The sequence below is a fragment of the Aquila chrysaetos genome, chromosome 1 (genome assembly GCF_900496995.4).
Source record: "Aquila chrysaetos chrysaetos chromosome 1, bAquChr1.4, whole genome shotgun sequence".
NCBI lineage: Eukaryota > Metazoa > Chordata > Aves > Accipitriformes > Accipitridae > Aquila > Aquila chrysaetos.
This window is the reverse complement of record NC_044004.1, coordinates 81,882,686-82,118,190: the sequence shown is the minus strand read 5'-3', so window position 1 is coordinate 82,118,190 and position 235,505 is coordinate 81,882,686. Positions and strand designations below refer to the sequence as shown.

The window sequence follows — 235,505 nt, the reverse complement described above, 5'->3', positions numbered from 1 at the left end:
AAGCATCTCCCATCTCAAGGGTAGGTAGCGCGACCTCCCTGCAGAGGGACGGAAGCGGAGCGTGGGTAACCGATGGTCGGTGTGACACCGCGGCGGAGGTCGGGTCCAACCTGCTGCTCGCAGCCAGTCCCACCACAGCAGGCTACTGCCGCTGGAATTTTGGCCACCTCGGAGGACGGCGAGAGCCTCCGGGCCTGATCCGGCACCTGACCACCAGCACAGCAAAAACATGAGGACTGCTGTTTTCATAATAGAGACCCGGGGGTCACGCAGCCAGACATCTAACCCTCCTCTTCCAGCACTGAATCGTAAGCTTAAACTCAGCTGGGAATTTCCACAGAATACGTGTGTAAAAGGAGAGCACATCACACATAGCGTAATTTGTTTTAATAGAGAAGTTATTTTACATTTTTTTATAGCAGTGAGAAAAGTGCTTCAGAAAAAGATACTCCAGTAAAGGCAAGCTACAGTAAGGCTAGCATCCCAGTCCTCGTATTTCGTAGATAAAGGGGTGCTGTCAGATTAAGAGGAAAAGCTGTTGTTTTACCATAGAACAAGTTAAAAACAAGTAATTGTACGGTGAAGAGTAACTGGGCTTTTTTTTTTTTATTTCATTATTGGAAACTATTTGCATGTTCTGAAATTCTCAGAACTAAGAACTTTCTGCAATATTTAGACTGCAAAACACTGTGGGCAGGCTATTACATGAAAAAGGGTGGGAAGGTTTGTTGGGTCGTGTTTTTTAAAAGCACTCCTCCATCCTCTCCCCCCAGTGAAATCAGATACTATTAAAAAAACCCAAAACCACAGAAAATTGGTCCCTGCACTACTCGAGTGCCTCTATGAACTGCCGTTACTTTAGCAAACATCTCAGGCTCAGCCCAACTAGTTGGCCCAATGTCAATCCTGACAAGACAATAGTATGTGCTTCACTTATGTACTTAACCATCAAAACATCAAGCTACATATATGCCTAAAAAACCCTACAACACCTCGGCCTCTGTAAGCGAATAAAGCAAAATGAGGAAGAAATGGGTGTAAACATGACTGCAGCTGGCAAAGGAATCCGAGCGAATAGACAGCAGGTCAAATGGGTGTCCAGGGGAGAAGGGTGGCCTTGCGGCTTGAATTTTAGGCCATTCGTCACACATACGCGGGCAGGCCAGCCTCGTTTCAAAGTGAATTCTGTACGGGTGCTGCGTGCACGCACGTGTCGACAAATCAAGCCGAGGGATGCAATTTCTGCAAGCTCACCCTCTCCAGACACTTGCGCCGATGGCTCCGAGGCCCTAGAACAAACACATCATTTAAGAGGAACAAAATGTACTCGCACAAAACTTTGCGGATGTCAGCTTTATGTAAAGAGGCCACTCTCAAAGCTACCAATTTTCTCCAACAGCTGCAATCAGAACAGCTATACCTCCACCTCCTGTTATGCTCACAACCTTCAGCTGCCCCAAAACATCTTCTGCTGTGTCAGCTGCTTATAATTTCCATTGTGCATCTCATTAGTTATTCTTCTAGGCTGTCCCTTCTCTGACACAGTAAATGGCTCTTTTAAAGGGTGCCATTGTCTCTAGGAACTAACCTTCATTGGGCAGCACGCTGCTCGACGGGGACTACCCCAAAGGGCCTGACTGCGATGTGCCCCAGATACTAGGGAGGGGGGCACAATTAGCGAAACTCCTTTGCACCAGCATTAATTAAATCTTGTAACCATTTCACTGGTGCCATGACGACTTGGAATAAATTTTTACTGACAAGTGGTTGTTTTGTTTTGGTTTTTTTTTTTTTAATAGATGGTCTCTTCCATGGCAGAGTCTTCCTTGTCCAGCTGAATGCAGCACCTGTCTTGGTCACTGCTCCTCCAAAGGCAGTCGGCATCTTCCATCTTGGGCAGTATTGTACGATTCACAGTTTTTGCACTTCATGCCTAGGAGATGGAACTGCACTGTAGACCGGGCATTGCAGTCATTGCAAAGGATCTAAACACACCGACAAGAGAGAGAGAGTCTTTAGCATCAGCAGGACACTCAACAATGTACTACAACCATGCTTCTAGCAACCACAGAACTGGTTTGCAATCAGGGGACAAAGCAGAAAATATCTTCCTTTTAAAGACAGTGGGGTTGATTTAACTTTTCCGTTTGTAACTACTCAGATCATGCTGTATAATCACAGAGAATTTACTGTTACTATAGCAAGGTGACTCCTTGTGTAAGTCAGGAATAGACACACTTTGGCTTCTTCTCCATGTAGGAAACTACCAGAGAAACCCTCAAGTGAAAACGAGAGCAGATTAACAGCAGCTAGCAACATTAACCAGTCTGCTGTGCAAGACAGGCGAGTGAGTCTCCCTCTCAAGTAGTAAAGAGATTTTTAGGCAGTAAAGAGATTTTTTCCAAGTATCCTGACTCCAAGAGTTGGTAGGATGGGTTGTCTAAACCATAACAGATGCAACTAAAACATTAATGACCAGTGCCGTTTAATTCAGTGTTACCTGCAAAGAGCAACCAGTTTCACAGTTCTGAGTTAACACAAATAAACAGGAAGACGACAGAAGTCTCTATGTGCTAGCCTTGCACAAATCAATAGCGGAATATTTTTGCAGAAAATCCACCACGGTTAGTCTGGAACATGAAGCTCCAAGCTGCTAAAAAACAAACATTCCTGGTTTTCCCTATGACAGCACCTAACGCTACTGGAGAAAGCAAGATATTTCCAAAGACCAAGCCATTTCTCTGTTGTGTGAAACTACAACACTAACAGGTTGTGGTTTTGGGGTTGGGGTTTTTTTGGAGTGCAGGTGAGGGGGTGCTTTTTTGGTGTGTTTATAAACACAGCAGATGAATACTGTAAGCCTACACACAACATTCCTTCCTCATTCCCTAACTGTCAGGTTGACTTCTGATCCAGGACAAGTTTCTAGTGCCCTCTACTGCCAGTAACGCAAAGGCACAGACCTGCCAACAATAGAGACATCGGCACAAGTCGCATCTCTTACCTCCACCATCATGTTCTGATACTCTGTGGGCATAGGAGTCTGTGCTACTTCATCATCCAGCTGACGCCAGTACCTTGTCATATCTAAAGCCGAGTGCATGCACAAAGGACACCTGTAACCTCTGGCAGAAAGGAAAAAAAAAGTCTAGATCAGAAGATGGAATGTGGCCATGAAACGAGTCCACCCAAAAGGACAAGTTTCATAACATACCAAAGAGAAAGACTACGAATCGAGGAGTTCTTGCATACAGAATTAGAAATTAAAAGCCCATTATCACTTTATGAGTTGGCTTGAAGTTATTCAATACAGGACTGGCATCACATTCTTTGCCTCTTGAAGTAATCTGTTTGGACTACAACAATATTAAGAGAAGAGATGTTTAGAAATACTTACTCCTTTAGCATGTCCTCGTAACATGTTCTGAAAAGAAAACACAATGAGAAGTTTAGTAACAAGAATGCAATTACTAACCGGTAACACATTTGGGCTGAACAAAGGGAAAAGGCACACAGCTATCCCCAAACCAAAGTTAAAAAATATCCTGACTCCAAGTGAGAAAAGAGCTTCCCAGCAAAATCAGTGAGTACTTAGGCAAAAATCTGGAAACAAAGCACATCTGGTTCTATTCTAAGGTCTTCTAACCTAACACGAGGGAACAGAGTCAATGCTGTGACAAGGAACGTGTGGTTCAAGTTTGCTGAAAAAATGGAGTGTGATGCATCACAAGGTAAGTTTCAGACAGACAGGAGTTGAACGAAGATTCAGTCCGGACAAACCTACGTCAAACACAGAGGCCGTTCTCTTAGCGCACAGAGACAACGGGGGAAAAAACAAGAGAGCCAACAGAGTAACAAAAAGCTGCGTCTGTAACACCAGACACAAGCAGAAAGGGAAAATGGAAAGGAAACGTAGTAACTATTCCTCCAAAGGCACCAATGGTATAGATCACATCACTTTAAAATCCCAATAGAGCCAGCAGTTTTTGTAGGGCAAGAGAGCACTCCATTGTCTTGGGGGCTGTCTTAAGGAAAAAATCTAAAACTTAAAATGATGAGCTGCCACCAACCTCTTAAAACCATTGTCCAACTGCTTTCTGCACCAAGGAGGGACTTCTCTAGGAGATTCTTGAAATTTAAGTAGTAACACATGGAAATTCAGCATGGGAAAATTTAGAATGAACAGTACACAGGCCCCTCCGCCACCGCCAAAATTTACAGCGGAAACGAAGACAACCTTTCTAAAGAAAGTCTTTCCTGATGAAACAGAGACTATCCCCTACCATGTGGATCCCTTAGAAACCATCTGTAAGTAGCTGATACAGACTAACCAGGCCCACAGTGATGCTGAAAAACGCCACACACAAGGCAGAAGCTATTCCCCTTTCTCAAGTATGTGCAATGCTTTACCTGTGAAGGAGGTGACCGCAGGGCAGAACATGAGCTCCAACACGAGAAGTATGAATATCCTGTTTTGAGACAGGTATCAGACAAAAGACATGAATATTTAATTCAAACACAGTCAAAAATACAGCCACGTACAAACCCAAGAAATGAAAAGCAGCAGCTCACCTCCAAACATATTGGACAGTCCTGCCTGGAGACATTTTCAATGCACTTTGCAAAGACAAAATAAAAAAAAAGTTATTCTACTGCATGGATATCTGCATTTTTTTCTAAATTCTAAAATTCCTTCAGAATCGTAAGATTTCCGAAACGTTACTGTTTGCATTTAGTTTGAAGTTCTAAGAATTAACAGGTGGCTTAGCATCTTAAAAACCAAACAGCTTGAAAGCATACACAAGAAAAGGGCTCCCAGAACTCCCGCGGCGGCAAGCAGCCTAGCCTTTCCGATACTGCAGCCGGAACAGGAGCTCAAACTTACACACTGTTAGATCTGCAATCGACAGCTCCTTTTAAAAGGGGTAAGGGAGACCAAGATGTTTCCTTCCTATAGCTTCAACTCCTAGTGAAGTGCTCTGTGTTGCCGTTAGGTGCACTTAGTGAACCTGCCGCTCCCCCTGTCCGTATGGCCTGGGATATAGCCGAAGCACTATCAGGTTTCATTTGCAAGTTGTTTTCTTAAGATAAGGAGTTAACTGGTGTATTCCTACCTTGTGCTTTCCTCGCAGACTCAAGCTGAGGCATAAGTTGCATTTCGAACAGTGGAAAAAATCCTCTTTCGGACCAATCCTGAGGAGAAAAGCGTCAGGCCAAGGCCGGTTCCCTCCTCTCCGTTCCCCACCCGGGCGGGGTTAGGGGCAGGGCCCGGCCCCAGGGTCCCGCCCGCCCCTCACGTACCTGCAGATACCGCACTCGGCGCAGTGGTACTGCTTCTTGTCGCGGTCGAAGAGGTGGCAGATACCGCAGTAATACTCGCCGAAGAGGCTGTGGCAACCCTCGCAGCGCTGCTGGGCCTGCCGCCGCACCGGGGAGGAGAGGAGAACCGGGAAAACGGCCGTTAGGTGCGGGACCGACCCCCGCCCGCCCCAACATGGCGGCGGCGGCGCCACCCCCAAAATGGCGGCGCCCCCGGCCCACCCCACCGGACCCACCTTCTGCAGGAGACGGCAGCGGGTGCACTGCACCTCGGCCACGCGGAACCGGTCCAGCCGGTGCCCCTCGGCGCCGTCGTGGCACAGCCGGCAGGCGTACAGCTTCCCGCAGCACGGCGCCTACGAACGGAACGGTACGGTACGGCACACCCTCAGCGCCCGCTCCCGGCAACCTCCCGCCGACCGACCCTCCCCTCTGCCCCGCCACCGCCTCACCTTCAGCAGGCAGCCCCGCCGGTAATGCTCGCAACCCTCCTCCTCCCCGCCCGCCGCCATGGCCGCCCACACCTCGCCCGGCCCGGCCCTTTCGCTTCCGTTTCCGCCCCGCCGCTTCCACCGGCGCCCCGCCGCCGTCCCCGGGAGGCGGAGGGCCGGCTACCCGAGCGCCGGGCCCGGCCGGGCCGCCTGCCTGCAGCAGCAGCAGCGTGTAACACTGCGGCTCGGCGCTGTCAGAGTAGCTTCCCCCTGCCCTTAAGCCTTGCTTGCTCCCCCCGCCACCCCAAACCTTTCTTGCTTCCCCCTCGCTTGCTTTTTTCCCCTCCTCTCCCCTTAAAACTTGCTTTTTTTCCCCTTTCTCCCCTTAAACCTTTCTTTCTCCCCCCCTTAACCTTGCTTACTTTCTTTTTTCTCCCCCCTCCCCTTAAGTCTTGCTTCCTTCCCCCTCCCCAAACCTTCCTTTTTTCCCCCCCATTCCCCTAAAACCTCCCCCCCCAGTAATAAACTCAGAAATCATCTGTTGCACGATAGGGGAAACCAGCCCGCAGGTGGACAGCAGGGAGGTTTCCCCTGAATTTTTTCCAGCAGTTGTTGTTTGCTGTTTCTGAGACAAGGACCCACAGCCCACGGGTGTTGAGGCTGAGCATCTCGGTGCTCGTGCCGGGAGAAGCACCCGGCCCCGGCTGGGGGCTGCTCCGTCCCCTGCGGCTTTGGTGAATTCCCTGTAGGTCAATTTTAGGCAAGTAGCTTGGTTGCATTTGCCCACGGCTAGCTAAATGACTGCTGTGGCCAGCTGGGAATATTCGCTACTGGTACAACTGGGCTAACCCAGAGCAGTTCATAGCAGCGAAGAAAAAGCAGGGTGACGGGAACGTAACAGCGCTGTTGGCAGTAGGTCAGCCGAGCTGGAAAGGTAAAGGGCACACTGGATACGCAGTCAGCTCGGTGCTGTCCAGATGCTGCTGAGGGGCATTAGGAACTTGTGCTTGTAAATGGCTGCAAGAAACTCGATGTCAAGTGTTAAATAAAAAATGATTCAAAAGTCTTCTTTCTAAATGCAGGTAATGCCATCAATATAAATGAGCAGATATAACACCAAGTCCAGGGAAGAGTAAGCGAGCACATCTCACATTTGTAAGCACACACTAGTACCAAGAAACCTGGAATTTTATTATCCTTTTATTTACAAATTTTAACGTAAGTGTCAAAACACAGCATAGCTACAAAGTTCTAAATATGATGACATTCATACTGTATTCTGCCACGGTACATCGATGGTAAAGGCCATATTTTGTGTAAAGACAAGTTCCAAAATAAACTACACCGTACAGGGGTGTGAGCTGCGACAGCAGCCTCGAGCTGCTGGAAAAGACAGTTGTGAGCAACACAGGGACACCACAGAACTGACTACAGCCAGCTTGAGGGCAGATAAGCAAAAATGGTCTCATAACAGACCCAAGATAACAGTGATGCCATCTTTCTCCACAAGTCACTGTCAAGTTTTACACTTGCATGTCCCGACCCCCAAGGAACCTAAAGGACTGATGACTTAAGGGAGTTACTGAGCGTTCACAGAAACCATTGCACATGCCACTTGCTACACAGCTCAGTATTTTACAGTGTTATTCTTCCTTCACCATTAACAGCAGCCAGACATTCACCCAGCGTGGCCAGACAACAGGCCGAGTTAAACACCCGAAAAACAGCCACCCAAAGACTGGGGGATGAAAGTGTGGAGGGAAAAGGAACCTAACACAAGATCACACGTGCTGCTGAGGCTTAGCAAGGGTTTCAAAGGAACAGTTGGGAACATTTACACATTTAAACATTGTATTTCTTGCACAAACATTTTCTTCACTGACATTTTTGTCAAGGCAAAGGTGCTTTCCAATACAGATCAGGTAGCCCACCAAAACATAGCAAATTCAGCAGCTATCTACTCTCTTCATTTAAAGAGAAACCCTCAAGAGGGCAGCAGTTAGACAAAAGAAAGCCCAGCTTCCTTCAAAATCCTCCAAACCAGCTTCTACGCTTGTCACACACCAATAACCACTGTTTTTCTCTGAGCAACCTCAGATAAGACCCGGCCCTAGGCCAGAAAGTCAACGTTTCGCGAGCTGTTTTGCATGCAAGAAATCCAGCAGCAATGGCAGCGTGAGCTCTGTCCTTGGACTGGACCTGAGCCTCTTCCCATGGCAGTCTGCTGGGCTAACAAGAGAGTAAGGGATCCTCCTCTCTCCTGCAGAGACCTTGCAGCTTTAGCACCCGGAAACTCAGGTGGATTGTTCCCACTGTTTCAGCCACCTGCATCGAGGAGAAAAGCACAATGATGTTATGGACGGGCTAACAAAACCAGAGGTAGTCCCTGATGATATGTTTCCTTTATTTTGATTTATTACATGTCCTTACCTTGCTAAAGCTGTGCACTTACACATCTGTGCTTCACAGATGAGACAACTTTAATAAGGTTTCTTTTTCCCCCACTTCTATTATCAGGATTGCTTCCCACCCCAATGGTTTTTCCTCTTTCTTCCTAGTAGCATTAAGCCATCGCATCACATGAATGTAAGTGACAAATACACTCACATAGATCACGAGCACGACCAGCATTGCTGCAGAGATTTCAGAGTCAGCAGGTGCTCCCTCTCCTCAAAAAGGAACCACCAGAGCCCAAAAGAAAAAAAACTAACATGCACAGTATTGCCATGACACACTCGTGGCTATCTGTAACTAACACCGAGTAGGAGAGGAGGGAGGCTGTGGTGCCTGGTGGTGCCTGCGGCCACAGAGAGAATCCCCGGAGGGGCAGGTATGTGATCACATCCAGGCTGGCAGCACCAGTGTACCCAACCCAGAGCACTGAGTAAAGCCCATCTATGCAGGACACAAGGTTCCAATAGAGCCAGAGAGATTTTGGAGCACAGCCCTGAAGCCCCTTCCAGAGCGCCTTGTCTCCTTCCCTCTTTATCCTCCCCAACTTCTCCCTCTGGAAGGTACAGGCCCTGTGCCCAGCCTCAGTGAGAAAAGAGGGGTGATGATGAGACTAAAAACCCTCAGCTAAGCACTGCATTTCTAGCTTTCAAGAGCACAAGACAAACTCCAACACATAAAGCAGACTCCCAGGAAGATGCTGAGCACAAGATGTAACAATACCCCAATAGAGAAAAGCAAAACAACAAACAAAACCACACATTTTTTTTCTATGAGTTTTCTTTCAGACAAACTGACAGACTAAAAGACCTGCATGTCTTTCAATGGACAAGATGAGAAACTATTAAAACCACATTAAAAGCCTCAGCTTAAAACAATCTGGAATGATAAGATGCAATGCTACGTGAAAGTGCAAGTAGAGTGGCAGAATTCAAATTTAGTACTTCAGTCTTAAGACAAGTCAACCACAGAGCCAGGACTCCTTCTCTCCCAGACTCTTATCTCGTACTCGGAGATCACTGAGCTACATTAAAATGCATGACATAGTTACCAAAAATTTTCCCTAATGTTAAGCTTGACAAGCCCCCCCCCAACACTCTTCTCGCTTCTTGCAAGAAAGTCCATTTTCTGTGATGCACTTGACAATGCTGTACGTAAAACCCATTTCTTCCACTCCTCATGTGAAGGCAGCCAGTTTCCCCTTTTTGTTATTCTGTCAGCTTGCTCAACCCCCAACTTCCTGAGCTGCTTAATTTCCAGTGTCAATGCCTAGCACCTCAGCTCAGGAAAATGATTTACCTGCCACAGCCAACTTGAGTATCTGTAAAGAAAACTGCACGCTGCTCACAGTAAGAAGTCTGTCATAGCTAGGTGTCCTAACCGAGAACGTGAAGTGCAAAAGATTTTCCCATTGCACCTCCCAACTAGGTAAGTGTTCATGAAACTATCCATTTGAAAGACACGACAAGACTACACAGCAGAAGTTAAAGCCACCAGAAGGCTACACTGCAGAAATTAAAGCCTACCTTTTACAGGCAGGTGTGATCTTCTCCATAAGGCTAGTGCTCAACTCTGGGGAAGCTGGCTTCTGATGCATCGGGCATCAAGGTCCCTGACAGCTGTAAATTGGGAAAGAAGAAAAAAAAAAAAAAGAAAAAAAAAAAGAGGGTCAATTTCCAAGTGTAGTATAAATAGAACAATCAGAAACCACCTTCTAGGGACATATGCAATGCCAACATGTAACTTCAAACAAATCTGTTCTTTGATAAAAATCAGACTTCAAAAATGCTTCCCCCCTCGTCCCAATACAGTCTGCCAATTCTCAAGTGGAAGCAAGGTAGCCAAAGTGACTGCCTATGGAATTACCTACCTGTCAAACGCCTCCATGTCACTGAGGAACTAATCTTTAAGAGAGTTGCAAGTTTTCCCCTTCTCTCCCTATGCCTGGCTCCTACGCTTTCTCCCTCCCTACTGCACTCAGCCCCTCAACATCTAACACAGCCAGAACAGTTCTCCTCAAAACACGTGTCCCTCCTGGTCTCTATTCAACTCTGGTAAATCAGGCCTACTTGCACCTTGATCCAGCCAGCTGAAATAGCAACAGTTCATGCTGCCTGTCTTAGCAGTGAGAGTCTAGTATTTAGCTAACCTCAGAGAGACAAATAGAGCCCCATGTTTCATCTGCCACCCTTCTCACTTCCCCTAGCATAAGGCCTCAGGTCCTTTCACTTAGACAGTTAAGAAACCAAGGCAAGTTCTGCTTCTGTTAAGAGTCACACTGGAAATTTGTGGGTCACGCTGTTCAGAAAGTCCCGGACCAAACAAATACAGAGCAGCACAAACTATTTTATTGCTTTGTTACCTGCTGTGAGGCCAGACTTGGGTTATGGAGGTCAATAGCAGCAAGGGAGGGGACACGGGACTCTGAAACCGTTTTATTTTCCTTTTTCAGAAATCTGGGATGCCACGCTGCAAAACACAACCAATGCATACAATGTTAAGGAAGCAAGAGCTGACTGTTGTAACGCACACCGCTTCCTGCCACTTATTTAGTATCCAGGTTTTATTTAGAGGACATCAAAGCTCATACCTTCCACTCCTCTCAGTTCAGGGAGATGATTTAGTTCTGGCAAACGCACATCTGTCTTGGAGAATTCCCATTTTTTCCTATTTGCCTGAAGGATGTTTTTTTCATTAGTCACCTGTAATCAAAAGGCATAAGTACCAGCTCATAAAAATGCAGAAAAACGAAAGCTATTTTCAAGCTTAAAAATGCACCAACACAGCAATGTTCGGCTGTAGTTGGAACATGCACAAGAGTAAAAGAAGAGACTCTAATACGTGTGAAGGAATCCATTCTGCTCAAGTGTCATTTATACATTATAAACAAAGGAACAACCACAGCAAAAAAAAACAATCATCTAAGCGAGACTGCTTTCAGAGAGACAAAATACAACACTTCGAGAATGGCTCGGATTAGTTATCTGTAAAAAGGCAAGTGTTCCCGCTGGCAAGGGAAGAATAATACCTAGGTAGCGAGTGCAGTGGAAAGCTTTCCATTTCACTTGTTTTCATTTTCAATTTTTAATGCATTTATGATATGACTAAACAAGGCCCTGACCATGTTACATCCAAATCTTCAATTCTGCTTCAGTAGCATGGCACACATGGTCTACTTTTCGTGGCCAGACAGGAGACTATTGATATATTCCAAGTCTCACAGATATCCTGTGTTGGACTGCTCCCCTCATTTAAAATTGTCCTCTGACACAAAATATGTTTCATCTAAGATAACTATTAGCAAAGGATAGCAGACAACACGTCTATAGGTAAAAAAAGGGGTAAAGAAAATAATCTTTCTAGTTGGGAGTTATGGTGAAGGCTGCAACAGATGGGATTCTTGACAATAAAACACATACTTGAGCTCAAAATTTGTTTTTACTTTGCCAAGGAGGAAAGACAGACAACTTACCGATGTCAAGCTTACACTGTAATGGCCTGCTGGAGAATGCTTCCGTTGCTTTAGAAATGGGTTCAAGTATTTTTTACTCTTTTCATCAACTCTGTAATCAAAAATGCCCCAAACTTTGTGTGAACTGGGGTAACATGGTGAATATACAAACAACAAAAGCAAGACATCCAGAAACACTGTCATTAAATGCTTGGAAACAAGGCTTACAGGGAGAACATCCTTTGTGAACTGAGTTAACAGAGAAGTTCGGTCCAAAGAACAAGCCATGAGTCAAAGAAAGGCCAGCGTCACAGCAGCTGGCAAACTCTTGCTGTTCAGTACAACTTTGCCAAATGCAGAAACACATGGACCCCGTGCCTGTGTGGACACGCACAGCTGCTCGAGGTGAAGCTGGGCCTTCTGATCCACGTACAATCCTCCACCCAAGAGCTGTTCCTAGCCGTGTCCTGTCCCAAACCCGCATGTCACATACCCACGTCATCACCCTGCACCTGTCTCAGGACATTACAGTTCCTCGGCAAGAGGGACGATGGATATGAGCTCTTCTAGCTCTGCTCCCATACCTGTAATTAAGGTTCCCAGGCACTGGACCCATCCCAACCGTGGTGGGAGAAAAGTTCTGGTTGATGGGAGGGATAACTATGCCTGCATTCTTGGCATAGTCCAAGCTGCTGCTGGAATCTTTTAGGCTGGTTTGAGGGCTTATTTTAAATGGGTTGATCGCACTGTCGTAGAGGGAGCTCAGGTTGGAGGATCGGTCTGCTTTCTCTGCATCAGCTTTAGAGCGCTTCGCCTTTAATAGCTTTGCATCTTTGCTCTTCGGGTCAGTGCTGAAATCCTGTTTGGGAAAATAAGCATCATCCTTCTCTTACAGTCATGTTTAAAAAGTAGCTTACAGCAGTGCCTGCGGGATAAAAACGGTCAAAAGCCTAAACCTGCATGATTCTGCAAGCAGCTGATGAGATGGATTTGTTTTTACTAGAAAACCTCTGTTTTCCATTAAGCAGGAGGAGACATTGGAAATGATGGAGAAAGAACAGCCGTATCCTGTGTCACTTCCAAACAAATGAAATAAGAACTGAGGCCCAATGTCACCTCAAAGTCACTCCGAAGCCTCTGCTCCTTAATATCTGATTGAAAGCAGAATATATAATTTTGGAGACAGGACTTTAACACAGGTAAACAGCAGCATACAAGCATGTTTTCATGATTCAAGATGACTTATGCTTCCCAATTGATTCTCCCTTCAGCTCTGTATTTACCAATAACTGCATCACAATGTAGTTTACCTGCAAGGGACTGGCCAAATAGCCACTTGCAGACTGTTGAGCCAAGCACGAGAGCAACCCTGCAGCAGCCAAACAGCTGGAATCAAAGGCACAGAACTTCTGCACAACAGCCTGCAGGCTGTATTGCACTGAGTGTCAGAGCTGTGCAGGCACAGGCCTAACGTACTGCCTTGAATCAGGCGACAGGGTCTTCAGCACTGTTTAGACTCACAGTGGCCTCCAAAGTTGAGCTTCTCTGGCACATCACACTTACCTAGTCTTTTTAAAAAAAAAATGAAATGGAAAACTATGCTTGTATTTTTTGCTATGTACTTAAACTGCTGCACATACTTATATAGTGATTTTAAAACATAAAACAAATAAGAAAAAATACAGGTTTGGAAAACAAAGATGGACCAACCTGGACACCAATAATTTTTCTTTCTTCTAAAACATCATCTTTGTCCCTTTTGCTGATTTTTGATTTTTTTTGTAATTGATGGTCTCTGGCATCTTTCTGAATCTTCAATTTAAGCTCCTGAGCAAATCTAAATTCCATATAAGGGGCGGGGGGGGGAAAAGGTCTTCTGTTAATCTCAGTATCATCATCAGTTGGTGTTCAGCCCAGGCTCCTATAGCCTTTTAAGTAATCAAACAAACCATGCCTTTTTAACTGAGAAGCCAACCAAATATGATGTATCCATTAAAATAAATACAATCTTACAAGCACACACTTTTCACATTACAGCAATAAAGATGTTTATGTCCCAGTCTGGTGTAGATGCAGACAGTGAATACAGTGTAACACTATACTACCCAATACAGTGTGACACTGGCAAACATGCTGCAATGTGTTTTCCATTTCAACCGTTCTCCTACTTCCAGGAAAGCTAAAACCAAACAAAACCAAGACATTCAGCAGCTGTCAGCTCTGCAAACCCCATGTGCAATCTTCAAGCGGAACTGCTTAACTTACTTCTAATATGAGCCTGCTTTGAGCAAGAAATGAACCGTTTACCTTTCAGCAAATCCATCCTTGTTAAAGAAATCGCACTGCAAGAGTTCGGCACAGGATGGTCTTTTGTCTGGATCAATCTGCAAACAGTTCTGTCAAATCAAAAGAAACATTAGAAGGCAAATACATTAGAAATGAAACAAAGGCTTTAGCATTTCCGACTGAAGTCAAGAAAAAAGCTGCAGAACTTCCCCTTCTAGGGCCTGTTATATTGAGATGGGCCCAAGAGACACCAATACCGAAGAAGATTAATGTTTGCTGGCTGCTTCCATTCCAAACACTAATGCTCACAAAGACTCATTGCATAGGGAATACCTGTCATACAAAAAGGTCACTCTGCTCTCAGTAAACCTCCCTTGTTTTCAGTTACGTTTGTTTGGCTAAGGCTTTAGAAACTGTTTTGATCATCAGACATTTTAAATACAACCATGTCGTTTTTAGGTGGTTTTAGTTACCCAACATATCGGTGCTCCAGACGACTGTGTCAAAGCACAAAAACACTCCCTAGAAGGATTCTCCAGAATCTATTACAAAGTTGTAGGCTTCCTAATTCTCACATGGTAGACACATAGCTCCAAGAGCATGGCGCACGTTTGGATGACATCCCATCCAAGTCTACTTGCTTGCAGTACCTCCACCAGCAGGTAGAGGGAGGGTTGGCAGAAAACACTATCCACACAGCTCTGCTAGCAAGTAAGAAGTCAGGGGCTGTGTATCATCTACATAGCATCCACTTAGGTAGCAGACAAAGGGCAAAACTTGTTGGGAGACCTTCCAAAAGATCGACTGATGCATTGAAGTGTAACGGGGGACACTTTCAACACACAAGCCCTTCTTCACCTTTCAAATCTCCTTGGAACACTTAGTGGGGCACTATATACTACAAATCCTCCCTGGAGGATACAGAGTGATTATTTTGGCTCTGGAGATGACTAGCTTAGTCTCCCCTGCCACCCTGGACGGTGGCTGTTGTACCCTTGCAGTCCTCACTAAGCTACCAACCCAAGCAATTGCTGATTGTGTAGGTAATTGAGGGAAAGCCAGTTTAACAGCCCCAGCCCTTTCGTAGGCTGTATTCACTTCCCCAAGGCAAAGGACAAGTAAACAGAGAAATGTTCATAGTAAACAATCAGTTAATTACCTTGGCTAAATCTAGTACTGCAGCAGAGAGCTTGGGATATCGTTTGTCCAGAGATTCAGCCTCCTTCACTTCAGGCAACCTCATGCCAGCAAAAAGGGGATTTTTATAGAATAACTCTTGGTGTCTTGGAATTAAATTACCTGGAATCACACAAACAAAGCAACCACATGGAAGAACGACAGAACAGTCCCATGAAACATTTGAGAGGCTGAAATACTGGGCCAGCACTACTGTAAGAGCTACAGTCTGGGTCGTTCTCTTTCCACCTGTGCGCCATGAATTGATGCTGTACTCGCAAGCTCCTAGCTCCCAGCTCCCCCTTTGTAAAAGGCGCTAAGAGTAGATGCTCTCAGAAATACACACACCACAGCCTTTCTCCTTGCACCTTACTTCCCCCTGTCAAAATTTATTTCACTCCTTCATTACTAAGCAGGCACTAGGAGCCCAACAGGCATTTCTTACCCAGGCACTTGGTGATATGGTAGAGCTGGTCAATGTCTGAATCTCCAGGGAAAAGGGGCTCTCCTGTAAGCATTTCTGTTATCAGAGAGCCAATAGCCCACACATCCACAGCCCTGGAAAAAAAAAACAACAAACACCCCAGCTCAGTACAGCTTTATTCGTCTCTGATCTAAAGTCTGAGCCAGGCCAGCGCATAGTACGTCTTCAGCAGGTTAGGAGCCCCGAGGGCAGCTCTGCTCCCCGAAACAGCAAGACAGCTGTTTTTCAAGCTTACAAGTGCTCTGATGAATGGCAAGGATTCAGCTCTTGAAGCAGACAAATGCTAGCAGAAGCCTGACAGATGTAAAATCAGGTTCCAAAACCTAGTGCTTTAAAAATACTAATACAACATAACACATTAGGAGAATCTTGCACTTCAGAGAGCACAAAGGCAAGCAGCTCCTCTTTCTGCAGGCATCCGCTCTTCAAGCATATTTGCTGAAAATTAAGTAATGCAGGGACATACATAAACCCGCACAATTGTACTAACAGACCTGTGAATAACACAGTTTAAGTTCTGACCAGGTTTTGTGGCACTGGGGATCCCATTAAGAAAAATCTCATTCATCCCACCTCCTCCCTCCTGAAATGTCCATCTAGAATTGTTGCAGGGACTTTTCTGTCTTCCCCCCATGACTCCAACTGCACAGGACTGAGGTCTGTCACAGCCTCCCCCAATACTACCATTGGCAACTGAAAAGCTCCTATAGACAACAGGCCAGGAATGCTGAGGGCTCTCCTCACCTTTTGAGCCAGGAAAGCCTAGCACTGGCAGTAGCTAGCTGCAGAGTGGGAAAGAGAAGAGGAAGGCTTAAAACTTTACAAGTGAATAACCAAGGAACGCTGAACAGCATCCCTTTAACCTGTTCGCCAAGCAATAGTCCCCTGCCTCCCCAAAAACCAGAGCATCCCCCCACCCCATACCCCCCACAAGCCCACAACCCTTCTGCAGCCTCACGTGCCAGTCTTACTTGCCATATTTGATATCTCCCACCAGCAGCTCTGGAGCTCTGTACCATCGGGTTGCCACGTAGTCTGTGTAAGCTTCCCCTGAAGCTGCTAAGGTACGCGCAAATCCAAAGTCACATAGTTTTACAACTCCCGACTGGGAAACTAGTATGTTCTCTGGCTTAATATCCCGATGTATTATCTGCACAGAGAAAAGAAAGTCAAGACAAATAAATTCCCCATTTCTACATAGTAAAGTGACTGGCTCACCAAAAATAGTAGCTTTCTCACATCCAGGTAGAAAACTACATTTTTGCAGGTGTGGGAAACATACAGAATCTGTAAAAGACAGCTACATGCACACAGTCAATGAACAAGTGCCGACCCAAGTGCACAGGTAAACACAGAACCTCTAATTTTTGCACACAGAAGCATTTCTTTTATGTATTACTCTGCATATGTTCTGCACGTGTATTTAGTGTAGGTATTTTAAGGCACACTTAATTATGCTTCAAAATCTGGCCTTGACCCCAAGTTTAAAAGCTGTAAGTATTACAAGGGCAATGGGCATGTCCTGCAGTTAAACGTGAAGAGTATTTTAGGAATTCGTAAGAAAGACAGTGTCCCAAACATAAAAATAAATAAATAAATGCACGTGTGTTTATATAAAGAGTTACACAACTATGATTAAATTGGCAAACCTATTAGAATTCAGTCGGGAACAAAAACCTAAAAATACTGACGAGAAAAAAAGCAAGCCTACATGTTTACATAGACACTATCGGAGTCAAACTTTTTAAAGGGAGACTGATTATCTCCCTCTGCAAGATAAGCCAACCTATAATAAGGGGCCACCAAGTACTGGATCCCCATGGACTTCTGGATCCTTCCTTTGAAACACACTCACAAATCAGAGACAGACTACTGGATTAGCTGACATCAAGCTCTGACATTTTACATAAAATTCAGTCCAGCCCTTCTGCCCTGCCTCTTCCTTTTTGGCAAAGGCTTCATTTTTCCAAGTTTTAATATATATGAAAAATATAGGCTTCTGTATCTATTCATTCAAGGTTAACTGCAGAGCTGACTTCTTATGCATACTTACATTATGACTGTGACAAAACGCTATTCCTCTCATAATCTGAAATAGGTATTTCCGAACTCTGCTGTAGTCTAGTCCGTTTGGAAACGCCTCAAGGTCATCAAGCACCGTGTGATCCACAAATTCAAACACCAGATACCACCGTTTCTTCTTTTTACACACTTCCAGCAGGTTCACGAGATTCTCATGCCTGAGTTGCTGTTACAAAACAGGAAAATATTTTATGAGAGCTTGACAGCATATAATGGGTAAACTACAACCAGATACTTTCAACTGCAACCCAGCCACTGCACTGCCCTGGCACGCTCTTCTTGTCATAGCACTCACACTCATTTATTCTTAAAATCAGCTCACTGATATTTTTGAAAAGGTTTTATTTTACCAATTTTATTTTACCTTTTTAACATTATCGGGAGGATTTCCACCACCTCATATATGCAGACACCTGTTTTTGTAACCTAAAAATAAATAAAACACTGACTAAGGACATTTCTTCTTAATGGGGATGCTGAAAACACACTGTTCTTTTGTTGGAAAAATCTCACGCGTTCTGCTTCTCACAATATTCTCCTCACATAAGAGGTGACACTAACTCGTGCCCTGATCTTGACAAGCTTTAGAGCAAGCTTATGTTCCACATGAGAGAAGTCTTGCGGAAGTAAAAAAGAAATCTAGACGAACATTTGAGAGACAAATGAGAAAGACGTGAGAAACAGCAGGCACCTGACAACATCTCCCACAAAGACTTGCCATAGCAAAGGAAAACCCAGAGGTCCCCGAGCTAGCAGGAAAGACAAAGCAGGATGGTTTGTACTGGGAGGTTCAGCATTCTGCCAAGTATGTCGACCACTGCGAGAACAACAGGGCATTTAACCATGACTGGTGAGCTGCAGGGACTCCTTGCTAATTCCCTGGTTTTGCTTACAAACAGCTCAAGCAGCAATAAACACAGCTTGTTCCTGTAACATTGGGCTGTATCTGTGACTCAAACTCCTTTTAGGAGATATTCTTATCAAGGTGACCAAGTAACACTGTGCTATCCTGCCCGCTGCCTCAGGGCAGGGCACAAGGAGCAATGCTAGCTACCTCTTCAAGACAAGATTCAAAGGATTGCTGAAGACAGCTCTCAGCTTTCTGTTTTAAGAAAACTTTTTGCCTCTCCCAACAATCCAAAGCTGATTCGTCTCTTGTCTCCCACATTTCCAGGAAGTTTTACTACTCTTCTCTGTCATTCCTTTCTCTAGGTCCTCTTTTTAAAAATCTTTTACATCCCCATTTACAAGAAAACAAAATCAGCTGCAATGCTTCCCTGTTCTACCTAGCTGCCAGTTCATCGCTGTAAAGGGAACTAGGCCTTAAGCCTCATTATTTCTAAGACTATTCGTATCAGACATATAACTAATGATTAGAGATTGCTTTAGATGTGATTAATAGAATGCAGGTGCTTATAAAACAATATGTATAAGCTGCTTATTTGTCCTATGTGTAATCCCCACCACGGCTGGCTAAAACCCCAGTCAAGCTGAATCAACACAGGAAGGATCATACATCTTAGACCTAAGACATGAGAGTAAGTGATTAACTTTAGAACAAGATAATAAAATAGCCTGAGTGATTTTCAGAAATTCAAAGGTGATCTTTGATGTGTAAGAAGATAAGTGATTGTGGTGACCCAAGACCTTCTGCCTACGACCACCAACTTCAGAAGAACCGGGACACGAGAACTGATGAGATAAACTGATGAATGATAACGACACAGGAACCAAGATCAACTGGAAAATTACAAAGAGTTTGGACTGGGATAATGGGTGGTAAAAGGTATATAAGACTGAGAAATTTTTGGAAGTTTGCCCTTCACTGCGCTGGTGGCCCAACTCTCAGTTGTCAATAAAGCAAACCTAGAGAAACCCATGACTGAAAATCCTTTAACAATCGCCAACTACTCAGTGTATCTTAATTTTTTCTAATAAGGCTGATAGACTTTTAAGCTCCTACCATACCCAAAGCATTTCTGTTGGCACTGCCAGCTTATACACATTTACAATAACTAACATGCCAGAATACAAGCACATTGAATGGATAAAAAGAAAGTTCAGAATTCTTACCTATAATAGTGTTAACAATTAAACAGCTTCTATTAAACTTTGTCTAGTGGATTCAGACTGAGAATTGCCAAGGATTTGAGGAGGGTGTTTTTTTCCCAATATTATGCAGGAGGGGGAAGCTGAAGACAGGAAAAAACCCTGCAACTTAAATGGAAAGAAAAAAAAAAAAAAAAGCTACTGTATTTTCTAGCTATTTTGTCATCAAATTCTGACCAGCCAAGAATCTACCTCCAATTCGTTACACATTTGTAACACTGGTTTACCACACACCACTTGAACAAAACAGACCATGCTACAATGCGCAGTTATTTATTAGCTTGGAGCCTGGCAGGGAAACATCACTGGAGGCTGCCTAAAGGCAGCACTGTAGCCCAGGGATTGCGACCAAGGAAGATACAAAAGGACTGCATAGCACAGGGACTTGTAGGGGAAATGCTCTGCCAGTCCAGAAGGAGTGCCAGCCAACCAGCACCTGGGTCTGTCATAGACCCAGATTTCTTAGAAGGTCTGAAAAGTGAAGATTTTAAAAAAAGATGATCAATTAGAAAAAAAGCTATTTTCTCAAGAATAATTCCTTCCCAACAAAGGAGACCTAAAGAGGTTTTCCTGTTTTCAGCCATGATTAAATTTTTGCCCAAACTCCAGAACAGGAGGAAAAAATAAATATTAAAAAATAAAAGAATTAAGTTGACAGGGAGCACGCAAGTGAAGAAACTACAGAAAGATTAAATCTCTAGGTATTTATTTTCACTGTGAGAGGCCACACTTATTGAGCTATACATGGAAATGTTCCCCTTGCTAAGTTTCCATTTACCCAGGAAAACAAGTTAATTCCCAACACACCTGTGAGGTGGTACGTGCTTTGACTCAGTAACTAAGCCAGCCTGGCCAACAGATCAGGTATGATCCAAACTCACACCAATCTGTTTACAGGAGTTTGAGGGGACAACGCTTGGAGCTGCTGGCTGCGTCTCAAGCTCCGACATGTACATTTCTATTAACTCTAAGGGTCTGTAGCTCTTGCAGCAATGGCAGAGATCACCTTTTTTCCTACACAGCACAGGGACTATAGTCTGGCAGACTCACAAAGAGACACTTGTGGCAGCCAAGAGGAGAGCAGACAGGCTTGCACGTATTCCCTCCTCTGAAACGCCCCGCATCAGAGGAAAAGCCTAGATGCACTCCAGCTTTAATAAGACTTTCCTTCATTTCTTCACCAGACCGATCACCTGTGTCCCAACGTTTAAAACTACCACGTGTGCCCATGCAGAGACAAGCACTCTTCTGTGCATACCACCTGTGGCACAAGGGAAGAAAGAAAATGCTTGCAACTACTGCTGGAGGTTACAGTGGCAAACACAGGGGCTGAAGGCGGTCAAAACAGCAATCAGAACAACAGACGTATGACCTGGCACGGAACGTCACCCTGCAACCTTGGCATCCTATTCACAAAGCAACGCAGCAGAAAAAACTGGCAGTGAAAGAGTTTAGGAACTTGCAAAAGCTTCTGTAGGAAGAACAAAGCCAAGAGAGGAAGCAGAAAGACCACATGACAAAACACTCAAAAAAGAGCACACACATAAACCCCTGTATATCTAAAGCTCTTGAGTGTTTTCCCAGAGTATCTACAGCCCAAATCATGCACTCAAACAGCAAAGGACATTATTCCAGCTGGCTTCAGCCTAGGGGCTAGCCGTTAATTGATAAAGTTCAGGGAATTTGATACCTGTTCTCCTCCAGCCTCCCGCTGGCAGTACAAACCTGCTGGAAAAGTGCCATTAATAAAATAAAATTAAGTAAAACTTTCCTCAAAGCATTTTTCTGTATCAGGTAACACCAGTACCCAGTCTGGTTAGGCACACTCACACATTCAGGTCAACCTTCACCTGCAGGTTTTATAAGGTCAGCACTTCCTTACTTTGCAGCAAATTCACAGCAGCAAGGTACTCAAATTTGGTACACAACACAGGTGGACACAATTACCACCAGGAGGGAACGGAGACCTTGTGACTCCCTTCCTCGTACCGTTCCCTGCTGAATACAGGACACATAAACAGACTAGATTCTAACAAAGCCAGGTTTAGCCAGACAAATCCAGCACAGCACCCAGCCAAAGGGAAAAGCTGCTCTACAAGGCTACAACTCAAAGACTAAACAAATCCACCATGGCTTGGCTGCTCATGGAACTACAAACAGGGCCCAATCAAGTCTCTTTTGGTTTGGACTTAGTTATACTTTATAAATCATGGTCAGAAGCAACTGTGTTTCCCTTTCAAAACTGAGCCAATGGCTTAAATTTACACCTATCCCGTAACTTCACTGGATAAACACCCCTCCATAAAGGACTATAAAGAAGTCTTAAGAGGCAGTTTCCTCCCAAGAACTCACCAACTCCCTACAGGTAGATCTCACTCCACCTTTACTGCAAGAAAAACTCAGACCACAGACATGAAGTTTCCTATTCTGCTCGAACAAGACATTTGCTCTCAGGAAGATATTTAAAACACCCGACTAAGATCCAAAATACGCCGTGAATAGGCACCTCGCGCGGCAGAGGCTGGACCCGCACACCGCTGCTCTCCCTCCCCAGAGAACACCCACGCTGAGCTGCATCGTTCCCCTCGCCTGCAGCAGGACAGGTTGTTAGAGCAATAACTACAGGAACTTCAAAATAAAGAAGTCACGGCGGGCGTCGTCCTCCGACTCCCAGCTGACGAATTTAAACACAAAGCCATCAAAAGAGCCATCGGTTTGGTCCGCCTCTGCTGCAAAACGCGGGCCCGCTCCCCTCAGCTGCCCTCCCAGCCCCTGCGGCCCCCTGCTCACCTTCAGCAGCTTGATTTCCCTCACGGCGATCTTCCTCACCACCGCGTCGTCCTCGCTTTCCAGGAACTTCTTGACGGCGACGATCTGCCCAGTCTCCTTGTTTCTGCACTTGGTCACCACCCCGTAGCTGCCTTCCCCCACGAGGCCCAGCACCTGGTACTTCTCCATGGCCTCAGCTTTCCCCCTGCGGAAGGCCCGGGGACCGGAGAAACTCCGCTAAGCCGCGGCCGGGGTGGGTTGAAGGAACCGGAGCCTCAGAGCCCCGCTGATGGACGGCGGCGGGCGCGGGCCCGGCCCCAACGCACCGTCACCAGGGCAACGGCCTGCCGTAAAGGCGCAACAGCCGCGCCGGCTGTGAGGGATGGCGGGCTGCCCTGAGGGATGGCGGCCGCAACCGGCGGTACCGGGAAGCGGCCGGCAGCCCCCACCCGTTGGCAGCGGGAGAACGAAGGCGGGCTGGCCGCCGTGAGGGAGGCAGGGCGGAGGCGGGATCCTGAGGTACCGCCTGTCCCTGACCCGGCGAGGTTTATTCGTTTATTATTTGCTAACGGCCCCACCTCTGGTGTGTTTGTGTCAGCCCCCTAAGGGGGGGGGGTGATGTCAAACCTGACCGGGCGGGAACGCCACTCCTCTTGCTGGAGAATGTAACCCCGATATTTTACGCTTCTCTTATTAAAAAAATATTGTAACTTCTGTGGAGAAGTTCTATGGCTCTGCTCAGCTAAGGCCAACAGCAAGGTTCGGGTGTCAGCTACACAAGGTTCCTTGGCTATTAATAAATGATCAACATAACTGTATCAAAACAGATCTGTTAGTTGTTTTTTTTTTAAACACAACATCCTGCAAATCTTTTACTAGAATTTTAGAAAACTAGCAGAGGACCCAGTGAAGCCCTGTCTGTTACCTGTATCTTTCCCAAAATAAATGCAAAAAAACCATATTGAGAGCCCAGATGAATAGGTCTGCTGATTCAAGGCAAAAAAAAAAAAGCTGCCCCTGTATCTATTAGACAGGGGTAATTATGTTCATTAATTAAAAGGTTCAAGACCATATTCTCATCAGAAGAAGGGGAAAATATTTTGCCTTCAGTAGTGACTGCACCACAGGTCCTTTTTTGGTCATACCCCTCTTCAGTGACCTGGTCATCCCCAATAATTACAACAGTCTCCCATTCCTCGAGGCCCATCGCTCCTAAAATCCCCTCCCTCTGCTTTTGCCTCGAAGACCTCCGCGTCCCCGTCCCCTCAGCCTAGGATCGCTATTCGATGTTGGGCCGAGGTACCGGGGGGACAGGAGCAGCCAGGAAACAAATTTGTGAGTTGATGGCACGGGAGATGCCGGACTCCTTCCTAACAATGCCAGCTTAAGGGAGCGCCCAAGACGTGCTGCTTGGCTATAACGAGTAAAAAGGCCTTATAAAACATTTTCCCTTGAGGTTCTTTTCTTAAGCCATCAAGACACATAAAGAACAAATGACTAAGCAATCTCATATTGGCATGAAAATGCGCGGTGGGCAGAGCGCCAAGATAAAAAAACAGTATGAATTCACTTAATGAATATTCTGTGCCTGAGCAGCTGCGTGCTGTTGCAAGGCAGTTTATGTTGCTAAGAACGTGGTGATGATAAAGGTGGAATAATTTGCTATCAAATCGATCTCTGTATCAGTGCCCTTGCTGTGTATTTTATTTTAAAAACGTGGCAGTTTTAACTTAACACCAGGCTGTTTCCTTCAATAGGGGCTGCTTCTAGCAAAGTTGAAGCACATGTGTATGTTTACTGACCGAGGCTTAATCCAACCTACTCTTGCTCTTTCCACTGCACACCAGTGAAGGAGACAGCGACTGATGTAGCCACCCGTGACGGTGAGTCTTTCGCTCACGTCGACTTGTCTTGCTCCAGACAGGAGCGGCATGGCAGGATGTGTGCCAGAGAAAGCAATCAGAAACTGAAACTACAGAAACAAAAACATTCTGTGTGGATATTCCCGAAACAAAGGTGCTGTGTTACAGTTGGGGGGGGGAAGAGATGAAAGCATCAGGGAGGAAGGAGTAGAGACCAGCTGTGTCTGTTCACAGGACTGCAAAGCTGCGTAACTCCTACCCCATCAGGTCACTAGGAAAATGTCACACCCCGCAGCCATCGTGCAAGGGCCGAGCCACTTTCCCTTTTCTGCTTTTAACAATCAATTCCTCGACATTTCTCTCCTCAGCTCAGTGGCCTATATTGCACAGTCTAGGGTACTGCAGAAGAAAAGGTCTCCAATTGCTCTGGAGAAATTTATGAACACCTGTCAGGTTTGACTACTGCAACATTTCTCTTTGGGAGAGGAGCAGTATATACCTTGCCAAAATGCCAGTTTCCTGGCAAATAGCATCATGAGGCATCATATATTCCAATAATACTTTCTGAAACCTTTGTCATATTTCTCAAGTCATGTTGATACGCGTCACCTTCTGTAATTCATTTCTGGTTGTTTTTATTTCTCCTTCCCTCTCACTCTCACTTCCTATATGCAATCACTGTAATGCACCTTTCAAGGCTGACCTCACAGTTCCAGGAAAAAAAAACCAGAGCTCAGTTGGCATTAATTTATTATATTCCTCCCACCTTCTACTGCTTGTCATTATTGTAGCGAGTGCCTTCTCTGGGACCTGGCATCTGTTCAGCACTGCTAATAGATAGCTAACGTGGCAACCAATTAACTCTTCCACTGCTGAGATACCACTTTTGGCTTCATTAAATGAAAGGCACAAACCACAACCACACACGCATAGCAGACTTTGAGAACTCACTTTGTCAGTGCAGATGGCTCTTCAGTTTTATTTTATTTTTAACCATAGCAAACAATATGGAGAACCAGCTTTTCTCGCTTATGGACAGTGTCCAGTGTCAATGGGATCTCTATAATAATCAGAGATTCCAGCTGCCTCGCTGCTGTGTGAGTAATGCTGTTTTTTTCCATCAGCAACTAACTTAATGATGACAATGATTTCTTTTGGCTATAGGTTGCTTTGGGGTTTGTTTTTTGAGTGATCTTTATTTTTATATGTGTAACATCACTGTTAACTTACAATGACGTGTGTCGGTGTGGTGCTATAATTTAAAGCCAAAGAGACTGAAGGTGGTGAAGAACGAGTGAGGTATCTTGCTAAGCCATATAGTACCCATGCTCCAGATATGTTTGACAGCCTGTTGGTATCTGAATGGCACTGACTGAGTTCAGTGTGTATAATTTGAGAGAAACCCTTTTTTTCTCTCATAATGTGATGCCTATAGCCAACAGGGGCCTTGAACTGGATTCCTCTCCTCAAAAGTGTAATTACTGGTGATGCTTTTTCCTACTGGCCTTTGGAACCCTGAAATATTTTTCTTCATTTAAATGTAGGCTACTGGTAGCTCTTCTGATCTTGCATGACCACAGGAAAGGACATCCACCAGGTTAATAAAAAAGGGGCGGAAGAGTTTTAAAGTCAATAGCTAGGAGAGCTTTCTTTTTCTGAGAATTAAATTGGTAGTCTTACAGTGAACACAGCCCTATATCTAAACCAATGAAAAACTGGATAGCTTCATTTTCTAAGTATCTACAGCATAAGTTAGATGTTTTCAGTATTCTGGGCTGAGTGCAACTGATATGATTTCTGTCAATGTGGATTCGGGATCCTTTGAATGTGGGGCAATGGCATTTCTTTTATACATTGTTTACCTTTTTATACCAAATACCAAATGCTGTGTGCCTTCCACATTGTGTTTGTCTTGCTGTAGCTCTCAGAAATGTTCATCTAGAGAATGTCAATGCAGTGTCAGTTCTGATTTTGTTTTTCTATTTTGTTTGCCAGAAATCTTCAGAGATCATGGTCTCTCCCAGAATCATCCATCGTAGTTCTTGTAGTTAAACCTCAGGAAGACAAATAACGATAGTCCCTGTCATTTAGATGCTGGGATTTAGATGAGTCACACAAACAACTAGTTACTTAATATTTTTGATAACAAAGTATCCAATGACTTGAGGAAGTTAGGGATGAAGTAATCTGGTGCCCTGAATGATCTTTTAGGGCTGAAATTACAATGGTGGGGTTTGGTTTTTTTTTAATTAAGGAATTTTTGTTCGCATACAAGCTGTAGTGAACACATGCCAAGGTAGAGGATTTCACAGTATTCCCTATTTCTCTTCACCGCACAAAATGGAGGGGAATAAAATAAAAAAAAAAAAAAAAAATCACACCTGGGGCATGCGGTGGTGATGACACAGTTGATCATGAGATGTTACTGCCTTCTTTCAAAGGCATTTTTGTGGTAAACTGCCTTATTTTTTTACCCATCCCGTCTTCCCAGACGACAGAACCTCAACACCCGCTTCGGTTTCACACAGGACCTCTCCCACCTAGTTTACACCCGCAGAAAACAACTCGGTCACCTCCACCTCACCTTCCCGTTACGTTTCTTCCTTTGAGACGACCCCTGGAAAGGAAATAAATACCTTCGGCGACGGTCCTCAAGGAGAAGAGCGTTCAGAACTTCCAGGTTTGACGGGAGACGGCTTTTCCTCTCAGCAGTTTTTGGGCGGGCGCCGCCTTTCTCCTCAGCGCCCGGGAAGGGGCGGGCCGCCGCCGCCGGGGGCGGTGCCAGCGCTCGGGGCATGCGGCGTCCGCCTCTGCGCAGCGGCCGCGGCCATGAGGCTGTCGGCGCGGAGCCTCCGCCCGCCGCCCGGCCCTTTGTTTCTTAGGGTCAGCGGCTGCCCTTCCTCTCCGCCCTCCTCTCTTCTCCTCCTCCTCCTCCTCCGCCGCCCTTGACGGCAGGGGCGGTTTGAACCCGCCTGAAGGGAGGAGGAGCAGCAGCCGCCGCCGTTGCCGCCCAGGATGCGATGGGGAACTGCTGGGCGCAGTGGTGCTGCGGGCTCTTCTTCCGGAGGGAAGCCGGCCGGCTCCAGCGAGGCGGAGGGTAAGCGGGCAGAGCGGCTATCCCTTTCCCCTCCCCGGGGCGGGGAGGTGCTGGGCCCGCCCGGCTCCGCCTTCCCGCCTTCTATCCCTCCTCCTCCTCGGCGGGCGGTGAGGAGAGGCGGTCGAGCTTGGAGGGCCCTGAGGCGCCTGGTCCCCGTCCCCCGCCGGCAGCTTTGACAGCGGGACGTGGGTTGCCTTGGGGTAGGAGAGGGGGGTGACGAGGCCGGGGGGCTGCCGCGGTGCCCGGTGTGGGCTCGGCAAGGAAGGTGAGGTGGGTCAGTCAGTGAGGGGGACGGCCGCCACCTCATGCGGGGTCTGGGTACGGCCGGGCTGCAGGGCGGCCCCCTCCGCCGCCTCCCCTCAGGAGCAAGCAGCGCGGGTAGATTGAAGGCAGGAGAGAGAAAGAAAACGCCTAGGTAGCCTCTGCCTTGACAGCTCGAACTGATGAAATGCCGTCGAAAGGTTGCTCGGCTTTGTGCGGCTGATGGTAATGCACCTCCAGGCGTGGCTTAGGTTAACTGGCTGCGGGGACATTCTTACTCCTCAGTCCTTATCCGGGGTTGTTTTTCCAGAAGCAGCAGCTTAGAAAGATTTTTCAGGTCAGTTGCCAAAATCTGTGCTGGTGGTTGTGTTTGTGCAAGGATGGAAAACCACCATCTTGTCTAGAATATGGTCTTGTGGTGTTCTCTGTGAGTCAGAGGCTGAGACTCTTTTGGGATAAAGGGTGACTGCTACAGAAGATCTGGAGCAGAATGGTCCGAATAAACTTTCCTATATCATGTAAATGTGTAATCCATGTTTTGTTCTGCAACAACCAGTTCATGGAAAAGCAGTCTACAAACAGGGGAAGGATACATTGCCTGTACAAGAACTTGGTTTTCTTCTGTATGGTTACGAGTATTTGATGTTTCTATGTCACGTATTTTTGACTGATGTATTAGGATTGAAGTCATTCTAGACAGATATGCTGAGGCTTTTGCATGTTGCAAACTCATGGCCTCTTATTTCACATCAGTTGTAGCAGGCAAGTCTGACGTTCTGCTTGTCCTGAAGACCTTTTAGGAATACTTTTAAGAGAAATGGGCAAAAGACCAGGACAGCATGTGTGGAGTATACCCGCTTGTATTTTTAATACTCTCTAGCTGAGGGTGTGAACACCTGAAATGCCTGGACAGCTGGCACGTAACTATCTGTTTCTTGTACGATACCTTGAGAAAAATAAGTAATACTTGAAAGGGTCTTGCTTCATGTGTGTTTTTTGCTGAGTCTCTGCTCATAGGCTAATACCCTTTTTTTAGCAGTCAAGGGTAAAGACGATAAGTCTCTGGCAACGTGTACTTACTCTGTAAATTTTAGCTTTGGTTGTGCGGTCTCTTTGGTCTTTTTTTCCTACCCCCCAACTACTTTTTATTGACTTATTAATTGACTTATGAGCACTGGATAGGAGACAGAGTCCAAAAAGGCACGCGGTTGTCTTGGCTATAACAGCAAATTCTAGCTATATGGTTATCTTTTATCTTTCCCTCTGGTCTAAAGGGACTATTAGCTATATTTTTTATTTGTTTGTTTTTTCCCTTGTATTCTTTTTTTTTTTCTTGTATGTTTGCAATACTTTGTTACCCTTTTGTACATTAATTGGTGTTTGCGGTGTCATCTGTTCTAGTACTTGGTTTTGGTACCTGTTTGATTGATGAAGCATCGTTTATGTTAGCTTCCTGCCGCACCATCTCATAGTCTCCAATTGGTTTTCAGCAGACGGTTGCTGAAGTTACTGGCTTACTCGCCAGACTTCGTGTGTTTTGGTGCCTTTCATGTAACTACTGGCTTACTACTTGCTTGGGTTTTAGAATGGCCAATATGAATGCCGATGCATAGAATTATGAGAAGTGCCATTCTCTTAAATGGCAGGAAATTAATGAAGAAATTTTTATGAGCATACTCTCAAAGGAGAAGTTTGTTTGCCATGATGGCTTAGCTACTCATATGTGCATGTATTGCTTCTGTTAGTCCAATATCAGAGTGTCCTTACCAGTGAAATAAATCTTTCTGTCTGTTGTTGTGATGTTAAACTGTTAGGTATGTTTCTTCAGGTATTGCATAGCCTGTAGTGGAAGTCTTAGAAAAATAGTAAGATATTACAGAAAACAGACTTTTCCAAATGAAGGGGCTGCAACCTGTTTGGATTGGCTTTGGAAGCCTGAACCTGGAATATCGTATACAGGGATCAGTTTATGAAAAAAAGATAATCGGTGCTACTTCTTGCAGACATGTGCCAGCTATCTCAGATAATCTTCGTTTTCTGGGTGTGCTGGTAGTTTACAGAATGGTATTGGAGTGTTAGGCAATTAAGGTATTTTCCTGTGCTGTGTGGTGGGAGAGGCAGGGATTTGTATTAAAAACAAAACTGTAAAATGTGTCTTATAAATTTTGTAAGTTTGCAAGTTAGATTGCCACCAAATTCTGCAGATTTGGCTACTTCTGGAACAGCACGATGTAATAATGTAGCTTATCAAGTTAATTGTGATTATTGGAATTACTCAGATTCTACCCCCCCACACCCAAACTAGTGCTGCAGTGTTTTTAGATGCTCCACGATTTAACTGTAAGAAATAAACTCTGAATTAAATAATTCAGTATACAGTTTTTTAACGAGTGATTCCATATCCTGCAATATGGAATCCTCCATATCCTTTGCTTAGAGTTGTGCTTAAAATCTTGGAGATTTATGTATGAACTGCTGCAATGATTTTAGAGTTCATGTTGAGCATGTGTGGAGAGAAACGTCAAAACCTTCTTTAGTGTAGTATAAGTTTAACTTCCTGTAAAAATACAAACATTTAGTTGGTGTTAAAGAATTTTCAAACGTGCGTTACTCTAGGTTTGCTTTATTAACAACTCAGAGTTGGGCCACCACCGCGGTGAATGGCACACTTCGAAAAGTTTCCAAACCTTATATACCCTTTTGCCACCCATTGTCCCAATCCAAAGTCTCTGTAATTTTCCAGCCAAGTCTCTGTAATTTTCCAGCCGATTTTCTGTTTTCATATCGTTACCATTCATCATCTTATCTCATCCATTCTCCATTCTCATGTCTCGGTTCTCCTGAGGTTGGTGGTCATAGGCAGAAGGTCTCTGGTCACCATCATCACCTATCTTCTTACACTTCAAAGGTACCTATGAATTTCTAAAAAAACTACTCAGGTTATTACATAAATTTATCTTGTTCTAAAGTTAATCACTTACTCCCATGTCTTAGGTTTAAGATGTATGATCCTTCCTGTGTTGATTCAGCTTGACTGGCTTTTAAGCCAGCCGTGAAGAGGGAGTCTCATAGAACAATTAAGCAGCTCATAGATATTGTTTTATAAGCACCTGCATTCTATTAATCATATCTAAACCAATTTCTAATCATTAGTTATATGTCTAATATGAATAGTCTTAAAACAATAAGGCTTAAGGCCTAGTTCCTTTTACAATTCCGTCCCTTTGTTTTTCATCGCATTCCTGCTATCCTATTGATAACTCCACATTTCCTTTTCTATCTTTATTATTCTAGAGCTACAGTTTATACAGCATTGAAACAACACAATCACACATACTACTATGATTATAACGACAAATACTATTACAATTAACTTTTTCACCCAAGTGGCCAAATTTGGAAACCAAGATGTTAACCAAGAAAAGGTGTCAGAAAATCTCCAGGATGTATCATCTCTTTGAATTTGTTGCATCGTGGCACTAACCTCCCAAATTTTTTGGACATCTGTCATTAATTCTCCTGATCGATCAGTGTACATACAGCAGCTGGTATTTAAGACAGTATAAAGTCCACGTTGTGAAGCTAGAATCATGTCTAAGGGCATTCGGTTTTGGATAGTCATTTTTGAAAGTTCAGTTACCTCTTTCTGGAGAGTAGAAAGTCCATGTACAGTTGAATTTGTTAATTTTTCAATTTCCCCAGAGACATTTAAGACTGTTTTCTCTAATTCACTTATTCCCAGAGCTGGAATCAGCCATCGAACAAATGAATGAAATCCTGTTCATCTTTCTATCAAGGGATTTAGTGTTCTTCGAATTTGAGTTAAAAAGGTTCTATGCCATGTTGCACTTGAGACAGTTTTTGGATGAATTTCTAAATCTGTAGACATAACTTCTAGGGTACAAATTCCTTCCCAAATTGGAGGCAGAGCTTTGTAAGCTTTGTTTCCGCATAACCAAAAAATACCCAAGTCCTCAGGTGCTCGCCAACTTAAATGCAGTCCTGAGGTAATAAAAGTCATGTTTTGGCATTGGGTCCAATTTCCCACAAATGAGTGATTTTTGCATAAGCTTTGGTTATTAACACTTGGGGGATAACATCTCTGTACACAATGGACTTGTGAATAGTCTCCTGAATTTGATACTTTAATTTCCCAAATTCGTTCTTCATAAGATTTGGAGAAAGTAGTGTTAAACCAGTACTTTTTCCAATTTGCACTTCTGGGAAGCGGAATTCCTACTAATTGAAATACTTGATTCACTGTTTTTGGTAGAGCAACACAAATCCAACATTCACTTAAATTTAGACTATCAGTAAAAGATTTCATCGGTGACACATGCATATTATTGGTCTAGGCATTTTCTACTTGGTGAACATCCCTAGGTTTCTGCACAAACTGTTTTGACACATTCAGAGATGACCTGTTATGATATGAATGGGGATAACCCATATGATGGTGCCAGAAATACCCCCCAAAATCAAGTCTCCATTTGATTATTACAATCCTGAATTTAAAAGTAAAACGATTGCTTGATAAATAGAATCGATGACAGCACCAGTCTCCATTATCAAAAATTTTCCACATTTGATGGTCAAAGCACCATGTCCCAATTTCCCATGTTGGTTCCTGAAGGTGAATATGATGTACAGGATAAGTTCTTGGAATGCCATATCCCCACCGCCGTTTAAGAAAGCCATAGTTGTTGGGCCAAGTATCCCATGAATGGTCAAATCTACTTTTAACATTGGTACAGAATTCGAGAGAATTGAACAGTGGATAAATAGGGCCTCTCTGTGCAGTCTTCGGATAACTACCCGAAAAAATGACCTGTCCAGGTTTTCCCTGTAAGCCTGTAATTTGTCCCGAAAGTTGAGAAGAGCAATCACTTTATATAACAATTCTATTGGTACAGGCAGCTCGATAGCGTAATGCAAATTTTGTCCACAAGGTGTCACTCCAGGGTAAAATATAAACAAGTACAAAAAGGAGTAATACTTTACAATTGTCCATTACGCTTCAGATTCTTTGCGGGCATGTGAGTGATGAATCTAATTTTCTTTCCACGATACCTTAATGGCATAAAAAGAAGTTAGTAAGATAGTATAAGGTCCTTCCCATTTTGGTTCAAATCTGTTCTTTCTTTTGAAGTTCTTTATATAAACTTTGTCCCCTGGTTGTATATCATGAACTTGAATTTCAGAGCTTATTCCCTGATACCAATAAGCATGGTTACACATTTGAAAGAAAGAATTTTGTAAATACAAAAGGTATCGTGTTACTTGTTCATCTCCATCCAGAAGGCTAGTTTTTGCTGGCACATATGTACCTGGAACAGCAAGTATTCTCCCAAAAAGGATCTCAGCTGGAGAAACGCCAATTGGTTGCCTCGGAGTATTTCTAATATCCCACAAAACGAAATTTAGAGCCTCAGGCCATTTCAAACCAGTTTGTTTACATACTTTCACTAACTTTTCCTTTAATGTTCTATTCATTCGTTCTACGTGTCCAGATGATTCATGGTGCTGTGGAGTATGAAGTTTATTAAAAATTCCCAAAGAATTATAAATCTGTATCAGAATAGCAGCTGTAAAATTACTCCCTCAATCTGAATCAGTTAATTCAGGAACCCCATACCCTGGAATGATTTCTTTCAATAAGACTTTTACTGCTGCCTTTGAGTCATTTCTCCTGGTCGGGAAAGCCTCCACCCATCCTGATAACTGATCAACAATCACTAACGTGTAAGAGTACCCCATTGTTTTTGGCATATCTGCATAATCAATTTGGAGTTTTTGAAAAGGAAAGGCGGCCGGTGGTCTTTTCCCACCGGGAGGTTTAATTCGCACTGAAGCATATTGCCTGCAAAGCTTACATCCTTCACAAATTCTTTTCGCTGCTGCATAAATTCCCGGGGCTCCCCGAAGTCTCTGAATTCGGAGCGCTAGGCTCTCTGGTCCCCCATGGGTCCTTTCATGATGTCACCGTGTTATCGGCAATAAATACCTTTTTGGAAGGAGAGGTTTGTTGTTCAGAATCCACTGTCCTTCTCGTCGCGGGGCTCCCAACCAAGTTCATTGCTGTTCTTCTTCCTCCGGGAGGTCTTCATGCAGCTTCTTCATGTCTGGGAGCTCCAATGTTATTTCATGTTGTGACAGAGACATAACGGTCACGACCTGTCGTGCTGCTGCTCTAGCGGCTTGGTCGGCTAGAGAATTCCCTTTTGTGACCACGTCTTGTCTCTGTGTGTGTGCCTTTTTATAAATCACAGATATCTCAGAGGGCAATTGGATTGCTTCTAAAAGGTCTTTGATCTGTTGTCTGTGAGCAACAGTCTTTCCCGCCAAAGTCAAAAAACCCCCTTCCTTCCATAAAGTCCCTGTAGCATGGCATACACCAAATGCGTATTTAGAGTCTGTATAAATGTTAACTCGGACTCCAATTGCATACTTTACAGCTTCAGTAAGAGCAACTATTTCTGCCCCTTGTGCTCCCAAAAGTGCAGGCAAAGATCCCACCAGCAGTACCTGTGTTTCCGTGGTGACGGCGAAACCGGTACATCTTCGGCCTTCATAGTAAGATGAGTGGTCCGTGAAGAGGTTCAAAGCGGGGTTATCTAAAGGTTGATCTCTCTGGTCATCTTGCGGCTTGCTGGTTTCTTTTAGAAGATTAGCACAATTATGGTTATCTTTTCCTCCATCAGAAGGTAAAGGCATTAAAGTTGCAGGGTTTATAGAGTGTTGCACCTCTCCAATTTCAAATTATCAGCCAATAAAAGAATTATTTCATATCTATGTGCTCGTTGCAGAGACATAGCTTTCTCCGCATGTTGCTATAACAAAATTTCTACCTCATGAGGTACACAAACAGTTAGTGGATGACCTAAAACAATTGTTCTGGTTTTCTCAACCATTTCAGCTGCAGCTGCTATTGCTCTAATACAAAAGGGAGTTCCTTTAGTCACTGGATCTAATGTAGAAGAAAAATAAGCAACAGGTCTCTCATGCAGTCCTAAAGCTTGTACTAACACTCCCTTTGCAGCCCCCTTTGCTTCATCACAATATAGTCTAAAAGGTTTTGAATAATCAGGAAGTCCTAACGCCAGGGCAGATAAGAGTGCAGCCTTTAAAGTACAAAAGGCTTTCTCCCTCTCAGTGCCCCACACGATTGGTTCTATTTCCTCATTTCGAGTTGCTTCATGCAAAGGTTTAGCTATTTCACTGAATCCCAGGATCCAAGGACGGCAAAATCCTACCTGTCCCAAGAATCCTCTCAACTGTTTTTTGGTCACTGGTCTTGGTATTTCTTGAATTGCTCGGACTTTTTCAGGGTCCACTTCTCGTATTCCGGGCTTTAATATAAATCCTAAATATTTTACTTGCTGTTTGCGAAACTGCAATTTAGATGGAGATGCACGGTGTCCTTTTTTAACAGGTTGAATACACAGATATTCAGTATCTCAAATACAATCATTCTCAGTTTTACTTGCCAATAACAAATCATCAACATATTGCACCAGGACAGATTTTCTTGACAAAACTGTGTCTTGTAAATAATTTTTCAGAATCTGGGAAAAAATCATTGGTGAACTAGTAAAGCCATGCGGTAACCTAGTCCAAGTAAGTTGCCTTCCCTTGCCAAGTGAAAGCAAAAATTGGTTGGCTTTCTTCAGCAGTTGGCATACTAAAGAAAGCTCCAGTAAGATCAAGCACTGTCAAGTACTGTGCCCATACTGGAATCTGGGTTAAAATCAAACTAGGGTCTGGTACCACAGGGTGTGGGGCAATTACATGCTCATTTACTACTCGTAAATCTTGAATAAATCTATATTCAGGATCTCCATCCTTATCTATCCTATGTTTACTTACTGGCAAAACTGGGGTATTATAGGGACTATGACACTCTCTCAAAATCCCCTTTTCCAAAAAATGCATGATTTGTTTTTCATCGCTGGGAATGGCTTCATTTATAATCGGATATTGCCAAATTGAAGGAGTCCCTCCTTTTGTTTTTATCACAACTGGTTCAGCAGATTTCAATAATCCTACTTCATCTCCTGATGTACTCCAGAGTTCTCTGGGAACTCCAGCTAATTCAGGTGGTATATTTGAATCGCTATGTTTTTGCTCTTTAAAATCAATTACTTCAGAACCCATTATAATTAATTGGATTCCTGTAGGTGCCAAAGAGATAAACGTACCAAATTCCTGCAAAAGGCCTCGTCCCAGCAGGGAAACGGGAGAGTTTGGAGAAATTACATATCTTCTCCAAACTAATTTTCCATTCAAAACTACTGGCAGAGGAGTAGACAAATATTTTATCTCTTCCCCTACCACCCCCTGTACCATTACAGTTTCATTTGACATCTGGGGGACTTCAAAATTTAACAAAGACAATGTTGCTCCCATATCTACTAGGAAGGTAACAATAATACCATTTACCTTTGCAGAAATCTGACCACGCTCATCTACCTTGATTGCGACAGGTCCCATTGTTCCTTTTTTAGTTCCCAGAGAAGAGGAATACCATTCTTTACTGCAAATGAGGTTGTGGTGGTCTGTCAGGTGGGAATCCTCCTCGGGTTGCAACAGGTCTCAGTGGGCACTCTCTCTGTTTATGTCCTAAATTTCCACAATAAAAACACTCTAAAGAGTTAGCGTATTGAGAAACAGGAGGGGCTCTACCTTGTGCCCCTCTTCCCCTAAATCTTCCCGGAGTGAATCCCTGACCTCTCATTCGTGGGTTAAAATTCTGAGTAATTGCTCTAGCTAACAATCCAATTTCTCTCTCCTTCTCTTTCCGTTCTCGTTTTAATTTCTCCTCTTCCTGTTTTTGTTTCTCTTCAGCTCTTCCATCAAAAACAAAGGCAGCAATACTTAGAATTTTAGCTAATGTCTCACCCTGCCACCCTGGCATATGTTTCCTAAAATATTTTCTTATGTCTGGAGCAGATTGATCTACAAAAACACTAATAGCTAAAGGCTCCTGGAAATTGTCACGGGTCATACCCCCATATTTCATCAAAGTTGCTTTCAGTCGTCCCCAGTAATCACTTGGATGTTCATCAGGTTTCTGCCTACATTCTAAAACCTTTTTCCAATTAGTTACTCTCTCACCAGCTTGGCGAACTGCTTCTATTAATTGTTGAATGGCAGCTTGATGAGCCCTAGCTCCTTCTGTGGTTGTATGATTCCATTGTGGATCTTGTTCAGGCCATGGGTTTAACCCCTGGCCTCTCTGAGCAATTTCTCTATCCTTTTGGAAAATCTTTTCTCTTTCCTCTGGCTGAAATAATTCTCGCAGCAGAGTCCTCATATTATTCCAATTGGGGGTATAATCAGTGACAATTCCCGATAACAATTGAGCATATTTTTCAGCATCATCACGCAGCCGAGGCATCTTTGATTGCCAGGCTACTAAATCACCTTGCTTCCAAGGTTCATGCCTCATTATTGCAGTTACTGGAGAAACTTCAGCAGTTGCACCCGGTCCTGCTCTCGCGTTTGGGATGTAATCCAAACGCTTTGGATACATGCCAGCACCTTTTGAGAAAAGCTCAGTTTCTTCAGCCTCAGGGGCCGAGGGAAGTAAACTTTTCCTCATTTTCAACAAGGGAGTTTTTCTCCTTTGTTGTGCCCAATTATACCAAATATACCAATAATCAATATCTTGACTTCCACAGTCTTCCAAAATCATTCTCAAAAATTTTTGCTTATGGGGTTTAAATGTTCCCGTAGGAGGCCACTCAGCCATTGGCCCTCCTCCTCTATTTCTCATCAGGAATGGCCATTCCTCTTGGTACAATATTATCAATTTCCTTTTTTGCAATGTCTGTGCCAAGGGTAACTTTTTCCAATTTTCCAAAACCTCAGCAAGGGGCGTCCCCCTTTCAACGCTGGGTGCTAACCCCATTTTTCTTAACTAATTTTTGCAGGTTTAAACACAAGAGTTTCCCAGGATAACTTTTGTCTGGAACTACCCGTGCCCAAGTCTCTTAAGTGAACTCACCTGATTAGCCGGCAATTGAGTATTGGTAACGGGTTTGTCCAGAGAAATATCCAGTTGCTCTCTTTCTCTCTTGTGTCCTAGAGTCCCATCTGGGGTGCCAGTTCTGTTAAAGAATTTTCAAACGTGCGTTACTCTAGGTTTGCTTTATTAACAACTCAGAGTTGGGCCACCACTGCAGTGAATGGCACACTTCCAAAAGTTTCCAAACCTTATATACCCTTTTGCCACCCATTGTCCCAATCCAAAGTCTCTGTAATTTTCCAGCCGATTTTCTGTTTTCATATCGTTACCATTCATCATCTTATCTCATCCATTCTCCATTCTCATGTCTCGGTTCTTCTGAGATTTGTGGTCATAGTCAGAAGGTCTCCGGTCACCATCATCACCTGTCTTACACTTCAAAGGTACCTATGAATTTCTAAAAAAACTACTCAGGTTATTACATAAATTTATCTTGTTCTAAAGTTAATCACTTACTCCCATGTCTTAGGTTTAAGATGTATGATCCTTCCTGTGTTGATTCAGCTTGACTGGCTTTTAAGCCAGCCGTGAAGAGGGAGTCTCATAGAACAATTAAGCAGCTCATAGATATTGTTTTATAAGCACCTGCATTCTATTAATCATATCTAAACCAATTTCTAATCATTAGTTATATGTCTAATATGAATAGTCTTAAAACAGTAAGGCTTAAGGCCTAGTTCCTTTTACAGTTGGTAATTTTTTATTACTTTTTTTAGGGAGTGTCCTTATGCTTCGGCTGAAGTAGTTTTGCTCGAAGTACTACAAGCTGCAGACAGAAGTAGAGTTAGAAAGTAGGTCATAGATAGTTTGTCACTATATTCGACTATAAGTATTCCTCTTTACTCCTAGAGGAGTGTTTAAAAGAAGGGGGAAAAAAAAAAAAGATAACAACAAATATAACTTGTCTCTAGGTTATTTATTTGGTTATTTTGGGAGGGGTTATCATGTAGGAAAATTGAAACAGTCCTTTTTGTCACTAGTGTAGAAAAAGTAATTTTGACTCGTACACTGGTTTTAATAGATTAAGTGTTCATTTTTAGTGACTACTTTTTCCACACATAATCTGTAAACATTGGTTGTTTATAAAAGATGATAACATGACTTTGCATAAAAGGAGAGTAAAGCATATATTATGTATGGAGTGCTGAAAAGTTAGTCTGTTTAATAGCTTTAGATCTTTGAAGATTGATCTGATGGTCTCTGTAAGTCCTCTGGCCTGTTAGCTGAACTGTTTCCTTTAGTACTTATCAAGCCTGTATGTTTCTCAAGTCTGTTTTAGAAAATAATGAAACAGTAGAGCTTAAAGGAGAATAATAAAAGTTATAAGCATTTTAATAGGTTACTGTTTTATTTCGATTGAAGCTATTATGTATGGGGGGGAAGTTGATGGGTCTTCTATTTCTGACCGTAATGACCTCAGTCTTCCATAGTTGCTCTGGGATTCAAGGGCTCAAACTCTGGCATAGAATTAGGTCCCCTGTTATTGAGTCCCTGTTCAGCAGGTAGCAGAAAGTGTAGATCTTCCTTGAAGTGTCATTGCTGTTGGGCTGTTTGTAATTACATGTAGTAAGCTTGCATTGTATTGCCTTAGTTTTCTATAGGTTCACTGTTCAATTCTTGCAACTAATCTGACTGCAGCTCATGCATTTATAAAGTTGAGCATAATTTAGTTAGCGCCTGATGCTGTAAGCTGCAATTATACTTTTGTTAAAAACACAGATAGTCCTGAAACAATTTTCCTGTAGGAGTTTTATTAAATTAGATTCTTAATGGTATTGTCTCCTGCACACCACAATGTTACACAGAGGAGTAGCAGTGAAATTACTTTAAGTGTTCATGCCACCTGTCCCGATTTTACTTGCGATGTAGTGCATGAATTGAAGTGGCCTTTCACCTCTGGTTTCATAGCAATGAATCAACTTGAAACAGTTTTTTAGTGGCAGCTAGGCACTGCAAGGTACACTGCTACATAGAAGGAAAGGTTGCGCAACAAGTTGCCAGGGAGATGTACCCTAACTGACTTCTGAAGAAAGATAGGATGGAGATGAAATACGATATGATTAAAATAATTCAGGCTTTGGCTGGTGTGTTGCTTTTAGTGTAGTAGAAGTAGGTGTTGGTTGCAAGTACGGAATGATCTTTTGTACAAGTAAAGAAATGCCTGAGGCCCTGGGTTGATTCCTGATAGCAGTCAGGACTTGCAACTGGGAACTCTGGTTTTTAAAACAGTTGGATCACGTGGATGTTGTGCTGAAGCACCAGTATATATTTGAAAGATCTTTTGGATGATAGCCAAACCTCTTTCACTATGTTAAAATGTATTTAGGTAACTTAATACTCTTGTTTTTTTGTAGAGGACAGTGTTAAGATAGTGAAAGAATCAAGGAGGAGACTGGCTCCCTGTATAAAATTACAGACTGTAAATTATTTTTTGTAGTTGAAAACTATTGTCTTGACTTCCTTGTAGACATTTTTCTCTGAGGTTCAACCTTCTAGCTGTGCCAAGCTGTCAAAATAAAATGTTTTGTTTAACACTGGTGTTGTACAAGGTGCTATGTTGGTAAAGAGTTAAGTGCCTTGATGAGCAACAGCATTTTCAGAAATTGCCTGGAATAATGTTTTTTGAGAAAAATGTTTTAAAGGTATTGCAGAACATGCTGAATGTCTGTAAATGTCAAGTCCAGCATCCTGATAAGTGATTTCTTCTCACTTGAAGAAGGTGTTTGTCTTTTCTTCAGTTCTGTAGAAGATGTTTACATGCTTTTGTGTCTTTCCGCTCCGGTAGCGATGCAGAGCACAGGTTAACAAATAAATGTGTTCAATACATGAAGATTTTAGGTTTATTTTATAGTTAACATATTTCAAAAGCTATTTAAAATTATCAGGCTTGTTTTCCTTGTGCTGTGAATTGAAGACTGTCAAATGTAACTGTAGACTTATTTTTCCAGATCAAAGTATTTTAGAACGTGTTCAACAGGAGAACATTTCACTATAGAGGTGAGTGCTTACGTTCTAATGATGTAAAAAAAAAAAAAAAAAGGTAAAAGCTGAATTCTAGCAATGCCTTTAACACTTATTGCAGTTTATGTACACTGAAACATTCTGGTTTTTATAGTACTTGAGAACATTAATGTATCATCTCACTTTCATCTGTCACTTGGAAAGAAGAGATCTGATACTCGGCACCCGAGCATTCTGAAGTCTGATTGTTGCTCCTTTCATCACTGCTGTGTTGGGATTGATTTTTCTTTTCTGCTTGTATAAGTGCAGGATATTTAGTTCTTGGTTGCAGGATCATGAATCTGATTCTACAGAAAGCTATAATCTGATGTGATTACTTTACAGTTAGTTGCATTTGTAGTCTGCTTTGTTAACTACAGAGGTCCTTTCTCGGCCACTCAGTATCACCCCTTTTTGCCAAGGGTAGTGTAAGGTTAATTTGTATAAGTTGAGATTCTCAGAATAACCTGGTTTACTTTCTCTCAGTGTTCCTTACAGTCTAGAAGTCCTAGACCTTTCAGACTGCCCCCATTACTGAGAATAACCTTAGTAAGTGTAATCACTGCTTTGGCTTTCAGAAAAGGGGGCAGATGTGGGGGAAATCTGTTTTAGCGCACAACTTCCAGTTGTGAGAGAGCGTTCCTGCAACAGAAATATGATAGGGAAAAGAAGGTTCTGTCGTCCTCCCAAATTGTTATTCATATTCTGCTTACAGCAATTAGTCAGCATACGGGTCAGTAAGGAGTCTTGCTGTAGGTACTGACCTCCGTGTGTGATGTACTGACTACATGTAAGATGACAGAAAATAGTATGGAGAATTTCCATTTGCTTTGTTTTTATGTGATAGTTGGAACTTCTGTTAGATGAGTTTGGGCTTTTTTTGGCTTCCTATCATTAAGCATTACATTGCCTTTATTGACCTTTAGTTTCTTATGTGCAAAGCTGGGAGGGGGTTTGTTGTTGCTTGCTTGTTTTTAGAATTCTGGGTAGAAAGTAACTCCACTTTCTGTAAATTAAATACATCTTCAAATACTTTTTGATAAGCATCACAGTTGCCATACAAGGTAGAGGTGAACGCACTATACCCCTTACATCTTCTACATTTTTTAAATTGAGTGGGTGCTTTGGTGTGTGTCAGAGCCATACCATTCCTTCCACTGCTTGTATTATAATGCTTCAGATACACAGAATTATTAGCAATCTTATAAGCTAATGAGATTTAATTTTTTGTCAGGGCCCTTACATAACTTGTAGTGAAATAGATGAATGGTTTTTAATTTTGACTCTTCTCCCTTTAGGAGAGTGTAATGTTTAAGAAAATAAACATTGTAAAGAAGATAGGTCCTACTCTAATACTTTCTCTGAAAGAAGGGGCTTTCCTAGATGGTATTACAGTCCCACTGTTATCATTGGAGCAGTGTTTTACAAGACAGATTAAATATGTAATCTTGTTTGCTCTATGTGTTTAGTGATTTCTTGTATTTAATTGTAAAGATTGTTTATTTCTTTTTTTGTGCAGTTTGAGAACCTAGTGGAAAGTGATGAGGTAGGTACCTTCATCATAATGTGAAACTTGCTAGTACAACCCTTAAAAATGGTTCCAAGATCTGTCTCTTCCTCCCACTTTATGTTATGTTGTAGACTTAAATGGCAGGATTTTTTACTTTGAGTTTTGCTTGCTCTAGGAATGAATATTTAACATTTTGGGAGAGGTGAAGACCTAAGAGAAGAGATCTGGTTGGGGGGGAGTATGGGAAGTAACCCTTTCAGGAAGAGAGCACTGTGGACATTAGGAAGGCAAAAAGAAAAGAAGAAAAAGAGGGGGGGAAAAAAGTAGGGGGTGGTAAAGACTTGAAGGAGGATTTGCTCCTGGTATAACTCTTATATCAGACTCAGCAAATGCTTTTTATCTGAGAACATAAATGGACCTGGGTTGCTTTTGCTAAGGAAAGCTTTGGGAGTGCTCTGTCTTTACAATTATGGGTTAACTGGCTGAACACTACTTCAGAAAAATAGACGTTGGCCGTAAAACCTCACTCTTACAAATTTAACACAGCTTGATAATGGGTGGGACAAACACCACATTTTCAGTACCCTGCCTTGTATTTAAAAACATGAGGACTAGTGGTTTGGTTCCTGAAATATACCACCGGAATATTTATTTTCAGTTGGAAGTACTTGTTTTACTTAGTCAGCCACTAAAGTTGATTGCATAAGAAGATTTTTTTTTTTAAAAATTCCAAATGAAAGCAGGGGATTTTGCCCCCCCCCCCCCCCCCCCCCGTTGTAAAACCAATAGATGAGAGAAACTATGATTTCATATTGGCTTTTTTTCCCTATCTTAAAATTGATTGATTGATGGGATTCTCAAGAACTCAGACTTTTTTTTTTTTTTTTTTTTTTAACAGGGGGAAAGCCCGGGAAGCAGTCACAGGTAAGACTTTGACATTCAGGACCTCTCCTTCCCTCTGCTCTCCTACTGTGACTATTAAATTTTTCAGAGTTCCTGTCAAAACCCTTTCTGTCTTTTTAGAATATGTGTCAAACTAACCGTAATGCTTAAGCACGTCAAAACAGTTTAGATGATAACGCATCATGCAAAAACTACTCAAGACAGTTAAAACAGTATGTTGCAAAGAGAATCTTTATTCTTGTTCCCACGGTCTGCATTTAAAGTTACATGGGTGTTAGTGCTACAACTCCAGTGAATTTTTTGTGAGCATGTTTATGTAAGGAGTAGAAACTTAGAAATCTGCTCTATGTGAAACATACGAAGGCACTGAAGTGTATGCTTTGGTTGTCTAATTCTAGACATTTTGTATTATTTAAGTTTGATATTTCCCAAAATGTTGTTCCTTGTCAATGGTCCCAAAGAAGCGATACAGGAAACCTTATAATTATTATAATCCTTTTGCAGTCTTGTTTGTTAGATACATAAGAGCAGGCAACAGATGAAAGGGGAACAATTTACAATTAGGGGACCACAAGAAGTAAGGAAAAAGTGACATTTACAGTGCCATGATATTAACTATTCTCTTCCAGTAGTTCTGTTAGCAAAAAATGTTTTGAAAATATGCTTTCTATAAAGATACAAAAAATGCTTTGTAAGAGTAAGGAGAGACAGCATTGTCTTGAATAAACTGGAACTTTGGAACTCTTCTCAGGAGGAGGAGGCCAAAAGTACAGCTTGTTGAATTTGCATTGAAGGACCAGTCAAGAAAGACTATATGGATATGTTTAAGTGCAACTTAGGGTTGTCATGCGTAAATAATAGATGGAGCCTTTTTGTGTTTCTCCCATGCTTTTAGACCTTTGACTGAGGAAGAAATTGCTGACTTGAAAGACAGACATTATGACTCCATTGCTGAAAAGCAGAGAGTTGTTGATATGAAACTTCAGTCAGAGGTAAGCAGTTAACAATGACTAGTATGGTATGGATAGTTTTTCTTTTAAAGTAGTTAAGATCAACCTTGAACACAAGGAGATTCCATTCGCTTGCACTTATCTCATTTGCAAACAATTGGGTTTTGTTCATCAGTTGGTATTTTTTAGTCTACAAGATACACAAAGAGATTGCTGCGCAATGAAGTTAGCGTCAGAGATTGCTGCTTTTTAATAGCCTATTAGCTGAAAAATTGAAAAATGAATAGGCTGGCTCTCTGACTGAGATCTGTTAAATTTGAAGTACTATTATTATTTTTTTTTTTTTTTTACGGAAGGCAAAATGGGGAGTATACTTGACTCAGCTTTTCTTGTGCCCAATTTTTCCAGAGCTTTTCTTAGGAAAAAAACCCATAATTTGTCGTTTTGTTTTAGTGTGTTGCAGCAATTAATGGAAAGTGATGTGGAATACAGCGTAGAAATTGAGACTGATTTTTAATAAAGTACCAATGAAATATGCAACTGAAAAGATTTAAGTCTTTCACTGTGCAGTTCGTAATAAAATGCAACGTGCATTTGCAGCAATTCACTAGTAATGATGTTTATTCAATAGGGTAATGTTTAGTTATCTAAATTTCTTGGGATGTTTGGTGGGGGGAAGCTGTTAGATTCACTTAATGAAGAAAAATGTTTTAGTATAGTCAATTTTATTTTATTTTTATTTTCTAGTAGCTCTTCTTTTGTTTTATTGAACTTATGGCTTTTATTCATAGGAAGATAGATAGGTTCTGCTTTTGTTAACCATTACTATTTTGTTCATATACAGTTAGCCTTACAAGAGGAGAAGTTAAGACTAGAAGAAGAGGCTTTATATGCTGCACAACGTGAAGCAGCCAGGGCAGCAAAGCAGAAAAAGCTCTTGGAGGTGAGGGGAAAAAGACCCCAATATATATCAGAGCTTCTGTTCTGTTTCTATGTATGCAGACTTTCCTAACATCCTTTACATCTCAGGAAACATAATGAGGAAATTGCTTTGGCTTGTAAATTCCAGTAGAGAAAGAAATACATAATTTGAAAGTACAGCTGACTGGAACAGCTGAAAATGATCGGAATTGTTTGAAACAGCTTATGTTGCCGAGTACAGATTTTGAATGAGAGATGTATGATTTTAATCTATAATTAGCTTAACAGACTTCTTGCATTATATAGAAGTTACTGATCTTTAATGTAAAGTGTTCTGTGGTGGTTTTCTAGTTTAAAAAAAAATGAAATTAAGCACGCATTATGACATCATTTAGGCTTGTAAGATGTCCTTTATATATTTGTGCACTTAATTGTTCCTTATCTGTGGTTTGTGTTAACATGAAGATATATGTTTCCAAGTCATCTGAATTTACTGTTGACCCTGCTTTGAGCAGGAGGTTGGACTAGATGACCTCCTGAGGTCCCTTCCAACCTGAGTTGTTCTATCATTTTGCGATTTGTATGTGTAGTAGACAAAGTCCAGTAATTACTTAACAGTAGTCTTAATTTAATATATCTGTGCCTACTTTCACATGTCTGCTGTCCATGCTTTTGGAGCTTGGTCAAGCAAAACAAAAGCCACGTTATGTTTTCCTGCTTTCTTGAAAACAGATGCTGTTTTGTATCCTGATAACATTTATTACTGATGGTTTTCATGTTGCACTTCAAAGAGTTACATATTATCAGTGCATTTAATATTTTTGCCATCTTAATAAGCTATTAAAGTACGTGTTCTCACACAAATTTCAGGTTGCCAGAAATGTGCATGTTAAAAAGAACATTTTCACTTTTTGCTATCTGTTCATCTGTAACGTGTATGGCTGCAGTTGTAGCATGGTCAAGGAAACAGTCCACTAGACATGTGATAAGTGTTCAATTAGAAGTAAATTTTCAAAAGTTCATATTTAGACTAACTGAAAAAGTCTGAAACCTACAATAGGTATAGGGGAGATCTTCAACCCTAGTGTATTGTCTATATTCAAAAGAGAGTGAATTGAAAATTGTAATTTCCAGACTGATAGCGATGACTGAGTTTTCATCTAATATTTATGTTGCTAAGTATAGGTCTCATTTCACATTTGTCTTTCTATCCTCTTGTCATGTGGTATGGGAAGGTTAATTCTTTCTGACCTTTTTTGCTTGCTTTCTTTAACACATTTGGTCTATATCAAGTCAGCAAAAGTAAATTGTTTTATGGCTTTAATTGTTTTTTGTAGAAGTTTTGTGCAAAAAATGCTATTTTTCTTGTCTTTCAGTATTTTTAATATGCACATCTTTTAGTCAGGACCTGAGATAGAATGCATTATAGAGCTTTTAATTTCTTTCTCTTGTAAAATTAGTACCACTTATCTCATTTGCAAACAACTCTGCCCATGCCCGCCCCGTGCCCCCCCCCCCTCCAAACCCATAAGGATTATAAGGATTTCTAAGGAAGCATTTTTGTATAGATACGCATCAAGCATTTAACCTTTCTAAATAAATTGGAAGCCATTTTTGAATACCTAACTCATCTCTTTGCTGTTTGTGGGCAGAAGTCTTCTAAATGAGAAAATGGCTTTTTCATGTAAGTGTTGCATCTGTTTAAAACTAATTTGGCTTGCTGATGTTGCCCTACTAAATGTCAGGTTTTGTAACAGTGGAGAATTTTAATATATGTGTATCCTGGAAATTAGTGCTAGATATTTGTATGTGACCTGGCAAAATGGCTAGATAATTTAAATTGGATATTATGTGGGTATATAAATCTTAAAAGACAATTGTTGCATATGCCAGTAATTGATTTTTACAGACTTGTTAACTATGTTGGCACCAAATTCCTGTCTCTTTCTCCCTTCTTACCTATAACCACCATCATGTGTGATATTTCTATTTCTACACTTCCCATTTCCTTACTGATTTCAATCTGCTTATTCTGATACTTATTTAAATACCTGAGATGGAAAGCATGCCAAGAAACGAAACCATTGTCATCTTGGGATTGAAAAATACTAGTTGATCCAATGCAGTTCTCTCAGAAGACTATTTACCCAGTGAAGAGCAATTCTTAGATGAAGTTGACATAAAAAATTCTGGTTTTACCCCGGCTTTTCTTTTGCAGGGACAGATCCATTAAGGCTGAGAATAGATTTTTCAGAAAAATACAGTAGCTAGATACATCAGACTTGTCTACAGAACTAGCTCGTTTGTTTTTATCTTAGTCCTTGTCAAAATCAGTGATCAATTACTGCTTCATAACTGATTTACCTTTAATCGCATAGTTGATGTGCCCAGTTCTTATGCTCTCATGTTTTCAAGGCAGAGAAAAGAAACTTGAGGCAACTTAAGTTGTTTAAACCCTAAAACTTAAGCAGAACCCTACTTCCGTGACATCTGCTGTTCCTCTTGTAACTGCAAAATAAATGCCTTTATGGCTTGTGTCTTGCATTTTTCATTCTGTTTTTGCCTAGCAATACCATGAAAGCTTTCTACTTGAAGAGTGTAGAGGTATTAATACTTTTGGCCCAGCAAGGCAACAAAGCTTTTATCAATATAAGATAATATAAATGGAGCACTTAGTGCTGATACAGATGACCAGAGGAGATGGCAGTATTGCCATAAGTACAGGGATAAAAGGACCTGTAGGAAATCTTTCTTTTTAAATGGTAGGCTGACTGTTCTGGTGTACAGAGCAAAACAAATCAAACATAACCCAGGTGTTAGTTGTGCATTGAAAATACCTGTGGCTTAAGAAGAGAAGACAATAGAGAAGAGGACAGGTGCAGTCATGAATGAGGTGGTGTTCACATGTTTCTGGACAAATTGATGCCTTTTTTTTTTTTTTTTGTGGTGCATGAAATAGGTTAAAAACTTGAGAACTCTATTCACAAAGCTACCTTCTTTTAAATGGAGAGATTTCTGAGATTAAAAACAATATCCACTTGCATGTAATACCTTCAGTATCATAAAATTTGATCTTTATTTGAATGAAAGTCAGTCTTTTCCTGAGTTGTACTTAGGCTGCTCCAAGGACCAGGACAGTGCTCCTCATGTCGCAATTAAGGGAATGTTTAGTGTATTGAGTATATTAGTCCTGAGTGATTGCATTCAGCTTTTTCAACAATTTACTTCTTTCGATAGCAGCGTAGACAGCAAAGGATAACACAGAGAGCACATGCTGTTAATAATGGAGAATATCAGAGGTAAGATATAAAATTTTATTAATGACAATTGAGAACCATGACTGTTTTTTACTCCTGTTCCTCATCTCCTATCACACCCCCCCACACACAAAACCCACACGTTTTTCAAACCTTACAAACACAGCATTTCTAAGTCAGAGTTGTTTTCATTCATTGCAGTTTTCTTATGCCAAATAGTTACTGAATGCAAACTGGTTGCCATTAATATGCAAAATTAGTGGAGAGATTTTCATTCTGGTTTTCACTGTAGTTATTAGACTGATGCATACAAAATTGAACCTACTCCCAGCTACCAATATATATACACACACACAAAAATTTCTAGTGTTTTATATTAGAAAGTGTTTATATGTAAAATATTGGCTAATATAAAAATATTTTTATTATTAAGAACCCTGTTTTAAATGCCCAGTAAAAATACATGCTAATCAAATGGGGCAATGAATGGTTTATATAGTCTGCCTGTTTCTTCATTAATATTATTCATTTAATTCTCTTTACTCCCACCTTCTGTGTTCAGTGTTGGGGGGGGGGGGGGGGGAAACCCACAAAAAAACCCCCAAAGAAATTTATTGTGGAATGGTATTTGAGTTTAGAAAAACTCTAAATTCAAACGCCTATTTTTGAATGGAAGAGAAGGTGGATAGGAGGGATTTTCAGTTAGGGAAGTACGATTAGAAAGGGAGCTGTAAAAACTGAGGTTCTATGGCATGAGTAGGAACTACACAGATTTTAGAAATGGACTGCAGTAGCAGGGTTTTAATTCATTAGTTAAAAAAGGAATTGAAGATTAAGGAGGCATTACCTAAAGTGACTGAAACTACTACTAAAAATTGAGCAGAAGCTCAGACTGGGAGACGGTGTGATAAGAAGGAATGGAAAGCCATTTTCTATGCTCATCTTTTATAAAGATTTTAGTTAAAGGTGTGTGTACTTTGAAGCTTAGAACGGGGGGGGCACGTGGATTAACATATCTTTTATAGCATCCTTAGAGGTTTATAAAGCTAAAAACAATACATGCATTGTTCTTACAGCTCTGTGGCAGAGGAAGATATTGATTTTTTCTTAAGAAATACAAAATTCCAGTATGAAGCTTTTCGAAGTAGTAGTAAGTCTTCCTTTTCTTATGCATGTCTTTACATGTTAAGTGACTCTGAGGAGCAGAGTGCTATTTCTTTTTCTAGATAAACATAATTTATTTATATTATTATATACACACACAAATATATATATATAAAATATGTATACATATATCTGTATAAAAAAAAAAACTGATAGAAACTTATTTTCTTTTCTAATCCCTGATGCTTCAAGTGTTTGAAAAACACAGCATATACAATTTGTGCTACGGCCATTCCAGTCCTCAAAAGCAAGTTCTCTAAGCAAACAAGTCCTGTGTGTCGATTTTATTTTACTAGGACTTTCCAGCCATCTTTGTGGAGGCAACATCAATACAGTGAACTTTTCTTGTGAAACCTAGCTGCAAGATAAAGATGCAAATGTCTGTGTATACTTTTTTATTTGTCTCTTAGGGAAATAATTAGAATCATACTAAGGGTTCTTTTTTTTTCTTTTCCCTGATGAAGTGCAAGAGAGGATTTGACTGTCTATATTTAAAAATTCCACTAACGATTTAGAGGAAAACAATTTTATAAGCTTGTACTTTCATGAAAACTTATGGATGTGTGATAGTCACTAAGAAGTTGGAGGACTGATGGTAATTCTTGGGAAACACTGCCTGTAGTTTGGGGTGGTTTTGGGGAGGGTTGGTTCTTGGGGTTTTGTTTTGTTTTGTTTTTTTGTTGTTGTTGGTTTTGGTTGGTTTTTTTTTTAAGTCTTCACACAAGTACAGCTTACTAAATTCCTCTATAGTTCTAATTAGACAGTATTGCTAAATGTCCTCTTGTAATATCTTAGTGATGGTGACTATTAAAAAGCTACTGTATACTCTTTCAAGTGATGGATGAAGTGCTTTTTCAAATGTTCCTGAGGTTTAAAGGCCACAAAGCACCATAAAAACTTCCTTTTGAAAGTTTAGATTTGCATATTGAACCTCAAATTCAAGTATGTTTACAAATGAAGAATACATTTTTTTATGTAGGACTTTCATCTGATGCTACAGTGCTAACGCCCAACACAGAGAGCAGTTGTGACTTAATGACCAAAACAAAATCAACGAGTGGAAATGATGACAGCACTTCATTAGATTTAGAGTGGGAAGATGAAGAAGGTATTTATTCTGCCATTCAGTTTCATTCTGAACTTAGCAGTTAAAAATGCTGACAGTTTAAACTCTGTTGATTGTAAATTTATCGTTTTCAAAAGGGAAGGTGATCTAAAACTTAATTCTGATGGAATTTCTGTTAAGGCTGTAATGATTAAACTGTATATTATTTTTACCTAGAAAATTGCGTATTTTGATAAATGTCGTTATCTGTCTAATAAATGAATTCGTTTCTTTGGATCCTTCAGTAAATGTCTTTTCCTGCATTTTGTGGAACTGACTTGCAAACTCACAACAAAACTAATGGTAAAGAAATGCTGCCCTCTTGTGAGCCAGTAGCAGAAGGAACAGCTTTGTTTCAAAATGTGAAAGTTGGTCAGGAGTCTTTGACTGAAGTCTTTTGGGAGGCATTGTTTCTTTAAATCCTAATTGCTTTTATTGTAACTTCTACTGGAAACTTAGGTCTGCATTCTAGGTGAGTATCCCAACTATCCTAATTGCTGCTGCTGGTCGTTATACATCTTTTTTGTTCTCCTTAGTAAATCTGCATAAGCTCTTGTCTTTGTTTCAAAGTTAATCCAAAATTTTGAGAAATTAACTCTTGAAAAGCTGACCAAAAATAAGCTAGAATTTCTTTTAGCCAATGTGTAGCAGATTTTTTTTTTGCTTTAATAGACTGTTTTTTAACAATCTGTGTGTAGTTTAAATGTTTAGCACTCTCGAGCACTAAAACGTCTAATTCAGAAACCTGTTTTGAAAGACTTAACTTTCACAGATTTACCCAGAAATACCCAGCATCTTTTTTTAGCTACTGTGAGCAAGAGCTATTAGCATTCTAGAGGAACTGAAGCTAGGGTAAGAACATGTATGGTGAAATACACTGGATTTTATGTTGAGAGTAATTAGCACCAGTGCAGAAACAGTGTTTTGTAAACTCTGTATTCTACACTGTGCTTAAGAAATAGGAAAATCACATTCTTTGCTTTTCTACAGATTGACTTGTCCTCCCACTCTTACGTGTTTGCTTAATGTAATATCTTTCTAAGTAACTACTGAAAACCAGATGAGGGCAAGATTCAGTCTTTACCAGGCATACCTGCATGCAGAATTACCTTGTTCATTTGACTGGCTGAGGATCTTGTTGCATACGGGCTTATATTATCCATGTTGCTGGAAATTTTTAATTCTGTACACAGAATTAACAATCTGTGATGTTTGATATTCATTGTTCTCTTAGCACTGTCACATTGACTTAGCCATAAGTATTCACCTGGTTTTGAGGTAACTAAATAGTAAGTGCTGAGAAGTGCCCCAAACTGCCTAAAAACAGAGAACAGAGTTACTGCGTAGTTCCATTTCTGATTTCTACTAGCCTGTGCTCTACAGAGGGGAATAATTTTTAAGAGTTGGTCATTGTGATGGCAGTGCATCTCTTCTTGGCAGTCACCTTCAATCTTGAGCAGAAGAGATGGTGAGGTAATCTATGGAGGATTGCTTATGGTTGAGAAGGTTACTTGTTTTCATGGCTGCAAAGGAAGCAATGTGGTCTTTTGAAAGAAGTACTAGTCAATATTGCAAGGACTTTGAGTAGTTTTTAGCTCATTCTGGGTAGATCTGGCCCAACTTAAGCGTATTATAACCGTCTCCCTGAAGGGGTTGACTGCTTGCTTGGGATAAGAGGTTTAGTTACTGTGTGTGCTGTCAAAATCTACCATGGAGACTGAACAACTCCAAAAAAGTAAGTGCATATGGGTTTCGTGAACAGGTATCTTCATTTATGGTCTAGTCACACGTTTTTACTGTTAGTAGACAAAGTTGTATGGGGGCTCGACCCAAAGTAGAGAAGAACCAGTGTTTTGAAAGGGTATTAGCCTTTAAAAAAAACGCTACTAAGAATAGTAGCAAAAGATGACATTGCTTGACTGAAAAGTTGCCACATTAGGCGGTTCTTAACAGGGAATGCCTAGATCCTGAACTGGGCGTGATTATGTGCTACTAATGGTAGTGTATAATCATTATGTAATGGTAGCACTGAAATGGGATTGTGGACTGGAGCTATCTGAGCACAGATGATGCATAGTTTGTGCCCTGAAATGTTATAGTTTATCAAGAGTATTATACAGGAAGACAAAGGGTGTGAGGAGAAAATGGAAACGGTAACTGTCCTGGATTAAATACAGATTTTTGATACAGTGATTCTGTTTTCGTTCTTTGGTGTCATGTACAGATAACAGACAAGGAACTTGTAGTGCTAATGTTGTATTGGTACTTTAGGCAATGTATTTTGAAAGGGACAACAGCTTCAGTGAGCCATTGGTACCAAAGGAATAATCAAGTTGAAAGTAGTAACAAAAAATCGATCATTTGAGTCTGATGAAGGGAAAAATTTACCTCCTTAGATATAATTTTTCTATGGCTCCCTCCCCCTCTGTTCCCCCCCCCCCAAGAGTTGTGTGTTTCACTTGCAATATATAACTTTTTAATTATAATTAATTAGTTAGGTAGTTACTCCAAAATTAAAAGGGGAGTTTAGTTAGGAATGTACGAGGAGTCCAGTGAATAAGAGTAGTATAGTAAAACTTTCCCTTGTTCCTTTCCACTGATGTGGCAGGGTTTTGATACACCATGAGAAGGTCTATAATTACTGATAAAATAAATAGCATCTCTGATGTCTTTGTGCAGTTTTCTGACCAATGTTTTGCCTTATTTTGTGTGAAATTAAATACACCTTTTCAGACAAACAGAAGACCTTTCCTAGGCAAATGCACCCAATATCTATCTAAATGGTAGCTGCTGTTTTATATTTTTCACATGATGATGTTTCATCTGTTTGTCAGAAAGTTACAGGAGTGTTACAAGATTCCCCAGACATTTAGCTTTTTTTGAAACAGCACAGTACCAAAAATCTTCTAATATTTACACGCCCATAATGTAGGGCAGCAGGCTGCATATATAGGAGAAATAAACACTGCTGGTGAGTTGTTTCACTATGTTGTCTGTCTTCCTTAGAACTCTGTAAAATGACATCATTGGCTGTTGTGTTCATTTGGGCCAAAACTGACTGTAAACTATGGATTTAGTGTGAACGCCATCAGCAGAAAAAATACGGTGATGCTCAGGAGTGAAATTACCAGAGTCTGGATCTCTAAAGGATTCTTGTTGTTTCTTCTGATGTTCTAGCACAAACGTAAAGGTACTTCCCTCAAAATTGTCTTTCTCATAAACATGTCTAAAATTGCAGGCATGAACAGAATGATTCCAATGAGAGAACGCTCCAAAACAGAAGAAGATATACTCCGGGCGGCACTGAAATTTAATAGCAAGAAGACAGGAAGTAATCCAGCTTCAGCCTCTGACGATTCTAATGGATTGGAGTGGGAGAATGACTTTGTTAGCGCTGAAATGGATGATAATGGCAATTCAGAATATGCTGGATTTGTAAATCCTGTATTAGATTTGTCTGCATCAGGTGTAAGGATATCTGATTCTGATCATCAAGACAGATAGTGAAGCTGCGTGGCCCTTGTTTACGACCACGTGTTGAAAAGTGAAATAGAATGTACAAAACCAATTTGCTCTTTTTTAACATGGTTCCCTTTTTCTTACAAATTGATCAGCAAGGAATGGGAATGACTTGCTATCTGAATTAATTCAGAATTAAGTGCAATTTTATCACCTACCTTCTAAGCTTTTATGAAAACTGGGATGATTCTATTCTGTATATTTCTGGATATCTGGATTTAATATGAAATTATCTGCACTAATTTAAGCTTCATAGCTTGACATATCTATATTTTAACTAGCCTTTTTTTCTGGATGATGTTTCTACTGATTTTGGTTTTAAAATTCATCATTGGTCTAACACTTAACTCATAAACAGTCTTATATAATTTAAGTAATACTTGAATATAGAAAAATAATTTAAAAAAAATTTTATTTCCAATATGTGCTTTTTGACTTGTTCTTTAGCTATTTAGAGGGTGTACTTAGCCAGCTGCAAAACAAATTTCACACATGGTAAATTGCAGTTTTTCCCTGTCTAGCTTATAGTCTTCTTAGCCTTGTGTTGTCCTCTTCCCATTTATTTTATTGTTTTGTTACTTTATGCTAAGCACAGTTAACCTCAATAAACTTAGTATAAATAATCAGTTTAGGTAAGATACTGTCTTGTATAATATGCCAGACTTAGTAAGTGTGTGCTAGATAGAAAAACAACTATAAAAATTCTTTGTGTCAAACTGGAAATTTTAACCAGTATCTAGTGGAGAACTGGGAGGACCAAAGTCTTGATTTCCCCGCCCTCACAAACAGACCAACATCTGTTACTACATGGTCCTTAAAATTCTGTATTTGTGCAAAAACTTATAATTCAGCTCAACTGGAACAATTATTGAAAAGCAACATTCTCTGAGTGAGCTGGGGGAGGGATGATTGCTCTGCTGCTGGGGTGGGAAGAACAAGAACCTAAAGACTGAATTCCTATCGATACATTTTTAAAAAGGAAAAAAAAAAAAGTTCAAGTTACAAAACAGTGTGTTTAAGTGCTCTAGCTTTCCTGTGCCTCTAAACCGGATGGTTAATACTGCTAATAGCAGACTGAAATTCAAGGAGGTGTGCAGTTATTGCAAATCTGGTGTAATGTCTTGTGTGGCGTCCCCCAATATTTAACATAAGTTACACTTTTTAAAAAAAGAAAAAGCTCACTGAAGAGGACGTGCAAAACACTTGTAGATTTCAAGCTTTCCCCAAAGTTTCAGTAAAGCCATTCTATTCTACTGTTATTTTGTGTAGCTGTCTAGTCCCTGAAAAAAAAGGGAACAGGGTGTCACTTCACCATTGTGGAGTAAAAGCAACATGCTGTGTTAAGTAGTAAAATCTGCATCATCATCAGAACTGAATTTGATGGTGAAAGTTGTGTCACTGTTAGATCATCTGAGCCTATATATAATATTAGGGTCACTGCAGTGTGGTCCTCTTCATGATAACTTGAACAAAAATAACTGCACACTTGGATTAAATATGTACAAATATCAACATTAATGAACAGATAAATATTGTTGATAACATTCCATTTCTTAATTTAAATTGTAGCTATGTCATTGAAACTATTTTAATGTAGTTATCTACGTTTGCAATGCCTGTAATAAGCTTTAAAAATTTGTACACATCAAATGTATATTTTTGGTTTGGCATAGGCTACTACTGTGTAACTTCTCCTGAACGTTTATTTGTATACTATATTCCTATGGAAACAAAGGCAACTTTCTCAACATGTAAATAACAAGTTTTTTACCTGCTGAAACTGTAACTTACCCTGCAGTGGTCACTACTTTTTCTGACCAGTGAACATGAGGTTAACTTGTCCTGACCATGCTTTGAGAAAGTTAACTAGCTGATAGTCCTGCTTGTAGAAGGAACAAGCACTTAGGAAAAGGAAGCTGACTCCAGCTGAAGGCTTTTACTGTGATGGGCATGTCCTGTAGCCGTGGTTAATAGCGTTTTGCTTTTCAGAGCTCAGTGTGCCACACTGAGTGACTTAAGAAGTTATGGTCAATATTTGTGGAACTTTAAGAAATTGAAAGATTATGTAAACAGCTCGTGAAACAATTCAACAGTACTGTAAAATGGATATCTGTACAAATTTAGAAGTCATTAAAATTTTCAGTCAGTCTTACGTTTGGCAATGTTTTATCTGTTGCTGGTTTTGTGGCTGCCATGTCATGCATGTCAGCAAACTAAGGAAGGTTTTAATAAATAATTAGCTGTGTCTCTAGATACTGAATTCCACAGCATCCCTTCTTGAGACCTGTTGCTTTGGAAGGGAAGCTCTGACAAGCTGCCATAACGGAGGACTTGAGGAGCTTGGAGCATGGAGCCCTTCTATCGGAAACAAGCAGCTGTACCCTCATAGTTCAAAGGTAAGATAACCTTCCTTGTGTAATGCAAGCAGCTTCCCTGTCTTCATGTCTGTCTGAGCTAGTGCACCATTTGAGTTGACTTAGCCAGTTGTGCCTGTATAGAGGAAATTCAGTGTTTTTAATAGGGGACTATTATTTTTAATTCCAGGGAAGTGTTTTACTGAGTTGTTCACCTATGGGTTATACATATGTTTCTATGCTAAAGTTGAACCATTGTTGAATATAAAATCATTTGATGTGACTATTTGGGCAGTCTGTTCAGAGTTACTTGGTTAAGCATAAAATCGGTGTTTCAGCATTGTCTTTTAGTATTCCATGATTGTGAATACTAGGACAGTTGAACCAAGCAAAAACTACAAAAAATGTTAGCTGCCTTTGTGTGTGTAATATTTCTCACAATTAAGTTAGCAATATATGACTAATGGCAAGTATATGACTATTCCCAAGGTTTTCTCCTGGTTCCTGTAGATGTGCCTAAGGAATCTGCCACTCCAGATCTGTGGATATCTGTAGAGTCCCTCTGTATAGAGCGAATACAAAATCTACTGAGACGCAGCACTCTGAACTCTGCAGACCAGACAGAAGACTTTTCTCCCGTAAGTACTCTATTTGTAGACGCTTCTGTTTATATATTGTACTTGAAAATTTGAGATTGGAGTTGTCACTTTTTCTTTAGATAATAGCCCAGAAGGTGTAAGCAATTACTATGATCAGTGCCATAGGTTAATGTAACAGAGCCAGTGAATGGAAATTGGGTAACAATACTGCTTAGTGGTAGTATTAGCAACCTGTTTTTTAAACCCAAAGCAGTACAAAACAAGAACTTGCATGTCATCTGTAATAATTTAAGAGCACTAATAGGAAGAGAGCCATTTAGTGGGAATACAAAACTAACGCTCCTTCCTCCCTCGCACACAAGCCAAATTAGCCAGCGTAAGAAATCCCATGCATTTTATATGAGAGGCTGATTTAATGTAAAAGCTTTTATGCGTAAGAGCTTGTTTCAGATTATGTTTGCATCTTGCTCTCTTTTTCTAGACAGCTTGCATCTGCAGGTATTGGCCACTCTGTCTAATTAGAGTCAGAAGACTCCGGTCAAAAGCATAGAAAAGCTGAGCAGCCAACAACTACTGGAAATCTGCAACCAGTAGCACCATGTCTGGTGACATGGTGATACCTGCTGGGGTTTATTTTGTTAAGCTGTAGGGCTGGGTGTGTGTAGGCATTTGTGCCAAGTTGGCAGCTGAATTGCACATCTAGGGCCAAAGACTCTAAACATTAAGTACCAGAGGCTGGTTCAAAGAGTAGAAAACATGGCAACAAGGTATTTTTGGCAAGGGTGAGATGAACAGACAAATGAAATCCTATGTAAGCTTGTGTTTGAGTTTCCTTGTCTCTCCTGTGACTTTCTCTCACTTGTGGTTGTTTGCCTTAATCTCAGGTTATGTTGTGTAATTCAGCTGTCCTCCCCTCAGTTGTAATTCTGGTTTTCTTGTAATTATTAATGCTGAAATGCACCCTAATGTTTAGAGATGATAAGATGGGTAACCCTAATGTTTAGAGATGATAAGATGGGTAACTCTTATGTATGCTCTGTTCTGATTCTTTCCAGTGTGCCTTTCAAGCAACCTAAAACACTTGACAAAAAACAAGTGCCAATGAAAAGCTGAGCCCCTAGCAAAGAAAAACTTAACTGAGACAACCTTAGAAATACTTAAATGAAAACAAAATTGTAAGAGAGGTTGGGGCAGGGGGTAGAGGTGGTAAACTTGCTGAAAGTGTTTTAGTCAACTCTTATTTTGGAGCAATGCCACTTTTAGCCCAGAATAGTGCCAGTGAAAATTTTTTATCTGGATTGTCGTGGAAATAATTTTGTTCACCATAAGTGCTTTTAGATTGTAGTTGTAGAAGACAGCAAATCCTTACTAGGCAACCAAATGCTTTTATTACAATTTTTTTCCTGGATTTTTACATACCATGATCACTGATGCTGCATGTTTGTTTACATTCACAAGCAAAAGGAGTTAACTTGCAAAAAATAGGTGTTTTTAATTCATTTTAAAAATAGAAGAAAAATGTCACCGCAAAGTTAATACAAAACATTAAAGGACTATGCTGACAAAGTGTTTCTAAGCTGCAAAAATCTGGGAAGTTACAACCTAGACTTGAAAATAATGTTTGGAATTTCATGTCAAAAGCAAAGCACAAAGTATAACAAACGCAGTTAGACATTATGTCCCTATTTAGCTAACCAGTGTTGGGGCTAAAGCACTGTTCTGCGTGCTCTATATTAATGCCTGTTAAGTACACCTTCAAGGCATGTGGTCACAGTTCTTGAATGGAATCTGCTGCAATGGATTGGAGTGGCCCTCCACGTCTCCCACATGTTTATGCAGCAAACAGTGGTCATCAGAGAGCACATACGCCCTGAAGACAGTGGCAGGAATCTGCTTCTGTTGGACAAGAAGTATGTTCTGGTATGCCTAGGCTGAAAACAAGTAAGACGACTGATGTGCAGCGGTGAGAACCATCAAGAACAGTGGACTGAGATAACAGCCTTCAGTTTTGGAAGTTGTGCAGGTTTCAAATGATAAATCCTGATCCAGCCTCCTTCTCCCTGCTAGCATGACTCATTTTCATCAGTCTCCGTGGGGCTTTTGCCTTGGGAAGGAAACAAGGAAGAAGAAATGCCATTCTCCGGTATGGGTTGCAGTGATGGCAGGCATCTTTCTTGTAAGATTGGCACTTCAGCCAAGTGCAAGTAAGTCTCAAAATAATCCACGGACTCCCCTTCTTGAACCTCTGCTAAAATCTGGTAGTCCCCAAAACAGATGATGCACTTCCATGGCAGGTCTATTTTGTTTAAGTAACCCAGTTCTGTTTGGTCCACTATCAGTTTTGTTTTCTTGCTCATGTTCTTTATCTCAAAACAAAATTCTGAGCTGTTCAGTTTTCTGTAAAACTGCAGTGAAAACTGAATCCGAGAAACACGAGTATCCATTAAGTTATAATGGCAGACATTAGAATCGCGGCCAAACTTGGCCATTTCATCTGCTCTGACCTGTTCTCGCTTACAGAAGTTCAAGCAACGAAACATCATCTTGTCTTCTTGGCAAGGATGGTAGAAGGTCATGTGGAGACATGTTACTGTTTCTTCAGTTTCAGCTTCTTCAAAAGAGGTCATGACGAAATGAGTCCTCTGAACTACAAGAAAGAAGTAAAATGACAGCATGAAATCACTGTAGTACCAAAAAAAATGACTGCAGCGTGGCATTAAAATACTTCATGTACTATTGTATAGTGAGTGTATGTAATTTATAGCAAATTGGCTGACAGTAAATGTAATGAAACCACTGGAACAAAGAAGTGGGCGTTGAGCCTACCCAGTCCATGACAACCATCATTCCCCACCATTTTGCCAGAGACTTGTTCGGTGACCGCAGCTAAGTGATAGATTGTTCTGTGCTGAATTCTTTCCAGCAGTCAATCTCGCATCTGTTGCAATGGCTGCGTAGCACTGCAGAACTCTGAAAAACACCCACGACTGTAAATTGCTGCCAACTAGTTCTTTCTGAGGATCTCACAGGTAGATTTATGTTTGGAAGAAATATGTCACTTAGCAGTGACAGTAAGGTTTACTTTATGGACTTAAAATGGAGCATTAGTAGTACTGTCTGGGCCTGTGTGCTCTTGTTTTACAGTGTAGTCCTTTGAGTAGAAGGTATCAAACGACTTTTACAAATGCAGTAGTACTTCAAATGTGTATAAAGCGTTCTTGGCTCTTTAGTCATAATTTACCTCTTGTATGAAACAAAATACAGTGTTTAGAAGTGACTGATGTGCCAGTACGTAAAATGAATGCAAAAGCTGGAATATCAGCGAGACCTAAAGGAGGAATTGTCACCAGCTCTAGGTATTTCCGTTGCCTATTGGAAAATCCCAGTTATCTACTGCAGAAGTACTTAACTAGGCACTAAAAATAACAAATAACTTCTGTTGGGTTTTAGTTTGGGGTTTTTTTTAAGTTTTTTACGTGCAGCACAGAGACGCTTGCTTGTGAACCAAGTTCTGTTCTGAAGTCTGAGGAACTGCAGCACATCCAAATCTGATCTGAGACATCTCTGGAAATACTGTGATCTGGTCCTCTATACACGCAAGGCCAGTATTTTCCTGCGCTGAAAGTTAGTCTAAAGAAAGAAAAGGCTGGGTACTTAAAGTAGGAACCAGAGAATGAGTTCTCAGTTACTCACCAGAGAAACATGCAAGCAGTCAATTAACTGAAATAATATAGTACAGATGTTTGTCATGTTTTTCCTTCTAGATTGCAGTAAGTTGCCAACATGTCACACAGATCCTGTGGTTTCTCACCAGCTCTAGTCAACGAATGACACTGAAAAGCAGCTTAGAATTTAATCTGGGTTTTTTTACGGGTAGGTGAATCATCACTGCAGTTAAGTATTCTAACTTGTGTTTTTTTTAAGGCTAAATTATACCACTGTACATTAACTCCAAGCACAGTGAATGGTGGTTTATTGGTGTGTCACTTACTGTGCAAAACCTCAAAATCGCTTCCTTCTTGTATCTTTAACACAGTAACAGCAATAGTTTAGCAACCTCAGCTTGTGTGCTTAGGTAGGGTGCAACAGTGCTTCTACCAAGCTTAGATGATTAGAGAAATAGAAAATTTCAAGTAGCTCTCAGAGCTTGCTTTAAAACCGGGAAATACCATCTGTGCTTCTGACAGAAGTACAGAGAGACGCCCTGATGGCAGGTTATTCCTGCGGTGGCACCAGTATCCATCCCTTTTCCTATTAGTATGCCTCAACTCCGGGGAGCTGGAAGTGGCTCTGGGAGCAGCAGGATGGACTCTTTCTGTGCTTAGTTCTGCTCTTTGCTGTTTTGCACCAGCAGGAGGATGTGAGATGTTATTCAAGGTCAGCTTTGGTTAAAGGGGAAAACCAAGTCACTTGACTTATTTTGCAGATCAGCCTACAGGGACAGTTTTCTGTCTCAAGATTTGGGCTGAATTTGATACCAACTTAAATGCATGTTCTGCTTCTGTTAGTGTCTTCCTTAATGGGTTTCTGAAATGGATCAGGACTGGGCAAAACAGAGGAATGTAAAGAAATATATTTTGAGAAATCTGCTGTGTATACAACTGTGTATCAGACCGATGCACAATGTTGGCTTTATTCACATTTCTGAGTGTTACAAATGGCTATGTTTATTAATTAGGGAAGGGGAAGAACAGCCACTGATGGCTTCAGCAGGACCTACTGAACCTGGATCGCAGCAGCTCCCATAGACCCTGCTATCTATTCATGATCGGCTTGTGTGCCGCGTCGGGCATCCCCAGCTCAGCCGCTGAGTCCTGCGTTAAAGGTTTATTGAGGCTGGACTGAACATACTTTCATGTAAATACTGAAGGAGTGTCTATTTACTAGATTATTGTAGACAGGAGAAAAATATCAGAGAACTCCCAACTGGAGATGGAAGCTAGTCTATCATTAAATCCAGACTTCTCCTGCAACTGCAAGGTTGCACATTGCAGTGCTATTGTCTGTACCTTAATTTGAGTCAGTCATCGTGAGACTCGTCATCTTACTGCTTGCCCGTTTTCCAACATCGTCTCCTTCAGCGTGTGTCATTATCCCCATTTTTAGAGACAGAAGAATGACACAGAGCATTAAGAGCAAGGATGCCTAACTTGAGAACCACAGGGCTCCTACTTCAGTCTTTAACGATGTTTTCAAGAGCTATGACTCCTTCTATGACTTACTGCTCACAGAGCTCTGCTAGTTTGCTTTGGCAAATCTAAACATAAGCGTTCAGCCTCCCGGTCGAGAAGAAGAATAACATCCGTGTTGTTGTTTGACTTTCATTTTAAATGACCGTGGACTTTGAGGCAGGGGCAGTGCAGAATATGGTTTTCAAGCACATTACACAAGGACAGCTATCCTTTGCGTCTTCCCCAAAAGCATATTTTTTGCCTCCTGCAAGAGACGACCGGCCACAGCTTGCGTTTCAAACTCCGCTCATCCCCGGGCCGCTTTCTCCCGTGTGCTGGTGCGTGTGCGCTGCACACAGCAAGCCAACAGTTCCTAGGCAAAGCTACTTCTGCCAGCTCCTAACGTGGGAGCGCAGCCCCGGTTTTGTGAAAAATAACCATCGTTGCTAGCGTTCCACATGAGACTGTGCCCAACCCGTTGCCCGCCCGCGGACCCCCTCAAGCAGGACTCCGTGCCCCGCAAGCCCCGGCCCGCAACTCATCGCACGGACTGCAGCAAGGCGAGGGGCAGGAGCTTCCCGAAACCGTTCGCCACCGAAGCCGCCACCTCCGTCGGAACTTACCGAAGAAATCCCGCGTCTCCCCTGCGCCCGTACCCGGGGACCCGGCACGCCCCCTTCCCCTGTCGGCGGGCGGGCGGGCGGGCGGCAGCGTCTCCCGCCTCTTTCCTTCCTCCGCGCCGCGGGGGACGCTCCTCAGGGCGCCTCACGGAGGGTCCGCCCCGGGCGGGCTGCGGCCGCCGCCGGCTCCTCGACACCCACCTCCTCCCGGTACGCCGTGAGGGAAGGCGGGGAGCGGGCAAGGGTCGCGGCGCTGCGGGCCGCTCGACCGCCGGCAGAGCCTTCCCGCCAGCGGGGCGGGGGCTGGCTGTGAGGGAAGGCGGGGGCGGCGGGCCGCGTTCGGGCCGGGAGCTGCTGCGGCTGCCTGGGGACCGGGGGATGAACTTCAGTTAGTTTTCCAAAAAGCAGACCGAGTTCTCCTGTTGTTATAGTGCCTAAACCGGGGTGGGGGGGAATTAGCCTCAGGTCTGTCTGGGGTTTTATGCGGGCATCTAAAAATCTCGTGCTCTTGAGTAACTTATTCAAAGCCATAGTCACAGCGATGTTGAGGACGTGATCCAGAGTTTGCAGGCTCGGGTTTTAGACAAAATAATTTCAGGTTCAACCCCCCCCCCCCCAATTAACACTTTGAAAGGTAAAACACTTTAGTAAGCAGCACGTTGTAAGCATAACAGTTGACTGATAGTGTTCTTAAATGCAGTGTTTTCAAGTATTTGGTTATTTGCTTTAAGCAGGAGTGGTTCAGTTTCATTGTACTGCCTTTAGGAAAAAACCTAATCTTTCCTTGGCTGCTGATCGAAGCTGAGCTGAAAACTTTCCATTTTACTAGAAAACCTGAGGCAGCCCTGCCATCTGGTAGGAAAAAATGAGCAACTCTCTCTCATTCGGCTGCTTCGTTTTTCTTATTAAGCAAGATTACTCCCAAGCACAGAACAAGAGGCAGAGTGTAGAAAAAAACTGTTTCATCTTGATCTGAATCCTAGATATTCAGTGTTTTTCCTTACCTGTGCTTGTACAGCGTTGTGATTAGCAAGGTGTTGTGCCTCGATAAGTACTGTAGGTTTGATTGCTTTGGCACGGGCGGTGAAATACTATGTTGGTTCATATAAACTATTTTTGATTTGCGGGTTCCGTTTATTTATTCCACAAGCAAGTAAATTACTCATGGGTTGATAAGTTCGTTTGTAGTTCTTGTAGAACAGCTTTTATCTGTACGCAGGCTAATAATGTCTGCTGTGTATGCCCTCCCCTTACATCAGAAAAAAAGGGGTTAGACTGTGTTTTGCAAGAAGTCACGTTGAAAAGCAGAGAGGGTAAACAGATTCTTCCAAGTTTCTCCCTTAGCAGAATGCTTTTCGTGCAGCAGGCAGGGCTGGGCGTGTGTGCTCGCACAAAAGCACTTTGCTGTCTTCTGGAAAAGCCAGAGTTGTGCAACCCTGGTATTTATTGCATTTGTTGATGGTTATAATTCTTGTCAGCCCTTCGGTTCCAGAAACAGCCTGCTTCCTGGGCCGTGAGAGAGCTTTTCTGATAGGTTTATTCCCCTACTTGTACATATCGAAGTCTGTGAGTACTTTTCCTTTTTTTTCCTAGTATTATCTAACCTCATACTAACCGCATGTTCCTTATTAGTTTGTGATACAAGTATAGCTCTGCGTGGTTTTGTACAGGAGAGGACAGGAACTGGATTTACTGTTCTTCTCTTCCCAAAGTTTCTAACTGGTTGAAATGCTGCCAGCTTCAGGAACACAACTCCAGGTTTGCCCTGTGTGAGAAAAAAAATTCAGGCACTCTGTGCTTGTGGGTTTTTTGGGTGATCTTCTTGCTAAAATGGTTACGTGGTTTACTAGAGCTCATTCCTGTATTACAATAAGTCCTTTTTTTAATTGATATTTCTTTGGTCAAAAGCGAAACTGCAAATAAATGTGTAAAGCTTTATAGGCTTAAGTTGTACTGTGTGGTGAGCAAGCTGCTGGGACTTGGGCCGGGGGAGCTGATATCAACGTTAACCTAGCTGCTCTTGCTGCTGTCCTGTTTTTTGTTGTCTGCACAAACCCTTCCGCCCCTGGGGTTGTGATTTTCCCCAGAAGTGCTTTCCTTTCCGGAGCGTGAATCTGTTCTGGCATCTCTGGAGTTATCTAACGGATAATCGAGGTGATGGAAATTTGAGCCTTTCTCCATCGGATCGCAAAGCTGGTGGCACATGGCATTCCCCTGGATTACAAAGACAGTGTGTGATATGAAAATAAAGGTGGAGCAGAACCATGCTGTCCTTTCAAGTTGTCTTCTAGCTGGCTGGTTTTCAGACACCTGTATTCATTGCCTTGCCAATCCCCAGAGAGTAGGAAGGCCTGGGAAAAATCATGCTCATTACTTTAAATGGATGTTTCCTGCTTACGTTATGCCTGGTGTGGCTTCTCTGTGTAATTATTGGTGGCACAGTATCGATGCTAGCTATTTGGGCTAGTTGAGTATTTGTAATGCATAGGCTGAAAGACTGAGGTGGTTTTGACTTGGCAGTGGGGGTGTATTGTTTTTGTAACGACTGATTTGTAAGGCTTTGGATAACTCTACAGCCTAGATAGGTAAATCGGGAAAGTTGGAAAATACTAGGAGCTCTTAGCATTGCTTTCAGTCGTGATCGGCTTTGAAAATCTGAGAGTCAGTGAGAGCAAATATGTTTCTTTCTCTTTCTGGGAAGTTCATAGTAGGTCAGAAGAGTTACAGAAAGTGAGTTGTGGGGAAGTTAGTGAGGGGAAGGACTGTTTTTAGATATCTGTGTTGCAACTAATTTTTTTCTGAATGACTCAACATGAAACCTTCCTTCCCGAGCTTCCTTCGTATGCTTTAACACACCATAAGAAACCTTACCAGAACACCCCTGGTGTTTTCTTGAGTGCTCTGGCACATGGTGCAGTTTGCATGGCTGTTAATGGTCTGCCTGGCTAGTCATGAGTTGAGAACGCTGTGATAATGTTTCTCAGAGACTTGGGAATCGTGTCCTTTATAGTTCTGTCTCTCTTGCTGTGTAAAAGCCGTTCTGCGGACATTTGAGGCGAGAGATAAGACCAGTAGTAGCCTGGACCAGTCTGAAACTTCCGATTTCTCTCCGCTATTTAAATTAACATGGTGAAAGTCTCCTTATCGTGTTGAATCAACAAGAAGTCTGGCCTGATTTCAGTGGTGCTGAGATTTCACCACAGTTGGGTCCTTCCCTTCTAAGGCCAGGTTTTACATGTGATTATCAAAACTGCCAATGTAGCGCTTAGGTTTGCCAGCTGTGTGACAGGACGGGTGTAGGTGTAAAGGGGTGATTGTACTTGTAAATGTTGTGTAAGTATGATTTCTGTGGTTTTCTGGTGGCCCTTTTTTTGGTTACCGGCTTTCCCACTCACTGATACAGCTTGTCAGTGGTGTCATCGTGTGAATACTGAAGCAGATGCAGTGACCTAGTGAGACCTCTTATGTCAAACCTTGCATTAGAAATGCTTACAGTGGATTTGAATGCATTGGGGTTTGGTTTTAAGGCAAATACGTAGAGATGCCGTTTTTCTGCAGGGTGGGCCTCTCGCCACAAGGGGACATCAGCAACGCGCTCGTGTTTTGATGTCATGCGTGTGAAAGATGTGAAGTGCAGCCTCTGTAGTGAGGTTAGCAGAAAGCCTGCAAAGAGTGCAATAGCTGAGCAAGGTACCCCCCAGCCCTCTCTGTATTCCTCTGGTTTGTGCAGCCCCGCGGGCACATCTGCCGAGGGACGTGTGCTCTGTTTGCCGACTTTCCCCAGCATTAAATGCCTCGCTCTTGTCTTGCTGTGGCAGGTGCTTGTCTCGTGGGCCTGGGCTTGCTGGGTGGCAGGGAGCATGCTGCGGTTGTGCCTCCCTTGTCCCAGGGCTTGTTCTTCTGGGGTCGCACTGGGGTGACCTGAAATGGTCCTTCACTCGTTCAGGGATGTAGAGTGACACAGAGGAGGAGGTTGGTGAGAGCTGATTGCTGCTTTAGAGCCATAAAATCCAGGCTGGTGGATGTGTTTGCTTGTGCGTAGATGATGCTAGGGTATAATAATATTCACAGCCTACACCTGTAACACGTGTGTTGGGTTCATATACCAACCTGTGCCCTCCTGCCACTCTTCCTCTCTACTTCACAGGCTGTTTCTTGATCCAAACCATGTTAGCACTGTGGAGGGTACAGGGACAGGGGCCAGTAGGTGGCAATGTGTGACCAGACATGGGGAGCCACCATTTGTTTGGGGGGTTTTGGTGTTTTGTGGTTTGGGTTGTGTTTGTGGGGTTTTTTTAAGTCAGAAACTTCATTGTGATATTGCAAGAGCTGTTGCAGTACTTGTAGGTTAATGGTAATATTGGTAGTGGTAACTTCCAAGAGTTTGTTTGGGAAAGGCGTAACAGAGTACGCAGTGACCTATAGCTAGGTTCTGCAATGAGTTATTGCTACTGTACAGCAACCAAGCACCTCATGTTCAAACAGGAAAGAAATAGGCCCTTCTCAAAGACATGCGTATTCCAAAAATAAAGCAAGATATCCAGCTGGATCTCAGTGTGACAGGGAGGAGAGATGCATGGGAAGGAGGTGCGTTCACTGAACTTTTAGATCCCAGTGCCAAGAACAGCTCCACTCTGAAGCAGAGGGGAGGTCTTCCAAAGGAAGAATAGAGAGCACAGTTACCTCTGTGTTTATTTACTTCTTTGCTCCTTGTTTACTCAGGAAAAAGAACTCTTCCGTTTCCGGTATCATCTGACCTGAGTAAACTGATGAGGAAGCTCGTGCTGACTACTGAAGAGAACTATTTCTTACAAGATAGACTTTGTTTATGGCACTCTCCAAGTTCTCATTTTCTTTCTCTTTCTACATCGTGATCTGCCCTTGGTCCTCCTCCTGAGCCCCTTTGGCTTCTCCCCTTTGCTTCTTTCTTGCCTGTCTGCTATCTCAGTTTCTCTTCCATCTTCCTGCCCCTCTTGCTGTCTGTTGTTCTTCCCTCTCACCATCCTCCTGATTGTTTTTCCGACCCCCTCTGTCGCTCCCTCCACCCATTGTTTGTTTTTTCTTTGGGGCCTTTCTCCCTCTGTCTGGATTGTCTCCCATTCATCCATCCCACTGCCCTTATTTCTGCTTTCTCCCCAGTCTGCTTTTGCTGCTCTGCGCTAGACACCTGTGGAGTGATTTACAGGACAAGAGAAACCATGCAGTCATGGGGCAGCAAGTAAACAAACACGGGGAAGAGCCTGGGAGGTGGAACAGACTGATCTGTCTGTTGGCATCATGCAGCAAGACTCAGTAGTGGGTCCTCAGCATTTCCCTCCTTATTCTCTTGAAAGGATGGCTGCCCTCTCTGTGAATAACTGATAGAAATCCAGGGCCAGAAAAAGAAAGCACAGCAGGGACACTGTGGGAAGAGGTGGAGGTGTTCCTTGTGACTTGGAGCCCCTTCTTTATTGATGGCGATGTCTTTGGAGGAAGATTCGTGCAGCTTGGTGGGAGGGAAGCTCCTGTAATTCCAACTTTCTTGGGACAAGACCCAGAAAAAGAAGAGTAAGGGAGGTTCTGTGCCATAGAGCAGGTGCTTGCTTCTTGCTCAAAATTCAAAGTAAATGATCTTTAAGCCCTGATACAGAAGAAAAATTGTCAGCTATTCCCTATTGTCTTTTTTTTGAAGTTGGAACAAAGCCTGGAGTCTTAATCGTGTTGGAGCATCACATTTCTCAGAGAAGAGTGCCTTAATGTATTTCAGTAGAGCTCAAAATGAAAAAATAATTTGTGCAACCTAGAAACATGTCGGGGATGAGTAGTCTGTGCACAGCTGCTGATAGTAACTGGGCTCGCAGGATTCCCCTGTGTATTCTAATAATAGTTAGAAAGCTGTGGGTTTTTTGTTGGTGAGCCCTGCTGGAGTTCTCTTTGTTTACCAATAACAGTGAGTTCAGCTTTCAGTTATTTAGCGGTCATCTCCCATCTTTGTATGTGGAGGTGATTTACCAGTTGAAGTTCTGCTCCCCTAGTTGTACATCACTACAGTTCTAGCTGGCATACACATCTCCCTACATTTGTTATTTTGTGGAATTTCTCTCAAACTAGAAAGAGAAAATACTTGGCATACAGATAAGGCTTTTTCTTCTGTAATTGCTTCCAAGAAGTATGCGATTCATGTGTGATTTTTTTTTTTTTCGCCTCCAGCTACCCTGTGAACTTCCTACATATGACCTGTGATATCTTCATGATATGTCAGTTTTTGACCTTGTCATATTCACAAGCTGTATGAGACTGGACCTTATCAAGGCTTGCTTAAGAGAAGTCTGTGTTGCTGCGAGTAGCCCAGCACGCAGCGTGACACCTTGACTTGAGTTCTGTGCCACAGAGGGCATGTCAGCAAGTGGAAGCTCCATCTTTCACATCAGATCTCACATTGAAGATCTGAACAGGAGAGGGCTTGAACTGGTATGTTACAATCATTGAGTGAGGGTTTATCAACCTTTATGATCTCACTGATCAACTGTGACTATTAAGAGACTGAGGACAGTTCTTTGCAAGAACTGGAACAACAGGTTTCCTACCAAGATAACAGTAGAGGTAAGTATGTTCTCCCAAGGTCATAATTCTTGCATTTCAGTTTGATGTTCCTTGCTCTTTGCTATTTCCTCTTTTAGAGAGCTAAACTGAGGAAACTGCACTTTCTCAAAGTAGCCAGATACCAGCAGTAATGAAAGGCATCACAATACATAGTTTGGGTAATGGCAAGTACTTTAAATACTGTATAGGGAATTGATAAGGTTCTAACAATAAAATTTATCTGATACATTAAAAAAACCTGTTTCCTCTTGCTCTGAAGCAAATCTACTGGAGTGTAAAAACTGTGACAATTGATATAGACTCCAGGGAAATGGTTTGACTGAAAGCAGAAGCTTCACGACTCCAGCACGCTTTGGAGTAGCCTCTAAAACACCATCTCTGTACTTCTTTATATTCGCCACATGAGGGGTGATGTGGTCTTGTCTCCAAGGTATATAGTAGCAATTCTAAATGCGTTGGATTATCAACATTTTGGATGAGATACTATTTTGATAGCAAGGTGCTTAAACATTGCCTTCACCAGGACCAAGATTTTACCATAGAGACTACATCTGCTCACTCTTTCTGGTTTGACACCATTTAAATGGAGGTAATTACATGTGTACGGTGCACACTGAACAGAACCAACATTTCCAGCTCCCTTCAAAAGCAGTGATTGAACTAAGTTATTTTGAAGAGTTAAAGATAAGCACTAAAATAAACTGTCTTTTCCTGATATGTAGCAGGACCAGGGAATATAGCGCTTCTTCCCCCCTCTGTTGAATTTGTATGGATGTTAAGGTGTTAAAGATTCTACATTCTGTGCTGTGTGGCAATAAAAACTCTATTCCATTATCTCAGTTTATAGCGTTTAAGGGCACCCAGCTGTGAGAGATGCAGCCTGCCTTGGACGTACGTAACTTTTTTTTTTCTTTTTTTTTTTTTTTTTTCTTTTAGAGATGCATATGATTCTGTCCCGAGGTACTCTACCTGCGATGTCTTTGTTGTGGAGCTTACTGGCACAATACAACACTATCCATTTTCCTTGGGTGGAGGCTTTAATTGTAGTTTCTAGTGAATCAGTTTGGGATTGCTTTCGCTTCTAGCTGGCATCCTAAAACTAAGTGATGAAAAAATAGAGCTTAAATAAATGTGAACCTTGCTGAAATGACTGTGAGCCTTTCCACAGAAAGGGATCTAAGGTGGAACAGAGGCAGAAAGAGAAGACAAGAGGGAACCAAGTTTCAATAAATATTCTCACTTTGGCATCCTCTGTCTCACTCCGGGTTATATTGGCTGTCGCCCTTTCAGATTGAGCTGTTGTAACCTGCTGTATTTCAGAAGCCTTGCTGGACTGTGAGAGAGAGGATTTGCCCAAGGAAGTAGGCGCCTGGTTCATCTTTACCTTTTATTGTTCTTGTAACCCTCCCTTGGAGCAGTTGCTGTCTGATGACGTTTAGAAACAAGGCATTTGTATTACTGTAGGCACATAGGCTCTGGTTATAAATTGGCATTGAGAGGTGGTGAAGGCAGCCGTGTATCTCTCCCCTCTTGTGCAGCCCCTTGCTTGGGACTAGGGAGGGTCTGTCCCTTACAGAAACTCTTGGTGATGAAAACAGTAGGATTTCACAGCACAGGGAGCATTGGTTTATGGCTCTGTGTATAGTCTCACAAGGGAACACTGTTCAATAGGCTTCAAAGTGATTCAGCCATGGCATAACCGAGGCTGTGGCCACATGTAATATAGCCTGTAGCTCTTTAAAGAGGATTAGCCTTAGATCAGGGACAGCATTCATTGCTGGATTTCATGTAAAGTAGAATATGCTAATGAAATGGAAATTTCTACAGCAAACATTGCATAATATTGTAAACCTCAAAACTGAGCATTGTGTCTTGATATCTCTGCTGGAAGTCAAACTTTCTGTTTGTTACTTGGAGAAAAACTGAAGTTTGTAATATTACCACAAGCTCTCTGTAGTAAATTAAGATCTAGTTTGCAGTTTTACAAGCGAAGTTAAAAAGATAACAACAAATATCTGAAGGTAACTTTTCAAACACTGTTGAATGCTTTAATGCTGTCCTAGCTCTCCAATAGAGACAAAATCCACCACATCTTAAAATATCTTCATTTGGGTTTTCTGCAACAGGCATAGGCTTGGTTCGATCCTGTGTTCTCTCCCCGTCTGCCCTTCCATTGCTTTAAACACCATGTTTGGGCTTACAAGAGTTTCAGCATCAGTCCTGCAGAGATGCAGTATTTCTGACATGCATTTCTGAGCCGTTTAATCTTTTTAAGGCACTTTCTGTCTGTACATCAGCCTCAATTGGCAGTCCAGTAGGCTTGATTTGGCTCTCCTATTTCAGTTTTATGCCAGTCTTTTGAATGCTTGAAGTTTAATATTGTATATATTAATTATTATATTGTTAAAAAATCTCCCAAACTTCTAGGGGACCCATGATTCAAACTGTCTGACTTGAGATGTTGTGAAGGATTTTATTTGCAGAAGGTCATGAATGTCTCTCAGAAAATTGTTTTAGTAAGAGTGCTGGGAAATCACTGGCCACTTCTGAAAGCCTCAGTTGTATTGTTGGATGTAAAGGAACCCATTCTTACTGTATTAATGCGCTGTATGTAGTTTATTAAACCTAGAATCATCTTTATTTTTAATGATATCTATTTGTAAGCTTCACAGGAGATTTGTTACCCTGATACGAAGCTGACTCAGTGCCTGGATTTGAAACTTTTGCTCGTGGAAGCATTTAGACCCTCTATGGGTGCTTTCCTCCTCGCACAAGTAAGCAGGCATTCATGTGAGGCTCTGTCTTACCAGCCCAGCGGTGTGTATTTGTGGCCTGGGGTTTGATGCCCATGCAGCACATTAAGACAAATGCTAGATATAAAATACAGTGATAGACATTATATACCCCGACAGGCCATTTTGCTTCTGTGTACTTAAAAGTGGTGACTTGAAGTGCCTCATCCCAGTCTGCTGGGAAATAGAAGTCCAAAGAAAGCCTTTGGGAAGAAGATCCTTCTGGCTCTGTTTCCAAAACGTGAGCTTTCATTACTTAGTAGTTTTTTCTGTCTGCACAGCTCCATATCTTAGGATTTTGTTGTTCTGGGCTTTATTTTTTATGGTGCTGCATAGGTTGTGTTTTGGGTTTTTTTGTTTTTTTTTTTTTGTTTGTTTTGGTTTTTTTTGGTTTTTTTTTTTTTATTTTGCCATTTGGATGGGTTTTTTTCTGTAGACGTGGAGGGTGGTGATACATATTCATGAAAGAGAGGTCTTTCCAGCCCCTGCTTGCATTGACAAAGACTTAGCTGTTTCACACACCAAGCTGACTGGAATTGTGTGGGGCCTGCCTGACCAGATTAGAGCAAACAGCAAGCTTATTCCTCCAGTCGTCGGGCCTCCCCTTCCTAACAATTTCCCCAATTGTCATTTTGACAAGGCTGTCATTAGGTGATGGCTTCTTTTGGCCATTTTCAGATAAAGATTATTTCCTTAACTTCCATTTTATTTGACAAAAAGTAGTTTGGGAGAGAAAGGAAGTGCTTCAGTAGTTTATGGATTAAGGGTTTGTCACTTCAAAGGCATCTTTGATCTAAAAATATGTGCTGTACCAAATTCATTATGTCTTTTTTTTTTTTTTTTCAGAACTTCTTAATTTATTGATCTGCCCCTCAATTATTCCCTTTTTTGCATCCCCTAGTAGTACACGAGATAGCAATGGTGAGGGGAAAGTGCCCAAATGGCCTCTCTAAAAAGTCATGACCAGGGCAAAACAACAGGTGCTTTTGTTCGGCACCCAGCGCCGGCTCCGTCGCAGATCTGGTTTTAGCCAGAGATCCTGCCTGCTCCTGCCATGGGAGGGATGTGTGGCTGGGTGCAGAGCTCGGGTGAAAACTAGGAGACAGAGAACATGTTTCATAAGAGATGGCTTATTGCACATTTTGTATTTGTCTGGGCCGCTCCTCTGGTACAACTAAAGGGCCTAAAAACATGTATCTCAGGCAGCGAGCATTTAGCAAACCGGAGTTTGTGTAGTTCAGTGATCAGTTTTGACTCCCTGGTACCTGCTTCTGCCAGCTCCATGCGGCGGGCAGTTGCCTTGTGGTTTTGGCTTATACAGCTTTCTGTGGGTGATTGCCCCCCGCCCCACATGCCACCCCCCTGAGACCCTAGACCCTGACTGCTGCTACAACAGTGCTGGCAGATGACCTTCTCTGATTCAGGGTAGCTTTGAAGTCAAGTTCTGGAGCTCCTTTTTTTTTTTTTCTTTTTAATAGCAGTAACTTTAGTGAAGCTCTGTTTTGTGTATGTGCTGCCCTAAGAAATCCCAGACCTCATTCTAACAAACAAAACCAGAGAAGCTCTTTTCGTGGTCTGTTAGCAACTTAAATACTCTTCCAAAGCTTAAGCTCAGCTTTGGAGCAGGCAGGTGCAGCAGCCATTGAGTATGTTGCTTACCCGACACCATGCACCTGAGGAGGTACGCTCGGAACTGGACTTGATGATCCTTATGGTCCCTTCCAACTCGAGATCTTCTGTGATACCTAAGTGCAGGTCTGCATGGGCAGTATTTCTCTTCTCTTACTTGGTTCGCACCGCTGCAGGGAGAGCGGGATGTGGTGGAGGTTTGAATATGGATCAAGAGCCAGGCTTTTGCAGTGCCTGCCTTAGCTGTGTCAGGCACCAGTCTTCTCTTTGACCTCTCCTCTGCTTTTTAGGACTGACAAAACTCTGTTCTTTGCTGTAGCAGTGTAAATGTATTGTGGTAGCCCATTACACTAGCCTTATGCAGGCTTAGCTGAGGCTGGGATTTGTTCTGTGTTAATATTAATATCTGTTCTACCTAATTACTTCAGCTTTTTCTGTAATGTTACCTCCGTATTATACCCAGCCGGCTAACTACCTCCTTGCTGCTGGAGGCTGTTCTTGATCCCATTTCTAAACAGAAGCACTTCTGCTTCAGCTCTGGCTGGGGTAGCTGTGCAGAGGCTGGCTTTTTTTTTTTCCTTTTGCCTGCTAATTGGCTGAGACCACCAGAATTTGGAGGACACAGATGTCACTGATAGTTTGCCTAGGGAGCACATTCATGCCCATCTGTTGCAGTCTAGAAGGCTGTTCATATATCCACAAGGCCTTCATTTAATTCTTGTCAGAAAGTAATGTAAATCCAGTTTACCTCAGAGGTCACAGCCAAGATTTATGCCAATGAGCCCCCTGCAATTTACACACACTGTAGTTGTATAGGATGAAAAGAAAGCCTTTCATGTTGGTGCATATTAACAAGAAAGCTTGCCTTCGGAGAGGCTTTTTGATTGAGATTCTTCCTTATTTTAATACAGCCAATGCCAGTTGGTATATCCAGCTTTACCAAAAGAAAACATCTAATCTTTAAGCCAGAGAAGTAAACTAACTAAATAAATAAACCCCCTAGCAAATCGATTTTTTTTTTTTTTAAACCATCTTTTCTCTTTCATGTGGCAAAGCCTCTGTGTACTGAAAAGAAAGGTGAATGCTCTAGGAAAACACAAGCATGTGTGCATTGAAATAGTCAGGAAACTGAGTTTGCTTTCTGTGGAAGGTGATATTAACTGAATCACTGAAACCTTTGCTAAATTATTGTAAGCATGTTTTCTTTTTCTGTTTTTTGGGTTTTTTTTTTTCTTCTCGAGCTGCCAAATCTGAAAATAAAGTTGAGCCTGTTATTTTTGACACACGTAATGAGAAGGACTCCAGAAGGCTTGTGCGCAAATCCACAGGAGGCAGAGCAGCTGAGGGTGCCATATGATATGCATGGTCCCTGTTACCTGCTGAAGGAAAAAACACCAGCCTCAGTGTTCAATTGCTCTTCTAAGGACAACCTTTTGCATTTTTTTCAGTCTCCCTACAGAAAGCAAGGGGAGACAAAATATCATGATAGGGAGTGAAGATGGGACCGTAACTCTATCAGCTGCAGGAGGGGCTACAGATAGAATAGATCCAGCACTGCCTCTGTCGTGATTTCACCCCTGTCCTCCTTATTTAGCAAGAGACTATACCACCTTAAGAAGCTCCCTCAAAAATTAGTGTAGCTTCATTGACCTTGGTGAAGCTATGTGTAGATAGGCCATGGCACACTGCGAGCTGCTGTGTGCAGTCTTCGTGTTGGGCAGTTAATTACTTGATTAGAACAAGGAAACTGGATTTCACAGAGTCGGAGGCAAGGATTCCTACCGCAGCACGCGCAAAAAATGCTGTTCCGCCATGTGGTGTTGGCATGGCTAAAGTGCACGGGAAATCCAGTTGAATTAGACTGGAGGGAAAGGCTAGAAGTGCAAGTGGTGCACATACTTGAATTGAAAAACAGCTGTTAAAAAAGAAACACTCTTAAGTACTTTGATTATTAAAATTGCTTGTAAGAGCAGGCAGAGAAAAGTAGCGCACAAAGATGGATCATGGTGTGCCAACAGGATTACAAGGGGGTTTCAGAGTTGGGCACCTCTGCTTCTTTAGGCCCAGTGTAGTTTGAGGGCGTTCCTTTCATTTATACTGGCTCTGCTCTGAGGTATCTTCTTCCCTTTTCCTCCTTCCTTTTCCTTAGTTTGTCCGGCCAGTGGATTTTACCTTGGCAAACGCTTTCAAATGTAATAGGCATGAAAATCAGTATCATTTGCATGGTATCATAATGACCGGAGTGGTTTGGGATTAGGAGGGGGGAGAGCAAGGCATCGAAATGAAAACAGGGCTCAGATTCTAAGTTCCAGTGTAGCACTTAAAATAATTAAAATGTTTATTTGAAAGTCAAAACAGCCTCAGTCATAAATAACTATCCATTTCTCGATTGATTGTGTCGAGTCCCAACCGAGAGCTCTGGGAATAAGGTTTATTTGCTCCCTGTTGGGATTAATCCATAAATGTAGTCTCCACATGGAACTCATCAGGTCTTTGCTTCCTCTTCATTAGTCTCCCTGGAACTGGAGGGTAGCCTGAATAAGATGAAAATTAGGATAATATATTTTCAGAGAGAAAAGGTCTGGCGATCTCTAATTTGTGTTTCAGGACCATAATGCTGTGGAAAATTTCCCAAATGATGTTGTCTGAGAAACCAATGCTTGTTACGCTTGCCGTATTTGAAGTTTGAATGCGGCAATTACATCTTCTTTTTCTTAAAGCCTCCAAAGCTAATTGCGGTCTTAAACTAGCGAGATTGACTCCCAGGCTTCCTTCTATCCACAGGAGAACTTAAAATTCCTTTCTCTTGACAGTTCTTTTGGTCTTCTAGCCCAAGGGCTCTGAAATGTCACAGTATGGCCCATTTCTTATTAAAGAGATCATTTCACTGTAGCCCACCCAATTCCTCCCTCCCTCCCTCCATCCCTCCTTCCCTCCCTCCCTCTCGTTCTGAACCTCAGCTCCGATTAGAGGGCAACCACAGAAATACACTTTCTCATCCCCAGAGACCTTTGTAAGTTTTTTTTTTTTCATCATATTCGATGCAAGAAGTTATTTTAATCCAGGCTCCAACCAGAAATGGCACAGATTTTTTTTCATAATTTCTGTTTTAAAGTGTCTAACAATTACATCAACCATTTAAAAACACTCTGTGCCCAAAGCTGGAGCAAAGGAGCTTTCCTGTCATCAGAACATGCGTAAGTCCTCAATCTGATGCAAAATAGGTTTTATTATGTGTTTTTCAAGTGGTAGCTACAGCATTTGTTAGTGTGTTTTTAAGAAGCATTTTTGTCTGCACAGTTGTGCAGCATATCAAGCTGCAATTTTTATCACTTCAAAACTGTAGTCTCCCTAAAGTACTGGTTCTTAGGATTTAACAGTACTTTAAGAAAGCTAATTAGTAAGCATTGAGAGGGTTCTAAAGGCCTCTAGAAGTTTTAGCTGGTTCTGCTGTTCGGCTTTAGTCTCAGGTCCTGCATTTGCCCCAGGTCCATAAGCTGTGTGCTTGGTTATTTTCACATCCCAGCTGTCATTCAGTGCTACAGCTGTCACAAAACACAACTTACAAAGTGGCATCTGTGTAAAGGATGCTGCTATAGTTTAAAGCTCTTCGGTGCATTTTAAGCTGATTTTATGATGCGAGTCATTGCCCCTAGTAATGGGTCTCAAAAGGCTATCTTCCTTCTGAGTACTAATGTACAGTTTATTGCACTTTTCTATATGGTTCCAGCACTTTGTTGTCGCTGCTGTTGTAAATCATTATTTATTACTCTATGTGTCCTGGCTGTTTGTTCAGTTCTTTGGAAAAACGTACTCGAAGAAAAATTTCTCGCTTGCTGATATTCATATATCACTGTTAGAGATCTGGCAGTTTCCCGGTGAGTTAAATCTTTACAATCCTAGGAAGCCAAGTGCTGTACTTCTACACTAATTTAAGCTTCCCCGCTAAGCCCCATCAGCTCTTTGTGAGACTGGCAGTCTGTGTGGCTCACAAAGCCACGGGGCCCTCCTGCTTACAGTACAGACCCAATGTGATCTTCCAGGCTGCAGCACTGCAGCCCTCCAGCCTTTCCTCAAGCTGGGTTTAAAAGACTAATTTTGGGCTCTGGACTGCAGCATAGATAGATAAGTTGGAGCATGTCTGTAAGATCCCTTGGATGCTCTTAACGCCGTGTTATTTTTTGTAAAGGCAAGTATCCCAGCACTTGTTTGCTTTAGTGTATCTTCATAGAAAATTGTGTTTATGAACATATATTTACCAGGGCTGCGAGGTGGCAGTCGAATGCAGGCTTTCTCCAGCATGCTTCTGCATGCTCTTGAAGCAGTCTTCTCCGCTCAGTCGGACTAATGTTCACAGCGGACCTGAGATACGAGTATATGTGCTCAGCGATTACTGGAGAGGACTCCCTAGAAAACAAGATTTTTGAGAAATCAATTACACAAAGGAATGGAGTCAGGGCCAGATGGCAGGGATGCTTCATCCCAACCTGGGAGGTACTCATGGGACAGCCGCACACTCGTTCCCACAGGGCTGGGTAATCAGATAAATCAATTAGCAGATGTCAGTGCAGTTAACGGAGCAAGCAACACTAGCATAGGTGTGTTACTGTGATTACAGCAGAGGGGGCTGCTTTTCTTTTCCCCGATGGCTAACCGGCAACTGGATCAGCTTTTCTAGACCTGGCAGGGTAGAAGGAGGGGACTCTGCTTTTCCCGAGAGTCTGCTTTCTGGGTGTTGTCACCACGTTCAGGTGTCTGTCCTTGCCGACCTGGAGGTGCTTAGGGAGAGGGGGCCTTTCTGAACTAGGATGTGGACTAGGACCCTTGTGCTGAGAGCAAATCCCATCTGTGTGGTGGCCTTTTTCTAGAATGACCTTTGTCAGTGGCAGATAGTTCAGCCCCGTCTCCTGGGTGGACTTTGGACCATGCTGTAGCTGTGTCTCCAGCCCTGTCTCTGGCCCCGTCTCCTTTTGCTCTTGGCGGGAGCCCCTAAATGGGCCCTGTGCCCGATCCATCCCTTTGCTATGCAGGGGATGATCCCAGCACCCCGTTACCAGCACCCAGCTGTGCTCACCTGGCTCAAAACCTATGGAACGGTGCCCCGTGTGGGGTAGCCCTGCTCCGTCTTACTTGGAGCTTAAAAAGATGGAGAACCCTCTATGGATTTTCCTTCTGCTTTGTGTCTTAATGTCCTGTACCAGGATGGGGAGAGAAGTGCTAGGAGAGGCCTTCAGCTATAAATTCTCTATTTGTGGCTTTCTTTTAACTTTGCCGCGCTTAGGAGTTGTGTTCTTGGACTATGTTGATACCTGCATGTGCACCTGTTTTCTGAAAACACTCTAAATCCTCTCCCAGGAAGGCATTTATAATACAAAAGCAACTGGAAAAAAGGAAGGTAGAAATATCAACTTGCGCAGAGCTATGAAAGGGAAGGGAAAACAGCAGAAATCCCATCTCAGTGTTTTGTTGGAGGGATGGGAACTGAACCTGAGTGTGAACTTTAACCTGCTCTCATTATCAGAACTTTGACCTGTATTGTATTTTTTATTTGATTTATTTTCCTGATGGGTTAATTTTTTAACAGCTTTCTGAGCACAGAGTTGGTTGGCTGAGAGTCACAACCACAGCAGTGAAACCTGTGCTGTTCCTCAGAGCACTTTTTCACCATATGGGCTTTCTGTTCATTCATACGGTAGACATCTCGCAGACCCTGACAAGCTTGACTTCACAGCAGCCAAGGTGTATAGCTGTCCATTGAGAGGCCCAGCAAACAGGCCTGATCTCAGATAGCATCTCTGTTCCTCTCTTGTGTATGTGACAAGGAGAAACGAGGCACAGTGTATGTGACTTGACATCACCAGGACATCAACAGCAGACCTTAGAACTGAAGCTCGCACCTCTGTATCTCAGTCTGACACTGTACTCTTGAGACTCCCTACATGGGGAGTTGGACTCAATGATCCTTAGGGGTTCCTTCCAGCTCGAGATGTTCTATGATTCTATTCTGTGATTCTGATTCTTACTGGAGGATGGTTTGTACCCTCCGGAATGTGAAGACTACAGTCTGCTTTTGCAGCTGGTTAAATATTGTGCCAGGACCTTCTCATGCCATGATCCCGAGTGCAGCTGGAGCAGAAGGAAGCCCTGCCGAGGTACTCCATGGTGTGGGTTGCACAGAAAGAATTGACACCAGCAAAACACCACTGTGATCACAAAGCCAAGCCTCAGATGCTGGGAAATGTTGAGCGTTTGACAGTGTTAGTTTTGCCTAATTTTTTATCCATGGCTCTGCATCTAGCTGATCTTTTGCTTGTCCACCGTGCTCTCCAGTTGATCCTATGTGCCTGTGCTCCTGCTCTCAGTCTCCCTTTCACAGCTAGTTTTTAAATTTCTTCTTTATCTGACGTTTGTCTGCAGTCAGTCACAGCCCCACTGACTAGCTCCTGCCTCGCCTCCGGGCTCTTTGCTGATGAATCCCATCTTTTGCCCTGCTCCACCTGCCCTTCCACGGCAGGCTTTCTGATCCTCTCTGCTTTCGCATGAGTGCATCTCTTTTGCCCTCTGCTTTTCAATCTGGCAGCTTGCTCTTACTTGGTGCCATTGAGAACACAGGCTATCTGCCACCAGCTCCGGGATCCAGCGATCCCAGAGCTGCAACAGAAAGGAAAAAAACTGGAAATTTAGCTGCTAAAACGTAAGTCGTTTCTAGTCGGCAGAGCAAACTGTGCCTCTCTGTGTGTTCCTTTGCACTCCCCTTCCTCCTTCATAGCCTTACTATTTCCCCAATTTTAGAAAAGTTTTCACAGAGGCTGTTTCTGATTACATTATTTCAAACTGTGGGAGTAGTTTTCTAAGTGAAAGCATCACCAAATTGGTGGGAAAAAAACCCCCGAAGTATTTCTTTTGTGCTTCATTTTTGAAAGCCGCTCGACTGTTTTGGCAGATGCTGAGCCAGATACCTGGGATGGAAATTGTGGGGGGGTTTCTGCATCGCCGTTGGCAATGTCCTAAGCACCTGAAGGACTTGCAGTGGAAAAGTTACAGCAGGCCAGCCTGGCCTTGGATAGAAGCAGTCTAAGCAGACGCTCTCAGACCTCTGCTACTAGGGACTTCGCCCAAAATTACTGTAGTAACTGGAAGGGATTTGGCATTGGTACCCTGCAGATCACATGTGAGTTGCTCTACCGTGTATCCAGAGCCTGTGCCTGACTGCTACCAGCTGACCTCCTCAGCCCTGAGCCCTGGGTGCTCGTGGGTGCCCATGGCCCCTGCCTCGAAGGATGCTCAGCAGCACCCAGGCAATGCTGGTGCCAGGAGTGCTTCCCGAGGGTGGGAGCATGGGGTGGGCAGCCTGGGGAGGCAGAGGGATGGCATCGGTGCGGGAGGTGGGAAGGAGGGGGTTATCAGGTTTGGAAAGGCTCCTGAGAGCTGGTCTGATTGTGGAGACCAGGCTGTGACAAAAACGAGCCTTGTGTGTGGTTTTTTTTCAACTGGGTCGAAAGCCCCAGTCCTTTCTGTCTGTCACAGAGCTGGTGGAGCTGTGATCAACTCCGGCGCTCATCTTGAAGGCCTGTGGCTTTGTGCTAGGTGAGCTCCTGCTGCGTGCTGCAGCATTAGCAAAAAGACTTTTCATTCTGGTGGGCTCCTTCAAAGACCATTTTTGCTCCGCTGCCTCAACCAAACTGTGGTAGGACGCCGTGTTATGTGGCAGGAATGGGGCTAGCGTGAGAGGAGGGGAGCGAGCAATGTGGTCCCAGGCCCCAGGGTAAAAGAGACATCCTCCGTGGCCCGATAAACGCCCACAACATCCTCCGTGAGTTCAGACCGCGCATGGCTCTGCCATTCAATCCCGGCTAACAGCGTGCGACAGCCTGAGCCTCCCAGGTGCAAAGGGCTTCGGCACAGCCTGGCTAGTCACTTCCCTGCTTGGGGTTTCACAGCTCCATTGAAGAGCCCGTCCTTTCTCCCTGGCACCTCGGAGATGTTCGCCTCGCACAGTTTGTCACTGAGACCCTGCAGTAATTTCACACACTCCTCTAATAAAGTCCTCCGAGGCTGTCATGTATTTTCATGTATTTCCCCTATTATTTCTCCCTGCTTGAGCCTTTCAGATAATTGATGATACTTTAGTTAATCATTTTCCCTGTCCTTTGTTCACCAGGTACCTCAGCCTTGAAGGGATCCTTTTCATTTAGAATCCGTGTCTTCTCTTAAGTAATTGATCACCGTGCACCCGGGGACACCCAATTCACAGCCGAGTGGGATCAGCCTTCATGAATAATCAAAACGCCGTGGCCATGCTGCTGCAGGAGTGCAAGCAAGCTCTGGACGCGCTCCTGTCAGCAAAGGCTGACACGGGCGAGGAAGACAAGCGAGAATACCAGCGGTGCCAAGGTGAGGTCCCCAGGAGAGGCGGCAGGACCACGGCAGCAGCCGCCGGTCCTCAGCCCTGCCCTATTTTTCTTCTCCTGGCAGATGAGTGCCTAGAGATGCCTGGATTTCGAGGCCATGAATGGGATGCGGGCTACGGGCAGGCAGGGAAAGAAGTCCACTTTGTTGCAGTGAATTGCTGTCAGTTCTAATTTTAGGCTTCAGTAAACATGAGGCTGTAAGGAACAGTTTAGTTTGGGAAGACAATGCCCACAAGTTTGCTGATGCACATAAATTTCAGTTATTAAAAAAAAAAAAAAAAGAAAAAAAAGGATGCAACTTCTGAATAAGGGCACATATTTCCTCTCCTTTCATAAGAACTGGGGGAGGGCCTTTTCTGTTTGTCAGCTTCTCCTGATATATTAAAGAGCTCATTGCCTGAATCTTTATCTTGTAAAATGTGTGTGACCTCTATTAAGTGGTGTCCAAAGAAAAAAACTTGCAATATGCCTCTTGAAAAGAAAATCCATGCTGGCTAATGGCTGGAATAAATAACCGGGAAAGGAAGCAGTATTTAACGAGAGAGCTGTAATAGAAGGGTTCTTCATTTGTTTTAATGCTGGCATTACCTGCTGGAAACCAGCATTTGTTTTGGTATTGCCGTGGTGCTTTGTGAGTGGTTTGTAAAAAATTTATTATTTCTTAATTGCAGTGGAAATCCAGTTCATGTCAATCATGAAAGGATGTAATACACTCGGTTCAGTTTTCTCTAGGTTCAGACTTTCAGAGGGCTACATAACTTCATTGCCACAGCTTTTTTTATTCATGAAATAAAAGGTATGTTTGAGTTGCTGAACTTGTTTGAATTACACCTTTTTGGTACAGGGTAGGGAGTTTATGCACCCCTTTGTGCCACACAGAAAAATAACTTCAGCAACTACGGAAGAATATAGTAAAGGATGGAGGTGAAATTTCTGGGGGAAAAACAAAGGCATTAGCAAAAAACCACAAAAAGTCTATTTATGTGCAGGTTTGCCTTTGCATGACTCATCTGCAGTACCGTCCGTTTTCCAGTTTAGTGTTAATAGTGTTTAGTTTTGCTTTGCATGAATGACTCGGCCATAACGTTAATTTGATCTTTAAAATCCTTTGTTTGTCTCGGAGCGGAGAGCCGTTGAGAATATGTTTTTCCAACCATCCTGGTTCTTGCTGGGAGGTCAGCTGTCTTTTTCTGAAGCACCTAAGTCTGTTTGCGGTGAAGGGTGGCGTATAGGTTTCTGTTATGGATACTGGAAGATTTTTCTCTTCGTTTTTGTTTTCAACAAAGGGTACTTTGTTTCCTCATCAGAAATTCTTTTAAGTTTTATTATGGCTCCTTAGAATAGGCTCTTGAACTCCTAATCAGGTAGCGCTTTTTTCCCTCCTCCTCCTCCCTCCTTTTCTCCTATTAAATACCACAAAGTATGAGAAATAATCACTTTAGTTCCAGATAAGGTAAATCAGTGCCCTTATAATCACTCGATTAGACATGGTCCTTCAGGTAAACTGCTTCAGGAAATGGGCGATCAGAGCCTGAAGTGATGCTCCGGTTTTCGGAGGACCGTGTTCCCATCAGCTGAAAGAAAATTACCCAGCAGCGGGGCGGTGACAGCGACATTAATAACTGCTGGGGCTCTCTGCCTGGGGAAGGCAGGGCCTCGCAGGTTGGTGGCTCTCGGCTTCAGGGGGACCCTCCTAGTGCAGAGGCAGAGGGGGTTTCTTCGACCCCCTCTCCCCCCGGGGCTGCCTTTGTTCGCCCTGGCTTTCTCAGACCAGGCGCAAGAGGAGCTGAAAGCCGAATACATATAAATGGGGCGGGGGAGAGGGGAGAGGAGGAGCGCATCCTTATCTTGCTTTAGTTGAGGGGGCAGAATGGGTGTTAGATGGGTCTGGATTGCTTTTTTATTTCTTTTTTAGGCTAGAGATCATTCCAATCAACTTCTGTGCCAGTTCAACGTTCGTTAATTAATGAATTTATATTGCCTGCGGTGAGACCAGCTATCTGTTACAAGAGTAAACTCTTGTCCTGGGAGTTGGATTTTAGCTGAAAACTGCAGGACTGTTCACATGAGCTCCCCAACCGGTTGGTGTGGTTCTAGTGGATGTTCTTGCGATACGACATGTTTTATTGTCATTGACACACTAATTGTGTTTATTTCCATGTGGTGACAACTAGACTTCACAGCAAGGCTCGAAGCAGTATCCTGCTAGGCTTACTCGAATGTCCAACCCCAAAGATGACTGAGGGCTCCTAAAGGGCCAAATCCTTCTGAAAATGTTACACTGGTTTCCTTTTCTAACCAGCTCGGCAGTAGTGACTGCTGGGGATGCCTCTTTAAAAATCAAAGTCAATATTAAAGAATTTGGCCATATTCTTTGTTCTTCAGTGCATCAAGTAGGAGGAGGATTAAGGTTTAATTAAGGATAGCATGGAAAACAGGAGCAAGAGGACAGCAGTAATACCTTTATGCTTTAGAGAGAATACCAATGTCCACATTATCCCACTGATTATTTTCATAGTTGCTGACACTATTATTTTTTCCTGTTTCAGTGTTATTTTGTAAGGGTGAGTTTGTGTGGGAAAGACAGAAGGAGAAGGTAGAGAAGGAGACAGAAAGGCTGTCTGTGTAAGCATCCTATTTCTCTTTCTGTAGGTCCCTCCCCAAAATGTCAGTTCTGTGGGATCACATGGCGAAACATGTGCTTGCTGTGACTGCCTTCACACCCCCTCCCTCCCCATCTTCCTTTGGAAAAGATTTTGGGACGCTCGGTCTTCCTCCTTCTGTATGGGGGGATAAAACCTTCTGTCTGTCATTTTGCGTTCCTTGTGATAAGATGGGTATCCCCGCTCCTGCATTGATTTTGCAGTGAGAGGTTTGAGGATGGGAGCACGACCTCCTCTCCCCTCCAGCTCTGCCGCTTGGCCACCTTGCCGTGGCTTGGAGGGCTGAGCCCCTCCAGACACCACTTCAGAGGCAAAGGGAAACGTGGCTGCACGTGAAGCTGGGATGTGTAACGGGAAGCGTATCCAGAGCTGCAGCAAAAAGTGAGAAAATATGGTTTGGAAAAAGTGGTATCTTTTTAAAGGTGACTTTTTGGGAAGAAGGCCCTAAATATCCGACTTCCCACTTTTTACTAGGAAAAACATACCGGTGAATGCACCGTAATATGAGCATGAATTAGACTTTTTATGTACTGTGTTTCCTACAGTCATCCGTAAAGGACTGATTAAAAAAATATGTAGTAATACATTTATTGCATTTCCTCGTTAAAGCAATGATGGTCTCTGAGCTGGGCTTTTTTTAAGGATTAATGGCCAGAAGGGGCTAGATCTGCAGCTGATGATCACCGTTAACCCCATCTGGTCAATAATCCTTGTTAATCCACTTTTATTGGCCAGAGAGTCTGCCCGGCCAAGCGGTTAGCACAGCACAGCACACTCAGGCTGCAGCTTCACCCCAGTTTCAAGGAAAATTAAAATGTGGGCTGCAGCTGAAAGGAAGGGACAAATCCAAGCCCAGATCTCTAGCTGTGTGCTCCTACTAGCAACTGCATCTTTAGTTGGGTCAGGTTGGAGATCCAACCGAAGCCGATGGTTATATGGGAGGCGAAGAGCCCGGGGAGGGAGCAGGGTATGGGCATGGGCCAAACTGCGCTGTTGCCTTGCGAGCTCTGGCACGTTGCTGGAGGATCGGGCCAGGCGTGGGAGCTGGGAGTGCTTTGCCCTCATCCAAGAAAAAAAATCTGTCTTTTGACTCCTTTGTGCTGGGCCTTTCCAGTTGGGAGGGAAGCTGTGCTTTGGGTAGGGTTTGGAAACCCTCACGTGAAAGGCACGAGGACTGGGGTTTCCGTGTGGCTCCGTGTTGGCTGTGCCTGGATAGGAGGATGCCTGGACCAAGGGTACTTTCTCCTCTTCTTTTTAACTGCTGTTGCAAACTGCAAGAGAAATGCAGAAGCTCAGGCCAGCTCCTCAGCTAGTGTAAATTATTTGGCTGGGGCAGCTTCAAAGAAGATGCATCAGCTTCAAACAGGGAATCTCATGGCAAGGCTTCAGCTGGTATCTGCCATACTTCTGTGGGCACTGCCATGTTAACGGTGGTTCCCAGGCACGTGGGTTAAACCATTTTGTCTTGCTGTAGCAGCGAGTGTTTTTCTGCTGAGGGAGAGCGTGTCCTGTAGTCTATAGCTACTGCTTTGAGAGTGGGTTGAGTAACTCAGGCCAACAACTTTTTTTTACCGAATTATCAGTCAAATAATTATTCTCAAGAGCGTATGCTTGTTATGCATTATATCCCTTTAGATCTTTGTCTAATTGCTTTATATGGTCCGGGTTTATCTCTCAGTTGGGATGTGGCTTTTCAAGCTGGCTCTGCCCCTGTCACCAGCAAGCCCTGAGCAAGGGGAACAGGTCTTCTGCGCTGTTGGCCTCGTTTGCTCTGCCAGAAGTCCCCTACTCACATGGGGAAACAGGTTTCCTCCTGTCTGTCTTGGAGCAGCTCTTCATGCCCAGCCAGCCACCAGCCAGCGAGACTTCCCACTAAAAGCCTTTTTAATGGCTGATAGCTCCCATTTACCTGGAGGGCAGAGCAGCCAAGGGTAACGGATGACAGGCGAGCTCACCTTCCCTCCGGATGAGGCTGGTGGCAAGAGCTAAGAGCTGGTAGCAACTGGGAGAAGGTCTGAAAGGGAGGGGAGGTATGCTTTTTGCAGGGTAGGTGCTCTGTCGTAAGTGTTGTGGCTGAACCCGCTGCGATATCTTTACCTGCTCTTTGACCTTTTCAGCTTTGCTTCCCGAGGACTTGAGAACCCTTCTGGAGGAGGCAAAGGAAATGAAGTGGCCCTTTGTACCGGAGAAGTGGCAATACAAACAAGACCTTGGCCCAGAAGACAAAACAAACCTGCAAGATATGATCAGTGCGAGGCTCCCGGATTTGCTGGTATGAAGTTCAACACACCTGTTGCATAAAATGTCCCGCTGAGGTGTTTGCGAGTATGCAGAGCCCTGGTGGGTTCAGAGGCTTGTTTTTTTGCACAGTGGCAGCAGCAGGTGAGGAACTGCTTGGCAGGCACAGGCAAGCAAGTCTGTGTTGCGATGGGGCTGCTCACAAAGGCCAAAGGGCCAAAATAGAGATGTGACTTGTATTTGTTTCAGTCTTCAGACAAGAGAGGAACCCTGAAGCTACATATAGTTTCCGATTTTTTTCGTTAAAGTTGCTGTGAAGCAACACGTGTGAATCATGGTTTCCTCCTCCTTGTGAGACAGCTCATCTCCATGTCACCACTGCATATTCCAAGAGAATGAAAGTCCTGCTCTCTGCTGCCACTGCAACCAAGCCAAGGTTGTGAGATCAGTGGGAGCTCTGCCTCGGGGTTAGGCTTCTGGTCTGTCGGCTTTGTAGCTCGCGGCAGATGGGTGTGCAACACCACGCAAGGTTGTTGGTTTGAGGTCTTACTGGTACCTGCCGTTTTATGTGCTCTCCCAGTGCAGGGAAGATAAAATGGATTCACGTGATAAAGTTTTGAGCGTGTCTAGGCATTTGGCTGCTGCTGTGCAAGGAAGAAAGTGCCTAGATAGTAACGACAAAGACATTGCAGAGCGCAGGGCGCTTGCTCTGCCTTGTCTAGAAGTGATGCCACAGGTATATAGGGATTGTGCATGCATTGAGCACCTTGCAGAACAACAGCCTCGTTCACTGAAACATGCAGCGATGACTTTGACTGCATTTATGCTGTTTCTGCTCACTTTCATGCTCAGCCCACAGGGCAGTTCTGTTTCTGTTTCCAGTAAGGTAATGTTTACCTCTTCCCTGAAGAACTGGCATTATAATAAAACTTAAATGCTGAATGTTTACATAAAGTTTTAAAAAAACCTGTGAATTAGAAAAAAAAGCTGTGCCGCCTTTAGTTCAGCACCGCTCAGAGGCAATGAGGATTACTCACTTTAGTAGGCTTGCACAATTCATCACCTGCTTTTCTTTTTTCAAGAAAATTACTTGACAGGATCCCTTTGAGGACCAAAGCTGACCAAAACCTAGGCAGGAAAGGCAAGAATTTAATGTGACTTCTCTTGTGAGTAAAGGATACTTGGCTGTGTAAAGAGTTGCAGGATCCAAATGGTGCTTGGGGATCCCATCCTGTAAGGTGGTGATTTTGAGCTTAAAGATTAGAAAGCGGCAAGAAATGTGGATTGCTTTTTGCTTTTCTGATTTTGTCAGTGGCATGTCAGACATGACTTGAAGCAAACAGAGGATTCCCTTTTCAATGGTAAACGTAGTATCTAGGCTAATGACTATCCCTTTGGCAGGACAGACATAAAGTGCAGATGAGGTTTGTGAGGTTTTTGCGTTTTTTTGCTTACTGTGGTTAATGTCTGAAGCCAGCACAGTCCCTTTCCTTGTGGGAAGGGGCAGTCTGGCCTCAAAATCTGGGGGGTTCAGGACAGGGAGGTCTGGCCCTGCTGAAATCCCAGCTGCAAAACTGCTGTTAACTCCAAGGTGGCCAGGAGGTTTCACCTGCTTCAGAGAGAGCCCTGCCCAAGTAAGGCCAGCAAGTTTTGTTTGAGGATGATGATTACTTTGAATAGCACTGAGCAATGAGAGTCTCAGAAAAGCCAACTGCAGAGCTGGGATGTGTTAGCCCCAGCATCCCCTCGCCAGCATCCCCCATTGCAGGGATCCTAAATTTGCTTGCGGGGGGGGTGGGCAGGGAGCGGCTGCTTCTTGGGTATTTATTTTCTTTTTCTCTTTGGTGTGTGTGGCCTTAGACAGAAATTTATGGCAGAGGTTGACCTCCTTTACAATCCCCGCGCAGCTCTCTAACTTTGGAGCGTTTGTCTGCTCTCTCCCAGGATAAACACCTGCAGTAAACTCCCTGAGAGACCTGGCTAGATGGGAGATTAATGTGGCTGTAATAGTGGAGCAGTGTTTGCAGCATTATGCCTTCTCCCCAGGTAGATGGATCTTTTCTGAGATGATACCAATTATTTATTGCTGAAACATCTGTTGATAACTGCAGCTGCCCTTGTTAAACAAAGCATATCATGGGGTCATAGACTATAGGGACCTAAAATCCTACCGCATGCTAGTTTTGGACTATTCACTGACACCCCCTGAAGTCCATTGGTTACCGTTGTCTTCAATGTTTCATCCTGCGGTTGAAAATACTTTGTAAACGTTGTGCTGCCTTTCCCCATGTGCTTTGAAGTATTATTTCATCTTCATCGGTAATTTATATTCCAGTGCCATTGTACCATGGGAAAAAGGGAAAACCTTTTTTGTTTTCCATTTAATTGTAGATAGACTGACATTTTGACCTGTATTATTAGTATTAGTCAGGAAAAGGGATTTTTTTCCCCTTCATCCATTCCTTCCCCCCCCTCCTCCCTTTTTTTTTAAATAAAATTTCAAGGCAGAGCAAAGGCTGCTTCAGTTCTTTGAATAAAAAGCTGGGGGGGGAAATGAGGCTGAAGAGAAGTGATTACAGTGTGATGAGGAAAGATAAAAGTCTGAGCAACTTTTTTCTTCTTTGGGTTTTTGGTGGGTTTTTTTGGCATGAGGGACAGAAGGATAATTTAATTCCCTGGAGGAAAAAAAGATAAGTCTTTGTCGATTTATTGTTCAGAAAAACCTTTAAAATTTTTCATCACTGTTTATTTTAATTTGCCATGCTTAGAATAAGCTCATAAACCGTAATTCATTACATTTAAAAAGTGCTTTGAGATCCATGAATGAAAGGCACTTCATTACCATAACACACTGGTGGTGTTACAAGGAGGCAGAGCTGGCTACCAGGGCTCACCATGAGGATGTTTTACTCTGTGAGTAGGCTGAAAAGCTCCATGAGACCAGCACAGTGAGTAAGCCGATTAGGCTTTGGCTTCAAGGGTTTGCCTTAGTGTTGCACTTTAAAAAGTGGGATACCCGTTGTTGGCGGCTGCATGCTAGTTTGACATATCAAGAAGGCAAAGCCACCTGCACCTGCAGCCTTTTAAAGTGCTCTTCTTCGCCTTTGCTGCGGGATGCTCATTACTTCTGCACGCTGGCTGAAGCAGTAGGAAGGCATGGAAAAACCAGCTTGGGGGGGGGCAGGGGGTAGCGGCAAGCCAGGCTTTCCTCGGCACTCTCTCGCTGCAGCCTTGGTTCAATGGGAGACATGCTGCTTCTGGAGCAGGGCTCAGGGCAGATTTTGGCAATGTACGCAAACTTTTTTTTCCCTTCTCTCTTCAGTATGTGAAATTACTGAATCTCCCTAGGGATTTTAAGGCAACAGATTTACTGTAATCCTTGAGGCAAACCAGGTTTTACAAAATCTTTGCATCTTATCGAAGGTAGGGTTTTTTGGTTTGGCTTTTTTTTTCTTTTCCCTGCCAGGGATTCGCCAATTAATACAAAGGCCACCCCAGTTCAACAAGCTCAACATACTGTTTTCCATATTTTCCTAGCGGGTTTTAAGAGGGTCTCCCTAACAGCTGCCATGGGCTAGCAAACCAAACCCATCCTGCAGCCCCCGTCCCAGCCTGAATGCCCCTTTGGTGGGAATCTGCACTAAGGCTTGAAGGGCGATAACCAACATCTGTATCGAAAGGAAAAACTGGGAAGCACTGGGATTTTTGTTTTTAACAAATGAAAGCCAAATCAAAATTGCAACAGCATCCTTGCTGACAAGTATAAGTAAGGAGGGCTTACTTTTTCTCTCTGAATACCACATGTGCTGTGGGGTTTGGACTGGGGCTGCAGATCCAGAAGGGAGGCTGCCAGGGGTTAGTTACCCTTCCTGCAGATCTTCGCTATCCCAAGGGATGGAAATAGCATTACTCTCGGTGACCAGCCAATAGAGGGCAACATGCCCATGTACACGTGTTTGATCCCACAAACCCTGTTGTGGGTTTCATTGAAGGACACCTCTATACACACAAGTAGTTCTCTTGTGGGATGATTCATGCCACATAACTTTTTTTTTTTTTTTTTTTGCAAGATCGGAGCCCGTTTTCAAATCCGTTCTGATGATGTGGGGCTTTACTTCATTTTTATCGGACATATCTATAGTTCCTGCATCCAGGCTCAGGCATTCAGCCATGGACCAGGATCTGCTGGGATAGGTACAGTGCAAATACAAAAGGAAAAGCCCCCAAGAGTAGGGCTCCTGCAGGTCCCTCTGCACCCGCTGTAGGGAGCTGTGCAGGCTGACCCCATGCTCCCTGCCGTGGATGGAGGAGCGTGGATCCTGGCCCCGCTGGCGCAGAATTTCACGGGAGTTAATGGGAATATTGAAAACAGTAGAAAATAAGGCCCCACAGCCCTTGCCTGGGCCTTGGCTAATTACGTGGTGATGGATTGCCATTAGGGAAACCATTCTGAGGGACATGCCCTAACTACCCTTAGGTGTGTGTGCGGCACTTAAGAGCTGGAAGCCTTTGAAAAAGAGCTAAAGAGGGGGCTGAGGATTTAGTTTTCTCCTCCTTCTAACTGTTGGTGTGGTAACAGGAGAATTAAAGCCCTAAATCGTAGCCCTAGGATCTTGGTTGTTCAGGCTGACCTTTTGCTACCTGCCTCATAAGAGCTCTTCTTGGGTGATCCCAGTGAAACGGAGAGTCATGTAAGGGAGAGCTGTGGCTGTGGGCTGAATTCAGCCCGAGAGGGAATCCGTGGCACCCCAGCCTCCCTTACGCTGCGCAATCCTTGACGCTTTGTAAATGAGAAGTATCAGAGATCAGGCGCAGGGAGGAGAGCTTCAGCTGCCCAGGGTGACTGCCGTGATGCTGCCAGCATGCAACCCTGCAAAGCACTTGGTCTTCTGCTGCCTGTGTGGGAAAACAAAAGCAGAATTTATGTTGGAGCACCAAATAAAAAAATGGGAAGCCTGATCCTGGGTACCTCTAGGGCAGTCAGTTCACTTTGCTCATGGCTAGGATTTCCTCTTCTCAGATGCAGCTTTATGGAGTATGTCCTCCCTGGAAAAGACTTTAAATGTTGTATTACTGAGATTGCTATGTTGTGTTTTCCTTCCAAATTAAAGTACTTCTCAAATGGATTGATGTTTTGAGGACACAGATTTAGGAAAGAGACTCTTGGATTTTGAGCTGATTATAATGGTCTCGATGCTGCCCTCTCGGGGGGGGGGGGGGGTCTGTCACTGGCACTCAGCTATTTTTAAGTGTTAAAATATCCCCTTCAACATAGTATTTTAATGTACCACAGGGAATCGCCACAATAGTTTATAAATAGTCTAGAGCTTGAGCCCAGCAGGACAAATCTGGGCCACAGAATGATTGTTGCACCTATCCTTGTTGATAATTAAGAACAGGTACTCCTGCAGATGACTGTGGTCCCCCAAACCCCTGCTGCCTTGTCGGATACACGAGGCCTCCAGGAACTCCCCCTCAAGGAGCTTCCTCGGCACTTTAAAGGGTTCTGCTTCTGTCCTCGCCCCAGAATGCTGCTGTTCAGCAGCCTGAGCCGCCTGCTGCTTTCCTCCCTCCTGAGACCGCTCAAGTTCATCACACAGATGGTTCTCCCACTTCCCCCCACGGGTAGGTGCACTCCCTTCGTTACGGCTACCCAGCGCTGAGAGCTACACAGGCCAACAGCAGCTTGATCAGGGATATGGTGCTTTCTCTGCTTTGTGTTCGATGGGCTGTGGGAGCCCCTCTCCATCCTGCAAGGGACGGAGCTGGTCCTGCCAGCGGGACTCTCCAGGCACTGCTCTGCCGGAGCTTTGCTTCCTGCCAACAGCAATGGCTCTCAGCTAGAGAGTGGAAGCCGAGAGCAGCGCGTGGAACATCCCAACAGCAGTAAAATGAAATCAGTGGCAAGTTAAATTGCAAAAAAAGGGGGGCTTTTGAGAAAAGCGTGAGTTATTCTCGCTCTAGCACTTTCTCAGTTGGTGAAGCAAGATGTGGTTGGTTGTAAAAAACTGACCCGTTCTGTGGTGTTTTGAGCTGCTAATAATGGACCTAACGCTGCTCCCATTGAATAAACACCCAACTCTCCATTGCCTTCAGGACGAATAACTTGAGCTAATTAACAGCTACAGAAGCTCAAGCCATTAAATGGGGTTCTCCGCTGCTCTGAGCACAGAGGAAAGTGTCCAGGAGCTTCTTATTCCTCAATCTGCAGCTATTTACTGTGTGACTTGACCATCCCGTGTTTCAAGCGTATCCGTCTGCACCTCGTAGACATGCTTTCTTCTGCCCATCACAGAGGTGGTAGGAGGCTTAATTCCTTGTTATTTGTCGAGTGGGGTCTGATTGCCAGCTGAAAGGCAGAGATTGATAGAGAAGTCCCGTGCGGTGACAGCAGCTTTGGTCTCTTGGAAAGACAGGCTTTGCTAACAGCGCGTGGGGTAAAAGGGTGAAAGACTTCAGCCAAATCCATTGGTGTTGTGACTCTGTGTTTAATCTGACAGGGGACGAACGTAGGGGGAAAGAAAACCGGGCAATTTGTTAGGGTTCAGTGAAGTGCTAACTAGGAACAGCTCTTGGGAGAGAACTAAAGCACCTGGAAGTATGTGCCGCTGAAACTCCTGGCTTGTGCACAGAATTAGAAATTCTTTGTTGACTGCCCCTGGTTTTGGGTTTCTTTTAAGATTTTAAACCTCAACTACAGTTATAAATGAAACAAAGACTGAAACAGTCTGAGACGAATGGATATAAGCGAACACAGAAATCCAGAGCCCCTGCAAAACTGCGGGGACACTCTGAAAATGAAATGATTCCTGCCCCTGCTTTCGAACCTCGCCGCTTGCAGAGGCGTTTTTCCAAAGGGGACCCTCCCGAGCCCACAGGCTGGGGTGGGGGGGTGTTGCCTCTGGGATCTTCACTTGATAAAGAGGGCAGAGAGAGTGGATTAAATCAATATTTCATTTATTTGGGCTTGTAATTCCTCTTACATCAGCTGCCACATAAAGATTTTCCCCTATTTTCTTCCCCTCCTCCTCATCCTCATTTACTATGCACCAATAATTTCCCTTTGACGCTTTCCTGCCAGTCCTAGTGCCAGATGGCTCCGGTTCTGAGCTTCTCCCCTCTCTCGGGAGCGGCCCCCATTGTCAATGCAAAGGAGGCGTCGTGGCTTTGAACCCAAAGCTGGGACCCAAACTTCAGCCCCGGCGTGAGGAGGAGCTAACCCACTAATGCAGGAAACCATGCAAACAGCACACCCTCCCACTCATCGCCATTAAGGAAAAAAACCCTTCACTAAAGGCTGTTTTGCATTTTCCCCAATGGTCCATGTATAGAAATCTGGTGCAAATTTAATTCTCTCACCACCTGATTCCACTTCCCAGCCGCGAGGTTCCCTTTGTGTCATAAACTCAATTAGACATATGCATTTCACATCATGGACACAGATGTGAAAACAAAGTGCGCACGTACCTCGCTCTTTCTTTCTTTCTTTCTTTCTCTCTCTCTCTCTCTCTCTGTGTGTGTAGATGCGCCTACATTGGCTTTAAAGTGATAAAGAAAGCGAGTAAATCTGTTCAGGGCACTAGCCCGCTATGCAGAACAAAGTGTCCGGCTGTGGCGAGCGGCACCGAGTTTCTGATTGTGGCGGGGTAGGCTGTGACATCTTGGAAGTCAATAGGGTTTCCCTGGGTCTGGGCAGGGTGACAGGGAGCCGCTGCCCCGTTTCATTTGAGAGTGGCATGGGGAGGGTCTTTGTGCATGGTTTGGGTGCGTGCCCAGCACGCCGGTGCATTAGCTGTAGGTGCTGAGGAATTTTCCAGCCACACGAGTTGGCAGGGCATGAAAGGAGCGGGTATTAGTTTCTCGGTGTACTGCTCGGAACAGGGGGGACATAATTACAAAGATTGACATCGAACCGTGTTTCTGTGTGCCACACAGCATGCAGCCCTGCCTTTTAAAAAAAAATAGCCGAGTTTCTCTCCCTGGCTTGACTTTTCTACATTTTGTGTCCATTTGGGTTTGGAGAGGGACACAAGAGGTTTCGGCATTGAGCGGAGAGTTAAATTATGCAGCTGCAAGACTGCCAAGCCCTTCAGAATAGGATGCTTCGTTTAGATTTTCCACAATGCTATTGAAGTGCTTATTTTCCTCCTGAAGAGACACAAACAGATGCAAACTTCTGTAAACACTTTAGAAATGAATTCAGTGAGTTTGGCCTCTCAGCAGTGCTCAATAGCTGACAGAAAAATGTCTAATTAGTGCAAGTGGAAATAATAGGGCCACTTGGATTCCTTCCATCCTCCTCCAAGTCTACTTTTCCTAGGAACTCAAAGGCTCTTTTGTTTGGTAGGTCACCCTCTCTCAGGCTTTTGTGCTCCGATCTATTAAAGGAAGAAGGGGAGGAAAAAAAAATAGATTAGGCGATGCTCTGTGCTTAAATATATGGCCTGTTGATGAGCATTTCGAATGGCTGGTTTGCAGTGTCAGTTTACAGGTGCTTGGAGAGGAGGATTCCTCCATTGTTGGCCGGCACAAGCGGAGTTGTGCGTGCCCGGCTCCAGGAATCCTTTTCAAGTGCCATCCTCTTAGAAAATCCAACTCAGGCTCAGGAAAAAAAAGGAAATTTGTACAAATCCGCCTCGCCGAAGTGCAAACAAGCTAGCAAATACTTGCAACAGATCAGTGCTGCAAGCCGGCCTTCATGCTGTATACCGTAGGCTCTTCTCCAAATGGTTTGACATGGGCTTTCTCCTGCAGACCTCAGATGGTGGTTATGCTGCTCAAAATCAAGAACGAGTCTTGCTTTCAGATTGTGAGGCTCTGAGCTAAAAGCAAAGAAAATAGAAATGAGGCTGGGGATGAGTCCAAGGAGCCTGCGCGGTGTTTAAAGCAGTTTGTGGGCATTGCTGTCTCTCTGGCTCTGCCTGTGCGTTTCCACAAGGAAGGCAAGGGAAGGAGACTGGTGCTAAGACAAAAATGGGAGATAGCTGCCAAATTTGATGTTCTAGTAGGGATTTGGACAAAGTTTTCTTGGCAGTCTCTCATCCTCTGATAGTGCTGTGGGGCCTGATCTTCCCTCTCCTGTGTTGCTTTTACTCTGTCAGGAGCGGAGTTACTCGCTGACATGAATGAAAGGAGAAACGCATCCTTTTTTCTGAGGAGCCTTTGTATGGTTTAAGGTGTTTTCCGCTTTTTCTTTCCTCTTGTGATTGACCACACTGCAAAGCAGTACTCAAGCATTGCCAGCTCCCAGGTGTTGGAGCCAGGCTGGGCAGTAGGAAACCGGGCTCCTTGTTGGCAACGTGAGGCTGCGGAATGGCTGGTGGCCGTGAAGACCGGACAGGTCAGGGCACCCGTGAGGCTCCACAGCTGAAGAGATGGGTCTTTCTTTACAGCAGATGGTTGTATTTCAGGCAGATGTTCCAGTGAAACAACGACTGCGTACCACCCTGTGCGACAAACCCGTAAAAAGGGAATCGCCTGGATGTCGGCGTGTGGAGCCACCTCCTCGCTCCGCCGGGCAAGAGTGCCAACCCCTGCCCACCATGGGAAGGGGTCGGTTTTTGGTAGATGTCCCCAGGTCCGTGTGGACTTCTGCAGCTGCAATGAGGCTGTGTGCCTCCTCACGGCTGTCTTTGCTGGCCTGCTGTCCTCGTAACAGCATGCTATCTCAGGAGCTCGGGCTGATTCCTCATGTCGGTCCCAGCCGCTGTGGGAATCCAAGAGAGTTCATACAGACTTAGTAGTCAGTAAAAATGACCTGCAGGGGAAAAATGTCAGACTCCTGGCCTGTTTGCTTGTTTGTGGTGTACAAAGGAGTGGATGGCTTGAGCTCCATCTGGGACAATGGCTGTAGTGACCATTTCCAGTCTTTCCAGACTCAGGTCCTCCTTTTAAACTAATTGCTATTACTGCTAGTAATCTGTCGGGCGTGATTTAAATTCATTAACAGACCACCAGATTATGCAGTTCCAAATACTAAACAACAATTAGAAAGACCAAAAAAAATTCAGGAATGGTATCTATGGCTCAAACAAAATAAACAGCTGGAACCTTCCTATCTTAAAATGAAAATGTGATCAGGACTAGTCATAATTATAGGTTATAATAAATCCTATCTGATCACTGCCACAAAGGCTTATTTTTATATAAATATATATTATATAAATGCCTAGGAACATAGAGATTATCAGATGGGTAGAAATTTTGAGACAGCCTTTTAATTGCTAGTTAATATTTGCTTCTCGTAATGTTCAGTACTTCACTTGCTGCAAAAACTGTGTAGCCACCTTATAGCAAATAACTAAGGATGTCCCATCTGTTTTGAAATGGCATATAGGCAGCATCGTTAGGCAGAGGGTTACTAAAGCTGAATATTTTCTGTAGTCAGTTCAGTGAGCCTTTGCGAGGTGAGTTTCTCCAAGGCTGCCCCATGGCACTGGTGTTCTTTTCAGGTTTATTTGAAAGCCTCGATCATGGTCAAGGACTGTGTAACGGCAACTGCTATTGTGTTCCTGATTGACCGGTTCCTGTATTGGATTGATGCCTCCAGCAAACTTCTTCGGATTGCCAAGGGTCTGCACAGGTTGCAGCCCACCACGCCAATCGGTCCTCAGGTGCTCATCCGCCAGGCTCGCCTCTCCGTCAACACAGGTACCGCTCCGTTTTCTCAGCTCAAGCCCAATTAGGAACTACTTGACTTTGAAGAAGATACTTTGTCCCGTGCTGGGGATGACATGCTTACGGCCCCGGTGCCATCTTTTCAAACGCACAGCCCACTCCCAGCCCCCTTGAGCCCTCCCAGCTCCTCTCACTAGCACAAAGGGGCTGGTATAAAGGGTTTCAGAGCCAAAAGCAGGAGAGAAAATTGTGAAAGGGTGTGGAAAATACTAATTGGAGCTTTTGTTCCTTAACAAATCTTCCCTGCTGGTTTCAAACAGGGATATCTGAATTGCTATACTTCTGACCAAGGGCCTTTAAAAAGTAAATTAGAATCCCGGCATTTTCTCTGTACTGTCCCAGCTGCTTTTTTTTTTTTTTTTCAGTGGGACCACTTGACTATGCAAACAATGCAGCTTACAATCCCTCGAGGATAAACTGATTAAAACCAAAATAAATTCCACCATTCCTATCGTGTGGGCAACACCTGAAGGATTTTTAACGTATCTTCCCACTGTCACATCGGGGAGAAGAAAACAAAGCCAAACAAACCTGCTCTGAAAAACCCAGCTAAGGAATATTTTATTTGCAGAAAAGAGATCTATAAGTTCCCTGCATAGCCATTTTTATCTGTGGCCGTGGGCTTCTCATGCTCCCATTGCCATGGTGTCTGGGTACTGGCACACTCCAATTGATGGGCTAGTTCAGCCAACACTTATGCTGCTTCACTGGCTGGAGCAGCCTTCTTGAATTCAGCTGGACAATTGAGACAAAAAGCAGGGTTCAACATGAATCAAGCTGATCAAATTAGACCTTAAGGCGTCTCCTGCAGCCCATCAAGCCTGCCACGGGAGACTCCAGCCATGCGACAAAACCTCTGAGCCATATGACAGGAGGCTGAAAGGCAGAATCCCCACTTTGCGTTGCAGGCTGCATCCTTTCTATATATTTTTTGGCTATATGTTCGGTACTTAAGATGGTTCTTAAAAGCTAGGTAGAGGGTGACAGGGAGGCAGCGTAGCCTGCGGCTACGCTTTCTGTGCTGGGATGTCAAGTCAGCTGGCTTTGAGGTGCATCTGCAGAGCTTCCCCTCCTGGTGAACTCCCCAGTGAGACCAAAATGGGTTTCCAAACCCCTTGTTTCCTTGGGACGGAAACCAGCAGCTCTGTTGCTGAAGGAAGCAGGCTAGACTACTTTATTCTGGAAGAGAAATAAGAGCAGGGAATCCCAGCCGGGGGTGGGCAGCAGCTCAGTGCCTGCCCCAGTCTTGTTGCCACCTCCCCTGCTCTGAATCCTGCAGCAGCCCAAGGCATGGGAAGGAGCAGAGTGAGAAAGGAGTGCCTGGAGCCACCTGCCTACACCGCAGGGTTTGGGTTTACTCTGAAACCAACGCACAGCTTCAGCCTTCCCCATAAAGGAGAAGTATCCGTTGTTTTATCCTTGCGGTCGGTTTACTGAAGCCGCACTGTAGAACGTAGACAGCGTGCACAGAAATTCAGCAGAAATACCAGAGCTTGACTCGAGGAGGACTTTCTCACATTTTAAGATTAAGCACTCTTCCAGGAATGTATAGTGTGTTAAGTAAAACAGATATATACATAATTTCATCTTACTGTGCAACCACATATTACAGAATGTAGTGCATGTACATTTATGACTATTGACAGCAACAAATCTACGTGCAGGTGATATCGGGATGTATCAGGTTAAGTATCATACAGCTTCTCAATGAGATTTTCTGAAGCAAGTGTCTGGCTAGAAGCAGTTGCCTCATCAGCATTTTCTGCAATATTTGTTGCATATGTGAAATAGCCTATGTCAAAGAGATTTCTGAGCATGAGGTAGCATCTGCAGTGCATACTTAATTAGAAAGTTCAGTCTAAATGTGGACACACTGACAGTGCTGGGAAGAGGAGTACAATTTGCAGGGGTTTCACTGATGAATATTTTTGTTCACTTCATGCCACATGATATTTTTATATTAATTTTCTATCTTTTATTTCTTTAATCAGGGAAACTTTTAAAAGCTGAATATATCCTAAGCAGCCTTATTAGTGACAATGGAGCAACAGGTACGTATGTATTTCTTTTCCAGTTGCAGACTTGCTATTTTGGTGGGATTTTTGATACTAATTTCAACAGTCACACAAGCTTCAAATATAACCAGTCTGACCTCAGTAATGACTCCTTACATCACGTTTCTCTTTTTTTCACCATTCTTTGCTAAAATGTGGAAAATGCAACTTCGTTTTGAAATTTCCGAAATTCATCCTTGAATATCTTCAATTGGGTGGGAAAATATTCTGGACTGACAGCCTTCCTAGAAATTTCTTTGCCTAGAGAGTTTTAAAATGTGGACCAATTTCAAGCAAGTGACTGATCTAGAAAACTAAGACAATTCCCTGCCCCCAAAAATCCATATTGTTAGAGTAATGCTTATCCTCCAAATTCTCACTGAACCTACAAACGAAATGAATACTTTATTCTAGACCTGTAGCAGACTGCAGTGTAATTATTTAGTATCTTTTGGGGTTAAGAAAAAGAGAGTGAGTCCTGGTTCTTACAGCAGTTTCTTCTATTGCTGGATAGATGTGCAAAACTAAAAATGGGACCATTCCTTAATGCATGATTATGTTTGTAGAAATTACTTTTTTTTTTCCTTTCTGTCACATGATTATACTGCTGATCGTGTGGCTTGTTTCAGATCTAGAGGGATGTGTAGTATTTCTAATGGTAAGAATTCATTAATTTTGACAGACATCCATAATTATTATTTAGTTACATTTTTGAGACAATATATTTTAGGGTTTTATATCTGTTCTCCATTTTCTTAGCCTTCAGGGTTTATTAGTCAATACATTCAGGTTTCTCTACAACCATGAAACTTAGAAATTTAAGAAGCCTGTTCTGGGTTTTGTTGGTTTGTTTTTCATGTGAAACTGAATTTCTCGTACAAGAAGGGCCTTCACGCAGAGGGCTTTTAACAAAATACCAGCTATCACTATTAAAGTAGAATTGGCTGTGCAAAACACTGCATTTCATCTCTCTTGGGATTATGCTTTTCTTTAAGATTATTTTCATAATATTCGGTGATAGTACTTCTTTGTTCAGCATTGAAGATGTGTTGTTGAACAGGTACTTTGTGCTAAGAATTGCAGTGAAATGTTCACAATACTTAGGAAAGCTTAGTGATTTTATTTCGTATTCTGTTCTGAAATCCAGTACAGATTTGATAACAAAAGACTTTGTGTAAGTAATCATACTGTGTTAACAAGAAAACTTTTGTTTTCATCTTCATGAGATACTGATATCTGAAAAGAAAACATGTTTTGCCAATGGTTAAAAGTATTTTGCTCTGCTATATATACTGGTGACAACAAAGATATTCCATATTAATCCTTTTGACTGGTTTTTAGTGGAACTCTGTACAATGTTGATACACAATGACTTTTTGTTACTTCACAGCATAGAGGTACTTTTCACTTTTTAGAATGTTTTTATGCTCTGTATAGCTGTCACTCAAGCTGCATACCCATATAGCTGTCTACTTATATTCTTTAACGCACTGTCACTTTGTCATCTATCTGACTCAAACCGGCTGAATTCAATGGGGAGAATCCTGTCAATTTACTGGGATTTAAGTTACCCTCAGAGGCTTAAAATGACAGCAACATTTTTCATTCTCTACTGAGTTTTTCCACTCTTTCTGCAGGTACCTGGCGATATGCTAAGGAAAGCGATAGGATTCTCGTTCAGTCAGTCTGCTTACAAATCAGAGGACAGATTCTGCAAAAGCTTGGTAAGGCTTTTTTCTATAAATGTCTGCTCAAGATTTTCCCCTTTTTTTTTTTCTTTGCAGTCAAGCTTTAAAATGGTACATTTGGCATATGTCAGAGTTTTAGCTTGTGTAGAACACCTGCCTGATGCCCATAACACAGCCACGGAAGATGAGCTTGTACGCACATCTGTTTGCAGCAAGGACCTAGAGCCATGTACCAGGCAAACACATTTTAGAAATTACCATTTTATTACTAATCTTACCGGAAGTCGAGGAGCGTTCTGAAATGTTGTTCCCTTTTTCCCGGTGCTATTCCATGTTCGCTAACGCTTTTCCCAAATTCGCTGTTCCCAAAGACATGCACTAGTTTATCACAGGTACAGCACAGCAATTTCCTCTCTCAAGACAAGAAAATCTTTGGTTTTCAGCATGATGGGCTTCTGTATTCAGGGCTTGGTACTTGAGGCCAACAGCCTAATTTTATGCTTTTGATGTGATCTTTCGTCTCCATGACTGTTGAGCTGAAGTCTTTTATGAGCATAAAATGTGTGTTTATGCACAGCCAAAAGCTAACGGAAACCAATAAATGTTCAGTGTCACCAAAGCAAAAAACGCCATGGTATGGTTTCATACTGTTTTGAGGGCTCCTGACTCAAGGAGGTGTAAAATAAACTATTGAAAGCCATCCGTAGCAGTAATCTGCTTAGTGACTGTTTTTCTGATTTATTTCAGGGATGTGGTATGAGGCAGCAGAGTTGATTTGGGCTTCAATTGTGGGATATTTCAAACTTCCTCAACCAGATAAAAAGGTAGTATTTCCTTTTCACCCTGGATATCCTTGCCAATCTAATAATCATTCCAGATAAGCTTTTGTTTACTTCAGAAAAGTCTTTTAGCAATAATGTTTCAGTTACACACCTGAGACAAGGTTAACGTGCAGGACAAATATTCTAGCCAAAGTCTGTATTACACATTGTTTCCGCATGCATACACAGACTTACGGACACCTTTTTTCCTTCAGGGGAAGAAAAATAATAGTTTTCATTAAGCAGAATCATCTGAAGTGAACCATCACCTAGGACGTCACAGGTGCCTCTGACAAGGACAGACTAATTCCAGAATGCAGCGATAGATTTTATTTATTTATTAGGACTAAGGCTAATTTTTTTTTTTCTAGTAACCAAGCATGTTTATTTGCTGAGCTGTGCTACACTATCTGTTGTGGGTGATGGGTGTTCCCCGGCACTGCAGTATCTGAACACCTTGCAACAGCTACCGTATCGGTCTTTAACACCTTTGTGAGGCTTGGCCACACTAATCTTCCCACTGTAGATGAAGCAACAGTCACACCATGTGTCCGTAGCTAAACAGGAATGTGAACCTAAGTCTTGCAAGTCCTAGGGTGATGCTTTAAGAAGTTTTGTAATTGTACCCCAGCATAAGATATACCACAAAACCAGACCTCGTCACCTCTCCTCTGCCATACCTCAAAGCTTGACCTCAAGCTTAGAACATTTCTATGGGAGCAAAGATGTGTAGTGAATTTTGTGGATAGCATCTAGATAATTCCCAGTGTTCTTAACTGTTTAGCTGGGCAGAGCCTTAGCTAGCATGTATCGATCAAATCTTCCAGAGAGAGACACAATTAACTATATGCTACTATACGCTACATGTTCATGTCTTATTTTCTAATTGATTCTGTAGAACCAATTACAAATTACCAGAAAAAAACCAATTATATCAACACCAAGAGCTCTTGACTTTTGTCCAACTCTGTTTATTTGTTTTTTAAACTGCAGTAAGCTAGGGAAGTGTGTTAAAAAAGATGCTTGTTTTCTTGGGCTATGCGTGATGAGCATTTGTTACATCTATCATCTCTCTAGACATCTTCACCCTAGATTTTTTAGAAAGACTGGGATCAAGTAGCCAGTTCTTAAACATAATTTTTGGTTTCCTGTGGTCTTTTCTGAAAAACAACAGTAAAACAGATTGAGTCTTATTTCAGATGTGATTAGCCAAGGGCTTAATGCAGCTTTTGGTGATATTACGAGACTTCACTTTCATTGTCACAAATAGCACCTTGGGAAAATGCAGTGCTAAGGAAAATGCAATGCTGTTTAAGTTGAAACCTAGAGTTAGCGGTAATAGGGAGAGCTGCCACTCATGGAAACTCATATGTATCCACTAGGCTACACTTTCTGCCAGTTGAAATTAATAAAACCTTACCAAGATGAAGTCTCTGAATTTCTTAGCAGTGCTTCTCTTTGGATCTTGTTTGTTTGGTTTGATTTTTTTTCCCCTATGTTCTACACAGAACCTACTTTATTGTAAGCAGTAAAATTCAAAATACAAGGAGAAAAACACTACGATAATTTTCCATTTCTCTTTCAGGGAATTGCTACTTCCTTGGGTATTATGGCAGACATCTTTGCTTCCATGAACGAGAAGGATTACATACGTTTTAAAACCAATGCTGAGATTGACCTGGTAAGACTTGGTTTGGTGTTTGTGTGTGTAGATTCTTCATATGGACTGTATGTTATCATCCCAAATTCACCCACGCTTTGTTCTTCCTCCAGTTCCTCTCCTGTGCTGAGAGGGCTGAAGAAACTTCCATTCATTCCTGGTAAAAAAGTTCATTAGCACCTAGATGGAAGGATGCCTTGCATCAGGAAAAAAGAAACGTTAAGAGTAGTTACAGAGTGTGTATGTCTGTGTCTGTGTAATATATAAATATTTATAGGGTCAAGAAGTGACACATTGATGGTAAACCTGAGCGAAAAGTCTCCTGCAGAAACAGACCCTGCTGTTGTTGTTTAAGATACGATGTCCCATTCTGTCAAGACTCAAAGGTCTCGGAGAGCTCAGGGAACCTACAACAAACAAGAAATAAATCCCAAGCTGCCTTGCTTCAATCTAACAGGGTTGCTTACCCGGTAGACCCACCTCTTTGGAAAGAAAGCCTTTGAGATGAGGTTTTCCCTCTTGTTTTTTTTTTGTTTCGCTAGAACCTTCTCCGAGAGTTCAGTCATCGCTTATTATCAGCTGCTGAGGCCTGCAAACTAGCGGCAGCCTACAGCCAGTACACCCCGTTGTTTGTCCTCACAGCCGTGGTAAGTATTAGTCTTCATTCTGAAAGTGTTATTTGAAGAGTCCAGGCTATTAAATTTGGCTGTAACCTGGCTTTCAAACATTGCATCACACAGGCTATTGTGTCTGTGTTGTGGGTATGATGCTATATGTTGCTCTGAACTCCAATCAGAAGCTAAGCAGATGGGTGGAAAGCAGTATTTGTCCACAGAGCAAGGATGGGCTTTCAAGCCCATCTGGAAATGCTGCTTCTCCTTTAACTGCAGCTATATTTCAAATGAAAAAGAGCAAGGTTATTTCCTCCAGGAAACACAGCAGCAGGCAGTTAGAGCTGACGTTTCCTTCCAATTGTATAAGGGAAAGAAACTTATTTTTTCCTGCCTTTATTTATCTCTGACAGAGGTCCAGGTTTTTAACTCCTTCACTCCTCTTTCATCCCCTCCCAGAACATCCGTGGGGTGTGTTTGCTGTCCTATAGTCACTCCAAGGATTGTCCCCCAGAAAAGAGAAAGTTCTACTTGTCTGAAGCCAAAGAATCCTTTGAGATCGGCCTCCTCACCAAGAACGATAAGAGTCCCGTCACCAGCAAGCAGGAGCTCCACAGTTTTATTAAAGCTGCTTTCTGCCTCACAACTGTGCATCGATGGCTCTATGGGGAGAGTGAGCAACTCCATGAGGTGAGTCAACTATGTAGAGAAGCCATGGGAAAACTGCATTCATACAGCACTTCATTTACAGAAGAGGAGGAGAAAGGAGTGCTTGCCAAAGAGATCATGTTTCTGATCACATCTGTGAAGAAGCGCCTGCAAGTGGAAAGCTTCCCTAATTCTGATGCCAGGTCTTATGTTCCAGACAGTTATAAAGGCATAGTAGAAAAACCTATCCTGCAAGGGGAAGCCAACTTTGAGAAAATCCTTGCCATGCATTCTCAGCATCACCTGTCAGTGTGTGAAGTGTTTGAAAATACTTGCAGGATTCATAAAACCACACCAGGAGAAACCCAAGTGGGAGCTTGTATCACAACCTTAAGAACAGAAACCAAAAACATAGACACTGTGTGTACTACTGAAGAAATAGCGTACCAGAGGAAAGGCGCTGCGAAAATGCTGACTTCACCAAAAGCAGGGAGTAGCTCAGAGAGACTCAGTGGCCAGAGAAATAAATACATTGGCTCTGATGTGATGAAAATTTCCTTCAATGAAGAAATGGAGCCATTAGAAACAGAAACAAATGATGAAAGCGGAGTTTTTGGCAGATGGCAAAACAGGAGTCAGACCACTACTTCAGACAGCTCTTGGTGCAAGCTGTCAAAATCAAGTTACTCATCCAGCTGGGAGGAACTAAACTGTAATAGCAGCAAAGGGTGTCCCAGGGAAGAGCAGCAGCAGGAAAAGGGCTCAGTGGAGGAGCAATGTTGCACAACAGAATCTGATGAAAATGGTCAAGCTGCATACTTGCGCTCATTGCCTCCCAGAGCCTGGCATCCTTCTCCTCGAGAGCCTCGACGTAGCTGTTGGAGATCTCCTCAGCCTTCCTTAGAGGCGGATACACCTGTAGCTGGGAGGCTGGTAGAGAAGGTGTCTCTTTGCAGAGAAGAGCTGCAGGAGGGAAGACACTGTGGAAAGAGCTCTTCTGAAAAGAAAGCAGCGGGGGCGAAAAACGCGGTTCTTTCCTTCTCCACCCCTTACTCTGTTCCTACCAGGCTGGAGGAGGAGGAGGAGAAGTCTTCCTCCCGGGCGGAGTGGGGCTGCAGGACCAAGGACAGTGGCAGGGAGGGCAGCGGTGGCCCCCCGGCATCCTGGCGCCGGAGCCAGGTTGCGTGGGTCCGGCCAGGAGGAGAAACTGCAGATAGCACAGAGGATCCCTCCTTTGAGGCACGTCCCCCCACAAATGGGGCTGCTTCTGTACTATCAACGAGCATCGAGCCGAAAATGGCCAGCGACTCCTCTGCGCGTGACCGGCTGGGGAAATCTGCTGTGGTGGGAAATGGATCTCTCAAAGTGCCTGAAGTTGACGCCCAAGCAGAAACAATAGATGACACTGAATTTGATCTCATCAGTATTGGAGACTTGGTAAACAATAATCCTATGGCGTCTGTTCCAAAGCATCAGTCGACTCCCGGTGCACCAACAGCTTTGCCCCTGGGTGGAAAGATACCCACAACCAAGCACTTTGACTGTGCCACTACTGAAGAAGATGAAGAAAAGTCTCAGGACATGGTGAGCAGCAAGAGACAATCCAGTTCATCTCTGAGTTCATGGTACAAATCAACACAGATGCCCAAGAGTTCCCCTGAAGGTCCATTTCTGAACCCAAGGGGAAGTGGTTTTGTCTTCATGCCTGGGAGAACGAAAGAAGAAATCCTTGACGCTCGATTTCTGAGGGACGATGATTACGTGCAGCTTCTGGCAGGGGTAGAACATAATTGGCTTGTCCAGAGACTGATGCCTACTGGAATTTTTAAGTCTAAACAGCTTCGTAACGCATACTGTAAGTTTCCACACAGTGATGGGCATTTTCACACAGCAATAGGTACTCCCACAGAGAACAGTCCTGACTCAGGCTTTTTAACACAACATTTTAGTCATCATTTATTAGGACTTAATTTTTTGTTGGTTTATGAGGTTTTGGATGAGAATTTTAGCAATGGCGGAACACTCCCTTGAACCATTTTCTCCTGTTCCGTTGTACCCATTTGCACATCAGTCACAGCTTCATGGAAACGGGCTCCATCTCCGAGCCCACTCAGTCCCTCCTGCTTCAATCCCTTCATGCAAGAGGTAACTTAGGCTGCTTGAACTCCCTGTGCCAGTTCATCAAGCCCTTTCTACCCCATTACTTGAGTCTCTGGTTTTGTCGCCCATTTAGATTCCACATTTCATCCCTGCAAACTGTGTATTTAAGATAATGATTAATAAGTTAATCATAAATAACAGCCATACCTTAATATGCAGACACTTGATCAATAAACTTAGAAATACAGAAGCTAAGAGCAACACCACTTTAGGCTGCTTCACTGAGCTCATTAATTAAAACCCACTAAGGGCTCATCCCATCTTGCATGTCACAAGCCCGTTCAGCAATTTTTTGTCCTTCATGTAAAATATCCAATTCTGCACCTAAATACCTCTTACCATATATTTTATAGCCCTGTACTTTGCTTTCGGAGAAGCCTGGATATCTTACGTCCTGGGTGCTGGTTATTTCATCCCTCAGCAAAGGCTTAGAGCAGTCTTGTGGAGTTGTCCACTCTATTTGTGGTGTTTTGTTTTTGTAGCTGCTCTTCTATTAAAATACTCAAAGAAATCAGGCCTCTGGACAGGCCAAGAAACGGCTGTATTCATTGGGGACTACCTGGACGTGGCAAAGGAAGGCAAACAGAGAAATGCATTTTGGATACACTTCCTGCACCAAGAAGAAAGCCTGGGAAGGTATTGACCAAACCAATTTCTGAAACAAAATGTTTATGACTGCTACTTCTGTGTAAATGTGAATGAAAACTGTCTGGTAAGATTAGTCTTACACTTACACCTAAGATTCAGCTAGTCTAGTGCCTTGTTATACAGTAGCTTTTATCAAGTATTTTCAGAAGACAGTACAAGTTTTTACTTGGACAACTACAGAAATCATAGTCACAGTGGGAGAAGATTGTTTCTTTAGTCTGTTTCAACCTAGTTTACATTTGGTTAGATTTTGACTGATAGTCTGTAGCAAGAATGTTTTATGGCTTTCCCAAATCTCTTGGGCGTTTTGGCAATCTTTCCCATCGCTCCATGTAACTCTCTACTTCTTAATTTCTGGGAAGAAAAAGCTACTTCACTGTTGTCTTTTAACAGCCATGTTAGTGTTCATTTGCTCATGACAGCTCTTAGGCCTGATTTCACCTTTGTCTGTGCTGGGATAATCTCATGGGAGCTTAAATGTTGCTTCCTTTTTATTTGACTTCTAGCTTTGCATTAGAGAATTAGCAATATAGATAGATAGATAGATAGATCACAATACCTATAGGCAAAAAGGTGATGCAGTTCCTTTTCTTTAATTTTAGCAGCAGGTTTATGCAATGGATGCATCTGCTACGAAAGCAGGATTAAAATCACCTCTTTGCCTCATAAAGGCCTCTGCACCAGGAGAACTCTGCTAACTGCTAGTTGCAGATTTAGGATTGTTATTTGAAATAGCTTATGAATTATTATGGGTTAAGAACAGTATTTTAAGTACCTCTGAGTCAGGTCTCCCTTCAGAGTCAAGAAGAGTTGGCTTTAAACATTGCGGTGTTATGAAACCCCCATCCTAGGATTTGATTGATCAGTACAGCATTTTATGCCTGTAAGAGCTATAAAAGAATAAAAACCCAACTTTAATCACTACCATTTTAAATGCAGCACCAACAGCTGGCTTTGCTTCTGTACAGCCAAGCTCTGCTTTGTAGTGATGTTTCTGTATCACAAGTAGGGCTTCCCAAGTGCAGTCTGCTGCAAATCTGACTACACCAAACACTTCTCTTCTTGTTTAGGTATGTTGGGAAAGAATATAAAGAAGAAAAAGGACTTCTTCATCATTTCAGTGATGTGGAACGGCAAATGACTGCCCAGTACTACGTGACGGAATTCAACAAAAGGCTGTATGAGCAAAAGCTCCCTACCCAAATCTTTTACATCCCATCTGCAGTACTCCTGGTAAGAGCTGTCTTTAAGCAATACAAAGGAATTGATGGGAAGAGTGTCTTAAGTCAATTTTTATTTTAAAACGCTAGCAGTTAGGCTACCTCTAGATGACATGGTATCATTCATGTGATCTTATCTGGTAGCTGCAGTTGTTCATTTCAGGACAGAAGACACCTACCTGCAGAGCCACAAGTTTGTGGGTGCACTGGCAGAAAACATGCCATGTACTGCTAGAAGTCAGAAATGTAAATAAAGCCCAGGAGTTACCCAGCCTTTTATATCATATGACAGTATATGGACATCTGTTTTCAGGGGTAGTTATGAAATCTGAACAGCAAAGTGACCCATTTTAAGCACGACAAAAACATCTAAACCTCACTAGAACCCAGCAAGTGAGGTTCTTGCAGGCCAGTTGATTTGCTGCAGGACAACTTTGAGGCCTTTTCTGCACGATGCTGAATTTCAGGAACACAGGACTGGAAAGGACCTCCTCGTGATTCCACGAGGTCCACCAGGTCCAGTGCCCTGATACCGCAGGCAACAGCACTGCATAATCCCTTTTTATACTCTTTAAGCCCATCTTAAAAGCAGTTGTGTAGTGTTTTATGTTTTAACCTTCATTGCTTCCCATAAGAAATCATTCTAGAGCTGCTTTCTTGATGTCTGGAAACTTTCTGCTATTTTCTGACCTAAAAGTAGTGAATTTATATTTATTGTCTTTCTCACAACTACTTTGAGGCCTAGGCTTAAGGAAGGTGTAGCAAAAACATCCCCTCGTAGCCTGTGTTCTGTAGCCTGGGGAAGCCAAGCTTGTTTTCATGTCACATCAAGATACAGGTCTCTCTTCCCCTGTTCACCTGTGAAGCCCTGAGCCTGCTCTACTTTGAACTCCCATTTCTTAAATACTGATGATCAGAACTGTACAGTGTTCTCTTGAGACTCCTCCACGCCTTTTGCAGACGCAATAGGAATCCTTACCCTTAGTGAGACCTGCATTTTTCATGGCCATATCACACTGGCAGCTCAGTCATCCTTCAAATGGCTGTCACAAAAAGCTCTTTTCCTGAATAACAACCCTTTAGCATAGAATAGGACACCTTTAGACCACGGACACCTTTAAACCACAGTTCAGTTAACTTGTTGACACAACCTCACCTCTGATCCAATGCCCTACAGCCTGCTCCTTTTCCGATTGTCCCTGACAGCACAACCAGTATCTCTTTCTCCACCTGTGTGGGCTGTACTCAGTCATGAGAAGGAAATGCCTGTGCCTTCCCTGCAGCCGAGCGTACATGGACTGGTGAAGAAAGGCTGGTGGAATTGGCAGGGCCATGAGCTTCAGCGAGGCCACGGTTCCATCAGCCACATATCAATGAGGCACATTTCTGTCCCTCCATCCCAAGGGTCCAGCATCAGAGATGGCCTGCTGAGAGCCGCAAGAACCGAGTGGCTGAGAGCTGGCTGGGATGTGGAGTTATCTGAGAGAACCTGGGAGGAAGGGCCAGCAAAGTCACCAGAATGACTCTGTCTCTTGAGCGGGTTGCAAAAAAAAAAAAGGAGCTTGAAGCTAAAAGTTTCAAGAAAAAGCACTTTGGGGTTAGTCTTTTTAAACAACAAAACCACCCACAGCTCAACCAAAGCAACAGCCACTTTTGGTCATGGGAGATGCTGGTTTGCCCACTCAGTTCCAAACACATGGAGTCTGAGGAAGCTGCATTAGACGTGCCCTCAAGTCTTAATGCACAGATCACACTGGCCTTATGTGTTTCATGTAACTGTAGCCAGGACAGCTCTTGCTTCTACCCTCTTTCTTCTGCATTATGGTTGTGAGGACAGCGTGCAAAGCCACGAGGCAAATGGCCCTGCTGTGCTAGCACCCAGCCTGATCGTTAGAGGCGGGAGCCTCATCTGGGTGACCTGGCACAGAGGTTAAAGCTGTCATCCAGCCCCTAGTGGGAAAGTAAAGGATCTTTTCTGTATTCGTATGCTTAACTTTCAATTTGACTTGTGTTTCAAATATGGAGAGCTACCCTCTACAGTACAGAGCTGAATTCACTGTTTTGTTATGAGTAGGTATATGATAGCATGCTGTGCATATCGCTATTTCTGTTAGCCGTTCTGGCACCAGATCTGGCTCTATGCCACTCGCTAATAAGACCTAATGAGAGTCTGGCATGAGTACTTACAAGTCTCTGAACATAGAAATGACTAAAACAGCTCTCAAAACCTCCCACTGGTTATTTACACACTGAAGAAGGACCAGGTGCAGGTTTAGCCAAATCCTTTCTAGCTTATTCTTTAGACATAGTCTCCTGAAAGAAGCTTCCTATTTGCTGGACAAACTAGACAGTTGTAGAATTCGTTGCTCGTGGAGTTTGGCCTGTCAGGCTGATTTTGTGTTGGATCTTGTTCCACCTTTTGTTCTAGTTAAACGTGAGCTCCTCATCTAAACAGCCTGTGTTTTGAATCAGCCATGGGTTAACATGGAGACTCTTTCCATCCATCTTATGATGGAAAGTTCTAGGAGGAAAAAACAAAACTTCAGTTAGAGGAGCTTTAGCATCCTTGTTTTCACATTTCTGCTCACATGACTGTCATTAACACTCTCTTTTCAGATACTGGAAGACAGAACTATAAAAGGATGTGTGAGTGTGGAGCCCTACATCCTTGGGGAGTTTGTGAAGCTGTCCAATAACACGAAGGTAGTGAAGAATGAGTACAAAGCCACAGAGTACGGTCTGGCCTACGGCCATTTCTCCTATGAGTTCTCCAGTGGAACAGACGTTGTTGTTGATCTGCAAGGTTTGTATTACAGCGAACTTCATTTCTTGTGTGTCCTCTCATGTTGCAGAATATGCTATATAAAGGGCGTACTGTCTCTAAATGACGTAAAGTGAGGGAGGGATGTGCAGGTATTTTTTTGCCTTGAGCAGTGCTCTTGTTCTCCACTGCATCACAGCAAAAGCACGTAAGCCGCACGCTCCCAAGTGTGCCACAGCTTCATGCCATGGAGTGGCCTGCATGCAATTAGGCTAAAGCCAGTCTGCAAGGATGTGTCTTCTGGAACCATCTAAAGGAGAATCATTAAAAGAGGCAGCGGGTTTTGTCACGCTTCCTCCTTCCTAAAATTGGCAAGCCTGAAAAAAGGTCCCCTGTTCAGCTAATGGAGAATTGAGCTCTTAGGTTTTATCCTTGGCTCTTAACCATTCAGACTCAAACTTTAGCACGCAGGTATCTTTGGGATATTCATTTCATTAAATATTCATTATCTACCTCTTAGGGGTCTGCTTTTGCTGACTTAGATGCAAACTGGGAATCACTGAAGGGACATTCACAGTGTGTGGGATGTGCCAGGCAGACAGTCCTGAGTACGATAATACAAAAGCTGTGATGTTCGATAGCAAGGTGTATCTTTTCTTCTACAGGTTGGGTGACAGGTAACGGGAAAGGCCTCATCTACCTCACAGACCCCCAGATTCATTCTCTTAATAGCAAAGATGTTTCACACTCCAACTTCGGTAAGAAAGGAATTTATTACTTCTTTAATAATCAACATGTGGAGTGCAATGATATCTGTCGCTGCCTTTCTTTAACAAGACCCTCAGTAGAGCTGCCTATGTAGACTTGCACAAGACAATCACACAAAGAATGACCCATAAGCTGGATAGTAACTTTACACTACACGCCTTTAGGAGCATATTGTCTTTGTGAGAGCCGCTGAACTGCTGAAACAATACCCACGTGAGTCGGGTCAGTCATTACCTGCACGAGTTTGGCAAGTTCTGGTCTTTGCATCCAGGCTGGTAGTACCATGTTACCATCTTGTGTACCGTCTGAACCTCATCCTGTTACAACCATCTGTAAGAATTGACAGCACAACATGAGAAGAGTAAGAAAACAGCCTCCCATATTCAGCTAGAGGTGTACTACAAGACTGTATAAACTTCTAATGCATTCAGACCCAATAAGGGCAATGGGTACCATCTGCTCTTTGGAAATGAAATGTGAAATAGAGTGAGACAGAAGCAGAGAGTTGTATTTCAGCCATCTGTAAAATTTTCAAAAACTTGTATAAATGCTTCAGGGAACAAATGGTAATGTTTTGGTTTGCTTAAAAAGTAACAAAGTTTTTTTCAGAGGTGTATACGTGCATACGCGACCACACAACATCTAAACAGATGGAAATATGGTTTTGCCTGTAACAGCCAAGAAAGCTCTGCAAGGAAAAAATAGTGTTCTTGAACCAAGATTTGCTTTACATGAATAATTGAGGACTGCTACACTTAACAAACTCTCAGAAGACTTTCCCATGAGAAGAATAGTTCTCACTTAAGGACGGCACATCTCTTCTGCCTGTAATGAAACTGTGAGCACCGCAGATTTGGTGACCAATTCCGTAACTAATTCCCACAGATAATCTCACTGCACGTGAGCGTAGCCGCTTGTACAAAGGAGCGGTTCTGGGGGGAGTCCAGCATCTGATAAGCACAGAGTAAGCAGCCTCAGTGCCAGTTTTGGTTCCAACTAGGCAGGCAAAGCACACCCTCCCTTTCAGCCTCTGTCACCAGCCTCACAGACCTGTGAGGTGGAAGGTGTTTGGGAATGAGAGGCGCCTTCCTCAGCCGAGTCCCCGACAGAAGCAGACAGAAGGAGGCTTGCAGTTTGCTGCCAGCAGCAAGGATGATGCGTCCGATGGGTTGTGCCTCGGTGCTGGTGGAGCTACAGCCTGCAGAGCTGCCAACCTGCTGCTTTTCTGGCACATCCCAGAAAATACATTTATGAAAGTAAAACAGACGTCCGATAATACTTAAGTGATATATTAACACCTTGCCTCTACCAACAGCCCACACCCAGACCCTGCTCCTCCCACCCCACTCCACTCGTACAGACAAAGACTAAACTTGTACCTACACGATGGGGGGGTTTCTTGACAACTCCGCCTGTGCTAGGAACACGCTTTACTATCACACGTGCTAACAGCTGCAACTTAGGTCTTTAACTCCAACGTTTCAGCAGTATTTTTGTTATTGTTTGTGGTTGTTATTGAGCATATTCAGAGAGCCTCTGATTTTTAACACCAGGACTGAACAGCCCGTGGCATGTACGCTGGCCACATGCTTCAGTAGCGCCTGCCTGGGTTAGAGGCAGCTGCAGCCTTTTACTTTTTATGAAACAATCTTTTGTGGGGTTTTTGTTGTTGTTGTTTGGGTTTTTTTAAACTAAAGCTTGCAATTAATTCATGTGACCTCCTTGGACACCTACAGCAATTCACATACTGATAAGCGCTCACACACCTCCAAGAGACCCAACTGCTAGAGTTATTCTGTCACAGCAAATTTCAGAAGCACGTGGAGGAAAGCAGTGCCCTCCCAACTTCATGAATTCTAGCTGGACAGCTGAAATCTTTTTTTCTTTTTCCCCTGCACAGGCTGGTTAGCTGAAAAGAGTCAAACCTGCTGGCATGATCAGATAATGTATACATGCGCTGTAAAGAAAACAGCCGTAAAAAACAGGGGATGGAAGCTCCTCACACAAAACGCTGCGCCCCTTTAATGCTGAATTAAGCCAACTGGAGTGTCTGGTTGAAAAAACAAAACAAACCAAAAAACTATTGGCAATATTACCCACATTCAGGCTATGATGAAAAAAGCATTTTCAAATCAAGTAGGCTGACTAATGCATTTTAGTCCTAAGAAGTTTGGCTGTCCGTTTTACATCTACTGCGGACAGACTTTTAATGAGTTACCTGGCCAGGATGAGTGGGCTTCAACCTTCATTTCCAATGGACGATAAACCTGCATGGGCTTCCAGGAGGATGCTTGTTTAAGCCTCTGTCAGGGATGCATTGCAAATTTTGATTAAAAGCAGAGGGTGTATCTTTGCATCTACAGGTTGCAGCTGATTTTCTGTTCCACAGGAGAAGGAAAGTGATCTTATTTTCTTCCAGCACATCTTTCCTGGTGTTACTAGCCTAACTGGCAGGCAGTAAAGCTACTTCAGGGAAACTTCAAGCAACAGTTATACCTATTCCCCTCATCGGTGCCACATACTACTGGAATAAGACACAGGACTGGAGCTAAAGTTTGTTGCTGCCTCTCCAGCCAAAAGAAGCCATGATGAAACCTAGATTTTACTCTTGCAAGACCATGCCAGCACCTCCAGAGTATGTGTGTGCGCACACATATGCATGTGCACTCCCACGTGTATTACGGGGCTCTTCATTTGAAAAATGGTAGGTAGCTTTCCCGCTCCATCAGCAGTGAAAAGCTGCCTTCATTTCAAATTCTTCTCTTCTCCTCCAAAGCCTTGATGTCCCACTGCCCCCGAGCTGAAAGGCTGGGATCGTTTCCTTGGGAAGATTTTCCTGATGAGAAAGGGAACACAGCATCAAACTTCCATGAAAAGATGGGTCCCCAACAGAGAGTTAGCTTTAACAAAACCATCCGCTTTTGTTTCTGCAGCCAGCAGAGATTTTTAGGCTTTTGTTCCCACTTTTTAGCAATGCTATTGTTTTCTAGGTGATGTTTGTGCCGAGTTGTTTGGAAAGATGCCCCATCACTGCACTGACCGATTAGAACTAGGTGTAAAGAGGGAGAAGCAAGAGAAGAAAAAAAAAAAATTAAATCTCTTTATTATGGTGCATAAACCTTCAGTGTTGGGGAGCTGGGCAGCTGCGCAGGAAGAAAAATGCATTCAAAAATATAATGCTAGTGTGAATAATCCTTTCTCGAATGCTGCTTGCAGACTGCTTCAGCTTTGTCAGGTGAACTTGAACTGGGCCATCAGATTTGCTGCCGTTCCCATTGCACACTGTCTATCACCCCGGGGCATTCACCATCTTGACTGTTGTTAAAAGCGAGCAAACAATCCATCATTGAGCCCGGGAGTCACTCGCTCATAGAAAAGTAAAATCGGCATGTGACGGTACACTCGGCCCCAGTGTTTCGCAGATTAAAGTGATACATGAAAACTCACGTGTTACTGGGAAGATTAAGTCCGTTATCTTGTTCTGCGGCCAATAAAGGACGGCCTTGTCTGCAGCAGTAGGGAAATGCTGGCTTTAACCAAGTGACAAACGCTGCGCATACATAGCTTCGTGCTCCGGCAAAAGAGAGCGCCGAGCTCTAAAGAGGAAACAAAGCTAGTTAGCAAGATCTCGGGAATTAATAGGCAGCAGAGATGCTGTGTTAAAGCCTCTCTGCAGAGGCTTTCCCTTCTCTATAGAGACAATTAAAAGCAAAACAAAACCTCCCGGACAATCTCTGCAGAACAAAGTGTCCTAATACGCTGCCAACAGCCGGCCCCGCGATGTCTGCTGTAATAGCACACGCAGTTTCGAGACCCCTGAAAAGTAATGCCTTTTCCAGCTTATGCCTCTTGTTCAAAGAAAGAAAAAAAGAACACATTTAGATATGCTCCTGAATAGGTCGATCTGTGGGAAATGTTAATATTTTGATTTCTTCCTGACATTTGCATTTAGCAGCTGATTTCTTTTGTTGGTTTGTAGCACACATTTTACCATCTCAGCCAAAGTTACCGCTACTCACAGTTAAAAGTTAGTATCGAGTATCAGCTTGTCCAGTTCTATGTTAAAACAGACATCATTGTATTTAACCCCGCAGCTCCTACTGGTCTTACTCTTCACAGGCTTGGGCACAAATTCAGACATATCTGTCCTTCACATATGCAGGCACGCTGTCTTCATGCAGGGCTTGGATACTGGAAATCCTGGATTAATGTCCTCTATAACCTTGTCGCCTGAAGAACTTAGGCACACACATGGCCCAGAACACACAGAACTTAAATTATTGTTTCATATTTGTGGTATAAATAGGTCATTATTGGGGGAAATAAATAGTTGACTTAGGCTGATGATGGAGCATTTAATATTTGGCTGGGAGTTTCATCTTAGAGCCACTGATCAAAAAAATTGCTGTTCCGCTATTTCCTCTGCTTTCAGAAGAAAGTAATTTGAACTGACCAAGACTTAGGGAATACTTTTTTGGGTTTTGGGATTTTTTTTTAGAAATGCAGTGGATTATATTAAGTAACTTGCCACCAAGGGTGCTTTTTGCACTTGATTAATTATAACACACTCCAAAGTCCAACGTAAGAGCTCGGTATGATGATTAAGAGCCAGTCACCGTGTGGTCTCTACAAAATGAGCAAAACTGTGTTGTGCTGGTACAGTGAAATATTATTATTAACTGTGGGGACATAAAGCCTGAAGAAACGTTTCCTCCTCTCAGCTAAAGCAGCCAGCTCAGGGACTTGAGTTTACACCCAATGCAAGTGCTACAGTAAGTCAGGTACAAAAACGTCCTGCTCTTGACAAGGTGGTGACATACTTTCCTGTCCTTTAGGGAAGGTACTTTTTTAAAGAGGTTTTGCCCGCTTACCTTTCCGCACCGTTGTGTACTCATGCATAAAAGTTAGTAAATTCGATATCAAGAGGGAACAAGTTGATGCAGCCAAAGCCTATTAACCACAGGGAGAATGATTTTCTCGCTCTTCTGCCAATACCTAATGTCACTACGAAGCACTTTGGGGAACTTCTGTTACAAAAGATGCGGCGTCGGTTATTCCGACAACAGAAGGCTGAGCCAGGCTTGCCTCCGTCCCTCTCCCTCCGAGTCAGCAGCATCCTGGGCCGTTAAGGCCAGCGGAGAGCGGGCACGGGGTGACCCCTCCAGCTGTGAGGCAGCCCCTGCACGCGAGGCAGCACGTCCCCGCTGCCATAAACCCGGCATCAGCTGCCCTGAGAGCCCAGCTGCTGGATTTAGGCATCGGTCCTTTGCCAGAAAGAGCTATTCATGGGTACTGAGGGGAAAGCTTCACGTGAGCGAGCTCAGAAAGGCAGCCTGCGCTGCCAAATCTCTTCTGCTTGGCAAAATTCAGCGCTGCTGCTGAACGCAGCGGCACCAGCCTCCTCGGCCCTCTCCTTCCCACTGTATGGCTTGGTGGCAAGGGTGGGATTGCTCTTGCAGGCACGGGACTGGCACCCAGCGCGGGAATTTTCCCAGTCCATCCTGCTCCCCGGCCGGCAGAGCCGTGGGGGGCCCCCCGCCGATGCTGGGGGAGCCCCCAGGGGAAGGGAAACCAAGCACGCCCAGCTCTATCTGTAGGCATTGCATGCGTGTTGGGAAAAGCACGCTCTTTACAGGTGGCGTGACGTACTGTTGTAACCGCTGCTCCCTTGAAATAACCAGGACGGGGATATTTGCAGCAAAATATGGGCCGATAAGTGTCACTGTCACCTGCCGCCTCGGAGGCAAGTCCCTGCACCGGCACCCGGGTGCCTTCCCCAGCCCCACAGGGAAGCCAGCAGCCCGGGGACGGCCCCGTGGCAGCAGCGTGCTGCTGTCACCCCTCTCCCGGGAACGGCACACACCACCCTCTTTTTTTTCCAGTTGGATGAAATCATCTCCCGTGTCCCTCCGCAGAGCGGGAGCAGATGGGGCTGTCGGCCTCCGCAGCCACCCGCTGCCCCGGCTCGTGTGAGCCCGTGGTGCCTCCAGCCCCCCTCCCCGCAGCCTGCCCTTGGCGACCCTCCAAATAGAACTTAATCCCATTCTTTAATCAGAAAACTTCTCTGCCAAGCTCATTTTAAGACGGAGCGTACCCTTCCTCAAAAGACACCGAGTTATTAATAATTCGGTTATTGCTAGATCCTGCTTAACTCCCCTGCTCGAAGCAGTCTGTGCCGCAGGACCGGAGCACCCGCAGCACCGAGGTGGGGGCACAGGTCCCGTAGAGGCAGGTCCAGCATCCCCTTTCCCTTCCCCATCAAGGGGGGCGTACAAGGGGGGCACAGCCAGCACCCAGGGGTGCCAGGGTAACCCCGGCTGGCAGCGGGTGCCTTTGCTCCCTCGGTAACAGCCAAATGAAGCCCAAATTGCTTTCCCCTCCGTGCCGGCTACCGGGGCTGCCGTCCCCTCCGAGCTAGGCCATCACGTTAATAGAGGTTGATTTGCAAACGGCGTCGCCCCCCCCCCCCCCCCCCCGCCCCCAATACCCCCCTTTGCTTGACTCCCGCTTTTCTGCTCAATGGCACAGATGCTGCTTTGTGCTGCCCAGGACCAAGCAGCTATTAGCAGCAAATCCAGCGAGGGAAATTAATGAAGGCGACTACTAATAAAAGACAGCTCAGGACAGCCATACCAACTTGCTCCAAGCAGTAATTAACTTTTTTTAAAACTCATGAAGGTAAATATGCCATCAGCTTTGGTCCACTCGCTCTTCTTTTTAATAAAAGCAGGGGGAGGGGAGGCGAGGGAAAGGGGACGGCTGTGTGTCGCAGCCACCCCAGCACCGTCCACGTTCCCTCCTCGCGCGCTGCCGGCCGCTGCGAAGCGCCGAGCAACCTTCCGTCACAGGCAGCAGTCCGAAGAATTTTTTTTTTCTCCAGTCAGTTTCTAAAGGCTTTATTTTAAATCTTAGCATTGCAAGAGTACTACCTCTCTTTAATCAGAAATCTGAATTCGGTACAAGAAGTCACAGGGATGAGAAGGTTGCCAGAAGTTTGCTGGACCTGCGTGAATGTTGCAGCGTCATAGGCTGAAGGCAGGATATATCCTTTAGTGGAAGGTGTCAGAGCAAAAGAGTCTGTCTCAGACTTTAAGGCGTGAGATTTGGCCCGTAGTAAGACAATAACCAACACCAGGTTAAAAAAAAAAGAAACCTCCCACCACGATTTCTCTTCGTGCAAGTGGACTGCAGCACTGCGATCACCATATAACACACGGGTTGCTTGAGATTTTTGTGCCCGTATGGCATGGGAATCGGGGCTGCATGGGCCAAGTCCATGCATAATAAAGGCAAAATGTCGTGAAGTCCAAGCCCTTACAGGATTTGGTGCATACGATTCACCCCCCAAGTGATAAATTGTGACACCCCCCCCCCCCCGGTCCCTACACCTCTGCAGAGCCCCACAAAGTCTCTGGTGGCTCCTTACCCTACGTGCAACCCGGGGAATCCCCAAGATCGTGCATTACCATTTCACATTCGCTTGGATGCGTGCCTTATCCCAAACGCCGGCCTGCAAGAGCAAAACCCCTGCGCTCGCAGCTCCCCGTGCTACCGCTCGGGCAGCTCCTGCTTTTCGGTTTGCCTGCCGATGCGATAACGCTGGGGCGACTCAGCCCCTTCCCACTACGGACCAGCCGGGATGTGCCGCTGGGCGCAGCTGCGTGCTGCCGAGGCAAGCTTTCTGGCCGGCCTTGAAAAACACCGGCTTAGTTTCGTGTCACCGTTAGCCTTGCTCCTGGCTCGCTTTTATTCCTTCACGCTGAGTTTATCTGATTACTTCGGCCGAGGGAAACAGGCGGCCTGTTGACATCCCCAGTGAATGCTCAAAATGTCCTGCCCAGGCAGGGAGCAGCTTGCGGGACGAAGCTTTTTTGGGGGGGGGGGGGTGGTACAGCAAGTCGCGAGGGCTTTACTGCTGCCAGGCAAAGCAACGCCCCGATTTCTACTGCAAAGCCGGGGGTCCAGGGAGCTGGCTGCCAAATCTGGGGGGTCCAAGCGCTCCCATTGCCTTGGAGGGCTGGGACCTGGGATCGGGTTCCCGTCCTTTCCCTAAATCAGATTGGGAAGAGCGCTCTGCCAGGCTCCCACGGCGGCCGAGCCCCTCAGGGCCGAGGTTGTGATTGCGTGAGGCAATGCCGGGAGCGCCGGCATCCCCTGCCGATGCGCGGCCCTTTCGGCAATGCCAGGCTCGCTCTCACCCCCCCCCGGGCCCCCCACCTACACCCACCAGGGCCGTGCCCCTCTCCGCCACCCCCTAAGTCCCATCGCTTCTGCCACCCACGTCCTCCGGTGCCTGGGGGACACGCGCTGTGTCTTGTCCCGTGAGATCATCGCAGGGAGAGTAAGCTGGCCACAAAACCAGACAGCCCCCGGCCACCTGCGGCCCCCCCGGGCAGGACGGCTGGCATCCCCTTTCCTGGGGGGCTCCTGGCCCCCCCCCCGGTACCTCCCTTCGCCCCGTGGCATCAGCTGCCGCTCGTGGCTCGTGCTCCCGGTGTGCCGGTCCTCTTCCCCGATGCGTAGCCCCTCTGCCAGGTCCCCAAGCCCCCCCCGGGTACCAAAACCCCCTCCCACGGATGTGGAAAATCTTGTTTCCACGGGCATGGAAAACTCTTGTTGCTTCTGCATCGGTCGGGGCTCTGCGAGGTGCCTGCAGACGTGGGACCCGCAGATGATAAAACCACACCTCGGGGGGCAATAGGACCCTCGGAGGCTGGAAGAGCTGGGCGGTGATGGGAACTGAGCTGGTGGGTGATGGACTTTCCCCCAGCGGCTGCTCTCAAATACTTGTTAAACATCATAAAAATGAAAAGGTGATTTTTTTTTTTTTTTTTTTTTTGAGAAATCAGCTTAAAAGCTCTCGGTGTACTTAACAGACATTAAATCAATTCAGGGAGAAGAGCCCATGACATTCCCATCTGAGGAGCAGGAGCCCAAAATTTGAGGACTAGCCCCCCCATGTAAAAAGCAAGGCAATGAAACCAGGGAAAGGCTGAGTCCTGGGGGAGAAAGTAGTGAAATGCAAAAAAAACCCTCCAAGCCCAGCCCATGGGGAAAGCTGGAGCCTGAGGCGAGGCTGTGGGAAGGTGTGCCCCATGCACCGTCTCCGGCCTGAAATGATGGAAGGCAAAACTTGCCTTCTCTGCAATGGACATGAGAGATTTGGGAGGGAGTTAAAGGACAGAGGCAGAGCACTGCCGGGCTGGAGACGGTCAGTGAAACGCCTGTCCCAAGATAGAAGGTAGCACCGCAAAGACTGCGTGGGGTCTTGCTTTTCATCTGCAGAGAAACCTATACCCTGTCATATACAAAAATACGCTTTACAAATATTTTGGGATGGGCTCTTGTTAAGTTGCATACATATTTTCTTATTTCCAAACAGTAACTGTTTAATCTCCCAGATGATCGGTCCTTTCGATTAAAACAGCATTATGCCATAACTAAAGCATCCAGTGTTAAAAAAGCAGCCAGTGTGTGCTTAATTACTTGATGTCACGTACGCTTCAATGACAAAGTCATTAGAGAGCACCATAGGATGCCCCATAGCAGGTGAACCCTCATCTAGTTGTTTCCCAGCATAATGGCATTACTTTTCCACTGTCAGCAAACCCAGGTGTCACTGTGACAATAAAATAATTTAATCAATAAAACCTAGGGAGCAGTGGACCCTGAACCCCAACCTGAGGCACCCGAATGAGGTGGTTTTTTTTTTAGCTAGACCCTTCATGCTGAGCCTAAATGTCTTCAGCTTTACCTAGAAAGCTACCTAAGTTGAATTTTTGGTCCTCCCAGGTCTTCTACCTTCACTTTGAATCTCGGCGAGCATCCAGGGGCTCAGCAGCGAGGTGCCCGAGCTCAAAAGGCCAGTTCTCTGCCTCGGCTCGTAGGTGTTCGCCTAGGAAGGAGGGCCAAAGCTGCGCTTAAAATCCGCCGGCCAGATGAGGGCTGTGTCGGGAACGCTCTTTTTAATTACGGCGATAGGTTGCAAGATTTATGTCTGACATGAAAGCGAGCGAGCGCAAGCCCTTGGGGTGCGGCTGCTGTCGCATCGGCACTAGTTTGGCTTCTTGTCGCTATTCTTATGCCAAGGAGGGCTGTAAACCCCCTCGGGGGCCGTAGAGCTGCCCCTCCAGCTCTGACGGTGCGGAGAAGCTTTTATGCCAAAATACAATACACAGAAGGATCATAAACACGTGTTATTATGGCAAGGTGCTGCCATGGAAACCACCCCCAGGTTTTTCCACTTCATCCGAAGAGGTGCTTTCCCATCCTGCATCCCCCGGTTCTGCTTCCAGGTTCGCCGTCATTTTCTCTGGAGCCACGGGCCGATTTCCCGATGCTCTGGGGAGCAGCGGCTCTGGTGGGAGCTGGGATGTCCCATCACCCCCAACAATCGGTCCTCTGAAAGAAAAGAGGGAAATAAAAGAAAAAAAAGGAAAGAGGGAAACAAACTCAAGTCTAGAGGGAAGAAAGGAGGAAATAAGCTCTTTTGGCCCCATTCGAAAGAAGAATCGGGGCGCGGGTGAACGGGTTAGGTAACAAACCCAGCCTCTCTGGCTCATCCTTTGCCGGCGCTGCCCTTCCTCCCGCTCCGCACCTTCCTCGGCTCGGGCCCGTCTCCTTCGAGGGCATCTCCCGCCGAGCCCAGCCGTGCCGGCAGCCCTGCCCGCGGAGCAGGGAAGGTTTGACTCGCCTGGCTCCCACCCCAAACCCCACGCTCGGCCGCAGACGAGCCCTCTCCCAACTCTTCCCAGCTCCATCCTCCAACGCTATGGGTGCTTTTTCCCACGGTGGCTCCCGTTGCCGTAGGCCCAGCAGGACGGGGGATGCTCCTGCTAACAGGGTCTATACCTGGGACGGAAGGAAATACCTCCAGGATGCCGAACCTGGCAAGAAGCAGCATCCCACCCCGAGGACGGCGGGGGGAGCGTCCCGGTGCTGAGCCACCCGAGACGTCCCTCTCGCTCCTGCGTGGCTCGCCATCGAGAGAGGGGAAACGCATCCCATCCGTCCCGGCCTTTTGAAGAGCCAAAGGCACCTACTCCGGCGCTTCTTAAAAGCGGGAGAGAAACCGGGAAGGACAATGAGACCCGACCAGAAAAGACGGAGAGGGTGAGCGAGGCGCTAGCCTTCTTTTTGGCATTCCTGGAGTTTAATCATTAAAAGGGGTCGTTAAAAGAGAGCGAGAGCGAAAAACCCGCTCCCGACGGGCTGCCCCACACACTGCCAGCGGATTGAAAGGCTCCCTCTTGTTTTGTTCCTTCTGGCCCGTGGCAGATTTGGGGGGACACAGCTTCATCTTGCTGGCCACATCAAAGCAGTGATTATGCAAATGCACCCACTTTTTTTTAAGGAATTATTTATCACACAATAACCCCCCTGCCAGGGGGGGAAACAATAGATGGGGCTAGATAGCGCTGCTCGCCCGAGGCTGCGGGGCCGGGGGGGCGAACCCCCGCACGTTTTATTGGCCTAACCTAATTTCACTAATTCTCTTTTCACACGTTTTGTTTTGGGTTTGTGGGGTTTTTTTCTCCTCCTCCCCCCCCCCCCCCCCCCTTTTTGGGGACGTCGCTCCAAGGGCCGGGTTTCACGCTCCCAGGATCCGGGGGGCACCGGGCGGGATTCATGTGCCGCGCGTTTTATTTAATTAATACATTCAGGCGCCTCTGCTGGTTTTTAATGATTTCCAGGTGTTTGTACCCAGAAGTCACAAAGTGCTCCAGGGCGCATGGGGGCGATGATTGAAGGGCCTCGGCGGCCTCCAGCATCCCCCCCTTCCCCTTCCGTGGTGACATCCCTGGCCGTGTGCTGTTGGTACCCGGCGCTGTGCACCGTCCCCTGGGACAGCCGCGGGGTCCTCTGAGCCATTGACCCGAACCCCCCGGAATTGCCTCGCACTCGGGTTTCACCCGTCCCTCAGAGAAACAGAGAAAGGAAATTCTTCGTCTTTAAACCCATGTGTGTTTGGGTTTTTTTTCTCAGTAACACTTACATCCTAGGGCCTTCTCTGCGAAATCCAGGAGCCGTCGGCCTGAAGAAGCGCGATAAGCAGTTTATCCATCTATCACGCGATTGCTGCGCAGCATCTTCTGTACCGAGAGGCGAAAGTAAACCATCAGTAAACTTCCACCAAGCTTTTATATATATATATATATATATATACACACACGTATCCTGTGCTTAATGCTGTTTTCCTTCGCAACATTATCAGCCGCACGAAGAACCCAAGAACAGAAATGAAACGCCACGAAGAGAGGCGGAGGCCGAGTCACGCGTGTGTTTCTGATGGTGCCTGTTCACCCTAGAACCAGTCTGAGGCCTTACTTGGCTGGAAAAAGAGATTTTTTCTTGTTTTGGATCTGCTTCTCCCCAAGCAGCTTTACACCCAAAGAGTGCCCCCCCCTCCCCTGCCCCAGCCTCACTGTGGGGCTCAGCTGACATGCCCAAGAGTTTAAGTCTTGGTCTTACTCTGCAGCAAAAAGGGGTTTTAAGAAGCAAAAGGCAATTTTCGGAACGAAAACGTCCACCCGCCTGCCGGAGGCTACGCCAGCTCCACCGCCGGCAGAGCCGCAGCACCCGCGCTCTGCTGCGGTTCTACCTGAAGAAGAAGCTGTCGCCCGCGTTTGTCGCCCGCGTTTGTCACCGTAAGCCCCTCCGAGCGCAGGCAGCTCCCGCCGGAGCCCGGTTTCACCAGCGGCGAGGACAGGCGCCGGCCTCCCCCAGTCCCGGAATTGCCGGTAGACGGCACGTCAACCAGAAAAAGCAGCAGCCCAAAAGTTACGAAAATTAGAGCTTTTTATTTATACTTTATCACAAGAACAATCCCTTTGCTCTTCAACTGTAAATACATACTAGAATAAACTCTGTAAATTATACAAAAAAATACATATTTTCCATGAAATCTGTCTTTATAATAAATAAATGTGAACACGTGTGTGGCTGATCGCTGTAATGTTCCGTGTCTGTTGAGGTTTTCAGTCTGTTGATTTATTTTTAATCTCCTGAAAGAAGGGGGGAGTTCCTCGGCCCCTAAAGGTCGAAATAAATAATGCATGAGGAGGTCCTCCCTCCCCATTTCCCCCCCCACCCCTTTCCTCTAGGTTTTTTTTCTTTTGATAGAGAGTTCAGCCTAAATTTCCACGCTTGCATTCAGCCCTCACAAAGCCTACAAATTATACAATGACTTCTAACCTGGACCCCTAACAAAACAATTTACTTTTTTTTTTTTTCTTCCTCCCCCCCCACCCTTTCTTCCCCCCCCCCCCCCAGCCTATAAATCATAAGGGACAGATGGCAAAGGGGGGGAGCAGGGAGAGGAGTTGGGGCGGGGGGGGGGACGACGACGGGGACGGACACACACACGCACACACAAAAGCCCTGGTGACAGATCTGGGAAACTGGACAAAGTGCACATCGGAGAGAGCGAGAGAAAGTTTGGTTTGGCAGGTGACGTTCCCACAGACCCTCCGTGGGAAGCGGGCAGATGCCGCCACCCCCGGGAAGGGGCGGAGGAGGCCGGGGGTTGGGGGGGGGGGGGGGGGGGGGGGGGAAGCCCCGGGACCGCCGTCCCCGGGGCTAGAGGCAGCGGCGGGGCAGCGGGGCTTGGGGGAGCGGCGGCGGCGGCGGCGGGGCGAAGCGGCCCGACGGGGGCGGCCAGTGCTCGGCGTCCGAAGCGGAGCCGGTGGGGCTGGCGGGCGATAAAGTGCAGGCGTAAGGGGAGGCGGAGGGCGCGGGGCTGGCGGAGCCGCCGCTCCAGGAGGAGGCGGGCGAGGGGCTGCCCTCGGCGGTGCCCCCCCCCCGCTCCTCCTCCTCCTCCTCCTCCTCCTCCTCCTCCTCCTCCTCCCGCCTCCGGGCCGAGCCGCGCCGCCCCGGCCAGCCGGAGGGTCTCGGTGAGCGCCCAGATGTAGTTGTGGGCGAAGCGGAGCGTCTCGATCTTGGTGAGCTTGGCGTCCTCGGGGAAGGTGGGCAGCACGTCGCGGAGGGCGTCCAGCGCCGCGTTCAGGTTGTGCATTCGGTTGCGCTCCCGGTTGTTGGCCTTCAGCCGACGGCTCCGCTTGATGCGCTGCGCCGTCTCCGCCGTCCGAGCCGTCCGCGGGGCGCCGCGGGACCGCCCCGGCCGCCGCTTCCCCTCCGGTCGTCGCAGCCCCCGGCCGCCCGGCGCCTCGACGGGCCGCGCCGGCGAGGCGGCCCGCAGCTGCTGCTCCTCCTCCTCCTCCTCCTCCTCTTCCTCCTCCTCCTCCTCCTCCTCCTCGGCGCTGGACGGCAGCGAGGGCGAGGGGGCGGGCGAGGCCAGCCCCAGCAGCAGCAGCTCCTCCTCGGCCGGCGGCGCCAGGCCCTCCGCCTTCACCAGCATCCTGCGGGACGGGACGGGACGGGACGGGACGGGACGGGACGGGACGGCAGCGGGACGGGACGGCCCGCGCTCCCCTCGCCTCACGGGCCGAGCCGGGACGACGTTTGGGCGGCGGAGGCGGTTGGGCGGCGGTTTAACGGTTCGGCGGTTGGACGGGGCGGAGGGGGAAAGGGGGGCGGGGGGGGGGGGGGGGAGAGATTTGTGCGTGTGGGGGTGTGTGTGTGTGGGGGGGGGTGGGGAGGTGGGAGAAAGGGGGGGGCAGGGAGGGAAAAGGGGGGGAAAGGAAAGGGGGGGGGGGGGGTTGTCGCCGCGCGGCGCTGGCACGCGCCCCGGGGCGGCGGTCGGCGGCGACGGAGCGAGCCCGGGGCCCGGCGGCTGCGTGTCTGGCACACGACCCTCCTTAACACCCCTTATATACCCCGCGGGGAACAATCAAACCTACCCCCGGGGCCCCCGCCGCCCCGCCCGGCGCCTCCCGCTTTTCTTTTCAGGCCGCCGCCGCTTCTCTCCCCAGCCCCCCCCCCCCCCCCCCCCGACCCCCCCCCGCGCCAACTCCCTCCCGGGGGCCGGGGCCGCCGCCGCGCCATTGGTGCCTCGCGCTCGGCTGGAGCGTGCCGCTAATTTATTAATGAATGGAAGGGGAGTCGGGGGAAAGGGGAGGAGGAGGCGGGGGGGGGGGGGGGGGGGGGGGGGGTCGCGAGGCGCAGCTGGCCAATCAGGGCGCCCCGCGCGCCACGCGCGCCGGAGCCGGTTCTCTTTCAGCCGCTCATTAAGGAGCGGCGGCGGCTGCGACATCGACCCCCCCCCCCCCCCCATCATCATCTCCAGCGATCCCGGGGGGGGCTTGCCTTTTTTTTTTTTTTTTTTTTTTTTTGGGGGGGGGGGGATGTCAAGGGAAATAACGTGTTCTGCTGGGAGCAAGCCTGCCGGGGGTTGCGGCCCCGGGGGAAAGTGGAGGTGGGTGCTGAAGGGAGACCCCCGTGGCGGGGGGGGGGGGGGGGGGGGGGAGCAGAGCGGTGCGCGGGAGAGGAGGTTTGCTGAAGGCACACAATTAATACACGGCTCGGGGCGGGGGGGGGGGGGGAAGCCGCCTTTTGTGGCCTCGAGCGGTGCTATAGAGCTGCCCTGGAGGCAGCGGGCCCCGGGGGTGCGTCTGCTCCCCGAGGCCGGTGCCCCAAGCCCGGCCAGTCCGCCGGCTCCTGGGCTCGGCCTTGCCTTTTTCCCTCCGTTTTCGGGAGTTTTTGCAAGGAGCAGAGCAAGGCGGAGGAGGGAAAAGCCACGCGTCTCTGACGGCCGTGGTTTGGCAGGCAGGAGAGCCGCGGTCCTCGCTCGGTGCTGTCAAATGTAACTCTGGGACACAACATAGGGTCAAGAAGACTTTTTCAAAAAAAAAAAAACCCCCACAACTCGTCAATCCACCAGGAAAGCCTTCCCCCCCTCCCCCGTCTCTCTCCCAGACCACCCTCTGGGGCAGAAAGCCCCAGTGAATAGCTCGGCCTGGCGACATGCCCCCCCGGGGTCAGCAGGCTCGCTCACTCTGCCTGCCAGACCCACGGGGAAAGGAGCGACGGTGAGGACGTACAAAACCGTAGCGCGGTGTCCTCCTCGTGCGGAAACTCCGTCACCGAGGCGTTTTGGGAGAGTCGGGCTTTGACACAGGAAATTATTTGCAACTGGTGGGAAAAGCCAAAAAGAGGTGAAAGAGCTAAAAGTCTCGGCGAACGTCTCTCAGAGCGCACCGCAAACGCGCCCGCGATTCGCTCCCTCGCTCTTGCTGCCCGTGAGAGCGACGGCGGCCGGGTGCCTGCCTCAAACGGCGTGCGGAGCACTCCGGCGTTAGCTTTCGGAGTCCGGCCCCGCGTCCTCCCCTCTGCCCCCTCCCGTTCCGCGGCCGAGGGCTGTGTCTGGATACGTCCTCCTCTGAGATCAGCGACAACCCGCGCATTACGATTTGGCCGATCTATCAGAAAATCTCTGTGACTCTACCAAGAGATTTTAATGCTCCCCTCGCCTCCTTTAGAAAAATGGGAAATCTGTAGGTCCCTCTGGCATCCCAGGAGAGTGACACAAAGGGACCTTCTTTCTTTTTCAGCACCTTAAAATGCGGAGCAGAGCCACCTGTGACTGGGCCAGCCCGTCCCTCTGCCCCCACCCCGGTCACCGAGATTTCATAGAATCATAGAATCCTTTAGGTTGGAAAAGACCTTTAAGATCATCGAGTCCAACCATCATCCACGCCCACTAAACCATGTCCTGAAGTGCCTTGTCTACGCGCTTTTTGAATACCTCCAGGGATGGTGACACCACCACTTCCCTGGGCAGCCTGTTCCAATGCCTGACAACCCTTTCAGTACAGAAATTTTACCCAATATCCAATCTAAACCTTCCCTGGCACAACTTGAGGCCATTTCCTCTTGTCCTATCTCCAACCACCTGACAGAAGAGACCAGCACCCACATTTCTGTCCTTCCACCGCCGATGTGAAAGCGATGGAGAGGTTAGGCGGAGGCGGTGAAGCGGTGGGGAAGGCGGCTGCGGTGCTGGGCCAGGTGTCGAGAGGGCACAAGCCCAGTTTTTGCCAGACCCTGGGAGTATAACCCATCGGGGTGCCTTTTTGGGGCTCGGCCCGATTCCTGCCGCCAGCACACCCCCCCGCCCCGATACAGCGGTTTTCTCCGCAGGGTTGAGCACGAGGTGACCGAGGACGAGTCGGCTACCGAGTCCTCGCCACCCTCCCGGCGCCGCAGGTCCAAGACGCGCTTGTGTGGTCTGCGGCCGGCGAGGGCCGAGCTGCTCCGCAGAGAGCCGTGGGGCCGAGAGCGGCGGGGAGAGGGGGCTGCGGGGGGTGAGGGAGCGCTGCGGCTGCTGCCCACCGCCTGAACTGTCCTCCAAGGGTCAAACTGTTCAACTTCAGCCCCTTTGCCAGACTCAATCCTACTTTACGGGAACAAAAGCCCGAAGTAGGCGATGATCAAGAAATGGGAGCACAATGATTTAAGCTTATCACACAGCCCAGAAATAAAGGACGCTGAGCTTGTGTGCGGGAGAGGGGGAGACCTTCAGAAAGGCTTTGTTTGCTGTAAGAAGATTGAACTCTGAGGCGACCCGATAGCCCTAAAAGTTTAGGGTCTGTGTTGCTGAGAGACCTTTGGATACAACCCATCCACACTTCGACCTCACAAGTTGTGAGCCAGCATTAATGGCTTGCCTGCCCCAGGTGAACGGCGGGTGCGACCCCCCACCCCCCCCCACCCCGCGGAAAGCGGGGGGGAACGGGGACAAAGCTGCACGGACGGGATGGCCTGACCCCTCCCAGCTCTGCCTCCCTCAAACCCACCGGGCCCAGAGTCCCCCGTGGGTCTCCTGAGGGTTTGGGGGAGCAGGCCTGCCCACAGCGGGGTGCCCAGCCCGAGGGCAGCACCCACAAACCCCGTGAGCGGGATGGTTCTGCTCTTAAACTGGGGATCAGAATACGTCCCCCCCAGCAGGATGCTCTGTGGAGGGGAGAAATCGGAGGCTGCTGCAGTATCATGCCCCCCCCCCCCCCCCGCCCCAGCCAGGTTGTTCTTGAACCCCCCGTGCGTGCTGCAGGGAGGGACGGGGACCAGCCCCCCGACTCCCAAGCCACACTAGCAAGTTTGGGGTTCGTTTTGGGATCAAGACGAGGAAGGGTTCCCCCCTCAGACCACTGCCCCGGCATCCTTCCCTGGGCTCCCCCCCCCGGGGCGGACGAGCCCCTCGTCGGGGGCCGATTGTTCCCGGCAGATTTGCATGGCAGGTGCAGGCCTGCGGAGCGATTTTGCCGTCCCGAGCCCCGCCTGGGCCCCCCCCGAGAGGGTTTGCCTCCCCCCCCTTGTGAAAAAAGGCCGCCGGTGCCTTCCTTTCCCATGAAGAAGAGAAGAAGCTTGAGGATCGCGTGAACACGCTTCAGTTTTCTTATTCTTTTCTATAGATGTGGGGAAAAGAACAGCCGATTGTGTGAAAAACCCAGTGCCTGCAAAAAGGGACATTGGCCATCCAGGCGAAGGTGCGCGAGGGAGAGCACTAATCGCTGAACCAGGAGACAAATACGATTACCAGCTCCGAGCCTTGAGTCAGAAAGTCTCATAGACTTTAAGATGTTAATCCCCAACATAATCCTTCCTTTGGCGTGTAGGAATAGTGCAGCCACAAGAGTTGTTTTGTTATTTATATTGGCGTTTAATAAAACTCAGCCAGTGGTGAATGGGCTGCCCACTCTCCAATGGTAATTAATTCCCTATTTCAGTGACCCAATTGTGCTGGGATAGAGCAGTGGGACAGTCCCACTGCCCCAACCCGCCTTTGTGCAGCTACACGGCTCTCGTGCTTCAACAGCTATGGAAACTCATTCTTTTGATGTCATTCAATGAGTTTTCCTTGGGCATCTTCTAAACTTCAAGGACCCTTTTCTTTCTCGAACGCCTGAAAAGCAGGACTAGCTTGACCACCTCTGTAGAATTTAATGATTTGGTGAAAGGGCCTTTTTGGGGGTTTGTGTAAGGAAAGAGAGAAAGAAAATTTGGCAGGCTGCTATCAAACAGGGGGCTATCCAAACTCGAGCGCGCCGAACTCATTCAGCTCCTAATTTATACAGGTCTTAAAAGCCACTCTTCCTTACTCAAAATACTTGGGGGCTTCTCTTAGCCAAGGCATTTCCAGAAGGGATTTGCTAGTAAGCAGATCCTCTGTTTCACACACGCCACAAATTCAAACCGGGCTGCGGACGAGTCCAAGCAAAACGAATCGCGTTTTAAGAAGGCATTTCCATCCACCAAAGGGAAAAATAACAAGATCCCCGGAATCGGTTGTGTTATTGTTAAAAAGTGTGTCTGGGGCTTTATCTTTTGGCTCTCGGGCAGAGCGGTAGCGGTGAAGTGGCTGCGGAAGGAGTGTGTGAAACGAACACGTGAAGAACATGTAGTAACCCTGCAAAAAGCTGCCCCGGTACAGGCAGGCTCTTCTATGTCTTTATACACGCTTCCAAAAAAAAAAAAAAAAAAAAAAAAGACCCTTCGCAAGTCACAAACAATTCAGGATTCAACTAAGAAAACACAGAGTGAACCATATGGCCGGGGTGGCTCGAGTTGGCTGCATTTTCCCCCAGACAAAGAAGGGATTGAGAGTTGAAGGAAAGGAGAAAAAAACCAACTTTCCGGCTGATGAAGCTGTTGTCTGGAGGCAATGATCCCAAATCTCAAGGCTTTATTCCAGGCTCCGACTGAGACGTGATATGTCATATGATTAGCATCTTTCATATTTACAAGAGTAGTACGGGCTGCCAGTCTTTAGAGAAAGGCGAGAGAAAGAAGGGGCATATGCTGAAATGGATTTAGCATTTGAAAGAGAGAAAAGAGAGCGGATAAATACACTTAAACGAGGATTTAGTTTTACTCCCGTCGAGTTCTAATGGCTTGTTGATTGAGATTTTAGGGAGCCCTAACAGAGGTGTCAGCAGTAATTTAAAGGCGCTATTCAACCCTCCGCTGCTCCTTCTCCCCCCCGCACCGCCCCGCTTCGCTTCTTACCCGCCTCTCGCCGCTCTCCGCCCCCGTCCTTCCCCGGTGCCGCGGCAGAAGGCCGAGGGTCGCCGCCCGCCCCGGCCACCGGCGCCCTCCCGCCACCGGCGACCCTCGGCGGGATCCGCCGGGCGGGCGGCGCCACCTGGCGGCGGCGGCGGGGGGGGGAACGGGCCAGGCGCCCGGGGCGTTGGAGGGGCACCGCGCAGGGTTGAAGGTGGCGGTTGCCCCTGCCGGGGGGACCAGGGTGGTCACAGCCCCCGCCCGACGCGGGCTCGGGCCCCTCGAGGCAGGGGGGACACCCCCCACCGCCCTGGGCAGCCGGTCCCGGCGCCTCACCGCCCTCAGCGTGAGGAACTTCTCCCTCACAGCTTAGCTAAATCTACCCTCTTTCGGTTTAAAGCCGTTACCCCTGGTCCTGTCACTACCTGCCCCGCTAAAAAGTGCCTCTCCGGCTCTCCTGTAGACCCCTTTGGGTACGGGAAGGCTGCTAGAAGGTCTCGCCAGAGCCTTCTCTCAGCGCTCTCAGCCTGTCTTCACAGGAGAGGTTATCCAGCCTTCTGGCCATCTGGACCCGCTCCAGCAGGTCCACGTCCTTCTTATTTTGGGGACCGCCGAACTGAACGCAGTACTGCACATGGGGTCTCACCAGAGCGGAGGAGAGGGGGGAGAATCTCCTCCCTCGACCTGCTGGTCACGCTTCTTTGGATGCAGCCCTGGATAGGGTTGGCTTGCTTTTTTTAAGGTTGATCTAACAGGAGCATAGAGCAAGGGCCTGTTTCTCAAAGGCAGCCTCTACAAAAAGAACCTGTACAACAGCCTGAAGAAGCCCTCTTAGCGTGACAGCTAAGAATGCAGATAGGGTTCCAGGCAGGTACCCAACAATACGTTTTGCCTTTGTTTCCAAACACAGCAATGAGGCGGTTTAGGGTTTTTACACATCTGTTAGCCACTGGGGACAGCAGGGATGAAATTAACACAGAGACGCTGACACACACAATCCTCTTGTTCCTACAGGTGACAACTTTTATACCGGTTAGTGGGACTTGCTGTCCAGCGTGAGCTGCGACTTCTCAGGGACAGGAACGCTGGGTTACGCACGGCTCCTTAGGAAAGGTAAGTGCCACGCTGGGGAAAGCAAGTTCTGCAAGAACCGTGGCCTTTCTGACAAACAGCAAGAAGGTGTCGTTTTATGGCTGGAAGAATACACTTGCACGTCACAGGCATAACCTACATGTCTTTTCAAGGTAGGTACCAATGAATCGCTAGGAAACAGCCACCGTCTAGGATCAAAAGTATAACCCAGCTAAAATCCAGTATCCTCTCACTCAACCGCGAGCCATCAAAACACTGTTAGAAGAAACAGTTAAACTCCACCAGAGAATATAGAACTTGTCCCCCAGCAAGACTGTTCCCCACCCCCTGATAGCGAGGCGACGTCCTTCCCAAAGGCTGCTCGAGCTACAGCACTGACCCTCACCTCCAAAGGGTGACCCAGGGCAGCTAGGGAAGATTCCTGGTCCGATTCACTGACCGATCCACTCCCAACCCACACACGTTTACTTCCATAGCAAGAACCTCAGTTAGCTTCCTAAAGATAAGCTTTCCCTCCTTCCTCCTTATCCCCTCTCCTTACATCATCCTGGGCTAACCAGTCCCATCGTCAGCTCACGTGCTGCAAGTGTTCTGAAGTTCAGTGTTCCCCACAATTCTGATTTCTTTCCGGGAACAAATGCATCACTGAATGCAACAAGCTCCTCACCAGGTGATTTATTGCGAAGCTGCATAAAAAGAAAGCAGAAGATTACTTCGAGTAACTTCAGCGCTATTGGGATGCAGGCTCTCTGGTGTACCTCAGAGTCTTCTCTGGAAGAAGTTTAACAGCATCTAGAAATTTTACGATGTCCATACTTAGCCCACTTCGCCCCACCGTTTGTACAGTAACCACTGAGCCTCCCCTATACACCTCTGAGACAGCCTACGGACAGGCTTGTGCCATGGTAAAGATGATGAACTTTTTTTCTTGTCGGAGAGTTTCTGACACAACAGCACTCTTTTTCCAAACCAAAATCATTCTGCTTTTTTGTAGTTTCGAAAGAGAGCCGAGTGATCTTATCCTAAAACCTGTAAAAAAATCTAGATACAGGTCAATCCGGTCTCATTTTGTTTTGTTGACATTCCAGGATTTAATAGACCAAGGACATGTAATTTTTCTTGAAGAAATTACTCTGTGTTTTAACTATCCTTTTAATTGTTTTAGCCATGCTCCTTCCCAGATGTCACCCATTTGTAAATATGCAAGATGACAGAATTGTTCTAAGAGATGGTGTTACGTGTGTATCTTATCTGAAGAATAATGAAACACTAATAATACAATTAGGTATTTTGTAAGCATAAACGGATTTCAGTTATCAAGCAGATAAAGTTACTTTATTCATTTTTAGTCACACAAACAAGGGTCAAAACAGAAGGATCAGTGCACTGAGATACAAACAAAAATTTCCCACTTTAACTATAAATATTAGATCTGCCATCCTTCTGATAATTTTTACACACGCTATTCATAATTTCTTCACAAAATAGGCACACATTTTATTTTTCCTTTTTCTTATTCTGTTCCTTTTCCTTTCGTTTCTCCAAATAACACTTCAGAATGTTGTTTAGCTGCTGCTCACACTGGCTTACGTGTTGTAATCCATTTTCCCATCCTAAAAGCAGCAATAAACAGGATAATTACATCTTGCTTTACAGCATCCATCGTGTAATTAGTCTGTGGTGATGCAAACATCTTATTTCCCAAAGCCTATCAAATGGCTATAATATTTCTACTTTGAAAATTGTTCTTCTTCAGAGTCCAACTTTGATGTCAACCAATAGGTAAATAAAATTATTACTCTTTTGGTACCTATTCTTGCAGTGATTTGTTAGCAGCTGCTTTAGAGACTGAGCGCTCCCTGTGGAGTATCTGCTAAGGTGAGGCCCTACCCCCTCCCCTACCTAACTCCAATAGCATTGGGGTTTTTTCCAGCAGCTCAAAATTTATCTTCCAAAAACAACGAGCCCCTAGTTGCAGAAAGATGCTAGGCATTTTTCTCTCCTTTATTTAAGTACTACCTATTCAGAAATACTGCTGTATAGAAGAATTTGTTTGCAACTTGTTTCTACCTGGGTCTACTGTGTAAAAGCAAACTGAAAGGACTAGAAATGCAGCAACGGGTTTCAGCTCTCCTTACTAGGATGCTGTTTGTGTAGCTATCTGGTGGCATCAAAAGAAGAAAAAGAAGTCCCGTTACTGGATAACAAATACCCTTCAAGTATAAAACCAGTTTGCAGATAAAACTGCAAACATGCAACTCACACACTTGCAAATACTTGCATTTTCCTGCAATATACCGTATTTTACATGTAATAAATATACTGTTTTATATAATATGCATACTATATACTTTATATATAAACTATATAGTTTATATACGCTATAATACATAGTTTAATTAAAGAAGATGAGCTGCATGGTTTCAGAAATACAGGAGAAGAAAATAATTACCTTTGCAGTGATGAATTACTCTTCCCCACAGTCTGTTCCTACTTAAACAGGCCAGATTTCCAACAATCAACAAATGCCTCTTTGCTCTCGTTAGTGCAACGTTCATTCTCTTTTCCGAGTCTATGAACCCGATTTGTCTTGTTCTTACACATGACAAAACAATGATCTCCTTCTCAGCTCCTTGGAACGCGTCTACAGTGGACACCTGGACAGCTTTAATTTCAAAAGCCTCAGAGTGTACGCCACTAAGCAAATTCTGAATCTGTAGACAAAAAGAATATGGATGGTGATGAGTTATGCTGCTCACAGTCAATCACTTGTTTTGAGCGAACACACTCAACAAATCTGAGTCTACACAAGACGCAAACTAAGAAACTAGAGGGTACGACGACAGTAAAACCTCAGCTAATCACAGGAAAATGCTACGCAACGAACCTGTATTTGACAAAACGCTGGCGCATGCAGTGTGGCAACCAGTACTTTCGCTTACTAATCACAGCAGCCCATGTCATGCCTTGGATGATGACTGGGTGAGGTACAACTGCAACCTTGCTAAGCAGACACCTCTGTTACCTGTCCTTGTCACACATACCAGTTTGTAGCAGCCCCTGATTTCCGTATGAAAATTATATACTATTTAATTTGCCGATTTTCTGAGTGTCCATATGGAAGGAAAACAAATGGAAAGTGTTTTTTTTTTTAATCATATGCTTGAATGAAAAGATTTTGACTGATTTTAGAGGAAAAAAAAATAGATTTTTATTTTTTTAAATAAGAAAGAGAACTTATGGTAAACTCTAGTTTACCTCTCCAGCATTTGTTTCTCACTTCTTGTTGACTCTTCCTAGTTGAAACGGAGCCTATATTTAGAATAAACAAATACATTTAAGAAAACTGTTTTATTGATGATACATTACACAAACCTTACACATCTGTGATTTATAAAGAGTAATCACACCAATTGCAGATCCTTCTATTCCACTTGCAATCAGAGACTGGATGAGCTTGACTGTAAAATGAACTTCTGCCACGTTATAAAAGCTGTTGTCTCTTTCAATCTGAAATTAGGGAAGAAGATTTCCAGTTTAGCGCTCACAAACAGCAGAATGCAAAAAGAAACAGAACAGAGGAAAAACTACAATATTGACTTTTTAAGAAATGTTTAAAAACTTACTTGCTCCACCCCATTAACACTATAAAAACATAGCGTTGGAAGCCAATCCAATAAAGGACTTCTATCTTTCTCAGAAACACCATCTATCAGATTTCCTTCATAGAACAGCTCGTTGGCTATGGCACTAATAGCAGGGTGACATCGGTACTGTGTCCGAAGAAGTATTGGTTTATGTCCCTAAAGAAGTATGATATAGAAAGTGTGACTAAGAAAAAGAGTAACTAAATATTTTGCAATGCCACCTAGGTCAAACAAGAAATAAGTGGAAACAATTCCTGCAGTAAGCTGGCTTAACCTTCATACACTCACTTCAGCAAAAGTTAGAACAAATACTGTAGCCCCCGATTCTTTCACCTGGATTGAAAACTGCACAAAAAGATCAGAAGGCAGAATCTGTTACTGTTTTTCAGTCCATTCTTGCTTCACATTTGTTATAGTTACAAATTTCCCTGCACTGTGAAAATAACATTTACAGAGAAAGGCACTAGAATGCTTAATTGAAAAACAGGCTGAAACACTGATCCTCTGACATCTAAACCAGAACTCTTTTAGTGACTTCAGTGGACCTACAATTTCACCCTCCCTCTTTGCTAAAGATGTGGTTAGTAGTACCTACCATTAAGCAAAGGCGGTCAAAGAGAGTCTGCTCCAATCCGTTTTCATGAACACTCTCAGACCCTTGAATAGTTGGTGGTAATTGCTTAGGGTCTCCAACAAGGACTAGCTTTTCACACTGAAACCTAAATAAGAATGTTTAAAAAAAAAAAAAAAAGTTCTAAAAAGGATGTCAGACTATTCATAACAAAAGCGTGTGTTGTGTTTATATATCACAGGTTGCTTTCCATCAGGCTCCCTTGTCCATCACCCTCTTTCCACAGTTAAAATAACATGGTAACTCAAGGAAGGCACGTAAGAGCAGGCCTCAATTTAAAATTACTCCTCTTCCTTTCTAAGGTGAGACCTTGGAGTTCATGTTCTTAAAAAGATGTGCAAGCTTGGCAATTATTTGAGGTTGTGTCACTGCTAACTAGGAGTTATTTCTCTGCTGAAACACAAAAGGAAGGCTGTACCTTGCAATAGGAAGGAGAGAAGCGGGTTCAGTCATCTGACTGCACTCATCCAGCATCACTACAGGAAACTTAAGAGTATTCAGACAAGGAAACGGGCAGGCAGCACAGGTCACTCCAACCACTTTCACCTTTGGTATTAGTGAGGGGGAAATGGGCAGACAAAAAGTTAAGATCATTTAATAGTCAATCTCTGTGCAGTACATAACTATAGCTGCGGCGGCAGAATATACCTAAATTAATTTTTAGCACTTCTACTACATCCTGTGTTATGCTGGCTGGGTCTCAAAAAATTATATTCTAACTTCCAGTAAAAGGCCCTGTGTATGCACGGAGAGGGATCCAAGGTTACCATTTCTTATGCTTGGGGTGTTTATACATTAAAGCCATTCATTGATTCATGTATTTTAAGACCAGATCTGGTCTGGTACAGAGAGAGTTCAGATTACACCTCCAAAACCTTCTAATCCCCAGCAGCAAAAGTGGCAGCATTGACCACTGGGAATAAGCAGAAGAAACAAATTGCTCAGATCTCCTTTGTTACAAATTGCTCTACAACAAGAGGGGATTTTTTGAGTCTAGGACTGAGGAGAAAAGGCAAATAACTGGAAAGACCAGAAATTGAGAAAATGTTTCTACAGGAAGTAGTAATCCTAGAAGGTAATACTTGGATGAAAAGTTACTTAAAATACATTTGAAATCCTCTTGGCAGTTGATACTCAACTCTAGGATAGATTTAGCTGAGTCCTTATCTTTTGCCTTTATGAGTATAAAAATTTTAGTTTCAAGGTGACAGTGCAGACTAGCTGTGCTCAGACATTTTTCTCTCCCCGCCGTGTAAACTAGATTGGTAATATTAAATCAGATTGCAATGAAGTTCAAAAAGGGCTTCTGATCACTAAACAGGAACTGCAGGTTCAACTCAGAGAAGTCATACACAGGTAAGACACTAAGCTATACCTGTGGAATCAAACCTATCCTAGTCCTAACATTCATTTTATTTTTCAAAACTAGGAGCTTGGCAGGTGTGAGAGGGGATTCCCAGTTTCCGTTTGCTGGGCCTTGCGGATAAGACGTAGCGAATCCCCACTTTCCCATCCCGTCACTTTGACTGTACCTGTTGCAGTATAGTTTTATTGGTCCCCAGTTTATGTTGCTCAATACTCTTCCTTACGTATATTTTTTCAACTGGAGTTAAGTCTTCCTTCATGAGAGCAAGCAGCTCTTTTAACTGCTCATTTTCATTTCCTGAGCCAGCATGTAAACTTCAAAAAGATTTTATAACGTGCATTACAATGATTGAAAATAACAGTGCTTTCAGTGTTCGGTGAACATCCAATATAGAAAAATAATCATACATGACAGTACTTTACAACAAGTACTAATCTATCCCAAATCCAGCTGAGATAGACTAGTGTAATACGTATTTTAAAACAGACCTTTATTCCACCAGCTCAGACCCTACCACCCCAGCCAGAGACATACATGTAGTAAATGACTTCTCCAAGTACACAGCTGATTTCAGAGTGGAGTAGAACTGAGAATTTTCTCATTCTCATACCATTTTATACCCTTGGTATGCTACTAACGCCAAGGAATGGAAATTTAATCTTTGTTCATCTTGAACTTTACTTTGTTCTCTCAAATTATGTTGAAAGTACCATGCATATTGCTTACTTTTAAGTAGTTAAAGGACAAACCCCAGAACACTATAGCAAAGATAACTGGGGTAAGTAGTACAGCATTCATGAGTTGTTACCATTAATTCTCCGCACATTAAATTTATGATTACTTCCTCCTAGTTCTTATCACTACAGCAGTACATATCTATTTCAAGTCTGTCCGTTCTGCTTCTCCTCCTTGTGTCAACTCCCAAATCTGTAACTGCCATTATTCTGGCAGTTTTAATGGGAAGTCTACCACTTCCCATTTAAAAGCATTAGCTCTATTCAGCAGCAAGTGACATTCCCAAATCAAGGTAAAATTTCTCTACCGTGCGGGGGCAGACACGGCGTGACGACAGACACAACCCTGAGATACGCATATTACAATCACATTTTTAAGTAGTTCAAAATAGTAATTTTACAGCATGCATACTATCATGAAGCTCAGAATCGCTACAGATCCCTGAAAGATTAAGATTCTTACCTATGGGGAAGAATTGCTTTGGTGATTTTCCTAATACTTCCCACTCTGATAAAATCCTCAAATCCAAGATCAAGTAGACTTCAAAGAAAAAGAGAAGATACATGTTACAGAAATGTAAAAAGGAATTTTGAAAAATTTAGAAGTGGTTCTAAAAAGGCTAACAGACACATCAGAACACAGAAGAACACAAACTTCTGTGATTAACCAGATGAAGTAACTCGGGCCACAATTCAAGTAAATCAAAAGAAATTAACCTCATCATGATTTGTCTCAAAAACACCTAATGCCTTTATGATCCTCCTCTCATAAATAGTCTTCCATTTGTACTTTCCCTTCCTTCCTTTATCCTTCCAAACCATGAATTGTATTTCATGTTAGCTTCATGCTGAAGCTTCCCAAGTCTGACTGCCTCTCCCTCTCTATCCCTCCTTCCCCTGCCCCCACTGCTACTTCCAAAAGATTCCTGAGCAATACTACTTTCTGTTGTGATGGATTTTAATAGTACATCTGATGAGACTAGAGCCCAATATTAGTCTCATGTAAATTCACGCAGCTAACCTTACAGTCTTCTAGCATACGCATGCTGTGCAAAGGAGCAAGGGTAAAATTAAAGCCCGTGTGTGACACTTTCTAGGGAAAGAATGCAATCTTTTTGGAGTGTTACACTGCAAATATCAACACAATTATCTTTACCGTATAAGTGCATTATTGTTTTTGGAACAATAGTCTGTAAAAATCTCAGTAACCTACCCCAGCAGTATCCTGTCAACAGCAACATTAGTGGAAGAAGCAATCAGAAGTTTCCATGGAGCTGGCCTTGGACCCTCCATAGCTTCACTGCTCTCAAAGAGCTGGACTAGGAACAAAATCACAACGGACAGCAGATAGCTCTTTCCAGCCCCAAAAACACCTGGTATTTTGGAAGAAAAAGCCAAAGTTACACAGGGAAATTTTCCAGAAGGTACAGTTCTAATCAATTGTTATAACTTAAGTTTATCTTATGAAATATTATGCTGTGATTCCCGTCAAAACATTGCACGTGCTTGCTTCAGCAGCTCTAAGTATCCAGGGGCAATCAGTTTCTTACACTTTGCATTTACTGCCTGCAGTAAGTTTACAAAAAACTACAGAAGAGGGGAAGCTAAGGTATTTTTCCTAAATTTTCTCATTGAATACATGCATTACTTGCTGAGGAGTCTCATCAATACATTGAAATACTACAAGTATCTGCATGCACATCCCTCATACCATGTCCTCAGGTACAGAATAAGGAATTCGGGAGATAATTATTTTGGAATGACTAATAATTTTAACTACATCAATGTGCCTGACAGCCTAACAAAAGCTCAGGCAATTTAAGTCTAGTGATATCTGTACTAAGAGTGTCATTACTGTCAACGTATTTACATTGACAGAATCTGAAAACTTACGTTTATGGTAACTGCTTTTCAATACTGATTTAAAAAAAAAATAATCTTTGAACTAAGATGTTACTAGCCTTTTTGTACATGTCGAAAAGGGGTAAAACAAAGATAGAAGAAAGTAGAAAACAGCAAGGAATAATGTGTAATAGAAAAAAAATTATATGATAATTTAGCAAAGCTGATACATGACAAAAAGTGGGTTTAATATGAAAATAAATAAGCAGAAGACAGTAAATAACTCTGGTTTTGTGTAGATCTTGCTAGGAAAGAACTCTGTAAAATCCTGCAAAAGGCCGAATGCAAATTCAAGGATCAAAAGCTCTCTGCTGATAGAATGGATGTTATAACGTCAAGGTCATTATCAGAGAGGCCTCATTCAAGAAATGAATTTTCAGGAAATGCATAGAGTAGATGAGGACAGCAGCGTTACAAAGGAGTATAAAAGGATATTCCATACACAGAGGCAGTTTATTCAAGCTCATCTTTTGTGCCACATTCAAAATAAGTCAACATTTACCTAGACATAACGATCTCCCTTTAAGTCTGCCTGGAATTGTAACTATATGCTTAAGAAAACAAGTCTACTGTTTCATCACTGAGAGAATTTAGGGATTTTTCACTAACACTGGCATCACATATTAACTAGAATTTTGGAAAGATACAATAGCAGCAAATTTCACAATTATTTGCTTCATACCACGTATGATTGTGATAGGGAAGTTCTGATGTTCTTCCACTGGTTTGATATTTTCACATGAGGTCATCATTTGAGCTATCTGAATCAGTGATGTAGCTTGATCTGGGTTCAACGAGAATGTTTGGATCATCTTTTTAGCTAGTCCCATTGCCACTTCAGTGCTGACAGGTCCATACATCATTGTGCGTTTCAGACTGATGGCAGGTGGAATAAATTTTCTTTTGTTGACACTACTAGTAGCATTTTTAGAATCAAAATTCCTAAGAAAAAACACAATGGTCAAAAGTTGCAGTATAATACTGCATATGTATAATTTGTATCTCATAGTTCTGATATTCTTACTCACCTGACATTGAAATGCTGAGGCTTTATGATTAACAGCTGACGGAATTAAAAGTTGCTGCCCCCTGCACCCTGACATACACCTGGGCTGTATATTCCTACCCCTTATTACTTCCCTGGGTGAAAGCTGGATCATATGAAACAGGCTTTTGGGTTCTATCATTTTTGCTGTATGTTAACACTTACAGTCTGACTTACTCTAAGGCCATGAGACTGACAGAATTAAGAGTGGTAGAAGAACATAGTCAGAGGTAGCAGAGATTCATTTAATTACTTGTTTTATACAGTGAATCATAAGCAGCTCTTGGAAATACACCTATTCGCTCCGACTCGTTGAGAAAATATTTTATTTTTAGGTTTTGTGTCGAGTGACTCTAAAAATTGGGAAGGAAAAACAGTTCCACTGAACCCCCATGAAGCATATACTTTAACTTAATACAGATCAGTCGGTGAGTGCACTATCAGTCTAATGATCATAATAATGCCCAATATTAATCTCTAGGTTGTAAAACATGGGCTGCAGGTAAGTTTTAAGGAGAAAAAACCCTTACAATCGAGTTAGAGTGAAGCAACCGACATATTTTCATTTCCGCATAACTAAAAGTTGCATTGTCAACAGTTCATTCCTTGCACTGTTTTTCTGATTTTAGTTTTCCTCATCCACTTTTTAATACGGCAAACTCAATGGTACTTTTGTTGTGGTTTTTTCTGTACCTACTGACATATTCTATGTTCACAGTATCACTGAAACCATAACTTACATTTTTAGTAGGTATGGTACTAGTGGTAATGTAGATGGATTGAAGTGCTCCTCCATATTTCTTAGAGATGTAAGCTCACCACTAGCATTACAAACCAGCAAGGCATGAACAAACGCTGAAAAGGCCACAGAAAAATAAAATTAGAAAAAAATTAAATTAGCCAAAACTTCAAATCAGCTAGAAAAATGAATTACAAAATGCCAAAAGAGTCATTAGCCTCCTGTAACAGAAGCCAAATTAACCCAATTACCATGTCTGACTGATTATTATAGATGAGGAGAGACCTATTAGCCCTTCTTTACAAGGTGTGTTATTTTGAAGTATTTGTGATTCCAACATTAGAAACCTTCTGGAAAGGAAGCTTAGATAAAAATCCTTACTCATTTTAGAAACACTCGAGGTATTTAGAAGGCTTTGGAATTTAAGAGGTGACTTTTGTAAGTATACCATCTGTATCACAATAGCTAAGCAGATGCTTTCTTAAAAAAAACAGGAACGTAAGAACAACTCCAATGGGCCAGACTCAAGTTCCATCTAGCTTATTTCCAAAGTGTACAAAAGTGGATGCCTAGGGGAGGGTATAAGAACGGAACAAGTATTCAATTATATTTTTCTGTATTCACTGCCAGTTTCCTAACGTTCTGCGGCTCAGGGATCGCCTAAGTAACAGGTTTCTAATATGTTTAGTAACCCACATACCTCTGTTTTGCTGTTGTTTATTGCTGCCTACAACTAAACATTACTTAAAGCTTTATTTTCATATAACTTAGGGTTTTAGATTTGTAATGGTTATAGAATTATGAAATAATCTGTAGTTATGATCAAAGAGTTAGGACCAAAAATTTCCTAACAAAAATTAAAATGCTGTGATTCAACAGCATTAAGACTGCAAAACTATATATTAACTCTTCCAGACCCTGACTGCTCAATAGATCCAGTCCTGCAACTCACAGTCAGGGAACAAACAAAACTTAGTCTCCAATTGCATTTGAAGCCCATGATTTTGACAGCGTGTATGCCCACAAAGAACTTGTGTGCTATTCTGTATTTTTTTTCTCTATATTTTTCAGTCTTCTGAATGTAATTCAGAAGAGTTTGATGTAGACTCACTGAATTGTGCTTTGCAGGAACTCTCTCCCTACTGATTACACAGAAAGCCTAAAAAGAATAATTTGTTAACTTAAAACACTCAACTTAGCTGCTTAAGGTTAAGTGCTATGAATAAAGCCTTTTGCGATCAAGCACACAATTTTCATACTGCATTAAAAGAAAGTAAGCAGAGGTATATTATTACTAGCTCCAGAATGACTACATAATGCATTCTTTATCTTTTTCTTTTACAAAAAAAAAAACCCCAAAACTTTAGCTCAATTCAAGAGCAAAAATAAAAAGCTTTTGCATCATGTTTGATGCAAAATGCACACATTTTGATGACAAATGCTGCACATTTGTCATTTTTCTGTGACATCTATAGCAGACTCCCACTGTTTCTCTCTGCACTTAAGGCCTGCTAACCTTACTGTTTCCAAAACAGTGATGACAAAATATTACAAAAATACCCCAAGCAAAAATGTTAAAACCAAAAAGAAGGGTGGCTGCAACTTAATTGGGAACAGCTTGCTAAAGACTAAAAAGGTCAGCAGTTCATTAAAAACCATCAATGCTAGGTTTAGCTATATTTTCTTTTTAAAGTACAATGATTAAAATCACTAAAACTACACAGATTTGCTTTTACTGAATCTGGAAACACCAATTTTTTAGTCATTCTAGACTGTAACAAGGGCACAGAAAGGAACGTCGGGACAGCCAAATCAGATTTAATATGTTGCTTTTTATATAAATATAAATTTTCCATCATGAGTTGTTTGGGGTTTCTGTTCATTTGTTTTTCAAGGACAGTAACAACAAATTCCTGTTACCTACACTCTGACAGTCAATTTGCATTCTGTATTATATTATTTACTACATTATTTATATTACCCTCATTTCTTCATCACCCATTTAGAATTTCTTACCAGCTACTTTGCAGGTTTAATTGCATTAACTACTCATGCATTCAAATTACATATTCAAAAATAAAGGAAAAGAAATACTATAAATAAAATAATGTATTAGATTTGATAAATTCTAATGTCATCCTTCATTGCTGGCCAGATTTTTCCCTCAATAGTTGTTTCCCACAATTCTGAATTATTTGGTGTAGAACTCACTATTTGATCGCCAGTTTGAGGGACAGTAGCCTTTCAGTGGTAGTAATTCTACTTCATTGTTGGAGGATGGTCCAAAGAAAGCACTACATGCAATGAAAGTATCAAGGGGATCAAAGTTCAGAGTCTTCGAAACAACCCAAATATCATCTGTCAAAAAAATATAGAGTTCTCATAAGCTTCTACTGCTGTTTTTTAAAAAAAATGAAGCTGGACAAAATACCTCAGCATTTACTATGCTGCATATTAAACCACCGCTAATGTGAAAGTGGGGGATATTAGAAAGTCCTAACTAAGTGTTAGTTCAGTTCTAAAAGAATGAATATGTAATTTGCAATTCTTCTAGGACTTACTGTCTGAAATTGATGGCAACTCTGAAGTTCTCTCCTGGTGCACTTAGCAGCATTTGACTTCTGGCAAATCTGAAGTATTATCCATTTTGAGACTATTTGGAACAAATCACTGAAGAACACTACAAATCTAGTGAACTACACTTTTGCCAAAGAACAGCAAGTACTGAAATAAATGTACATTTTCCCTTCCCTTTCAAAACCAACACATACTGGAGCCTGCAAATGTTCTGTTTTATTTAGCACAGCTGATGAGACTAAAGCTCACTACGCTATTCCTATATCATATATTGCAGAGCACAGCAAGGCAGACTTCAAAGTTAGGAGCAATAATGGTGCAATAATTTGCCCATGCAGAGCTTCAGAATTTATAGTTACAAAACCCTGATTTGTTAGAACATTTCAGTCTGTACGTAAAGTGTGCACAAACACGTTTGCCTAAATTCTTTTGTATCATTTTGAACAGTAAAGTGAACAAAATATAAAAATATGGGTATCAATTAAAAAATTACTGAAGTGAAATGAACTATTGAGAATATCTGGGTCAAATCACTGAATGTCCTCCAACTTTGTGACATTTCAGTGATTTACATCAAGTTTTCCTTAAATATCATCTGCTTGAATACTGGGCTTTCCTGAAACGTCACGGTTCAAAGACTTAATACACTCCAAACCCAAGGACATGGAATTTATATATTTCTCTAAGGTAGTTGAACGTTTACAAGAAAAGATGAATTAATGAGAAACTTCATTGCCTTTCTAGAACGAGAATTGAACGATCAGGCTTGCCAGGAGTTTTAAAACAGGATTCAGTTTTTCTCTTTAGATTACAAATTAAAACTTTAAAAAGGCACAACATGACATGGACAATTCTTCTGATGCTTAAGATTTGTTTACCTTTGCTATAGAGAGAATAATGCTCCTTTCTGCTCAGTTTGAGGTATAATTTGGTTTTGGAATCGCCATCAAACCTGGCAGGTGTATTCATCATTTTCTTGAACTTCCTACACCGCTGTGTTTGAATTTCGAAGGCTTTCCTGTTAAATTGCAATTTTAAGAAAAAGTATGTAAACAATTGGCACATTTTGGATTCGCCACCAAAAATAAGAAATCTCCACAGACTGGACCAAATTATACAGCGCAGATCTTGGTGGTTGTTCATCATCTTGCATTACCAAGTTTTAAATACACGTATCTTGACTGCAAAATACTTCTTTCATATTCAGCCATAATTAAATTGTTTCCCCTACAGTTAAGCAGCACAGAATAGCCTTTGATACAACTTCTAACATTAAAATTAGAATCACCAAGAGAATAAATCTAATTCTCTTACGCAAGATTAAATGAACAGTAATTCAAATGCAACAATCATAAGGAATTTCATTAAGCAGTTATCAAGTTGCTGGTAAGCAGTGTTGATTCTTGCTGAAAAGAACGCAGATCTGAAATGCCATTGCTGTGAATACTATTCCTTCACTAATGTGGCTTTTACATTTCTACACAGAACTGTAGCCTCTTTAAACATACTTAGTGAAACTGTCTGTTAAATCCTACTGAAATCCCGAGCTACTGGAACATTTATAAATAATCCTGCAATTCACATAGCACTTGTGAAAAGTGCATAGCGTTTCAGAATACCTCACCAAAAGCTGGCATCCCTCACAGAGAGAAATCTTTTGACTTCTGAGGTATGTCCCAATACTCTTTATATCATGAAGCACTACACTAGGTCTGGATTTTATCTGTGTGGGGTTCACATCTTCTATCCACTTGAAAAACGAACACTGCTCAGCTTTTGGGGCATCACAGGTATAGAACAAACGACCCTGGGGGGGGGGGGGGGGGGAAGAAGGAAAAGAAAAAAAAGACCGTCAGCACATTAAAACAAACAATTAAAAAAAAAAAAAAGTAAAGCAATGGATCAGTACTCACTGCTATAGAAATAATCAGATAAACACCTGTGTTTTCACTGTGTTTCACTGAAAAACACAAGTGTGCTCCCAAAACTCTCAGCTCCTGAAACCAGTGTGTGTAATCATACCTGACAAAAATCCCTTATAACCTGGAAAATTATAAATTCAAGTCTTTCTCTCTACATATATAAAACTGTTTCCGTATGGAAAAAACTATTACATCAACAACACTGGACACTAGTGGATACTACAACTCACCTTAAAAGTGATCTCTATAACACATCACTTCAATCTGTAATTGTTCACACAATATGGTCTCTATATGCCAAACTAACACCCCAAACTGTAAACAAATAAGGAATAAACAGCACCTTGTTTTGGCCTTCTTTTTTAACCGTAACAAGCTTAGCAGGTTGCATGTGATTGCAGAGTGGAACGCAGCTTGCTTTGCTCTCACTTTGCCCATCTTTTAATGAAGTGTGAAATGATATATCCACTTTTGAAAGAGCATTGTGTAATCTTTGTGACAAGTCAAACAGCATTATGTTTAATTGCTCTTGACATAGAGAGGAGAATAAAAGAATAATTAGTACAGCCTTAAAATGATTACACAAGTACAGAACATTCAAACAAATACATTTTCATTTGAAACTTTCAATTCCAAACCTAAATCAAAATAGTTAATCTGCGTCCTAAAAGAAACCACGTGACCTGCAAAATTCACATATTGCACATGCAATTAATTTGTTCTAACTGCCCTACTTTCATTCAAATCACATTTAAGTATATGACTGCAAACAATCCAAACACTAAATAACTGGGGGGGGAGGGGGGGGGGGGAGGGCGGGGGGAAGGCTTAGATAGGAATCTAAAGACTGGTAAACAGGCACAAGGTTACATAGTTGAACAGAAGCATACTGGTCTTTTGGTTTGCCTTTGCAATTTTGGGTATAGACTGAACATATTTCAGTATATATATCCAAACCCAAATGCGCACAGTTGTTCCAATAGCTGACATTGACTATCTCTCTCCTTCTCATCCTGCTTTGTGAAGCTTCAGAAATATGCTGTTTAATAATGACAGCATTTTATATACCATCGTGTTAGACATACCTGTCAGAGCAGCTTTAAAGATCTGTTTGTAGTGAACATGCGACTGAAACACAGTTGGTATGGAAACCTTTCTTTTAGGAAGATTAGCGTATTTTACTTTATCCACATTAGGAAAAGACAACTCAGAAATTGTTATGTCCTACAAAAAAGAAAAATAAACCATTAAAACTTGCAGAGCCCCAAATGAGACAAATTCTGATAAACGGCTACTGTACAGATAAGCCAAAACCTATCCATTTTTCTTCTCTTTTTCCTTTTTTGCTTTTCTATATTGTGTCTCATTACTAAGTACAACTAAACAGAAAAAATTCAGGGCCTCATTCTGCAACCAGAAGTTTGAACATGAAGACTGCCAATAAAGAATCAGTTTTCTAAAAGCAAAATACAAATCCCCTTCACCACAAATGTTTGCCGGCTTTGTTATCCATAAGTACAGGAGCATGTATACAATCCGACTGCCAATAGGAGTAAAATTAAGTACACCTGGAGCTATAGCATAGAGCTTGGACTGCCATTTAGGATGTACCATGAAGTTAAAATTTGCCCCTTGACAAACAGCCTGCATTTATAGTAACATAGACAATACTTTCAAAGGCTTTAGAGTAAATGACGTAATTCAGAATCATGTTTTCAGCCCTAGACATGGGAAGGAGCACATAAACCCCATTTTTAACACCATTTCTGCACAGAAATAAATCCATCAGATGAAACTATAGCAAAGGTAGTACAAGGTTAGGGAAGGAAGAACCAGACTAGAGAGCTTTGGATAAAAGTGTGCACACCACAAGCTATCCCTTTGCCTGCCATCCCAGCTAGTCCTGAGGAGATTCTTCCATCTACGCTGCAGTGGGCATCATAATGATAACTCTTATCATAAGCTTTTTAACATGCAATATACATGGATTTTATATATATATAAAAACACACACAATGTGTATACCAGTGTGTATATGAAATACACTAGTTATTTCCCCACCTCTATTTCACATGAATATTTTACTGTACAGTTGTAAAGAACTAGAAAACACAGCATACTAAGTTTGTGTCAAAAAAAAAAGAGGAAAATCTAACATTTTCAATAACTCTCAAACACAGGCATTTCTTGACTTAAAACTTGACTTGTGGTTGGTTTGGTTTTTTTCCCAATTTACTCCATTTGTTTAAGACAGTCTACTGGTCACAAACAGCTGTGCCAATTTTTTAGGTGCTTACTCAATGCCATAACTTACTTTTCCTCAATTAAAACTGAGGAAATTCAAAATACTTTAAAATCAGAGACTATGCTTTGAAGCAAGATATGGGTGTTCATTAAAACAATGCTGATTTCACAATTAAGAAAAACACTTCTTGAAAACATGTTCTTACCAATTATAGGTGACAAAATAGCCCAACAGCTTTCATTTCATCTTCCTGCCATCAACATTCAGATTAAAAATCTAAATCTGGCACTATGTGTGCCAAGGAATTACCTTTACAAAGGATTAGTCACGGCACGTAAAAAAATACATTAGCAGCTGCTGTTCTGTAGCTGAGACTCTTTTGTGTTACTACGTATGTAGAAACATTTCATCCAATCACACTGATAATATCTTGCAGGAAATCAGATAAATGCAGTTACTTTGTCCAGAAAAATGTGTTTCTGTCACTTATAACTGTATTTGCTTGAACAGTTACACACCTGGCCGTCTCCTGTTACAGTGTGGCAGCTCAGATGACTTAACACCTTTTGTGTTGCTTCAGCCAAAGGTGTCTGACTTAAGTGCAGAGAAAGTAACTTCCTCTCTGAAATCAAATCTTGATTGCTGGTATTTGCACAGCGTTTACCAAGCATGCTCTTTGCTGTCAGTAGAGGTGTGGAGCCGGGAGCACTTTTATTCACAGCACTGCTCTCTCCTGTGTCACCCAGCGGCATTCCAAGGATGTCCTCAGCACAGATGTCATCAGTCACTTCCCCATCATCGCTGTTTTGAGTTATCAAGTCACACTGAGCACTGTTTTGGTATTTTAGCCACTTGCTTTGTCTATATTGTGCAGTCACATTAGGGAACACTGGTTGTACGGATTCCCTTTCTCTGTCTTCCATATATTCTCCAAACACAGAGGTTTCATAATTTCTGTCCTCAGGGCCAAAAGCACTAATAGGAAATACCGGTGACTTGTTGCCTAAATGGACTGCTGAAGAGCCAAAAGATCGCTGGACCTGCTCTCTGTCAGTTGGATAAACTGCGTCAGAAATCTTCTCAGTGGCAGGAAGAGTGACAAATGGAGTTCGTGTTTTAACTGTCGGTTTGAATCTTGAGAAGTTGCCTTCCTCTGGATAGCTGGGTTTCTCCCGTGCTGTAGGGCAAATACATCTTACAAGCAACTTGTAGCACTTAGGGATGGCACATTAACTTCAGAGGTACAAAAAACTAAGACAAGCAAAGAATTTCAAGTTCTTCCTTTTACATCCTGTCTTCTAATTCGAAAGCTCTTTGTATCATGCCTCTGCAGTACCACACCAAATTTCCATAGGTCATGAGTGATTTCAACTGTGATTCTTTTAATACTTAAATCCCTATATTCAGAACACATTTCTGTAGGCATGCTACTTGTATAAAAGAAAGTGTTTGGTAGAAATTATTTAAGCATTATTGTGTTTTGGAGGTCATTAATCTGATATTCTTGGTAGGTCAGTCACAACTGCCAACTGGAAAACAAACAGCTTAACATTTGCTCCTTTTTCCAAAAAGATCACCCACAAAACTGTGTAAATTAACATTAACCAATGTGGATAAATAGGCTTCCAGTACCACAAGCATCCTTTTGACTAAATTCACTATCAATAAGGAATGACAGTCATTGATAGGTGTCCACTGGAAGTGGGTCAGAGGACAGCTGAATATGGAAGAAAACTAAAAGCAGGCAAATAAATGAAAACATTAGTATGAATCAGAAGCTTAGGTTACAGCTGTTTTTTCCCCCGAACTAGAAGCTGATTTTTCTTTATAAAACTAAATCACTCTTCCGAAGTCTCTTTCAGGAGAATATAATTGGGGCAGGGGGCAAGGCATGGAATTCAAGGCTAATTCAGCAATTTGGAAAACACTGTTTAAAATCATGCTTTAAAAAAGTAACACACGCCCCTATGAAAAATGTGTGATAAACACAAATCAAACTCTGTAGTTACCCAGACATATCTCAGTATATTTCAGTGCCCAGGGTAACTGCCTTTTATAGTGCAACTCACTGTGCTTCAAAAATCCTCAAAGATTTTCTAGCAAAACTATTGTAAAGTGCAATTATAAACTGTAATTTCTTACTGAAAAAAATTTCTGCAAGTTCTGGTTCACTTGGCAAGATCCTGTGTATCAGGGGCTCCTGTATGTCTCTGACAGTTTCCTCACTTCCTGAAGCTGGAGAAATTGTAGAGTCTGGATCAAGTGAGGAAGTCAGTTCTACTGACGAAATCATCTACAGATGATGAATTAACATGTCAAGTGAATGACTGGAAAAAAAACCTTAATTATAGCTCTTTTGTCACTATTGTTTCTCTCTCATCATTCTAAACAATTGAAACGTCTCTCAGACTTGAGACAAAAGAGTTTCAAAAATAAGAAATTGCTACCATGAACACACAGGAAATAAAGCCAAAAAGATCTAGAAGCGACAGTCAATTCACACCTTGTCAGGTTCCCATGAAGTCCACTGCATTTGTCTCAAATCAGAACGTGAAGGTGAGCCTGACATTGTCTGTGGTGGAACTTCAGAATACACATTCATTGCCGATACTAGGAAAAATAGGCAAAGGACAGAAGTCATGGGGAATAATTGTTCTGAGGCCAATCACTGCCATTCTACTTTTACTTTCACTTACAGGGCTGATCTATTCTTGACTCTTTAATAATGTTAGACTTCTTTTGAAATTTTTCTTGTCTGATAAAGTTGATATCATCCTCATGAAGACTTCTTGAGCCTGGAGACTTCACCAAAAAAGTATAAACAAAAAACTTGTTAGAAATTAAACTGTTTATCGCCTATATAAGTATTATCTTTGTGTGACTCTTATTTCTAAATCTTATTTCTAGATATAATTCTTCAGTATCTCTAGCCTGTTCTGGAAGTAAAATAATGAAATATCAAATACTGAAATATATACTGCATTAGAAAAAAATTCTTTATTTAACACTGCATGTCATGTTTCTTTGCATCCAGGAGGAATAGCATCATAATCCAAGAAAGTTTTCACCCTTGCTTTGGAACTCTCTAACAATTATATACCAAATTTCAAATCCAGTTGAGATGAATGTATATATACTGCTAACACCAGGAAACAATCATTATAAAAGCCCTCTGCCACTTTTCTCTAGAAATCTCTCTCTGTTTACTATTATACATTATGACCATGTACATTTTTCAAAGTGAAACTGACCAGAGGAAAAAAAAAAAGTTACATCTTGCAAATGCATAGTCCTATGACAAAGATGAGTAAAAAAAATTGTCTAACTGCAGAGTTTTAACCACAAAGCACTGTATTCGGTTCTTAGTGATTTTGATACGATTGTAGCATTCTAAAAATGAGCCCTCTTTTATCCTACATTTACAGGATACTTGCTTGCGCTAAGGTTAGTAAGAATAACTTTGGAAAAAATGTTTTACCTGTCTGAAGTCAGAAATGACATACTTCCTTGAAAACAGGGGTGACAAAAATCTTTCGGCTGCAAACTCCATATTATTTTGGTACTGCTGCCATCCTAGCTGTGAGCAGGGAGCTCTCAACATTATCTCACTAGCTGCTGATCCCTTTACTTGGTGCCCTTGAAACACAACAGGCTACGCAATATATTGGAATCATCATTAACTGAAAATAAGTAATGTTCTGGAACTATCTACAGTCAATAAAGGTATTTTTCTTACACACAACAAAAATAATCTTTTGGAAACTGCAGAAGAGGAAAAAAAAAAATCTATGCTTTTCTCTTTCTCTTGCACTCCTGCAAGTCAGCAGCAATAAAGTTTTTGCACAAGTCTGTCAACAGAAAATCGATATCCTGATGTAGTATGTTTAGTCTTTTTGTATTGTAAAATTTGAGTTTAAAACTCTCAGTGGAAAACTTCCCACACACAAATGTACTAAAAAGCAATGAGAAGCCCATTATGAGACTGGTTAAATATTTATTAGGACTTCTTGTAATATATTGAAAACAGCAAACCACTGACTTGAAAGTTAAGAAACACTATTCATTATACTTCAGTTCCACAGAAATTGTACCTTTGGTTGGCAGTCAAGCGTCCTAGGGTCTCTTTGGGCCACTGCTATTGTTTTCTGTAATAAATTGTCCACACAGTTGGGCTGCAGAAAACAAGTATCAAAAGCTAATTACTCCAACAATTTAATAACCATTTAAAGTGAAAAGTTAAGCTAAGAAATTTCTTGTATTTATACAAGAGAAAGCATTTTAAATTACAGCCTTTTTATTTAGAATCCAGAACAATCCCTAATAGGATAAGAAACTAGGTTTGCTTTTCAAATGGGACAGGAAAAAGAGAATAATTTAATCCAAAATCTTTCTTTCACTTTGGATGGATTGAAAGAAAAAGACTATCCATAGCATTGGACAAAAATCAACGTGAAGCATAAAGCACAAACAGATCTGCAAGTATATTTCAACCCAAGTGCTAAAATTCCTAGGACAGCCACGCATTCAAAAAAACATAGTGAAAGAACAGAAAAAATAGATGGTACAAGAAGATGGGGTAGGGAAGGAGAAGTACCAGACATACTAATGACATTAAACATAACTAAATACTACAATTTGCATTAAGTTTCTTGTCATACATTAGGCCTCCTGAACATTCATTGGCAATAGGGTCTGCAAGAGGACATCTTCTGTTTACTATTAGCTTCTTAGTTGATGCCTCTAAGCAATTTCTAGCTCCACTTCCATAGTTTCACAAACCAAGAATTTTATTCAAGAAGCCTGGTGGAAAATGAATTCATCTTGTACAGATAGATATATGTAGTAAAAAATTGGTTACCATAAGGCCAGAAGAATCAAAGTATGAACAGGAAGATGCCTGTATACTTTCTGAGTAAGGCATTTCTGTAAACTGTTTTATAGCTATAAGAGATGGAAAACCATAATAAGTTACCGTTATAGTATTCTTTTTACATGAAAACATCTGAATATTTACCGGGCTTGCAAACCTTACCCACGCAAATAATTGCACAGTTAGGATTTAACTGAACTAAAGCAAACAAAGACACAGACTTGGAGCCTGCATTGTTGCTTTAAACACTAAAAATTGCATGAGGGAACCTTTATAACACATCACTCCCCAAGTATGGTTTCTGAATATGAATTGTCCAACAGGAGAGATAAGAATACATAAGTCAAATAGGCAGAGTCATACAGAATTCACTGTAAAATAGCAGCTGACCTAACCTTCATCTTTCACAGGCGGTTCAAATATCTCTTTAGAAGTCTCTGCTTCATATAATACACTATTATTTTCCTCCATCTCTTGTAAGCTTTCTAATGGTGTACTATGTTGAGTCAAAGCTCTTAGAAGAGCGATATTTTTTACCAAATCAGGAAGGTCTGATGAATTTTCAGCCATTGCTGTGCATTTGAGGCAATCTGTTCCTAGTCCTTCACCTTTGCAGGCTTCATGAAAGGCATTTATGCTCTCTGCATTTTCAAACTCGGTTTTACCTATTGCCGTTTCCTCTAGAGACAAACGGCCATTTCTTAAAGGATAGATAGAATTTCTGGAAATGAGAGTATCTTCCTTATGTGAAATGCCAAATACCTTTTGATGGCCTTCTGTGATATATTGGAATGAGCCATAGCTAGGCTCTGATTTTTGTGACAAAGCCAGCAAAGGACTACCTGGTTTAATGTCATCACTCCTAGTACCCCAGAAGTGTTCTAAATCAACATCTGGGGATTTAATGCATTCAAGCTGTACATCTTCTTCAGTCCTTTTGTCCATTGCAGAGATTATTCTGCTGGTAGAAATACATGAAATACTTTCAGTTTTCTCAAACATACTAGTTTTAGGGGGACATTCATTAACATTTGTGTCACCAGGCAAAAGATCAGAGTGCTTGCTATTTATCCATGATGTGCCATCAATGGTATGCGCTGCACAGCCATCAATATCCTTCTTATTGTTTGTGGCTTCAATACTTAATTGACTGTCATTAGTCTCTCTTACATTGTGTCCATTACCCAAAAGTTCCACTTCAATTCTGGTCTGGTTTGCAGAGTCTTCTGCAGTTCTCCCTGTATCTCCAACATCGTTGTCACAAAGCTGAGATGGTATACCCTCAGTGCAGTTATTTCCACCATTTTCTCCGTCAAACGTTGAACATTTGACTTCTTCGTTTTTACTGTGCGTCACTACTTCACAGCAAGAATGAAGTCTCAATGCAGCATTTTGTGCTACATCTTCTCCCTTTAAGCAACGTGGACTTTGTGAAAGCATGTCTCCTTCGGTGAACTTATTCACATCTCTTTCACACAGGTCTTCATTGTCTGTGTCATTAAAATCAAAAGCCTCCATTAGATTAAAGTTAACCTCCATCACCTGTTCATCTGGACCACAGTCTTTGCCATGCATACTTAATTCCTCCTTTACAAATCCAATTTTAGTCAATGTTACGTCCACAGAGAGCTCCTGGTCACTAGGTATTCTTTCTGAATTTTGTCTTGGCTGAAGCTCACTTTGCAACTTCACAGATGAATCCTCCCTGTATCTGGAGAGATTTTTTTCGAAGGTGATTGGACTTACTGAACATGAAACGTCACCTGAGGATGGGACAAACTGACTGTCACTCCTTCTACTTCGGGTGGATTCAGGTAGGAAGCAACTATTTGTATTGCACGGATCTTGTAAGTCTTGACTTAAATTATATGCCTTTTTGTCATGTCTCTGTCCTGTGGCTTCTTTATCACAAGGTTGTTCAGCTGAATTTAAAAGCATTTCAGCATTCCATTCTTTTTTATCATTTACAGTTCCCTTCGTAAAAGGCAGATGCTGAATATTTTGAATGAGTCTTTTGGCAGGGTTGCCTGAAAAAGCAGGTAGGATTGAGGGTTTTTGTCTGTATAAACTATCTGCATTTTCTGATGCCTGAGACCTAAAAAGACATTCTGTGACCTCAGACGATGTTTGATCTCTGCATCCTTGTGTTGGTTTAGACTCCAAAAGAGCTATTATCTGTGCTGTGCTCCTGATGTTGCATGACACTGCCCCGTGACCAGCTGTCTGACTACTAGATTTGGTGTGCCCAGTAACTGGAGGAGATTCTGGCTTCACAATGGACCGATCAGAGTTTTGCCTCTCTGTCTCCTCACATCTGCCAAGAAATGGAGCTGAAAGCAGTGACGAGAGAGACGTATGTTCTCCATCATTATCCGTACGCACATCTTCATGAAAGTCTGCAGATAGATTTGTTTCTGCATCCTTCTTGCAAATCGTAGAAAATAACGGAGAGGTAACATAAAACTTGGATGGAAAAGTACCCTGACAATGCTTAGATAAAGGCAATATTGTTGGGTTTTCTCCATCTTCCATTGTTGATATTTTCTTTTCAACTTGCCGTGGCCCTTGGAAACCCTACGGGAGAAATTGTAAATTAATTCTACTGAGAAATCAACTTCACGTTTTGTAATTAAACACTGAAAACAGGGCACGCTCCATAAAATATATTCTGATCAAGAAGCACATGACAATTCCACAGGTGTATAGACATAATCTCAAGGCCTTGCGTTTTTTCACTGCAGCCTTAGCAATACCAATCCTGCTAAACCAAACAGATTTAGTAGACTCTGGAAAAAATAGCTACAGGTAACACATTCTGGCTTACAGTTCCAAAAAACCAGGAAGACATAATCTATATATTTACCGTTCATTAAAAGATGTGCCTTTTGTGTTTTAAAATGGATGTTAACATCAGACATAACTTTTGAAACAAAGACATACCGTAAACTTCCGTTTCAAGCCAACAGACAGATGTCTTGGAGGTAGAACACCAGATTTTACGCCATTTCTATCCACTGCTGGCGTTTCTGCTTTCCTTGGCTGATCTTCAAAACATTTTTCATTAACTTTTACTGCTTCAACTGTGATCAAGTATCGTTCACTTTCTAAATTATCTCCAACATTCACCTAGAAAAGAGAAAGCACCAGTGTGTACATAGTAGTGCTATATAAGAAAGAGTCTTCTGAATATAGTCTTGTAAATACTTGTATATAAAAATTTCAGAAATTTACACCCAGTATATCACAGCCTGCCATATGAATACTTAGATTAAAATATACATATATGAGAAAGCATTAGCATTTAGCTTCAAAGTAGGCTTGTTTAATATATCACTGTAATACACTGCTTTTACCCCAAAGGAATAAAACTCCATAAAACCTCTACACTGGTTCCAGAAAAACATAAAGACTTATCAATAAAGTTGTTTTTGCTTTCCATTATTTGCATTGCAGCAGTCTTCCATATCCACAATAAGAGAAAGTACTACCTTAGCTACCAAACAAAAGTTTGAAATGCTTCCTGAAACACAAACCACAGTCAAGCATAAAAATAAAAAACACACTGAAAAAAATATACCTGAGATTTTATAAAAATACTCTCCAAACATTGTCCTTTATCATCAAACAAGATAGCCTGCAATGAAAAAATAGAATTTGAAATAACTAATTTTATTTCACAGATCAACTAGATTGCCGCTAACAGTCCAGCAATAGCAGATGATATTAAATCAGAGTTGTTCACCTTATTTCCACCAGTTCTAATCCTCAGAATTCCATCTTGCCACGTTTTTGATTTTTTCATTTTTTGGTGAGTGTATAATACCTGTTTTAAATGTGTAAGATGTTGAAATAATAATCAGTAAGAAAATGTTTAAATAATAGAGCAGCTACAGTGTCTTTTAATGTATTTCTACTTAATTGTACACAGTCTTAAAAATCACTTACAGTAAATTCTTGAGAAGCCATCGCTTTGGCAAAACAGTCATCCAACAGCTTGTTTCACAAATATTCACATCTTCATACAGCCTGAGAGAAAAGGAAATCTTCAGAATCGACCAGAGTTGTGAAGGACATGTGTTAACAAAAAATCCCAGATGTCAGTTCATTATTTTTTTTCCCCCTCAAAAGAAGAGAGCTAGATGCAAGACAATGTCAAAACAGTGGGGTACGGCTGATGCGGGCATTTTGAAGAGAAACGTCAAAGATAATCTAACAGCAAGGCTAGAGGTAAAAAGTGGCTTTTTTATAGATGCCAACATATTTTCTAACTTTCATGGGAATTCACTCATTTAAACAAATGGCTGGCAACTCTGAAAACTCCAGCGATCGTATTGCTATTCAGAATTAACAAATTATCCTAAACATGTTTACTTGCAGCAAAAAAATACCATAGAATCTATTAACAGAATAATTTTGTCACGAGTTTATTGACTCTGGACTTGGTCATGCATGCTTAATTCACGTTCAAGACGACTGACTCTCAAAACCAGCCACCCATGCAGTCAAGCCTCTACATATTTAAAGTTAGATCACAATAACTTTTAAAATAGCCCTTGATGATGAAACCAGGAACAAATCATTACAAAAGCAACTCATCTCCAGAAGCTGTGACTTACTCCTGTACGTACTGGCTTATAATATTTGATCAGTACTGCCATTTGCATCTGCGTTTAGAGAGCTGCACTTGCGACCTCAGTTCAATCCGTTAGCAGCACTGCAACGAACGCGATCACAAGAGACAAGGTAAGACTGCCAGCTCCTCTTACACTGTGGGTTAGTGAGAAACAGTTTATATTAAGAAGGGAGAGAGATTAACGCTGTTTCTGACGGCTGCCACCCTCTTGGCAGTCTCCCGGTGTTTAGTAAGGTGCGAAACTCTGGAAATGGACACCCTTAAAGGACACAGAATTAGTCCTTTAGCTATTAAAAGCAGCTGGATGAATGCGAACGCTAACTGTAACTCGGTACGGGACGCCACGGGAACAGGGGTGAATAGGAACGCTGCTACCACACATTCACACAGATCTGCTACATCCACCTTCCCCACACAGCCGAGGCAGGCTCGGTAAGCCCTTTTTAGCCCATCAGCCACAAACATTTCCCTCAGCACGGCGGCGTTAGATCCAAGTCCGGGGGCTTCCCAGAGTTAGAGCGAGCGCCGCCCCGCCGCAGAACCTCGCCCCTGGGGGACACCCGTCGCCGTAAGCCGACCCCCGGGAGCTGTCACTCCGGCTGAGGGCCCCAACGAAAACCCCGGTCCTACCCACCTGTCCCGGGCGGGCGCGCAGGATCATGGCGACCGCTGTCACCGCGCTCCCTCCCCGCGTTCGAAACTTCCCGCCGCAGCCCGCGCGACGTCACCGCGCCCCGCCGCCAGAAGGAAATCACGTGCGCCGAGGGCGGCGCGCCCGCTGCCGCGCTGCGCATGCGCGGGCGGCGCCGCGGGGCTTTTCTCCCTGCGGGGGTCGCGCGTCGCGCCGGGATTGACGACGGCGGCGACGACGGGGCGACGGAGGAAGAGGAGGAGGAGGAGGAGGAGGGAGGCAGGGCCCGCTGCGAGAGGCGGGCGCGGCCGGCGAGGCCCGGTGTCCCTGCGGTGACGTCGCCTGGCGAGCCCCTGCGGGCGCGGCGGCAGGTCAGTGGTGCGCGGCGGGGGGCGGGGGGTTGGGGGGGGGGCAGCCGGGCGCGGCGGCGGCGCCGCCAGGGGGCGCTGCCGCCCCCGATAGCCACCCCTCCCTTACCAGCTCCCCCCCCCCCCCCCCGTTCCGTTGCGGGGCGCATGCGCCGGGCGCGCCTCGTGCGGCCAGGCGAGGCGGCGGCCGTTGGGCTGAGGGGGTTGCGCGTGCCGGGCGGTTGGTCGGTCCTGTCAGGCGGCGGGCGGGCGGGCGGGAGCCGTCTTGTCAGGGCGGCGTCGCGCTCTGCGTGTCGCCCACCCCGCTCGTCCCCCTTAACCGTGCCTTGGCCTCGTCTGTAGCGGTCCTCAGCCCACCCGTGCCCGGCTCCTGGGCATGGTTCCCTCCCGGTGCCCGCTTTTGCCGACGTGTGTGGCGCTTTTCTGAGGCTTTCTAAGAGCTTCTGTCCCATAGCGTCTCCCTGTGGTGATTCTGTCCCCAGGTGGCGGGTGCTGGCTCGGGTGCCTTCACACGGCGTGAAGACCTGACATCTCGTGTTGGAGGAGAGCGTTCCGTCTCGAGGGGGGGACATGGGGAGTGGTTGACTTTGGGCTAGCGTGTTCGTGCCTGGTTTACTATTTTATGCATGCAAGGTCAGTGAGCAACGGCAGCAGCAGTGCTGAAACCTGCAGTGGTCAACACCTGCACAACTGGCAAATGTACCTTCGGGAACCCGGATTTAGTCAGGTGCTATGCTGGCAAAGATTAAGTCCAGGCTAGAAAAATCTATTTCAGATTGTGTTTCTGCCCTTTTTGTGAAGGGTGAGGAGGATGAGGTTCTCCTACAGTTGTGCAGTGGTTCTGGGGCAGTGTGTGCAGCTGCTAATATGGCAGCAGGATGTCTTGCTTTTGTACCCACCACTGTCCTGCTCCCAAGTGCTTATTCCTGCTGCTTATTCAGCTCTTTAATGAGTTGGTTTAACCCACTCATCTAGCAGGGAAGGACCAGAAAATAGCAACTTCTCAGGTCACAGAGTTGAACTGGCTTACCAGAGTGAGATATTCTCTGAGGGTGGGCTGTGTAGCAAGTAAGATGAGAGAGCTGGGCTGCCCTTTTCGTGTGAGTGAACTGTTGGTTCATATAGCTGAATCCATCTAATCATAGTCTTGTGGTGCGGGCCTGCATTTTATTAAAAAACCACTTTCCACCTCTTGTGATGACAGAGGAAAGGGTAACCACGGCGGGACTGACACAGTGGGGTCTGCCTATGTCTGGAAACAGCCTTAACACCGATCACTGTCACGTGGAAGCAAAGCCTTCTCTGTGTGTGAGCACACTGGTTTCGTGACATCTCTTGAATGCCTTAAATGTAGGTTTAAAGTGATGTATTGGTTTCATTGCTTAAAATGGGGAAAAAGCAGAGGTTCTCTGGTTTTAGCTTAAGAAAATTGTGCTGGTGCCCATGTATTAACTTCTGTCTTTTCTTAGGTCACTTTCCAAACAGTGATGTTACAAGGCAGGATAGGAACTTAAACTGCTACAGCTCTGCCTGTGTGTATGTTACAGTAAGAATACCCAAGGGGGATTACAGAATGTGTCTCAAAGTAGTTTCAGGTTTGCTGAATGCTTGCTTTTATTTTGGAGTAAATGTCCAGAAGAGGAAGCTTTGTCACTGACTATATGGAAACATTTTCATAGTATAGAAAGTATTTTGAATGATACTTTCTCTTCCCGCTAGCCCCCCTTGCCCTATTTTACTATTTAAAATTCCCCAAGCAAGCATTTGCATCAATGCTTAATATAAAAGAATAAAGGATATTTTATAACTGGAACCCTGTTTATTCCAAATCCTGGACTACAGTTAAATTTGATTATGTTTTTATAGATCTTTCTAATAATAGAAGTTGGGTTTGGACCTTGGCTGTGTACAGGTTAGCACCAACATGTTTAATATTTGCCTTTTAAAGAGTATAGATAAGTTACTATAGGTTTCTGTGGACCTGTATTATTTTGATTTACATTATCTTTGCTTTCTTAGAGTTCCCTCCTTCTGCTTAATTGTCCCTCTTTTTCCTGGTTTCACTCTTGCACATAGAGACACTGATTTTATTTCATTTGAGGAAAGCTAAGGGATGGCAGCTGTTTTGCTTTAACAGAGTGAAGTTTTGACCCTCCTTTTGCTTTGTTCTGATTTTGTTTATCAGAATAGTGCTTGCAGCTCTGAGGCTGGTGGTGTTAAGAGTTGGCAAGTCAACAAAAATGCAATATCTTATACCGTGGCATTGCAGCTTTCACTGATCAGTTGAGGTTTGCAAGAGTAATTGCAAATGAAGAGAATACCAACAGAAAAAGCAAGTGCTATGAGTTATTGACACGCTTACTTACAAAGAGTATTTTCTCAAATCCTGAGTTTTAATCTAGTGTTGTTTCAGGTATGGATATTTCACTACTAAATGTAAGATTGTATACAGATTGTAATTATAGATTCATAGCTGACATTTGCTCTGACTCTGTATTTCCAAGCTCCTCCAAAGTAATTTTCTCAAAGCTTCATTTCTAAAGCAAGTAGCACAAAGTGAGGGGAATCCTGGAATACAGCTTCCAGCTGTTTTTCTTTAAGGTTGAATGAGAACCTCTCTCCTGGAAGGAAGTCCCAAGGCTGACTGACTCAAAATGCATGAAACACTTAGGTGGCTTCTTAAAATAAAGCTTTGCTGTACATAAGCCACATTCATTATATGTCAGCGTGGTCATTTAATACTGTTCAGCCACTAAAAGTAACCCGTAATGATGCTTTACCTTTAATGGTGCAACTCGCTATAGCCCTCAGCTAAATAGTATATTGTTCTGCTGATTATTAATATAAATATCTTGCTGAAGGGCTTGAATGGAGCTTAAACTTCTGCTTGGGTTGAGAGTTTTACCTGGCTTATCTTTTCAAGGTAATTGTTGACCTTTCACTATCTTGAGTGGTCAGCTCACAGCAGGGAGAGAAACTGATATCCGGCTAAGGAAGCCTGATTTGCACAATAATTTGAAGACCATTTCCATTTTTGTCATCCTGTTGTAGAGGTGGGCTTCCTTTCTGATGACTGTACTCACGTTTCCTTCTATGTTGCCTTGGCAGAGAGCTGAGAAGTCTTTCATATGGTGATTGCTACGTTAATTGCTTTAATTTTTGTGTTAATTTCATTTTCAAAAAGCTGTCTGATTTTGGCAGTATAGCTTTGTTTTGCTTATGTAAAATGAAGTACTGTGGTGACTGGCAGTTTTCAAGGACGGCTGACTAGCTACAGTGAATTGAAATGTGAACAAAAAAAAAGAATTGATGTGTTAAAAAGGTTTTACATTTTTCAAAGTAAATCTGTACATTCGAGTCGCTTCTCTCTAGTTGGTGCCTAATTTCTAGGGGCCCGATTCTGAGGTTCTGACAGAACTTGGTTTGCTGTTAAAATTAGTGGCAGTTGATGAAAGAGCCCTAACTAAAGAAAGGAAAAATGTTTATGTATAGCACATACTGGTTGCCACAGGGGCTTGCAAGTAAGAATGTGTTAGAACGTATTCAAAGACGAGATTGGAAGATTTTGAATTACTGCTCTTTGGTAGGGCCATGGCAATTGACAAGAGCGAGTGGTTTGCATTTTTGACAGAACAAAGACAATTTTTAAAACCAAACCTTACTATTACCAGACCTGCCATGAACATCAACTATGTGTTTAAGTATATCTTTACATTGTATTTATTTATAAGGATTAATAGATGCTTCTTATTTGGAGGTCGTACCATAAATTTTTTGCGGCAAGCTCTTCAACTGCTGTATGTGTGTCAGTGTAACCTCTTCGCAGCCACTGGAGTTACGATATATGCCTGCTGAGCATGGTCCTTTGGCCAGCCTTTTCAGAAGTCTTCCTATATAATCCAGCTTTTTTTTCTTTCCTGCTTTGCCTTCTACATAAAAGGGTGATTACTGAAGTATATAGTGCTGTGGGTTTTTTGTGTGTTTTTTCTAATGGTTTGTACTGGGGGATATGGGGAGTGGAGAACAAATTATTTCTGTCTTTTTTTCAAGTCTAAGAAAATGTGTTTATTGGAAGGGAAATTGTCTTCTTTTTAGATTAGTTTTTGTAAGCTCTCTTTAGCAAGTAGCTTGCTTTTCTGGTAATGCGGAAGTTATGTATTAAAACACACTTTGTGACCTGCACAAGAGCTTTAAAGAATTCACTTAATTTTTATTTTTTTTTTTAAATAGTGCTGCTTGTCTGATAACTTGCAAAAGCAATTGGAACTGAATTCCGTGAGTGCTGCTGAAATTCAAAAGCTGCTGTTAGAAATCTAATGGGGAGGGCAGACTGTTCACAAGGCAGTCTGAATTAACACAATAGTACAAATTCTAAATTAAAAGCTTGCAGTTTGGTACCAACTTGTCTCCAGTGAATCTCTGTGGCTAAAGGGCAGTACTAGGTGCCATGAGACATGAGTTCCAGCTTAGTCTTCACCACACAATTACTGTGTGACCTAATTTTCCTCATCTTCTGTATGCTTTGTATTTTTCTGCACTACAAATAATGAATGGCGCGTAGTCTCACAGGGGATGCATGAAGTTTTTAATGTAAGAGAAAACAAGAATGTTTACTCCTTGAAATAAGAATTTTTTTATTTTTCTCAAAGGTTATATTTAACTTTCAGTTGACAGAATGACAGGTATGGAGACTGAAACTGCAAGAGATGAAGCCATGGAGGAAGAAAGCACTGAACAGAAAAAGGAGAGAGAGAAAAAGAAGAGGTCAAGGGTTAAACAGGTGCTCGCAGATATAGCGAAACAAGTGGATTTCTGGTTTGGTGATGTTAATCTCCACAAAGATAGATTTCTCCGAGAACAAATAGAAAAGTCCAGAGATGGGTGTAAGTTTATATTCACTGTATTTAAGTAAACAGATATGTTTAACTTTCTTCTTCAGTATATTGCTAGTGACAGTTACAAGTTATTTTGAGGTGCATGTGTACTCCTGGGGAAGACAGTACTTTCATGCTGAAAACCAGCATTAGGATTAGCAGCTCAGGAGGCAGAGCTTGGTACTAGTTTTTAGAAACTGTATTTAGTGTTTCTCTTTACCTTTCCTTTACTACCAGCCATAAGTTAGAGGCATTTGCCAGGGTACAAATGACTGCTTGGGAGACCTGATTTTCTTTTTTTAACTTTGTATAATTTTAAGAATAAGCGAACAGACAAGGGTCATTTTGCCCTTGGAGGTACAGTACTTGACTTGTAGGCTATATATATGCAGAAATTAAAATGTCACTTGGATTTGCAGTTAGATACACTTTTTTGTGTGTTTTCTGCACAAGTTTGATATGTGAGAAATTGTGTATTTGCACATAGGGCTACTGTGGGTCTCCTTTAGACAATTTTTGACACAGTTGATTTGACTTCAGAGTAGGAAATTGAGCTTGGTTCTGAAACTTATTTGTGATTTTCTGAAGAAATTATTTTACACATTAGCTGCAGTGACTAGTATGCTTTTACTTTAAAAAACAGTAAGTGTGGTAAATAAATCTATCAGTATAATTCAATTAACTGTGTTATGCCAGATGGACTAGAAGTGTGGTATGTCTGTACAAAGAGGTGGTCCTTTTCCATCAAAACAAAAAAATAGCAGTTTTCAGAAGTGTATACTTATTTTTGTTAAGGAGTCCATATTTATTTGAAGTGTAAATCATTAGTCCAGTTGCATTGTGTGAGATGTGTAGCCTTCTAACTGCTTGGTGTAGTCCTCAATTACATTGAACTTCAAGCCAGTTTTTAAAAAAGGGCCTTCAGAGGAATAAAACTTAGCCTACATTTTCTAGAGATACTAGAGTTTGGCTGTCTTTAACTTTTTTTATTATGAGTAATACTACATAATTTTCTGTCAAGGCTTTAGCAGCATGACTCACTGCAGCTGAAGTGCAAGCAGGGGCTCTTTTGTGTTGGGACGACTAGGTTAAACACTTAATTGCGTACTTGAAGGAGAGGCATGTTTTCAATGCAGATTGTTTTTGTATTGTAAAACTACATCAGAAAGGGGGTTTTCTTCCTTTCTTTTCAAAGACAATAGTTATCAGTGGGAAGGTAAAAGAACAAAATTCCTTCGATAAAAGTTAGCACAAAAGAAAATTAAATATAGATTTGCTTTGAACTTTAATTTTGATGGTAAAACTTGTCTGTAACATCCCTGGCAGCATGGTTACAATCTGCACTTAGGACTTGCAGATTGTTTTACAAAAATACTAGCGGAGTCTTAATGTCAGATTAGAACACTTAACTAATGCTTTCTAGATTACTGTGATTTCATCATTTGCACCTTTTTTTTATCCCTAGATGTTGACATATCACTTCTCGTTTCTTTCAACAAAATGAAAAAGTTGACTACTGATGGAAAATTGATAGCTCGAGCAGTTAAAAGTTCATCTGTTGTAGAGGTACTTAATATTTCACTCTTTCGTATTTGCTGATGCTGGAATAATTATGATGGTGGTACTGAAGTAGGCAATAATCTTACAGAAAATGCTTGTTCATTTCTTGTTACTTTCAGTTGGATTTAGAAGGAACTAGAATCAGAAGACGCCAACCGCTGGGTGAGGAACCAAAGGATGTGGATAGTCGTACAGTCTATGTGGTAAGGTTGTACTTGTACATGCCTTGTGTCTGGCAGAGTGCTTTATTTCTAACTGTGGAGACTCTTAAACTTCCTTGCAGTTAATTCTTTAAGAGTGCAAAACCCACTGTGCGTTGTCTATGACAATCTAATTGTGTAGTATTATTTACTGTATTAAGAACAACAAAAACAACATAAAGCATTCATGTAGCTTTTCCAGAATTAGTAGGTAGATTTTCTTGAGAGAACATCGTGGATTTAGTACAGGAAATGTTTACGTGAAGTATAAAACCTAATAGAATTTGATTGTCGTCTTTTTTTTTCTTTTTTTCTCCAAAAGAAAAGGACAGTGTGAGGAGGGAAATGCAGTATCGGTGTACTGAACTTGCAATGCTAAGGCCCATAGAATGGGGTCAATGTACATGTTTAATGCGGTAAATATTTTTTGTATCGGGAATGTATCTGTGCAGCAATATTCTTGCTAACACAGGGCAGGTGGTTGTCTACTGTTGCTTATACAGTGTACGTAAGGGAAATAAATTGTGACCATGGCAAGAAAGGTGTTAAATTTGGTACACCAATTTCTTGTACCAGCTGAAATCATTTTAATGCTGAGCAAAGAGCTGCTTCACCTGCTTGTAAGAAAAGCTGCACTTTCTTGTTTAGCCATTACTTCTTTCACTGGGCTTTTCTAGTTAATGCCATTAGAGGAGCAACACTGATACCAAGAAATATTTACAAATTGCATTAATGTAGTCAAAGCGTTAGAATAATGACTTTATTAGTTTTATCAAACAGCATCTGGCTGAGTTTGCAAGATCATCAGGGGTACTTTCTAGAATACAGTCTGTTTACAAAATTTGTTACTGCAATTGCTTCTGGTTTTGTAACACACAAACATCACTCTTTTAAAAGCAAAATGTACCTAAATGAGCTGGTCGTATTTTTAGGGGGCTTTAAAAAAAAAAACAAAAAAAATCCTCCTAAGAGTGCACTATCCTGTGGCTATGTTGATACTGACATGATTAGTTAATTAAATGAAAATAGCTTGTGCTGCTGGAAAAACTCCTAATTTCAACATGATATTTCCAATGTGTCAGAGTGAAACAGCTATTATCATATTGTTGAGCCACTTAAGTGGTAGCATGAGAAGAGATGTGATGGTTGAACTGTCACTTAAAATCCTGTGCAATTTTTTAATTAGAATTGAAGCCAGTGTGGAATTCCCTTTGTCTCTAAAGAAAGCTTTTCATGACTATTGTCAATTTAGGTATGTACCTGTACCTGTTAGCAGCTTGAATTAGTAATTTTAAGCAGGCACCAAGCTTTCTGTGATAAACTTAAGTAATAATCATGCCCAAAATGCCAACCCATCCAGATAGAGAAGCTGGATTACTCTGATCATTATGTGCTTTAACAAAAGCCCAGAAAAGGTTATTATTTTTTTTTTAAGTACAAGGTGCCAATCCTACTATTTCCCTAACATGATTACAGGGACTACTTAGAATTTCTCAAATACTTTGTCTATATAATTTTTGGAAAAGATACTCCAAATTTAATGAGCTACATAGTCTATACATAGCTTAAGTACATACCTAAATGGTTTTTAATTTTAAGCTTTTCTGTAAGACCAAAATAGATAACTGGTGTGTTTTATAAGTTACTGAATTCATAGAGATCTTATTTAGAGAATATGTAGCAACCCATTACCTTCTCTTACTTCTACCAAAAAGGGTGGGTTTCTTCCTTTTTAAAGACTACTATATAAGGTACCTGCTGTATATACTGCAATTACAGAAATGTTAAGTCATGTTAAATGACTGGTATGTAGCAATGGGGGGGAGCAGAAGTAGTCAAGGTGTTGGTAAGTTTTGTTTCAATCTGGAGTAGGTGAAAGAAATATTTTGATATTAGTTTAATACAAAAGTCATAGTTAAAGCTTCCACTTGAAGGACTGTCTTCAACAGTAGTATGTTTTCTGAATTTATGCAGGAAGTTGAAGCTTCATTTCTAAACTAAGAATTGAGACTTTAAGATGTATTTCTTTAGGGAATAGTAACTTCATTATTTTTTTTACAGTCTCATTTAATTTAGGGGAAGTTTTCATTGAATTTCTCTGAAATAATCTTATGGTTAATGACCTTTTTTTATATGTTTTAACTTAAGCTACCCTTTGACATACACTATTATTTTATACTCATCCCATAATATTTTTAAAGCTTCAAATAACTGGCTTTTCAGCTTCATACCAAACCATAATGAAACCTTTTTCTTAACCAGGCAGAGCTCATGCAAAAATAATTTTCTGGCTGAATGTGATAATGTTTTCCTACAAGGAAAACCTTTTAGTGCAGTAACTTGCCATGAAGAAAATGAAGTATTGCTGACTCTGTTGTTGTTGAGGCATGAATTTGAGAGTAGGGTTTTTAATGGTGTTCAGTTGGGTCTATTTAGAAATTGATTACAATAGGATTTCTCTTTGATTGGTGAAGGGAAATATTTAGGAACTGAGACATGATGTCTGCAAGCTGCTAAAATGTGTTGCTATATTAAGGAGTTTATAGAAATGAAAATCAGACAGTTGTATCATCCAAGGAGCTGGCTGAAAGTTTCTGCTGCATCTGATCAAGTAGGCTGTTAAGTGCTAACCACTAAGTATTAAAATGTCACCTACCAGCAGGAATTTATCAGTTTGAGAAGTGACTCTTTACTGACCCACAAGAATTCTTTCTGTGATACTTGGATTACCAACAATTTAAAAAAAAAAAAAAAATCCTTGTGCTTTGCAGTGGATAGTTTGAGACAGTGCAGAATTATGTTGCTTGAAGGTCTTAAATGTACAAAGATATTTCATGTTGCAAAGATGCAGCTGTAGGTGAGGTCTTGGTACCTGTCACAGGAAGAAAAATATCTGCATTAAATATATAATGTATTTGTTATAGGTATATGGATGATTAGACATCCATTTTCAGATCACTGGTTTTACTACCTGAATACTAAGACCTCTCAAGAAGAATACTTACTGAAATTAAAAAAGTCTCTCAACGTTGTCATGTGAAACTTAAATATATTTTGTTGTGTCAGCTTTTTCATTAGAAGATGTAGTAAACTATCTGATACAATGGTAATACAGTAGCGAGAAAATTACTTTTTTTTTTTTTCAGGAGCTGCTTCCCAAAAATGTCAATCACAGTTGGATTGAGCGGGTGTTTGGCAAGTGTGGTAATGTAGTTTACATCAGTATACCCCGGTATAAAACTACTGGTGATCCAAAGGGATTTGCTTTTGTTGAATTTGAAACTAAAGAGCAAGCAGAGAAAGCTATTGAGGTGAGTAATGGTGGTGTCCCACAAACAGGGTCCATTTATACGGTGTGCAAGCCAATAACACACAGAGTCGAGGTATTTTGAAATTAATTTCATTGATGTGCAGGAGTGGGTGCCCGCCCCAAGACAGCACACGCTTGTCTCAAAAATTCTCATGTTTATACACTTAACTAATATGTATTCGTTGTTATTTTCTTTAATGATTGGTTCTTTCTTCTTCACCCCTCATGTAAATTAGTGCGCGGACTCTTTTTCCTTTATTGTCTTGAGTACGTGGTATCATTTGAGTCGGTGGTCAGTGAGTCGGTGGTCACGATCTCCCCCTGTAGGAATTACCTTTTACCTACTACTTCTCTAATCATGGCAGTTCCGAGCGATTCTTCAAGATTTATTGACCGGACCACAATCCATTGCCTTTTCTGACATAAACATAAAGCCCCATTGTCTAATAGTTAGTTCCTAAACCCTAATTCATGTCTAGTTGTTGTTTCCCTATTTTAAATATTAACTGATGCAGGCTGTACACAGGACTTTAGCAGCTCCCTGGTTACTTCAGTTGTATTATACATATTAATTGGTAACAATGGTGCTTCTGGTCTGTTAACATTCTTCCTGATTGTCTCTTTGCCATATGGATGGTGTAGTCTTGCCTAGTTCACCTACTGAATCTTAGGGAAATTGCTAAAATACCATAATTTAAAAACTTAACATAGCAGGGGTTATGTTCCTGTCTCCTGCCCCCAGACCTCCCATCAATTCCGTGATTCTTTGAAAAGTGTAATACTGTTAACCTGGAGACTTAGTAGAAGCATAGTGGATATTTTTTGGAATAATTTGGTTGGATGCTCTTGCCATCTTTTACAGAAATAGAGATCCCTGTGTAACAGTACAATGGCTATTAAATTTCATCAGACAAGCATGGTCATACCTAATTTTCTGTATTTAAATGTGATTTGAAAGTTTAAAAACATTTATTTATGTTTCAATATCATAATGGTAACATGCATAAAGATATCACAGTAATAATGTGAAATCAAGCAAGCTCTGCATTTAATAAGCAAACCCCAGCAACAAAACCCCACAAAACTACCACACCACTGACAGTACTGAAAGAACAATGTATACCTCTGGAGTCATGAAGGACTACGTTTTTCTTGAATGAATATAGGACTGCTAGTGGTAACTTGGATGGAGATTCTTTAAAAAAGAAAATACAATTTTTAGTAATGGTTTGTGGATTTTAATTTTTTTTCAAGTTTTTGAATAATCCTCCAGAAGAAGCACCACGGAAACCTGGGATTTTCCCCAAAACAGTAAAGAATAAGCCTGTTCCTGCGCTGAATACAAGTAACAGCAGTGTAGTAGGTAAGTGTTATTCAAGAAACAAAATGTTTTGTGCCTCAACTTCTGAAGAGAGAACCCTGAAATGCTCTGTTGCAGCAGTCTAATCTCATGTTTGTTAAAAACTTTATAGAAATAAAAATGCATGTTGCTATTTGTTTGTTGGCCAATGTAGGCTGAAGAATAAAAGTGTAAAACTAAAATATAGTATATTTCTGCCTTTTTTCTTGTTTGATAAAAAACTTATTGTCTGTTTTCCTCTGTTGCCAGCTACCACCATTAGTCATTGTTAGGCTGGCAGAGCAGCTTTTAGGCTGTACAGTAAATTGTTATCTAAGCATTTATCATTAGCAAGAGACAAATTTGACACAGATTGTTTAAAAAATAATTAGTATTGAAGGGAAAGATACAGACATAAGAGCAAAATTAAACGTTAGTGCTGTTCAGATGAGTTTTTGATCATCTGACATATTTCAGAGCAAACCTTATGGTATTCTTCTCTCTGCTGAAACTTTCTGTGAGAGAACTATGAAAACAGTGGGTTTTTGCCTTTCTTCCTCTTTGGAACTCTTGCTATTTGAGCAAAGCAGTCTATAGGGGAATGAACTTCTTAGAGCACATTTGTAATTCCACTAACTTGATTCATAATTACTCGTAAAAACCTGGAGGATATTGCTGAGAAAAGAATCCTGAATTCACAACTGAGCATGTTTCCAATAAGTACTATTTACTGTAACTTATAAAGCAACATAGCAGGATTATGTTGCAACTTTGATCACTGATACATTTTTCTTTGTTTCTGATGATGTAATACAATTTCCCAGACTTCAGGTATCTTCCTGTCTTTTTCATAAGCATAATGATGAATCATATGTTATATTCCTCACTATTATCACTAATTCTCTGTTACACCAGTAACTGTTAGGGGAAAAAGAAATCAAAGAAAAAAAATGCTTTTTAAACCATGCTTTAAACCCACTTAAGATACTCTCTGCTACTTCTTACTGCATTCTGCCTATGACAACTTTGAAGCAAGTAGACAGTATTGAAAATAAAACTATTTTTTTTCAGATGGGTTAACATTCTTCAATTTAGTAGGCAAATAGTTGTTCATTACATAAATAGTGATAGATGCATTGGGCTGAGTATCTCCTTTTATTCTCAGAATACAAATCAGCAGTCTTTTTTTATTTTCTTGTCTTTCTTGTTTGGCCTGGAAGGAGGAAGGTGTCTCTCCTCAAAGACAAGTAAGGGATGACATAACAAAATGTGCATTTGTTAAAGAGAAGCAAAGAAGTCTAGCTCCTTTCTTTTTAATTTGAGAGTAAGTACTTCAGGAATCCTGTAGTCAAGCTGCCCTTGCGACCCAGAGGTCTTTTTCACTTTGTGAGACTGAGAGTTGTATCTGTGCTTTTTTTCTTTTCTGCTGAAAATGCCTAGGAAGAACTTTGGGACAATGTATTGCATGTCTCCTGTAGTTAGAGATGGTAGAGCCGGGCATTTCATTTAACATCCCAGATTATCATGGCATGCACTATCGTGATTGTTTACTTAGGTCAGTTAATCTAATCTAGTTTTTAATCATTGGCAGTTTTAAATATTGTATTTTTAATACAGAAGAGAAGAAAAAGAAGAAAAAAAAGAAATCCAAAATCAAGAAAGAGAGCAATGTACAGGCAGCTGTAGAGACAAAGGAACCAAACACGAACACTACAACAGAGCAAGTACCCAAGTCAAAAAGACATAGGACTTCATCGGAGTGTTCAGAAATGGAGGGAACTGAGACTCACAGGCAGCCCTCAAAGAGAGAGAAAAGAAAATGGGACAGAACAGAAAGCTCAGAGGTACCTTGGGAAAGCAGGCCAGGGAAGAGAAGAAGAACCAGCTCTGGAGATGGCGAGGCATCAACTCCAAAAGTAAAGAAAAGTGTTCAAAAGGATGAAGTTCATCCTGTAAAAGAGGAAACAACAGAAGCTCCGAAGGATTCCAATGGTAAAGTTTGTTGCATGTCTTTTTAGTATTTTCAAGATTTATATGCATGAATGAAATCAAATGGCAGATATGTCTCTTATAGATTACAAATGACAGGCTTAGTAATGAGGAAAATGTCTAGAGAAGGAGAAAAGCTTGAGTTAAAGAAACTGCATTCTTTGCAGTTGAAGTGGTATTTGTAGTGGCCTAAGTAAATTGGAATCTTAATATGCTAGAGGGTCACAATCAAGTGAGGAAAGTGATATGGTAAAAAAAAAGGGGAGTTGCAAAGAACATGGTTGGAAAGCAACAAGAAATGTAATGTGTATGCATTAGTATGCATTTTGGAGGCTAATATATTTATTACTTGGATTAAAGATTATTGAGTAAAACTTTCAAGTGCTGGTGGAAGATGGAGACACTGAATTTTTGTCTTTGAAAGACTGAAAACTTAACTGGTAAAAGGCTGTTATGCCTTGAGTCGGTAGGTAAAAAATGGTTGATATGGTAGAGGCATAACAAGGTCAGTTAAGGAATATGTGGTGTTCCCTGCAGTTAAATTTAAACCTGGTAATGAGTCATTCTGAGGAGATAAGGTGCATGGAGAATAGGAAAGAACTTTCAACACTGAAGCAGGTAAATCTCATCAGAAGTAAAAATAGTTCACAAAGAAGTTAATATCAATAGAACTTTACCAAAGTGAAGTATGGATTACGCAGTCAGCCTAGGCAAATGGTGACAGTATAGGAATCTAGATAAGTAAGATTAAAATACAAAAGAAAAAGCCGATGATCCTGGTTTCTTATGCGAGATAAGGAAAAAAAAAAAGCAATAGCTGGGATTAAAAGCTGCATTGAAATCACTTTTGGGTTGACAAGAATCCATGATTAGAGACTAAACTCAGGTAGTTGAGAAAGTGGAGTAGAAATGGGTAGTAGGCTCTGATTTTTGTGAAAGCATTTTTATTCAATTTGAATCAAAGATCCAGTGTTATTTAACTATTCTTGATAAAAATGTCATAGTATTAATTCAGGCTGTATTATATAATACCTATCTTTTTAAGCACCTGTCAATGTTAGAACTAAACACTTTTCTTTTGTACTCTTTAATGTAGACATCTCTGCAGAAGATGACAAAGATAAAAAAGACACATCGCTTTCAAAATCTAAAAGAAAACATAAGAAAAAACACAAAGAAAGACATAAAATGGGTGAAGAAGTCATTCCACTCAGAGTACTCTCCAAGTAGGTTATGATACTGATCTGTGTGACTAGCTTATGGTACCTGGTGGATGAGGAGGTATTTATTGTTTGGTATAGCATGAGAGCATTTCATTTTCCATGGTTTCACTGAGCAAATTACATTTTTTTTCTGGGGGTATGTGTAGTGGGGGGCTGGCACAATCAAACCGGCCTTCTTAAAGGGGTGGCTAAATTAGAAAAGTGTGTCTCCCCCCCCCCCCCCCCCCCCGCAACAAACCAAAAAACAACCCCAACCAAAACATACTGCTGAGTGAGATCCCAGCTTGTTCAGTTTGATTTATCCCACCACCTCCTCCTGTCCAGGATTAGGTACAGGCTGGGTGGGCTCTCAGCTTCCCCATTTGCTCACAAAGTATATAATTTTCAGTTTGCACTGTGTCTCTTGGCGGTACAGTTCTGAATTTAGTTTTTTTTGTTGTGGTTTCAACTGCGAAGGGCAGTAGTGATGGCCTAATGGCAGCTATTTTTTTAGCTAGCCAACACGTTGCCTTTCTCCAAATCTTAGGCGTTTGAACAGTCTTGTTGCTTTGTGCTACCTCATTTTTTATTAATGTTTTAAGTGTTTAAGTGTTTTCCTGGAGTATATATATGCAGTTGTATGAATTGACACTTGTCAAAGTCACAAATTTTGCATACTTTATGGCATTTTTATCGTTTTTTATTGCTTAACAGGCACAATGATTCAAGCTTTGGAGTATTTTTAATGACTTAATTAAATCTTTGTATGTCTGACAGGCCATCACCATTGCTAAAGTGCAATTCCAATTTTACACCACAGAGTTGCATATTAGCAACAGTATTAGCCTGTAGCTGAGAAGGTTCAGATACCAGAGTTTTTCTTCAAGTCTGCTGTGGAGTTCTGTCTCGAATGGTGCTGCCTGTAACAGTAACTGCAAATCACTGAAGTCATGCCATTCCAAAAATTTTACCAAAAATATTCATCATGCCTCAACTTTTGGGCTCTTAGGAGTCACCACAACTAAAACATGGAAGCACTTACTTTTTTAGGCATCCAGCAAGTACCTCCATGTTAAAGTAGAGGGGGTCCTTGCCATCATGATGCAAAATTATGCTTTTAACACGGAGTACACATATGGATTGCAAATACATTTTTCTGTTTTGGTATGTTTCTATATATTTCTTAAGAGGAAAGTGTTTTCAGTTGAGTAAAAAAGGATTCACCATCACTAAAACATGGAAGCACTTACTATTGAGGAGCAAAGCAAGTACATCCACATTTAAGTTGTGGGGGTCCTTAAGTGGAGACTAAATAGTAACCAAAAAAAATAAGCAAAAGCTAAAAAAAAAAAAAGCATGGTATATACAGAGTCCTGCTAATGCAATAATGGACACACACATATATTACTGTAAGCAGGCTTCTTTGAGCTGTAGCGCATTTCTAGAAATGGCATTGTTCAACATTAGGATCCACCGCCACTGAAACATGGAAGCACTTACTTTTTTAGGCAGCAGGTACCTCCATGTTAAAGCGAAGGGAGTCCTGAATTCAAAAATTGCTTCCAATGTTTCAAATATACAGGCCACTGAAAAAATGTGTTACTCAGTAACACTTAAGCTTTTAGTTCTTGGAGAAACACGCTTCATCTGCTTACAGCCTAAGTTCTTCGTTTTTCTTTTCCCGGACCTAAAAATCTTGCAACTGAAGTGTAGACAAAAAAAATCCGGGATGGTATTTCAGTATTGCGATCAGGATTCACCTCTACTAAAACATGGAAGCACTTACTTTTTTTGAGTCACAGAAAGCACCTCCATGTTAAAGTAAAAGGGGTCCACAAAAACGGTAGTCATCAGCGATGTTTGCCCTCTTCCACTGAAATTCTGAAACTACTGCATCAAATACAGAGAAGGAGTTTAAAATTTTAGTTAACTGTAGCAAGGTGGGGGGTGGGGAGGAGGGAATTTTAAAGGAGCATAAGCATTGCAAATACTTGCCTGACCCATAGCCCATGGTCTTCTCCTCTGAGTCAAGTTAACAAGCACCTCCTTGAGCCTGTATTTATACCATACCTCGCTATGGAATGGTGTTGCCTTTTTATCTCTAAGAATCATTAGGTGGGTCTTTTGTTATTTTAATGTCTTTGCTCTGTTGAGAATGTATGATCCTGGGTGAGTCTGGATGCTTTTTTGAAGTATACAGTTGTCAATGTTAACAGCTAAAACCATTACCACAAGATATCCTCCTCTTTAAAAATCCTCTATCAGCTTGTTTGATAGCACAGATTAGGGTAACAATGAGTCGTTCTCACAGTGGCACTATAGGCATTGTGTTTCTGTGGAGCAAAGCTCTAGCTGTTTGCAGAAACATCTCCATGTTAAATGTATGTAAATATATAAATTGCTTCCATGTGGTGGTATTTTTTAACCAAAATGCATTTGAATAGTAAGGAATGTTCTTATCTCAGTAGGTTTTTGGTGAGTTTAACCAGTTGTTGATTTTCCATCAATGATTTTTCTAGAAAATAAATGACTGATTCTTAATATAGTAACACAGGAGACGGTTCACTGAGCTAATTCAGTGAATTCAGAGTTCACTGTCTCTGAATTAAGTCTGAATTTAGCGTCTATGCTCTGTGTAGTTCTAGTAGGAAACACAGTTTACCAAGCTGTTCTATATGCTTTCTGAATATGTAAAACAAATTTGGGAGCCACTGTCTTTGAATAATAGCTTGATCTTGTTAGAACTTGCCTGGAATATTAAAAGCTAAAGCAAAATAATAAAGAGTAGATACTGACAAGGCCTAATTTGACCTAAGTGCAGGGAGATCTCTGATGGTCTGCACTGCTCACCAAGTTCAGCTTATGCTATTTGTAAACTGTTTTGTCTAAAGTTATGACTGAGTTTCTAAGCAACATTTTCTTTTTTACAACTGACATCCTATGCTTGTGTTGCTGCTTATAGGACCGAATGGATGGATTTGAAGCAGGAATATTTGGCCCTTCAAAAAGCCAGTATGGCCTCCTTAAAGAAAACAATGTCTCAAATCAAACCTGAGCCCGTGGGAGAGATGGAAACCGAATCTTGTGCACAGAAAAAGCCTCAATCTGAAAATGACAAATGTAATCCTGTTTGTGATGGTTTTTTGTCTTGTTTTCTTCTTGATTCTACTACACAAACATAAGTGATTTAAGATACTGGTCCTCCAGAAACACTGCAAAATGGTTTTATTTTCTATAATGCTGGTGCTTTCTCTGAATGTTAAATATTATTAAAAGCAAAACCCCCTCCTTTAGATAGATTATGGACTAAGGGATTTCATAAGTAAAAACTTAACAAGTATTTTCAGCATATTCCAGTAGCATTTCTTAAGCATAAGGATCTTTTTAGGTAATTTTAATTACAAAACCCTCAGAGAGGCGAATCAAGAATCAGCTTTTTTGATGATGCAACTTGGGCCTGATTTGCTTAAGCTTAACTATATCTGCAGTGATTTACAAAATAATTTCGCTATGTAAGGCATTAAAAAAATGGCTTGCAATTGGGTTTTATCAGCTTTATGGTTAAAAGTAGCTTTGTAATTGTGTCCTCTTAGTTAATTTTCTACGTTTTTCAGAGATAGAATTGCTTTTTTGCTCTGGATCCTCTGTACTTCACTAACTTCAATACTGAGATTCCAATGCCTGTCTGCTTATTTTTAATCACTCTAGAACAGAGGGTTCAACTATTAACTGTAAACCATAGAGTATAAAATGTTCTTATAAGACCACCCTGTAGGCTGTAAAAACTTCTCTAAGATTCTTGGAGCTATTTCCCCCCCACCCCCCCCCCCTTTTTTTTTTTTTTACTCACATTGACTTTACCTTGTGAACAGTCTTGATCCTGGATTTAAAAAAAAAAAAAAGAGACAGACTTAATCTGAAGTAGCAGTATTTGATGCCCCTTGTTTCATTTCTTGTGTACATCGTGTTGCTTATGTGCTTTCATAGCATCTTTAGTTTGTCAAACCAATAAATGTAAACATTTTCTTCTTTTTTTTTTTTTTTTTCTCGTTTTTAAATTGACCAGCCACGAGTGAAGATTCTGCCCCTCCTGCCAAGGCTAACACAATGGGGCCCCAGTTCGTGACTGGAGTAATTGTGAAGATCATTAGCACTGAGCCCCTGCCGGGCAGGAAGCAGATCAAGGTAATGCCTTTGTAACCTCAGGGTAGCTGTTAGCCTTTCCTCTTACAGTGGCCCCCAAATGTTTGAATATGGAATACCATTTAAACAAGTCTTGCTGATTTTTTTTTTTATTTTTTTATAATTTGTTTGGCCAGTAGCTGTGTACAGATTCTTCTCTAGTACCTGATAATGGTAGATTTTACAACGGCAGAACAGGGTAAAGAGGATGTTTCAAGGCAAAAATTAGCTTTTAGAGTGCTTCAAGCAATGTCAAGTTTATAAGGAAAATAATGACAAAAATAAAGAAGGATGAGTAGTTCTTTCCAGTTTAAAAAGAGAAGTTGAAGACAAAGTGGGTGCAGTGTTCTCTATTTGTCATTGTGCCAGTCATTCTGGCACAATTCAGATCAAGAAATCTGTAACAGTATGTTGGGCTTTTTACCATTAACAGGAATTTGGGGGCAAAAAAATGCACTATTTATGAGAAAAGGGTTTTCTTTTTTCAGTAAGAAATTCACAATTACAAAAACTCCAGTTCAGTGAGAGGGACAGTAGTAGAATTAATTCACCTGTTTCTTTCTTTTTTTTTATTAGTATTATTTTTTTCCACTGTGGCAAGTACTCTTTTTTTTTTTTTTTCTTGCACAATTTAAAAAAAAAGTGTTTAGGGTAACTTAAATTCTGTTTCACATCATGATATGAAAGTTACACATTTTAAGCAGAGTATTTTCTTTTAAGGAAAATAGCTGTTTTAAGTTGCATCCTTTTGAATGGAAATATTTAAAGTTTTCCGAAGGAAATAACAGGCTTTTTTCAGATCCCGAGTTTTCCATGAATGTGACACAAGACATTTTCTTTCACAAATTGCACTTTTGGATTAATAACAGCTGGAAAGAATTTGAACAACTTCAACTCATGCTGGAATAAATATTCAGACCACTTAGTGTAATGAGAGAATGGCTCAAAATGTGAGTTCTGAGAACTTCTCAAAACTACCTACATATGTAACTGAGTAGTCCATTTGAAGTCACTGGCTGCTTGCAAGGGTGTGAAGTTTAGTGTGTGCATAAATCCAAACAAGATGAGAGATGTCTCTCTCTGAAAACAAATTGATGATAGGGTTTCAACTTAATCAGTCTTATCAGCCTTGGTATATTTGTAGGCAGTTGTCTTGAGTGCTGGAGACACAGAGAATGTAGTAGTTGTCACTGTAACATTTGAGGGCCCCTTTGCAGTATACACCTTACTGTGTTAAGTTTCTGTTACAACTTAACAAACTGTCGTCAAGAAGTAAGCTTACTGTTCCCGCAATAGCTGAAAACCAACTTGGTTTGGTATTTCCAGTTATTCTTTTGGTTTAGTTTTAGGGAAGTGTTCCAGGGAAAACTAATGCTTTATGAAAGTTAAGGGGGACAAAATAAGATTGGGGTGGCCTTTACAGTTATTAATCATGTCTTTGGTTCCCATAATAAGTAGCTAGGCAAAATATTTCACAAAATGTTAGCAAACGTATGTCTCCCTAAAAACCTTATTTAATTGCAGAACACAACTGTAGCTGGAAGAAGCAATAATCTTCAGTGTGCACCAGCACTTTTCTGGGTCAGCAGTGGAAGCTGCAAACTGTACTTGACCCTTACTGTTTTTTTCTGGCCATACTAGTTGCTTTTATGAAAGGTGTAACTCTTTGGCAAAACCTCACTTTGCCTATGTTTCTGGACTGTCGTAAGTAAGCAACGGCTGCCACAAAGCTATGCATCTAGGGTTTTTTTCCTTAATAAACTTCCAGAATTGATCTGTATTTCTGATTTTTTGGCAGGCTTAATTACTTCCACACACTGGAAAGGTCTCTGCAGAGTAGTTGTAATATTATTTTGATGATTTGATTTTTTTTTTTTTTTTTACTTCACTACTTCCATATTTTGCTATTAAGGTGCTTAGCAGAGATCATAACATTCGCCAACTGTAGTAAACTGGGTCGTTGTAGTTTTCCAGGTAAGCTTGACTTTGGGATATCGGAATGAAGAGTGGAAAGTAGCTTTGGTTGGCTCTTAAATGGTCTCAACAGCACTGGCACTTACCTTTTATTTTAAGGCTGTCCTTGGTAGTGGAGGGTTAAAAGCAGTGTGTAATTCTTCAATAGAAACATCTTACTTGAGCTGCCCTGCTGTGAACAAAATTGACTAGGAATGGGCAGTCTTAGTTAATTTCCCTAACAGCAGGTATTACAAGTGAAGTACGTCATCTGAAAAAGCATGTGTGACTCTTCTCCCTTCAGTTGTCAGTGAAAATTTTCAGGCAGAGGTCACTTCATAAACATAGGAAGGGTTGGTTTATTACTGCTTATCTCTCAAATAATCTGCCATGAATGAGCTTGCTTTTATGTATTTCATGCTTAGAATGAAGTTGGGTATTTTGCTGTTGGACCGACATGTATCAATGTTACAGTACACAACTAATTTTTCTTTTTTAAAAATTTCCATAGAGATACAGCATTGAAATAAATGAATAATTACTGATGCTCCATTAGTACATAGTACAACTTATTCTCATGCAACGAAATAACATCTTCAGCAATTACTGCTTTAAATTGTTCTCGGAGGACAGGATGAGATATGAATAGATGTTGTTGGCTCATAAATCAGAATTCAGATATAACCCTCTTAGGAAAATATATTAATTCAGAATTATTTGACAAGAAATTAATTGATTAAATGAAAAAGTTCAGTTATTGCCTTGTACTTCATGAGCTTTTTGAACATGTCAGTCATCTACAAATGGTCAAAAAGTCAATCTTTTTATATTCTTTTTTTAAAGTGTAGTTTATGGGCTGTTCTCTCGCTTGCTTTGATAGGATGCTTTGGCAGTGCTGGCCGATGTTGCTTATGTTGACATGCTGCAGGGAGACACAGAATGTCATGTCCGTTTTAAAACTCCTGAGGATGCACAGATTGTTGTGAAATCATACAAAGAAATACAGATGAAAAACAACTGGAAATTCGAAGTTCTCACTGGTAAGACTTCTTTTTTTAATGGTAGTACAGGAGAAGACTCGAGTAGTGTGAAAAGGATTGTATGGCATGGTAGCTTTATGGATATATGTAGATATCTTTGTAGCTGGGGAAAAGACTGCATTTGGTTTTTTTTCCCTGTGATTCTTCTTATTTTGCTATTATAGTGAAATTAGTAAAACAGTAAGGGTTTTTATGCCATTGTTCAGAGCAAAATAACGATTTTGCTTCCCTTTATCAACTTAAATCTGTTATTTTGAGACTGATTTATTTACATCACTTTTAGTGGCAATGGACTGTAGAACTTAATTCAGATTTCAGCTTTATGAATATAACATTCTGATGATGCAAAATAATTTTAAATGAAGATTTTCTTGAAATTACTGAACTTGTGTGAAATAACAGGACAAGGATCTAACAGCATGGATATGCTTACAGTGGTTTTAGCACTTGCCTTCTACTTAATCTTTCTTTTTTCAGGAAGTGGAATAACTTATGCCAGAGTAATGCCTTTTTTTAATGCTATTTACACTAAAATTTTTACTGGCTTACTTTTGAACTTCATCCTAATATGTGTTATTTTTTTCTGAAATTACTCTGCTGTTCTAAATTAATATCGTGTATTAGATTGAACTAGTCTTCAAAGTGTAGAGAAACCTCTGTGGAAGTGAGGGATAGAAGAAGGAGGTGGTGGGAAGTCTCTCAAACTTTGTTACTGTGTTCGTAGAACTTCTAAATTATAGACAGGCACAAAAAATCCTAAATGCACAAAAAAACGGGTAAAACTATCCAGATGATATTTTCTCATTTGTGTATTTAAATATTTACCGTATTCCTGCACAGATCCTCACATAAGGCCCGGTTCCATGCATGCAGGGATGTAAACCTTAATAAATGTCAATTAAGGATTGCAGAGGAAGAGCTATAATGGAGGCATCAACCTTAATAATATCAAAGTTAATTAAAGTTTGAGACTCACTGAATGCTGCTAATGTTATTTGGAGATAGATTTGTCTCCAGAGCGTGCTGTGTTCCAGAGATCCAAAATCAACTTGAAATACGGCATTTTACAGCTGCATGCTCTGTGTGTATTTCTCTCTGGTTTTGTATCTTTCTATAAAAGAGTGTAGTAGTAGATTGGGAGTAAGTGCCACACTGTAGGAGCATTCCATTCGTAGTTTTAAGATTTATTTTTTTTTTCCAAACTGGTTAATTGAAATGAGAATGGAAAGGCTTCTGAAGAACGAAGAACTGACTCACAGTAAGGATTTCAGCTTTTCTTGGTGGCGTAAGGGTGAATACAGAGAATAAGAACAGGGAAAGAATCTTTAATGCTCCCTGCTGCAGGAACTAAAGCTTTCTCCGTAATATTTTACTTTTTAGAACTTGACTTTGACTATCTTTAGCTTTTCATCTGACAAGATATTTAAACATCTATGGTAATATTTAGATGTTATTGTGATTGAATGTATAAATAATGCTGTTAATGTATGCAAAATTGGTTCTTAGAATTATTAATTCCATAACTTTTGCTGCAATCTTTTCCAAGATCACTTAGAAACTTCCCAGTAACTTAAGATTTCCCATGAGACCGAACAATATTACATCACAAAATTCCCATCATGATAGTTTCAGCACAAACCAGAGGAAACAGCGGCAAACTGCTTCTTACCGAAAACCAGCCACTGAAAAAAGCTGCAAAATTATTTCCTCTCATATTCCCTGCTATGTTAAAGTATTCCTAACTGCCCATGAAGTCCCCAGAGTTTATTTCTAACAGTGGTTTTTATGAAACAAAATAATCTCAGTCATTCTTACAGTAATTTATTTTTTTTTCTGTTTGATAGTTGTTTAAAATCAGTCGTGGGTTTGAGTACATCAGTAAATCAAAGGGCCTCCGAGTGCCATGGTGAAACTTCAGCTAATACTGAGCTGCTTCTGCTAATTACATGAAGAGAGTGGTGTTCGCATGTTTCCTCAGTTCTTCTTAAGTTTGTAAAACTCCTTGCTCGGGAAAGCTTAGATACCTTGGCAATCCAGTCCTAAAGTTAATAAAATTAATAGGACCTTGATTCAGGTCCTGTCCAGATTGTACAGAACACAGACTTCGGTGTCAGCCTTAAGCTTCTTTGGACAGGGTTTTTCTTTTCTTTGTTCACCTCGGTGTGTGCTGGTCAGATGTTGCAATGCTGTAAGGTTTCTCTGACTGTGAAATTTAAGACTGGTGGGGAAATACTTGTTAGGTTTCCCCAACAGGTATTTTCACATGTGTTTACCTTAGTTAGAAAGGATTCCTTCTCATCACAGTCTGAAAACACTGCATCCATTTGTATTGAATACTTTTAGTCATGTACTGTAATGTTAATTTGTTTTTCAAGGTGATCATGAACAACGTTACTGGCAGAAGATTTTAGTGGACAGACAAGCTAAACTTAACCAGCCTCGAGAAAAGAAGCGGGGTACTGAGAAGGTAATTTGCAAGTAAATTTTTTTCCTGTACAGCCAGGGTCGAAAATATGTTTATGTTTCTGTGTAGGTCTACATTTTTTGATACTTCGATGTTTGACTCTGTATTTAATCCAGTTAAATCACTTCCTACTGACTTTGCAGCAGGCTTTTACAGCCACAAAATAGAAAATGTGTGGCTGTCCTGGTCCTATTGCCAAATGCAAGGCTCATCTTTAGGGAAACAACTGGAGAAAGTCAAGTCCATGGCTAAAGGCATGAAGTTAATTTGTAAACCAGATTTCCTGTAAAATACTGCCTGGATGAACTTGTTAAGAAGTTAAGTAGTCTTGATTTACTTTAGCGTGATAAAGTCTAGTGCTTTAGTCTTAATTCTCTAGTATGATAAAGAAAATTTTCTTCAGAACGAATCTGTTTTCTCACTATTTACACAGTGTTTTTATTTGTACAGTTCTGTGCTATGGTGAACACTGGTGTGTTCCTAGTGTAGTCAAGAGTCTATGTGTTCTGATTCAGACAAATCTGAATGCTGCTGCACGCATCCGTAGCTCAGCAGCTGCCAGACCAAAACTGCCTCACATCTAGTGAAATTTCTTTCCAGCCTTGACCTTTGTGTGCCTGTCAGGCCGCAGCATTGAGGGAGTGTTGCAATGAACTTGCAGGCTGCAGTCTCCACTCCTGCCCCAGAAGATCCTTCCAGGCATGAAGGTTTCCTGATTAAGCCAGTCAGATCCTTTACCTGACAGAGAGGAGCCAGAGTGTTTCACAGACATTTTATTGCTAGGTTTACTTCACACACATTGCAGATAAGGTTTCTGAGTTGGCTTTAACCTGAATCTTTATGCTGTCGCTTGCAAAACTTCAAAATCATCTGACCTTAGTTATTTGCTGGTGACTTTGGAGACTTATCGTTTCCTCGGCGCTCCAGTGATGCTCACAATACCAAAAATTTCTTAGTTGTTCCATATATACTTGAAAAGAAATACTACATTCTCTTAAAGGAACAGCAGTTTTACAGGTCAAAACCTTGTCTTGTACAAGGCGTATTTTGCATATATTATCTTGTTTGTTGAAATGTTCTTCAGAGATCCTGTAGACAAATGAATCTATTTCTTTTAAACAAAGGCGTGCATAAAGAATGTCCCCAAATGACTGATTTAATTTTCTTAAAAGCATAAAAATGGCATTGCTTTCCTAGCCATTTTTCTTTAATATAAGCAGTAAGGAAATGCAAAAACTGTACAGTTTTAGAGCCTTGTACTGAGTGCTGGCAGTTTTCTTCAATTTTTTTAAACGTACTTTTGCTTTTTTAAACAAAAGTTTAACAAAGGTGCCAGTGGCACCTTTGACTTTTAATTTGGACTGTTGGTGCCCTGTTCTCAAGTTTCTGTTCTGCATCTTTTGAAGGTTGGTATTTGTTGATCAAGCTGGTGTAAATTGGCCAGTAATTTACCTCATCTAGGCTTGCAAATATAAACTGTCTCGGTTCTGCCTAACAATAGCAGCAGCAAGGATGCAAACTCCTGCTCTTCCCCCTTACCCATCACCTTGCAACACTGGGAGGTGTTAACTTCAAAGCTTAGTGAATACTATTTAAATGCTAACACTGTTAAGGAAAGCATCAAGAAAAGAATGTCTCGCTGTAGTCAATAACTCTTAACCCTTTCCTCACTTTTTGAGTCTATATTCCAGAAATACAGACTGATAATAAGAAAAAGTGTTTCTTTGTTCATTAATATTGATTTTAATCTTTTATTTGAAAATTCTACTGGAGTACTCACAAGTTGATTTCTTTTGAAGGTCACAATAAAATGAAGGAAACAAGTAATGTGACGATTCATTAATTAAACATGTACAGCTGAATATGCCATCAGTGTATCTTTCTTGTAAAGATCTATTCTGTTAAAGGTTTTAAAATCCCTTACAGGATCTCTCTTTGAAGATGAGCATTTGCCTATTAACTTTATACTTATAATATAGATAGCATCTATATTATATCTTTTTTACTTTTACATCTGTTTACTTATGATAAAGATAGCATCTTATACTTTCTTTCAATTAGTGTTTAAGCGTAGGCTCAAAAGTTACATTAATACAAGCTATATAGCTGCAGTGATGTCAAGGCGAGTATAGTAATAATGAATGTACATATTGTTGCATGGATTGAATCACGTTACAGGCAGCACACAGTAACAGAGCACAGAGATGCTTTTGAGTGTAACTTTAGGCAGTTTGAGATTCTTCTTTTCCATGTGTTCTAAAAAGTACGGGCTTACTTGGCTTTCCTGCAGTGGGTCTTGCAGCATGCTAGGATAAGGGTTAATGATCACTTCAGCAGAGGGTTTCTGGCATAATGCCTCCCCCCCCCCCCCCCCAAAAAAAAAAAACCAAACCAAACCCAGGCATAAAGATTTTAATTTCTCTGGCATAGTTCTTATGATAAACTAAATGTCCAAAAGAGACTAGATATCCCAAGGTTCCCCAGAACTTGTGGCTAATGCATAGCTGTCCTTTGGAGTTAAAAAGGTGTTCAGTGTCAGGCCTGGTCATTCATTGTCACCTCTGTGCTCCCCTCTGCTGCCCCTTCCAAATACATGTTCTCTTTAGTCTGTTGTTGGACTGCATGATAAAACAACCTTAGCGATTTAGTGATACAGATTAAAAACCTTCTTGCCAGAACTGTTTCTTTTGTGCAGTTCCAGTTTATGCAGACCTAAAGCAGTTCATCAGTCTGTAGCCTTAAACTCTCTAGACTGATTTAAGTCTTCTGTTCACAAAGCAAAGGCATGAGTGCCTGCAAGCTTTCCACTTGGGTACTTGTCTTCTGGGGGGATGTGCTGCAAAACCTAGTTTACACCTTGTACACCTCCTTAAGCAGAAGGAAAGGAAGAAGTTTAAGAGGGTGGGAGTGGTGGTAGAAGTGAAAGGCATTTGGTGAGTAAGTGACAATTGGGTATTTGTGAAGGGCGGAATAATTTGCAGAATATATGGGAAACGAGGATAGTGGGAAAGCCTGGGTAGAGCCCACACTATTCTCTTCTGATTATGTGTGGGGCTCAGGGGCTGTGTCCTTGCAAGTCTGACCAGTTCCCTGTGTGCCAGTGGGGAGAGGTCCTGCTCCAGAGCACAAATAAGCCTTTTTCCATGGTTCTCTGCAGTTGGTATCTATGGAAGGGCTGGGTACCTGTTTGGAGCCCTGAACAGTGGTCTGCTTACAAATAGTTGCTGATACTGGGTTGATGAGCTGAAAATGGGAATCATTGAGGCCTCTTACAAATTCTGAGGTGCTGGTACAGAAATACTTGCTGGTGTGAACTGCCCAGTTCACATCGTAGAGCTTTCCTTCCAGGGTTTCTGATTCTTCATCCTGTATGGTGAACAATTGAGCTACTGTACTCCTTGCTTCTTTTCAGAGTTTAACTTTTAAGCCATTTTTTCAGATACCAGAGAGAAAAAGTAACTCTTAGTTACATCTTTAGATCCATTTTATTTCTGAAGAATGGTTGAGAAAGTAATTTTCTAGAACTCATGGTTTGACGCTGTTGAGAACATGTTACGGTTTGTAATCAAGTTAAATGCTGGGGGGTGCAGGGGGACATACAAGTAAAATTGTGGTAGTGTAATTGTATTGCAGCACAGCAAACAATGCATCTATGCAACATCAGCGTAGTGTGTAATTCCTGACTGCCATAATCAGTGCAGCAGCATGCCTTGCACTTCCATGCTGTGTACAAGATGCAATGTCTGCAGGACATAGCTGTGACCACAGTCATTTTGATAAAGAGTAAATAATTTGATTTATATGTGAAACTCTTCAAATCTAACAAACTCTTTACTGGACTGCCTGGTGAGCAAGTGTCCCTTTACTTCAGTACCAGCTAATATATTTTAGTAGACTCCATCAGATAAATTAATGTGGATTTATGCTGGTGCATTACAGACATGCCTGGATTCACAGCATTTTCCTGCTTTCTCACTTTTTATTCAGATTAGGCAACATTTTGGTTTGTTTTTATCTTATATCACGTTACCTCCTCAGCTTTTGCTTATGGTTAAGGAATCTTAGTGGGGCATCGCAGTAACAAAGCTTGTACCTCTGCTTTTGGGTATTAATATGACTTTGTTGCAGTACTGTGGTTAAATCTGTGAATGTTCTAGCATGGACGCTTTAAAAACATCATATATGCTTTCAACTACCGTTGTTCTCAGTGGTTTGTTTTCTGCCTGAAGACACAGTACACAGAAATTGACAATTAGCAGGTTAGTTATGTTCCACAAGAGCATTTCTCATATCTCTGTAATGGGAGCAGCTAAACCAGGTACTATAATAATTTAGGCAATCTTCCTAAAATGCAACTGAAAACAACCAAATCCCTGGTCAGACAGGGGTTTGAGTTAGGGATTCCTAGCATCAGTGTTCCTCCAAACTGCACTGTTACTTCATGAGATTAATTCTCAGCAGGGTTGTGATATGTATTGTGCTGTTTTCCCAGCCTGAAGGGTGGCCCCCATCTGGATTTCAGTGGTTTTGTTTCTTTGCCAACTGAGTGTAGAAAATGATAAAATATTCCTAAGGCATTTTTTTTTTTTTAATGGTCTGACTTTGTTTTTTTTTGCATCAGTAACAGCATGAATCCAATAAAAGGGTAGGGCTTTTTAACTTACTGTATGAGACTGTGTTTTAGGATTTTTGAAGTTGTAATTTTGTTCTCCTCTACCACGTTGGGAGGAAGAAGGGATGGAATGGAAGATGCTGCGCTGTCCAGAGACTGAGGAAATGCCTTACTATTTTTGATGGTTCTAAGGCAATACTGAAATAAATTCTACCAGGGCTGCTTTAACACCCCCCCCCTTTTTTTTTTTTTGTCATACATACAGGTTAGCTCAGTTGTTCAGAGATAAGCCTTTTCTTATGAAGTTTGGTAAATCAGTGAATAATATATTCATGATTGTGAGATGAAATTGTAACAATGAAGTTTTCCTCTAATACTTGCTACAATATTCTTCCTGTTTGCAGTTGATTGCTAAAGCTGAAAGAATGAGACTTGAAAAGACTCAACAAACAAGTAAACATATTCGCTTCACTGAAGATAACTAACCAAGACTGAATGTGATCTTGAAAGTGAACTAGGTGTTTAACAAAAAAACAAACCCCACAAACACCACTGCTTACGGCAACTAAACCGTTTTTAAGGCGGCATCAAAACCTGGTCTGTTTGATTCATAATTCTGCAGACTGCAAGTATGAAGATTGTTCTGAATCCCATTTCTAAATAGGCTGAATGTTTACTGCTTCTGAGCCTTTAGGTAAAGCTTTCTGGAAAAAATGTATTAAGAGATCTTGCTTTAGTTCACTTCTGGTTTTATTTTGGGGGTTTTTTTGTATGTTGAAGTTTTATATACTAGGTTATGAAATAAAATGCTTGGGAAATTTTCAGTTGTGCATCTCTAATTCTTCAGTCTGCATTATGACACTATAAATAATAAAACTGGTTAATGCTATATAAACCTCTCTAGGCCTCTGCTTAGTCTATCAGACTGTTCCAAAATATAGTAGAATGACTATAATCTTCCATGTATTTTAAAGTGGCTAGGACTGTCAGAAAACCTGTCATTGATAAGTCTGGAAGAAAATCTACTTGCATGAAGTTCACACTAAACTGAATTTAGACCTTTTTTTTTTTTAGAAGAATCTTCGGGGGAAGAAATAAGAAAACCTTTGTTTGTTAACTCTGGTAACTCTAGCTCCAGAAGTAATTCTCACTTACAGATAAGTGTTAAAGTTGTGTAGTTCACATGTAAAGATAGTGATCTTAATGCACTTTAAAGTATTGTAGACATGGCAATATTTTAAAAAATAAAACAAACCTGAACATAAAATTGGAATGATCCGAAGGGTTGAACTTATGTATGACTAAAGCTCTCTCCATTAATGTAAGATTGTTTTAGTGATTATTTTTTTTTTATTGCAGGGCAAGAAACACATAGGTTTATAAAAGTGTGTAACTTCCTTATATATAGAAGGATGAGCAAGTTATTCTGAAAGTAGAAGTACATTCCTAAAATACCATCGGAGTCTCTTGAAGGAAACTGTCAATGACACTCTAGGCATATTTGTGGCTATAGATTTCACTGGTAAAATAGGCTAACATTTTTAGGTAGGTTAACATTTTTAAATTCTATGCTATCAAATTACTGGATTGGTGTAGGTATTTTAATGGTACATGTTATAATAAATCAAAGTTTGGTGACACTCGTATGTTTTTGATATCTAAGAAAAGAATCTGCATGATGTCTGCTGAATTCTTTAAAGTAGTGTGGGTATAATACCCATGGTGGCTTTGCAGTCAGGGAGAACAGGAGGCAACGGGGGGGGGGGGGGGGGGGGGGAAGGACAAAATATTTTTCAAGAGATTATACCAAAGCATATTAAGCGTAATGAAATTATCCTAGATACGAACAGTGTAGAGAAGCAGCACAATAGGAGGAATGTTTATGGAGCACCATTTCTGTGCAGCTACTTGTCATGTAGCCTAGTGCAGCAGCAATGGGAATTATTTACTTGTACAGACTGTAGGCTCAGTGTAAGTCTGTCCTTCACTCCCATGAGACTCCGATTAGCATCTGAGCCACCAGCAGACGGCATCCCTCTCCTCGGGCGGTGTGTGAGTGAATGGAGGGGATTACTACAAATCAATGAAGAGGGTATAGTGGTGATCAAACTAAAGATAGCAGCAATACAGAGGGGAAAAAGTGCGAGATAAGAGAAAAACTTTCGGGGCTGGAGGGGAAGGGCTTGATAATGGTTCTTGGAAATTGCGTAAGGACAATTCCTCCCAGGGGACTGCAGCGGAAAGGGGAGGGGGGGGGGGAAGGCTAGGAACTTACCTGTATGCCAGGTGCCTCCTGTGTGGACCTCAGCAGTATTCAGATGTTTAGTCCAATTGCAGGATTTTTTAAATTATTATTTACTTTTCCACTCCTCTCTCACACTAGGTGGGTAAGGTGACACAACAGAGAGAACTAAGGTACCTAGCTATGAAAAGAATTGATCAATTAATGTCTTCTAGGCATCCTGCCTGAAAGTCAGGACACTTTTTTTTTTTTTTTTTTATTCCCATTTCTGTGATGTGAAGGGGAAAAACCCCAACAGCCTACTCGGGGTAAAATGTTTTGGATTTTTCTGCTGAAATTCATTTAAGTGAAAAACTTATCCATGTTATAAATAATTCAGATCATAAATGATTCAGACTTTTCATGTTTTGTGGAAAGTGGAGCAGAATTGCAAAAGCCTAACTTTTGGAGTTTTGCTCTTTTATTAATAATTCCTGACTTGAACGCATAGCAAGAGAAGTCACCCTTCTGTTCCTTTCCATATTTATGTATGTTAAGTATTTACAATTAAACATCAGTTTTCTTTTTCTCCTTTTTCACTTTTTTCAAACTAGCGCAGAAATCTGCTTCAGCAGGGGAAGGGTGGTGTTTAGTTCTTCCTAAAGAAGTTAATAATAGAATTTTTGCAACTTATTTCAGAAGTCATGTATGGACAGTATGGTCTATATGCTTTTACAAAAGAAGCTTGGTTTCTTAAGTATGCCAGAATGAATGGTTTATGCATTATTTTTTTTTGTCTTCAAGTACACATGACAGTTAATATCTGCTGCTGTTATCCCTCCCTATCAACATACGCTAAGAAGAGGAGTCCGTCTGTCGAGTTTTACCATCCCAAGAGTTGCATCCCTAAAGGTACTTCGTATTTGACCTTACCAATGGAGGGTGCCTTTAGTGAAGTCTGCACGTTTACTTGCAGTGGTTTGGTTTGTTGCTTAACATTAAATTTTCTGCTCTACTGTTTTTCTCTAGGTTCATCCACTCCTAGGAACTTCCAATAGTGACTTCCCCCTTGCCCCACTTTTTTTTCCCCCCCTTAAGAAATACCACATTTTATTTAAAAATTCAGGATGATACTGTAAAACTATAGGAGTTCATGACCTTGGACTGCTCATTTGGTTTTGCTGATTTTTCTGTCTCCCTTGACTGCTGAGCGTTTTGAAAGAACGTCATTATACATAAATCTGCCTGGAGCAAAAACTAGCATTGATTCTGCTCTTTATGACCCAGCATAGGGTTGAATCTGAAATTATTTTTAGCGCTCGTATTTTTACCTCTCTTCTACTAGTTGCAGACAGTGCATTGCAGCAGCAGGACTGTAACTCTGACCTATGTGACGTACGGCCTTTGGTGCCAACAGAACATTCATAATTTGGGTCTTTTTAAAGAGAGCTCTGTTGAAAAAAAAAAAAAAAAAAAAGGAAAAGTAACAGTAACATCTGATTGTACATCTCGTCGCCCACAATCTTGTCCCCCCTGAAGGCTTCTTCGATTTCTCCTCTGACACAACATTTCCAAGCTTAGAGTTTGGTCTTGTGAGTACTGTTGTCTTTTAGCAAGGACTATTGTGGTTACCTTAGTGGTGTCAACTTGCTGACTGGGACCAGGGCTCCATTGTGTTGGGCTTTCTACAGATAGAGAGCTCAGAAGTAAGAGGGAAGGAGGAAGGGGAGGAGGAGGATGGGAATGGAGATGTGCAGTTGTAGGTGTGACGGCAACAAAGAGTAATTTTTAATGAGCAAGTGGAGGATGTCAGTGGTGCTGGAAAAAAGTAGCGGGGCCTCCTTTCTCTCAGCTGCAGAGCCACTGCACGCCTCTTAAGGGACACTCACGCTACCCGCATCTTCAGATGTGTTCTCCTGTTTTGTGACTGTCTGCCTCCTGCAAGCTGTGTTTGTGAAGTAAAAGTGTTGCAAGGAAGAATGTGGTTCTAGTAAAACACTTGTGCTCAAAAGCAGCAGCCTGATACTCTGTGATTACTGCACTTGTGGGTTTTCAGTAGCCAGTGGTCCACAGTCAGTGCAGTATCCCATTCATGGCATGATGCTTGTACTCCATTGCCCTTTCTCCCTGTCCTGGCAGCGTAGAAAAGCTTCTTTATCTTTGATTTTGCACCTCGTGTTAATTTTTAAGTTCCTTGTTTGACTGCCCTCAGTCTTACTGTCACCTGGAGCAAGCAAGAAGCCGGGGGGGGGGGGGGGGGGGGGGGGCAGGGAGGAGGGCAGGGAGGAGGAATATTTGCACTGAATTACAGCTCCGACAGGAGACTCAAGTTACCATGAGATGCCAGAGTGCTCTTGTCTGAGGCGTGTGTCTACAGTGAGAGAACTTACTAAATGTTTTTCTGTCTTCTCTCTTGACATGCTGTATTCCCAAAGACTATGCCCTTCTCTTTGTTAACACTTAATTTTTTTTTTTTTACCATCTGACCGAGTCTGATTTAACATTGCTTGTTCTACCTGTTTTATCTTACATAGCTAATACTGGCATTCTGTATGTTCTTTCCCCCCACCCCCCAAGATGTACTGCGTATCCTAGTTTAAATCAGGCTTTAAGGCAGTCCTTGAAAGCTAGCAGGTAGGTAAATTATCTTTTTCTAGAGAGGCTGTAAATCAAATTAGAAAATTACCCTCTGATAAGACGACAAAGGCACTTGCCTGCCCAAGTCCCCTAGAACGTAGGTCAGTGTCGTAATTGCTTACTTGCGGTACCGTAGTGTCTAATGATCTCAGACAGGATTAAATCAGGGAATAATGCTGCATGATGCTGTAAAAAATAATTAGATAAGGTATGCTTGGGTGACTTTGAAATGTGCCTGAGTGGGGAAGTAATATGGTTGCCTCGCCTACAAGTGATTAAGTTTCTGTGGATGGTGTTATGGAAGTTGCTCTCTACCAAAAGTGCGATCTTCTTCCTAGCATTAAATATGCTTTCTTTGTGTCAATTGTGGCGCTGTACTAGAGGAATATGGCTTGTTTACCTTGAATGTTCTGGGTGAACAGAACTGTTCTATGTGAACTAGCTATATTTGTACTAAATGTATTAAAGCATTATATTCCTAATGTACTTCCTTCTCTTGTAGCAGGTTAGAAGTTTGGTCCTGCAAGTATTGAAGCGCATTTATTTTAAATGCAAGTGCACAGCTGTCGTATTTTGGTTTTTACCTTTTTAAATCAATGCCAGTAAGTGTTTTGTCAGTGTGTTAGAGAAATGGCTAGGAGAACGTACTTGATTACTTTTACAAAGGGGAAAAAAAAATATTTCTAGCTGCTTTTTGTTGTGTTGTGAAGATGGGATTATCAGTCTGTCTCTTTCGTGGCAACACTGGCCTAGGAGTTTGTACTGTCTCTCACCAGGGGCTGCTTGTGCCTGCCCCTGAGCCCGCAGGTGCTGCTGCACAGTGGTCCCTGGGAGCCTGCTGTAAAGTGTGTGACCTCAAGGATCTGGACAAATAACGGTGGGAAATTTTAAGCTGACTTCATTGCTGAGGAAGACATTGTGTGTAAGTACGCACAGCCTAAATGCCTGGCTGAAGTACACATGCTGGGTGTACATTGCCAGGCATTAACCAGAAGTGCTGCAAATGAGTACTTGCTGCGTAGTGTAGTGCTTGGGCTTTGCAGAAAGTCACTGTGTCCCAAACCATTGATGTTCAGATACAGGTTGAACATGTAATCGAACCAACCATACAGATCTTCTGATTGTGTCTTCATTCTCAAAGGGTCACTCTCTAATGGAGCTGTAAGTGACAGAGAACTGCAAAGCTGGGGGCTCTTGGACTTGCCTTCAAAGCCAGCGGTCGCTGTTGTAATGGTAGGCGAATCCTTTGAACTTGGGAGCTGCCAGTGCCGAGAGGCTGGGCAATTTTCTGGGGTACTTGGCAGCCCACAGGTTTTTGTAGTTTACAAGCAGAGCTGGGCCAGCTCCCCTATTCAAGTCTCTGCTGGAACCGGTGTTGATGGCATACTTAGCATGCATAGCTGTTACCCGAGTCACACCAATTGCTGCAAAATGAGGAGAAAACGAAGGCAGGAGAACATGGGAGAGTTTTGCTTGCTGTTGCCAAGGCGACTCGTTTTGAGCTGGATAAACACTCGCTCATCGCTGCTGCGATTTGATTGCCTTATGGCATTTTGAGTGGAACCAAATGCCTGAGGGTGAAAAGAAGTGGGAGAAAGGTAAAGGGAAGGGACAAACCAGCCCTGGCACTCGAAAGCTAATGACGGGCCGCGTGGGCAGAATGGCTGCCTGTGTTTCTGCATTGGCATTTCTGTTTCCAACCTGTGTCGCAGCGCCCTGGCCCTGCACACGCCTCAGTGGTAGCTGGCTGCCAGTAACGCCGTTTCCAAATGTCTAATTGCAGTGTTGAATCCTAATGATTTGTATAAAAGAAAGGACCTGGAATAAAATTAAGAGTGTGATGAATGTGATGGGAAAAGCCTTCCAGTATGGTGTGATTTTACTTAAGGTCATTTAAGCTACCCCATTTCTCTCTCATCTTTTGTGGGGCTGGGGCAGAGGAGGGGGCAGGGGTTGTGGCTCCATCAAACTTAGAGGTTTTTAGTCTGTTCTTTTGCTAGAGTTTTGGGTACAGCCGTTCCCAGTGAGGGGCCACTACCCACCAGCTGACGACTTGCCGAGTCTGTTGCTGTATCTAATCTTGCTCTGCCGGCCTGGGGAGAGCTGTGGACAGGGGTGGCAGCCCTGGGGGGTGCCCCTGGGGCAGGGGGGCTCCTGCTTGGGGCCGGGCTGTGGGGTCTCCCAGGCTCTGGCCAGCAGAGGGCAAAGCTGCTACATGCTGTCCTGCACTGTGGGCACAATGCAAAGCTTAGGGCAGCTTTGCATCCACCGGGTTTTGCTATGCATTACACCCTGGCTGATCACGTAGATGAAACTATATACATAATTTGGGGGGGGGGGGGGGGGGGTAGAGGTGGAAGTCCGCTGTGCTCCCAGGGAGCCTGCGAGGTGGCCAGGTGCTGGGACCCGTGGTCCCCAGGCACCAGCCACGAGCCCTGGCTCTCATCTGCTGCCTGTGATGGACCAGAAAGATGTTTTTCTAGTACGTTCAGGAAAGATTTTCATCAAGCTGGGAAAACACTTCTCCGAGGGTAACTGAAACTACTTGCATCTGGGTTGAATACTGCTCCTCCCTCGGACGGCAGAGCTATCCACAGAAAAATTTGGGTAGTTTGGCACTGAATTACTCTTCACAGTCAATAACAGACCAGATAAATGCAGAAGTTTCATCAACAGAGAGATCTCCACTAACTGGTGGTGGGAGCATACATCGTGATAAGTGGGATGCATGTTACATGTGTTCTTCCTTGTCGTCAAAGGCAAAAGAGCATAATTAATATTTAAGTCAGAAGCTCCCCTACTCCTTGTCTCAGTGGAGGGAGCAAGTTCCAGTTCTTCCACCATCTGAATAACGTATGGAGCGGACGTGGTTGAATACCTTTTTACCTTCATGCTTTATGCAACTTTCTTCTTTGTTTTGTTGTGCTTTTTTTTTTCCTCACCATGGTTGGTATTTCTGTTTGCTTTCCTTTCCCTTATCTGCTATACACTGAAATGTGCTTTTGTTATGAAAAGTGACTTTTTGTTACTTAGTATTTTGTGTAGTATATGTTTGGTGTGTATTTTGGGAATACAGCCACTCCCTCAGATCTTATCCATCATATGTGGTGCCTCAGCAGATAACTTCTTGCAAGGTTTAGCCTGGAAGACCTCTTCCATGTGGACAAGTGCAAAGTGTACTTGACCTGCTGGCTCAGTTTAGCCAGACTAATAAAACCTTGGTTCAGAAACAGGCGATGCTGTCTAGTCTGAACTTCACACTCACCAGAAAGAGCCTTATTCTAAAACCAAAAGCCCTGAATTTCCTCTTTTATGGCAAGTAATATATATCAGTTATTCTTGTATACAAATAAATTCAATCTTATTGCAAGGTAGCTTGCAAGGTGGGAATTTTATCTCACCGATGATAAGCTAAAGTCTGTCTTCACAGTGGCTTTTACCTGGCATAGCCTAAAGAAAATGTGACATTTTTGCAGTGCAGACAAGTTCTTATGTGTGGAGGCAGGCAGAGGTGAGCTCAGCCATGGTCTGCACTTGCTTCAGGGGCATCCGCTGCTGTAAAACCAATGTGATTCAATCGGCACAAACAACAGGTTGTCCTTTTGCCTTTTTCCCTATCAGTACAGAGTGTTCATGGAGCTCATGTTTGAGTACAGCTCCGAAAGCAAAGTTAGGTCATTGTTAATGACAAGGCAGAAGCCAGTTCTGTCTGCCTCCTTTTGTGTTACAGTTTTCTTTGTTATTCTCCATGTTGTAGCTGTAGACTTTCTTGCTTCTAGTGTCTTGCACTATGGCAGATACAGAAACATCTATCCGTTAATTTGGCTAAAGTTTCAGACATAATTAATCTCTTTAATACAGTGCTGCTTTGATATAAATCTTTTTTTTTCCTGACATTTAACACTCTCAAAACTGAAAGCTGAATTTTGAATCCACTGAAATGCCTTGACTTGCACTGAAACATCCACTGCAAAGCTTATTATTTATGCCACCACAATTCATCCTCAAATAATTTTCCCCCATCTTCTCTCAGCAATAGCTCTGAGGTGTTTTCTGGTCTGTGTTGGATTCACTTCTCGTGTCAGATGTGAAAAGGTAGATTAAACTCTGCACCTAGAGCGATGGAGACAGTATCAAACAACCGCAACTTCTGGATTTTCCACTTGATGGCGGTTTATTTTGCTCTTAGAAAAGCCAAGTGACTGAGTTGAGCAGATTTACTCAGTGTTTTTTGCTTTTTGCCAAGGGTTGGTCTTCAAGATGGCGGCAAAGGTCTCGGCCTGGCAGCTCCGGTCTGTGCCCTGATGCTACTCCCTGCCCTGCCCATGGCTGCCCAGCCGGGCACCCAATGTCTGCGTTTACACCAGAACTGCTATTATGCCAAAAATCACAACTGTGGAAAAATCACAGTGAGTGTCTTGAAAACTTTAAGCAAGAGGGAAATAATTTCCCTTTTCCTTTTGATTGACATAATCTTTTTCCTTTCCTGTCCTTCTTTTACACCCGTTCCTTCTCTCTTTGTCATTGGTTTCCTGGATGCCAGGATTAAAGGTAAGCCCCTTTAACACTCTCATCACCTCCTTTCTACAAGCGTACCTGAAACCCTACTGGTCTCTGCCAGGTCCGTTGCCACGCTCTTATACTGATGGAAGAACCAGAATAATATAATTTGAATCAGGGGCACAATATTTAAAGTTATTTGGGTGTTGAAACAAGCAGCTGAGCAGCCTAATTGGGTTTAGACTATATATATAATTCTATAGCCATATATATCTCTCTCTATGCAGCTATATATAGATGCAGCTGCAGTGGCAGAACAGGTCATCCGCAGCTTCCAGCAGGGAGAGAGACACAGAGTTGTTCTGCAGTTTTTAAGCCTGAGTTTGGTACCATCCCCTGTTTCAGATGCCCCTATTATGCCCCTATTATGACTCCTGTGCTGTATTTTATATCCCATTTGTTGTCTAAGTGTTTTACCAGTGCTGGGACACGTTGTTTGTGGCTGGGTTGGACTCTTTCCTTTAGGGAAACCTGACAATGTGGGCCACTCTTTTTAACTCATACATTCTTCCTTTGTTGGTCTGGTAGTCCATGTTTACTTTGTCTTAAATTGCGTATGCTCGCCTCTTTGATGTGTGAAAGCAACAATTTTAAGGAATGTCCAAACACGTTAAAGCAACTGATAGTTGGTGGGCATTGCACGGTGTGTGGAGAAGAGAGAGTCCTTCCTTAGGGCGCTTCCTGAGGAGTTCGTATCGGAAAGGAACGGCTGGAGCTTTTACAACGGGGAAGTATGGCTGTGTTGGCTAACGCTGAGTGCGGTCACATCATATATGGAGATGATAACTTGGCCTTTGGATGTGAGGTGGCAATGTATGTGGGGAAATGGAGGTATTCCTGCTGAAGCTGGTGGTAGGTGAGGCTGGGAGAAGGGTAGTGTTTTCTGCAATGTTAGACTGGCATCCTGCGCTGGGAAAAGACAGCTTGCCCACCCAGGAAAATGTTATTTCTCTCCACTAGCTCAATGTGATGGCTGCTGGATGGCAGACAATGTGTCCTGCTGCATGAGCAGATGTTAATCAAACTATTTCATGCTGGTGGTCCTTTTATTGGCAGTTGCCACCTTTCCAAATTGTGATGGGTGTCTCATCCAGTGCTTTGCCTCTTTGGAAAAGGCATGCAACAGGCTTGGAAAGAAGTGCACTGCTGTCACGCTGCCTGTGACTGAATGGGGATGCAGTCAAACAAGCCCTATCAAAAATTAAACTGAGAAGCAGAGAGTTCACAGTGGAAAGTCGGAGTACCTGGCTTGAAACATTTTCTAAATATGGTGGCTTTTGCTGTGTCAGTGCAAGAGGTAGGAAAGCAAATGCTGGTGCTTCTGTTGCGTACAGGTGGAGACTCAAATGCCACAGGCAGCAGCAGCAGCACATACGGGTTGAACCTGGCAGTGGCAGAAGCAGGAAGGACGAGGCAATCGGAGCTGCTGACTGGTTGCAGATGGGAGGGTGGAATCTCTTCAGGGATGCTACCAGGAGGTACCAATCCAGGTTCGAAGGGTTAATTTTAAAAACATTTTTTTCCCCCATGTCTTGGCACTGTCTGCTTTTAGCCATGATGGGAATTAGAAGTGACAGCATACTGCAGGGGAGCTGTTCTCATGGGGTTTGCATCACGCCTAAAGCTGGACATAACAAAAACCTCCCGAGAGAGGCTGGTCTGCCAGACCCTTAGACGACTCAGCCGACACCAGCCACAGTTTGGCGGAGCATCTCTGCTTCCCAAGCAAAAGGAGCTTTCCAGTTTTTTGGCGTTCACCTCTCCTAGCATACCAAGATGTTTTCTGAGCCAGATGCGATGGGGAGGGGTGAGCTGGCACGACAGGCTCTGCTTTCCCCTGGCAGAGGCAGTGCAATCCTTTCCTCCCTCGCCATGATCTCCTCGGAGAAGCGTAGGGAAGGCGTGACTCCCGGGGAGTGCTGGGACGGGCTTTCCTGGTCTCGGCAGCATCCTAGTGCCAAGGGAGGCCTATGTGAATGAGTGCCTGCAGATGAGGGTGATGACTCGAAGCGGCCCTGCGACACCATGCAGCTAGAGGGCAACACGTGGTAATGCAAAAAATAAGTATTACATGTACAGAATAGTAATACCACCAAAAAAGCCCAGTAGCTAATACCCAGCAAATATATTCCTCGTGGTGCTCTGCTTCGCTGTTGTTTCTGATATTCTTCTAGATCTGCTCTGCAAAAGAGGTGTGAACATCCTTAAGGAGAGAGAGGCGACCTGGGATTCGCAGCTGCGAGGTGCTGAGTGCTTGGAGCTGCTGTCGGCCCCTCGCACCGGCCAGGACAGACCCTTCTGCAGGGGCCTGCACACACGGCTGCAGGTCACGGAGAAGCTGAATAATGTTCTTGGCCTCAGCAAGCCGACTCGGCTGTGTGACTGCAGTATCTCTTGGAAATGTCTTGTGTCTGCTGTGGAAAAGGCTAGGAGTAATTTTGTCAGAAAGTAAGGACGTTATTTTTCAGTGACGTTGCTGTGCTGTCGATGCTCACAGAATAGCTTGCTGGGATCTCTTGGACTGAATGGAAATGTCAAATGTGTTGCTATGGCCAAATACAAACAGATATTTCCAAAGTAATATGGCTATTAAATAATTGCATGTGAGATAATAGCAATTGAAGAAGCACACATGACAACAATGTAGTAACTCCAAAAATCGTTTTGGTCAAAATTTGAGGGTTTTTTGTCTGATTTTAAATGCCGTGATTCAAAAAGCCTTTTCATGCAGCAGGGAAGTCTCTTGCTATTTTGAGGCTTACCACAGAAAGCTGATAAGAGACACAGAAATACAGGTGCATCTTCTTAAGTATATTTTCTGCATAATATCAAGTCAAAATGAGGATCCTGACATTAGGACAGGACAAGATGAAAGACTAAAGCCGCTGTGTATCTTTCAGTATCAAAATACAAAGCCCAGCGTTACATGACACTAATCTATGCAATACCATGGGCAGCTTGAGGCCTATCAGGTCAATCTGATGAGGTTCTGCCACCATCCCATCTGTTTTGTATTCATCTGTCACTGAGACTCAGAGCCACTGGAGAGGAAAAAGAACTGGCAATGTCATGCAGTGGCTTTTTGACATCAATACAAGCCGTGTGGGAATTGCTAGACATTGTTTTGTGGTACTTATGGGCATTAAAATGTAACACGGGGGAAAACCGACAAGTTGTATAAAGACCACATCATCTCCCACTTACGAGTAAATACAATTGTCATTCTTCAAAATTTCTAGAACAAAAGCTACAGTTACACTGCATTTCAGCTGTTCCCTAACAAAAGGAGACAACGTGTGTCGGGCTCGGCATGTCACCTTCCCACTGGTACACTCTGAATCCTCTTGTAGGCTCTGCTATGACCACTGGATGAAAAAGGTACAGTATGGACTCCATTAGCTGGAATGAGCTGGTTGTGTCGCTCCCTATGGTTGTCTGAAAACAAATTAGATTAAGATTTGGCTAACGGTAGATGTTAACAGGAAGAACAAGTAACAGCGGCCATATACCCAGTGGGACTGTGGTTTCCTTTAGCTTGGCACCCCATCTCCAGCAGCACCAGCAGTTGGTACCCAGGGAAGAGGACAAAAATGGATAAACAGACACTGATATGTCCCTGAAACAGCCCCTGAGCCTCTAGAGTGCCAAGTATTTCTTTTAACTCCTACTTTATTATCCCTTCTAGTAGGCTCTGTTTCAGTCCGTGGTGATGCCTACTGAAAAGTAAATGCTCTCTGTATTTCCCACGGGCTGCCCTACTTTACATCATCACCTTGGAGATAGAAAACACAATTCTGTGCAAAATCGGTATCTGCTTGTCCTGATTCCCCATTCATTTTCTTTATCGGAGGTGAGGAAGTGAAACCCTGACCCCGCTGAAATCCCTGGGCAGGTCACAGTTCAGTTCGGTGCGGTGGGGGCTGCAGCTTTGGGAGGTGAACACAAGGCAAAGACAAGTACTTTGGGCATTCCTCGCAGGTCGTGGCACAGCTCGCTGTTTCTACCCTTTCTGTGGCGCCTTTGTTCTCGAGCAGTTTCCATGGTGCTTCTGCTTTGTCTGCAGACCTGTCTGCAGGCAGCACTCTTCTCAAACACGCCGCACAAGATGATTTTATGAGGCGGTGCATTGCCTTGCGTGGCTGCGCCGCAAAGCTGTAGCACAGGCTGCTAGGCATCAGCTGCCACAAATATTTTGCAGGCTGTCTCATGGGTACATCTTTAGAAAGTATGGATTGATAGTTTTTTAACTGATGGGAGCAATGCACATGATGCTACCTGAGAATCCAGCTCAGCCTTTTGCCAGTCATGTTTGGCAAATTAAAATAACAAGAGGAGGGCTTCTGTCTTGTTGCTGGCAATGTAGCGCTGCTGTAAAAAAAAAAAAAAAAAAAAAAAAAAAAGCAATAGAAGGCGTAACAAGAAAGCACAGCCATGCTGCTTGCTACAGCGCTCTGCAAATGTTATCTTCATCTGACACGGGTGTGAAAGTAGATGATCTGTGGATGTAACGCAGCATCGCTCCCTTCACATAGAGACTGGCAAGGATCAGGTCAAGCTCATTTATCCATTATCCAGCTGTTAATTCTCTGCTAACCATTCTGATACCGGACCACTGACCCCCGAAAGTGCTTCGGCAGGCGATAGGGAGGACCTCAGGGTCCTCCTGTCAGGTGCCAAGTCAGAAGGGCAGAGTAACCTGGCCCCTGTTTTTAATGCCCAGGAATAATATCCCTCGAGAAACCCTGAGCTTTGAGGGGTAGAGGCTGTTCAAAGAATAACAGTAGAGTGCTTGTGGCCCAATACTAGAAATATTTCAGCAAGAAAACTGGTTATATGAATCTTACAGGCTGTTCATCCAAAAAGAACTGGAGTGTAAAATCACTGCCCAAGTGAAAAAGCAGGCAAAAGGGCAAAGCTGTGCTAACGGGGATTTTAACTCCCAGGCACAGCAGAGGGTACGTTAAATGGTGGAAGTAAGGCTGGATGTCTGTTAGCAGGCTGTGTACAGGAATGCCATTTAATCCAGGACCTGCAGATATCAATAAGAAACGGAACAATATTAGAGTTGGTATCAAAGCGTAGAGAGAATAAAAGCAAGGACACAAGGGCAGCTTAGGAATAGAGATGTCCTGGTCACAAAAACTCAGTACTTTGAGCAGAAAAGAGGTTTTCTTCAATAAGGTGAAGCTTGTACTGTGTGTTGGGATAGAACAGGCTGCTCCCCAAAGCTGGACTTGAAAATTAATGGTTTGTAGGTCTTGGCAGAAGTTTTCAAAGATGCCTGGAAAATTAAAATGCCCAATTAAACAGGAATCGGTCATCCAAGTCCTTAGGTGGTCCTGAAAAAGCACAACCGCTCTGCACTGCATCTAATTTTCAGTCAGAATTTTCCCTTCTGCTTCTCTTCACTCTTCTCTCCCGGCACTATCCCCAAGCTCCCGCTGGCACAGACCTCCGGCTGAAGCCTAAGCCAAATAGCTGGGCTTTGAAACATGGCATTCGAGCAGCCTCAGTGGGGACAGGAGAGAGGATAGTCTGTCCCTGCTGAGGCCATTCCGAGCCAAATCTGTGGCAGCTGTTACACACCAGCCGACCGCTAGTTTTCCACCAGACGCTTTCCTCTCACTTTTGGCCCACGGAGGTAGAAACAAATTCGCATCAGCAGCGAAAAAGCAGGCCCCGCTCCAGTGAAGTTAAGAATTCTGAGAACTGTTTTGAATGTTGGTTTTGGGGTTTTTTTTTCTTGTCTGATGTTAGCATCTCACATGCACATACCGTGCACCTGACCTGTTTGTTTGGGCTACAGCTTCTGGGCTAGGCGTCGAGTCTGGCAGAGATGACGGGAGTGCTCGTCCTTCAAGTTGAAGGACGCTTTGTGAAGGAGCGTTAAGGGAAGGACAGCGCGTGCTGAGCACATCCTGCGGAGCAGGGCACGTGGCGCAGAAGGTGGGACTCTGGAGAGGCAAGTCCCCAGCACGTGTGATCCTCTGCTGAAGCAAGGTCCCCAAAGAGCTTTAATTGACGTAGATGAATGTCGTCCTTCGGTGCTCTCCTCAATTATTCCAAGTTGAGCGGGGCTGAATCACTACCTGCATCAGCATCGGTCCTCCTCATCAAGCAGGGCACAGGCTGGCTGGGAAACCATGCCCAAAGCACTGTCGCTCTAAGACAGACAAAGGAGGAATTGAGAAAATTGGATCATTCTCTATAGATCTGTACTGTTTCCCCCTGTGCGTTGGGGCCTTGCGCTGGTCACCAGCAGCACACAGGCTGGTTTCCTCCTCCCCTCCTTACTGCCAGGAGGCACTGACTGGCTACCAGAGCTTGCTCTTTTTTGCCTCAGACTGAGTTTACTGCAACCACAGAAACAAAATCAGGACAGGGTGCTTCGGCGTTCTTCTGGGCTGTCCCTATGCCCAAGGTTGAACCTCTCTGGATTATTTGGGGTCAGGAGAGAGATTTTTCCACAATCAGCCAGTGCTATGGGCCATATCAGTAAAAGACCATAGGGAGCTTGTCTGCGCTAGCTTAACTTCCTAGGACCCCCTGGGAGTTTTACTATGTCCTTGGTTGTCCCTACCCATCCCCAGGAACTCCACACCGGGAATGGGCTGTACCCGAGCGCAGAGGTGAGGGAGGTCCTCCACCTGGCAAAGGCTTGGGAGCTAGGAAAGGAGAAGAAAAGCCTCATTATTTTGGAGGTTAAGTGGTAAAATAGACTTGCAAGAAAACAGGAGGGAAAACTAGCCCTGAATGGGAACAGGATCATTGGCGCTTTCTAAGACGGGAGCAGTGTCACAAGCTTCCCTTAGAGCCACCCTCCGCCAGCACCTTTAAATACCGCGGGCTTCAGACTGAAGCTTAGTCATGGCCAGAGCACTGCTGCCCTCTCGCCTGTGTCTTGGTTTTCCACTGGTTCTCTCCGCTCCACCCTTCTCATTAAGTGAGTATCCAATTCCCACCACCTATTACCAGCTATTATTGCTTCTTCAGCCCTCCTTATCCTCTGCATCCATCACTGAGTGAAATAAATGGAATACATATGCTGATTATGGGAGAAATACATGTGGAGGGAGTGCCAGCTCTCCAAGCTGGCTGGCAGACATACGTTTATTTATTTGTGCTTCTGACAAGAGGGGGCTGTGTTCTCTGCCTGTGTAGCACCTTCGCACCTAGAGAGATGTGATAATAACCTGAAAAAAAAAGTTTCTGTTCAAAGGGAGGTTTTATTCTCCCTCTGGTCCCTCGGGGCAGCTGGCAAACAGCCCTCCAAAAAACATCAGCCTGCAGCTGGATCCAGCTGACCATCCAGCTGCCAACGTGTCAGCAAGGAAGGGATGTAGGGATATGAAGCTGGAGGTGGGGCTAAAGGTGTTGGCTAAATCCCAGCGTAAACAAGACTAAGTAGTTTTCAGATTAATTAGCTGGTAGGAGTAAATTTAGCATCTCCCTCATGCAATAAAAATGATGGTGATTTTTGAGCTTGTGCTTCCAAAGACCGATTTTAGCTGGTAGCACTCAAAAACAGGATTGCTGATAAGAGCACACAAACTGGAGCAGGCTCTCGAGCCTGGGGCAGGGTGGGAGTCCGAGTTTTGCAGAGGAATGCTTTTAAATAACAGTTTTCCTACACCTTTTATTACAGAGCATAATTATTTTTTGAAAGAAACTTGAGTGAAGCGGCAAATTTCTCCTGAATAAGAAGATCACGTTTTTTCATACGCTAGCAGGCGCATCGCTGTATAACGAGACAGGTATTTTGGTGAGGATTTGTGACATGGTGCCACATTTAAATGTGAGCGAGCGAGCGAAGGTTTCCTTGGGCAGGCAGGCAGGGGCGTAGCCAGCTCCTGTGGCTAAAATCTAGAGATAAGTGAGTGTAATTAACTGTTGGAACCACTTGCCTAGGGATGTAATGGCTTCATTTTAACTCGACGATTTCGAATCGTCTTTCTGACATGTATATGGTAGCTCCACCAGCTGTTTGGGGTTTGCTATAGGAGTCACCGAGGGAAATTGTATTCCTAGAAATTCCTGTCTTACGTGGGAGATCAGACTCTCTGATTATAGGGTCCCTTGTGGCCTTAAAATATCTGGATGTAGGCAGCCGGGAATAATTCTTCCCCCTTCGTGTTCCACCCAGATGAAGGCCAAAAGGCATTCACCGGTTGAAAACCCTGCACGCATTTCTGCGCAGCCAGACGGCGGAGGCTGATGATAATTGCACCTGAAAATATCCGAGTTTCTCTAAAACCCTAAGCCACGGTTTTATTGCTGTGTTTGGAAGCTTCGCAGCAGAATGGGAAGGAGTAAGGAGGTGTTATAATTTAAAACAAAGCCCCAGTGGGTTCAGCCTGCTGCCCTGGCCGTGGCCACCCACTCACCGCTGGCCTGGCTCTGTGGGGAGACTGTGGGTGCGTGCGTGGGAGAGGGGGTGAGGGTGGGCGTGGGGGGGTCGCGGGCAGACGCGAGGGGGTACGTGTGCGATGGTTGTAGGTGTGAGGGGGGGGTGTGGGTGCGAGGACGAGGCGGGTCCTCCCCCGTTCCCCCCCCCCCCCCCGGCGCCGCCCGCTCGCCGGCAGCCGCGGAGCTGTCCATGATCTCATCGGGAGCCCGGCCTCCGCCTCCGCGCCCCTCCGCGCCCGCCGCCGCCTGCGGGCACCCCGCCGCGCCGCACCGCACCGGCTCCCTCGCACGCACACCCCCACATCTCCCCCCGCGCAGGCCGGGCTGCGCCCGCTGCAGCCACAGCCCTGCAGCGCACCCCTGGCCGACCCGCCCGCCCGGATCCCCCCCTCCCTCGCCCCCCCCTCTGCTTCCGCCCTCCCCCTGCCCCCCCCATGCTGTCTTCCTCGGACGCCGCCGGCCGCGGGGCTGAGGAGAGGCGGGCGCCGGCGGGAAGGAGCCGCGGGGCGAGAAGATGGCTTCCCCCGCGCCCCCCGCGCCGGGAGGCGGGCCCTCGCCCCCCGCCGGCCCGCCGCGCCTTCGGCAGGTGGGTGCGCGCCGCGGCGGCAGCGGCGGCGACACGCGTGTCCGCGTCCCGGCTCCCTGCGTGGGGCCGCGCCTGCGCGGGCGGCAGGTGCGGCGGCGGAGGTGGGGGGGTCGGCGTGGCTGAGCCCGCCGGGGAGGGCCCCCCCCGGGGGCCAGGCGGGGCTCGGTGGCCGGGAAGCAGCGGGGCTGCTGCGGGGGGGGGGGGGGTCCCCGGTGCGGGGGGCCGCCCGGCGGGCTTCCCCGGTCCGCCCACTGAGAGCGCGGCCGCGGGGAGCGGGGAGACGGAGCCCCGCTGGACGGGGACGGCGGGGCGGAACCGTCGGGAGCCGAGCGGCCCGAAGGTACAGCGGCAGTGGCTCTGGGTGCTCTTCTATTCTGCTTGTCATTCAATTAAAAAAAGGAAAAAAAAAAACCCCAACCGTAAAATAACCCAGCCCCCCCACACCCACCCCAGAATTATTTCAGGCAGCGCACCTGCGCAGGTGTGCCCGCGCAGTCACACGCAGAGAGGGCAGCGCGTGCACGCACACGCGCGTGTAACTTCACGTGGTCGTGGGCAGCGGTGGTGCAACGTGACACGTTTTGTGGTGCATTACTGCCGTAGCAGAGCGTATCGAAAGGCATGAATAAAATCTTAATTAACGTAATGCAGCAATTTTCCAGTGGCTGTTCCCGCTCTTGCCGTATGCAATGCTTTGCTGTTTGCATCTATCCCCTTGCAGGAAGGGAGCCCTGGTTTGCAGCGGCTGCTGCATTAATTTACATTCGGAACGGTGAAGTTGGTCGCAGGAGTTGTTTGACGGGAGCGGTACGGCCGAGCTGCTGGGGGTCGTGGGGGCTTCATGCCATGAGCGCTTTGTGTCTCCTGAAAACGGGAGAGACAGAAATGGAGGGACACAGGGCTGGCGTGTTCCATTTGCTCTTTGCTGCTAAGTCTGTAAGGTTACTGTGATAAGATTAATAAAGAAAAAGCTGTTGCAAAGGAGGATTCCCGATGAGTAATCAGATTAGCATCGTATGTATGTACTCAAACATAAATCCAAATATAAATCCCATCCTGCCCCCCTTTTTCTTTTTTTTTCATTTTCACTAAGAAGCGGGCGGTGCCGTTGATGAGGAAATCTCAGGGGTCTGCAGTCGGGCAGGCATCTGAAAGTTTGGAGGAGTACCTGAACTTGTCAGCCCCTTCCGCGCTGGAAGTTTGGGCTGGGTAACTTAAGCAAAAAGGCCTTTGTGTGGGTTTGCTTCTGACCCCGGCTGGAAATGCCACAAGAACAGCCGCCCCCTCACCCCCACGTATTTTGGCACTTCCTGTTCCCTTCCCCGCTGGAAACTGGAAGAAAAAAAGTGTCCGATTTTAGTAGCAAAGTTTGGTTTTAGGAGGGAGAAAAATGAGCAGGGATCTCTCCAGTTTATCGGCAATCCGTACTAGGTGCAGTCGGCAGTACCAGCGGGACAGATGAAGGGCGTTGGGGAGGGAGAAGAAGTTGCAAGGTAGTGAAGGAAAGGCCTGGTGATGAAGACCCCGAGCACCGGGGATCCTCACGAAACCTGGCTTCTGCTTGCCTTTAACTTATTCCGCGTGCTTACTGGAACCAGGTAGGCGGTATCCTTCCAAGCAGCGACCGAGACCCTCAGTGACAGCTCCCTTCCTGGGATGATCCTGCTTGTTTCGAACCTTTGGTTCGCTCCTCAGCAGCATGGGAAACACGAAGTTGCCAGTTATTTATTTTTTAATAGCAAGCAATTATCACTGTTAATAGTGCTTCATAACAAGCGGTTGCCACTAGCCGCCGGTGGAGACGAAGGGACGGGAAGCCCTGCTAGACCAACAAGCTGCTTTCGGCTCCGTAGTTTCAAATGCGGGGAGAGTTTGCTTTATTGAGAAAGTAATAGGGTAGCCAGTGGCGAAGCAGAGCATCCCCTGCCCTGTGCTGAAATATACCGCTGAGGAAGGATCCGGCACGTCCAGTGGCGAACCCAGACCGCTGCGTTCTGTGGAGAGTTCTGAACTGACTTCGCACGGGGTTATTCATTTTACATGAGAATGAAACGGCAATGTAATATCCTGAATTAGTACGCGGAAATCACTCATGAAAAAAATTGACTACTACAGTTGTTTTACTGTCTTCCTATGCATTTTGTCCACTATATTTAGAATTATTTTTAATTGCATTTAGAAAGAAATCACTCATCAGACATGTTTCTGAACTATGGCTGTGGAGGTCTAGTATTTCTTTGAAATATAATTTTTGCTATATTTTTGCTGCCCTTCAATAAGATAGCATACATACAGCTTATTGGGTGACCTTCACAGGAATTTAAAAGTCCATGAATAAATGCACAAAGCCACTAAAGACCAAGGTAAAGAAGACAACAACGGCTGAAGTCAGTCAATTTTTCTATAAATCACTACCAGCCTCCCACTTTACCAAGCATCTCTTGCATCCTTAGGAGGGAAGGAGAGTAGACTTGAGAGAGTACAAAACAAAAGGGAAGTGAGCACATCTGCTTGAAACCATTGTACTGACTGTTTTGTTATCACAACGCACTTAGCACAATAGCCCTTAATGAAAACTCAAATCAGCAACATGCTGAATTCCCACTACACGGGGGCCTCTCAGAGGTCCTTAAGGCCAGTCCCGTCTTGCAGCTTGATAGCGGCAGTTACTGAAGAAGCTGTTTGAACTTAAGTTACATTTGCAGAGTTTTTACTATGCCTGTCAGTTAATTTAAGAGGTCTTTGAATCTGTCTTTCATGTAAAATATATATTTGGGGGCACTTGCAGAACTGAGGCCATTATTTGCATCTGTTAGCTGTGAATCTGTTTTAGCATGAACTGCATTTTACCTTAAACACCTGAGTTGTACCATTTAAGTTGTGCTTCAAGTGCATCTTGCTGAGTCAAGTACTGCAGTCAGATACCAGTGAAATTTGTTACATGAAGCTGGAGAATGTACTGAACAAAAAGCCAGGGTATTGTAAATTACACCATTGCAGACCATCGTGTTTGGAATAGCATGGATGTGGTTTCTCTCATTAGTAGACACATGAGTTATTTCCACTTTTTTTACTTCTAGTTGTCAAGGCTGTACTTGTCTTGTCAAAAGAAAATTTAAATATTTACCCTCACATTAAAAAATTCAACCATGTTAATGAAATTTGCAAACCAAATACTAAGTTTCTTGCATCAGAACACGTCGTGTGTAGAAGAAACAAAGCAACAAAAATAGTATCAAAGGGAAAGACCAGGATGCTGGGTTGCTGTTGTGACATGGATCCATGATTAAATGGACCCTTTTATGGCTCTCCCATTGCCTGTTTGTCAGGCAGGTCCCTTTTTCCAGCCTCTGTTGGAAGCTATTCCAATGCTTGAACTCCACATGTGCTGCAGGGTCTACTACACCGGACTGCCCTCCTCAGCCACCACCAGTGTATCAGCAAGGTGCATCGCCATTTCTGATGATGCTCCGCACCGTAAAATCAAGTTGGCTTCAGAGGAACAGGTTCACGTTACTGTATTGGGACCTGACTGATGGATTAAAAATTGTTCAGAGTAAGAAAGAAATGACCGAAGGCACAAAAGGATAGAGATCACACTACGGTTCAATTCTGGTCCTTTGAACAACCGAAAGATTTCAATGAGGAATGCTGTTTAGTTTGGCATTGTGATTTTATGTGAGTGTGCTTCTGTGAGTAAAATAAAGGTAACAGGGATAAACACCCCTCCCCCCCTTGCTAACTGTTCCCTACAAAATATTTTTAATCCATTGAAACTGCAAGCTGCCTAACTCATTAGCAGAAGAAAGGGACAATAATGCTTGTACTGTTTATGGGGCAACATAAAATTAGGGTAGTTTAGTGCTTTGGACTTGAGCCATGTATATGTCTGGTTAAATAGAGACAGGCCAGCAATATTAGAACTTGTGAATATTGTATTAGACAGTACTGGTTTTATGATTTAGTGAAGAATCTAAAGAACACCTTTACTAGAACAGAAGGAATATCTCCTCACTAATGTTGTAGGTGCTTTGAAGGGCTGAATTGTATCTAGTGACTTTGTTGCATTCTAAAGGAAAAAGTGAAAATTGAACTGAGATACAGTTATCTGAATATGTTACACCGTGCAAGCAGTTCAGCCTATAGATCGCTTAGAAATGACAACATGTCAGCCGTAGAAATAAAGTCAATGGTAGAGCTAGGCAAGAAATAGTTTTTCAGTTTTGTGAAGGTATTAGGTGCTCCAGAGTTTTGCTGCGTCACAGTAGGACAAATCTTTCAACATTTTTCATGAAGTAAAGAGAAAGATGCGTAAACAGGTGTTGTCTGTCTTTCCTGGGCTGTGAGACGCGCGGCTGTAAACGCTCCTTCTGCTTTGTTTGGAGCAAGAGAGTGAGACTGGGATTCCCACATCACTAACCCTCAGACTGTTCTGGGGTCCTTGTTTGAGAATCAATTCTCCTGTTGTAAGTGTCCCGCTCAGTGTTATCTGCCATGGCACTTAGGTACTGCTGTCCTACTGCAAGTCTGAGCATGCATGAATAAATCGATGATCTTAATCCATTATCTGATATGAAAAGAAAGTGTGCAGCAGTGTCTTTTACTGTGATTTAGCTGATCTCAGTCAATGTTGCTTATCACCGAGCAATGTACAGCAGTCACACGGTAATTTTCCCGATGTCATGCCGTTATTGATCCCCCTGAAATCCCTTTATTCCATATAATTCTCTTTCGGTAAAAGACCTGTCTGTAAAATGACGCCTGGAACTGGAAGTCCTCCTTTTCCTGTTTAAGCTCTTTTTTTTTTTTCAAAATGTAGTTGGACGTATTTGGAAATCCAAGTATGTCCAAAAGGACGTCAAGGACTCTGGGGTGCCGAACTCATGGCTTGGAGCGAGAACCAAAACTGGAGGGAGAACAGCCACCGTGGTGTTCAGAAGAAGAGTGCTGGTGTGGAGGTGGGAAGATGCAGAACAGAGCTCCTGTCGTTCTGTTTCTCCGGGGATGTTCCCGTGGCAAAATTGTCCTGTACTGCAAATCCCTGAGAGCAAGACATTCGCCTGAGTACTTAAGAGAGTGGAATATGAAACCTTCGGATTTTACCCGATACCTTGTTACTAGGAGAGCCAAAGTCACCACAAGCAGTTGAGACTGCTGGAAATAAGAAGTATGCCTGGCCTTGTGTATTGTGCCAAATGTGACTCTTGAATGCAATAGCAGTTCACCTCTATGCTCAAATGATATAGTTTTTCAGCCTGTTGGATTACAGAAACTCTAACAGGTGTGGTCTAATCGGTATGAGGTCTCCACCTAGGGCTTGACAAAAATTTGTTACAGGGAACACTTCAATTGGTGTGTGGGACTGCAGGAACTAGTTTTCTTCTTTTTATTTTCTTTTCTCAAGGAATTTCCCCCTGTAACTCTACTGGATTTTGTCTCTTACCGTTTTATACTTGTCTCCTACGAAGGAGGAGAAAACAAACCGTCCTAAAAACTTGTATGCCGCTGCAGCATTAGAGGTCATCTTCTGGACTATTCATACTAGTGACTATTTATATACTACTGGCGTGCTTTGGTGCTGCCTTTTCTAGCCCACTGCTCTTTCCCACTCCCCAGGCTTTTCCTACTGCAGGATGTTCTTTGTCCCCTACTAACAGTTGGTGGGATTTGAGGATATTTGAAGCTTCTTTTCCATGGGTGGTTTAGACTGATGCAACTCCCAGCCCACCCTTGCAGTAGCTTTGCTTTGGACAGTATGTTGTTTGCCTTCACCTCTTTGCTGGCATGGATTCTAGTTCCATAATTTCAAAAATTAGATTGGTTTGAATTCCACATTTTCAAGGTTTCTTTGAACTTTAATTTGATTCAAGCTTATTTTTAATTTTACCTTCTGCTACTATGAAGGATTAGAAGTAATTTGTTGAAAACTAGAATGACTTGAAACTCAGCATAGTGAAGTATTCGCTTAGGCGTCACATCACTGAGTAAAGAGAACATCTATCAAAATGAACATTTCTATTTCAGTGAACCGTGTATGCCATATCAAAGGGAAAAGGGTCCTAGAAAATGTCTTCTCGCTGATTTGAAATGACGAAACATAATGCATAATGAACCTGTTGCATAATAGATGTAGGCTAACGTAGGAAACAAGTAATTACAGTTTGTGCGTAAATGACTACATGTGTCTAGATTACATATAAAAATTACTATGCTACAGTGTTATTTAGGTTGCAAAATCAAGCACTTAGTAGTTAGAAACTAATAGAATTAAGGGCTGTGCAGGCTTAATTCTGTCCCCTTCTGTGTCTGTCCTTTAGACTGCATTGGTCTCTGGAAAAAAACGCTTAAGTGATCATATAATTAGAAACTGAATCACAATATGTGATAACACACTGTAGGATAACAAACATACATCTGCCACACTGCCAGTTGTTTTTTAGGCCCGCAGTCAAGAAAAGGGAAATGGTAATTTTGGAAAGCTTGCTTCCCAGCCAAACGTGAAGGGAATTTGCAAGCAGAGATTAAAGGTACAGCTCCGGCTCCAGGTCTTTACCCCGGCAAAGTTCTCCTATCACCTGGGGGGTGGGCCTTGGCATATGGCTGGACTGCATGAAGATTATCTAATCCCTGGAGGAGAAGAGTGTATAGGTATGAAGGGAGGTGAAATCTTTTAAAATGCTTGCTTTCTGTAGCATTCAGCGACGGAATCACAAATGATCGCGGTAGGAGGAGGTATGTTGCAATGGATCGCACACAAAGCGCGTACCAGGGAGGACGGATGGGAAGAACAACCGAACTAATTGCTGGTGCTGTGTAAAGCTGACGTTTGGTGTAGAGAAAGCCTAAAAGCGATACTTTCTAAAAGCAAATGCAACCTCAGCTAGAAGGTCAGTCTGCTGCTTAACAGTTCAGCTCAGTATTTGTGTTTCATCCACCTGAATACTGTAAACAATCTCGAGGGAGGCAATAGAGGCAATGGAGCTTTTTTTAAAAGTAGCAAACATTCTCCATAATAAAAATCTCGTATATGCAAAATTACAGCCAATCCTTGGTATTCAATCCCGTTTTCATGACGTACAGTAACTGAAATGTAGAGCCTGTGAGACCGCGTGACCATGGGTTGGTTGCATTTAGTCAAAGGAGTGCTCTGAAGTCTTGGAAATTAGCACGTCCTTTTGATCACGCATGAGATTCTAAAATGAGGGAACTCCGGTGAATTGTCCCTATTTATGCAGAAAATGCGTGCGAAAAATTACCACTGCCATGAAAACCACTTCAGTTTGAGGTAGCATTTTTAGCCTGCTGTGGAGGGGAAGAATTAAAGTTTTAAAATCCGTTCATGTTCCAATTGGGTCTTTTCTTGGTTTGTAGAAAAGAGGGTGGAAAAGCAAAAAAAAGAAAGGGAAAAAGTAAAGTGAGTTACAGGGCATTGTCTGTCAACAGGCACTAAACGTGTTCCCAGACTAAGTTAATTTAGTAAATACTGCCAGCTGCCCTGATGTATGCCTAATACCAGAGTACCTAACCCAGGTGGAAAGGAAAACAGACAAGGTGTTGTTCGAATATTATGAAGTGTATAAAAACAGAAGCTGATCATTTTATAAGCAAGCACTTCCTCAGGGAGGCCTTCCCCGGGTAGCCCTGGCAGCAAGCCTGCCAGGGCAGGGACACCCCCAAAAATAAACCCAGCAGGAGACCATTTGCTGCTGAGCTGTATTACAGTTTTATGCTGGAAAGCAAACCCATTGAAACCCAACCAGGCTGTCGCCAAAACGCAGAGAGAGAAGGTTTTTTGGGGGGAAGGTGTCCCTGGAGAGCGATAGGCTCAGGGAGGCCCGGCTGCGGGCAGGCAGCCCTCGGGGACCGCTGAGCCTCATTCCGCTCCACCGAAAGTCAACATACTGAAAAAAAAGATTATTTTCCTCTTGTATGCAGGCACGTCTTTACAGTTGGCTTGGGTCTTTAGGGGTGCGGAGAGAAAATAGCTAGTAACCACGCAGGAGGATAACTGCTTGTGAGGGACATCATCCCTCCTAAATTCCCAGAAAAAAAGATTTCTTTCATCTCCTCAGTCTTTTATTCCCTTTCAGTTGGCCTGGCACCTCACCCCCTCACAGCTGTTAGCGGAGCTGTGGGGAGAGTTGGGTGACAGCCTCCTCCGGCCCAGGAGCCTGCTTAAGGGCCGTGGTAATTACATCCAGCTGGTGCTAATTGTGAAGCAGGTCCATCACACCACGGTGCTGTAACTCACCTGGTCACCTCACACCGCGATTGGGTAGAAGGTACCAGAAGCAGTAGAAAATGTCGCCTTAGGAGAGGTGGTGTCTTCTTGTCTGTGGGAGAGAGGCTGCTCCGGGCTGGCTGCTCCTGGGTCATCACAGAGGTAGTAGTTTATTTTATTTTAAATATAAATGCTTGGGAGTCAGGGGTTGCACTAAGGATTTTAATTTGATGCTGATTTTTGTGTCAGTATTAAATCTACTATATTTCTGTTTCTGAGGCTCTGTGGTTGTTACGAAGTTTCTTTTCATGCTTCCTAATTTGTATGTGTATGATTTATGAAAAGAATAGAGTGTCTGGGAGAGGCTTGGCTTTGGGTTTGTTTGTTTGTTTTTTGTCTTTTTGTTTTTTTGTTGTTGGCTTTTGTTTGGTGGTTTTGTTTTTTTTTTTTCTTTAGTTGTTTTTTTTTTTTTTTTTCCTGGAATGTTCCTTCCCTTACAGTGTTTGTACATGACAGTGTTAGTAAAGGCTGACTTTTGGCTGTTGGTGTTAAGTTTTTGTTCAGGGAGCTGTTGGGCATGTCCCTTGCCCCAGGGGCTGGGGGGCATGGAACCTTCTGGGCCGTGGGGCTGCCCGCCATTTTGTGGGGCTGGCTGGGCTGGGGGGCATGGAACCTTCTGGGCTGGGGGGCTGGCCGGGCTGGGGGGCATGGAACCTTCTGGGCTGTGGGGCTGCCCGCCATTTTGTGGGGCTGGCTGGGCTGGGGGGCATGGAAACTTCTGGGCCGTGGGGCTGCCCGCCATTTTGTGGGGCTGGCTGGGCTGGGGGGCATGGAAACTTCTGGGCCGTGGGGCTGCCCGCCATTTTGTGGGGCTGGCTGGGCTGGGGGGCATGGAAACTTCTGGGCCGTGGGGCTGCCCGCCATTTTGTGGGGCTGGCTGGGCTGGGGGGCATGGAAACTTCTGGGCCGTGGGGCTGCCCGCCATTTTGTGGGGCGGCCGTGGGGCTGCCCGCCATTTTGTGGGGTGGCCGACCTTTTCTGATCAGGGTGCTCTAGGATGGGAGTGAGAACACATACCACAGCTTGCTTTGGAAAAAGCAGCTACTGCATGCCTCATGTCCAAGAGGATTTGCTTCTTAACTTGGCTGTTAAATGTTGAAGGAAAAGTGCTTCTTACCAGTCAGTAAGTAAAAAAAATTAAACCAAAAAGACACCGCCCCCCCCTGCCCCCAAACCCACCATAAACTTTGTGAGGCTTTCCGTGCTAAATACTGATCACTACATATGTGTTGTGGAAATGGGACTTGCTGCTCTTAATATCTGTAGCTTTGTTGTCTCCCAAGGTTAGGTCTTTATAAAGTAATAGTAACGTTTGCTGTGAAACACCAAAATGGTCATGGTGAATGTGCTGTGTCTGCATTTAAGTTTTATTATGAAGTATTTATTGTGAGGTTTTCTTTGTGCAGGATTTTAGGCTTTATATTAAGGTGACTTGCTGTGTGATGTTGCCTCAGAAACCCTGATGAATGTGTTCTCCACAGCTGTGTGTGTTCCTGTGTGGGTGGGTGGGAGGGAGGGCGGACGGACCTCTTCAGGCTGTCTTCCTCCGAGGAACTGCAACAGCCCCACCTGAACGGGTCACTGTACTCTGGTGTTATCATGCTATACTGTAGTATATCACAGCATGTGATGTCACTACGCTGTGCGGTAAGCGAAAAGGCTGACATTATAGCAACAGAGAAGTAATTCTGGCATCTGAGGCATTTGCACTTAAGCATCAGTCTTGAGCTACAGTCACTGAGAATATGCCCCTTGAGTGGTAAATATGCTCTGCTGTTGATCAGAGAACTTAGCTGGGCCTCCTCTCCTCCTGCTGGTGTGTGTTTGTGTTGAGAGAAATCTCTTCTACGCTTATAAACAGTAACTGGTAAATGGGATTTAGTTTTCTCCTAGTTAACTGTCAATAAAGAACTGACTAACGGAGTGGGGAGAATACTTGGCTAAACACAATATGTTCTGTTCTGATGGCCATCCTTTCTTTCTCTTCTGTCCTTCTTTAAGTGCCTGACTGTTTTTACTGGGATGGTGAGTAAGCTGGGAACTTAGAAACAGCTGTCATATCTAGCAGAATGTAGACTTCAAGATGTACTGTACTCTGTACTTGTTATGTTCTTAAAAAAATATTTAAGTAAAGGTGGGGGGATGAGCTAGAAATTGCTGTTCATTACCCTGTGGAGGTTTATGAACTTGGGTGGGTAAAACAGGCTGTATTCAGAATCTGTTGTTGATGCACACAGATTTTTTAGAGCGATGCAAGTGGGTGGCTGGCTGAAACAATCTGATAAAATCTGTGTTGGAAAGCTGGGCCTTACTCACTGAAAGTGTCAGGAGTAATACTGTACGAAATCGGTTAAAAGTGCAATGCTGCAGGTTTTCAGAACTGAGGATGTATTGAGGTGAAATTTTTCTTTCAATTTGGCAAAAATTGCTTCTCTTCTGATCATAATTTTAATGTATTATGATTAAGTAATGCGGAGTGCTTGATGTCTTGATGCTCTTCTGATAATTGGCTCAACATGCAAACTAGGCTAGTGGTTACTAAACCCTCAATGGAGAGACAGCAGTAGTATGGCAGCTTTGCTAATGAGATTATGGCAGTAATGTCAGAGTTGTGCTTCACTCTCCCCCTGCCTCAGAACACAAAATTGCAACCCTGAGAGCTGAAGTGTTTGCGAAAGTCACTTTGGGGAATACTGTTTAAATATGTGCTTTCTGTAAGTTATCTAATAATATCCTAGAATAATATTTGTATCTGTTTCCCCTTGTTCCGTGCCATAACTGCTGGTATCAATTATGTGCAACTGCTCTGCTTTTGTAGATTCAATCAAGTTAAAGCTCTGGTCAAGTTGTATGTCGCATCTGAGATTCCCAACAGGAAGAAAAAGGGACTGTGTTGAGCTGTGGGACTGCACAGTACTTACAGTGCAATTATTTGTTGACTCTGCTTGTATAGTTTTGGGTTGGTTTTTTTTTTTTGTTCGTGGTGTTTTGGCTGTCTAGTCTTGAAGTATTTTGATTTATCTGCAGAACCTGATTGCTCCTATAGAGTATTAAGAGTAAGTATGTAATGGGGCAGTTACTTGAGACTACTTATATTAAAGGAATCTTTGTTTATGCAACAACGATTCATTCATCAACCCTGTCCTGCAAAACGTTTTGGACAAGTGTTTGCCTTGTTAACTCTTTGTATTCAGTTCTGCTGATGTATATGAAATGACAGCTACAGGAGTTTAAGTTGCTGACCTGTCCCTTTCAGGGGTTCTCTTTCAATGATGTTTGGACTATTGATAACCAAGGTGAGTTTCCACAAGTTACATGCTGTCTTTGGCATTAAAGTTGTGCTTGCTGAAAACTGTTAAGAAGCTTTGTGAAATGCATCCCTTTCTTAATTTGAGCTTTATTTATAAGTCGCTTTATTTATTAAGGTAACCTGGGTGTTTTAAGATGATGTATTTGGGGTAGGAAGAAGAATATGGCCAAGGGGCCTCTGTCCTCTTGTGGAGCTTACACATCTCCTTCCATGGAAGTGGCTGGTTCCTGTGTGCTGAACTGCTAGTGCTAAGGTCCAAGCTGGTAATGGCATAACTGTCATTCTGTTCTTCATTGCTGTTAATATTTGTACTTCTTTAGGCATCCACTTAGTTTTGCTGAAATCCTTGCATCAAGTATTACATTCACTATTGCTTGTTCTAAATATGTTAAAGATCATGAATTAAATAAAAATGGTATGTGTATTTCACAACAGACTAAACTGGAGAAATGTTTGATCCCTCTAGTGATTGCTCTTTGCAAGGAGAGTGAAACATATGTGTGAATTTATTCATGTGACTGTCATGAGGCACATGACTTTGTGTGGGGTCTGTATGTGAGGCAGAGGTTCACATGAAAAAATGGTGTGTGACCTAAAGTCCTGGCAATCTTGCAGAGGATGTGAGAGGTCTTGACATAAGTTTTATGTCCTGTTAGAGAACTTTCATCTTGTGGGATGTTTCCAAACATCCAGTGGATGGCATGTATTTCAAGCATTCAGACTGGCTGGATTCAAGCTAGTGAAACAGTGCTGTGAATACCCTTATTGTTTATGTTAGGTCTAATGGTGAAGTACTGCTTTATGAGCCTACCTCCGAAAAGACTGAGGGTGTCCAGAGTTAATTCATCTTCTCCTTCAATCTTTCTAGATGTTGCAGTTCTTTTTTTTTTTAAGAATAAAAAAATGTAATCCTAGATTACTTACCTACCTATATCTGTATAGTCAGAAAATATTGAACTGAGGGCAATTACTTTTTTACAATTCCTATGCACCACTAGAAATAACATGCACCCAAGATCTTTGGTTTAAAACAAACCACCACAAACATGCACACACCCCTGCAACCTGCAACTCCCAGAGGAGAAAATAAACTTTTGCAATTAATTCTGAATTAGGGTGTTTTATATATTATCTAAGCTGTTGGATCATGTGAGCAGAACTCTTTACAAGTATCCTTTTATGCTATTTTAGTGTGATACAGCTACATGTATCTTCTGAGACATTTTTGTTTATTATTTTATCTTTCTAAAATCTAGCTTTCCCTCCTCCCCCTGGTGTGGAATGACTGCCAATACTTGGTCATCTGTGACCCTCAGCTGCCGCTGTTCTCAGGAATGCGTGTTTCGTTCCAGCGGTGGTGAATGACTGAGGCTGCGGTTCCCTCTGATGTGTACTGTGTGTGTACGTGTGGGTGGCTCAGGAGCTGGCAGGGAAAGGGGCAGGACTTTGTCATGGGTAGAACTCTCTTGTGACTGCGCAAGAGCTTTCTGGGAACTTGAACTTGCTCAGGCTGCATGCTAATATCCTGGCCTTGATTCAAGACGATATTTTAGTTCTTGCAGAGAGCAGCAGCTGGTCAGGGCACGGAAGCCAAAGCCTGTTCGTTCGCCCGGGATAGCAGTCGGGGGTGTCACATTCTGCGTGTACATCTCTTGTAACGCTGTAAACTTTGAGAATTTTAACATCCAGATCATGTCACTAATAATTTAGTCTTAGATTTCCTACGGATAGCTTCTTGTATCTGAACGTGCCCTTCAGTGAGACCATTTCTGTAGCAATCGGAGATTTGTACTGGAAATGCTCTACCTTGAATCATTGCTGGTTCATTGTTGTCTTGGTATGCAGTCTCTGCTGCCTCCTGGCTGGCTGGTATTTGACAAGGTGGACATTCCAAGCAATTTTGGGACTCCTTGATATGGACTATGTTGAAGTATACCTGAAAAACAGAAAATAGGGCTGATGCCCCTCCTTCTGGTCAGAGTTTTTTGAACTTTGGTCCCTTATCAGGTACCAGGAGCACACATCATTTTTTCAGGTGACAATAATTGATGAAAATATGCCATTGCAGTCCTATTTTTACCCACCCCACTGCCTGCCAAGTAAGTACCTGTTAGCACAACCTTCTTCAGTCTTTACTGAGAGCAAAAATAGGCTGTTCCTGAGGCTCGTAATGTGCTGGAAGCAATGGGTAATAGACAGTCTCCCTGCTGGGTCAAAACCTTGCTTGAGCAAAGTGCAATTCCAAGGCTGAAAGTTTCAGAATAGCCTGTTTGAGTTGCCAGATCAAATTTTCTTGTGTATCTGTTTGCAAACAGCCATATGATCTTAGGAAAGTCTTTAGAGCAAGAGCCCACATTCCCGCTCTTGAGCACTCATTTCTGTTACAGGAATACTAAGCTATTATGTGTGTTGTCTTACCATTAAAGGGGAAAATTTGTTTGGCAAACCTTTGCTTTGTATTAATCATCACAATGGATCACTTGTTGAAACCAACAAACAAAACAACAAACTTGATTTCCAGTAATTATCTTACGGCAGTTATGAAGTTCTAAAGATGCAGTTGGAGAAATTTATTCCTAAAAAAGGGATCATTCTGTGGCATTAAATGCAAAAGGGGGAGGCCTTATGGTTCTCAAAGTTGGTTGGGCAAGTTGGAGCAAGTAATGAGCAAGAAGAGTTGGGTATAAATATTTAGAAGTAGAAGTACCTCTGTGAAACTTCTGTTGGCTCCGGTGCCTGCTAGCTCCCCTTCGGTTTGTTCAGCTTGAAGAAGAGAATCCATATTTAGTAAAGCAAATATGTATGAAATCTATGAAAACATTTTGTCTGACATGTTTTGGATGTGTTCTTAAGATTTGTTAAGTTGATGGGCAGGCACTGTAGAAAATCGATTGATACTCTATTTTTATAGTATGAAGTAACTTAGCATAGACTAATGAGTGATAACCTCTTATCACCCAGACTAATACTGCTTCTGGCAGGTAATTTATTTGCTCCTAGTCTTGGCACCTATGTCTGAACTATGCTATTGTAGCTCCCTTGAGGTTAAGGTTAAAGACCTTAACTTCGCAAGCTGTTTGACCTTGGTTTTATCTTCCTGAGGACTTTCTAAGAGCACTGTACGTGGAGGGCTGGGGAATCTGTTGTGCGGCAGGGTTGGAGGGGGTCTGGCTCTTACTGTGTGCTTCTGACTGTCTCTGGACACTTTGGGTTATCTGTTTGTGGTAGCACACGCATCCAGCAAGACGTGAGGTGGCACAGCCCAGCAGACAGCCGGAGTGTCGTGTAGCGCAGCGCCGTATTCCCCTGCGAGTTGTTCAGGGTTCCGTGGCTCAGGCAGCTAAGGCCCCCTTGCTGGCTGGGCTTGGTTCTGCAGCGTTCTAGTCTTCTTGTCAGGTGATGGCCAAATATATTAATGGATACAAAAGCATAAGAAGTCCCTGTCAAGGTTTTATGTTATTGGCTGCACTTGATGGAACTGGGGTCTCCTTTGTTTGGAATGGTATTTTAAGAAATACCAGATAGCCTGAAAGGGTACTCATGATAGAATATAGAGGTTGGCTTGCCTTTTTAAGTTTTGCTAATCTAAAATTATTTGAACTTCCTGGAGGATCTGTCCTTCTAGGCATTTGGAAGTTGAGGAGATAGCCAACTTCAACTCCTTCTGTTGTTTCATTGAGCTTTAATTTGACTTGTGTCTGCAGGAGCTTTTGACATTGAGTTTTACCGGTGCATCACCAACATGTAGCAATAATACAGCCTACGCGTCTCTTCCCCATAACACTTTTCCCTGAAAGTATGGGTGTATTGCATCTGTGATTTTTTTTTTTACTTTTTTTTTTATTTTCATTGAGGATTTGCAGAGTTAGTGTAGACATTCATTTCAGTTGTAGAAAATTGAGCAACAGCATCATGGGGGTTTTTTTGAGATTAATAATAGAAATTCCTAATGACTGATGCTAATTATGATCTATCAATTTGAAATACTAGAAATGCTATGTACTATAAAAACAAGCTCCAAGTCAGCTCTCCAGCTTCCTACAATACTATTGCTATGACAAACAAACCCCAGAAAGTAAAACAATTACCTATCCATTCCTGCTGCTATTTAATAAGAAACTGAGTAAGTTGGTCACCTTAGTTTCAGCTACAGCTTAAAATTCCTTACTAGGCTGTGTTGCTTCTGCAAAAGTCACAAAATCAGCATTCGCTTAAGGGCAGCAAGTTTCAGAGCTGCATAAAGAACATGTTATTAATCCTTTTTAGTTAAGTTCTACTTGTGGAATACACTGCCGATGATTATTTAGACTAAGTGATGTAAGCTTATGTTGCAAAACACCTCTTGTAAGAGGTTGGAGAGATAATAATATATCTAAACTAATTTTATCTTGAATTTTCATCAAGCTGGATTTCAAATGGAATTTCTAAGGCTTGTATGTACACCCTGAAGAATTAATTTGTAAGTGCATGGAGTGGCTCATTGTTGCAGAATATGTAGTCTTTTTGCTAAACAATTCCAGAAAGAAATTATTTTGTAACAATAAATGTTTTGAAGCTGGCTACTTAAAACAAGAGCTCAGCTGTAGAATATACACTGTTGTAAAAAAGGCGATATCAAGTCTTAAAAGAGTGTAATGCTTTTTGTTGAAAGATAAAGGCAGGTTTACTTGATATATGTTCTTTTTGCTTTGCTAATATATATTTTTAAAGATCTAATAGGAAGCATATGTACCAAAGACTTTGTGTGTAATGAAGAAATTGCAGTGAACCCTCTAGACTTTGTTTTCTAGTGAAGTGGCTAGAGTAGCACACAATGATACACTTATGTGGAAGAGAAAAATTGGAAAATACTGGCTTAGGGTATGTTCTGAAGAGGCATCTTTTTCATATTGTAGAAAGTTGAAAAGATTAGAGCAGGAAAAGTTAAGTATTCAAGTATTGAGAAATCAAACACAATTTCTTACTGTAAATGGGTGATTTCTTGAATCTTTGTCTTAAACTCTTAATATCTGTAGTTGTCATAATGACTGTAACTGTCATAAAATAATCCCGACCTAAATGCAATTACAAAGATAAACGTGTTTTCAGAAGTGCACTTAAACAGCGGAATGAAAAATTAAATGTTCTCATTTAGAGGTGACACACGTATGTATTTTTGGTCCGTTAGTAGGAAGATGGAATTATGTATGGCAGAACACTTACCGTGGTAACATAGATTATGATAGCTGAGCCATAGACTTTTTTATGCTTAAGATCCAGTGGAAGCCATGGAATAACTATGAAAGGTGATGTTTCTATTGCATTTTTAATTACCCTGATGATTATATATTTCAGTCAAAGCTATTTTCATGTAAAATTTAAGTAATTTTTATGCAATTTAACTATCAAATTTAGAAGAACATAAATATGCATATAGAAAACGGTATGCATTTGGAGAAATCCTTCTCTTCTCATGTGTAAGTACTGAATAATGGTTTGCATGGGGCATTTTGAGTCAGTTTTCTATACCCCCTGTAGATGGAAAACCTGTAGAAATCTAACTGGGGATATAATGTAGCCCTTGATTGTAACTAAATGTCTCTGTTGAGGATTACCTTCTGCCAAAAGTGAAAGCAGTCTTGCATCTAGATGTACATTACTTACATTAAACCAGTCATTCGACTGAAGACTTTTTCCCTTCCACTGTGAGGCTGTAAAACTTATGTGAAAATTTTATGCTGCTGACCAGAACAGTTGGAAAGAAGGAATTGGGAAAGATGGCAATCTTCTCTCCTTTTTTTTTTTTTTTTGAAGCCTAAATGAAATGTTGCAGATTGCAGGTGAGGTTAATTTTTGTTTTGGTTTAGGCAGGTTGAGTGTGTTAAGCTTTTTATGTGTCTGTATTGCCCACAAGAGAGGATACAAAAAATGTAACTTATTAAAGGGCAGATGGGCATCTATGTCAACTTAAAGGTATTTTAAGAAGTCTGTTTCAATTTTTTTGAGATGAGGTGTCATCAGTCATGATTCCTTGCCTGACGAAAACTCATGTCTTGCCTCCTTGAAGAAGGAACATTCAGTAATCATGTTTTACCTAACAACTGGTCTGTTCAGCTGGCATCAAGCTGCTGCTCCAAAGAGAACAGTGAGCTAGGTGTCAAAGCCAGCTCTGAAATGTGGTGGAGAGCAGCAAGTGTGTCATCTGCTACCCCAAATGCAGGCTCCACAGAATTGTGTTGTTTTGATTCATTTTAGAACTGCACTGATGAAAGACCAATTAGTTTTACTTTGAACACGGGGGGGGGGAAATTTAAAAAAAACAAAAAAAAAACCAAAAAAAAACCAAAACAACCAACAAATGCTTGGTGTTGCTACCAGAACCCACTATTGGACTGTGTTGCCAGACAAAAATACTATTGAAAACTGGTAACTGGTGTACATGATTTGACAAGACAAATACTTCACTTCTGATACCAAATTTGTATTATGGGGGTAACTCATGAGGCATTTGGACACCAGTAGACATGGGAAATGGTTGTGTTTACCCAGATGCATGAACTTTAAAAGAAAAGTTGTATAACTCAACTAGCTGAATATTTGAACAGTGTACATATTTCAGATGTCCTGTGTATAAATCGGTTTGTGTATCATAGACTGTCTTCTGTGCTTTCCTCAGGTTTTTAACTGCCCTTGCAAAAGAAGGACTATAGTTAAACAGCTGTGCTGCATGAAGAAACCTCTAGGCACATGTGTAAGATGACCTTGTTCATGTGGTTGGATGGTCTCCTGAAGAGATAACTCAGTAGTAAAAAAAAGCCACTGCGTTCAGCTACCGATCTGCAGAATTATTACATTTGGCCCTAAGTGCTTTTCAATTTGATTTGGTTTGTATTTCTGAAGCTTTTTCATATATTGGGTATACCTATGGGAAGAGAAGTCTTCATTTACTGTAGCTTTGCCAGAGCCAGCAAAGGTTGAACCTATTAAACCTGTATGAGAAGACAGCTCAGATAATGAGATCTTGAAATTGGTGGCAGTTCTTCATTGTTGTTTCTTTTTAACCTTATGAGAGGTTGAATTTACAGCTATCAGAGACCAGATCTTGTTTTTGCATCTCTGCAAAAACTTGTCAGGTAGCCTGCTGTTTTCTCATGCTGAGAAAAATTGCTATAGCTGAGGTAAGAATGTAGCTTTTGCTTTCAAACATCTGCATCTTGGCTATGCTGTTTCCCAAGCATGCCAGTTTGTATCCTTTTCACCTCTGGAAGTTGCCCTGGTGTATTATAAGCTCTTTGCAGGCATAGTTGCAGTGGAAGTGTGGTTAACTTCCATGTGTCACTTGTGAGATGGAAGTGTAAGATTAAAAAAATTCAGCTTTTTGTCCTGCTATTGTATGCATTAATGCCTAAATAGCTGAGATAAAGGAGTAGTTTTAAACTAGTAACTTATAGTTTTATAATAAAAATAAGGGAAAAGTAAATATGCAGCTTCCAAAAAGTAGAGCACAGTTTTCATATCAGTTGCTCTGCTGGAGCATTGCTTATTCTACAGCTTTTTTGTATTTGCTAGATGTACTGCGCTATTTGCTGTATTGCTTGATGATTACAAAAATTGAATGTTCAACTACTCTTAAAATAAAATCCAAGAGTGATTGAGAATTGGGGTGGAAAGTCCCAAGCAATATTATTTTGAATGACTGATCTCCCCCCCCCCCAGAGGAAGAAACAAACAAAGGTTTGGCTGAATGGGCCTTAAAACCAAAACCTGACTGTCAGCTCTTCAGGTTCATGTTTTGAGTGACTGTGGTTGTCTATTCTATTTACCACATATGTTAGGACTGTGCTAGTGGTTGTTATGTAAATGTGTCCAGAGGATAAACTTTATTACACTGAAGATACTTCCAGTAATAATCTTGTTTTCTTGGAAGTGCCTGGCTGGCTGTTTTTTATAGGCTGGCTCTTAAATGGCTTATCAGATAAATCAAAACAATTTTTGAAAAATGCACTTGAACTGTTGGCCATGCCTCCATACATGCTTCCCCTCTTTCAGTCAGAATATGAGAATCTAATCAAAGCATATTAATCTTGAAAAATTCAATATTGTGAAAGATTAAATCTAAAATCTCTGGAAGGCAATTATTATCAACTAGTAAGAATTGCTGAGAGAATGGAGCATATCTGTAACTCTTGACCTTAGTCTAATGGGAATCTATGGGAACAAGAGTCTCTAGACACACTTACTGTGGGAAACAGTTTACTTGGGAGTTTTCTCTTTTAGACAGACACCTAAGAAGTCATTTCAGACAGCATTTTTTTTTTTAGCAGATTCTCTTAAGACTTGAGAGATGAAGTCATGTAACTTGAATGTAATTCAAATAATTAGGCCAGCTCCTAAAGCAATTCTGGTGGCTGCAAAACGCTGTATTTCTTCCTCTCATTTCCTTTTAATGCTTTAGCAATGTAGACTGAGAGGTGCTTTCTGTTGGGGCACAGTCTTATGAGTCATGCCAGGCCAAGATGAGATGTATTCAGACAGCCTGGTTTGTCAAAACGGTTGTTCTTTCCAACTGATGTTAAAATAAACCTGAATTTTGTGAGCATCAGCATAGGGAGCCCAAATTGAAAGATAAGGGATTTAGAAGATGTCAGCATGCTTACATTTTGCAGAAAGAATCTACTCCTATTTGGAAAGTAGCACCTCTTGCCGTGCTGGCATCATGGTCAGGCAGGTGACTATTTTTGTTGTGCCCTGTAGAAGCATCCAAAGTCTTTCATGCTTATCTTTTCCTGGCACTGCCATAAGAAGGATGGGGACTTTGCAATGTAGAAAGCATCTGATCATCATTGATGTCCAAAATGAGACCTCTGATGGGACAGCCTGTTAATTTGTTCACCAACATAAGATGGAAATCTAGGACTTGAAGTGCTTTGAGAACTGTTTTGGTGGTATTTGTCATGTATCTTATACAAGTCCAAAACCTATGAATTTCTTCTTTAAAATAAAAAGTAACTGGTAAACTTTCTTCTAAAATAAATGTTTTCTGTCTTTTTGCACATCCGTGTGTGTTAAGAGGTTACTTATAAGCTTTGATGAAGGCTATACTTTTTACAGAGGGATCCATCTGTAAAAACTGCATTTAACTTAGGGCAGTAGCAAAAGCAAGAGAAGACAACTTTTGTACAGTGAAGTTGGGGAAGGCTTGTTTTTATGGGAATTGAAAGCAACACGGGGGAGAGAAAAAAAAGAGGAAAATGAAACTGAGATTCTGGGAAAGAAGCAGAGGCAAGACAACGGAAATCATCAAAGAAATTGGACATGAAAGAATGCTTTCAGCTTTGTCCAACAGTTTTACAAATTACAGCCCAAAGTATTTTTCTCAAATGTGAAAGCACACTTAAAATATGATTTTCTTTTTAAAATAACCATGTGGAAGTGATACTTCCTGAATGAACAAATATATGAGAATCAGAGTGGCTGATTTCATTCACAGAAGATTTCCTCAAATAGTTTTTCATTGGTGGAGAGCAAATGAAACTGTGCTTTTATGGGTGATGCAAAGTTTGGGTGTTTTTGATACCTCTGGATGAGTTGCAGAATGCAAATGTCAGAGAAAGGAATTGACTAATTTGCCTGCTGGTTGTTGTCTTACTGGTGGTAGTGGTATCTGAGAAGAAGCAGAGCATGGGCTGTTTTGGCCAAGGTTGCAAGGTTACCATCTCTGCAGCACATCTGATTCCCAGGGCGGTCTTTTTAGTATCAAATGACACAGTAAATTAGAACTCCACAATGCTGTTTTTCAAGTATTATTTCAGAGTAGAACTATTTAAGATTTGACTTTCTTGTTCAGTTTTTGAAATCTGTATTCTCAATACATACTGTAGCATGAACATTGTAAATTTTGGAAAAAAAAGCATAGGTATTAGTTTTAGTGGGAAATCTTTATCTTAAGCCTGCCCTACTATACTTACAAATGACAAATAGAGATAGTTCAGGAGAAAGTCAGAATTGTGAGGAAGTTATGAATTGCTAGTCTTGTTTACTTCCTTAATGTAAATAGCATGTGTTTTCAATCTTTGCTGTTGCTTAATATAGATTTTTCTGGCTGGGAATACAAAAGTAAAATAAATCAGATGTGCGAAATGTTTGCTGATAAAGAAAGCATTTTCCCAGGGATATGCAAGGTTGGGTCTGTTTGACTACTTGCCCTTCCTGCCAGGTTCCTGCATTGATGAGCTTTGAACACATCCACGTCTTCAACCGCAGTGCTTTACCTTTGAGTTCGTGTAAGTGTTCGCTCTTGGTGTTGTACTTGGTGTGCCTTTAAGAGACACTTGAGCAAGTTTGCTCCTACAGCGCACTGTGTGCGTTCTCACTGCTTGAACAATTAGTGCCCAACAGTATGTGCAATGGAGAGGGGAAAATCAGAGATTTATTGTGGAGTCTGAGTTTCTGTTTTCCCAAAACAGGAGCTTTCTTTTAGTGGTATTCAGCAAGTTCTCTTTCTCACAGGAACTGTGCCAGAAGATGGCATTGCTGTACGCAGAGCACTCATCTCCATTGCAACAAGTCATTAAGAGGAGTGGAAAAACTGCAGCTTCGAAGTCCATTAGACTGAGTCAGGCTGACAGGAAACGAATTTGCCTTCATATCGCACGTCAAGGATGCCTCCATTAAAATATATAATGTGCTGAGGAGTTTTTTTTTAATTGTTGCTGTTTAACAAGAAGCTTGTGTTTAAAAGTACAGATAAATTTGTAGGCTGATGGGTTGTATCACAATACTGAGAACTCTCCCCCCACCCCCAAGTGGAAATAGAAGACACTATAAAATCTGTCCCCCTGCTCACATGACCTCCTGTCACCATCTTACTCCGTGGCTTCAGGATCTGCTCATTTTCCTGAAAACACTTTCTCCCAACTATCCCCTAGGTTCAGTGGAACTATTCTCAATAAATAAGTGAAAAGTAAAAAAAAAAATAAGTGGAAGTATTCTCAATAAATTTTGACAGTTTGGTTTTGCTATGGTCTATGTGCAAGGGCAAGTTGCACTTGGCACACTCCAAAGGCTTCTGCAGTGACTTTAATCCCGAAAGACAGCAAGCAGCCCTTTGGGGCAGGTGAAAGCCTTAAGAAAAGTTGTACTCAGTTAGCAGAAATGTGATTTTTTTTTTTTCTATCTTTGTACTCTATAGCAAATTCTGTTATCTCAGAGAGAGCGCTGTAGCTCTTATTTCCGCAGTCTGTAGGATGAACTGATGTGATACCAGACTACAGCTTTTCTTGGAAAAAAAAAAATCAGAATCTAAGTTTTGCTGGGTATCGTAGAGTAGATCCAGTCTGTATGGATCTGTGTGTCTGTAAGGGTTACAGTGTAGTCATCTCTGGGTGTGTTGATGGAAGCTACCTGCTCTGGTTCTGGCTCCCCAGGGAATTATTAGGTTTAAGCTGCTCATTCCTGTCATGAGCTTTGGAAATCTTTAGGTTAGCTCATGCTGGTGGCTGAACTGTAGGAACCACCTCTTTCAATTATGTCCCAAACACTAAACAGAGATGCAGAGAAATTCAGTTAGCAAGACATAATGCTGGAAATTAAGAAGTACCAGAGAACTTCCTTTTGCCTACACTGTAAATGAAGTTAGATTCCATTACCAGTAGGGCTTTGAGGGGGAGGAAAGGGAAGGCAAACAACAGTGAGGAAAAACAGAGTATAGAACAATTCTTTCAAGTTAACCTTTCAACCAAAAAGTGAGCATCCTTCACTTGTTAATTTGGCCATATTATGTTTCCTGATTCTCCTCCTTTCAAAACCACCAGGTTTTGGAAGAGGAAGTCAAGGACATAAGTGCCATGCTTCCTCTTTGCTTTTCCCATTAGCTGATGAAAGTGACTCTGTGGGAGTTGGTTTGGGGTTAGTGATGGATAGGTAAGGTAGGGACAGAACTGGCAGAAGGAAAGAAATTATTTTTGAGTGGGCCAGGAGCCAAATGGGTGGGTAGATGTAGTTTTGATCTTTCTACAGGTGGAGACTCCCCTGGGAAGAATGTGGATCTGCTTTTTGTATAAAACTTCTGATCAATCACTTCAGCAGCAGTTCCTTTTGAGAGCGATTTCTGAGCTGTTGCTGTTACATTCATGAAGTAACTGTTGTGAAGAACGAAGTTAAAAAAACCCAAACAAACCCAAACTAACAAACTCACTTTTGAAATAGCCAAGGCTCTGATCTGCTGTACTTCAAAGCTGTTATGTAGACATGGGCTAATGTGCATTTGGCAAGTGCTGCTCATGGTCTGTGGCTTGCTCTGCCAGGAAGGTGAAAATTGTTCCTTGTTTATTGGTTTATCAGATAGCACATGAAGGGCTTTTCTCAGAGTTGGCCTTCGTTACCTTATTTCTGAAGGGCTTAATGCTGGAGAGAAGTATTTTGTTTTGCTTTAGTAGTCTGTTGCTATGCAAAAGAAAACTCCTTATTTTATGGTGAAACCCTCAAAGTATTCTTTAGCAGGAGGAAACTGCTCCTCGTTCTGCTGGCTGCTGACAGGTTGTTTTGGCCACTTATTTTTCTAAGTTATGTTGTAATCTAGAAAGACTTTAACTCCATGGTGGGAAAGACTTTCTAAAGTTTGCTGGGTGTGAGTGTCCTCCTCGAAATGCATCTTTGGATAGAAACCTGTTGGGTGGGTGGGTTAGTTTTAATTTGTTACTGAGCTGAGTCACAAATTATCAGCCTCAAAAGCACAGCCTCTGGCTTGAGCCCAATGGCATGTTCTGTTCTGCCCATGGCAAGGCAACTGTGACTAAGAGAGACTGGACTGCTCAAGTGTCAGAAAATGAAGTGTGGAAGAACAGCTTTAATTAGTGAAATGGTTTGCTCCCCTGCCTAAGAGAGAGGACTCTCCTACTTAGGCTGCTTTGACACCCAATGCAATCCACTAAGAGGCATTGAAACATTGTTGATTTCCCTGTCCTTTTCAGAGCCTCTGTGTATGTGAACATGTATTTATCTCTTAAAAAACCAAAACAAACAAAAAAAAACCCAGAAAAACCCCAACCCAAACCTATATGGCTATGCTGGGCCTGCTCCAGCATTTCTTTTATACTTGGGATTTGTTCCTGTTTAATTCCAGAAAGGGTTAGATTTGAAAGGAGTGCAGCATTGTGCTGAACTCTCTATGTGCTCTGAGATAAAAGCATTATCGATTTCATTTGCTATGAATGAACCAACTTAGATGTATCTGGAAAATGAGAGAAGGAGGAATAGGGAAAAACAAATGAATGTTTCATGCCACATACTTCAATGCAGCAATTTCCTAGCTTGCTTTACTCCTGGCTTCCTTCGTATTGTACTTGGTGCATGTTTTGTGCTGCAGGATTCAAAATACCCTGCCTCATCAGGCTGCACTGAGAATACTGCTACTTCCTTTGGTCTCAGAATGATGCTGTAGGTCACTATAGTAATTTTATGTCAGTGGTGTGGAAGCATAACACAATTAATTTGGGGGGGGGAAGTACAGAAAGAGGTCTGTTAAAAAAAAAAATTCTAGCATAACTATCTTAACCTCATTTACGGTTTTAATGGGAGGATCATTGAGAACTGTTAAAGCTTTCTCAGAATCAGTTCCAGATAGCACTGACCAGAGCTAATGTATACAGCATCACAGAATAGTTTCTATTTTTGCATTTCTTCGTACTTCCTGTTCTCTTTAACCCTTGCTCCAATCTGCTGATTTTAATAGCATGTCAAAGCCTGTCTTCTGTTACTTCTTGATGTGTGGGTTATTATTTTCTTAATTATCAAACCTTATGTGGCTGAAACAATTCAGTCTTCAAGATCCATGTGCTTGCACTACAAGATTTTTGTACGCTTAATATAGAACTTTTTTCTTAGAAAACTGCACAGCTAGGGAAAACACCTAGTACCCCTCACTGTTAGATCTTATTATTGTACTGAGGAAGCCCTAAAAATTTAGGAACAGCAAAGTTTGTCCATTCTACGCTGATGTGATGATATATTAGAAGAATGAGGTGTTGCCTGTCATCTTTGAACCACAATGTGAATGATGGTTTTTTCTGAAACCCCTTTAGAAAATAAATCTTACTATTGCTGACCTAGAATACTTCCTTCTGTTTCACAGTGACCGTCAGCTCACTGACCTGCTCTGTTCCCGTCTGCAGCGCAATGTTCTGCCAATTCATTTTCTGCTCAAAAAGGAGACTTGCATCTGTGCTTGTAATATGAAGGGTCGGATAGAGTAGCAAATTTACTTGAAAAATCCTCTTGGTTACTGTATGTGTGGTTATGAGAATGTGGCCCTCAAAGTGGTAAGAAGACCAGCCATTTACTTAAATGAGACCTGGTTAGGTCTTGAACTGAAGTTGACCTAAATCTTTGTGATTAAATTAACTTCTGCTTTCCTGTATTAAACCAGTTCCTTAAAGCTCTTAAAGTTCATTGGGGGGAAAAAACCCACAGTAATAGGCAACAAAGGCATGGAGGGGCAAAAATAAAAATGCACTTTAATGAGACATTTGTATTGAGTGACCTTTTTGATACTTTGTAGGATTAAGCTCCCTTTTAATCTTGTGATAGTTACCTTTACAGAATCCAAATAAGCCCCCTGTACGGTCTTACCTGAGTACCACTGTGTTCTGTGCTTTTCACAGTCAGTGCAGCTGAAGATTGCTCTTCAGACCACTTGAATTATCATGGGCAGAAATATGATGTGGAGCTGTTGAAGCAGTGTCTCTGCTGTCTTGTGTTTCACTGCTGGTGGTGACACGCTGTTTGCTTTCTGCCAGCCCTATCCCATGATGGGCCTTTCCTTCTGTCCCTAGTTCTCTCAGCCTTCCCTTTCCTAGGGTTTTGCCTTTGGGTGCTACTTTTAAGTACTGGCTTAGACTTACTTTCTTACTTTAGCTTTGCACCTTAAGCATCATTAGTTTAGCAGAGCTGTAGTCATGGACATGTATTGTAATGCAGCAGTGAAGCAAATTGAGTTGTCTTTTTAAACAAAACTACCACTGTTTGTCGGCTGTCCTCCTCGCTTGCTCAGCAAAACTTTGGAAGCAGCTGCTTTCCTCAGTTTCCCTCTTCGTCCTGCCTCCCCCCAGCTCTGGCACTGCTGCAGTTGCTGGCATTTTTGTAACTTGCCAGCCCCTGTCTCAACTGATGTTTTCTGAAGCCCAGGTCGTACCCCCTACCCAGTCGAAGGAGGGGGAAGAGGGGAGTGGGGGAATAAAAAGCAGCCCTATGTGTCTGTGGTGTTTATAGTCTGTTGGATGCTGGTTTTTTTGCATCGGTATGGTTTCCCTCTCCTCCCCCAGTAAGCGCTAGCACTCCCACAGCCGCGCTCGGCAAAGGGGGACAGGGGCCCGGCGCCCCTGCCAGCCGCGAGCAGGGGCCGCACCGGCGCGTCGAGAAGCCCCCGAACCCCACGCGTGTTCGTCTCGCCCCGGGGCAGCGGCTCTGCCCCAGCGCCCCGCTGCGGGCGCGGTTTAAAGCGGGGGGCCGCCTCCGCTGGTGTCCCAGCGCGGGTGGGGAGCGGTCGCGACGGGACGGGAGCGGAGCCTCCGCCCCGCAGGAGCCCGGTAGCGCCC

At 43.0% G+C, this 235,505-nt stretch overlaps 8 protein-coding genes and 1 long non-coding RNA gene across 16 annotated transcripts; 3 read left to right on the top strand and 6 right to left on the bottom strand.

The window, feature by feature from the left end:
- Window positions 1-372: 372 nt before the first annotated feature.
- RCHY1 (ring finger and CHY zinc finger domain containing 1) lies at window positions 373-5,896 on the bottom strand. 2 transcript variants are annotated; one of them, XM_030029113.2, is made up of 9 exons: window positions 5,772-5,896; window positions 5,556-5,675; window positions 5,302-5,417; window positions 5,115-5,193; window positions 4,573-4,617; window positions 4,411-4,469; window positions 3,398-3,424; window positions 3,005-3,125; window positions 373-1,985 (listed from the first exon to the last, which is right to left on the bottom strand). In XM_030029113.2, the coding sequence occupies exons 1-9, from the start codon at window positions 5,829-5,831 to the stop codon at window positions 1,857-1,859; spliced, it is 756 nt and encodes a 251-aa protein (XP_029884973.1). In that variant the 5' UTR covers window positions 5,832-5,896; the 3' UTR covers window positions 373-1,856. The 2 variants fall into 2 exon arrangements, with proteins under 2 accessions (XP_029884973.1, XP_040980379.1); XM_041124445.1 differs by having other exon boundaries at window positions 373-1,933.
- Window positions 5,897-6,920: 1,024 nt separating this feature from the next.
- On the bottom strand, window positions 6,921-23,032 carry CDKL2 (cyclin dependent kinase like 2). Of its 2 annotated transcripts, XM_041124220.1 has the most exons (14): window positions 22,580-22,693; window positions 19,754-19,897; window positions 17,652-17,846; window positions 16,570-16,748; window positions 15,560-15,672; window positions 15,098-15,237; window positions 13,960-14,048; window positions 13,363-13,489; window positions 12,237-12,511; window positions 11,674-11,764; window positions 10,792-10,903; window positions 10,564-10,670; window positions 9,728-9,820; window positions 6,921-8,075 (listed from the first exon to the last, which is right to left on the bottom strand). In XM_041124220.1, exons 3-13 carry the CDS (start codon window positions 17,682-17,684, stop codon window positions 9,761-9,763), a joined length of 1,326 nt encoding a protein of 441 aa, XP_040980154.1. In that variant the 5' UTR covers window positions 17,685-17,846; window positions 19,754-19,897; window positions 22,580-22,693; the 3' UTR covers window positions 6,921-8,075; window positions 9,728-9,760. The 2 variants fall into 2 exon arrangements, with proteins under 2 accessions (XP_040980154.1, XP_029884877.1); XM_030029017.2 differs by lacking the exon at window positions 19,754-19,897 and having other exon boundaries at window positions 22,580-23,032.
- Window positions 23,033-25,375: 2,343 nt separating this feature from the next.
- Window positions 25,376-27,222, bottom strand: LOC115347555. Its single transcript, XR_003925531.2, has 2 exons — window positions 27,005-27,222; window positions 25,376-26,474 (listed from the first exon to the last, which is right to left on the bottom strand). It is a non-coding gene; the product is annotated as an uncharacterized LOC115347555 (long non-coding RNA).
- Window positions 27,223-27,244: 22 nt separating this feature from the next.
- AP1AR (adaptor related protein complex 1 associated regulatory protein) lies at window positions 27,245-56,286 on the top strand. Of its 3 annotated transcripts, none has more exons than XM_030029036.2 (10): window positions 27,245-27,517; window positions 40,754-40,802; window positions 42,325-42,351; window positions 43,214-43,239; window positions 44,114-44,210; window positions 45,013-45,111; window positions 48,330-48,388; window positions 49,423-49,496; window positions 50,490-50,618; window positions 53,854-56,286. In XM_030029036.2, the coding sequence occupies exons 1-10, from the start codon at window positions 27,441-27,443 to the stop codon at window positions 54,117-54,119; spliced, it is 903 nt and encodes a 300-aa protein (XP_029884896.1). In that variant the 5' UTR covers window positions 27,245-27,440; the 3' UTR covers window positions 54,120-56,286. The 3 variants fall into 3 exon arrangements, with proteins under 3 accessions (XP_029884896.1, XP_029884901.1, XP_029884889.1); XM_030029029.2 differs by having other exon boundaries at window positions 27,247-27,517; window positions 48,327-48,388; XM_030029041.2 differs by lacking the exon at window positions 45,013-45,111 and having other exon boundaries at window positions 48,327-48,388.
- A 2,170-nt stretch (window positions 56,287-58,456) lies between these two features.
- Window positions 58,457-63,080, bottom strand: TIFA (TRAF interacting protein with forkhead associated domain). Its single transcript, XM_030027908.2, has 2 exons — window positions 62,882-63,080; window positions 58,457-59,734 (listed from the first exon to the last, which is right to left on the bottom strand). Exon 2 carries the CDS (start codon window positions 59,712-59,714, stop codon window positions 59,151-59,153), a length of 564 nt encoding a protein of 187 aa, XP_029883768.1. The 5' UTR covers window positions 59,715-59,734; window positions 62,882-63,080; the 3' UTR covers window positions 58,457-59,150.
- A 1,338-nt stretch (window positions 63,081-64,418) lies between these two features.
- On the top strand, window positions 64,419-114,922 carry ALPK1 (alpha kinase 1). The gene is made up of 15 exons (XM_030027852.1): window positions 64,419-64,444; window positions 69,068-69,460; window positions 82,043-82,275; window positions 87,073-87,227; window positions 97,645-97,843; window positions 99,862-99,921; window positions 101,562-101,648; window positions 102,360-102,436; window positions 104,019-104,114; window positions 104,636-104,740; window positions 105,164-107,207; window positions 107,995-108,148; window positions 109,231-109,393; window positions 111,997-112,183; window positions 112,807-114,922. The coding sequence occupies exons 3-15, from the start codon at window positions 82,155-82,157 to the stop codon at window positions 113,001-113,003; spliced, it is 3,645 nt and encodes a 1,214-aa protein (XP_029883712.1). The 5' UTR covers window positions 64,419-64,444; window positions 69,068-69,460; window positions 82,043-82,154; the 3' UTR covers window positions 113,004-114,922.
- An 11,423-nt stretch (window positions 114,923-126,345) lies between these two features.
- NEUROG2 (neurogenin 2) lies at window positions 126,346-127,404 on the bottom strand. The gene is given in 2 exon segments (XM_030027896.1): window positions 126,346-126,704; window positions 126,706-127,404. Coding segments are annotated over 2 exon segments (777 nt in total). The 5' UTR covers window positions 127,266-127,404; the 3' UTR covers window positions 126,346-126,487.
- A 6,493-nt stretch (window positions 127,405-133,897) lies between these two features.
- Window positions 133,898-191,205, top strand: LARP7 (La ribonucleoprotein 7, transcriptional regulator). 3 transcript variants are annotated; one of them, XR_003925348.2, is made up of 14 exons: window positions 161,040-161,210; window positions 165,875-166,090; window positions 167,547-167,647; window positions 167,761-167,844; window positions 170,988-171,152; window positions 172,406-172,514; window positions 174,108-174,482; window positions 175,576-175,705; window positions 178,644-178,801; window positions 179,748-179,866; window positions 182,697-182,856; window positions 185,232-185,323; window positions 190,337-190,626; window positions 191,007-191,205. XR_003925348.2 is itself a non-coding variant. In XM_030027881.2 (13 exons), the coding sequence occupies exons 2-13, from the start codon at window positions 165,883-165,885 to the stop codon at window positions 190,415-190,417; spliced, it is 1,782 nt and encodes a 593-aa protein (XP_029883741.1). In that variant the 5' UTR covers window positions 133,898-133,918; window positions 165,875-165,882; the 3' UTR covers window positions 190,418-190,756. The 3 variants fall into 3 exon arrangements, 2 of the variants coding, with proteins under 2 accessions (XP_029883741.1, XP_029883727.1); XM_030027881.2 differs by lacking the exons at window positions 161,040-161,210; window positions 191,007-191,205 and adding an exon at window positions 133,898-133,918 and having other exon boundaries at window positions 190,337-190,756; XM_030027867.2 differs by lacking the exon at window positions 191,007-191,205 and having other exon boundaries at window positions 190,337-190,756.
- ZGRF1 (zinc finger GRF-type containing 1) lies at window positions 135,214-160,968 on the bottom strand. Of its 2 annotated transcripts, XM_041122067.1 has the most exons (29): window positions 160,843-160,968; window positions 160,192-160,289; window positions 159,521-159,601; window positions 159,318-159,398; window positions 159,153-159,209; window positions 158,516-158,701; window positions 155,971-158,149; window positions 155,564-155,646; window positions 154,797-154,877; window positions 153,402-153,507; window positions 153,209-153,315; window positions 152,848-152,998; window positions 151,224-151,882; window positions 149,546-149,684; window positions 148,804-148,988; window positions 148,158-148,345; window positions 147,417-147,556; window positions 146,173-146,319; window positions 143,963-144,077; window positions 142,860-143,119; window positions 141,489-141,648; window positions 140,739-140,816; window positions 139,708-139,855; window positions 138,594-138,721; window positions 138,140-138,263; window positions 137,524-137,700; window positions 137,273-137,407; window positions 136,350-136,611; window positions 135,214-135,510 (listed from the first exon to the last, which is right to left on the bottom strand). In XM_041122067.1, the coding sequence occupies exons 3-29, from the start codon at window positions 159,539-159,541 to the stop codon at window positions 135,395-135,397; spliced, it is 6,213 nt and encodes a 2,070-aa protein (XP_040978001.1). In that variant the 5' UTR covers window positions 159,542-159,601; window positions 160,192-160,289; window positions 160,843-160,968; the 3' UTR covers window positions 135,214-135,394. The 2 variants fall into 2 exon arrangements, with proteins under 2 accessions (XP_040978001.1, XP_040978007.1); XM_041122073.1 differs by lacking the exon at window positions 155,564-155,646 and having other exon boundaries at window positions 137,267-137,407; window positions 156,338-158,149; window positions 160,843-160,967.
- Window positions 191,206-235,505: the final 44,300 nt, after the last annotated feature.

Excerpts from the sequence above, each read along its gene's own strand:
- RCHY1 (XM_030029113.2), bottom strand. The coding sequence starts at position 5,831 with ATGGCGGCGGGCGGGGAGGAGGAGGGTTGCGAGCATTACCGGCGGGGC. Across the intron at positions 5,194-5,301 it reads GCCGAGTGCGGTATCTGCAG|GATTGGTCCGAAAGAGGATT; the intron begins GTACGTGAGGGG and ends TTTTCTCCTCAG. Across the intron at positions 4,470-4,572 it reads ACTGTCCAATATGTTTGGAG|GATATTCATACTTCTCGTGT; the intron begins GTGAGCTGCTGC and ends GTCTCAAAACAG.
- CDKL2 (XM_030029017.2), bottom strand. The coding sequence starts at position 22,747 with ATGGAGAAGTACCAGGTGCTGGGCCTCGTGGGGGAAGGCAGCTACGGG. Across the intron at positions 17,847-22,579 it reads GGGAAATCAAGCTGCTGAAG|CAACTCAGGCATGAGAATCT; the intron begins GTGAGCAGGGGG and ends GTTTTGTAACAG. Across the intron at positions 10,671-10,791 it reads TGAACTGAGAGGAGTGGAAG|CGTGGCATCCCAGATTTCTG; the intron begins GTATGAGCTTTG and ends TGTGTTTTGCAG.
- AP1AR (XM_030029029.2), top strand. The coding sequence starts at position 27,441 with ATGGGGAACTGCTGGGCGCAGTGGTGCTGCGGGCTCTTCTTCCGGAGG. Across the intron at positions 44,211-45,012 it reads ATATGAAACTTCAGTCAGAG|TTAGCCTTACAAGAGGAGAA; the intron begins GTAAGCAGTTAA and ends GTTCATATACAG. Across the intron at positions 49,497-50,489 it reads TGAAGCTTTTCGAAGTAGTA|GACTTTCATCTGATGCTACA; the intron begins GTAAGTCTTCCT and ends TTTTTTATGTAG.
- TIFA (XM_030027908.2), bottom strand. The coding sequence starts at position 59,714 with ATGACCTCTTTTGAAGAAGCTGAAACTGAAGAAACAGTAACATGTCTC.
- ALPK1 (XM_030027852.1), top strand. The coding sequence starts at position 82,155 with ATGAATAATCAAAACGCCGTGGCCATGCTGCTGCAGGAGTGCAAGCAA. Across the intron at positions 101,649-102,359 it reads ACAGATTCTGCAAAAGCTTG|GGATGTGGTATGAGGCAGCA; the intron begins GTAAGGCTTTTT and ends GATTTATTTCAG. Across the intron at positions 104,115-104,635 it reads CCAATGCTGAGATTGACCTG|AACCTTCTCCGAGAGTTCAG; the intron begins GTAAGACTTGGT and ends TTGTTTCGCTAG.
- ZGRF1 (XM_041122067.1), bottom strand. The coding sequence starts at position 159,541 with ATGGCTTCTCAAGAATTTACT. Across the intron at positions 141,649-142,859 it reads CCCTATCACAATCATACGTG|GTGTTTTTGGGGCTGGAAAG; the intron begins GTATGAAGCAAA and ends CCAAAATACCAG. Across the intron at positions 139,856-140,738 it reads AAAGCAATTCTTCCCCATAG|TTTACATGCTGGCTCAGGAA; the intron begins GTAAGAATCTTA and ends ATCTTTTTGAAG.
- LARP7 (XM_030027881.2), top strand. The coding sequence starts at position 165,883 with ATGACAGGTATGGAGACTGAAACTGCAAGAGATGAAGCCATGGAGGAA. Across the intron at positions 172,515-174,107 it reads AAGTAACAGCAGTGTAGTAG|AAGAGAAGAAAAAGAAGAAA; the intron begins GTAAGTGTTATT and ends TTTTTAATACAG. Across the intron at positions 178,802-179,747 it reads TCAATCTGAAAATGACAAAT|CCACGAGTGAAGATTCTGCC; the intron begins GTAATCCTGTTT and ends TAAATTGACCAG.